The 288,358-nt window shown below is 49.3% G+C and overlaps 3 long non-coding RNA genes across 3 annotated transcripts; 1 reads left to right on the forward strand and 2 right to left on the reverse strand.

Moving 5' to 3' along the window:
- The first annotated feature begins 19,886 nt into the window (after positions 1–19,886).
- LOC140391381 (uncharacterized) lies at positions 19,887–193,301 on the forward strand. The gene is made up of 3 exons (XR_011935030.1): positions 19,887–19,987; positions 161,770–161,896; positions 193,181–193,301. It is a non-coding gene; the product is annotated as an uncharacterized lncRNA (long non-coding RNA).
- Positions 61,921–193,202, reverse strand: LOC140391382 (uncharacterized). The gene is made up of 3 exons (XR_011935031.1): positions 193,079–193,202; positions 65,707–65,960; positions 61,921–62,029 (listed from the first exon to the last, which is right to left on the reverse strand). It is a non-coding gene; the product is annotated as an uncharacterized lncRNA (long non-coding RNA).
- An 8,436-nt stretch (positions 193,302–201,737) lies between the features above and the next one.
- LOC140391383 (uncharacterized) lies at positions 201,738–208,615 on the reverse strand. Its single transcript, XR_011935032.1, has 3 exons — positions 208,415–208,615; positions 207,532–207,566; positions 201,738–202,100 (listed from the first exon to the last, which is right to left on the reverse strand). It is a non-coding gene; the product is annotated as an uncharacterized lncRNA (long non-coding RNA).
- Positions 208,616–288,358: the final 79,743 nt, after the last annotated feature.

The raw sequence follows: 288,358 nt of genomic DNA on the forward strand, positions 1-288,358 counted from the left end.
TGGCCACAGCATCGTAGTCCCAAGTACCAATTCACGCTCCAAGGTCACCTACCTTATTCCGGATGCTCCTTGCATTGAAGTAGACACACTTCAACCCACATTTCTGTCTGCCGGTACACTCCTGCGACCTTGATACCCTCCTCAGTACTCTCGACACTGGCTTCTGGACTACAGCTCGTTTTCCCAGCCTTCTGGCAAATTAGTTTAAACCCCCCCGAAGAGCCATAGCAAATTTCCCTCCCAGGATATTGGTGCCCCTCTGGTTCAGGTGCAAACCATCCTGTCTGTACAGGCCCCACCTTCCCCAGAATGTGCTCCAATTATCCACGTACCTGAAACCCTCCCTCCAACACCATCCCTGCAGTCACGTGTTTATCTGCACTCCCTCCCTGTTCCTCACCTCACTAGCACGTGGCACCGGCAACAAACCAGAGATGACAACATGGTTTGTCCTGGCTCTCAGCTTCCACCCTAACTCCCTGAATTCCTGTTTTAAATCCCCGTCCCTTCTCTTACCTATGTCGTTGGTACCGATATGTACCACGACTTGTGACTGCTCCCCCTTCCCTTTAAGGATTCTGAAAACACAGTCCGTGACGTCACGGACCCTGGCACCTGGGAGGCAACATACCATCTGTGTGTCTCTTTTGCTGCCACAGAACCGTCTATCTGTCCCTCTAACTATCGAGCCCCCAATAACTATTGCTCTCCTTCTCGCCCTCTTTCCCTTCTGAGTCACAGGGACGGACTCAGTGCTGGAGATCCATTCACCATGGCTTACCCCTGGTAGGTCATCTCCCTCAACAATATCCAAAACGGTATACTTGTTACTGAGGGGAACGACCGCAGAGGATCCCTGCACTGACTGCTTCCTCCCAGCCCCTCTCACCGTCACCCATCTATCTTGATTCTTCGGAGTAACTACATCCCCGAAGTTACTATCTATGACCACCTCTGCCCCCCCGAATGATCCGAAGTTCATCCAGCTCCAGTTCCCTAACGCGGTTTTTGAGGAGCTGGAGATGGGTGCACTACCCACAGGTGAAATCAGCAGGGACACTGACGGCGTCCCTCACCTCAAACATTCTGCAGGAGGAACATTGCACTGCCTCCCCTGCCATCCCCTCTAGATAAAAAAAGAAAATGAAAGAAAGAGCTTACCTGTTATTCACTCTACCCCTTGGGTTAAAGGGGGTGGAAGGGTGGGGGACACTACAAGTGTAGTGTCTATGGTTTAGAAACTGCCCAACTTAAATACATGTAAAAATAAAACACTTAGCCAGCAACCACTGCGCCCCACACGAGAACAGCAATCAGCTGTTATGGGCCTGCGCAAACAATTTAAATCTTTACTACTTACCCAGCAGTCACTCTGTCCTCACTCTGACCAGTTTCAGCTGGAAACTCCCAACAGTAAGTTTAAAAAAAAATTTACTCCCCTTCTCAGCAAGCACACACTCAGCAACCACTGCGCCCCGCACGATAACACCTCAGGGAAAAGAAAAACTACTTGCCAGTCACCAGCCAATCACTTACCTGCAGGCTGTGACATCACGGTTCAACTTCTTTCTACTTCTACCTGGCCTCGAGTCTCCCTCTTGATCTTTACTCGGCTGGGATCCTTACAGTGATTGTCTTTTTTTTGGTTAGAGGAGGAGGTAGGGTTGGAAACACTGAAGAAGTGTTTCGGGTTTAACTGTCACTTGACAACAGCTCCTCCTCAAACCACCTTCAAGATACGGTGACCGCAATGCACTGATGCAAATTTTCCCCGCAACAGCCAATCAGCATCTCCTCTCTACTGCCCTCTGCTGGAAGCTTGCCTTCACTTGAACACCTAGGGTGTCTTGTTCAGGTACACTTTCTGGATACACTGACCACAATGCACTCTCTGTGGCAGATTAAACAATGGCAGCAGTTACTTTGTAACTTTACTCCTGGAACGCGCGAGGAGCATATCATCATATTTTGTCTTTCCTGAGAAAGGAAAATGTTGCAAGAAACTCATGTAGATGACAAGGAGCACCTAAACTTGAAGAGGGACTGGGTGGGGCAAATGTTCAGTTGCCGCATTCCCGACATGTAGCCAGTTAGTCAATAAAAAATGTGCCTTTTTAAATGGAGGACTATGTGACGGATGATTTTTAATAATCTTTATTGTCGCAAGTAGGCTTACGGTAGCACTGCAATGAAGTTACTGTGAAAAGCCCCTAGTCGCCACATTCCAGTGCCTGTTCGGGTACACAGAGGGAGAATTCAGAATGTCCAAATTACCTAACAGCATGTCTTTTGGGACTTGTGGGAGGAAACCGGAGCACCCGGAAGAAACCCATGCAGACACAGGGAGAACGGGCACACTCCGCATAGACAGCGATCCAAGCCGGGAATCAAACCTGGGACCTTGGAGCTGTAAAGCAACAGTGCTAACCACTATGCTAGCGTGCCACCCGGAGGTAGATATGTGATTGTCAAGGAGCTATTGTATGTGGAAAATGTCTCTATAATGACTGTCTACGCTCCCTCAAACTATTCCCCTTATTTTGTTTCTTAAGCCTTCATGGTATCAACTAATTCCTTAATAGGTGGGGACATCACATGTCACCTTAATCCTTTGATTTAATACTCTGACAGTGTTCCATCAACTGGAAAGGAGATCTAAATTAATTTATGCTCCCTCTCCCATTTGCGGCAATCTGGATTTCCCACGAGCTCTTATGGACCATGTATTTGATATCTGGAAGGTTAAAGGAATTTATCGGCTCGGTGATATGTTTAGTGGTACTTCCTTGTTATCTTTTGAGCGACTATGTCAACAATTTGATATCCCAAGGTACGTCTTTTTCAGATATCTGTAACTCAGAGATGTTAGCCTTCAGCCTGGGATGGCAGGACTGACGTACGAGGAGAGATTGAGTCGGTTAGGACTGTATTCGCTAGAGTTCAGAAAAATAAGAGGGGAATCTCATTGAAACCTATAAAATTCTAACAGGACTGGACAGGGTCGATGCAGGAAGGATGTTCCCGATGGTGGGTATGTCCAGAACCAGTGGTCACAGTCTGAGGACACACGGTAGACCATTGAGGATAGAAAGGAAGAGAAATTTCTTCACCCAGAGAGCGGTGAGCCTGTGGAATCCACTACCAAAGGATGTAGTTGAGTCCAAAACATTGTATAGTTTCAAGAAGCAGTTAGGTATAGCTCTTAGGGAAAAGGGGATCAAAGGATATTGGGGGGAAGCAGGATTAGGCTATTGAGTTGGATGATCAGCCATGATCACAATGAATGGCGGAGTGGGCTTCAAGGGCCGAATGGCCACTTCCCGCTCCTCTTTTTTTAATGTTTCTATGTTACTGAGACAGCTCTGACTCTCAACGCTCATGTCTCTCCGGTGGAAAAACTGCTGCTATCCTAACATTTGCAGCCTGGAAGAATATCCTCTGCGTCTGGCTTAATGATCAGTCTTCTTCAGTTCAGAAATGGTATAAAATGATCATGGTACTCTGATCCAGATTGAAAGCATTCCAAAACGTCTGGGACCCTTATCTCAAATATATTGGTTCTGAAATGTCTGACTGCCTTTAACATCCTGTATGGGGGCACCATGTTGCCGTGTTTTCATGGCTTCGTCCTCTGGTCCCCGATCCTGTCGCTTGTCCTTTCAATGTTTTTATTCTCTCTTGTGCAGAGGCACCAGGCACAATGATTAAGCTTAACCAACTATGTTGGTTTCTCCAGTCTTTTTCTGTATTCATACATGGAGAAGTATTCATGCGGTACTGTACCAGTGTTGTGGGTTTGTCGTGTTATTTATAAAAATGTAAATTCCTGAAAAAACATATTTTAAAGAAAAATTGGTTCCCAGATTCCTGTGGTGCGTTTCAAATTACCGTGCCAATGAGGGGTGTGGAAAATCGGAAATTGCAATATCGCCTGAGAGATTTGCGTTTTCCGATTCTCTCCGGATTTTGAGCCCAAGTCGCTGATCTCGCGCACGGCTGTGTGGGTTCAAAATAGCCCCCAAGGTGTGGCCACTTGCGCATGGAAGCACGTCTTCCCATCCAGCCCAAAGGTTCAGCAAGAAAAGTAAAAATTAACTGCATGTAGGAATGAGATTGAACCCTTTTAATGGTCCCTCTTCTGTGCCAAAGAGGTTGATTGACATTGCATTAATAATTACCATCTCAATGTTGTTAATTACTCACTTGTTGGATTTCCATGATAATTTTAAGAAGGAATTAATGTTCAAATCCTGCAAGATTTTCAGGATAAGAATAAAATAATGTTATTTGTGCAAAGTATACGGTGAAGTGGTGTAAATTGAACAGCAAATTTAGAACGTTCCCAACCATGGGCATATTTCTTTATCCCCTGCACTTGTTGCTCGATTTGCATACTAACAACAGCATGCATCAGTAACTGTTACCTTTTCAGGGAGTGCAGCATGTGGGGAGAAGAGAAGGCTGGAAATACCCATGATGGCCCCAGTGTGAAGCTCAGGCCATCTTTACTCCCAGGCCTCATTCAATTCGATAAGAGTGACTCTCTCCAAGTGTCAGTGGGAATGGCATGAAGTCCAGCTGCAGGAGGGGCATTTCAGACAGCAAGACGTCACTGTGACAGGTTGGAATTCCTCTATATGCCTGGGAGTCCCTGGAAGTTGATCAGTGGAGTAGGATGCAGGGCGGAGGAAGTGGGGGGGAGAGTTGGATGAAGAGAGATTTGCAGTTAAAGAAGTTGTAGAATGGAATCATAGAATACCTACAGTGTAACCTAAGGTAATGGAGGTCCAAGGATACTTATGTGCCTTGCGTAAACACTCCTTCTTCTCCTGACACCAGAGAAGCATTGAAAACATGCAACGTTCCAGGTTGTTTAGATCATTTCTGGCTCTAAACCTGCTTTGCCACAATGTCCACTGTTGACTGCAGGACTCTGGAAAAAGCACCTGTCTTTGTTAATATTGTGCTGCCCTTTGAATTATGTTGTCAACCCAGGGTTCAAGACCATCCGAGTTGCTTTCAGTAAACAGACTCAAAACTCGTGAAAAGCTGGAATGTAAAATGGCGGGGCTGCAAGAACAGTGAGAATGCTGTGGGTAGCAACTGGTTGCCATTTTGACACCTGGCCCATCTCATTCCATCCGGTGGGTTTGAATCAAGACTAACAAATTTCAAACTATAACAACATTTGTTTCAAAATTACTGTTTCCATGCTCTGTGAACATATATTCCCCCCTCCATTTATGTAATCTGCAAATTTGTGTATAATTGCCTAGAAATTGAAAGAAAAAATAATTGTGTAACTATTTGAATATCACATTTTTATTTTGGGGGTTGACGGAAAGATTTTTGGCCAGTTACCATCAATGTTTTCTTTTGTACCTGGTCAAAACAGATAAAATTGAAAGAATAAATAGAGGCCTAATATGTGAGCAGGGAGCCATAAGCAGAAAGAAGGAAGCAGGAACATAAACTTTATCTGCTGAAATATATGAACGCTTCCTAATCTGTCTCTCCACATCAGTCCAATCCTCTTATCACTTTACTTCACTAAAGCCGATGTGGACATAAACTGCACAGTGTGCAGTCACTTGCATCTGGGAATAATTACAATATACCAAAAAGTCTTATTGTCCCTGTGAGAAATTCAGTAGAGAAATTGGTTTTCACTCCGGATGCTGTTGAAAGCCTCGAATTTGTGAAGAAACAGATCCTGCTGTGTTTCACTTGTCTGTTGTGGTGCTATAAATATTTTCACTGATGTTGAATGCTAAAGCAACCAGCAGTTGTCTCACTCACGCAAGGTGCTATTCCTTCCCTCTGAACTTCTTCAATTTGTGTTCAAAGATGACACAGAAGAATAAATTCTTTTTGAAGCTGTTATAGCACGGCTGATAGGAAATGCCGAGCTGCCCGAATCCCAGAAAGGTTTTGCAATTTGTATAGCAGGGGGAGAGGTTCTGAGACCAGCAAATGAAGATCCCAACTACTTGTGATGATTTTACAGTAAGTTAAACATTTATTGAAACATAAAGGAAAAAATAAAACAAAATTACACTTTAACAAAAGCATGGCATCACACAGCAAACAGTACTGAAAACAATTCCAAAATATCTAACCTTTAACTGCCCTCAGAGCCAATTTTCCCCTTTCCTGGTCAGCAACTGTCCTAATTGATTATCCTATAAAAATATCCGATGGAATCCCAGTAATTGTTACCACCCACTGGCCTTTTTCGTTTGGAGTGTCCTCTGAGGCTGACCGTAGCTGGTTCTCCAAGTCTGGCCTTGTTCACACTTGTCATCTGGAAGATCTAAGCAGCTACCTACTCTCATAAGCTTCAGTATTTCCTTAAAGATGCTCCTTCCCTTTGATCTTACAATTGTTTCAAACAGTCTCTTTAGAATAGCTTCCTGCCCAGAGTAGATTAAATCTATTCCTTTATTTTAGCTGAAACAAGGTAATCACCGCATCTTTATATCGAAGCATAGAAAGTCGGAGCAGGAGGAGGCTATTTAGCCCTTCAAGCCTGCTGCGCCAATCATTATGATCTTGGCTGATCACCCAACTCAACAGCCTGTTCCCCCCTTCCCTTCATATCATTGATCCCCTATGTCCCAGGTCCTTCTTGACAACATGCAATGTTTTGGCCTCAACTACTTTCTATGGTAATGAGTTCCACAGGCTCACCACTCTCTGGTGAAGAAATCTGTCCTCATCTCAGACCTAAATAGTCTATGCCATATACTTAGACTGTGACCCCTGGTTCTGAACTCCTCCACCATTTGGATCATCGTTCCTGCATATTTCCTGTCTAGATGTCCTGTTAGAATTTTATGGGTTTCCATGAGATCCCCCCTCATTCTTCTAAATGTCAGTGGATATAATCCTAAATGACTCAATTTGTCCTCACAGGTCAGTCTCGCCATCCCAGGAGTCAGTCTGGTAAACCTTCGCTGCACTCTTTCTATAACAAGAACATTCTTCGTCAGATGAGGAGACCAAAACTGCACATAACATTCCAGGTGTGGCCTTCACAAGACCCTGTATAATTGCAGCAAGACATCCCTACTCCAGCACTCGAATCATCTCACTATGTAGGCCGCCATATTGTGTATTGAGTCTGAAGAGATAGGAGAGGTCTTGAATGAGTATTTTTCTTCTGTATTTACAAATGAGAGGGGCGATATTGTTGGAGAGGACAGTGTGAAACAGATTGGTAAGCTCGAGGAAATACTTGTCAGGAAGGAAGATGTGTTGGGCATTTTGAAAAACTTGAGGATAGACAAGTCCCCCGGGCCTGACGGGATATATCCAAGGATTCTATGGGAAGCAAGAGATGAAATTGCAGAGCCGTTGGCAATGATCTTTTCGTCCTCACTGTCAACAGGGGTGGTACCAGGGGATTGGAGAGTGGCGAATGTCGTGCCCCTGTTCAAAAAAGGAACTAGGGATAACCCTGGGAATTACAGGCCAGTTAGTCTTACTTCGGTGGTAGGCAAAGTAATGGAAAGGGTACTGAAGGATAGGATTTCTGAGCATCTGGAAAGACACTGCTTGATTAGGGATAGTCAGCACGGATTTGTGAGGGGTAGGTCTTGCCTTACAAATCTTATTGAATTCTTTGAGGAGGTGACCAAGCATGTGGATGAAGGTAAAGCAGTGGATGTAGTGTACATGGATTTTAGTAAGGCATTTGATAAAGTTCCCCATGGTAGGCTTATGCAGAAAGTAAGGAGGCATGGGATAGTGGGAAATTTGGCCAGTTGGATAACGAACTGGCTAACCGATAGAAGTCAGAGAGTGGTGGTGGATGGCAAATATTCAGCCTGGATCCCAGTTACCAGTGGCGTACCGCAGGGATCAGTTCTGGGTCCTCTGCTGTTTGTGATTTTCATTAATGACTTGGATGAGGGAGTTGAAGGGTGGGTCAGTAAATTTGCAGACGATACGAAGATTGGTGGAGTTGTGGATAGTAAGGAGGGCTGTTGTCGGCTGCAAAGAGACATAGATAGGATGCAGAGCTGGGCTGAGAAGTGGCAGATGGAGTTTAAACCCTGAAAAGTGTGAGGTTGTCCATTTTGGAAGGACAAATATGAATGCGGAATATAGGGTTAACGGTAGAGTTCTTGGCAATGTGGAGGAGCAGAGAGATCTTGGGGTCTATGTTCATACATCTTTGAAAGTTGCCACTCAAGTGGATAGAGCTGTGAAGAAGGCCTATGGTGTGCTCGCGTTCATTAACAGAGGGATTGAATTTAAGAGCCGTGAGGTGATGATGCAGCTGTACAAAACTTTGGTAAGGCCACATTTGGAGTACTGTGTACAGTTCTGGTCGCCTCATTTTAGGAAGGATGTGGAAGCTCTGGAAAAGGTGCAAAGAAGATTTACCAGGATGTTGCCTGGAATGGAGAGTAGGTCTTACGAGGAAAGGTTGAGGGTGCTAGGCCTTTTCTCATTAGAACGGAGAAGGATGAGGGGCGACTTGATAGAGGTTTATAAGATGATCAGGGGAATAGATAGAGTAGACAGTCAGAGACTTTTTCCCCGGGTGGAACACACCATTACAAGGGGACATAAATTTAAGGTGAAAGGTGGAAGATATAGGAGGGATATCAGAGGTAGGTTCTTTACCCAGAGAGTAGTGGGGGCATGGAATGCACTGCCTGTGGAAGTAGTTGAGTCGGAAACATTAGGGACCTTCAAGCAGCTATTGGATAGGTACATGGATGACGGTAAAATGATATAGTGTAGATTTATTTGTTCTTAAGGGCAGCACGGTAGCATTGTGGATAGCACAATTGCTTCACAGCTCCATGGTCCCAGGTCCGATTCCGGCTTGGGTCATTGTCTGTGCGGAGTCTGCACGTCCTCCCCGTGTCTGCGTGGGTTTCCTCCGGGTGCTCCGGTTTCCTCCCACAGTCCAAAGATGTGCGGGTTAGGTGAATTGGCCAATGATAAATTGCCCTTAATGTCCAAATTGCCCTTGGTGTTGGGTGGAGGTGTTGAGTTTGGGTATGGTGCTCTTTCCAAGAGCCGGTGCAGACTCAAAGGGCCGAATGGCCTCCTTCTGCACTGTAAATTCAATGATAATCTATGATTAATCTAGGACAAAGGTTCGGCACAACATCGTGGGCCCAAGGGCCTGTTCTGTGCTGTATTTTCTATTTTCTATATACCATTTGCCTTTTTTTTTAATAAACATTTATTGAGGTATTTTTTGGCATTGTAACAGCAGCAATATAAACAATGTACATGAAAATATAAACATAGTGCAAATACCACCTCCCTCCCCAACAACCTTTTTTACCGCCTGCTGAACCAGCATGCTTATCTTCAGTGACTGGTGTACAAGGACACCCAGATCTCGTTGCACGTTCCCCTCTCCTAATTTATGGCTGTTGAGATAATAATCTGCCTTCCCGTTTTTGCCACCAAAATGGATAGCTTCACATTTACCCACATTCTGCTGCTTCTCCCATGCGTTTGCCGACTCACTCAACTTATCCAAATCACACTGATGTATCTCTGCATCCTCCTCACAGCACACCCTCCCACCCAGCTTTTTGTCATCTCCATTTACTTACACCTTTTTACAGCCTGCGTATAACTTCCTTTGAAGTAAAACAACCCTTTAAAACCGAGCCTGTCATTGCCATGCATAACATTCTGATTGAAGGTGCTCTTGGTTTATTAACATATCAAAATATTTATTATTGTTTGTATAGATGATTGGAGTCACCCCTTTTCATACTTCAATCACCATACTTAAATCCCCAACAACCTGTCTCCCAGTACATAAAGGATATTACCAAAAAATATATTGTATTCTGTTGTTTTCTTGACAAAGCTATAACTTTTATGCCAAACTTGGTTGCTTTAAGCAAGTATTGAATCTACAGATTGCCAATCATTAAAAGTCATGAGGAGGTAAAACAGTTTTAGCTTAATTTGTTTGCTTTAATAAACCTAACTTCCCATAATAGATGTTTTTCCCCCCAGATGAAAGCAGTAAATTTGTTGGTAAAGTATACCATACTGTAGGAAAGAATAGATACAAAAATGGCCCAGACATACGTACATAAGTTAAGTACCAATTTATTTCAGAAAAAAAAGATTGGGAGGCGGCAGTTTATGGTTCCTAATCCAACATGTCGAATCATTCTGAAATATATGGATTGGCTTACCGTTGGCTTTTGTGAACTCATTGAACTTCAATAAATAATGCAGCATGAGAATTCATTTGTCAAGTGTATTACATTTTTAATTGGACTTTAATCTACACAAGTGAAATGCACAAAGGAGGTCAACTGCCATCCTGGCACATCCATCAAGGAAAGTTCCTACACTTCCTGCCAAGACAACATCCAACGGTTTCTCAAATTATTCCAGGATTTTGGGCTTCAATACTCAATCTGGGAGTTGGTTCTCAAAGTGAATGACTTTTTCCCAACTGAGTTGATGCCCCCCATTCTCAGGCTTGATGTTGGTGAGTAAAATATGTTATTAGTAAAGTATCGACAGTCCAGAATTCTCTAGATTCTAGGATGGTCCACATGGATTAGAACGTAGCAAACATAACCCAGGTATTGGGAAAAGGAAAAGAAGAGACAGTGGGTGTGATTCAATGACCACTTTGCGTAGCGGCAGAGGGCAAAATCGAGATTCGTACCGGGCGGGAACAATCTTGCGATTCACCCGACCCGCTCCCAATGGTGAGTTCCACATCGCGCCCAAAAAAGGAGAGGATTTCAACAACAATAATTTGCACTCAGTTTAATTTCATTAATGAGATTGAAGTCAAATGTAGTGGCCTCCCGGGAATTAGACGACACTCCAGTGGGAAGTCACGTGGGTGTCGTTTAGTATTCCTTTTCAAAAACATGCAGCTGGCACAATGGCTACTGAGGGGAAGTGAGGAGTTAGTGGCCCTCTCCATTTATTGACATGCAGCTCAAGGGCATTTGAGCTGTTGCCCCAGTGCTTGGGATAGGGGCCCTTCAGTGGGGTTGGGGTTGGTCGGGGGGGTGGCTGGAAGGTTCCAGGTCAGGGGTCACGCTTGGGCCGGCTGGGTGAGGAGCTTTGTGCCTATTCAAGCCATCTTTAAATATTGTGGAGACCAATAACAGGGGCAACCGCAGCTGCAGCCTATCTGTCCTACCAAACTCTTCCAGGACAGAGCCCTGCTGCAACTTTCTCCTGTAGGCCAGTTTCACCTCCTTTGACTGTGAGCAGCCTCTAGCTTCACAGTTGAAGGCTATTTCAACTGAGGAATTAGCTTTGTTAGTTGTGATAGCACTTCACGCTCCTGAACTCTCAAGTGACTCCTCAAAATCACCGGTGCCATGTCTCAAAGGACGATTAGTGCAGTCCATGTCCAGCAAACCTTTATGCCTTAACAGTGTGCCTGTACTCTAAGGGTGTCAGCACCAGAGAGAGAACTGCCAAGAAACAACAAAGAGTAAGGCTTCTCCACTGAGAATCCTCTCGTAGCCAGAGGCTAAGTGTGTGGATGAGTAGAGGGCACTGGAGCACATCCTCCTTAATGTTCCAGCAGTGGTCTGCAGTCTAGATGCTTCTGATGCAGACTGGGGTGAGTGTGCAGAGCAAGGTTTGCCAGCGCAGCTGGCTGACTGGATGGCACTCTCAGAGAAGGAGGCACAGTCATGGTAATGTTGGAGGAGGCTTGGGGGATTTGAGGGTCCCTGGATGGCAGCCTTAACTGATTGTTGGTCTCCCTCCTTCTCTAATTCCTCCCAGGTAAAAAAATGTTTGCTGGCATGGATCCTGTGGACGTTGTGCTTGTGGCAGAAGTTGCGGGCAGACACTGTAGAAGGTACCGACCCCATCACTGGCTGGAGGCGATATCACATGTGTAGCGGATCGCGCACACCCTAAAAACCCAGCCATCCATCAGACTGAGGGGGGAGCCAGAAGAGGACTCCACCAGCATCATTGATCCTTCCATAAGCTGATGGCAGCAGAGGCCAGAGAAGGCATTGTCTCAACAGAGAGAGAGTGAGGACATAGCATCCCATTGAAGAGGAGAACACCCGCTCCCTGTGGTCATGAAGTTCACTGCAGCCCTAAACTTCTATGCCACCGGGTCATTCCAGAGATCTAGCGGGGACGTGTGTGGCATATCACAGGCATCCGCACACAGGTGCATTTGGGGCTTGATGGATGCTCTGTACGCACGGGCATCAGACTGTATCATCTTTGACCTGGATCAGGCCCACCTAGATGCCCGGTCTGCAGGATTGGTGCCATCGCCAGGATGCCCCAAGTCTAGGGGGTGATTGATGTCACGCATGTCACCCAACGAGCACCGGGGAAACAGGGAGTGCCCTGTATTAACAGGAAGCGGGTACACTCCCTGAATGTTCAGATCATGTGTGACCATGACCTCAGAATCATGCACATGTGTGCCTGCTAACCTGGGTGCGTGCATGACAGTTACATCCTGTGGCACTTAAGAGATTCCCCGTTGCTTTGAGGGCCACCACTGGATGGTGGGTTGGCTCGATAAGGTCATGGCTCATGACACCAGTGCAGAGGCCTGATACTGATGCGGAAACCCGATACAGTGAGGTCCATGTTGCCATCCGCACTGGCATTGAGGGGTGCATTGGAGTGCTGAAAATGATTACATTTTTGTACTACTCTCTCCACTAACCTGTTTGAGGCAGGGTGATAGGGGGCTGTTTTGGTGTGGTGAACGTCATTCGTTCTAACAAAATGCTGAATGCCTTCACCAGTGAAGGGAGTGCCGTTTTCAGACACTATTACTTCAGGGAGAATGTGCATAGCAAATCCTGCCTCAAAGCCTCTACTGTGGCAGCTGAGGTTCCCATTCATATCTCTTGAATCTTCAACCAATTTGAATGGCCGTTGGTCAAAACAAGAAACATCTTGCCCATGAAGGGACCAGCGAAGTCCACGTCTAACCTCGTCCATGGTCCACCAGGCCACTCCCAAGGGTGGAGGTTGGCTATAGGAGGCAGTGCCTGCTGTGTCTGGCAAGGGTCGCATTGGCGCACCATGTGTTCAATGTCCTTGTCTATGCCAGACCATCAGATTGGGCTACGAGCGAGCATTTTATTTTTTCTCTGACCCGATGGGCATTATGCAGTTTGTGCAACAACAGCTCTCAGGCTGGGGATAGTACTACCGCTTGGGATGCCCAGAATATGACTCTGTCCTCGAAACTGTGTAATGTAAGGTCATAATTGGTCAGATTTATCATGGTGTCACCTGGTTAAGAGTTTGGACAGGTGCGGGTACCGTATGTCCAAATCTTTATGCGGCCTGGGTGTCCAAAATGTTCAGTGCTAAGATGATTCCTTGAGGTACCGGCTGGGGTGCCAGATTCTTTGGAAGTGGGAACCAATTCAACGGATCAGCATTCAAAATCTGTGTGCCTGGCCTATGCTGAAAGATGTAGGCTGCCAGCCACAAAGTCCACCGTTGTATTCTGGCAGAGGCGATTAACAGTATCAGCTTATCTTCACGAAGGAACCCCAGCAGGGGTTTCTGGTCCATTGTTATTGTGAAACATCACCGGTAAACATTCTGATGAAATTGTTTGATGCCATAGATAATGAGGAGGTCTTCCTTCTCAATTTGCATGAATTTACGCTCAGCACCAGAAAGCATTCCTAGAGGTCAAGGTAAGTGGCCTCTCTGAGCCATTCTCTATTGTATGGAATAGAACTGCCCTTAACTCATACGTTGATGCATCTCAGGTCAGAATGATGTGTTTTCTCGGGTCAAAGTGAACCGGCACTTTATGTGTTGCATATCATTTCCTTTTAAGTAGTCTTCCAACACCTTGGAAGTGAACTGAGTTCCCTTGTCACTTACGACCTGCTCCAGTCTACCAAACCTTGCAAGTACGTCCTCCAACTGCGTGCCAGCTCCTTCATGCTCACCACTCCAGGATGCCGCTCATGTGGTTCGTCAAGGATTTTATTCCACAAGCTATAGGGGCTGGTTTATCACAGGGCTAAATCGCTGGCTTTTAAAGCAGACCAAGGCAGGCCAGCAGCACGGTTCAATTCCTGTACCAGCCTCCTCGAACAGGCGCCGGAATGTGGCGCCAGGATCCGAAAGAGGAAGACAAACCTACTTTGTCTGGGGGTGAGACTAGGGGGAAAAGTGTGACTTTCACAGTAACTTCATTTGAAGCCTACTTGTGACAATAAGCGATGTTCATTTCATTTTGATTTCAAGCATGGAGGAATAATCACTTGGATTCCCCACAATAAAACTCCATTCTGGACTGTAAACTCAAGTCCTCTTGTGATGTTGGTCTTGAACTCTGGATTTTTACGATGTGCGTCTGTCATCGTGCTTTTTAGAACTATGTCCACAACCATCCCCATTCTTGTATATCTCTGTACTTGAGATGAGGTAACAAGTATATTATCCACGTGTGCGAGTTTTTGGATTATGGATGAAATCGTCTTCAGATTCTTGCTTGATTTTTAATGGCAACCTTAATGAAACATCAACATTTGCATGTTGTCCTATAGACGATATTGAATATCGTATGCGTGTTCCAATAATATCAAAGACCACCTCTGTAGCCTACTAGCTGCTAAAGAAGGAATACTTTTATACAGCCTGAGGATTGTCGTCAAGCATTGATGATCTGTCAAAAGAGTAACGTGACAACCATAAAGGTAGTCATGAAACCTTCTTACTCCGACTATGATGCTCAAAGCTTCGTATTCTCGCTGAGTGTAATTTGTTTCTATGCTGGTAAGAGTTCATAAAGAGAATGCTATTTGTCATTCTTCTCCTGAAGACATTATGCGCGAGACAACTGCAACAACCCCAGAGGATGAGGCATCGCAAAGCAAGTTGTAACTTCAGCTTGGGATTGTCGTGAACAGAAGTCTTTAAGGATTCTTTCATCTCTTTATACGTATTTTCACGTTCTTCTGTTCAGTGCCATACCTGCTCGGGCAGCACGGTCGCACAAGTGGATAGCACTGTGGCTTCACAGCGCCAGGGTCCCAGGTTCGATTCCCTGCTGGGTCACTGTCTGTGCGGAGTCTGCACATTCTCCCCGTGTCTGCTTGAGTTTCCTCCAGATGCTTCGGTTTCCTCGCACAGTCCAAAGACATGCAGCTTAGGTGGATTGGCCATGATAAATTGCCCTTCGTGACCAAAAAGGTTAGATGGGGTTATTGGGTTACGGGGATAGGGTGGAAGTGAGGGCTTAAGTGGGTCGGTGCAGACTCGACGGGCCGAAATGGCCTTCATTTGCACTGTATGTTCTATGTTTCTATTTGGCGTACAACAAAGTGTATAAAGACTTCAATTGCATGGCTAAATTTTGAATAAATGTACGATAATAATTGATCAATTGCAGAAACAGATGCGTCACAGTTTGAGGACACTGTGCTTCTCAGATGAGTTATGTTTTTTGGCTTCTGGTGTAAGCCATCTTTATCAATGTTGCGACCCAAGTAGTTCATGGCTGACTTGAAAAAGTCACACTTTTCTCCCTGATCCCGCCCCCAGCCAATGTGGGTTTGCCTTTCTCTTTCGGATCCTGGCCCTTGAACTTTCACCTCGGTCATAAAATTCAGCCCGGAGCTTCAAGTAGAGAAAGGAGAAAGGTTTGCGTTCTCTACAAACTCTGTGATAGCTACTGCTGCGCACAAGGGCAGACCACTCAAAACACGATGAGGAACACTATCATGTGCATTCTTTATTCAATGGTGGTTCTGCATGTCCGCACAGGTCTTCACTGTTAAGGTACCATCTTCAGGTCACTAACATACAATAGTCACATGGTGTGTCACCTCACATTCCTTACACTGCTGTCCATTGGAAATATAAGCTCATCTCTTAAAGGTGCACCACAACATGTAACACAAATTGCAGGAATGAGGGGACTCTGCATTGGTAATGTTGCATGTAGCAATATAGTGAGCAAGACGTGTCGACTCTAGAACACATGGGACATGGGGCTCACCTCTGAGAATGGCTGAAGCAACTAAGCAGACTTAAATCGGTCGGAGTGATCTTTATTTCTGGCAAGTATTTCTGAGATTCCCTTTGATATACGCCATATTGAGAATGGCAATATCAACACTATTTTAATCAAATATGTCTATTTCCAGGAGCCAGCGAATGGTTTCTGAGTACTCAAGCTCCGTTTGATGTCTTCCGTCATTTAGAAATACAATCGTGGCACACTAGTAAACATACAAAGATGATGAAGTTCAAGCAGAAACAAGTACCAAACCCTCCAGCCATTCAGTACTGTGATATTTCCTTGAACACGTTATTTCAAATGTTGGATTTATAAATTAAATGAATCAGCCTAATAAACTGTGAAGGCTTGTCCCAAAAACCTGCCAAAAGGATAATCAATACTAACAAGGATTAGTGATTAGTGTACTAACTGTCATAATATCCAGATCAGCATATCATGGTGCAATCACACACACACTGATGGACAGGCATTTGGACCAACCAGCACACACACACCATCGCAGCCAATCACTAGTAAGAGCACACGCATTATAAAAGGGGGAACACGAGTGTTCCCGCTGATTCTAGTAGGAGACAGCTCGGGACACAGAGCATGCAGCGTGACACTCAGACCATGTGCTGAGTGCCTCACCAACATTAGTGATAGGGCTACGTCCATAGGTTAGCTGGTAGCGAATGTACCCAAGTCTATAGTTAGTTGCATCTGTTAGTTAACATAATAAAATCAAGTTGTACCATCTACAGCCGTGTTGGCTTACTTGTCTATCAGGACACCCAACATGACACTAACTACAGGATCTGGATTGCAATTTTTACAGCAAACCAAAAATTCTTTTTTATATTGTAATTCTTTCTCGAAACATATGTTCACACATTTTCTGATCCGGTGGAGCCACTGAACAATTTGCAGAGCCTCAGCAAATGCAGGATGAGTTTGAATGTTTTGTAATTGATGTCTTGACAACCAGGTAAAGTTCAATCTTTTATATGCTGAAGCAAAAATAGCACTGCATTTCATGTCCTTAGAGTATGACACAGAAAGGCACACAATATACACACTGCATATGAGCAAAAGCAGTAAAGCTATTCAAAATCAACCTCCATGTACTCCATGAGATGGCCTCACACAGCAGAGTTATAAAGCTGTGTGTGGTGGCCTTTTAATGCAAATGGGGACCATGAAGAAACTTTTGTAAAGGTAGATAAGTAACCATACAAACCTCAGAATTAGATCTTTATAATAGTGTTGGGGAGGGGAGGACAGCAAGGGGTGCAATTAGTCCTCAATGATGGTGTCGAAATGGGGATAATAAATAAGCAGACTGACGTACATCCATTTGGAAAATGGGCTGTCGATACATTACTGAAGATGAATTTCACCAACTCCCGCAACCCGAATCTCCCAATTCATTTTGTTAAATGTGTCCATTCCAAAAGCCTGGTTTGACCTAATATTCAAGCATTTTCACAATGGACATTCTGTTACAACCTGACCTGATGTAATACTGGACAGGCCATGTCCTAGAGTGAAACCCAGCTTAACAGATCCTAACTTTTTTTCGAAGCCCACATCCCTTGAATGAAAAGAACACAAGTTTTGATGCTGGGGAAAATACCAACTCCAGTAAATATACAAATATGAAAATTCAAAGCTGCTCTCCAATCATAATACATACAGGGGGAATAGATTTTGGGCAGGATTCTCCGTTTCTGAGACAAAGGGCAGGTTCTCCATTGCCCGACGCCAATATCGTAATTTGCGGTCAGGCCTTTTGACCCTGAAATCGGGGGCAGCGCCTGTTTTCGATACTCCACCCTCTCTAAAATGGTGTCGTCGATGAGTACTCCGCACGCCATTGGGACGGCTTATGGCAGTCACCTGAAGGCCCTCCTCCAATGCTCCACTTGCGATGGGCCGAGTTCCAGACGGCGTGGGACACGTGTGCTCTGAGTTTTCGTCAACCTCGCATGGCGGCTGCGGACTGAGTCCAGCGCCGCCATATGTGGGTGGGAGCGGAACCTTTCCACTGTCGGGGCTTTGGCGGGGACTGGTGGGCGGGGGCTCCGGGCATGGCCGGGGGGCACTATCTGACAGGCATGGTTCGCGCGCGGCTGGCTTCATGTTGACCCAGCAATTCTCCGACCGTTTATGTCGGGAATGCTGGGAGTTTGAGGTGGAGAGGCTGCTAGCCCCCCACCGGGCGGAGCATTGGTGCGGGTGGCGCCAACTTTTTTTTTTTAATTTAGAGTACCCAATTTTTTTTCCCAATGAAGGGATAATTTAGCATGGCCAATCCACCGAATTGGTGAAACCCAAACATACATGGGGAGAATGTGCAAATTCCACACGGGCAGTGACCCAGGGCCGGGATTCGAACCCAGGTCCTCAGCGCCGTAGTCCCAGTACTAACCACTGCGCCACGTGCCGCCCTCCCGCCAACCTTTTCAGTGGAAAACTAGATTCCTCCTCCGGACATAGCCTCTAAATCGGAGAACCCAGCCCAAAGTGTTGACACCAATGCAGAATCCGTGGACTTTTACAACAGAAAAAGCAGCGCCGCACCTGGACCGATTCCGCGACCATTGAGAGCTAGCACTGGAACACAATCGATTCCAGTGGAAAACAGTGTGGTTTTCGCCAGGTCTGTGACACTTGGGAGGCTGACAAATTGCAGCCACGCATACACATTACAATCCCCCCATGCACAGTTATCCCAGCCAACAAGATGGCACTGGCTGCGCTGGAGCATGCCCATACAGCTGATGGGTCGGCTGGGACCAGAGGGCACGGGGGGGGCACCTACACGACCTATGGCACTAAGTTCAAAGTCGGCTGCTCGCGGTGTGCGCAGCTGCGTGGCTGCCTTGCCGGCTGTGGCAATGACGTTCCCTGCCCATCCACACCGACCCAACAGCCCACCTCCTGGCCACCCCCCACTACTCCCCCGACCCAGGCAGAAGACCTGCGGCCAGTGACACAACTGTCAACAAACTAAGGCGATGTTGGACATCTTCTGTACGCCCTCTTTCGCCCTCAGCAGCCAGCATGCTGGTTGCACGATTTTTAAAAGCACTCGTGAACTAGGCGTCGGGAAGTTGGCCCATTGGAGGCGGAGAATATCGGGTCGGGCCTGCTAATGATATGCAAATGGTGTCTACTGTATGTGCGTTCTGGAATGTAATGACACCGCTGTCGAGGTGACGGAGAATTGTGGTTTTGGGGTCAAATTGGCACCTGCCCCAGTTTTGGCATCGGAACCGATTCTCTGCCCAATCACCTTTTCCGATTTTGGCAAAAAACTAACTGAGAATCCTGCCCTTTAACTTTGCGCAAGACAGAGAAAGTTACTGAACAAATCCACAGGAGTGTGTTACTGAACATTTAACATAAAAAATGAATTATATTACACCAGACAAAAAGGTTGGAAAAATCTCAAAACAAACACAAGAATGTGATTCAAATATTCACTATTCCTTTACCCAGCAATATCGCCACTGATGCATACACATTGCAATCACACGCTTGAGTGCTTGGAATGTTCTTAGTGATTAGAATGTACTTACCTCTCTTTGACGTGGCTGATGTTTGTAAACATTGGAGTTTTAGCATTTAAAGTCACCCATCCATGACGGAAGGTGAATTAATCAAGGCAGCAGCTATTTTGTGGAAGCTGTCAATCACAGTTCACTACTAGAAAGGAATGAACGGCTTATAGCTAATGGATGAGTGACTCTAAGTGCTGAAACACCAATGTTTACAGACAGCAACCATATCAAAGAATGGTATATGCATTGCAATCATACGCTTGAGTGCTTGGAATACACTTAGTGATTGTAATGCACTTACCTCTCTTTCAGCTGTCAGTCACAGCCCACTACTAGAAAGGTATGAATGGTTTGCAGCTAATGGATCTGCGGAGTTGAAACACGGGTAACAGCTGGTCTTCTTCGAGGAATGAACACATGGAGCCTCCACGTAAGTGTTACAGCTGTAATTTCCACTGCCCCTGCTTGGACAGATAGGGGTTTCTTTTATAGGGGGGGAGTTCCATGGGGGGTCCTTTTAGGCAGGGGGACCCTTTGAGGGTCCCTTTTGTTAGGGGGACTCTGTGGGGGATTCCCTCTAGATGCGGGGCCTCTGTGGAGGGCCCCTTCAGTTAGGGGGTCTTGGGGGTCTCAGTATTCTGGTAAATACCAGAAGTGATGACTTCCGGTGGCGGCATGTAGAGGGGAAGTCGCACATTGGGTGGCTCCCGCTTGAGATATATTTTTAGGGGATTTAAAGTCCTGTCCAGGGAGTAATTTGTGGAGGATTGAAGAAAGTGAGATAAAAAGTCGCTAAAGGATACCAAAAGGACTGCAAAAATCAGTTGAGAAGGAGGGAGGGAACGGGGGCTTGCCATCGAGTGAGTGGGTCAGCAAAGTGCTGGCAAGGTGGCAGAGGCCAGACCGCATGATGGGGCTGCACTGCTTACCATGGAGACAATGACTGAGGCGATGGTTGTGGAGCTGGAGAAGCAGTTTGCAAGGCACATGGTGGCGTTGAGGAAGGAGATGGCGGTTGCACTGAAATCGTTGGTGGAGGAGGCATTTTCCCCGGTGAGGGTGGATGTGGCAAAGACATTGAAGTGTTGGGTACTCTGACACACAGACGAACCAACACGGTTGCGTATGGTACAACGCAGTTTTATTTCATTGAGCTATAAACATGGTAAACTCTGGTATTCAGCACATGGTGAACATCTGAGTGGCTGGCAATGAGGCCTGTGCCCTGAGCTCTCTCCTGCTCGAGTGCCCAGGAAGTGTCGTGTTCCCTGCTTTGTACTGTGTATGCTCTTGTCCGTGATTGACTGTCGTGTTGTGTGTGTTGATTGGTCCGTTGATCTGTCCATCATTATGTGTGTATGTATGTGCTGTACTGTTCACCTGAATATTATGACATCCCCCCCTTTTTTACAGGATTATGTGCCTACGTGGTTATAAATAGAGATGTGTACTGAGTGTAGCTAAATGTGTGTGTATGCAATATTTACAGCATGTACATGGGGTTTAACTATATACAAGGGGCGATGTCGGTTGTGACATAACAACCAGGTTGTACCATTAACAAAGAAAGGGCAAACGTTGAACGATAAAGCAAATTCCTGTAACGATAAGAATATAAACATATTAACAAAGTGGTTGCATGAGTTCAATGTATAAACAGTCTCATAAGTCCAGTCTAGCAGGTGGGCGACAAATTCGGGTTGACCGCCTCAAGGGTAGGTCTGGAACCACCGGCTGAGGAACGGGCCTGGCCACGGGCGACGACGGAAGGGGCATGGTAGCAGGCAGCTCCACGAAGTCAAAATCAGGAACAACAGGAGGGCACGGTAAGGTCTCGTAGCGAGCGTGGAAGCAGGCGAAGAGCCCGGCGATTGCGTCGACGAACGGATCCATCAGTCATGCGAACCAGGAACGAGCGGGGAGCCACGCGTCGGAGAACTTCGGCAGGTGCTGACCAGCCACCTTCTGGTATGTGGATGTGGACTTTGTCTCCAGGTGCCAGGGTGGGAAGATCAGTTGCCCGTGTGTCATATGACCTCTTCTGGCAACCTCGCTGCAGTTGCATCCTGTGCAGTACCGGAGCATGGTCGATCGTGGGCGCCAGAATGGAAGGTACAGTAGTCCTGAGGGCGCGACCCATCAGCAGCTGGGCTGTTGAGAGACCAGTGGCTAGTGGGGCCGAGTGATAGGCCAGCAGGGCGAGGCAGAAATCCGATCCGGCAGCAGCAGCCTTACAGAGGAGCCGCTTGGCAATGTGAATGCCCTTCTCCGCCTTTCCGTTGGACTGGGGGTGCAGAGGGTTGGACGTCACGTGTGTGAAGCCATACGAGGTAGCAAACGATGACCATTCCTGGCTGGCGAAATAGGATCCATTGTCCGACATGACAGTCATCGGAATGCCGTGGCGAGCGAAGGTGTCTTTGCAGGCCCTTATGACAGCGGACGACGTCAAATCGTGCAAGCGTATGATCTCTGGGTAGTTGGAGAAGTAGTCAACGATGATGACATAGTCCCTGCCAAGCGCGTGAAAGAGGTCCACACCTACCTTCGCCCAGGGGGACATCACCAGCTCATGGGGCAGAAGCGTCTCAGGAGGTTGCGCCGGCTGAAACCTTTGGCAGGTTGGGCAGTTGAGCACCATATTGGCAATATCATCGCTGATGCCCAGCCAGTATACCGTCTTTCGGGCCCTCCGTCTGCACTTCTCGACCCCCAGGTGGCCTTCGTGTAGTTGGTCGAGAACCGGCTTGTGCATGCTGTGCGGAATCACAATCCGGTCTAGCTTCAGAAGGACACCATCAATGACGGCTAAGTCGTCCCGGACAATGTAAAACTGCGGGCACTGCCCTTTGAGCCACCCTCCCATCATGTGGCGCATCACACGTTGTAGAAGGGGGTCGGCTGCAGTCTCCCGGCGAATACGGGCCAGACTGGAGTCGTCAGCTGGCAGCTTTGCCGATGTGAGGGCCACCTGCGCCTCGACCTGACAGACGAACCCCTCCGAGTCTGGTGGCGTCCTCACTGCACTCGAGAGGGCATCCGCAATGATGAGGTCCCTTCCTGGGGTGTAGACCAGTTGGAAGTCATACCTCCTAAGTTTAAGTAGGATGCACTGGAGGCGAGGGGTCATCTCGTTCAGGTCCTTGTTTATGATGCTGACCAGGGGGCGGTGGTCAGTTTCAACCGTGAACCGGGGAAGGCCATACACATAATCATGGAACTTGCCTATACCGGTTAACAAGCCCAGGCACTCCTTTTCGATCTGCGCGTAGCACTGTTTGTGGGAGTCATGGCCCACGAGGCATAGGCGGACGGGGCCCATGACGCAGTGTCATCCCGCTGCAGGAGCACTGCCCCAATGCTGAACTGGCTGGCATCAGTCGAGATTTTACTGGCACGAGACGTGTCGAAAAAAGCCAGTACTGGTGCAGTGGTGAGCTTGAGTTTGAGCTCCTCCCATTCCTGCTGGTGTGTGAGCTGTGTGTCACCTGGAGCTGGCAAGATCCCATAGCCGGGATAACGTTCCCGTTGTAGTCGACCATCCTGCACCGGGACGGCCGAATTGGTGGTCTGCCCTTCATGGCGTAGAAGGCTGACCATGTTATGAGGTTGGCGGAGGCGCCAGTGTGCTGACCATGCTATGAGGTTGGCGGAGGCGCCAGTGTCCAGGCGGAAAGTTATCGGCGATCGGTTGACCTTCAGGGTGGCACACCATTCATCACCCGGATTGATCATGTTAACTCGGTTCCCATCAATGACTGCAACACGGAAGGCGTCTCGGTCGTCTGTGTCACCGGTCTGGATGCCGTCTGGGCAAGATTCGTAATGGGGAGGCTGAATGGTCCGCACGTCCCTGCGAGGTTGTCGGAGTTGTGGAAGATTGACAGGTTGAGCTGCTCAACAGTAAGCAGCGTAATGGCCCACCTTGCCACAGCGTAGGCATTGTCGGGTTCTTGCGGGATATTGCCGCTTTAAATGTGCTGCTCCACAGTTGCCGCACGTCGTGACGTCATGACGTTTGTTGCGCCACTGCGCATGCGCAGTTCGGTCTTGCGTTGGGCGCGCCTGCGCATTACGTCCCTCGGTGTTGCCGTAGGTTTTGGCACGCACAAGCGCGGGAGGCCTCGAAAAGCATGCGAAATGGCCGATGTCGTCCGGGCCGCGGGCTGGGAGGGACTCAATCGCCTGGACCCGTTCGGCCTCGTGGGGCACCTGGCTCACCGATCCGGCCGCGTAGGACCCCTGCCGCGCCGATTCGGTCGCCTGAAATTGTGCATAGCGGCTAGTCGCGTTTTCGTGCAGGACATAGGCTTTGATTGCGGAGGCTAAGGTGAGGCCTTTTATTTTTAAAAGCCGCTGGCGTAGGGTGCCCGAGGTGACCCCGAAAATGATCTGGTCCCGAATCATGGAGTCCGAGGTGGTGTCGTAACCGCAGGACTGCGCAAGGATGCGGAGATGGGTAAGGAATGACTGAAAGAACTCATCCATACCTTGCAGGCGCTGCTGGAAGATATATCTCTCAAAGCTGTCGTTGACCTCGACATTGACGTGTTGGTCGAGCTTGAGAAGGATCGTCTCGTATTTGGATTAGTCCTCGCCTTCCGCGAACACCAGGGAGTTGTAGATATGGATGGCATGCTGCCCTGCGGTGGTGAGGAGGATGGTGATCTTTCTGGTGTCCGAAGCGCTCCCTCTTTCGTTGGCTTCCAGAAAGAGCTGGAAGCGCTGCTTGAACAGCTTCCAATTTATGCCGAGGTTCCCAGCGACTTGCAGTGGCTGCGGTGTGTTGACGGTGTCCATGGCGCAGGATGGCAGATTTGTGGGTAGGTGTCAATTTACACCTGGTACCATGAAGTGTTGGGTACTCTGACACACAGACGAATCAACACGGTTGCGTATGGTACAACGCAGTTTTATTTAATTGAACTATGAACATGGTAAACTCTGGTATTCAGCACATGGTGAACCTCTGAGTGGCTGGCAATGAGGTCTGTGCCCTGAGCTCTCTCCTGCTTGAGTGCCCATGAACATAGAACATAGAACATAGAAAATACAGCACAGAACAGGCCCTTCGGCCCACGATGTTGTGCCGAACCTTTGTCCTAGATTAATCATAGAATGTACAGTGCAGAAGGAGGCCATTCGGCCCTTTGAGTCTGCACCGGCTCTTGGAAAGAGCACCCTACCCAAACTCAACACCTCCACCCAACACCAAGGGCAATCTGGACATCAAGGGCAATTTATCATTGGCCAATTCACCTAACCCGCACATCTTTGGACTGTGGGAGGAAACCGGAGCACCCGGAGGAAACCCACGCAGACACGGGGAGGACGTGCAGACTCCGCACAGACAGTGACCCAAGCCGGAATCGAACCTGGGACCCTGGAGCTGTGAAGCAATTGTGCTATCCACAATGCTACCGTGCTGCCCTTAAGAACAAATAAATCTACACTATATCATTTTACCGTAATCCATGTACCTATCCAATAGCTGCTTGAAGGTCCCTAATGTTTCCGACTCAACTACTTCCACAGGCAGTGCATTCCATGCCCCCACTACTCTCTGGGTAAAGAACCTACCTCTGATATCCCTCCTATATCTTCCACCTTTCACCTTAAACTTATGTCCCCTTGTAATGGTTTGTTCCACCCGGGGAAAAAGTCTCTGACTGTCTACTCTATCTATTCCCCTGATCATCTTATAAACCTCTATCAAGTCGCCCCTCATCCTTCTCCGTTCTAGTGAGAAAAGGCCTAGCACCCTCAACCTTTCCTCGTAAGACCTACTCTCCATTCCAGGCAACATCCTGGTAAATCTTCTTTGCACCTTTTCCAAAGCTTCCACATCCTTCCTAAAATGAGGCGACCAGAACTGTACACAGTACTCCAAATGTGGCCTTACCAAAGTTTTGTACAGCTGCATCATCACCTCACGGCTCTTAAATTCAATCCCTCTGTTAATAGTGTCGTGTTCCCTGCTTTGTACTGTGAATGCTCTTGTCCGTGATTGGCTGTCGTGTTGTCTGTGTTGATAGGTCCGTTGATCTGTCCATCATTTTGTGTGTATGTATGTGCTGTACTGTAACCCTGAATATCATGACAGACATTGGCCGAGGTGAGAGAGCAGGGCGAGAAGATGAAGAAAATGGAGGAGCCCATGTCACTGCACAGCGACCAGCTCACCTCAATGGGGGACAGGCTGCGGAGGGTGGTGGAGGCTAAAAAAGGGTTTTGAGCAAAGCTCAAAGATTTGGAGAACCGCTCGAGGTGGCACAATTTGAGGATTGTAGGCTTGTCCGAAGGGGCAGAGGGCTCAAGGCCAACGGACTACTTCGCCAAGATGCTGGCGGAGTTGATAGGGGAGGGTGAGGAGCCCTCCCGGTATGAACTGGACCGAGCTCATCGCTTGTTAAAGCCAAAGCCAAAATTAAATGAGCCACCAAGAGCAGTAATTATCTGCTTCCACAGATACCACACGGAAGAGCAGAAGCGTAAGGTGTAGTGATCTGTACATCTGCTGATATGTAAAGGGTTAACAACTGTATAATAGTGTTGGAAAACCACTAGATGGCAGCACTAGATCCATGTACATAAACTAAACTCTGAGGATCTTCCTGCCTCTTCAAACCAGGGGTGACTAGACAGCAGAGTGTTGGAGAGATATAGCTTAGTTGGCACGTGTAGTTAAACATAGTTAATACGTCTTCTGATTTAATTTATCATCAGTTATAGTTGTGGAAGAGTGAACAAACTCATTAGTATTTATATTCGTGATTCATTAAATGTTATTTGCTTTAAATTGAAAACTGATAGTTTCATTGAACTGCAACCATCAATCCATTCTGGGAGTAATCAAAGAGTAACGACGTATTACAATCTCGTAATATAACAGAAGTTTAAATATAACAGGTGGGCTGGTGCTGGAGTTCAGCTCTACCAGGACTTGGCGGTGGAATTGGCAAAGAGACATTTGGCCGAGTAAAGACGGCACTGGACAACAGTGGGGGGCGATTTGGTGTGGTGTATCCGGCGAAGTTGAGGTTGACGTACAACATCAAAGACTTTAATTTTGAGATGCTGGAGGCGGCTGAGGCATTAATGAAGGCAGAAAGCTTGGAACAGAAGTGAGGAGCGGAACTGGAGAGAAGCCATGGAATATGATTGGGGAGCTGGAGAATGTATATAGGTTATAACTTTCTATTCATTTACCTGTATTCTAACTTACTTTACTTCAAATTGTTATCGTTTACATTTTCTTTGTTTGGTTTGATTGGCATTCTTTGTTGCGGTTTTATTGAGTTGGATGGGTTGGATTGTTTTCTCTGGGACTGGGTAGGAGGGGAGGGGATGGAATACCATGGCCGGTGGGGGGGAGGGGGTGCGGTGTTGGGGGTGGGGTGCCCCCGCACTAGCTAACTAAAGTCGGCTAGTGAATGGCGGTGAGGTGGGAGGAGGAGTTGTGGACATTGGAGTCTGGTGAGCAAGTTTCGATGAGCCTAAGAGGTGTGAAAGGGGGGGAAGGATCGATACTGGGTAGGGATTTTTTCAAGAGGAAGTACAGGGGGGATTCTGGGAGGGAGGAGGGGGTTCGATCTTAATAATGGACAGGGGCGGGCCAGGCTCTTGGGGCAGGGCCCGGTGGTATGATGATGGTGGATAAGAAGGGGAGTGGTGAAAGACCCCCAGTTAGGATAGTCACATGGAACGTGAGGGGGTTGGGAGGTCCAGTCAAGAGGCCAAGGGTGCTTGCGCATCTTAAAAGCTTGAAGGCCGACGTAGCAATGCTACAGGAGACTCACTTGAGGGTGAACGACCAGGTGAGACTTAAAAAGGGCTGGGTTAGTCAGGTGTTTCACTCTGGATTTGACGGAAGGGCTCGAGGCGTAGCAATAATGGCCAGTAAAAGGGTACGGTTCCAGATGGAGAAGGTGGTGGCAGATCAGGGGGGTAGGTATGTGATTGTGGCAGGGGCTCTGGAGGGGACGTTAGTGGCGCTGGTAAGTGTATATGGTCCCAATTGGGATGATGTAGGATTCGGGAAGAAGGTGTGTGGGGCCATCCCCGACTTGGATTCACACAAACTGATACTGGGAGGGTGACTGGAACTTGGTGCAAGAGCCAAGGTTGGACAGGTCACGGCTGCGCTCGCTGGTCCCATTTCGGGGGGGGGGGGGGCGGGGGGCAAAGGTGTTGGCTGGGCTAATTCTGGAAATGGGAAGGGTGGGCCCTTAGAGGTTTCTGCACCCAAGGGAACGGGAGTACTCATTTTTCTCTGCGGTCCATAAGGTATACTCGTGGATCAACTTTCTTGTGGTGGTTAAGGTGCTGCTGGCTGGGGTTAAGGGGTCGGAGTACTTGGACATTGCAATAGCAGATCATGCTCTGTATTGGGTGGATATGGTATTGGAGAAGGGGTTAGTACAGAGGCTGGGGTGGAAATCAGATATGGGACTGTTGGGAGACCGAGGGTTCTGTGATAAAATTGAGAAAGTAACTGAGGAATATGTAGGTTTTAACTGCACGGGGGAGGTGTTGAAGGCAGTTGTCTGGTAGGCTCTGAAGGTGGTGGTGAGGTTTAAGGTGATCTTGTTTAAGGCTAGGGTGGACAAAGAGGCGAGGTTGGAGCATCAGAGGGTAACAGATGCGATGTAGGAGGGTAGGTAGGAGTTATGCAGAAGATGGGGACCCAGCGCAGTTGGAAAAGGGGAAGGAACTACAGCTGAGCTTTGACCAACTATCTACCAGGTGAGCCAATTGAGGCGAGCAAGGGGTGCAGTTTACGAACATGGAAAGAAGGGTCAGCTTCGGAGGGAAGCAGTGACAAGGGAAATTGTTCAGGTGTGGAACAGGGCAGGGAAGTTGGTGGTGGCTCCGGATCAGTTTAGTAAGGTCTTCGAGGAATTTTATGAGAGGTTGTATAGGTCGGAGCCACCTGCGGATGGCCGGGAGATGCAGGAATTTCTAGATGGGCTGGACTACCCGAGGTTAGGGGAGGTGGACAGGGCTAAATTAGAAAGGGCGATAGTGGAGTAGGAGATAAAAGATGTGATTGGGAGGATGCAGTTGGGGAAGGTGGCAGGGCCAGATGGGTTTCCGGTGGAATATTATAAAAGATTCAAGGATGGTGGGGATGTTTGAGGAGGCGATAGGGAAGGGGGTGTTACCACACACTTTGGGGCAGGCATCGATTTCCCTTTTGCTTCAGAAGGATAGGGATTCGAAGGAATGTGGGTCGTTTAGATCCATAGAACTTTTAAATGTTGACGCAAAGGTGTTGGCAAAGGTACTGGCAGGTAGGCTGGAGTTGTGCCTCCCAAAGGTGATAGGTGAGGATCAGACAGGGTTTGTGAGAGAATGGCAGACCTTTTCGAACACCAGGAGGGTGTTGAACGTGGTTATGGTGCCGGTGGAGGGGAGGGAAACAGGTGGTTGTGGCATTGGACGCCGAGAAAGCGTTTGACCAGGGAGAATGGGGGTACTTGATGGCAGTTCTGGAGCGGTTTGGGATTGGACCACAATTTGTGGACTGGGTAAAGCTACTTTATAAGGAGCCGAGTGCGAGTGTCCGCACAAATAACTTAAACTCTGGCTATTTTTCTCTCCACCATGGGACGAGGCAGAGTTGTCCTTTATCCCCCTTGTTGTTTGCACCTCACGATTGAGCCATTGGTCATCAAGGTGCTGCTACAGAGGGGAAGGCAGTGAGGGGTGTTGGGTCTTCGGAGCCTGATATATTATTACTGAGCGGCGAATGTGGAGAAGGTGCGGAGCTGGGTCAAAGGGGTGGATTCCATGTGGGTCAGAATGGAGGAGAGTTTGTGTGGCGGGTCGGGATTGAAGGCACTAGCATTAACGCTGCTCCCGATGGCCCCGGGGAAATACTCAGTGAGTCTGGCAGTAATAACACCATTGAGAATTTGGAGGCAGTTTCGCCAGCACTTCAGGCTGGGGCAGGGTCAAGGGAAATGCAGATTTGAGCCAGGGAAGTGTGTTGGGAATTTTCGAAGATGCGAGGAGAAGGGAGTTAGGGCACTAAAGGATTTGTTTCTAGGGCACCTGTTTGCAGGATTGAAGGAGCTGGGAGTGAAGTATGGGCTGGAGCAGGGGGAAATGTTTAGATACATGCATGTTCGAGACTTTGCCAAGAAGGAGATACAGAGCTTCCCGGTGGAGCCGGCCTCCACATTGCTGGAGGAGGTGCTGACCACAGGGGGACTGGAGAAGGGGTAGTGTCAGCGGTTTAGACGGTTATTTTGGAAGAGGAGACGGCACTGCTGCAAGGGAGCAAAGAAAAGTGGGCAGCAGACTACGTTCATATATTTTGGTCCTGTCCAAAGCTGGAGGATTACTGAAGGGAGGTTTTTAGGGTAATCTCTAAGGTGGTGCACATGAAACTTGATCTGGGCCCTCTGGAGGCCATATTCGGGGTGTCGGATCAGCCGGGGTTTGAAGCGGGTGCGGAGTCAGATGCTGTGGCCTTCACCTCGCTGATCGAACGAAGGCAGATCCTGTTGGGGTGGAGGTCAACCTCTCCACCCTGTGCCCTGGCGTGGCGGGGGGACCTGCTGGAATTCTTAACTCTTGAAAAGGTCAAATTTGGACTGAGGGGAAGGATGGAGAGGTTCTACAATTCATGGGCGTTATTCATTATGCACTTTCAAGAATTGAATGACATCGGACATATGGGGATGTGGTTGGGTGGGTTGCGGGGGGTAACTGTATATGTTGATGGTGACCAGGGTGATTCCTGATTCCTTTTTTATTTGATGTTTGTGTTGACATGTGGGCTGTTGTTTGAGGGTTGGTGGGTGGATGGGATTGTTGTTGTTGATAAGGGGATTGACATTGTATTTGTTACCGTTGATTGTTTGTTGGTGGGTCTAAATTCTGAAGAAAATGTGAAAAAGGAAGAGAATAAAAATATATTTTTTAAAATACCCGAAGTGATTCATGCCCACATAATTCCTGGCCCAGGGAACCAGAGAATCATGGAGGGCCAGAAAATAGGGTGCCTGGCCCACTTAATGGATGCAAATGGGTTATTAAGACTCACTTGCATCCATTTACATCCTCCCACTGGCGCGGTCGTAAACTTCGATCCCGGTGCCCGTGGGGAGGAGCGCCGCATTCGGATCGACCCTTGATTTTCCCCCTACACTTGATTCTTCATCCCATCGGGAAATGCGTTTCGGGCGTCGGAGGAGGGAGAACCCAGCTCCTCATGTTTTTGGCTCCTCATATCTGAGTTCAAGAATCTCGGGCGAAATTCTCCCCCAACGGCGCGATGTCCGCCGACTGGCGCCAGAAATGGCGCCAATCAGACGGGCATCGCGCCGGCCCAAAGGTGCGGAATGCTCCGCATCTTTGGGGGCCGAGCCCCAACATTGAGGGGCTAGGCCGGCGCCGGAGGGATTTCCGCCCCGCCAGCTGGGGGAAATGGCGTTTGTTGCCCCGCCAGCTGGCGCGGAAATGCGGCGCATGCGCGGGAGCGTCAGCGGCCGCCGTCAGTTTCCCGCGCATGCACAGTGGGGAGAGTCCTAACCTGAAGGGAAAGAGTGCCCCCACGGCACAGGCCCGCCCGCTGATCGGTGGGCCCCGATCGGGGGCCAGGCCACCGTGGGGGCACCCTTGGTCATGCCAAGTAAAACACTACTGCTCCAATAAATCCGCAGTAAGGAGTCACCAGACTTTGTCTGCTTCCTTGGATCTTCAGAGATTCTTTCAAGCCTGCTTTGCTTCAAATCTGTTCCTCACATATCTCTCTTTAACTTGGAGCCTTGTTCCTTTCTTTCATCTTGACTTCTGGGACTGCATGCTGATGTTTGTGTTTGTCCCTGCCTGGTACATTCTTCTGGGACCTCTCTCTCTTCTCCTTTCCCATATCCTGCTCCTTGGGACACATCCTTTGGTAATGACATGCCGTTTCAGGTCCCATGACCTGTAATTTGACACAATTTGCTCTTCCTTGCTTTTGCACAGGCACACAGGGCAGGGTCCTAACCTGAAGATGCGAAAATCCCAAACTGTGCATGCGCCACCACATCCCACATGGGCGGATGCATAGAAAATCCAGGATGCCAACCACTGACTTTAACTTAAGGTACATATTTCAATTTCATCACAATACAAACATACAAATTACAAGCAGAAGTAGGCCATTTGGCCATTCGCACCTGTTCGGTCATTTGACAAGATCATGGGTGACATTATTGAAGCCTCAACTCTATTTTCTGATCTAAATCCTTACATCGTTTGGCTCCCTTGTCAATAAAGAATCTGTCTAACTCGGGCTTAATAATATTCAATGATCCAGCCTCCAGTGCTCTCAGGGGAAAAGAATCCCACAGACCAATGACATCTCTGAGAGAATTAATTCTCCTTCTGTCTTAAATAGGTCCTGCCAAACTGAATGGCGAGTCAAATGGTTTGCCACACCTGCTGAGGGGAAGCACGCCACGGTGAGACTATAAATCCTTTTAAAATTACACTTAACTGAATACAACCATCCCCATATTAAAATTGCAAGCCACTGCTGGCCAACATTCATCTACACTCCAAAGTGACCTTGACCGTTCAGTGACAATAACTTTAGCCAACTCACTCACCCCTCCTTAATCACCATCATCCTCTTTGAGCCTGACCACCATTAATATCCCTGCTAACCATTCCTTCTGAACATCCCCCATCTAAGTTGAAACCTTTTGCATTTTCTTCCTCTCAGTCACCCCGCCCTATAATGTTCTCTCGCTGCTTTCCAGCTGCCCTGATTAACTGCTCTGGATTTTCTCCCTCTTAAAAACCTCTCTAGTGGACAGCCACAGCACAATGTTCGAGGCTGTTTCTCAAGCAGGGTTACTGAGGACACCTATTGGGTGTCCACAGCTCATCAAGTTGATGATCTTGTGGCCTGAGGTCCAATGTTATGTGTGGCTCCGTTTATCCACTCAGATCTACGAATAGTTCTCTGTGTTCGCACCACATATTTTGGGCACGATAAAAACATTACAACCCCCCCCTCTCTCTCTCTCTCCCCCCCCCCCCCCCCCCCCCGCCTCCATCACTCTTCCAACTATTTTAATTATTGATAAACCTAATAACTATTGGCTGACCTAATTCCATGCTCTACGGTGTGGCCAAACCTTTGCATAAAAATAGTGTGCCTGTGGTAGGGCAAGTTCTCTAAATCCTTACATGTGATGAGGTAACTCACTACATGTGAGGCTTTGGTAAGGCTCTTCAATTATACAATGATCACAATTGAGAAATAGTGAAGAGAAGATGTACTATTGGCTATTTTGCAGCTTTATGTTTTTGGGTTTTAACGTTACAGTAACTTTATGGAGGCTAATTTTCCAAGTTTGCGCTGACAGTACCACATGCTAAGGATGGGCGGGATTCTCCGACCCCCCGCCGGGTGGGAGAATCGGCAGGGGTCGGCGTGAATCCCGCCCCCACCTTCCCCCTAATTCTCCCGCCCCCCCCAAAATTGCCCCAGCGTGCGTCACGCCGCCGACCTCGGAGAATGGCGGGGTCCGGCACAACTCAATGGGCCCCGGGGCTGACCGAATTCTCCGGCCCACGATGGGCCGAAGTCCCGCCCTTTCTTTGCCAGTCCCGCCGGCGTAAATTAGAGTAGGTCCCTTACCGGCGGGAGCTGGCAGCATGGGCGGGCTCTGGGGTTCCTGGGGGGTCACGGGGGGATCTGGCCCCGGGAGATGCCCCCAAGGTGGCCTGGCCCGTGGTCGGGGCTCACCGTTCCGCGGGCGGGCCTGTGCCGTGGGGGCACTCTATCCTTCCGCACCGGAGGCTGTGGTCCTCCGCCATTCCTGGTGCGGAAGCGAATCCCTTTGCGCATGTGCGGGGATGACGCCAGCACACGCTGGCTCTCCCGCGCATTCGCCGACTCGTGCCGGCTGGCGGAGGCCCTTCGGTGCATGCGGGGCGCCAACCACTCCGGGGCGGGCCTAGCCCCTGAAGGTGCGGAGGATTCCGCACCTTTGGGGCGGCCCGACGCCAGAGTGGTTCATGCCACTCGGTCCCGCCAGGACACCCCCGCCCCGCCGGGTAGGGGTGAATCCCGCCCCAGAAGTTAAGCTAAACCTAACAGGGGAGTTGGCCTTTCTCCCCTCAGCAGAATAGCAACTGGAAGGTCAATTCCATTTTTTTTCTTCTTCTGCTTCAACAACATTTCTGCCAAAACATATTTTATTCATAAATCCACGTTGCTTGCCTTTGTGAGGTTGCACAAAATGAATCAAATGCTGGGCGTACCTGTTGTCATTGCTTATCTGTAAAACGAGCATAAACAAACTGAGCCCCTGCAGTTCATCGGAGGACAAGATATTTAATTGTTAGTCATAATAGAAGAAGGATCAATCAAACACTATTGGAAAATCATAGGTTTTTGCTTTGAAACTTTCCACAGGAGGCAGAGGTAATCTGTGGAGTAGTGAACACTTTGAACTACCAGCTCGCCATGGAATTTTGAAGTTTTCCCATTCCCTTCTTTATTTGAACAGGTTTACAGCTTTAGATTTTGATGATCCCTCTAACCTTCCTGCCTTTTTCTAAGTGAGAATCATTAATCCCACCTCATGGAATCAGAGAATAATCAATAAATCATTACAGTGCAGAAGGAGGCCATTCGGTCCATCGAGGCTGCATCGACCCTCTGAGCACAATACATAGGCCCAATCTCCAACCCTATCCCCATAACCCCATCTTGGGACAATTTATCATGACCAATCCACCTAACCAGCACATCTTTGGACTGTGGGAGGAAACCGGAGCACCCGGGGAATCCCACGCACACACGGGGAGAACGTGCAAATTCCAAACAGACATTCACCCGAGGGCGGAATGAAACTAGGTTCTCTGGTGCTGTAGCAGAGCAGTGCTAATCACTGTTCCACCATGCCAGCTGCTCAACAAATGCCATTTGACTTAATTTCGGAAAAGGGGGTGTGATATTTCACTGAGCAAGGACACATGGTACGACTGTGCTCACTATCTGATGTCCTTCACCGGAATCTTGGGCCTCAATTATTTACAGCTGGCAGAGCTACAGTTGCTGATCCAGTTTTCACAGACAGCTCACTGGTGAAAGGGGTCACAGGGTGGGGTGTCAGGGTCGGGCTGTGCGGGTGTCATCGAGGAGATGCCGAGAAATCTTCCCAGGAGCTGAGCTGGGTAATGGGCCAAGAGGAGAAATAAATCACAGAGTGGAAGGCCTGGATGGACTACTATCCAATGACAAAAATGTTCCATTGTGTGGGCAGTCTAGAGTGATCCCTTTAGGTTAGGCCGCTCGATACCTGGTACCAAATCGGCTCTGGTAATTGAAAATGGCATTGGTTCCTACATACGCATGGGACCCTAATCAACATATTATGAATAGCTTTTTCCCTGAGTGTCTGTGCTGCCCGAATGAAGATCCTGAAGAAGATTATGGTGGTTGGATTGGAATTGAGACTCGTATTGGAACACTAAGTAGCATGATTTCTGGGACACTGTCATTTTGTTCCTGCTCGGAAAAGGCCCCTCAAAATCTTCCCCGAGGATTATTTCAACTATGGATAACCAGTGAACATAATCTCAGAGTAAGGAGCCATCTATTTAAGAAGGATGTGGAGGAATTTCTTCTCTCAAATGGTATTGTATCTGTGAAATTTTTTACCACAGAGAGCTGTAGAGGTTGGGTCATTAAGTATGTTCATGGCCGAGATAGACAGGCTTTTAATCAGTAATGAATCAATGGTTCGGGGGTAAGATGGGCAAACTGAGTTGAGGATTATATCGGATCAGCCATGTTCTCATTGAATGGCGAAGCAGACTTGATGGAGCAAGTGGCCGACTTCTGCTCTTACATCTTATGCTCTTATCTTTATTTTTAATCTCAATGAAACTACATATCCAATATTTTGCTAAAATATTCAGAAGTTTTCCAAGCGCAGCGGTAGAGCATGGGACTCTTAATCCCAGGGTCGTGGGTTCGAGCCTCATGTTGGGCGTTTCAGTTTATTTTATCTGAGAATATTAAACTGGACTGTTCAGGGTGGCACAGTAGCACATTTGCTAGTAGGCTTGGGGGACTGTCTGTGCGGAGTCTGCACATTCTCCCCGTGTCTGCGTGGGTTCCCGCCAAGTGCCCCGGTTTCCTCCCAGAAGTCCCGAAAGATGTTTTGTGAATTGCACAGTCTAAATTCTCCCTCAGTGTACCCGAACGGGCACCGGAGTGTGGCGACTCGGGGATTTTCACAGTAACTTCATTGCAGTGTAATGTAAGCCTACTTGTGACACTAATAAAGATTATGAATATAATATTATGGTTCTGTGTTATTACTTCCATGTCGAACAGTGGCATACGGTCACCTGACTGTTATTTACCCTTTAGTGGTTTACCAATTTAAGTGCATCAGTGTGGGGTTAGAGTTTTGTTTAACATCACTAGGTGTCATAAAGCTTCTTCACAAATAATCTAGAATGCTATTGGCAATCATAAAAAGATTTGCATTTCCTCAGCATCTTTCTCGAGGGCGTTCCAAAGTACTTTGCAGCCAGTAACGTACTTTTGTAGTATAGTTACTGATGTAACATATGGAAAATACATCAGCTAATGTGTACAGAACAAACTCCGACAAACAGTGATTTAATGTTGGCCAGATGATCTGTTTTAATGATGGTGATTCAGCGATAAATAGAGGCAAGGCAATGGGGATAGTTCAGCCTTGAAACTGTGCAATTGGGTCTTGTACATCCACTTGTCAAGACATTGGATTGTCATTACAGCGAACAAACAGCACCTTCTGCATTTGACTGACAAGGTGAGTCAGTCCAGAATTATTTTGTGTGTCCATGAGTGAGACTCAAACCTATAACCTTTTACTTAATGATGAGTTCTCTGCAACTAAGCCACAGCTGATAAACTGTCAAGCAGTAAAGCTTGTATAATAATGCAAATACAATATTTACTGATCTTACAAGCTCAAAACTGATCTTTTAAATTAATTTGCAATAATCAGAATTGTAGCCACCTGGGTTGGCCACTTCCCGACTTAAAATGGAGAACAGCAAAGGCTGAAGGGAAATTCAGCCAACACAGGCAAAAACTAGCAGGCGCAAGTTACTGTGTATTAGATTCTGCAGAAACCCAGACAGCATCGATACCAGCAACCATCTGCATAGTAATGTAGCAGCCATCTACATAGTAATGAGCGATCCCCGGGAACAATCGAAACATTTGAGGTCAACAAGGCCAAACCAGACTCCTTGTCGCCAGCAGGAGCCAACACATAAGAGGTTAACGAACACTTAAAGACCGCCCAACGATCAGGGAACAGCTGCAGTATTGGAGAAATCGAACCAAGCGATAGAAACAAAGTCCAATCACATGAAACCAGGTACGGGGTCCGCCCCGAAAGGCAGGAAGCCCCTGGGGACTATAAAGTAAAGCCCCCAAGTTCAAATCGTCCTTCTTGACAGGGTCACTCAGCAACGCGAAGCAACCCTTGACAGTGACCTGTCCGGCGGCCTCCAAAGAACGTAAGTTTCAAGTCAACGCTCGCTACGAGATAGGCACTCCTAGCTACCAATCCATACCAGCTTTTGAATCCCGCAGACTCAGAACCCGAACGAAAGGCCATTTGTTCCCCTGACCTGGTGGGCCAGTCCGAAGCTAAGTATAGGCCTGTTAGTGATAGAAATAGCTTAGAAAGTAGAGTTTATGCATGAGTAGTGATTTACTGTGTATAATAAATGTGCTTTGATTTGAATCTTACTAATTGGTGTATTGAGTTATTGATCATTACTTGAACTTGAATCTCGTGGCGGTATCATAAAGATACCTGGCGACTCTAGAGCAAAGGTTATAAAACAGAGCCAATTGAACCAACCAAAAGTTAGCAACAGAATCATCTACGAATTCAAAGAGTATTAAGGAAATGGCTGAGATGATTTCAGAAATTAATATTTAAGAATATTTATTTTTTGATAGATTTAAGCAGTGAATTGAACCCTTCGGTGTTCAATTGTAGGGATGTTTCGCTTCCAACGTCTAAACACTTCTGCCCAGTTCTCTCAGAAAGCATCATGCAGGAACCAATCACTGAACGTTGTCAGGCAGAACACTGTCCCTCGCCGATCCACCAGTTGCCGGTTGAACAATTGAACCAACTCTCTCCAAAACTGTTTCCTCACGTCCACTCAGTGCTGAAGATTGTGGTTTCTCCTTTCTAAAATACAAAACCTGGGAACACGGTGTCCTGGCAAGCAGTCTGTTTCAACTCTGAGTCTTCTCCTTGAAGGCACATCCTGATTATGTATTCACAGACCAAAAATAAAAACATTAAATAAAACAAATGGAAACAAAGAAAATAAGCAGGAATGACTCTTACACGCGGAGGGAATTGAATTGGCTGGTGATAACAACTGTGATGCTCGGGACCTTCAGAAGAAGCCAAGGTGAATCATCCACTCGACACTTTTGGCTGAAGATTATTGCAAATGCTTCAACAACGTGGGGCAGCACGGTAGCATTGTGGATAGCACAATTGCTTCACAGCTCCAGGGTCCCATGTTCGATTCCGGCTTGGGTCACTGTCTGTGTGGAGTCTACACATCCTCCCCGTGTGTGCGTGGGTTTCCTCCGGGTGCTCCGATTTCCTCCCACAGTCCAAAGATGTGCAGTTTAGGTGGATTGGCAATGATAAATTGCCCTTAGTGTCCAAAATTGCCCTTAGTGTTGGGTGGGGTTACTGGGTTACGGGGATAGGGTGGAGGTGTTGACCTTGGGTAGGGTGCTCTTTCCAAGAGCCGGTGCAGACTCGATGGGCCGAATGGCCTCCTTCTGCACTGTAAGTTCTATGATTATCTATGAACCTTGTATTTGGCACTGATGTGCTGGGCTCCTGCATCATTGAGGATGGGGATATTTGTGGAGCCTCCTCCACTAGTGAGTTGTTTAATTGTCCACCACCATTCACAACTGGATGTGGCAGGGCTGCAGAGCTTAGAACTGAGCTGTTGGTTGAGGAATCGCTTAGCTCAGTCTAGTGCTTGCTGTTTATGCTATTTGGCAAGCTCCTGTGTTGTAGCTTCACCAGACTGACACCCCATTTTTAGATGTGCCTGCTGCTCCTCCTGGCATGCTCTCCTGAACTGAAACTATTTAAATTTAACAATCTGGCCACACTGGATCATGGTATTGCCCACAATAATTAGTTAGAAAATCTGTAATAGACTGATATGTGGTTCTGAAATTAGCTTTATTGTTGACAGAGGCATCTGGAAGAATAATTCATTCTTCATTAGCATAAATACTTTCACCGGCTCTGTGGCCATGCAGTAGGAAAAGCTTAGGTATGGTTGAAGCGCACTAACACGTTTGTGGCCTTAATTGTTCCGAACAGAAGGAACAGGATAACTCAATCTCCCAAGAATCAATCACTGGGATCAACTTGTCTCAAGCCGATTTCTCTGAGTGTGTGTTCAGTACAGGATCACGCGGTTGATACACTGAGGACTCATCCATAATATTAATATCGCAACAACAACCAGTAATGCAGCAGACCTTTGTTTAATTCAACCCGTCTACTTCATAATCATCTTTAACATGAATTTGTTGGCTGCGCTGATCACCTATTGGTGGCTGGAAAACAAACAATGGTGTTTGAACAGATAATCTAACAATCCAGTTAATGCATAAAGCAGCCTCGGCACATATCATTCACAGACAAATAACAAACAAATAATTCTCCGGAAGCTTTGTAATCAATTAAGCAAGCAGTTTGCCGACATCAGGAAGATAATTTAATCAAAATGTTCTCATCACTTTTGTTATCAGCTGGCTTGCCATTGCCGTCCAGTTAGCTTAATGTGTTTGGTATGGACACTGCTCCACCCAGTTAGAACCATTACAAAAACCTGGAATCGCCAATGACATTTTGACTTAAGTGTTGCCACAAAGGTGTTATATTGATACAGATTTATAGAAACCATTTTCCAATTAACTCCAGTCTGGTTATTAAATGACAATTACCCAGTTAAGGAATTTGAGGTTTAGATCTCTAAAATGTTCAACTGCATTTTGTTTTTATTGAGGGTTTTCCAGGTAGCAATTCCCCTTCCCGTTTTTATCCTCAAATATGTCTACGAGCTTTCCCATCATCCTTTCATGATACTCCAGCTATGTCAAATGGGTTTCCCCAAGTGTAGCTGTTGTGATTTTGAACGAATTCACTGCTGCTCAAATGTGGCAAACATAATTATCAACATTGCCGTAATTATACAAAGCACATATTTTATGAACTTTCTTGCTTGCCATCAATCAACTTCCAAGTTATTCACCCTGAATTACCATTATTAACGTGAACATCCTGAAAGTGTGAAGCAAACCATATTCACACATATAAATGTGAATTCTGCTAGAATTTTCATAGAATCCCTCCAGTGCCAAAGGAGGCCATTTGGCCCATCAAGTCTGCAACCACCCTCCGAAAGACCACCCCATCTTGGCCCATGCCCCCACCCTATCCCGGTGACCCCACCTAGCCTTTTGGACACTAAGGGGCAATTTAGCATGGTCAATCCATCTAACCTGCACGTCTTTGGACTGGTAAAGTTATGTTCAGCTTCCAATCATTTCATAATCTTCAATCTTTGTTGGCTTCTTCTTTTTGCCGTACTTTTCAACTCTGCCCTCAAGCTTGTCTATATGTATTTTTTCTTTACTTAATTACCTGCATTCCATGATTTTGTTTTAATTTCAATCAGAATGCCAACTTTCTTAACGCATTGCCATAAGGCTTGCATCAGCATTACCATAAAACTCCCGGATGTCACTGTTATTCACAGAAAACTGAGATTTTAGTCAGGAGACAGTTGTAATTTAAACTCTCGGGTAAAGTAAATTAAGTTTTACATCGAAATAGACAAACAAAAATCTTCAGAGTTAATGTGTAACTTTGGCCTCCCTGCTTCCCCAACAATGTATACTGAAGGATAAATGTGCATGGCACTAATTGGCATAAATTAATTGAATTGTCTTCCCCAGACTGTTTATAAGACCCAGATGTACACCAGATGCTGACCTTACTCTGGATGGGTCTTGAACTTTAAAAAGTAGCATTTCTTAGTATGTATTGGGCCACATGTCAAGCTGTCAAAATCAAGTGCTCAAACCATAATGTATGGTGGCAGGGAGGCCCGGCCAACTACGCCCACATGTTCTGGGCAGGCCCCAGACTTGTCGGGTTCTAGACAGCCTTCTTCGACGCGGTGGCCAAGGTTGTGGGTGGAGCCGTGCCCGAGAGTGGCAGTCTTCAAGGTATTGTACCAGCTAGTCCTTTATTTGGGGATGAGGGCTGACGCCCGGATTTTTGCATCCCTAACCGCACGCTGGAGAATCCTGCCCGGCTGGCGATTGGCAGCACCACCCAAAGCTGCAGACTGGCTGGATTCCTCCACCTGGAGAAGATCAAGTTCACCATCTGATGGCCGGACGAGGGCTTCCACAAAGCTTGGGGGCCATTCGTCAGCCTGTTCCAAGACCTACTCGAGGCCAATAGTGATTAGGAAGAGGGGGGTTGGGGGGGGGGGGGGGGGGGGGGGAGAGAGAGAGAGAAAGTCAAGGGAGGACACATATAAGAGACAGGAGCAGAGGGGGGGAGGGGAGGGAATGGATCCTAAAGACAGCAAGCACAAAATGAAGCACGGAGGGCAAGAGGAGGAGGGGAAGGGCCACACAAGCTCCCCCTCTCAACACCAAACAACAAAAAATGAAAGAACCCCAGTTGAGGGAAAAAAGGAAAAAAACGGAACATGCCTCCAATAGGGGGTGGGGAAACGGGGGGGGGGGGGATTTGTAAAATCTGTTGTACATAAGACGTCAACTGGCTTGTAAATATCAGACACATTTGAGTTGCAATACCACATGTGCCTTCCACGTCAAACTGTTAGACTGTTGAAGTTGAAAATGCCAATAAAAATATGTTTTAAAAATATCGGGGTGGAGGCTCCTAAATTAATCAGGAAAACCAAAACTCAACGTCAGAGGACTGAAGTCTAATGATTGTCAAGTCACCTGGTTTCACTGGACGACCCTGTTGTTGGGAGCCCAGTGAACTCAATTGGATGAAGCGGAAAGTAACAAATCGCCTGCCCTGCCTCCTTATAATAAACAGAAATTGAGCCAAAATCTACTTCAGACATCTGGGCCCAGTCACAGCACATGAGGACATAGGGTTGATAACCTCCAGGATTATCCTGTCGTCTCCAGAGGGAAAAAAACAATTAATCCCCTGGATGGTATTACACGTCTGGTAGTCACCACTGATGTATATATTGTATATAGAGAATGTTGGTGTAGGTGCTTTACGGTAAGGCCCCTGTACTACAGGTACGGGGATAGTTCCCTGCCTGCTGGCTCCGCCCATTAGGCGGAGTCTAAATATGTGTGCTCCTTGTACAGCGGCCATTTCGTCAGCTGCTGTAGGAGGCCACACATCTCAGTGTAATAAAGCCTCGATTGCATCCAACTCTCGTCTTTGTGTAATTGATGTAATTGATCGTGCATCAATTTATTACACTAAGTTTTCAGAAGATGGACCTCCGCATCAAGCCGGATCGCCTGCAGCTGCATCCGCAATCAGACAACGCCAAAAAGGACTTTGAACATTGGCTAGTCTGTTTCGAAGCGTACATCGGGTCTGCACCAGACCCAATTCTAGAAGCTCAGAAGATTCAGACCCTTTACACGCGGCTGAGCTCCAACATCTTTCCACTTATCCAGGACGCGCCGACCTACGCAGACACCATGGCGCTACGGAAGGAAAACTACGCTCAGCGGACTAACATGCTCTATGCCAGGCACCTCCTCTCTACTCGTCGTGAACTTCCTGGTGAGTCAGTGGAAGATTTCTGGCGTGCCCTGATTCCCCTAGTTAGAGACTGTAACTGTCAGGCCGTCGCGGAAACCAAAATGCTAGCGCTCTCGCTTACGGTTGTTTTGCGCAACATCCAGGCCTACGCCCCCGACTGCGCGGCCCACCCCTCCTGTGCATCGTAGATTCCACAAACGGCTGCCCCATCGTGGACCCCACCAGCGACCGCCCTCACCCAGCCCCACGCCTGTGCCGCGCGGCAGCCAACAAACCATGGGGGCCCCAAATGTTACTTCTGTGGGCAGTCCAAACACCGCCGACAACGCTGCCCGGCCCGGAGCGCCCTTTGCAAGGCCTGTGGCAAGAAGGGGCACTTCACTGCGGTGAGCCAGGCCCGCTCAGTCACCGCCATTGTTCCAGTTCCCCCCACATGCGGCCAGTGGGCGCTGCCATCTTCCCCTTCCCAGACCACGTGAGGCCCGTGGGCGCCGCCATCTTGTTCTCCCCAGGATTGTCAGGCACCGCCATCTCGTTTTCCCCATGATACGTGCGGCCCGTGGGTGCCGCCATCTTACCAGGACCCATGCCCCCCGGGTACCTCATCTGGCCGCCCGCTGCCCGCAACCACCGATGACCAGCCGCGTCTCGCCTCGGTCACGGTTGACCAGTCTTGTTGCCTGCACAACCTGACAATGGCTTCTACCAATGTGAAGATCGATGGGCACGAGATCTCCTGTCTGCTGGACTCCGGGAGCACCGAGAGCTTCATTCACCCCGATACGGTAAGATGCTGCTCCCTCGCGGTACACCCCGTTAACCAGAGAATCTCCCTGGCATCCGGGTCCCACTCCATGGCAATCTGGGGGTACTGCATCGCCACTCTCACTGTCCAGGGCGTGGAGTTCAGCGGCTTCCGCCTCTATGTACTCCCCAACCTCTGCGCTGCCCTGCTACTCGGCCTGGACTTCCAGTGCAACCTCCAGAGCCTAACACTGAAATTCGGCGGGCCCCTACCACACCTTACTGTGTGCGGCCTTGTGATCCTGAAGGCCTACCCACCTTCCCTATTTGCAAACTTAACCCCGGATTGCAAACCCGTCGCCACCAGGAGCAGATGGTACAACACCCAGGACAGGACCTCCATCAGGTCTGAGGTCCAGCGGCTGCTGCAGGAAGGCATCATCGAGACCAGCAGCAGTCCCTGGAGAGCCCAAGTGGTAGTTGTGAGAACAGGGGAGAGACACAGGATGATTGTGGACTACAGCCAGACCATCAATAAGTACATGCAGCTTGACGAGTACCCCCTCCCACGCATATCTGATATGGTCAATCAGATTGCAAAGTACCGGGTCTTCTCAACTGTGGACCTGAAATCTGCCTACCACCAGCTCCCCATCCGTAAGGTGAACCGTCCATACACTGCCTTCGAGGCAGGTGGCCGCCTTTACCACTTTCTTAGGGTTCCCTTTGGCATCACCAATGGGGTCTCGGTTTTCCAACGGGAAATGGACCGAATGGTTGACCGGTATGGGCTGCGGGCCACTTTCCCGTACCTGGACAATGTCACCATCTGCGGCCAAGATCAGCAGGATCATGACGCCAACCTTGCCAAATTTCTCCACACCACCACTCTCCTCAACCTAACCTAACCTACAACAAGGAGAAGTGCGTGTTCAGCACAAACCGATTAGCAAAACAGAGTTCTGGGGCCCGATCCTGACCCCATGCGCTCCCTCATGAAAATCCCCCTCCCCCACTGCCCCAAGGCCCTCAAACGATGCCTGGGGTTCTTTTCTTATTATGCCCAGTGGGTCCCAAACTATGTGGACAAGGCCTGCCCACTCATTCAATCCACTCTTTTTCCCTTAACGGCCGAGGCTCAGAAGGCCTTCAACCGTATCAAGGCCGACATCGCCAAGGCCGCGATGCACGCGGTCGACGAGACGTTGCCATTCCAAGGCGAGAGCGATGCATCAGACATCGCTCTAGCCGCCACCCTCAACCAGGCAGGCAGGCAGGCCCGTGACGTTGTTTTCAATAACCCTCCATGCCTCCGAAATTCGGCATTCCTCTGTCGAAAAAGAGGCCCAAGCCTTCGTTGAAGCTGTGCGGAATTGGAGGCATTACCTGGCCGGCAGGAGATTCACTTTATGTCCAATAACACACAGCGGGGCAAGATCAAAAACGATAAAATCTTGAGGTGGAGGATCGAGCTCTCCACCTACAACTACGAGATTTTGAATCGCCCCGATAAGCTAAACGAGCCCCCTGATGCCCTATCCCCAGATACATGTGCCAGCGCACAGGTGGACGGTCTCTGGACTCTGCACGACAACCTCTGTCACCTGGGGGTCACACATTTTTACCATTTCATCAAGGCCCGCAATCTGCCCGACTCCATCGAGGAAGTCAGGGCTATCACCAGAGACTGCCAGGTCTGCACGGAGTGCAAACCGGACTTCTACCGGCCAGACCATGCGCGCCTGGTGAAGGCCTCCCGCCCCTTTGAATGGCTCAGCGTGGACTTCAAAGGCCCCTCTCCTCCACCGTCCGTAACACGTACTTCCTCAGTGTGGTCGATGAATATTCCAGATTCCCCTTCGCCATCCCATGCCCCGACATGATGTCTGCCACTGTCACCAAAGCCCTCAACACCATCTTCGCTCTGTTTGGCTTCCCCGCCTATGTCCACAGCGACAGGGGATCCTCATTCATGAGCGATGAGCTGCGTCAGTTCCTGCTCAACAGGGGTATCGCCTCGAGCAGGACGACCAGCTACAACCCCCGGGGAAACGGGCAGGTGGAGAGGGAGAATGGCACTGTGGAGAGGGAGAATGGCACTCATAGAGGTTTATCATAGAATTTACAGAGCAGAAGGAGGCCATTCGGCCCATCGAGTCTGCACCGGCTCTTGGAAAGAGCACCCTACCCAAGGTCAACACCGCCACCCTATCCCCATAACACACTAACCCCACCCAACACTAAGGGCAATTTTGGACACTAAGGGCAATTTATCATGGCCAATCCACCTAACCCGCACATCTTTGGACTGTGGGAGGAAACCGGAGCACCCGGAGGAAACCCACGCACACACGGGGAGGATGTGCAGACTCCGCACAGACAGTGACCCAAGCCAGAATCGAACCTGGGACCCTGGAGCTGTGAAGCAATTGTGCTATCCACAAGGCTACCGTGCTGCCCACTGTCTGGAGAGCCGTCCAGCTCGCCCTATGGTCCAGAAATCTCCCGGCCTCCCGCTGGCAGGAGGTCCTCCCCGACACCCTGCACTCCATTCGGTCGCTCCTGTGCACTGCGACTAATGAAACACCCCATGAACGTCTCTTTGCCTTCCCTAGGAAGTCCTCCTCCGGGGTGTCGTCCCAACTTGGCTTGCAGCTCCTGGACCCGTACTCCTCCGTAAACACGTACGACTCCACAAGGCGGACCCGTTGGTTGAGAGGGTACAGCGACTCCACGCCAACCCACAGTATGCCTACGTAGCGTACCCCGACGGCCGCCAAGATACAGTCTCCCTCAGGGACCTGGCACCAGCTGGTTCCGCACACTCACACCACCCCCCCCCCCCCCCCCCGGCCCGTGCCACCCCCCCCTCCCCCGGCGCACCCAGCTGCAACCCCCGCCCCAGGAGAATCTGTCCTCCCCCTGCCCATACCCGGGGATGAAGAGGATTCGACACGCTCCTGGAGCCACCTAAGACCAGTCCGACACCGGAAACACCGGCAGCACTGTGGCGCTCCCAACGGCAGATCAAGGCTCCGGACCGACTGAATCTTTGACATGACCTGGACTTTTAAAACATAATCACTCTGTATATAATTTTCCCCTCCACCACGCTGGACTCAATTTTTTTTCTCTCTGTACTTATAAATGTCTGGATAGGAGCGAAAGCAACAGGGTAGTTGTTATGGGGCACTTTAACTTTCCAAATATTGACGGGAAACACTATAGTTCGAGTACATTAGATGGGTCCGTTTTTGTCCAATGTGTGCAGGAGTGTTTCATGACACAGTATGTAGATAGGCCAACAAGAGGCCAGGCCATATTGGATTTGGTACTGGGTAATGAACCAGGACAGGTGTTAGATTTGGAGGTAGGTGAGCACTTTGGTGATAGTGACCACAATTCCATTACGTTTACTTTAGTGATGGAAAGGGATAGGTGTATACCGCAGGGCAAGAGTTATGTCTGGGGGAAAGGCAATTATGATGCGATGAGGCAAGACTTAGGATGCATCGGATGGAGAGGAAAACTGCAGGGGATGGGCACAATGGAAATGTGGAGCTTGTTCATGGAACAGCTACTGCGTGTCCTTGATAAGTATGTACCTGTCAGGCAGGGAGGAAGTGGTCGAGCAAGGGAACCGTGGTTTACTAAAGCAGTCGAAACACTTGTCAAGAGGAAGAAGGAGGCTTATGTAAAGATGAGACATGAAGGTTCAGCTAGGGCGCTCGAGAGTTACAAGTTAGCTAGGAAGGACCTAAAGAGAGAGCTAAGAAGAGCTAGGAGGGGACATGAGAAGTCTTTGGCAGGTAGGATCAAGAATAACCCTAAAGCTTTCTATAGATGTGTCAGGAATAAACGAATGATGAGGGTAAGAGTAGGGCCAATCAAGGACAGTTGTGGGAAGCTGTGCTTGGAGTCCGAGGGGATAGGAGAGGTGCAAAATGAATATTTTTCATTAGTATTCACACAGGAAAAACACAATGTTGTCGCGGAGAATACTGAGATTCAGGCTATTAGACTAGAAGGGCTTGAGGTTCATAAGGAGGAGGTGTTAGCAATTCTGGAAAGTGTGAAAATAGATAAGTCCCCTGGGCCGGATGGGATTTATCCTAGGATTCTCTGGGAAGCTAGGGAGGAGATTGCTGAGCCTTTGGCTTTGATCTTTAAGTCACCTTTGTCTACAGGAATAGTGCCAGAAGACTGCAGGATAGCAAATGTTCTCCCCTTGTTCAAGAAGGGGAGTAGAGACAACCCCGGTAATTATAGACCAGTGAGCCTTACTTCTGTTGTGGGCGAAATCTTGGAAAGGTTTATAAGAGATAGGATGTATAATCATCTGGAAAGGAATAATTTGATTAGAGATAGTCAACGGTTTTGTGAAGGGTAGGTCGTGCCTCACAAACCTTATTGAGTTCTTTGAGAAGGTGACCAAACAGGTGGATGAAGGTAAAGCAGTTGATGTGGTGTATATGGATTTCAGTAAAGCGTTTGATAAAATTCCCCATGGTAGGCTACTGCAGAAAATACGGAGGCATGGGATTCAGGGTGATTTAGCAGTTTGGATCAGAAATTGGCAAGCTGGAAGAAGACAAAGGGTGTGGTTGATGGGAAACGTTCAGACTGGAGTCCAGTTACTCGTGGTGTACAACAAGGATCTGTTTTGGGGCCACTGCTGTTTGTCATTTTTATAAATGACCTGGAGGAGGGAGTGGAAGGATGGGTGAGTAAATTTGCAGATGACATGAAAGTCGGTGGAGTTGTGGACAGTGTGGACGGATGTTACAAGTTACAGAGGGACATAGATAAGCTGCAGTGCTGGGCTGAGAGGTGTCAAATGGAGTTTAATGCAGAAAAGTGTGAGGTGATTCATTTTGGAAGGAATAACAGGAAGACAGAGTACTGGGCTAATGGTAAGATTCTTGGCCGTGTGCATGAGCAGAGAGATCTCGGTGTCCATGTACATAGATCCCTGAAAGTTGCCACCCAGGTTGAGAGGGTTGTTAAGAAGGCGTACGGTGTGTTAGCTTTTATTGGTAGAGGGATTGAGTTTCGGAGTCATGAGGTCATGTTGCAGCTGTACAAAACACTGGTGCAGCCGCATTTGGAGTATTGCATGCAATTCTGGTCGCCGCATTATAGGAAGGATGTGGAAGCATTGGAAAGGGTGCAGAGGAGATTTACCAGAATGTTGCCTGGTATGGAGGGAAGATCTTATGAGGAAAGGCTGAGGGACCTGAGGCTATTTTCGTGAGAGAGAAGGTTAAGAGGTGACTGAATGGAGGCATACAAGATGATCAGACGATTGGATAGGGTGGAAAGTGAGAGCCTTCTTCCTCGGATGGTGATGTCTAGAACGAGGGGACATAGCTTTAAATTGAGGGGAGATAGATATAAGACAGATGTCAGAGGTAGGTTCTTTACTCAGAGAGTAACAAGGGCGTGGAATGCCCTGCCTGCAACAGTAGTGGACTCGCTAAAACTAAGGGCATTCAAATGGTCATTGGATAGACATATGGACGATAAGGGAATAGTGTAGATGAGCTTTAGAGTGGTTTCACAGGTCGGCGCAACATCAGGGCCAAAGTGCCTGTACTGCGCTGTAATATTCTATGTTCTATGTTCTACCTGTATATAGTTCTCCACCACCCCCGCCGGACTCAATTTTAACAGGGGGCGAATGTGATAGTCACCACTGATGTATAGATTGTATATAGAGGATATCGGTGTAGGTGCTTTACCGTAAGGCCCTGTACAACAGGTACGGGGGTAGTTCCCTGCCTGCTGGCTCCGCCCAGTAGGCGGAGTATAAATATGTGTGCTCCTCGTACAGCAGCCATTTTGCCAGCTGCTGTAGGAGGCCACACATCTCAGTGTAATAAAGCCTCGATTGCATCCAACTCTCGTCTTTGTGTAATTGATCGTGCATCAACACGCACAAGGAAAACAAATCGTGCTGACATTTTTTTTTTAATGGGTTTTTCTTGCATTTTGGGTTGTCAGTTGTTTAATCGGGCATAAGATTTCAGGAAGGATAATTAAAACTGTTGGACTGGGTGTCATAGGGTGGTTGGAAGCGGGTGGTCACATGATGAAACCTCCAGGATTCTGTTCAACTGGACTTCACAACCCTATGGTCAGTTGAACAATATCTTACTGAGGGATGATCAAAGAAGAGCACGGTTTGCAGATACGGCCCCTTTTAGTTCTGCTCATTGCTTGGCAGTTCTACATCCTCTGGCGCAGCAGAGGAAAAACCTACCCTTTTAAACATTTTAATAAGTACCCAGAGCGTTACGAATGGCTGCTTATTCAGCTAATGTTTGCAAACGTCTCATTCTTTTGAGGAATCATTTCCTATACATTCATTTTCATTCCATGGGAGCACTTTATTTGATTTGTTTTATTTTCCCCACTCAGTTTGCATCCACTGAACACTGCAACATAGAGAAATCATTCCCATAGGACACTTACTCCATGAAAACACTTACATTTATGGATTAGAATATTACTGCTGAAAAAATGTCAGATTAGCTCCCACAGAGAAATGATGTAAAATCCCTCAACAGATTGCATTTTTACATTGAGATCTCACAGAACAGTGAGACTTGGGGCAGCAAGGTAACACTGTGGTTAGCACAGTTGCTTCATAGCTCCAGGGTCCCAGGTTCGATTCCCGGCTTCGGTCACTTTCTGTGCGGAGTCTGCACCTTCTCCCCGTGTCTGCGTGGGTTTCCTCCGGGTGCTCCGGTTTCCTCCCACAATCCAAAGATGTGCAGGTTAGGTGGATTGGCCATGATAAAATGCCCATAGTGTATAAAATTCCTGGGTGGGGTTACTGGGTTACGGGGATAGGGTGGAGTGCACTTTCCAAGGGCCGATTCAGAGTGGATGGGCCGAAAGGCTTCTTTGTGCACTGTAAATTCTATGATTCTATGAATTGTGTGCCCGATTATTCCTGGAAATATAAGAACACAAATTATAACAAATATTAAAAAAATACCAAAAGCTATAGAACATTTGCTTTACCGATAGGTAACTTTAATTGTGGCTGGGATATAGCATTGGTTGTTCACTTACAACTGGCTGAGTTAGGTTAGGTAAATCAACTGTGGATGCAAGTTACATTAAAAAGTTGATTATCTGGTGATTATCACGTGTTGGAGCTTGCTGTGCACACATTGGGTGCTGCATTCCCAACAGCAATGAGTGTATTTGAAAAGTATATTTTTGGCTGCGAAATGCCAGGCATCGTGAAAGTTGCTATCTAAATGCAAGTCTTCCTCTGTTTACTTTTTTACAACTGAGCCAACTCTGCTCGCAACCAAAGTTCACAAATGTGCACTTTTGAACAGAGGCCATTGTGCCAGAGAGGAAATGTTAGTAGGTATATATTCAAAGCAGCCCACTTTATTCCAGCTGCCAAATTTTATAAACTCAGCAAACAGAATAATCAAACGTAGGGTTTCCCTGATTCAGATTCAATAGCGTCTCATGTTGTGTGACAAGTGAAATGATGACATTTTCCCATTGGGTTTAATAATTGTAATTATAAATGCTTAGTCCAGCTGGACGAACTGCGCTTGCCAATTGTGCAAAAGAAGTTGTATTTAGAAACTTAGTAGATGATGCACAGCAGCAGCTCACCAATTCTCCTCCAACAGCGCCTTCCAAACACCTGAACTCGAACAAGTAAAGGGCAAGGACTTCAGACATATGGGAACACCATGACCTGCCGGTTCCCCGACAAGCCACTCACCATCCTGACTTGGAATTATCGGCAGAATGTTTTTTCGAAGTGTCAAGCTCAGACTAAAAATTGGGATGTACCTAGCCAGTTGACCAGACCAATCTTTTCTCCAAATATTGAGCCTCTTCAAGAGAAAGAAAATGAGTGGGGTAGCATCTCATAGAGCTGGCAAGCAACTCCACAGAGATCGGGCGTGCCCTGATCAACATTGCAGCCAAATGGCCCACAGACCCAATCATAATGCTTTCAGGGATGATTCCCCCCCCCCCCCCCCCCCACACCTCCCACCCTTCACCCCCGACAATCCGCACCTACATTCTAATCTCTTCCCTGCCTCCACCCAACCCAACATTTGGCGCTGCAATTTTAACCCCCACCAACACCGTGGAAGTATAGTCGGCACTCCCCCTCCACCCTCAGTGTCCACTCTCTCCCCCGCCATCACTTGTCAACACCCCCCCCCCCCCATGGGGCTCCCACTAGAGCCCAACCTGGCACTGCCCCATGGCACAGCTTGACAATGATAGGGCAGTGCCCAGGCATGTTCCTCTCCCCTCCCCCCTCAGAGATCTATCCTTACCTCTGTGACTCCAGGGGGTTCCCCTTGACTGCCTTACATCTGGTCAAACCTGTTGTGAAATCTGCCAACGTCACGTCACGTTGGCAAGGTATGAATATTTAGTGAGGGGTGATCGCTCGGCGGGGCGCCCGCTAATAATATTTAAATACATTTAAATCTATTAAAATGAGGCTCACGCCCTTTCTGGGAGTGAATCTCATGACGGCGCCGGAGTTTCCCGATTCCCGCTGAGCTGGTTTAGCACAGTGTTCTAAACAGCTGCCTTGTAATGCTGAACAATGCCGGCAGCGCGGGTCCAATTCCCGTCCCGGCCTCCCCAAACAAGCGCCGGAATGTGACGACTAGGGACTTTTCACAGTCACTTCATTGAAGCCTACTTGTGACAATATGTGATTATTATTAATATTTGTTACCTGCCGACACTGCGAGCCAGCGAGTGCAGGCTCAAATTCACTCCTCCATCGCTGTTCTTTCACTGTCGCTGGGTTAAAACCCAGGAACCCATTCCTAACAGCACCTACGCCGTATACACCACAGTGTTTCAAGAGGACAGCTCACCAACAACTTTTCAACGGCAATTAGCGAAGCTAATAAAAATGCTGGCCTCGTCAGCTTGGACCTGTCAAATAAATTTTTTGAAATGTCACCAGGCTTCCAAACCAAAGCACCAGGGATGCAGCCAGCAGCAATTCCCTTTCAGGGCTAAGCTTCCATTAGAAAAGGTGCACATCAGCCTCAAATGCCGTTGTAGCACATGGCAACTGGCCCTCTCTTAGACTAGGCTTCACCCGAGGCAAAGTGGTTGGAAAGTAAAAAGAAAGGAAGATTTAGATAACTGGGAGAATTATGGTGTAAGGAAGGAGTAAAAGGTATGGTCACTTTTGGATTGCAGGTAACAGAGCAGAATATATGTGGATTCTGTGATGAGGTCCACAGTGGGCTGAATGGCCTCATTCTGCACTGTCGGCATTCTACTCTATAATTTAACTGGCCTAGATCTGTTTTAATTCTATTTAAGTTACTTTCCCCAGTTAAGTATTCTTGCTCTGAATTGTTCTTTTTCCTTTTCCATGGTCAGCCTGAACCCAATGATACAATGATCGCTATCCCCTGTACAATTTTCTACTGACGCTTGACCCATCTCATTCCCAGGAACCAGGTCCAGCAGTGTCTTCTTCCTCATTGGGCTTGCAACATTCTGCTTTCCACAAAGCACTCAATCTCTCCGACTTGTCACAATGATACCAATTCATACTCAAGTCTCAAAACCTGGAGTTCAAGCTGTTGCAAAAGACCACAATTCCTGCACAAATGGTTATCTAGGACATGGAAAGCATCTTGGAATTCCCACATATCACAGGATATGCACTGCACAAGTTGGAGCAGCCCAGCCAACATTCTGTTAGTTCATAATAATGACATATCTCATAGATCTTATTACTGGGGATATACATTTATCAATATTAATAAACCTTATTTAACACTGATAAATTCTACTAAAACTTAATATACCTTACTAGCAGTACTAATCCTGACTTTAAATAAGATAAGACTCACCAGCTTATTCCTTAGTCTATATCAAGTAAATAGGAAATACATACCAGACAATCACCTACCTACTCCCCTGTGATGTCCCACTTCAATTTATCATTCAAAATATGGCTCTGACTGTCTTCTGATGTGAGAGGTACTCTGCTGCACCAATCCCACTCTCCTATCATTGTCAATTGCCTTGTTGCTGCTCTCGTATTTACTCACTGTATTTAATGGCCCTGCTGCTTGTCTGGCACTCTCTCACTGTGGTTAATGGTTCCTCTGCTCCTCGAGAACATCCTTACTGCTGCTCTCCAAGTCACTCATCATATAGATGTGGACATATTTTGCAATCTTCGCTACATCGAATCCTGGATGTGAAATTGAGGAAATGGTGTTTTAATTATACATGGACCCATCATCCCTGACCTGGGGCACTGCATTCAGCCGAGGGCATTTAAGTGAGGGAAAAAAATATTGTGTTAGGGAAAGCGGTTAAAAACAGAGTAACAGATTAAAAAGGGTAAACTATGAGGGCAGGTTTTGTATTTCTTTTGAGTTTGGAAGGTCGGAAGGTGATCCAGCTGAAGTATTCCTAATGATAAGTGGAGTTGATAAGTTAAAAACTCTTTCTATTGGTAGGAGAAACCAGAACAAGACAGGTTCTTTAGCAATAAAAATAGGAAGCAGGGTGCATCTCTTTAATCAAAGGCCAATGGAAATCAAAAGTAAGGTCGCAAAAAAGGTTGCGGATGCTGGGTTAATTAAAATCCTGAAATATGTGTTTGATACATTTCCTTTTTAATTTCTAATCAAATCAAGCTCGAATCAGTGCAATCAAATTGAATCATGAAACAGGTTCCAAAGGGAGAATTGCCTGCTCCTGTTCCTATGTGATTCTCTACCAAATAGCATTGTTGGGAGCATTTTCAGCATGCGGACAACAATGGCTCATGAAGACGCCTGATCCTTCTCAGATCAACAAAGCAATGAATACAAATGATGCTGACGTCCCAAGAATGACTAAAAACAGTGGAAGAAAATTGGCCATTACTTAAGGATAAATGATTCAAAGCAAATAATGGATACTTTGAGCTGGATTCTCCGTTGGTGGGATCCTTCGTTTCGCTAGCAGCGCACTCACGCTCGCAGATTTCTCGACAGCTCGGGGGTGCCCACAAATGGAAACCCCATTGGCTACACCGTATTAACCCCCACATCACATTCACCCCCACAGCATCCTCACCCCCACACCATTTCCACACCACCCTCACCTCAACACCACCCTTACCTTCACCTCCACCCTCACCCCACACCATCCTCACCTCCTCCACCCCCATTCCTCCCCTTGGCTCAACGGTCTAATCATGCGCCTGGCCTTGTTTTTGCAGGACCTGGTGGTGATGGGGCGGGTCTATCTGGTGTCCGCCGCCCCCAGCCAGTGTCACAACCTGAGCCCCCCCATGTGCCGACCAGCAATGAGGACAGCAGCAGGGACGGGAGCCCTCGACCCGAAACCCTGGACACCCCAGAGCTCGAGACTGGGGATTGCACTCATGTCCCATCAGAGCTGTGTCCAACACCCTCCACCATCCCAGAGACTCGCACCTTTGTTGGGTGCTTTAGAGAAGAGGCTCCTGGGGCATGCTCTGGTGCTCACCACACGGCAGCTCCGGTACAGCAGGATCTGGCAAAGGAACTCCAGAGGGGGCGGACGGTCGGTGGGCTGGCCGACCCCAGGAACTAGCTGCCGCCCAGATGGGTTTCGGGTTTCTGGAATGGATAGTCCCATCGATTGTGGAGATGCAGTGATAGAGCCTGGGACTACATGAGAGGTTGTCGGTGAGCATTCAGCACCTGCCGGCGCAGGGGGAGGTGTCCAACTGCATGCAGGAGAGGAGGTGATGCTGACAATGTGTGCCATCCAGGCCAAAACTGCAGGATGGCGTCCACGGTGGAGGCATTGGGGGCGAGGGTTTGGCTATTGATCAGCATGTCCAAGGCCTGGGGCATCCTGTGCAGGCGCTGGCCAAAGCCCAGGACAGGGATGCCCTTTCACCTAGATATTGCAACGGCACGTTGAACATGGCCCAGTCACAGCAGGCTATGGCTGAGAACATCGGCAGAAATTGCCCAGGTGCCCGCCGACGTGGGCAGTCACAGAGGGAGGTGGCCCAGTCCCACAGAGAGACGGCGCTATCACTGGCTGATGTGCCACAGACCTACAGGGTGGTGGCACAGTTGTAGCATGATGTGGTGCAGTCCCAGACAGAGTTTGTCCACTCCCAAGTATGCAGACCCTGGTCGAGACTAGTGTGGGCCTCCAGGACTGGCAGCGACAGGTGGCGGGGATCCTCGGGGTATTGGGGGGTGAGGGTGGGAGGGCGTGGGTGTGGGAGCGGAACTGCGGTGTCCGTGCCCCTGGCCAGACTCTCCCTTCACCCCCCCCAGCTAGTGGATGAACCGGAGGTGATCAGGGCGTCCCGTGCACAGTGGAACTCGCTCACATGTGGGGTGGGATTCTCCGGTCAGCGACGTCGAAATCGCGTTCAGCGATCAGCCGGAGAATCCCCATTCTCGACCGAATCGGGGGCGGTGCCGATTTCGGAATGCTCTGCCCCCTCCAAAGTGAGCGCCATATCGACGGCCTCAGAACATTGCCTGAGGCCTACCCCCCGATGTTCTGCCCTCGACTGGCTGAGTTCCCGACGGTGTCGTTCTGTGTGGTCTCATCCATCAGGAACTCGGCACGGTGGCCGCGGTCTCAATCCGCGGGCAGCGTGGACTTTGCCAGGGGCTGGGGGCACTGTTGGGGAGTAATCTGGGGCAGGTGAGCCCCCGGCCAAAGGGGGGGGCACAATTATTGCAGGCCAGGTCCTCGAGCGGCGAGCGCCATATTGCACGGCACGGTCGCTGCCGGCCGTCACCGTGCGCATGCGCGGCCACGGACCCGGCAATTCTCCAGGCCATATCGGCAGCTAGAGCCGGTGCTCGATGCTGCCTTGATGCTAGCCCCAAGCCAAACGCCATTTTTTCAGTCGTAAAACGCCACCGTTCCCATGCCAGCGTGGGGACATAGCCTCAAAATCGGAGAATCCAGCCCATTATGCGGCCTCTCGTGCCTGCCTGGGCCCCATGTCCTGCCCATCTTCGCTCTCCCCCCTGATCACCTGAGTCTCATCTTCAGGTTGCCGAAGCACCGCTCGATCACAGCCCTGATCAAAGCATGGGCATCCTTGCAGCAGGTCTCCACATTGGTCTGTGATCTCCAGATAGTTTTCATCAGCCATGACCGCAGTGGATAACCCTTGTCAACCAGGAGCAATCCCCCAGCTGAGGATGCCATCTCAAACATGTCAGGAATCGCTGAGTGTGCTAGGATGAAGGTGTTGTGCATGGTGCCAGGCTATCAGGCGCAGACTTGCATGATGCGCAACTGATGGTCACATATCAGCGGCATATTCATCAAGTGGTACCCCTTTCGGTTTGTTCAGAATGGGCGGTCATCTGCATGTGCTCGCAGGGTGACATGCATCCCAACGATCTCCCCCTGGACCGGGGCATCTTGGCGATGGTGGCGAACCCCACTGCCCAGGCTTCGTGGCGCTGTGACCACAATGAAATAACTTGAATAGGGCAGCACGTAACACAGTGGTTAGCATAGTTGCTTCACAGCTCCAGGGTCTCAGGTTCGATTCCCGGCTTGGGTCACTGTCTTTGTGGAGTCTGCACGTCCTCTCCGTGCCTGCGTGGGTTTCCTCCCACAGTCCAAAGATGTGCAGGTTAGGTGGATTGGCCATTCTAAATTGCCCTTAGGGTCCAAAAAGGTTTAGGTGGGGTCACTGGGTTACGGGGATAAAGGGGAGAGGGTGGAGCCGTGGCTCAAGTAAGGTGCTCTTTCCAAGGGCCGGTGCAGACTCGATGGGCTGAATGGCTTCCTTCTGCACTGTAAATTCTATGTGCGTTGTGCCGACTGGGCATATAGGGCCTCAATGATGGTGCGGATGCACCTGTGCACCGAGCTCTGAGTTCCTGGACAGCACCCCTTTCAGTGCCTGGAAGGACCACGTGGCGTAGAACCTCCCCCCCTCCCCCCTCTCCCTGGCAGGGTCCCTCCACCCCAACCAGCCCAACCAGTGTCCAGCCCAGCAGCCTACAGTCGCGTTTCTCCATGTCCTACTTTCTCTGTCTCCCTCATCAGCCACCACGCCAGTTTCCTGATTTTTAAAAGCACAAGTGAACAGAGCCGTCAGGAATTCAGCCCATCGGAGGCGGAGAGTCCGCAGAGAATACCGGGTCGAGCCCGCTAACGATATGCAAATGGTGTTTACTGTACATGCAAATGGTGTTTACTGTACATGCAAATGGTGTTTACTGTACATGCATTCTTGAACACATTATCGCCACTGTTGAGGCAACCGAGAATTGCGATCTGGCATGAAATCAGTGCCCAACAATTTTGGCATCGGAACCGATTCTCCGCCTAATCACGTTTCCCAATTCCAGCATCGACCGAAGGAGAATTCCGCCCAAGATCTTTGAGCTACTGGCCTCCATTAAATATGAATAATACCATCTGTGCAGTTCAAGGTCATTCCCAATTGGTCAGAGATGGGATGATGATTTACAATAGACACATCGGCAATAGTAAATATGTAGTACCCTCAATAGCGACGCTAGAGAGTAAAACGGTAAAGAAGGCTTTAATAAGCTAAGAACTAGCCTGGTGCCGAGACGGGTGCTTACTGGGTGCCGCCTGCAAGGCGGCCCCTTATATACGACTCCCAGGTGGGCCGAGCCGGAGGCGGAGTCCCCAGGGTTCCAAGCCCGGTCTTAAAGGGGAGATCACCTTACATGATGATAAGGGTACAGTAATACAATAACCGTTCATCACGGAGCAAAAAGCCTCGTCACCCTGCTTCCAATTAAAAGGTATCACTGCTGAGAGATTATGGCTTAGGGCTGGTGCCGTACTGACTTCAGCTTTAAAGATTGTGGATGATATCTGATGCATTTTATATCTACCTGGGTTTAGATATTTCATCATGTTGATGTTAACAACATAACCCAGTTAAACTTTTCAGCATGGACTAGCAAACATCGTCGAATGCAAATACACAGAATTTTGCAGTGGCAGAATTCTGTGCACGTATTCCATATTAAACTGAAATCTGAGTAACCAATCAAAACTTGAATGATGTAGGATATCCACAGATCACAAAGTCATTCAGTTGAAGAGCTCCTTTCAGATGGTTTATCTGTAGGTATTGATCCGAACTAAAACAGGGGCGGGATTCTCCGACGCCCCGCCGCGTCGGAAAATCGCCGGGGGGCGACGTGAATCCCGCCCCCGCCGGCTGCCGAATTCTCCGGTGCCGGGGATTTGGCGGGGGCGGGAATCGCGCCGCGCCGTTCGGCGGCCGCGAGCAGCGGCCCCCCCCCGGCGATTCTCCAGCCCGCGATTGGCCGAGTGGCCGCCCGTTTTCAGCGGATCCCGCCAGCGTATGTTACGACAGGTACGTTCCGGTGAGACCTGGCTCCACGGGTGGCCTCCGGGGTCATCGGAGGGTGGGCGCGGGGGGATAAGGCCCTGGGGGGTGCCCCCATGGTGGCCTGCCCCACGATCGGGGCCCACCGATCCGCGGGTGGGCCTATGCCGTGGGGGCACTCTATCCCTCCGTGCCGGCTGGTGTACCGGTCCGCGATGGCCGGTGCGGAGATGAACCCCACCCTGTGCATGCACTGGGATGACGCCAGCACGCGCTGGCACTCCCGCGCATGCGCCAACTCGCGCCAGCTGGCGGAGGCTCTTTGGCGCCAGTTGGCTTGGCACCAATCCCCTTCCGCACCGGCTGGCACAGCGCAAACCACTCTGGCGCCGGCCTAGCCCCTGAAGGTGCAGAGGATACCGCACCTTCGGGGCGGTCCGACACCGGAGTGGTTCACGCCACTCCTTCCCGCCGGAGTTGCCCGCCCCACCAGTTTCCGAAGAATCTGACCCCTTGTGTTTATCGCAGAGATCTGTCCCGTTACTTAAATATAAAGAACAAACTTACATTTTAAAAAACACTTTTGTCACGGACATGGGAGAGGTGTGGAATAATTTTCTCCTTTCTCACCCCTCGACTGACCACAACAAGAGGCATTTTAGAGAAATGTTTTAACCCCTTCAATGCTGTGCCTTTGAAGGATGGTTACAAAATTAGTTTTTGTAAGTTCAAGGCAGAAGAAACGAGTAAATGTTTATTTTTCACAAAACTGAAATGTAAATGCAAGAAACACTCACACACCAAAAAAGATGCTTTTTAAAGATGTAATGTGCAAAGAAATAGATCACTTATTTACACAGTCCTTAAGATGGTGGTTGGATGATGCAGGCCTGAGGATTATCTCTTGGTTTACTGGTGACAATGGAGATGAGATGTTTCTGTCTGTTACAAATAAACTTCTAGCTAAGCTGTGTAGTGAAGAAATATAATCTTGCACATAAAATAAATATGTCCCGATTCTCTGCCTAAGGTGACTTTTGAGACAGTGTCCTCCCTTATGATGGGTGATCGAGGGATTTTGTTAAGTCTTCACATCCCAGACTGACCTGCTGAGCTGCCCTTGTGGATTAATAAGGTATTACCTATCTCTAGTTGGTTTCAGTCAAGGAACAACATTATCAATGTAATCCATTGTCCGCACAATGGATTGATGGCAAATGTAATTGACATACAACGGGGAACAAATGATACCTCATTAACATTACAGCTCTTATTAACCTATTAAATGCCTTTATTTGCAATTCCACCTCAATGGGGCCCGCTAGTCTGACAGCCATTGTCATTTTAAGTCACTTCCATTGAAATGGTAGCCATGATGTGGAGAATCCGGCGTTGGACTGGAGTGAGCACAGTTAGAAGTCTTACAACACCAGGTTAAAGTCCAACAGGTTTGTTTTGAATACCTAGCTTTCAGGGCACTGGTCCGAAATTACCTTCAAAGACTTGCATTCAAAGTATCGTATTGCATCTTTGACTTTGTCTATCTATATGTTTCTGGAACCAACCTTTTCATTCATCTGAGGAAGGAGCAGTGATTCGAAAGCTAGTGATTCGAAACTAACCTGTTGGACTTTAACCTGGCATTGTAAGACTTCTTACTCTCCATTGAAATGGTGAGGGGTAGTCAATTGCAGCTGGAAAGGTCATTTGAATTTTTAGTAAGTCTTCAGAGATATGTTCAGACATGTCTGTCTCTGTAAAAAATCATGAAAGAAGACCATAAACAGAAGCCACCTCCATTGTTCCATGAAAATTGAATGTTAACTCTGCAGCTGCCTGTTTAGCATCTCCATTAAGGTAATCCGTAATTAGCACCAAATCCCGGGCTGGATTCTCCCATTCGGCGGCAGAGTGTCCATAGGGGGCCAGCACGGCACTGGAATGGTTCACGTGGCTCCAGCCTCCCATCCCGGCGCGAACTGGGCGCTACGGGATCCGTGCATGCGCAGTGGTGCCGGTGCCAAGGCGTACATGTGCGGTGGCCTCCCTCAACACGCCTGCCCGACTCGCTGGCATCCATTTTGTGAACGTGTGTCCATAACCCATGTTGCTTTTTAATAGTAAAGTATCTGTTTCCCATTAAACCTTATGAGCACATGACACAACAGTTTGGAGCCAATGAATTGCTCGTGCTTATGTTCTGCAAAATAGTTGAATTGCTCTTGCATTGTTTTCATTGTTGATCTGTGGGCAAATGGGGCAGCCTATTTCTAAATAACAGGCCCTCATATACATTCTACTATTGTTGTTTGAGATAAATAGGGGTCAGTGCACCAAAAAAAACAACCTGTTATTGTTTCATTTTGTTTTACATTCTTCAAGAGCAGTCAAACAGGGTCATTATTTAATGTCTCAGTGGAAAGATATCGAGGGTTGTTTCAGTGAAAGACCGGTTGGTGCCGGCACACTTGGCGCGGTGCCGGTCACGGGCCGCTGTATGCGACTGGGCCGCCGCTCTAAAAAGGCAGAGTCCAGCCGGCGCCGTCCACACCTGGTCGCAGCCGGCGGGAACTCTGCATGCAGGGTCGGGGGGGGAGGGGGGTACCGACTCCCGGGGGGGGGGGAGGGGGGGGGCTCCTATGGGGCCTGGCCCGCAATCGGGGCCCACAGATTGGCGGGCCGGCCCCTTGCTCCCCGGGCCTATTTTCTTCCGCGCCGGCCCCTGAACTCCCGCGTCATGTTGTGTCGGGGCCGGCGCGTTGAGGGAGGCCACTGCGCATGCACGCGTTGGCGCCGGCACCACTGCGCACGCGCGGATCCTGCGGCGCCCAGTTTGCGCCGGGATGGGAGGCTGGAGCTGTGTGATCCGCTCCAGCGCTGTGCTGGCCCCCTGTAGGGGCCAGAATCGGTATTCCCAGAGGCCCGTTCACGCCGTCATGAAACGCGACGCGTTTCCGACGTCGTGGACATCTGCCGCCGAATGGGAGAATCCCGCCCGGGATTTTGGTGCTAATTGCTGATTACCTTAATGGAGATGCTAAACAGACAGTTGCAGAGTTAACATTCAATTTTCATGGAACAATGGTTTATGGTATCTTTCCAGACGAATTCCACTAACGTATCCTCTATTAAATCTGAAATATTCATCTTGGATACAAGATTAACCCATTAAAAAAAATCGAATTAAGTAACAAGTCCACAGATAACAAATTTTATTCAGCTGATGAGCTCCTTTGAGAGGATTTATCCATAAGTTACGACCGAACTAAAACTCACGTTATTGCAGAGCTCTGTCCAGAGTTAATTAAAGTTAAAAAAACAAACTCGCCCAGGTCATCAGGCATCATGTTGGAGGAAGTCCAGCACGCTGTGCCCACTGGAGGGGAGCAGTCCACCTCTAGCAGCTGCTCCTGCTCTGCCTGGCTTCATATCCTCCCAATTGTCCAAGGGGAGCTGCAAGCAAGATGGGCATGATCAAACATTTCCTTCCTCCTGGAGACTCCTGTAAGGAAGAGTAAACTGTACTTATTCTTTCAGCTGAAATCGCCAGAGAATTTTCTGAATCAATGTTGTTAGAGTATTAGCGAAATCTCATCAGTGCCTTTGTCTTCCAGCAGCGAAAGTTGATGTACTTTTACGCAGTGTTCTGAATCATCAATGATTTGTTCTCTACCGGTCAGCTGGTCACAATTAGGAGAGGGCTCATAAATCAAGCACCAGACACCAAAATGTCATGTACTCTCGTTAATAAGCTCCAGCTGACAATTTATGTGGCAAACAAGCCCTTAACACACGCCCTTTACGACAATGGCATGGTGAAATAAAGGCAGGTGTTTCACTCCACACCCTGCCCTTAGCCACCTGGGACACCCGTGAGCTCCGAATGGAGTTGCCAACAATCACCTCCAGTACCTCAGTCAATGCAGCACTCCCGTCTGTACTGCAGGGAACAATCAGACTCATTCGGAGTTCAAGATCTAGCATGAGAGTTTGAACCCATAACCCTTTGGCTCAGAGAGTTACCACTGAGTCAAGCTGACATGACGGGAGTACATGTGCCCTCCTGATTGTTCCCTCTCCAGCAATTAATCTACTTGACTAGAACAAGATTACTTTGGATTTTAGTACTCTCATAAGTTGGCTGTCATATCTTTAAATATGAGGTGTGATTGTCTGTCCAAATATCGCTGTCTATTGCTTTGCCATGATCTGATCATTTATGTCTTATTCCCCATTTATTTTATGATGTGTCTGTTGTCTTGGACATAAAGAAAGTGGGAGAGGGTGAAGATATATATATATGTGTGTCAAAAATAGGGGATAAATTTCCATGCAAGTGTTTCAATCAGAGAAAATCAAAAGATCTGAACTAGGTGACATTCATTCAGGATGTCATGGATCTATTGCTGAAGTTACCAGTGGCAATCAGATCACATGTCCCGCAGATATGCTGCCTCACAATTCTAAAATAGATCAGCTCATACTGGTAGTTGTGGAGTGTCTGGGAAGCAGTGCTTAATGAAGGTACTGGTATGAGTCACGCTGAACAAAAAGGCATAGTTGGAAAGGCATCATGAGACTCTCATGGAGACGTTGATGCAGTTTGCCGACAGCCTTCTCCTGTTAAACTCTGAATCAACTCATAATCCACCCTTTTGGTTAAGATCAAGCATTGGATCAAGTGTGAGATTAGGTGTAATGTCTGTTCTTGTCAGTTCGGATCTAGTATGTCTCTTTTGTGGGAACCATAAGCGGACCTCTCCGTCGGCGAGATCCTCCGGTCCGCCGGCAGTGCACCCATGCCCGTGGGTTTCCCGACGACGTGAGGTGGCCACAATGGGAAACCGCATTGGCCAACTGCAGGAACAGAGAATCCCACTTCTTAAGGGGGTACACCGTGCCGAAAAACGGGCCTGGCAGACTGGAGAATCAAAGAACAAAGAAATGTACAGCACAGGAACAGGCCCTTCTGCCCTCCAAGCCTGCGCCAACCATGCTGCCCGTCTAAACTAAAATCTTCTACACTTTCGGGGTCCATATCCCTCTATTCCCATCCTATTCATGTATTTGTCAAGATGCCCCTTAAACGTCACTATCGACCCTGCTTCCACCACCCCCTCCGGCAACGAGTTCCAGGCACCCACTACCCTTTGTGTAAAAAACTTGCCTCGTACATCTCCTCTAAAACTTGCCCCACAACTTTAAACCTATGCCCCCTAGTAATTGACCCCTCCACCCTGGGAAAAAGCCCTTGACTAACCAATCTGTCTATGCTCCTCATAATTCTGTAGACCTCTATTAGGTCGCCCCTCAACATCCTCCGTTCCAGTGAGAACAAACCAAGTTTATTCAGTCTCTGCCGCCCCATGATTTAGTTTCAATTAGAATTTGAATTGTTTTTTGGAGCAAGTAAGGAGATAGAGGAGGTGCTTGCCCCATCCACTCTGATCATTGGCTTTGTAAGTCTGAGAAAGGAATAACTTTTGTAAAACAAACTCAGAAACCACAACTATCAGCTACATGGATAATGACAATTCATCCTGGAGGGACAATCTCTCTCAGAAAAACATGTCTCTCTCCACAACCCTTATTCCTGAATGCAAAACATTGCATACTCTGGCTATACTGTAGCTGACATGAGTCCAATCTATGTTGTGAGCTGTGTTACAAATGCCAGGTAAGGACTCAACTGTCCCAATAGTTACTGGCTATAACGTCCAGTGCCCAGATCACCAATAGAATATCCAGCAGTCTTGCTTGGGAGCATTGCCTCCATCATCCCACACATTTAAAAAAATAAAATTAGATTATTCAATTCATTTTTTCCAATTAAGGGGCAATTTAGCGTGGCCAATCCACCTACCTTGCACATCTTTGGGTTGCGGGGGTGAAACCCCCGCAAACATGGGGAGAATATGCAAACTCCACACGGACAGTGACCCAGAGCCGGCATCGAGCCTGGGACCTCGGCACCATGTGGCAGCACTGCTAACCACTGTGCCACCATGCTGCCCCCATCATCCCACACATGACCACTAATGGAAAAGGAGGTGAGGAGAGAACAGAGCCTCCAAATACTGGGATTTCCCACATGTTTGATCTCAAAGAAACAGCATGTGTGGGGTACGATTTAACCACAGTTCTGTGCTCGGCGAGGATCGGGGGGTGCCGGTTAAATAGTGAGAAAGACCAAAATTGAGATTTGCGTTGGGTGCGAATACGTTTGTCATCTAACCATAATCGGCCCACTCCCAATGCCGAGTTCCGGATCAGAACCAAATATGGCAAGCATATCTTTAACCTCCACTTGCATTCATTTCCACCTCATTAGCGAGATTGAAGTTGAATTTAACGGCCTCTTAGAAATTAGCCGGCTCCCCAGTGAGAAATAACGCAGGCATCGTTTAATACTCCTTCGTAAAAAAGGGAAGCTGTGCAATGGTTGCTGAGGGGCAGTGAGGAGGTGAGTAGCCATTTTCATTTTTGGCCATGCAGCTCACGGGCTCTGGAGCTGCTTCCACAGTGCTTGGGGGGGGGGGTTGGTCTTGGTCGGGGGGCAGAAGTGTTCCAGGTCGGAGTTCACCCCTAGGCCGGGGGTGGGGAGGGAGTGTGGGAAGTGAGGATCTTTTGGTCTGTGAGGCCTTCAAGTCATCATTAGATATTGTGGATACCCATAACAGGGGCAACTATAGCTACTTCTGCCTGTCCTACCAAACACTTGCAAGACAGAGCCTTGTTCTTGGTTCTATTCTGAAGGTCACTTTAACTCCCTTTTGACTCTGAGCAGCCTCTAGCTTCACAGCTGAAGGCTATTACTAATAAGCAATTGGCCTGGTTAGTTCTGAGAGCGTTTCCGAGCTGCAGGTTGTGTTTGGTGGTTGCAGATGCCTGGAGGCTACAGCAGCTGAGAGTTTGTTTCCTGCTGGCTGCTGCCTTTTCTGCTTGCCTGTTTTCTCTTCCCTTTGTGCTTACTTGCTGCTCCCTAGATGAAGGGAAGGAAGAAAGAAGGTGGTTGGTTGCCTTTGGGTCTCTTTTACCTGTAATGCAGCGAGGGGAGGATTTTAGCGGGCCCACTATCGGTCTTAGGATGCAAGAGATCTTTCTGGGGAAGTCTCTGGATGTCTTTAAAGGCCTGTTTGGTGTGTTGACTGTGTATTCTATTCTGGACCTGTGGATTACCTGTTAATGCCCCCTGTGTTCCCGTGACCCGGTCCTAGGACAGGGTGGTGTTGGAAGATCAGGCGCCAGTACTGCAGGAGAGGAGGGCCTGTGGCCCGGCCCGACTGCGCAGCCCAAAGGCTGCATCAGGATAATTTCATGAATAACCGGTGACTTTTTGTATTCAGTGGCCATCTGCTGCTCCCGTTATGGTGAGACCTTCTGGTGGTTGGCTTACCAAGCGGCGTTCCACTGAAGCGGGTCCATTGCAGGGGCTGCAGAGGGGACAAGGGGCAGAAAGTCATTCATATGCCATTGACAGTGTACTGCTCTTTTGCCTCGTGGCTGTGTGCTTGTCTGCCGTGACCCCTCTTGCTTCTACGGCCTGGACCCTGGCAAATTACCAAAGATGTGCAGGTTAGGTGGATTGGCCACGCTAAATTGCCCCTTAATTGTAAAAAGAAATAATTGGGTCCTCTAAATTTATAAACAATAAACAAAAAAAGCAAATGTAAACACAATTACTGTGTATTTATAACAAGAGCTATCATGAAATATGCAGAAAATAGAACAGATTCACTATTAACCAATACCTAATTCCCACTTTAACTTGCCATCACCCTCTATACATACATGAAACAGACAAACATTGAGGGGTGGAAAGGGGTAAAAACCATAAGTAAAAGGAAAAAGGGTCTTGTTTCAGATGATGGTTTTTAGCACATCTTCCTTCACAGCAAACGTGCAGGTTAAAGTCTTTGATGGCAATGTGTAATGATCTTCTCTGTAGATTCAAGGATCAAAAATTGTAACAGCAAAAATAAAAGAAAGGGGAAATGAGGGGTTACACAGGAAGGACATAGTGACCCCCTACTCCCAGTACCCACTCAGTGCCCTCAATCTTCTTTATTCTTTGTGGTATACTGCTACGTCTAGGTAAGTCCCCAGGATGCACATCAGAGGTGGAGGCCAGGAAACAAATGTGGAAGTTGTGCCCCAAATGGTTTTTTCAATTTCCTGGATATTCCTCAGATAGTTGAACAAAGAAAGAACAAAGAAAGAAATGTACAGCACAGGAACAGGCCCTTCGGCCCTCCAAGCCCGTGCCGACCATGCTGCCCGACTAAACTACAATCTTCTACACTTTCTGGGTTTGTATCCCTCTATTCCCATCCTATTCATGTTTTTGTCAAGATGCCCCTTAAATGTCACTATCGTCCCTGCTTCCACCACCTCCTCCGGTAGCGAGTTCCAGGCACCCACTACCCTCTGCGTAAAAAACTTGCCTCGTACATCTACTCTAAACCTTGCCCCTCTCACCTTAAACCTATGCCTCCTAGTAATTGACCCCTCTACCCTGGGGAAAAGCCTCTGACTATCCACTCTGTCTATGCCCCTCATAATTTTGTATACCTCTATCAGGTCTCCCCTCAACCTCCTTCGTTCCAGTGAGAACAAACCGAGTTTATTCAACCGCTCCTCATAGCTAATGCCCTCCATACCAGGCAACATTCTGGTAAATCTCTTCTGCACCCTCTCTGAAGCCTCCACATCCTTCTGGTAGTGTGGCGACCAGAATTGAACACTATACTCCAAGTGTGGCCTAACTAAGGTTCTATACAGCTGCAACATGACTTGCCAATTCTTATACTCAATGCCCCGGCCAATGAAGGCAAGCATGCCGTATGCCTTCTTGACTACCTTCTCCACCTGTGTTGCCCCTTTCAATGACCTGTGGACCTGTACTCCTAGATCTCTTTGACTTTCAATACTCTTGAGGGTTCTACCATTCACTGTATATTCCCTACCTGCATTAGACCTTCCAAAATACATTACCTCACATTTGTCCGGATTTAACTCCATCTGCCATCTCTCCGCCCAAGTCTCCAAACAATCTAAATCCTGCTGTATCCTCCGACAGTCCTCATCGCTATCCGCAATTCCACCATCCTTTGTGTCGTCTGCAAACTTACTAATCAGACCAGTTACATTTTCCTCCAAATCATTTATATATACTACAAAGAACAAAGGTCCCAGCACTGATCCCTGTGGAACACCACTGGTCACAGCCCTCCAATTAGAAAAGCATCCTTCCATTGCTACTCTCTGCCTTCTATGGCCTAGCCAGTTCTGTATCCACCTTGCCAGCTCACCCCTGATCCCGTGTGACTTCACCTTTTGTACTAGTCTACCATGAGGGACCTTGTCAAAGGCCTTACTGAAGTCCATATAGACAACATCCACTGCCCTACCTGCATCAATCATCTTAGTGACCTCCTCGAAAAACTCTATCAAGTTAGTGAGACACGACCTCCCCTTCACAAAACCATGCTGCCTCTCACTAATACGTCCATTTGCTTCCAAATGGGAGTAGATCCTGTATCGAAGAATTCTCTCCAGTAATTTCCCTACCACTGAAGTAAGGCTCACCGGCCTGTAGTTCCCGGGATTATCCTTGCTACCCTTCTTAGGGGCTTGAGGGGCAAGTCTGGCAAATCAGATGGCGAAACATCGAGTAATGGCGAGACGCTCGTGGGGGTGCATTTTCTGCCATTAAATACGGGCCGCGTTCTCTGTCGAGAAGCACCCCGTCTATCAATCATGCCCAAAATGCCACTTTTTACCATTAAATCACTCCCATGGTTTTTTATGTTGATGGGCCAAATTAGATGAGGGACATGACTCCCTGAAGAGCATGGGAGCGCCACAAAATAGAGGGTCCAGGCCAGGGAACTGATCAGAACTCCAAAGGCTATCCAGGAATTTGAAAAGAGATATTTTGGGTCCAACTTCGACCACAATGTCCTGGAAATGAAATGATTGATCTCCAAAAACCATAACCATCTTCCTTTGTGTCAGTTATGCTGTACAATATGATATTCCTGGGACTATGAGTACAATCTATGAACTTCAAATAAATCAAGGTGAACAGATTGGGCTGCAAGTTTGGATAAATAACATGTTGTTTTTAATTGCTGACCTCCGAGAGAAATTTTCTATAATTCTGGCATTTTTCCTGTGGTCCTCTGGAGGATTTTAACTTCAATTATAATTAACCAAATGATGCATGCTCTGTAACATTTGATTTTCCTTTTTGTTGAATCAAAAGAACCACTGCGAGGCCTGCACCCGCAGCAGGCGACTTTACACATTAATTTCTGGGTTCGCAATTCTTAGCTGAAATGCAGCTGCAATTATAACAATTTGCCTTAAACAGTGATTTAAAAATGTACAATTTAAATCACAAAAAGCACTTTGATACGAATGCGGAATGAATGGCAATTCAATTTTCAATTGCCACATCACCAAACAAAACAAGCTTTGTATATTTTAAGCTTTGAACATAAACCAAATCATGGGTACCATTCAAATTGATCAGAATACTGTCTGGGCAAACACACCTCCCATCATCAATCACAATTGTTCTCAACAGCTGAAGAACAAAAAATATAATAAACAAGGAGAGTGTAAACATTGTTAAACAGGTAGAATTTAAATGTACTTGTGATTTAAGTTGTCGTCATCTAAAATGTGTTGTAAAATGTGCAATTTATTGATTGAGAGGGTAGGTTTAAGGGTAGAGACGGGTAGGAAGGAAGGGGGGTCATCAGCCTAAAGGAGGGCCCTCCCACGATTGGCAAAGGGCAGCTCCCAAAGAGCGACCAAACCCTCTCCCTTTCTACCCAGCCTTTAAACATTTGAGTGAACAAAATCACACTTCCCACTGCCACTCCTGACCAGCTGTCCATGCCAAACATACCATGGCATGGGCAACACACTATCAAAGTCAATGAACTTGATTCGAAACCTAATTGGCTCTTGATTATTCATTTAAACATGGCAGACAGGCTGCCGGCCGATATCAGCCCCTGCCTGCTTCCTGACACCTGTATTATCGGGATGAGTTCAGAGGTTGGATAGATGGCCGCCATATTTTACTGGCCCAAATCATGGGAAACACGCCTGCTGGGGATGCGTAATAATCTGATTTGCACTCCCTTGTGGTACTGAGGAAGTGCTGCATTCTTTGGTTTTGTTGGTAGCACTCTTGCCTCAGAATCATGACGTTTTTGCGTTCAAGCCCTACTCCAGGGCTTCAACATAAAAATCGAGGCTGATGCTCCAATGCAGTACTGAGGGATTGCTGCATTGTCAGTGGCGCTGTCTTTGGATGAGACATTGAAACGAGGACCCACCTGTCAGCTCAGGTGGATGTATAAGATCCTGTGGTACTACTTGTAAACAGAATGGGGTTGTCTAATATTTTATGTTACAATTAACATCGCAAGAATAAGATCTGAACATTGCTATTTGTGGAAACTTGCTATGCACAAGATGGTTAATTTGTTTCTTACATTAGAACACTCACCACATCTCAAAAACATTCAGTTTGATGTGTGTAGTGTTCTTTTGAAAGCCACTGTTAGTGAATGGTTCTAGTGCAGGCCTTTGCTTTTTCACAGGGCGGGATTCTCCACTCCCACGCCGAAGTGGCCGCGCCGTCGTGAACGCCGTCGAGGTTCACGACGGCGCAGAACGGCCCCGGTCCCGACGGATTCAGGCCCTGACAATGGGCCAGTATCGGGTCCGCGTCATCTACACGCGCCATGCCTTGTCACCCGCGTAAAAGCGGCGCCGCATAGATGACGGCGCCGCATATCGAGCGTCATCCGCGCATGCGTGGTTGCCGTCCTCTCTAAGTCTGCCCCGCAAGAAGATGGGGGACGGATCTTGCGGGGCCGCGGAAGGAAGGAGGTCCTCCTTCAGAGAAGACGGCCAACGATCGGTGGGCACCGATCGCAGGCCACCCCACATTCCAGGTAAAGCCCGGTGCAGGATCCCCCTCGCCCCCCCACAGGCCGCCCCCCCCCAGCATTCACGCACCGCCCACGACTGCAGCAACCAGGTGTGGGCAGTGCCAGGGGGAACCCGCCATTTTAGCCTGGCCGCTCGGCCCATCCGGGCCTCAGAATAGCGGGAGTGCCGGAGAATCGCCATTTTCGGTGTCTCCGGCGATTCTCCGGCCTGCGGCCCGCGAAACTCGACTGGGCCATTCCCGCCGCTTGGGAGAATCGCAGGAGGGCGTCAGACCAGTGTCCCCGGAAATTTCGGCGGCCTATGCCATTCTCCCAACCGGCGTGGGAGTGGAGAATCGCGCCCACTGTTCCAGTGCAGTCCTTCAGATGACCAGTCCTTCAGGGCTGGTTTAGCTCAGTGGGCTAGACATATAGGGCGTCATTCTCCGACCCCCCCCAGAGGGTCGGAGAATGGCCGTTGGCCACCGTGAATCCCGCCCCCGCCGGTTGCCGAAGTCTCCGAAGGGAGAAATGTCGGCGGGGCGTTAATGGCGCCGCTGCCGCGGAGAATGTCACGGGTCTGCGCAAGGCAGCCGATTTTCGGCCTGCCGATATTCTCCCTTCCGGATGGGCCAAAGTCCCGTCGACGTGATGACCGTTCACGTCAACGTAAATTAAAGCTCCTTTTCATCGGCGTGACCCGGTGCTCCAGGCTCACACCGACCAGCGTGGAGGTGAGTGACGGCCTGGGGGGTTGGCTCTGGGCAGGCAATGGCGTGGCCGCAGTCTGAATGCGTGAGGAGAGGTGTGTCTCGGGTTGTGTGTGTGTGAGTGCGGCGGGGGGGGGGGGCTGGTTAGAGTAGGCTGGGCTCCGGGGGAGTGCCGGGAGGGGGTCCGTGCCGGGGAGGTGGATGGGGGGTCCGTGCCGGGGTGAGGTTGGGGGGGGGGGGGTCCGTGCTTGGGTGGAGGTTGGTGGGGGGGTCCGTGCCGTGCCGGGGTGGAGGTTGGGGGGGTCCGTGCTGGGGTGGAGGTTGGGGGGGGTCCGTGCCGTGCCGGGGTGGAGGTTGGGGGGAGTCCGTGCCGTGCCGGGGTGGAGGTTGGGGGGGGGGTCCGTGCTGGGGTGGAGGTTGGGGGGGGGTCCGTGCCGGGGTGGAGGTTGGGGGGGTCCATGCTGGGGTGGAGGTTGGGGGGGGGCCCGTGCCGTGCCGGGTGGAGGTTGGGGGTGGTCCGTTCCGGGGTGGAGGTTGGGGGGGGTTCCGTGCCGGGGTGGAGGTTGGGGGGGGGTCCGTGCTGGGGTGGAGGTTGGGGGGGGGTCCGTGCCGGGGTGGAGGTTGGGGGGGGTCCGTGCCATGCCGGGGTGGAGGTTGGGGGTTGGGGGTGGTCCGTGCTGGGGTGGAGGTTGGGGGGGGGTCCGTGCTGGGGTGGAGGTTGGGGGTTGGGGGGTATCTGTACCGGGGTGGAGGTTGGGGGGGGGTCCGTGCTGGGGTGGAGGTTGGGGGGTGGGTCCGTGCCGGGGTGGAGGTTGGGGGGGGTCTGTGCTGGGGTGGAGGTTGGGGGGGGTCCGTGCCGAGGAGGGGGATGGGAGGGCAAGTGAGTTGGTCCACCTGGCCAGGTGCCAGCCTCCAACAGTTGGACCCATGCGGTCCATGCCACCTGGCTGGGGGGAGGAGGGGATATGGGCACTGATGACATGTCGTCGTTCCCCTCCCCCCGCCCACCAGGCCGTCATGTTTTCAGATCATCCAGCGATGTTGGCCGCCGTGGTGGCAGCCGCTCATGTCTATGTTGCCCTGGATGAGGAGGAGGAGGAGGAGGAGGAGGAGGAGCATGCCAGAGAGGCGGCGCAGGCTGCCGCAAAGGGGCAGGCGGCAGCCGCCCAGGCTGGAGGGACACCTGACCGACAGGACGAGGAGGGGGAGGAGGACGTCGCGGCCCCACGGCAACGGAGGCACCCGAGGGCGCCCCGTGTGTACCGGCCCCAGCAGTCATACCAGGACCTCACGGACCGGGAATGCAGGAGGAGACTCCGGATGAGCCAGGAAACCGTGGCACACATCTGCCACCTGCTGGCACACCTGTCACCGCGTGGCACTGGCGGGGGACACCCTCTCCCCGTGTCCGTCAAGGTTACGGTGGCCCTGAACTTTTATGCAACGGGGTCATTCTAGGCACCGAGTGGGGACCTGTCCGGCATATCGCAGACATCGGTGCACCGGTGCATCCGGGCAGTGACAGATGCCCTATATGCCATGGCGCACCGCTACATCCGCTTCCCCGTGGACCGGGCCAGCCAAGATGCCCGGGCCGTGGGCTTCTCTGCCGTGGCCGGGTTCCCCATGGTCCAGGGCGCGATCTATGAGATGCACGTCGCCGTGCGGCCACCTGCAGATAACAGGGCCGTGTTCACGAATAGGAAGGGGACCCATTCGATGAACGTACAGGTGGTCTGTGACCACCGCATGATGATCCTGCACGTCTGCGCCCGTCACCCAGGCAGTGTACACGACTCATTCGTGTTGTCGCGGTCATCCATCCCCGCCATGTACGAGGGACGCCATCCCCGGCTGAGGGGCTGGTTGCTGGGCGACAGGGGCTACCCATTGCGATCGTGGCTGATGACGCCTATACGGAGGCCACGCAATGAGGCGGAGAACCGCTACAATGATGCTCATATAGCGACAAGGGGAGTGATCGAGAGGTGCTTTGGCGTGCTGAAGATGCGTTTCAGGTGCCTGGACCTCTCTGGGGGCGCCTTCCAGTATCGGTCAGATAGTGTCGGCCGCATCATTGTGGTGTGCTGGGTCCTGCACAACATAGCCCAGCAGAGGGGCGATGTGCCGCAGGCAGAGGAGGGCGGAGTGGAGGAGCAGCAGGAAGAGGCCCAGTGCTCCCCAGATGAGGGGGATGGGGGGAAATGGTCAGGGCAGACGGGGTAGACACAGGCGGGTGGCTGTCCACCGTTACCGGCTGGCCCAGCGGGCACAGGACAGACTGATAGACGCCCGCTTCACTGACTAGATGGGCGTGGGAATCGGGTAGTATGGCCACAGACCGCACACCATGGCAACAGCCGACCACCCACACCCCCCACCCATCCACCCACCCAGCACCCTCACCCCCCCTCCCCAACCCCACCCACCCCACCCGCATGCACACCACCCCCCCTCCATTGCCGATCCACCTGCAGCACAACGGGCCGGGCTCACACAGTTGCGGGTGGACGCGTGTCTATCGCAGGCCATGGAGGATGATGACAACCCGCCCTGCGATGAGCTCCTGGCTCTACATCGTTGGACTATGTCTGACCCATGGCCACAGTACCACCATCCACCCGGACCATCCCTGCATGCGGCTGTGACACTGCAGCACACGGTCCCGTCCTCTGCCCGGGGGATGTTGATGGCGGCCCAGGGGGAAGGGGGCAGACTCACCTGGGGCTGAGGTAAGACCACCCCTCACACACACACTTGCGCTCAACGTACATGACACCCCCGCACACTTTGGACAGAGCACAAAGGCAGCTTTGGTAGGTGTAACATTGACTTTAATAACCAAAGGAGTTCATGCACGTGCCCTAGCCCCTAAAACTCATCTGTGCCCTGCACCCGTGCAAACTTACTCAGTGTCTAATTGTTTGGCCTTACGGGCCCTTTGACTACGTCTATGTGGTTCCCCAGACGGTACAGCAGAACTGGAGGTGGACTCCTGTGATTCCTGCCCTCTGACACTGGATCCCTTTGGCGGCCGTTTCCTGGGGCGTCCTGGCCTAGTTAGGCCAGGCTGCGGCCCGGGCGACTGGGATGGCGAGCTGCCAGCCTGTCCTGCCCGTTGCCCACCCGATGCACCTGGGACGGAAGGGGGGAAGTCCGAGGTGTCGCAGTGTACCGGGACCTCCCCTACAGAGGGAGCCGGGACGGACCACACCACCTCCTCCTCCCTCGGGGTGCCCGATGGCCCCAAGGCCTCTACATGGGTGGGGATGCGAACGGACTGGCCATCCGACGCCCCCCCGACATCTGGCGCTGCCAGTCCTGGAGGCCCGTGCTGGTATCGACAGGGGTCTGCAGGTTTGCAGCCATGGAGCCCAGGGGTTGGCAAACCCTGTCTGTGACAGTGCGACGCCGGTTCGCACATGGCCACTGGCGCCGATGCCCTCAGCGATGGCCTGCAGAGACTGGGCCATGGCCTGCAGAGACTGGGCCATGGCCTGCTGAGACTGGGCAATGGCGTTGAGCGCCTCTGCCATCTGGCGCTGGCACTGGCTCATGGCCTCCTGTGAGAGGGCAGCCATTTCCTGGGCCACAGACGCCGCCTGCACGGAAGGCCCCAGGCCTCACAAACCGTTCCCCATGTCTGACACCGTCGCACCCATTGCCTCCACCGCGGACGCCACCCGTGCGGTGTCGGCCTGGGTGGCACGCATGACCGGCACCTCTCCCAGCTCCTGGACGCGGGTGGACTCCTCCACCTGCGACCGCAGCTGCCGCAAGCCGCCCGTCACCCTCTTCGCTCGTCTCCGGGTCGGTGGTTGCATCGGATCAATGTGTGGGTGTGGTAACTGCAGGAACCCGGGATCCATCTGGGCGGCAGATGTTCGCTTGGGCTGGGCTGCCCACCGACCGCCCGGTCCCTCTGCTGCTCCTACCTCCACCTGCTGTACCGGGACGGCTGTGTTGTGCGCACCAGTGACTGTACCAGACGCCTCATCACTAAAGTGCCCAACCGTGGTGAGTGTTTCTGCGATGGTGGAGGGTGTTGGTGACAGCAGTGGCGTTGTGTCGTGCTCTTCGTCCCACTCTGAGTCCATGGCACTTTGGGGTGGGGGTTCGTCTCCACCCATCCACTCTGAGTCACTGTCCGGTATTTCGTCTTCCTGGGTAGTGGTGTCCTGGGTAGTGGTGTCCTGGGTAGTGATGTCCTGGCTCGGATGTGACGGGGGCCTGTGGCTGTCCTCCTCGTCGCTGGATGGTCGCTCCCGCACGTGACGGGGGTGTCGTCTCCCTGTTGCTCCAGGTCTCTCCGTCTCCCGTGGTGTGCGAGGGGCATCCTGCGGGCGTCGCATGCTGGAGGGTCCGGGTCTCTCCGTCTCCCGTGGTGTGCGAGGGGCATCCTGCGGGCGTCGCATGCTGGAGGGTCCGGGTCTCTCCGTCTCCCGTGGCCTCCGAGGGGCATCCTGCAGGCGTCGCATGCTGGAGGGTCCGGGTCTCTCCGTCTCCTGTGGTCTCCGAGGGGCATCCTGCGGGCGTCGCATGCTGGAGAGTCCGGGTCTCTCCGTCTCCCGTGGTCTCCGAGGAGCATCCTGCGGGCGTCGCATGCTGGAGGGTCCGGGTCTCTCCGTCTCCCGTGATCTCCGAGGGGCACCCTGCGGGCGGTCTGCATCTGCGGGGATGGGTGCCTGGATGTTTGGTCCGGCGATACACAATGAAGCATGCATGGTTCGACATCAGGCAGTGATCAGGAGATACGGGGGAGGGGGATATCGGGGAGGGGGATATGGGGACGGGCTGTCGGTGGCTCACTCGCTAGTACGCCCCCGACCTCTGCATCAGCAACCTCCCGGTCCTCAGGTCCGCCAGCCAGTTCCAGGGCCCTTTCCTCGTGTACGGTCAGTGGCCTCTCATCAGCGGACCCTCCTCCAGTCCTCACATGCTCCCTATTGTTGTGTGCGCGCTTCTCCTGTGGGGGGGTGGGCAGGGGTCAGGGGTAAAAGGCAACAGTGTTAGGCAGGTATATGAATGCACGCCATCGGTTGCGCGTGCATTGCAGAGGTTAAGGTTAGGGCTGGATTCACTTGGGGATATGGGGGAGGGGGGATATGGGGGAGGGGGGATATTGGGGATATGGGGGAGGGGGGATATGGGGAGGGGGGATATGGGGAGGGGGGATATGGGAGAGGGGGGATATGGGGGAGGGGGATATGGGGGATATGGGGGAGGGGGATATGGGGGAGGGGGATATGGGGGATATGGGGGAGGGGGGATATGGGGGAGGGGGGATATGGGGGAGGGGGGATATGGGGAATATGGGGGAGGGGGGATATGGGGGAGGGGGGATATGGGGAATATGGGGGAGGGGGGATATGGGGGAGGAGGGATATGGGGGATATGGGGGAGGGGGATATGGGGAGGCGGGGATATGGGGGAGGGGGATATGGGGGACGGGGATATGGGGGAGGGGGGATATGGGGAGGGGGGATATGGGGGAGGGGGGATATGGAGGAGGGGGGATATGGGGGAGGGGGATATGGGGGATATGGGGGATATGGGGGAGGTGGGGATATGGGGGAGGGGGGGATATGGGGGAGGGGGGATATGGGGGAAGGGGGGATATGGGGGAGGTGGGGATATGGGAGGGGGGGATATGGGGGAGGTTCACCCTGCCTGCTCTGACGAGGTCGTTCACCTTCTTGTGGCACTGGGTGCCTGTCCGTGGTGTCAGGGCCACAGCGGTGACGGCCTCTGCCACTTCCCTCCACAGACGCCGGTTGTGGCATGGGGCAACTCTGCGGCCGTGCCCGGGATACAGGGCGTCCCTCCTCTGCTCCACCGCGTCCAGGAGCGCCTCCACATCGCATGACTCGAACCTCGGGGCTGAGCGACAGCCAGCCATCCAGTCGGGTGTTGCGGTCGGGTGTTCCGGTCGGGTGGGGGGGAGCAGCGCGGCCTAATGAGCCATCACGCCATGCAGCGCGTATGACGCTGCACGGCGTGAACCACTGCGCAAGCGCGGATCCCGTTACATCGCTGCTAGCCCATTTCGGGCCGGAGACTATCGACCCATTTTTCCGACGTGACGCAAGTCGGATTTGCGCCGTTTTTTGCGCCGATCGGCGGACTTTCCGCCGATAACGGAGAATTTCGCCCCTAGTTTGTGATGCAGAACAAGGCCAGCAGCGCGGGTTCAATTCCCGTACCAGCTTACCCGAACAGGCGCCGGAATATGGTGACTCGGGGCTTTTCACAGTAAAACTTCAAACTTGGGACAATAAAAGTTTACTATTACTATTACTATGAGATGTTAAACTAAAGTGCCATCTCTTTGATCAGGATGGAAAAGATCCCATGGCATGTATTGAAAATAATTTGAGACTCAGGCTTGGATTTTCACCATGAAGGAGAGATAGCCACAGCATCCTGTCAGAAATAGCACAAGGGGCACAGAGCTGGAAGTCTCGCCCCCAAACATCATTTCTGTGGCGCTGGAATGGGCTCGGACAGGATTCATACACATTTTTCAGAAGCAGCAGCCCATAGAAATCAGCAGCCACCTCCACTCATGTTTGATTTTGGTGCATGAGGTGTCCAAAACCCAAAGTGAGCAGATTAGACCTGGTAGGAGTGGATCTTAACACTGCGGATTCATTTGCACAGCCAGGGTACTCATTTGGAGAGATAAGGTAATCTTTTGGATATGGCCCAGGGACACATTTATGGGAGGTCAGGTCCCATTTAGGAATTACAAGGTGCCTTTGGGAGTGGCTGTGTGTAAAAATGGTATTAACATATTGGAACTGTCAAAACAACTGTCAAAGTGCTTCATCGATTGCACAACCATCCATTATCACAGTAGGGTGCCTGTCATTTCACAGCTCAATTGACAGCTTCTTGTGGTTGTGGACTCTTAGAAGTGTGACTGAATTCCAATGGTTGTTTTGAAAAGGGTTTAAGCAACTAAATGAAATGTTTGTTGTTAGAAGGGATAATGTAGTTGATGGTATGTAAATGTCATAAATGTTTTTCTTTATATGAATGAGAGGTTTTTTTTAAGTTTACAGTAGACAATTAATCTCAGCCTGGGCCCTGATGTCCGCACATGGTGGATACTGGGGAAGTTGCCTTGGTAAGTGTAAGGACAAAGAGTGGTGAGTGAGGGGTGGCATTTGTTGGCATCAAGTTGGCATTGGGGTTATATCCATTGGGGTGGTTGGAGGTATAATGCCTTCGAGGGCATGAGGGGCTATGAGACATTGACAGAGGGGAATAGGGGGACAAATGGGAGTGGGCAGAGGACAGATTGGGATGAAGGGTATAGAGGGCCGTGAGATGGGTGGGGTATGATGTAGGAGCATGGTGAGTGTGTGGCGATGGGAGAGAGGTGAGGGCTGGAGGCATATTCCATGTTTTTCTTCATACATTGCAGGTGCACCAAGATAGACCTTCAATCATCTCACCTCCGCACCCACCATCCTTAAAGCAGAGGCGTTGCACAGGAGATTTAATAGAGATGTTCAAAAGCATGAATGTACATTCAAAATAAAGAAACTTTCTCCAATTGAAAGGGTTGGCAGCAGCACAGAATTAAGGTGACATGAGAAACTAGATGTGAAACTGAAATTCACTGCCTGAAAGGATAGTGAAGAGTAACATTCAAAAGAGATTTGGATAATTCTTGAAGTTGGGGAAAAAGTGAAAGGGTCATGGGGAAAGAGCCAGTTGGTGAGATTAATTGGATAGTTCCATTAAAGAGCTGGCACAGACATGATGGCTCAAATGGCCTCCATGTGCACCATATCATTCTAATAATAATAATCTTTATTCATGTCACAAGTAGGTCTACATTAGCACTGCAAAGAAGTTAGTGTGAAAATCCCCTAGTCGTCACATTCTGGTGGCTGTTCAGGTACACAGAGGGAGAATCCAGAATGTCCAATTCACCGAACAGCACGTCTTTCGAGACTTGTGGGAGGAAATCGGAGCACCCGGAGGAAAGCCACGCAGAGACGGGTAGAACGTGTAAACTCTGCACTGACAGTGACCCAAGCCGCAGTAAGTGTGCTTCAAAAATGCTAAGTCAGGCATGGAGCACTTTAGGAAGTTCTAAGGCCATGAAAGGCACTACATGAATACAGGGCCTGGATTTTTCTGAAGGTGGTGGTTTCCTTCCCGCGTCTGAAGAATCGATGGGAAACACATCCCTGCCTATGTTGCCTGTCCCACAGCCATTTCAAGCTCGAATTCGCGGAAATTGACTACAGGCAGGACTTTTACCCCTCACTCGGGAGGAGGTCTCAGCTTTGAGAACTTCCGTCCAATCAGATTGGCCGTCAGCTCTCTAGTCCCTGCAGTGACAGATGCTGAATGTATGAAAAGGAAATTCCTGAAAATGTTGAAACCTCTGTTCCGAGACTGGACAGAATGGTTAGTTTTCAGGGTCTCAGAGTGGTGATGGCTGGTGTCATAATATACACCAGTATATCACGAGTGGTGTGCCACCCTGACGGTCAACCAGAATTCGTTGCCCACCTCAGAGACTTGACTTATGAGTTTTACAATGTTGGACTTTTTGATCTGTTCTGTTATCCTGCTTCATCGTTCCAGTACTTTGTATGTAATGTTCATTTTGCTGTTGGTGGACACCCTATTTCTCGGCACCAGGCACCTTCCCGTGTAAATAAATTAGCCTCATGTACATAGTCATGTAAATAACATGCACACACATAGTCAGGTACATTCACTACACGATATTTATTGTCACGCAGGCACATATTCTTTATATAAAATGGGGGATGTCATAATATACACCAGTATATCATGGTGCAGACACTCACACACACACTGATGGACATGCAGTGGGACCAATCAGCATCCACAACACCGCAGCCAATCACCAGTGAGAGCATTTGCACTATAAAGACAGGGGACAGGAGAGTTCCCGCTCATTCTAGCAGCAGCCAGCTCGGAGCACAGAGCTCACAGCCTGCTTCACAAACATTCACCATGTGCTGAGTGCATTACCTGGTTAGGACCAGGCAAGGGTCAACAGTTAAAGCTAGTATTGCATTTCCTCACAGTTCAAGTATGTTAATATAGTTAACCTTATAATAAAATAGAGTTGCACGACTTCCAGTGTTGGTGACCTGTTTGTGATCCAGAACACCCAACACATCACGATACCAGGATTGGTTGCATACTAGCACTTCTGAGACCCACCTGCAACTAATCAGCATTCCGGCATCTTGAAGTATGGAGAACATCAACCCGCCGCCGCTCCGCATCGCCGGCACCTCAGCGTACAGTGACAACCAGCAACGATACCCAGGCAAGATGTTCAAGATCTGGGATCCGCAGCAACTCCAGTGCCACGGCGATCTCCGTGAAAACTGGCGGGCATTCCGGCAAACGTTTGAAATCTTCCTGCTGGCAGCCGAACTTGAAGACTTGGCCGATCCTGAAAAGACAGAGCTTCTCCTCACCATCGCCGGTGCCAGAGCAGAAGAAATCTTTTTAAAATTCAAGTTCTCCAAGGGGCAAAACAGGAGCGACTTCCAGGCAGTCCTGGACAAATTCGACAAATACTGTGAGGAAAACACACTCTAACCAGCAAGAAAAGGTAAGAGAAGTGCCAGTACACACCTCGAGGCTGAAATCCCGGTACACAGAACAATTTTGGTTGGCGGCCACCTTTGTAAAGGAACTGCACATGCGCAGTTGCGCGACGCCGCGCATGCGCAATTACGAAAACGGCCATCTGTAAAGGAACTGTGATCTGCGCATGTGCAAACACCTCCTACGTGCTACGTCACACGCGTCATGACATCAGAGGCCCCGGACCACGCCCATTTAAAGGGGAAACGTCCCAAATCAAAGAAAAAATCTTTTAAAGCTGTAAAACAACCTTCCTTCACCTGCAATAACAGCACAATGCCTCAAATTGAACCAGGAAATGAAATAAACCTCCGCAGAACCCTGCAACAAGCAGGTACCTTCCCCCAAAAACCGAGTCCAATTCCGACTTCCCGCAGACCAGTGACACTGAGGACCCAAGGGATTGTTTTCCAGTTGCTGTTATAACAACGAACAGGCTGTCCCCGAATCAAAGCCAGCAGCTGCTGTCGGTGCACAGCATTGATCCAGGCGACGAGTGGTGTGCCACCCTGACGGTCAACCAGAATTCGTCGCCCACCTCAGAGACTTGACTTATGAGTTTTACAATGTTGGACTTTTTGATCTGTTCTGTTATCCTGCTTCATCGTTCCAGTACTTTGTATATAATGTTCATTTCGCTGTTGGTGGACACCCTATTTCTCGGCACCAGGCACCTTCCCGTGTAAATAAATTAGCCTCATGTACATAGTCATGTAAATAACACGCACACACATAGTCAGGTACATTCACTACACGATATTTATTGTCACGCAGGCACATATTCTTTATATAAAATGGGGGATGTCATAATATACGCCAGTATTTCATGGTGCAGACATACACACACACTGATGGACATGCAGTGGGACCAATCAGCATACACAACACCGCAGCCAATCACCAGTGAGAGCACACGCACTATAAAGACAGGGAGCGGGAGGGTTCCCGCTCTTTCTAGTATCAGCCAGCTCGGAGCACAGAGCTCACAGCCTGCATCCACCATTCACCATGTGCTGAGTGCATTACCTGGTTAGGACCAGGCAAGGGTCAACAGTTAAAGCTGGTATTGCATTTACCCACAGTTCAAGTATGTTAATATAGTTAACCTTATAATAAAATAGAGTTGCACCACTTCCAGTGTTGGTGACCTGTTTGTGATCCAGAACACCCAACACATCAGGTGGGACGGCCTGAATGGGGTGGATAGTGGATGATTAGGGTTGGAGGAGAGAATGGGGATGTTGGGGGGTAGTCACCCAGTGGCCACCAGACGTTAAGGGTGGGGAACACACAAAGGTAGAAGGGGATCTCTGATGGAGGTGGCCCCCCCTTAAACACCACCCACCACCTTCTTCTCACCCAAGACCTAAACCCAATCAGGTTTCCCCAACACCCCAGAAAGTCTTCCCACTAGCCTAAAAATTGAGATTGGGTGGGAAACTACCTTTAAGTGGCCACTTAAGGGCCTCAGTTAGGGAAAGGGTAGTGACCTATCCCTTGTCATACCTGGATCAGCGTGAAAATATTGCGCAGTCGGGTGGGCCCAAACGCATTGGAAATTGAAATTGCCCTATTTCAACCTCTCGCCACCATACCCCCACCTAAAGACCAGCGGGGCAGTGAACCTGAAATGCAGGCACAAATTATTTTGTTTACCTAATTTAAGTGAGGAATGTCAATCAAAAGGAATAGAATGTTTTTTACTTTTTGCACTTAAGGTTAGTATTATGCTCTTCCTGACCGAAACAGATACTCACCAGGTTCTTGCTATAAGTTACTTGCTAATCTGTTCCAACAATGTGTTTTATTTCCAAACCACTATAAATATTCACTACTGTAATAGTATTGTATTTTCACCTAACACACCAGGCATCTCCTATTTAGTTAGAATCAGAGAATCATAGAATCCCTACAGTGCAGAAGGGGGCCATTCACCCTTAGAGTCTGCACCGCGTCTGTGAGTGCTGATTTTGATAACTAGCCTTACCTGGTGAGTTAGCAACCCCCCCCACCATGATCACTGCCACAGCTGGCTGTGTGACCCTCACCAACACACTGAAATTACACAGAGTGCTGTTTAATCAGGCGAGAAAAGGCATCCATAAATTCGGCGAATTTCGCCTAATCTAACACCCTGTGCAATTTTGGGACTAATCCGCCCAAAGTTTCAGGTCAGCAGCCTTTCATCAAAACTGGGAGATGTTACAGCTTTTAAAGAAACAAAGAGGCAGGGAATGGGAAGAACGGTGATAGGTTGGAAGGCTTTAGAAAAGGCAGAGAATATTACCTTCCATTCGGGGCTTTTGACTTGTGTTTCTTCTCCTCAGTTGAGAATTATCCACCCACTATGGTCGGCAGGGCCCTCAGTTTGATTCATTTCATCTTCTGCCCCTCTGTTCTCACCTCTGTCCCTCTATTTCACCCCCACCATTGGGTTCCCCTCACCACTGCATTTCACTCCACCAGCTCTTGCATTCAATGAGTCATCCTCGGCCACGGGAACAAAATGGGGCCTTCCTTTTCTCTTCACTGGTTTTGTTTTTACCCCCCTGATTTACTGTATATTTTTTGCTTTTAGACCTGACAGTTGTTCTTCATTCTCCCATGCGTTCCTCCTCGGGCCACATCTTTTGTGTCTTTACTGTCCCGTTACCACACGTTTTTGTCTTACATTCCATATTTCTGGCATTCACATTTTATTCCTTTTTGCTCAAGTTAGTGGGTTATCTCTTCGGCTGGAATTTTTAACCACCCCACCCCACGGCAGGTTTGTCCATGGCGGAGGCAGTTTGCCACCAGCAGGACTGCGATGCCAATTTACATGACTCGCCCGTTACCCAGTGGCGGGGTTCAACATTAGCAGGAAGGCAAGAAGAAGCAGATAATCCCACCCTTAAACAACAGCCTGACATAGAAACATAGGACTGGATTTACTGCTCCTTCATCGGTGAGTTTGAAGGAGGGGAGCATATTAAATTCAGCAATCTATGCTTGCCCCCACCGCAATTGTACTGTCTGCCGGTGGACCAATTGAGGCCTTTGAGTCGGCAATCAATGGTGACAGAAGGTCCTCAGGTGGCGGAATGTGGCGACGAGGTGCTTTTCACAGTAACTTCATTTGAAGCCTACTTGTGACAATAAGCGATTTTCATTTTCATCCTGCCACCACCAGCATTAAACTAATGGAGCGAGAGGCCCTTGCCAAGTGGTCAGGCTAACAGATGTCCTAGCTGGTGGGAGCAGGGAAGGTTCTATCTTTAACAGGGACCATTGGCGAGTCTCCCAAACAGGGACCATTGGCGAGTCTCCCAGAGTACCAGCCCTCCACCACCCCATTGAATCAAAACATAGTTACAGCCCAGAAGGTGGTTATTCACCACAACATGTCTGTGCAAGCTTTCTTCAAGTGCAAATCATTTAGTCCCCCTTCCCTTCCTTTTCACCAGAGCTCTGCATGTGTTTCCACTTCAGATGATTCTCCTATTCTCTTCTTTTCAAGACCTCAATTAAATCTACTTCAAACGCACTCTCAGTCAGAGCACTCCAGATTCTAACCATGCCCTTCAGGCCTTGCGTCACCATTGCTTGTTTTGCTGATCAAAGTATCTCTGTGTCCTTTGGTTCTCAATGAGAACAATTTCTCCCGATCTACTCTGTTCAGATTCCTCATTTTGAAAATCTACCAAATTTCCTCTCAATCTTCTTTCCCCCAAACAGCCCAAGATTCTCCAATCGCTCCATACACCTCAAGTTCCTCCTCAATCCTGGAACCATTTTTTGCCTTCATGCTCTTCCAGAAGTATAATGCCCAGAATTGGACACAATATTCCAGTTGGACCCAACAAAGGTTTTACACCTTTGCTTTCATCATAACTTTCTGGATTTTGTAATTGATGTCCTTATGATGCCCAGGATTGTATATGCTTAATTAAGCACTTTCTCAGCCTGTCACTTTCAATGATTTGTGCACAGAAACCCACAGGCCCCTTTGCTTCGACACCATTTTTAGGATTGTTACTTTTATTTTGTATTATTTCTTCCCATTGTTCCAACTCAAATGATTACTTTGCAATTCTCTGCATCACCTACCCCAGCCAAAGTATGCCCTAAATATAGGAATCATACCACCCAACCTGTGTCCCAATTCTCACTTACTAATATCCAGGCATAATTACTGTCACAAAGATCTCAAACAAATCTTGCAATGCCTGTTATCTTCAAAGGTATATTTTGAAGCTAGCTTAGTAGCATTTGTTCATTGTTGCGAACGACATGGCTGGAAGAATGGACTATTAGGCTTGAGTAATCCTGCATCTCAACTACAGCCTCCATCTCTCGTTTGTAAATTTATAAGCACCAACAGATTATGCATTCTGTTAGTGAAATTGAGAAGATAACAGTGAGCTTGAGCTATGGTACTCCAGGTCCATAGTGACTGAGACCATTACTTGCATTGGTGTCCAGGTGGTGGATGTTGTCTGTACGTTAGATTCTAACAGATGGCACAACTCCATCATTTGGATAGTCAGAAGCTTTTTCCCAGGGTGGAAGAGCCAATTACTAAGGCACATATGCTTAAGGTGCAAGGGGCAAAGTTTAGAGGAGATGTGCGAGGGAAGTTATTTACACAGAGGGTAGTGGGTGCCTGGAACTCGCTGCCGGAGGAGGTGGTGGAAGCAGGTACGATAATGGCGTTTAAGCTGCGTCTTGACAAATACTTGAATAGCATGGGAGTAAAGGGATTCGAGCACCAGAAGTGTAAAAGGTTAAAGGTTCGATGCGCAGCACGGTCGGGGCAGGTTTGGAGAGCCGAAGGGCCTGTTCCTGTGCTGTGTTTTTCTTTGCTCTTTGATTTTGTCTTTCTGGCAAAGTAAAACTCATGGCATTCCATTGTTATTCCTAGATGGATGCGTGCGCCTGTACACATGGTTTCATGGGCAAGAATATATGAGGCGAGATGGCAGATGGAGTTTAATCCGGACAAATGTGAGGTAATGCATTTTGGAAGGTCTAATGCAGGTGGGGAATATACAGTGAATGGTAGAACCCTCAAGAGTATTGAAAGTCAGAGAGATCTAGGTGTACAGGTCCACAGGTCACTGAAAGGGGCAACACAGGTGGAGAAGGTAGTCAAGAAGGCATACGGCATGCTTGCCTTCATTGGCCGGGGCATTGAGTATAAGAATTGGCAAGTCATGTTGCAGCTGTATAGAACCTTAGTTAGGCCACACTTGGAGTATAGTGTTCAATTCTGGTCGCCACACTACCAGAAGGATGTGGAGGCTTTAGCGAGAGTGCAGAAGAGATTTACCAGAATGTTGCCTGGTATGGAGGGCATTAGCTATGAGGAGCGGTTGAATAAACTCGGTTTGTTCTCACTGGAACGACGGAGGTTGAGGGGCGACCTGATAGAGATCTACAAAATTATGAGTGGCATAGACAGAGTGGATAGTCAGAGGCTTTTCCCCAGGGTAGAGGGGTCAATTACTAGGAGGCATAGGTTTAAGGTGAGAGGGGCAAGGTTTAGAGTAGATGTACGAGGCAAGTTTTTTACATAGAGGGTAGTGGGTGCCTGGAACTCGCTACCGGAGGAGGTGGTGGAAGCAGGGACGATAGTGACATTTAAGGGGCATCTTGACAAATATATGAATAGGGTGGGAATAGAGGGATACAGACCCAGGAAGTGTAGAAGATTGTAGTTTAGTCGGGCAGCATGGTCGGCACGGGCTTGGAGGGCCGAAGGGCCTGTTCCTGTGCTGTACATTTCTTTGTTCTTTGTTGACACTTGGCATCTCATGTAAGAGAAAATATAAATGACACCACAGTCCCAGACACTACCATTCTCTTTGAGAGAGAACTGATTTAACCTGTGGATCACCACACTTCAGGCGAGGGGCAAAGTTGAAAAGGCAGGATCTTCATGAATAACTTCAGCCGGGACAGGAATTGAACTTGTGCTGTTGGCATCACACCATGACACCAGCTATCCAGCCAAGTGATTTAACCCACCTCCTCATGTAAGAGAGTCACAGCGTTGAACATCGGGGCATCTGGAGACCAACAAATGCAACCAATAATCACAGGAATTTTGGAAACTCTTCTTTACATTTTATTCTATCCTCCAAAATCACAAAATGTGCCAGTTAACCCAAAGGAAATCTCATGTCCTGATTTGTAGCAATCAAACATATAGCCAAGCAAATAAAACAAAGAAAAAGGCATACATTCCAACATTCCCTAATCTAGCTATGAACACATAATCAAATATACTCCCGTGCAAAGTCTGACACATCAAGAATTAAATAGTTGTCAGAAGTGCTCAACGTTCCTGACCAATGTGTGAGTTAAGTGCATACTGCATTACCTGGGAGGAATGGGGAATTCTTGTCAACATTAATTAGCATGCAATAACATCAATTATCAATTTTTAATTAAGCAGAACATTTTATACAAATACTCTTTAGTCTGTCTGAAAAAGGGAGATGTGCATCATATTTTTGGACAAGATCCAGCAAAATGGATTTTCCGCTTTATATTCCAAATTGTACATTTGATGATAGTGATCATGGTGACTGGAAGATAAGCCCATGAATCTTCAGCAGAATATTGACAAAATCTATCTCCCAAAACCACCAAAGACGCATCTGCTCCATTTCAATATCACAAAATGTAGACTGATATTGTCCAAAAAGGTTAGGTGGGATAAATAGGTTACATGGATAGGGTGGAAGTGTGGGCTTAAGTAGGGTGCTCTTTCCAAGGGCCGGTGCAGGTTCGATGGGCCATATAGTCTCCTTCTGCACTGTAAATTCTATGATTAGTCTTATAAAGGGAAGATTCCACCCTAAGTGCAGTGGCAGGTCCTTTTGGTGGCCCCCCCCACCCCACTGGTCAGAATGGCAGGAAGTGCACAGACGAGTATTGGGCCAGGTCACCTGGTGGGTCATGAATTGATTTTTCCACCCACTGTTAGTTGGCAGTGTCAATGGTCTGCGCGCCATCTTGAATCCTCAGTCTATCGCATCAATCCCACTCTCTCCAGTCCACCTGTCTCCCAGAGACTGCCACAGATGTCTGACAACCCGAGGACCAAGGCTGGCAGCCTCAAGAAGAAGGCAGCACCCTGCTTCATCCTCAGGGCCACGGGCCCTTGTTAGAGTAGTACCCATGCACAGACATGTCCTATATCCCAGGGATGGCTCCAGGAAACATACCAAACACACATCTCCAGCCTGGAAGACCGTCGTAGACTAGGTCAGTGTAGCTGCGCCGCCAATCAGTGCAGGAAGAAAATTAATTATTACATCTGCTTCACCAGGGTAAGTCACCCTTTAACTCCCTCGCATCATGGCATCATGCTCTGGGCAGCACGGTGGCGCAGTGGGTTAGCCCTGCAGCCTCGCGGCGCTGAGGTCCCAGGTCCGATCCTGGCTCTGGGTCACTGTCTGTGTGGAGTTTGCACATTCGCCACGTGTTTGTGTGGGTTTCGCCCTCACAATCCAAAAATGTGCAGGGTAGGTGGATTGCATTTCACCCAACCTCTTCTCCATCCATTCTCATCACATGCATTTCTTTCATCTTCATACAGGGCAAACTGGCACACGGGTATTTTCATTCAGAGCCAGATACATCGCTGTGGTACAACAACATGGTGGTTCTTCATTTTTATTTCCAAACACAATTTTGCTTCTTCCTCTCTCGCTGTCCATGTGACTGATATATACACCTCGAACCTTACAATGTGCAGGTAGAGCTTCCTCCTGTTGTTCTCCAGCCTCCCCCAATAATACTGGATCCCATTACTACCTTTCTGTCCAGGTATCACCATGCCCCATGTGGAACTCTACCCACCCCGTCTACACAGTCATCTATCAATGTGACCCCCCACCCCCCCATCCCCTGACACCCTCCTCCTCCACAAGACGGGTCCACATAGCTCCCCACATCCCCCTTTATTAATAATAATAATCGTTTTTATTGTCACAGTCGACTTACATTAACAGTGCAATGAAGATACTGTGAAAAGCCCTCGTCGCCACATTCCGGTGCCTGCGGTACACAGAGGGAGAATTGAAAATGTCCAATTCACCTAACAAGCACATCTTTTGGGACTTGTGGGAGGAAACCGGAGCACCAGAGGAAACTCACGCAGACACGGGGAAAACGTGCAGACTCCACAAAGACAGGGAGCTAAGTGGGCATTGAACCTGGGACCCTGGCGCTGTGAAGGAGCAGTGCTAACCACTGTGCTACCGTGCCGCCCAATTACGTGTTTCCAATCTACAGATCACAGATTCCTCCAGTTATCATCACCGTTGCAGCTGCACAGGTCAAGATGGCGACGACAAATAAAAACAGAAATGCTGCAAAAGCTCAGCAGGTGCGGCAGCATCTGTGGAGAGAGAAATTACAAGTCCGTATGACTCTTCTTTCAAGACAGCCAAACCCAGAGACAGCGACTGTGAGACAGACTTGCACAGTGAGCTGTGCCCCCCCTCGTGCGCCCCCCCCCCCCCCCAACCACTCACACACACTATTCCGTATCCTGCCTGCATCTCCTTCCAGTCAAAACGTGGTATCCCTTTGACCTCCTCGTTTGTCAGCATTTCATGTACCCTTGTCAGGCTCCAAAGTTACATCCCTCAGTCTACCCCCTGCCTTCCATTGTTCCTCATCCTCCTCCACCCCTTTGCCCTCTGCCTTCCATCGTGCCCCCTCCTGCTCCCACAGCCGTAACATAAGCTTCCTTCTCTGTTGTCCCCCTTTTGTTCACCCTCCTCCCCTCACAACCCTTCCTTGCCCATTGCCTCCCTTGCATTCATCATTCCCCCACCCCCACAAAGTGTTCGCACAGTCTTCCTTCCTCCTTGCAACCCTTGTGTTTGTCATCCACACCCTGCCTTAACAACCCCATCTACAGTCGAAATGCTAATTTCCAAAGTAGAGTTCTGCCTGAGTACCACTGCACTTGTGCACAGCAGTGTGAGCCACTGGGAGCAGTAGACCCCTGCACTCCCCAATCCCGGCTACAATACTGGTGAATGAAAGTGGAAACCTGCATGAGTACCTCAGCACAGTCGTATCCTCCTGGACCACGTCGGCAAGAGCAGGATGAGACCAACACGACAGCCCCAGGAGGGTGGTGTACATCGCAACAATACCGGACGGAGCAGTACTATGGAGCATGGGGCATTTATGTTGCACTCATCTCGAAGTCATGAGCAAACTGAGACCGTTGATGTTGTCATAATGACAGATTGGAAGGTGCGAGGAGATTCTGGTGAGTAGCTGTTTTAATGAGCATTCACGAGATCCTAATTAATGCGAATAGGCAGCAGGATAATCCCCCCACCATTAACCCTCTGTTCGGGTATTTACAAACGTTTTATGCTGGGGGCGGGGTTCTGACTTTTTGCTGCAGCCATATTCTCCACTCCTGCCCACCATGAAACCCGAGATGGATGGGATGGGAGAATTCCACCCATACGTTGTAACTCACTGGGGGGGCGAGATTCCCTGGTCCCCCAGCCATTTGGTATTTGATGCCGAACGATTCGCTGGCTGCGGGTTCTCGCCTGCGGTTTGTCAGTGGGTTTTTCCATTGAAGACACTCCACGCCGTTGAGAAACCCGCGGGCGGGTGTGCACTGCCAGCGGGAAATCCCAACGGTCGGAGAATTCCGGCCAGTACCTTTTCACTGGACACCTCCATGATAACACCCAGGAATTGAACTAAGACTAAATCTACGGACCACAAATTTCTAAGACATGAAGCTGGTAAATGAACACTACTCAGAAACAAATCATGTAATTATGGTGATTTGCAAACTTCCTGAAAAATGTCAAAGGAGGATGCTTTTCCTGAATTAGCCCTCGACTTAAAATTGATCTTTGAAACACAGCTGGCCAATTCTTACATGGATTATTTTTATCATGGCACCAAGTTCGGTTCACCCTCCCATCTTACTTTAAAACGAATCGCTCCCTGAAATTTTGTAGAAAACTATAAGCTCGGACTTGGACGCTCCCAGCCACAAAGGCACTACAACGTATTGACTAGACAGCTGGGGCGGGTTCTCCCCTACCCGGCGGGATGGGGGGTTCCGGTGTAATAGAGTGGCGGGAACCACTCCGGCGTCGGGCCGCCCCAAAGGTGCGGAGTTCTCCGCACCTTTAGGGGCCAAGCCCTCACCTTGAGGGGCTAGGCTCGCGCCGGAGTGGTTTCCACTCCGATGGCTGGCGGGAAAGGCCTTTGGCGCCGCACCAGCTAGGGCCGAAAGGATTTCGCCGGGCGACGCATGCGCGGGAGCGTCAGCGGCCGCTAACGGCATTCCCGCGCATGCGCAGGGGAGGGGGGTCTCTTCCGCCTCCGCCATAGTGAAGACCATGGCGAAGGCGGAAGGCCGATCGGTGGGCCCCGGTCGCGGGCCAGGCCACCATGGGGGCACCCCCTGGGGCCAGATCGCCCCGTGCCCCCCCAGGATCCCGGAGCCTGCCCGCACCACCTTGTCCCACCGTTCACAAGGTGGTTCAATCCACGCCGGCTGGCGAGGGTTGACAGCGGCGGGACTTCGGGCCGGAGAATCGGCAGGGGTGGGCCCGCCGACCGGCGTGGCACGATTCCCGCCCCCGCCGATTCTCTGGTGGCGGAGAATACGGGACACGGCAGGGGCGGGATTCACGCCAGCCCCCGGCGATTGTCCGACCCGGCGGGGGGTCGGAGAATCGCGCCCCTGGATCGTGATGCAGAGCGAAGCCAGCAACGTGGGTTCAAGTCCCGTACCGGCAGAGGTTATTCATGCCTTCTCAACCTTGCCCCTCACCTGAGGTGTGGTGATCCTCAGGTTAAACCACCACCAGTCAGCTCTACCCCTCAAAGGGGAAAGCAGCCTATGGTCACCTGGGACGCTGGCGATTTCACCTTTTTACAATGTATCATTAGCCCAGCTAACCACACAGACATGACTCATAACATCAACCAAGATCCACTTGTCAATTCTGACCACAATCCCGACATATTAATTATCGAGTCAGTTTAGAATTTCTGGGGTTGACTTGATTCATTGATCTACCTCAAATATTCAAAAAATGCGTCTAGAAATTCTGTAAAACTTGCATGAAAGAGCGTACAATCGCTGGCCTTAACTTTGTCGGTATTATGACTATCAATAAATAATCTAATAAATAGTCTAACAAAGAGAAAATTCATAATTCTGGTTATTTCTCATTCTTCATGAGAAATCTGGGGCGAAATTCTCCCCAAACGGCGCGATGTCCGCCGACTGGCGCCCAAAACGGCGCCAATCAGACGGACATCGGTGCGGAATGCTCCGCATCTTTGGGGGCCGAGCCCCAACATTGAGGGGCTAGGCCGGCGCCGGAGGGATTTCAGCCCCGCCAGCTGGCGGAAACGGCCTTTGTTGCCCCGCCAGCTGGCGCGGAAATGACATGTTGGGGCGGCGCATGCGCGGGAGCGTCAGCAGCCGCTGACAGTTTCCCGTGCATACGCAGTGGGGAGAGTCTCTTCCACCTCCGCCATGGTGGAGACCGTTGCGGAGGCGGAAGGGAAAGAGTGCCCCCACGGCACAGGCCTGCCCGCGGATCGGTGGGCCCCGATCGCGGGCCAGGCCACTGTGGGGGCACCCCCCGGGGTCAGATCGCCCCGTGCCCCCCCCAGGACCCCGGAGCCCGCCCACGCCGCCTTGTCCCGCCGGTAAATAGCTACTCAAATTTACGCCGGCGGGCCAGGCAATTTCTCGACGGGACTTCGGCCCATACGGGCCGGAGAATCGAGCGGGGGGACCCGCCAACCGGCGCGGCCCGATTCCCGCCCCTGCCCAATCTCCGGTACCGGAGACTTCGGCAACCGGCAGGGGCGGGATTCACGGCGGCCAACGGGATGCGTCCCCGTAACTGCACGGGTTTCACCACCACAACCCAAAGATGTGCAAGTTCGGTGGATTGGCCACATTAAATTTCCCCTTAATTGGAAAAAATAATTGGGTACTCTAAATATATTTTAAAAAAGAAATCCCCTGCGAAGAGAAACAATGAAAAAACAATTTCAATCGCGGGCAACACAAGAGATATGGCAATACAACAAAAAGGCTAACCCTATTCCGCAACAAAGAGACTGTCAAATCAAAAATCAGGGCCGGGATTCTCCCCTGCCCTGCGGGGCGAGGGGTCCTGGCGGGATGGAGTGGCGGGAACCATTCCAGTGTCGGGCCGCCCCAAAGGTCCGGATTTCTCCGCACCTTTAGGGGCCAAGCCCTCACCTTGAGGGGCTAGGCCCGCGCCGGAGTGGTTGGCGCGCCGCCGGTCGGTGGGAAAAGCCTTTGGCACCACGCCAGCCGGGGCCGAAGAGACTGCGCCGGCCGGCGGAGGTCAGCGCATGCACGGGAGTGTCAGCGGCTGCTGACATCATCCCCGCGTATGCGCAGGGTGGGTGACACTTCCGCATCAGCAATCGCGGAGGCTATGGTCGAGGCGGAAGGAAAAGAGTGACCCTATGGCACAGGCCCGCCCGCGGATCGGTGGGCACCCCCCAGGGCCAGATCTCCCGCGTCCCCCTCCAGGACCAAAGAGCCCACCTGCGCCGCCAGTCCCGCCAGTAAGGTAGGTGGTTTGATTCATGCCGGCGGGACTGGCATGACAGCAGTGGAACTTCGGCCCATCACGGGCCGGAGAATCGCCTGGGGGGGTGCCCGCCGATCGGCGCGGCACGATACCCGCCCCCGCCAAATTTTCGGTGCCGGAGAATTCGGCGGCCGGCGGGGGCGGGATTCACGCCGCCCCCCGGCGTTTCTCCGATCCGGCAGGGGGTCGGAGAATCCCGCCCCAGACTCTGTGTTGTGCTGAGTTTTACAGTTGGCACTTAATAAAAACAGAGAGGAAAAGTTGCAACTTAATAGTATGAATAAACAAAACACGACCGGGTATTGTACAATTGACCTTATGCTCGGAACTTTTGTTTTGAAAAAATTATTTTCCCTCTCTTCTACCTCCACTAGGCGTGAGTTGACAATGCTGCTTTAATAACACTCATGAACATGCACATAGCAATGCGACCGGACCTGGAATGTCAAATAATCTGCGCTAAGATTTATGCCCAGGGGACAAAATTAATAGCAGCTCATGAGAAACAAACACTGAATTGCCATTAAACGAAAAGGTGTCCTTCATGTGGCAAATGCATGAGGCAGCTATGCAATGGCATTGCTTGTCTATGAGAAATTTGTCTGGAAGCAGAGAAGATAAATCAATGTTTCTCAGAATTCTGGATGCTAGTTCTACCGAACATGTTTATCTGGGACATGAATCCATTTTTCCCTCCGGTCAGGTACTGACAGGTCCACAATGTGTTTCAAGCATTTTCTATTTCAAATTTCCAACTCCTATATTATGCTTTTGTTTTATATCTTCAGTTATATATACCTCGAGGATCAGAAAAATGCACACCATGAATAAAACTGGGCCTACTCATTTATCAAAACCAAAAGTTGTCCACAGTTAAAATATCAACAAACAGTCTTATCTGTTAGACTGTGTGACAATTCAGATGATTTGTGTGCACCTAAATCTTGTGAAGAATAATAAGTTTGATGAATATTGAAGGATATGTGTAGTTGATCTGAAAACAATCTTCCACTTTTCCAGAAATGTGCACAAAAAACTTATCTATGTGCTCCACAATTGAATGACAAATGTAATTTGTAACTCACCATAACCTTGCAGAAGGCGCAAGGTGACACGTCTTGAAAGGTTGCTGCAATTTGACTGCAGGTTTCCGTCAAGTTCAGTTTTGAAGCTTTTATTAGGTTGCAATATAAACTGACTATAAGTTATGGCTGTAAAAATGCTATTAATATTCTTTGATTCTGGGTGGCACGGTGATGCAATGGTTAGCACTGCTGCCTACGGTGCTGAGGACCCAGGTTCGATCCCGGTCCCGGGCCACTGGCTGTGTGGAGTTTGCACATTCTCCCTGTGTCTTCATGGGTTTCATCCCCACAACCCAAAGATGTGCAGGTTAGATGGATTGGCCGTGCTAAATTGCCCCTTAATTTGAAAAAAATAATTGGGTACTCTAAATTTATTTTTTAAAATATTCTCTTTGTTAGCTCCCATTGTATCTGCCTTTCTACTTCCAAAAAGAATAGAATCATTTCGGGCAGTAAGGTGGCACAGTGGTTAGCACTGCTGCCTCACAGCGCCAGGGACCGAGGTTCGATTCTGACCTTGGGTAACTGTCTGTGCGGAGTTTGCACGTTCTCCCCGTGTCTGCGTGGGTTTCCTCCGGGTGCTCTGGTTTCCTCCGTTAGTCTTAAGATATGCAGGTTAGCTGAATATGACATGGTAAATTGCACCTCTATGTCCAAAAAATGTTATGTGGGGTTACTGTGTTACGCGGATAGGGCACGGGTGTGAGTCTAGGTGAGATGCAGAGTTGGTGCCGACCCGATGATCTGAATGGCCTCTTTTAGCACTGTCGTGATTCTTCTGATTCTTCTTCTATACGCCGCACCAACTTCTGCAGGACTCTTGAGAATGACACTTTTAGTGTAAGAAAGAAGTTGTACTGTCTGTATCCGCATAGCCCCTGTGAATTGTTTGTCCAAGATGTGACTGTTCATCTGTTTGTCATGATATTCAAACACACATCACAACACACACATCATGATAGACAGACCAACAGACCAATTAGCACACATAACACGACAGCCAATCACAGACAAGAGCAGACACAGTATAAGACAAGAAACACAACACCTCCTGGGCAGTCCATCTGGAGACAGGACAAGGCCAGGACCTCATTAACAAGACACTCACAATGTCACCACCTGCTGAGTACCAAGACAGATGTGTAAATAACTAGTTGGAATAAAACTGCGTTGTACCAATCGCAACCGTGTTGGTTCGTCTGTACCTCAGAGCACACAACACCACATTAATGATGGTTAATCTAGCCACCTTTGTCCTACACCCCTTAATATTTTTAAAGTGGAAAACTAACAAAAATGGTTTAATTACAACGATTTATTTGGGCAAACAATAATTATCGTCTATTGAGGGATCTCAGACAAGGGGCAAAATTCTCCCCCAACGGCGCGATGTCCGCCGACTGGCGCCAAAAACGGCGCCAATCAGACGGGCATCGCGCCGGCCCAAAGGTGCAGAATGCTCCGCATCTTTGGGGGTTGAGCCCCAACATTGAGGGGCTAGGCCGGCGCCGGAGGGATTTCCGCCCCGCCAGCTGGCGGAAATGGCGTTTGTTGCCCCGCCAGCTGGTGCGGAAATGCGGCGCATGCGCGGGAGCGTCAGTGGCCGCCGACAGTTTCCCGCGCATGTGCAGTGGGGAGAGTCTCTTCCGCCTCCGCCATGGTGGAGGCCGTGGCGGAGGCAGAAGGGAAAGAGTGCCCCCACGGCATAGGCCCGCCCGCGGATCAGTGGGCCCCGATCGCGGGCCAGGCCACCGTGGGGGCACCCCCCGGGGTCAGATCGCCCCGCGCCCCCCCCAGGACCCCGGAGCCCACCCACGCCGCCTGGTCCCGCCGGTAAATACCAGCTTTGATTTACGCCGGCGGGACAGGCAATTTCTGGGCGGGACTTCGGCCCATCCGGGCCGGAGAATTGAGCGGGGGGTCCCGCCAACCGGCGCGGCCCGATTCCCGTCCCCGCCCAATCTCCGGTACCGGAGACTTCGGCGGGGGCGGGGGCGGGATTCACGGCAGCCAACGGCCATTCTCCGACCCGGCGGGGGGTCGGAGAATGACGCCCAAGTTTTCTGAACTGAGTGTTTTAGAAAGGTTAAGGAAAATTTCCACACTCAGGGCAAAGACATCACCCAGCAACATGCTGATGTGGCAAAGGACACACAGGCACCTGCGGGACCCACATCAGCAACTTGTTTTTTTTAGTCTGCAACATTTTTTCTACCACCTAAAGTAGCAGACACAGTTAATAGTGCTGAGCTGGTTAACACAAGGGAAGACATTAGAGAGGAGCCATAGAGGGATAAGGGTGAAAAGTACTTACTCTGCCTTGTGAAATTTTGCAACTTGTTTTGTTTAATAATTTTAGCGTACCCAATTCATTTTTTTCCAATTAAGGGACAATTTAGCGTGGCCAATCCACCTACCCTGCACATCTTTTGGTTTGTAAAAACGGGGAGAATGTGCAAAATCCGCACAGACAGTGAACCAGAGCCGGGTTCGAACCGGGACCTCGGCGCCGTGAGGCAGCAGTGATGCAACTTGTTTAATGCAAAAGTCTGAACCAGACAATGTTCAAATGTAAATCATGCCTTTCCTCTGCACCTCCAAGCATTGTTTGATTTCTCAACCAGGCAGAGTCGGCTCCAGAGACCCTTCTCTGAGGTTGGGCTCTCCACTACGTTGGCTAATAAACAATCACTCTTATCCTGGGTCTCCTGAGATCATTTTGTACCATAATCTGCTCCATAACAAGATTGATGGATTTTATTGACCAAATTTAAATTTAAAATGTTTTTAAACAGGTTTTTTCCAATTAAGGGGTACTTTAACTTTGCCAATCCACCTACCCAGCACATCATTGGGTTGTGGGGGGGTGACCCACGGAGACAGACGGAGAATGTGCAAACTCAGCAAGGACAGTGACCCGGGGCCAAGATTGAACCCGGGTCTTCGGCGCCGAGAGGCAGCAGTGCTAATTACTGCACCACCGTGCTACCCTTTAAATTCAACAGTTGATTGACCATCAATTGTCATTTACAGAAGAGTTGCAAATTTCTACCACTCTTTGTATGTGCAAACGTTTTCCAATTTCACTCCTGAAAACTTTGGTTCACTCTTTCCCTAATCCGAAACTCTCCAACCTAGTTTATTTCTATCTACCCCAAATGTTCCCTTTAGTATTTTGAATATTACTATCAAATCACCCATTAATCTTCTAAATTCCAGGTCATACAACCCTCTCTAATGCTTGGACCCAAATGTCATTCTGCACTCCCTCCATGCCAACACATTTTTCCTAAGGTGTGATGCCCAGAACTACTCACAATGCTCCAGATGTGGTATAACCAATTTTGGGCGGAATTCTCCGACCCCCGCCGGGTCGGAGAATCGCCGGCGGGCCGCGCGAATCGTGCCATGCCGCCCGGATGCCGGGACACGATTCTCTGCAGAGCGGAGAATCGGCGCCACTGGGGCCGCCATGGTCGGCGCCGGTCAGGGAATGCGGCGACTCTGCGCGCTGATTCTCCGGCCCGGATGGGCCGAGCGGCCGTCACCAAAAAGCCGAGTCTCACCGGCGCCGTTCTAACATCCTCTGAGCCGGAGGGACCTCAGCGTTCAAGGGTCCGGGGGCGGCCTGTGGGGAGGGAGGGGAGTCTCCGACCCCGGAGGGGGAGGGGGGGGGGGAGTCTCCGTACTGGCGTGGCCCCTGATCGGGGCCCACCGATCAGTGGGCCGGCCTCTCTGTCAGGGGGCCTACTTTCCTCCGTGCAGGCTCCTGTAGCCCTGCGCCATTTGGCGTCGGGGCCGGCGCGGGGAAGAAGGCCACAGCGCATGCGCTAGTTGGCGCCGGACGAATTGTGCATGTGCTAGTTGGCGCCGAGCCAACTGTGCATGCGCGGACCCCGCGGCAAACCACGCTCCAGTGCCGTGCTACCCCAATGTGGCCCAGAGAATCGGGCCTCGGAACGGGCACCGACGCCGGAGTAAAACACTCCCGTTTTTAGCCGGCGTCGGCACTTAGCCACCCGATGAAAGAATCCCACGGATGACTGTCATGATATCCACATTAACATATCATGGTGAAATCACGCACACACACTGATGGACAGGTAGTTGGACCAATCAACACACACAACATCGCAGCCAATCACCAGTGTGAGCACACGCACTATAAAACAGGGAACACCACAGTTCCCGCTCATTCTACCAGGAGATAGCTCAGAGCACAGAGCTCACAGCGTGCCACTCAGACATACACCATCTGCTGAGTGCCTCACTAAGATAGTGCAAGGGCTGGGTCCACAGGTTAGCTGGTGAAGTACGAACCACAGCCAGAAGTTAATAGTTATTATTGTACAGAATAATAAAACAGAGTTGTACCATCCACTACCGTGTTGGTTCGTTTGTGTATCGGAACACCCAACACGACATGATACCAGGACTGTAAACTCATCAGGGACAGTGAGACCTACCTGTACTTCTTCAGAAACCAGCCATCCTGCGCCATGGAAACCATCAGCCTGCCGCAGCCGCTCCGGATCGCTGGAAATCTTGGCGTCAACTGGAAGCTGTTTAAACAGCGGTTCCAACTCTTCCTAGAAGCCACAGACAGGGAGAATGCATCGGACACCAGGAAGGTCGCCCTCCTCCTCTCCATGGCGGGGCAACACGCCATCCACGTCTACAACTCCCTGGCATTCGCGGAAGGCGAGGACAAGACGAAGTTCAAGACCTTCTGAAATTTGAGGAACACTTCAATGTGGAAGTTAATGAGAGCTTTGAAAGGTACCTCTTCCAGCAGCGCCTGCAGGGTAAGGATGAGCCTTTTCAATCTTATTTGACACACCTCCGTATCCTCGCGCAGTCCTTCAGCTATGAGGCTGCCTCCGACTCCATGATTCGGGATCGGATCGTTTTTGGGGTCACCTCGGACACCCTACGCCAGCAGCTCCTCAAAATAAAGCACCTCACCCTAGCCACCACCATCGAGACCTGCGTCCTCCACGAAAACGTGACCAGCCGGTACCCCCAATTCCAGGCGGCCGAATCGGCACGGCAGGGGTCCTACGAGCCCGAGCTGGTCCAGTCGATCGAGTTCCTTCCGGCCCGTGGCCCGGACGAGGGCGGCCATTTTGTGCGCTTTCCGAGGCCTCCCGCGCTTGTAAGCGCCAAAAGAGGGGCCGCCGCCGCAGAGGGACAGGATGCGCAGGCCCACTCTATGCAAGACCGCACCATGCATGCGCGGTGGTGCAATGAACGCCATGACGTCACGACGTGTGGCAACTGTGGATCCGCACACTTAAAGCGGCAATGTCCGGCCAAAGCGCGACAATGCTTCCGCTGTGGCAAGATGGGCCACTATGCTGCCTGCTGTCAAGCAGCTCAACCTGCCAACTCCACGCAATTCCACCAGCCTCGCAGGGACGTGCGGGCCATTCAGCCCCCAGACACCGATTCATACCCTGACGACGTGCAGACCGGTGATACCAATGACCAGGAACCCTTCCGCGTTGCGGTAATAAACAAGAACCAGGGCGAGATTCTTCGACCCCCGCCGGGTCGGAGAATTGCCGGGGGCTGGTGTGAATACCGCCCCCGCCGGTTGCCGAAATCTCCACCACCGGATATTCGGCGGGGGCGGGAATCGCGCCGTGCCGGTTGGCGGGCCCCCCCCGCGATTCTCCGGCCCGGATGGGCCGAAGTCCCGCTGCTAAAATGCCTGTCCCGCCGGCGTAGATTAAACTATCTACCTTACCGGCGGGACAAGGCGGCGCGGGCGGGCTCCGGGGTCCTGGGGGGGGCGCGGGGCGATCTGGCCCTGGGGGGTGCCCCCACGGTGGCCTGGCCCGCGATCGGGGCCCGCCGATCCGCGGGCGGGCCTGTGCCGTGGGGGCACTCTTTCCCTTCCGCCTCCGCCACGGTCTCCACCATGGCGGAGGCGGAAGAGACTCCCTCCACTGCGCATGCGCGGGAATGCCGTCAGCGACCGCTGACGCTCCCGCGCATGCGCCGCCCGGAGATGTTATTTCCGCGCCAGCTGGCGGGGCACCAAATGCCTTTTCCGCCAGCTGGCGGGGCGGAAATTCGTCCGGCGCGGGCCTAGCCCCTTAAGGTTGGGGCTCGGCCCCCAAAGATGCAGAGCATTCCGCACCGTTGGGGCGGCGCAATGCCCGACTGATTTGCGCCGTTTTGGGCGCCAGTCGGCGGACATCGCGCCGTTTCTGGAGAATTTCGCCCCAGATGTCCCCAAGTCGGACCCACCAGCCGATGCCAGTGCACAGCATTAATCCGGGCGATGAATGGTGTGCCACCCTAACGGTCAACCGATCACCAATTACATTCCGCTTAGACACTGGTGCCTCCGCCAATCTCATTGCATGGTCAGCCTTCCAGACCTTGAAGGTTAAACCACTGATTCTGCGATCCTACTGTCAGCTGGTTGATTATAACGGAAACATTACACCGGCCATGGGGTCCTGCCAGCTCGAGGTTGCACACAATTCACATACAGCCACACTGTCTTTTGAGATAATTGGAACCTCGAAGGACTCTCTGTTAGGCGCACAGGCGTGCAAGATCCTCCACCTCGTTCAGCGGGTACACACTCTGTCTTCAGAAGGCTCGTCCGATTTCCCGGATGCAGACTTTAGGGCGCAGCTCCACTCGCTCCTCGCCCACAACCAGGAGGTTTTCGAGGGCATGGGCACACTGCCATACACTTACAGAATACGGCTCAAACCGGACGCCACCCTGGTCATTCACGCACCTCGTAGAGTCCCAGCACCACTCAAGGACCGCCTCAAGCAAGACCTGCAGGACCAAGGAGTGCTTTCCCGGGTCACGGAGTCAACGCCATGGGTCAGCTCCATGGTGTGCGTCAAGAAGCCCTCCGGCGAGCTCCGGATCTGCATCGATCCGAAGGACCTGAACAACAACATCATGAGGGAACACTGCCCCATACCCAAACGGGAAGAAATCACGAGCGAAATGGCCCGGGCTAAAATTTTCACCAAGCTTGATGCCTCAAAGGTTTTTTGGCAGATTCAGCTGGACCAGTCCAGCAGGACGCTGTGCACTTTCAACACTCCCTTTGGCAGATACTGCTACAATAGGATGCCGTTTGGCATCATCTCGACATCCGAGGTGTTTCATTGCATCATGGAACAGATGATGGAGGGCATCGAAGGGGTACGAGTCTATGTTGACGACGTCATCATCTGGTCCACCACACCACAGGAGCACATCAGTCATCTCCAGCGTGTCTTTGCACAGATACGAGATCAGGGCATGTGCCTCAACCGAGCCAAGTGCTCTTTTGGCCAAACTGAGCTAAAGTTTATGGGAGACCACATATCCCGGTCAGGGGTGCGGCTGGATGCCGACAAAGTGGCAGCTATTGCAGCCATGCCGCAGCCAGCAGACAAGAAGGCAGTGTTACGCTTTCTCGGGATGGTCAACTTCCTGGGGAAGTTTATTCCCAACCTTGCCTCGCACACAACGGCTCTTCACCACCTGTCAAGAAGACAACGGAATTCCAGTGGCTGCCGCACACCAGAAGGAATGGGAGGAGCTCAAGATCAAGCTCACCACAGCCCCGGTATTGGCGTTCTTCGACACCACTCGGGACACAAAGATCGCGACTGAGTCCGGCATTGGGGCGGTACTCCTGCAACGGGAAGACACTGCATCATGGGCCCCGGTCGCCTATGCGTCGCGGGCTATGACCCCCACAGAACAGCGCTATGCGCAGATTGAAAAGGAGTGCCTGGGTTTGTTGACCGGCATTGACAAATTCCACGACTATGTGTATGGTCTTCCGCAGTTCACTGTGGAGACCGACCATCGCCCCCTGGTCGGCATCATTCAGAAGTACCTCAACGATATGACCCCTCGCCTTCAGCGCATTCTGCTCAACCTCCGGAGGAACGACTTCCAACTTGTCTACACCCCGGGAAAGGACCTCATCATCGCGGATGCCCTGTCCAGAGCAGTGAACACACCGCCCGAATCGAAGGGGTTCGTTTGTCAGGTCGACGCACAAGTAGCCTTCACATCAGCTAATCGGCCGGCTACTGATGCACGCCTGGCCCACATTCGCCGTGAGACTGCGGCTGACCCCCTTCTACAACGTGTGATGCGCCACATGACGGAAGGGTGGCTCAAGGGGCCGTGCCCACAATTCTACAATGTCCGGGACGACTTGGCCATCGTTGATGGTGTCCTCCTAAAGTTGGATCGGGTTGTGATCCCACACAACATGCACAGGCTTGTCCTCGAACAATTGCACGAAGGCCATCTCAGAGTTGAAAAGTGCAGGTGGAGGGCTCGAGAAGCTGTGTACTGGCCGGGGATTAGCAACGACATCGCTAACATGGTGCTCAATTGCCCCACCTGCCAAAGGTTTCAGCCGGCGCAACCCGCTGAGACACTTCAGCCCCATGAGTTGGTCACGTCCCCCAGGGCAAAGGTGGGTGTGGACCTCTTTCATGCGCTCGGCAGGGACTACGTCATTATAATTGACTATTTTTCAAATTATCCGGAGGTCATACGCCTGCACGACTTGACATCATCAGCTGTCATCAGAGCATGCAAAGAAACCTTCGCTCGCCATGGCATTCCGCTCACCATCATGTCTGACAACGGGCCCTGTTTTGCGAGACAAGAATGGTCTTCTTTTGCCGCTTCATACGACTTCACACACGTGACGTCCTGCCCTTTGCGTCCCCAGTCAAATGGCAAGGCGGAAAAGGGCGTCCATATCGTGAAGCGGCTCCTCTGCAAGGCTGCTGATGCCGGATCTGACTTCTGTTTAGCCCTGCTGGCCTATCGCTCGGCCCCACTGCCAGGGGCCTCTCGCCAGCCCAGCTGTTGATGGGTCGCACCCTCAGGACCACTGTGCCGTCCATTCATGTTCCTAAACCCGATCATGTTCCAGTACTGCAAAGGATGCGACAGCAGCGTGCTCAGCAGAAGGTGGCACATGACGCTCGGGCAACTGATCTTGCTGCCCTGGCGCCTGGAGACAACATCCGCATGCACCTACCAGAGGGTGGCTGGTCGGCAACCGCCGAGGTTCTCCGCCGCGTGGCTCCCCGCTCATTCCTGGTTCGCATGCCTGATGGCTCCATTCGCCGGCGTAATCGGCAGGCCCTTCGGCTGCTTCCGCACTCGCTACGTGATCATGCACCGGTGCCACGCCCTCCTGTTGTCCCTGATGACTTTGTTGAGCTTCCTGCCACTCTGCCTATTCCTCTCTCGCCCGTGGCCAGGCCCATTCCTCAACCGGTGGATCCTGACCCACCCTTGAGGTGGTCAACCCAAATTCGTCGCCCACCTAATAGACTAGACTCATGAGCCTGTTTGCACATTGGACTCACTGAATTGTTTTACAATACTGTTAACGTGTTTCTTTCTTGTCGTTCCAGAAGTTCTCTTTCGATATTTGATGATTGCACTTGTTTTGTTCGTGGTACAACCTCGTTGCTCTGTTGCACCTGACACCTTCCTATGTTTATAGTTTAGCCTCTTGTACATGTTGTAAATATTGCACACACATACTCAGATGCACTCAGTACACACCAATATTTATTACCATGTAGGCACATATTCTTGTGAAAAGGGGGATGTCATGATATCCACATTAACATATCATGGTGCAATCACACACACACACTGATGGACAGGTAGTTGGACCAACCAACACACACACAGCATCGCAGCCAATCACCAGTGAGAGCACACGCACTAGAAAAAAGGGAACACCACAGTTCCCGCTCATTCTACCAGGAGATAGTTCAGAGCACAGAGCTCAGACATACACCATGTGCTGAGTGCCTCACTAAGATAGTGCTCGGACTGGGTCCACAGGTTAGCTGGTGAAGTACGAACCACAGCCAGAAGGTAATAGTTATTATTGTACAGAATAATAAAACAGAGTTGTACCAGCTACAGCCGTGTTGGTTCGTTTGTGTATCGGAACACCCAACACGACAATGACCTCTACCCCCTTGTGGTGGATTGTAACGCCAACTCCTTTTTGGGACAATCCTGGATCGTTAGTACTTTTCCAATGATCATTCTTAATTTAAGGTTGAGAAAGACAGATCTAAAAGATACTCGGCTGAATAATACATTGGGGCACCGAGGGTGGGTTCCACACCCTGAGGTCAGTGGCATTTCAACTTCTGTGCCCACCTTCAGGACGCGCCCAATGAAACATTAGTTGAGGGCTATTAAGTTCCAGGGTGTGTTTGAGGCCGTCATTCTGCCCAATAAGTGTTGCAGGGTGGGATGCCCAACCTCTGTGGTCTTTGGCCGTTCCTGAAATTAGGTTATGGCCAGTAGCTTAAAGGGTCCCTTGACACAGGACAGCGTCACAGGACCTTGCAAATGCATGATCGCTTCAATCTTCATAGGATAATTTATCACTGAGTTGTTTGCAGGCTTCTAAGGTATGTGCATTTTGTTTTGAGTTCTGCTCTCTCCAAACCTTGGTACTAATAAGAGGTGCCATTCTTTTTTAACCTGAGCAAGTTGACTACTTAATTGCATGAATAAGTTGTCAAGTTGTTGCATATTTTCCTCCTGAGATGCCTGCACCACTGGAGCAAGTGGAGAGGTGGGAGAAAAGGGTCAAATCTCGCTCTAGGTTCAACAAGAGCCTTCCTATGGTAGTCTCTGGCCTAGGGGAGCAGCTAATGCTTACCCCTGGTATGGGGAGGAAACACAGCCTGAAACATACAGCCTGGGAGGAGGTGGCTAAGGAGGTCTGCAAAGCTGAGTTCATCAGAAGGAAATGGTCTCAATGCCAGAAATGACTTAATGACCTAATGAGGGTGACCAGTGTGAGTAAAGCCTTGGTATGTGCAATCCTGTGCCAGTGTGCTACAGTGACATGCTCACGAATGCAGGAGGAAAGTCAGTTTTCACCAGCCGTTGCGAGTGAACAGTATCAATCCGGGTGATGAATGGCGTGCCACCCTAACGGTCAACCGATCACCGATAACATTCCGTCTGGACACTGGCGCCTCCGCCAACCTCATAGCATGGTCAGCCTTCTACACCATGAAGGTCAGGCCACCAATTCGGCCATCCCGTTGCAAGATGGTCGACTACAATGGAAACTTTATCCCAACTATGGGATCCTGCCAGCTCCAGGTGACACACAACACACATACGGCCACACTGTCATTCGAAATAGTCGGATCATCAAAGGACTCCCTGCTAGGCGCACAGGCATGCAAGGTTCTCCACCTCGTGCAGCGGGTCCACGCTCTTTTTCCAGAAGGCACATCTGACTTCCGGGAGCTCGGTAGGAAAACAGAGGGGTATTCTGGTGCTGACATCTGTATAATTGTCCGTGATGCGTTAATGCAGCTAGTTCGGCAAGTGCAATCAGCAACCCATTTTAAAAAGATTTGGGGTCCCTCCAGGACAAATCCAAATGTCATAGTGGATGATCTTTTGACACCCTGCTCCCCTGGAGATCCAGCTGCCATTGGGATGACCTGGGTGGATGTTCCCAGTGATAAGCTGCTGGAGCCGGTGGATCCTGACCCACCCTTGAGGCGGTCAACCCGAATTCGTCGCCCACCTACTAGATTGGACTTACGAGCCTGTTTGAACATTGAACTCATAATGCCACTGTGTTGATATGTTTCTGTTCTTCCTTGTCGTTACAGGAGTTTGTTTTGTCGTTCAACATTTCCCCGTCCTTTGTTTATGGTACAACTTCGTTGCTATGTCGCACCCGACATCGCCCCTTGTATATAGTTTAGCCTCATATACATGTTGTAGATATTGCACACACACTCATTCAGCTGCACTCAGTACACATCTCTATTTATAACCACATAGGCACATGTTCTTGTAAAAAAAAGGGGGGGATGTCATGATATTCAGGTAAACATCATGGTGCAAACATACATACATACTGATGGACAGATCAACGGACCAATCAATATTCACACAACACCACAGCCAATCACAGGCAAGAGCATACACACTATAAATCAGGGAACACGACACTTCCCATTCATTCCAGCAGGAGACAGCTCAGGGCACAGAGCTCACAGCAAGCCACTCAGACATCCACCATGTGCTGAGTGCCACTCCAAGATAGTGTTAGGAATAGGTCCACAGATTCAAGGGTTATGATCGAACCTCAGTAACCAGTTTACCACTGTAAATATATGTTAGTAATAAAACTGAGTTGTACCATTCGCAACCGTGTTGGTTCGTCTGTGTAGCAGAGCACCCAACACATCATGTTTGACTGCACCTCAAAGGCAGAATGTTTCAACAAGGACGCAGTTGTCTTCGATGATGTCATTGTGCATTTACAGCTTTGGTCCAGTTGTAGGGTCAGTGGTTGGCAGGACGAGCATATGACAGATGAGCACAGCATGAAGGCTGGCATGTACTTAGCTAATCAGGTCACAAAAATAACGTGAAACTGTTAATCTGTGCACTCTTACACATCTTTTCAGAAGAAGTGATACCACTATGCCCATCCCTTTCACATACTTTATTGCCCTGGGAGATGGCCAGGAACAAAATCTAGACCAAAATCTAGAACAAAAGCAGACCACCCAACAGTCAAGGAAAGGCCTGTAACTCAGAGATGATTTTAAAATGGATGATCTGCTGATTCAAATACCACTCGCAGCAGCAACAGATCAGGGTAACTGTTAATCTGAGATTATTTTTTACAAGCTACCCCTTAAAAAACACAGGAAGCACACAAGGACTGAGTCTAAATTAAAGGCATATTATGGCAGTAAATCGCATCGTTAATGACCTTAAATACACTATTAATTGACATTTACACAACGTGATTCAGGTTCCCATTTTAAATCACGCCCACCTGCTATATTGTACAAAACTGGCGTGATGACATTGGGAATGCTGCCTGACATCATTGTGCAGGATAATACATCTCCGGATGCAGCAAAAGCTACGGATTTGGGAGCATAATATTCTGGCCACTGAATGAGATTGTAGAAATGGGATTGGATTCTCTGGCATGCCAACCGCATGTTTCTTGGTGGCCTGCCATACGCTGGCAGCGGGATTCTCTCCTCCTGCCATGCATCAATGGGTTTTTCCAGTGAAGCCACTCCACGCTGCCGGGAAACCCATGGGCAGGGTTGCACTGCCAATGGAAAAAGAGAATCCCAACAGCCGGAGAATTCCAGCCATGATCTAACTCTCCCGAAGGAAAAGTACCGGATGTGAATGTTACCCTCCTCAAGGTAGCCTTTTTAATAGGTTTCTTGGATATTATGAAGGTCCAAGAATCTCTTCAATAATAGGTGGGATTTTCTGCCACCCCTGAGGCGGAGGAGGCTGACAGTGGGATCTTCTGGTCCCGTTGCTGTCAACAGGGTTTCCCATTGTTCACGCACTGCACTTCCCGGGGTCGCACGGCAGGGTGTTGTCATGGAATCAGCTGGAAAATCCCACCAAAGGCATCTCCACACAAAAGAAAAAAATCAGAGACAAAGCATTTAAAAGTCAGCAATAACGGGTTTGAATCCCACCATTGTGAACTTTAAATTCAATTAAAAATATGGAATTAAAAGTCCAATGATGAGCATGAAACCAGTGTTGCTTGTTATAAAATCTCATCTATTTCACTAATATCCTTTGGGGAAGGAAATCTGCTATCCTCAGTTGGTCTGGCCTATAGGTGATTCCTACTGAAACTGCTGAGCAAGCTGTCAGTTCAAGGGAAATTAGGAATGGGCAAGGAATACTGGCCTTGCCAAAGATGTCCACATTCCATGAATGAACATTTAAAAAGTAATTATCATACCTTTATCATGAGAGTCAGGATAGTGAATCCAACAAATCTAAAAATCTAATGTGTGATTTCACGGAGGTTCCATAACTAATTTCTTATATATACAGGTGGGACCTCAACTGTAAGTAAATTTGCCCCACTTTATTTCCCAAACTAGGCTGTACAACTGTTAATTTTAGGTAAGGTTCATCCTTCTTTGATTCTTAAGAAAGTCAGGCTGCGAGCCTCATGATCAAAGTTTCCATCGTTCCTCTGAGTGTGTTTGAGAGAGTTGATTATAATGCAGTTTGAGCTTGGCTAGTTTTTTTTTAAAAAACAGTAGACTGTGGTTTCAGACCAAAAAAAATAGGGTGCGGGCGATCTTTTCAGTCAATACACTGTGGTAGCTTTTGTGATAGTTTGCAACACTGTGTTATCAATGTTTTACCTGGTGGTGAGGTTTGTGACTTTAGGAGTGAATACTTCTTATCAGAGGTTATCCTTGTGATGCGGTGATGAAGCAGGCCCTTTCATGTGGAGAGGTGTGACCATGCCATGTGAACTGTAACAACCTTTTAGAAAAATGAGCCCTTTATTAATAACTCTTCTAACTTTATATCCCCTCATTATGGCTGAATTTCTACATAATTTCAAGTATAATCCTCGCGATATAAAGGTCAGCATTCCAATATTCTTTTGATTATTTTCAATATTTGTTAATTATATTTTAATTGTCTACCTGCCTGGAACTTCATGACTCTTTGGACCACCGCTGCTTCTAGCTAGTCACCATTTAGTAAGAATCCTATTCTATCCATTTTAATCATCTCCTTTACATTGGTGAAACCAAATTTATATGGAGTTACCACTTTACGAAACATCTCTGTTCTAACCACAAGCATAATCCTGACCTTCCTGTTGTTTGTTATTTCAATTTTCCATCTCACCCACACTCTGACCTCTCTATACGTGGCCTCTTACTCTGTTCCAATTAAGTTCAATTGAAACTTGAGGAACACCTCTTGACTTGGCACAGTACAACATTCCCAAACTCAACATGGAGACTGGAATTTTCCAAAGCTTATTCCAGCCCTGGTTTGTATAGCATCTCGGACCTATGTCCTCATGTCTGGTAGTTGGCATCAAATCCAACTCACATGATGATTCAAAAGTTCAGAATATATCAAACTTTTACTTGAACACAATTTTTAATTTATTCGTCCATCAGCTAAGTAAGACCATAAGACACTGGAGCACAATTAGGCCACTTGGCCCATCGAGTCTGCTCCGCCATTCAAACATGGCTGATTTTTTTTCATTCCCATTCTCCTACCTTCTCCCCAGAACCCCTGATCCCCTTATTAACCAAGATGATAGAATGCCTGGCAAGGTCACCTTCTTGAACCTCTGCAGTCTGTCTTTTCTATCTTTATTCCTATTAATAACCACAATATGCAAGTGCATTCCATGTATTGGACAAATAACCACACAACGAGTATTTTAGTACAATTATAGTTTATTATCAAACATAGGATTAGTTCCATACTTAATAACTTACAAGCTACTACACACGAGACAATATCTAGCAGTTTAAACGACCTTTACTTAACTTCCAAGTGACTGGCTCTGTGCAGGTTATATAAGGCCTTCATCTGGTTCCCCACGTGTGGCGGCCGGAGGTCGTCTTGTGCGCCTGAGCTGAGTGTTGTCTTTCAGGTGGCGATCACGGGTCCTTGAACTTGGCTGGTTGATTTGCTGCAGTTGGTACACAGAAGCTGGTCCCAAAAGAGACAGAATGTTGGTCGCGCAGTTCTTCTTATCCTCCGATCTTTCGCACTCTTTTGGGCGGTCCCAGGGAGGGATCCAATGGATCGATAGGATCTCAATTACCCTGATCGATTCTGGCCAATTAGGGGTGGGTACCTTCATGGCTGGGTGAGTCCCAGTTGTCATTGTCCAAGGCACATAGGCACTCCCAAATAAGGTGAGGCGCCCTTGAGTCTGTTACTAATGTTAAGTTTCAATGTGAAGCCCAGTGTGCTGGGGAGACCTGAGTGGCCTCTAGCAGGTGCAAGTTTCTGAATAAGTCTAAGTTTGTTGTTTGCAATCCACACAGGCTGTGTCCTGTCTGTGTCCCAACCTGACCACAATTCCCATAATCCTTTGCGGGTGCCCATTTTAGATGGTCACAAGTCTATTTGGTGTGGGTACACCCATAATGTTGCTGGGGAGGGAGATCCAGGACTTTGATCCACCGACAGGGAAGGAATCAATGAGAGAGTTAGAAGTCAGGATGATCTGTGACTTGGAAGGAAACTTTTCTCATGCATCTGCTGCCCTTTTCCTTCTAGATGGTGGCAGTTTGGAAGATGCTTTCAAAGGAGCCGAACATTTTGAGATAAACAACAACAATTAAACACTTTCTGTATAGTACAGTACACATAATGACACTTATTGATCTAATCAACTAGGATTTTTGGTTCCTTCAGTGACAGACAGCTGCCCTCTAACCTCACAATCCAATTCTTACTCTAACACTCTCTGATAACAAGCAGTGCCTGCATAAAACACATATCATAGCACAGCCCCTTCTCTATCCAGTTCTTTGATATAACATGCTTTGCCTGCTCTGACACACTCCACATACAGAACAGTTCTGAATCGCTTCTTGTGTGACCTGCTTCCAGGTATGATCAAACTGAATCTATTAAACTACAAAGTTAAAAAAGCAGATATCCCTTATGACTGCAAAAATGATCTTTTTTTTTCAACACAGTGTTACAAAAGGAGATCACGGAGTTCAAACTTTCAATGGTTTTCAAGGTGTTCAAGCCCCACTATGGTGAAAAGCTAATGGCTTGTTCTCAGCCAGCCTTTCAAACCTGAGGAATTGCTTTGAATTGCTTCAATTATTCGCTGAACTGTGAATTCTATAAATAAGGAGCAGTGTGTTCTTCCCCCAAAAATCAAACCATTCAGCACAATTATCACTTGTACATTTGGCCTATTTCGAGCCCTGATTTTGTTGGTTAAGTGGAGCTTTGGAAATCAGCGAAATGGTGGCTGGAAATGATAATCCTGCCTCCAAATCTAATGACCTGGTTGTTAGTTAACTCAGGAAATATACATTTATTTCGAACTATTTTGGAATATTTAAAAAAAAGCAAAAGTAAAATATGATGCAGTAGAAACAGTTTCTGATATTTCGGTCAATCACTATGCGCAAGAACTTATGCTGTGTTTGTGTCCAATTTTCCCATTGTCAATTTATATGAACATTTCTTGGAAAAGTATTCTGAAAATACCATAGTGAGTGTGATGGGGGAAGTAGGAACTTCAAACGTGATGCAGCCAATGCCTGATCCCATCTGCATCAATCAAGCAGGTGAATATTGGCATGATTTGAGCCATGGGTTTCTAAGTTTCATATGCTTCAACAATATTCCTATCATAAAAGTCCTTGCCCATTGTTTAATGAACAGCAGTGAAACACCCACTTTATAACTAAACAGCTGGAGGTCACATGATGCAGGCGCGGGGGGAGCTGCTTTTCACAGAATCATAGAATCGTAGAATCCCTAGTGCAGTGCAGAAGGAGGCCATTTGTCCCATTGAGTCTGCGCCGACCCTTTAAAAGAGCACCCTACCTAGGTCTAATCCCCGATCTAGCCCTGTATCCCCACCCAACCTTTGGACACTAAGGGACAATTTATCATGGCCAATCCACCTAACCTGCACATCTTTGGGCTGCGAGAGGAAACCGAAGCACCTGGAGGAAACCCACGCAGACACAGGGAGAAAGTGCAAATTCCACACAGAAAGTCACCCGCGGTTGGAATTGAACCAAAATCCCTGGCGCTGTGAGGCAGCAGTGCTAACCACTGTGCCACGATGCCACCGTGAGCTCTGGCACCAATGGTTTTAAATCTGTCATTTATCCTGATTGACTGACATTTATCGACCTAATCCTTGAACTAGTATTTATTGGTACATCTCTCAAAAACTTCGGGATTAGCCTTGATAAGATTATGCTGAAAAATATCAAACCGGATTTAGCTGAGGTGGAGCCGCCCTTTCAATAGGGTGGTCTGATCCTCGTGACGTCTCTCAACCCACCCGCTCTCCGGGGTATTCTTGGAAGTTTTGAAAATGATGACTGTCAACATAATCTGAGTTAGTGACCAAAGGCTTGATGTATTGCCCCAAAATCTATGTGCTCATGAGGCCGAGTTGCAAGACACCATTAAGAGGCTTTATGACATGGAGGAGTGAATCCTGAACGTTGGGCATGATGATTCCTCTGCAGAGGCAAGAATTAAATCCTTGGAACTGGCAGAGGTCCTGGAGGACTTGGAGAATAGAGGTCAGGGAAAGGCATAACACAAAAGGTGTGTAGAAAGGCTGGAGGTGCTGGAGAACAATGCGAGGAGGAAGAATTTAAGGATTCTTGGTCTTCCCGAAGGTGCAGAAGGGGCGGACGTCGGGGCATATGTGAGCACGATGCTTCACTCGTTAATGGGATCGGAGGCCCCGTCGGGCCCGTTGGAGGTGGAGGGAGCTTATCGAGTTATGGCGCGAAGACCGAGGGCTGGAGAAATTCCTCGAGCCATAGTGGTGAGATTTCTCCGATATAAGGACAGAGAGATGGTCCTCAGATGGGCAAAGAAAACCCGGAGCAGTAGGTGGGAGAATGCGGTGATTCGCGTATATCAAGATTGGAGTGCGGAGGTGGCGAGAAGGAGGGCAAGCTTTAATCGGGCCAAGGCGATGCTGCACAAAAGGAAGGTTAAATTTGGAATGCTGCAGCCGGCAAGACTGTGGGTCACACATCAAGGGAAACACCACTACTTTGAAACGGCAGAAGAGTCGTGGACATTTATTGTCGAGGAGAAACTGGAATAAGCGGGCTAGAAAAAGAACGTTTGGGACAAAGTGGTGGGGTGACTACGTGGAGTGAAGGGGGGGGAAAAGATGATTTCCCAAGTTGTTAATCCTGCGACCCTGTAACTTTTCTCTCTTCCCCATGTCGTGGGGGAGGGAGGATGAGGAGCTGGGGGCGCCGGCCATTGGGGGCGGGGCCAAATGGGAAGCGCGGGCTTTGTTCCCGCGCTATGGTAATCATGGCGGGAACAGGGAAGCAGGAAGGAGGGGGCCTCGCACAGTGGGGGCCGAGGTCATGGGGGGAAGCCGAGGTCGGCCAGAGTTTGCTGACTTCTGGGAGCAACATGGGGGGTGCAATTACGCTAGAAAGGGTTAACTGGGTTGCTGCTGGGGAGAAGGGGGAGCTGGTATGGGGTGCGGTGGTCGGGGCGGGAGGGCGCCGTTGGGGGGAGATACGGCTACGTGGGAACCGGGTGAGGAGCTGGATTGAAAAAGGAGATGGCTAGTCGACAAGGGGGGAGGGTAAATAGCCCCCCAACCCGGCTGATCATGTGGAATGTGAGAGGGCTGAACGGGCCGATTAAGAGGGCATGGGTACTCGCACACCTAAAAAAACTTAAGGCAGATGTGGTTATGCTGCAGGAGACGCATCTGAAACTGATAGACCAGATCAGACTACGCAAAGGATGGGTGGGGCAGGTGTTTCATTCGGGGCTAGACGCAAAAAACAGGGGGGTGGCTATATTAGTGGGGAAGCGGGTAATGTTTGAGGCAAAGACCATAGTGGCGGATAGTGGGGGCAGATACGTGATGGTGAGTGGCAGATTGCAAGGGGAGGCGGTGGTTTTAGTGAACGTATATGCCCCGAACTGGGATGATGCCAATTTTATGAGGCGTATGTTGGGATGCATCCTGGACCTAGAGGCGGGAAAGTTGGTAATGGGTGGAGATTTTAATACGGTGCTGGACCCAGGGCTGGACAGATCGAGGTCCAGGACCGGAAGGAGGCCGGCTGCAGCTAGGGTGCTCAAGGACTTTATGGAGCAGATGGGAGGAGTAGACCCCTGGAGATTTAGTAGACCTAGGAGTAAGGAGTTTTCGTTTTTCTCCTATGTCCACAAAGTCTATTCACGGATAGACTTTTTTGTTTTGGGAAGGGCACTGATCCCGAAGGTGACGGGGACGGAGTACACAGCTATAGCTATTTCGGACCACGCTCCACATTGGGTGGACCTGGAGATAGGGGAGGAAAAAGAACAGCACCCACCCTGGAGAATGGACATGGGATTATTGGCAGATGAGGGGGTGTGTTTAAGGGTGAGGGGGTGTATTGAAAGGTACTTGGAACTCAATGACAATGGGGAGGTTCAGGTGGGAGTGGTCTGGGAGGCGTTGAAGGCTGTGGTTAGAGGGGAGCTGATATCTATCAGGGCACATAAAGGAAAGCAGGAGGGTAGGGAAAGGGAGCGATTGTCGAAATAACTTTTGAGGGTGGACAGACAATATGTGGAGGCACCGGAGGAGGGACTGTACAGGGAAAGGCAAAGGCTACATGTAGAATTTGACTTGTTGACTACGGGTAATGCAGAGGCACAATGGAGGAAGGCACAGGGTGTACAGTACGAATATGGGGAGAAGGCGAGCAGGTTGCTGGCCCACCAACTGAGGAAAAGGGGAGCAGCGAGGGAGATAGGGGGGGTGAGAGATGAGGAGGGAGAGATGGAGCGGGGAGCGGAGAGAGTGAATGGAGTGTTCAAGGCATTTTATGAAAGATTATAGGAAGCTCAGCCCCCGGAAGGGAAGGAGAGAATGATGTGCTTTCTGGATCAGCTGGAATTTCCTAAGGTGGAGGAGCAGGAGAGGGTGGGACTGGGAACACAGATTGAGACGGAGGAAGTAGTGAAAGGGATTGGAAGCATGCAGGCGGGGAAGGCCCCGGGACCAGACGGATTCCCAGTGGAATTTTATAGGAAATATATGGATTTGCTGGCCCCGCTACTGATGAGAACCTTTAATGAGGCTAGGGAAAGGGGGCAGCTGCCCCCGACTATGTCAGAGGCAACGATATCGCTCCTCCTAAAGAAGGAAAAAGACCCGCTGCAATGCGGGTCCTATAGGCCCATTTCCCTCCTGAATGTGGATGCTAAGATTCTGGCCAAGGTAATGGCAACGAGGATAGAGGATTGTGTCCCGGGGGTGGTTCATGAGGACCAAACTGGGTTTGTGAAGGGGAGACAGCTGAACACAAATATACGGAGGCTGCTAGGGGTAATGATGATGCTCCCATCAGAGGGGGAAGCGGAGATAGTGGTGGCGATGGATGCCGAGAAAGCATTTGATAGAGTGGAGTGGGATTATTTGTGGGAGGTGCTGAGGAGATTTGGCTTTGGAGATGGGTATATCAGATGGGTACAGTTGCTGTATAGGGCACCGATGGCGAGCGTGGTCACGAATGGACGGGGGTCTGATTATTTTCGGCTCCATAGAGGGACGAGGCAGGGATGTCCTCTGTCCCCGTTATTGTTTTCACTGGCGATTGAGCCCCTGGCCATAGCATTGAGGGATTCCAGGAAGTGGAGGGGAGTATTCAGGGGAGGAGAAGAACACCGGGTATCTCTGTATGTGGATGATTTGTTGTTGTATGTGGCGGACCCGACGGAGGGGATGCCAGAGATAATGCGGATACTTGGGGAGTTTGGGGATTTTTCAGGGTATAAATTGAACATGGGGAAAAGTGAGTTGTTCGTGGTGCATCCAGGGGAGCAGAGCAGGGAAATAGACGATTTACCGTTGAGGAAGGTAACAAGGGACTTCCGGTACTTGGGGATCCAGATAGCCAAGAATTGGGGTACATTACACAGGCTTAATTTACTGCGGTTGGTGGAACAGATGGAGGAGGACTTTAAGAGATGGGACATACTGTGTCCCTGTCACTGGCAGGTAGGGTGCAGGCGGTTAAAATGGTGGTCCTCCGAGATTCCTTTTTGTGTTTCAGTGCCTCCCGGTGGTGGTCACGAAGGCTTTTTTTCAAGAGAATCGAGAAGAGTACTGTAGCGCACAAAGACTCCCGAGAGACGAATAGAGGTGAAGTTGATGAGGCTTTATTAAGCGTGACTCGTTCCCCGCAGTTCAGCAACAGACTGGATCTGCGGGGAAAATTCCTGGTTCTTATACTCCACCTTCAGGGCGAAGCTAGAGATCAACAGCCAACCAGGACCCGGGATCTGTCAGCCAATGACATCACGGCTTCACAGTCCCACATGACCCCTAATGCATACTACCACATTCACCCCTTGTTAAAAATGAACCCGGCGGGGTGGTGCTTCACATGGTGGTAGGGGTTTACAAGGCTGGTCCTGGGAGGAAAAAAACTTTTGCATGTCATTACAGTGCCCTACACTGGGCTATGTACAGGGTTTTTTGTTTTGAACTATTTACAGTATTCGTAAGAGGGAAAAGGGGAAAAAAAACATTCTCGTTAAAGTCCACAACATTCTAGTGTTACACCGATGCCACGAGTCGGGCGGGCGGTCTGGTCGTCCTTGTCGATCGCCTCAGCCCCGGTGCTGGTGGTGCTTGTTCCAGTGTTGTCGCCTCCGGGAGCTTTACGGTTTCTGCTTCAGCTTCACTTCTGGTCGGACCTGGGAGGAGGACCGATCCTCCCGGGAAGGGGGCTGTCGCGGGGTGCGCCGGTGGCAGGGAGGGGGTGATTGGTGTCGAGGGTGTGTGTGTGTTGCCGGCGGGCGCCAGATCTCGCAGGGAGACCGTGTCCTGTCGGCCGTCGGGGTACTCCACGTAGGCGTACTGCGGGTTCGCGTGGAGGAGGTGAACCCTCTCGACCAACGGGTACGACTTGTGCGCCCGCACATGTTTCCGGAGCAGGATGGGTCCTGGGGCCGCCAGCCAGGTCGGCAGCGACGTTCCAGAGGAGGACATCCTGGGGAAGACATGGAGGCGCTCATGAGGCGTTTGGTTAGTGGTGGTACACAGTAGCGACCGGATGGAGTGGATGACGTCCGGGAGGACCTCCTGCCACCGTGAAACTGGGAGATCCCTGGACCGTAGGGCCAGTAGGACGGTCTTCCAGACCGTGCCGTTCTCCCTCTCTACTTGCCCGTTCCCCCGGGGGTTGTAGCTGGTCGTCCTGCTCGAGGCTATACCCTTGCTGAGCAGGAACTGGCGCAGCTCGTCACTCATGAAGGAGGACCCTCTGTCGCTATGGATGTATGCGGGGCAACCGAACAGTGTGAATATGGTGTTAAGGGCTTTAATGACTGTGGCCGCTGTCATGTCAGGGCAGGGGATGGCGAAGGGGAAACGGGAGTACCCGTCCACCACGTTCAGGAAGTATGTGTTGCGGTCGGTGGAGGGGAGGGGCCCTTTGAAATCCAGACTGAGGCGTTCAAAGGGACGGGAAGCCTTGATCAGGTGCGCACTATCCGGACTGAAAAAATGCGGTTTGCACTCTGCGCAGATGTGGCAGTTCCTTGTGACTGTACGGACCTCCACCACGGAGTAGGGGAGGTTGCGGGACTTTATAAAATGGTAGAACCGAGTGACCCCCGGGTGGCAGAGGTCCTCGTGGAGGGTTTGGAGACGGTTAATTTGTGCGTTGGCACATGTGCCGCGGGATAGGGCATCGGACGGCTCGTTCAGCTTTCCGGGACGGTACAAGATCTCATAGTTGAAGGTGGAGAGCTCGATCCTCCACCTTAAGATCTTGTCATTTTTAATTTTGCCCCGCTGTGCATTATCGAACATGAAAGCTACCGACCGTTGGTTAGTGAGGAGAGTGAATCTCCTGCCGGCCAGGTAATGCCTCCAATGTCGCACAGCTTCCACTATGGCTTGGGCTTCCTTTTCCACTGAGGAGTGGCGGATTTCTGAGGCGTGGAGGGTTCGGGAGAAAAAGGCCACGGGTCTGCCCGCTTGGTTAACGGTGGCCGCTAGAGCTACATCAGAGGCGTCGCTCTCGACCTGGAAGGGGAGGGACTCGTCGATGGCGCGCATCGTGGCCTTTGCGATATCCGCTTTGATGCGGCTGAAGGCCTGGCAAGCCTCTGTCAACAGAGGGAAGGTCGTGGTCTGTATTAGGGGGCGGGCCTTGTCTGCGTACTGGGGGACCCACTGGGCGTAATATGAAAAGAACCCCAGGCAGCGTTTTAGGGCTTTTGAGCACTGAGGGAGGGGAAATTCCATGAGGGGGCGCATACATTTGGGGTCGGGGCCTATTATCCCATTGCGCACTACATATCCCAAGATGGCGAGCCGGTTTGTGCTAAAAACGCACTTGTCCTCATTGTATGTGAGGTTCAAGGCTTTAGCGGTCTGGAGGAATTTTTGGAGATTGGCGTCGCGGTCCTGCTGATCGTGGCCGCAGATGGTTACGTTTTTGAGATACGGGAACGTGGCCTGCAACCCGTGTTGATCAACCATTCGGTCCATCTCCCGTTGGAAGACCGAGACCCCGTTTGTGACGCCAAATGGGACCCTTAGGAAGTGGTATAATCGCCTGTCTGCCTCGAAGGCTGTGTACTTGCGGTCACTTGGGCGGATGGGGAGCTGATGGTAGGCGGACCTGAGGTCCACGGTGGAGAAGACCTTATATTGGGCAATCCGATTGACCATGTCGGATATGCGGGGGAGAGGGTACGCATCTAGCTGTGTGTACCTGTTGATGGTCTGGCTATAGTCTATGACCATCCTTTGCTTCTCCCCTGTCTTTACTACTACCACCTGTGCTCTCCAGGGACTATTGCTGGCCTGGATTATGCCTTCCTTCAGTAGCCGCTGGACTTCGGACCGAATAAATGTTCGGTCCAGGGCGCTGTACCGTCTGCTCCTCGTGGCGATGGGTTTGCAATTCGGGGTGAGGTTTGCAAACAAGGATGGGGGCTCAACCTTGAGGGTTGCGAGGCCGCAGATAGTGAGTGGGGGTATTGGGCCGCCGAATTGGAAAGTTAGGCTCTGCAGATTGCACTGGAAGTCTAATCCCAGTAATGTGGGTGCGCAGAGTTGGGGAAGGACGTAGAGCCTGTAGTTTTTAAACTCCCTCCCTTGCACCGTTAGGGTCACTATGCAGAAGCCTTTGATCTGTACGGAGTGGGATCCTGCAGCTAGGGAAATCTTTTGCGCACTGGGACGGATGGTCAAAAAACAGCGTCTTACTGTGTCGGGGTGGATGAAGCTTTCTGTGCTCCCGGAGTCGACCAGGCATGGTGTCTCGTGTCCGTTGATCAGCACCGTTGTTGTCGTCGTCTGGAGCGTCCGGGGCCGTGCTTGGTCCAGCATCATTGAGGCCAGACGTGGTCGTAGTGCTTCAGCTTCTTCCTCGAACCCCGTGGAGCCGTCAATGCTGGGGTCCATTGTTGCCGTCCAAGATGGCGGCGGGGGTGAACAAAATGGCCGCCCCCATGCATCGCACATGGCTGGGGGGTCACAAGATGGCGGCGGGGGTGGACAAAATGGCCACCCCCATGCGTCGCGCAGGGCTGGGTGGTCCCAAGATGGCGGCACCCCTCCTCCCCTCGTGGTGGCCGGGACCCAAAATGGCGGCGCCTGCGGGTCGCACATGGGGCGCTGGGGGGGAGTTGGGGTGCGTTTGGAACGCGCAGGACTCCATCTTCTCCGGGGACAGCGGCGACCCCCCGGGACCGGCACACAGCCGCGAAATGGCCCTTTTTTCCAGCAGCTCTTGCAAATCGCTGCGCGGGCCGGGCAGCGCTGCCGGGGGTGTTTCGCCTGTTTTTCTAAAAGCCTTTGGCGGATTTGGGGAGAGTTCATACCAGCCACAAACGCATCGCGAATTAACATGTCCGTGTGTTCAATCGCGTTTACCGGCGGGCAGCTGCAGGCCCGTCCCAAAATTAGCAGCGCGGCGTAGAATTTGTCTAGCGATTCTCCGGGACTTTGCCGTCTCGTTGCGAGTTGGTAGCGTGCGTAGATCTGGTTCACTGGGCGAACATAGATGCTCTTTAGTGCTGCGAACGCCGTCTGGAAATCCTCTGCGTCTTCTATGAGAGGGTAAATTTCCGGGCTTACCCTCGAGTGCAGGACCTGTAGTTTCTGGTCTTCTGTGACCCGGCCGGGGGCCGTTCGGAGGTAGCCTTCGAAACAAGTCTGCCAGTGTTTAAAAACTGCTGCTGAGTTCACTGCGTGGGGGCTGATCCTCAGGCATTCCGGGACGATCCTGAGCTCCATAGTCCTTTAAGCACGCTTAATAAATTGTAGCGCACAAAGACTCCCGAGAGACGGATAGAGGTGAAGTCGATGAGGCTTTATTAAGCGTGACTCGTTCCCCGCAGTTCAGCAACAGACTGGATCTGCGGGGAGAATTCCTGGTTCTTATACTCCGCCTTCAGGGCGGAGCTAGAGATCAACAGCCAACCAGGACCCGGGATCTGTCAGCCAATGACATCACGGCTTCACAGTCCAACATGACCCCTACTGCATACTACCACAAGTATTATGAGCTTTGTGTGGGCCGGGAAGTCCCCGAGAGTGAGGAGGGGATTTTTGCAGCGTAGTAGGGACAGGAGGGCGTTGGCACTACCGAGCCTAAACGACTATTACTGGGCCGCCAATGTTTCAGTGGTGTGTGGGTGGATGGGAGAAGGGGAGGGAGCGGCGTGGAAGAGATTGGAGAGGGCGTCCTGCAGGGGGACTAGCCTACAAGCAATGGTGACGGCACCGTTGCCGTTCTCACCGAAGAAATACACCACAAGCCCGGCGACGGTGGCTACATTGAAAATTTGGGGGCAGTGGAGACGGCATAGGGGAAAGACGGGAGCCTCGGTGCGGTCCCCGATAAGAAATAACCATAGGTTTGTTCCGGGGAGAATGGATGGGGGATTTGGAGCATGGCAAAGAGCTGGGGTAGTACAATTGAGAGATCTGTTCGTAGATGGGACGTTTGCGAGTCTGGGTGCGCTGACAGAAAAATATGGGTTGCCCCAAGGGAATGCATTTCGGTATATGCAACTGAGGGCTTTCGCGAGGCAACAGGTGAGGGTATTTCCGCAGCTCCCGTCGCAGGAGGTGCAGGATAGAGTGATCTCAGAGACATGGGTGGGGGATGGTAAGGTGTCGGACATATATAGGGAAATGAGGGACGAGGGGGAGATCATGGTAGATGAGCTGAAAGGGAAATGGGAAGAAAAGCTGGGGGAGGAGATTGAGGAGGGGCTGTGGGCTGATGCCCTACGTAGGGTAAACTCATCGTCCTCGTGTGCTAGGCTAAGCCTGATACAATTCAAGCTTCTACACAGGGCGCATATGACTGGAGCACGGCTCAGTAGATTTTTTGGGGTAGAGGATAGGTGTGGGAGATGCTCGAGAAGCCCAGCGAATCACACCCACATGTTCTGGTCATGCCCTGCACTACAGGGGTTCTGGGTGGGGGTGGCAAAGGTGCTTTCGAAGGTGGTGGGGGTCTGGGTCGAACCAAGCTGGGGGTTGGCTATATTCGGGGTTGCAGAAGAGCCGCGAGTGCAGGAGGCGAGAGAGGCTGATGTTTTGGCCTTTGCATCCCTAGTAGCCCGGCGCAGGATATTGTTAATGTGGAAGGAAGCCAAACCCCCGGGTGTGGAGACCTGGATAAACGACATGGCAGGGTTTATAAAGTTAGAACGGATCAAGTTCGTATTAAGAGGTTCGGCTCAAGGGTTCACCAGGCGGTGGCAACCGTTCGTCGACTACCTCACAGAAAGATAGAGGGAATGGAAAAGAAGAAGACAACAGCAGCAACCCAGGGGGGAGGGGGGGGGGGGGGTCGGGGAGGAGCCGGACGGACTCTCAGGGATGTCATTGTATATGTATAGACACTTGTTATAGGTAATGTATATTGGATTGTTGGATTGTATCTTTGGAGAGTAACTATTTTTGACAAGGCAGTTGCCACTTGGTTTTGTTTTTGTTTTTGTTTATATATTATTTATTTATTTGTTTAAAATTGGCCACGGTTATTTATATTGCTTTGTTGTTGTTCAAAAGAAAAACTATGTACTGTTATGTTTGGCCACAAAATTTTGAATAAAATATATATTTTTTTTAAAAAAGAGGTCAGGGAAAGAATATCTGAATTGTCGGTGTGGACTCTTTGAGGACTGACATTTTCTCAAACTGGATGTGAAGGCTGGGCATTTCAAATTATGCAGGACAAATCGTACCCGATCTTTGAGGCCAAGGGTTTTCGTCCCACACCCATGTTAATTCGCTTCCATAACTTGAAAGATCAGCAGAACGTAAGGAGATAACAAGACTTGGTGGGTCTTGGCTCCATGAGGGAGTGATGATTTCCTTTTTCCAGGCATTTTCAGCATCGGGGTTTAACATCTGGGCCTAGATAAAGTTCGAAGGCAACTCAGAGCAGTTGGAGTGAATTATGTTACCCTTTATCCTGCAACCCAAAAAATTGTATCCGACAACTCAATCAAGTCCTTCAATAATCCAACTACTGCCTTAGCCTTCATTGAATTCATAAGGGGAAAGTATATGGAATGTTGGTTTGCAGTTCCAACTAACTAAAGTTCAAATCCAGGCCTTTTTCCCTATCATGGTGTTGTTGTCTGAATTTATCATCTTTTATCCTGTTAAAGGGAGTTGCTATTGTATGAGCACTGATTTAATGTCTTCTGCTTTTCTGCATCTGCTTCAGCAAAACTTAGAAAACTTTGTGGAAGTCACTAACAGAGATTGTAAATTCCTGAGGCCCAACACTGATCTTTACGCACTCCACTAGATACTGCTTGCCGACAAAAAATTATCCTGTTTGTCCCAATTCTCTGCTTACAGACTGATAAGAAATCCGCCATACATGCTAGTAAATGAACATTAGCACCATGGGCCCTTAATTTGCGTATTAAGCTTTTGGGTAACACCTTGTGGAATGTGTGGTAATACCAGGTATTGCCGTACCTGAGAGGTGAATGACCATTGGCTAGACCGCGGGGTCTACCATTGGGTAATGTACATAGCCCCGCCCTGAGAGGCGGGGTATAAGAACCGGTGCCGTCCCAGCAGCCTTCACTTCTGTAACATCGCTGCTGGGTGCAGTTCTATCTGATTAAAGCTGAATCGATATGACTCCACGTGGACTCAAGAGTATTGATTGTGCATCAGAATGCTTTTTGGGAAGGATGGGGCGTCATTCTCCGCGCCCCCCCCCGCCGGGTCGGAGAATGGCCGTTGGCCGCCGTGAATCCCGCCCCCGCCTCGCCGAAGTCTCCGGTACCGGAGATTAGGCGGGGGCGGGAATCGGACCGCGCCGGTTGGCGGGACCCCCCGCTCAATTCTCCGGCCCGGATAGGCCGAAGTCCCGCCCAGAAATTGCCTGTCCCGCCGGCGTAAATTAAACCTGGTATTTACCGGCGGGACCAGGCGGCGCGGGCGGGCTCCGGGGTCCTGGGGGGGGACGGGGCGATCTGGCCCCGGGGGGTGCCCCCACGGGGGTCTGGCCCGCGATCGGGGCCCACCGATCCGCGGGCGGGCCTGTGCCGTGGGGGCACTCTTTCCCTTCCGCCTCCGCCACGGCCTCCACCATGGCGGAGGCGGAAGTGACTCTCCCCACTGCGCATGCGCGGGAAACTGTCAGCGGCCGCTGGCGCTCCCGCGCATGCGCCGCATTTCCGCGCCAGCTGGCGGGGCAACAAACGCCATCTCCACCAGCTGGCGGGGCAGAAATCCCTCCGGCGTCGGCCTAGACCCTCAATGTTGGGGCTCGGCCCCCAAAGATGCGGAGCATTCCGCACCTTTGGGCTGGCGCCATGCCCGTCTGATTGGCGCCGTTTTTGCCGCCAGTCGGCGGACATCGCGCAGTTGGGGGAGAATTCCGCCCCCTGTGTGGCACATCAGCTGGATTCCCTTTTTCTGACCTACCAGATATATTCTCAAAAAGCTCTAATAAATAGGTCAAACATGCTTCCCTTTTGTAAAACAATAATGCCTCTGTTTGACCAAACTATGATTTTCGAAGTTAATCCCTGAGACTTTCATGACAATTCATTCTAGCATTTTCCAAAGAATTAACTGGCCTGTTGTTCCCTGTTTTCTCTCTTCCTCCTTTCTTGAATAGTGAAGTTACAGCGCTGACTTCCAAATTGTAGGGATAATTCCAGAACCTCTTTTAGAACTCTAGGATCTAGGTTGATGTGTTGTCGGTCGGGGGCCGTTGAAAGTGGCCTCCGCGGCGATTCTCCACAGTCGACCGGCCGAGTTCCCCGCCGAGTTCCGCCAGTGTGGGTCACATATGGTACCACCCGGCGGGAGCAAGCACCCGCGGCCGCGATGGCCGTCCTGGTGGGGGGGCAAGGGGATCAAACTCTGGGAGGAGCCTCCATGATGGCCAGGTCCGCAATCGGGGCTACCTTCTTCCGCACGGGCCCGCTGTGTCGCTACGCCATGTTGCGCGGCACCAATGGGGATATGGCCACCACGCACATGCGCCGGTGTGGAAACGGCCACCACGCGCATGCACAGACCCACGCCAGCAGTGCCGGACCCCGTATCGGCGCCGGAGCTTGTGTCCAGAACTCCGGCACCATGCTGGCCTCCTATGAGCCACTGAATCGCTGGGCCAAGAGGTCCATTGTCGCCGGCGCGAAACACTCCGGTGTTTACGCGGCATCAACACTTAGCCGGGATTTTGGAGAATCCCGGCCATGGTTGCAAAGGAGACACGTTTTGAGGCCCAGCAATAGGCAACTGCTGCAAACCCGGCTCTTTAATATTACACTCCGGGATAACATACAGCGTTTACATAAAACACGCTTTGGAACACAGCCTTTGCTCTATCCAGCTCTTTGATTTGACATACATTGTTTATGGCTGCCTCTCTGAAACACTGCAGATGTAAAATAGTTCCGAATCACTTCTTGTATGACCTACTCCCAGGTATGATCAAACTGAATCTATTAAACTGCAAACTTAAAGAATCTAGTACTCCCTTATGACAGTAAAAAAACCAAGGCAGCTTTACAAAAGGAGATCACTGGGTTCAACTTTTCAATGGCTTTCAAGGTTTTTAAGCCCACTACGGGGAAAAGTTAGTGGCTTACATTCAGCCAGCCTTTCAAAGCTGAGGAATTGCTTTGAATTGCTTCAATTATTTCCTGAGCTGTGAATTTCACAAACAAGGAGCAGCGTGCTGTTCCCCCCCCCCCACCCCGGCAAATCAAACTGTTCAGCACAGTTATCCATTGTACCTTTGGCCTGTTTTAAACCGTTGTTGTGCTGGGTGACTGGAGCTTAGCAAATCTGTAGAATTCTGGCTGGAAATGATAATCGTCACATTCAAATCCAAAAGTTGATGTTTATATTTATCAGATGTTTTAGGATAAATGAAATAATTCTAAAGACAAAAAGTCTTTAATTTACGTGTTTTTAAAAAAATTGTGGATCCATTATTTCCTGATGTCTATGTTGTGTTTTCATAGAAAAATACATCGAAAATAGAAGCTGGAACAGGCCATTTGGCCCTTCAAACCTGCTCTGTCATTCGTTATGATCATGGCTGATCATCAAGTTCAATACCCTGATCCCGCCTTACCCATATGTCCCTTCATCCCTTTAGCCCCAAGAGCGATATCTGGGGCGAAATTCTCCGGTATCGGCGCGATGTCCGCCGACTGGCGCCGAAAACGGCGCAAATCAGTCGGGCACTCGGCCGCCCCAAAGGTGCGGAATGCTCCGAATATTGGGGGGCCAAGCCCCAACTTTAAGGGGCTAGGCCCGCGCCGGACTAATTTCCGCCCCACAGCTGGCGGAAAAGGCCTTTGGTGCCCCGCCAGCTGGTGCGGAAATGACATCTCCGGGCGGCGCATGCGCGGGAGCGTTAGCGGCCGCTGACGGCATTCCCGCGCATGCGCAGTGGAGGGAGTCTTTTCCGCCTCCGCCATGGTGGAGACCGTGGTGAAGGCGAAAGAGTGCCCCCACGGCACAGGCCCGCCCGCGGATCGGTGGGCCTCGATCGCAGGCCAGGCCACCGTGCGGACACCCCCCGGGGCCAGATCGCCCCGCGCCCCCCCCAGGACCCAGGAGCCCGCCCACGCCGCCTTGTCCCGCCGTTAAGGTAGGTGGTTTAATCTACGCCACCGGGACAGGCATTTTAGTGGCGGGACTTCGGCCCATCCGGGCCGGAGAATCGCGTGGAGGGGCCCGCCAACCGGCGCGGCGCGATTCCCGCCCCCGCCGAATATCTGGTGCCAGAGAATTCGGCAACCGGCGGGGGCGAGATTCACGCCAGCCCCCGGCGATTCTTCGACCCAGCGGGGTGGTCGGAGTATCTCGCCCCTGATTCTTTCTTGAAATTGAACAACGTTTTGCCCTTAATCACTTTCTTTTGTAGTGAATTCCACAGATTCGCCATTCTCTGGGTGATGAAATGTATCCTCACTTCAAAAGATATACCCCTTATCCTCAAATTATGTGCCCTAGATCTGGACTCACCACCATCGAGAACATTCTTTCTGAATCTACCCTGTCGAATCCTGTTAGAATTTTACAACTTTCTATGAGATCCCCTCTCACGCTTCTAAGTGCCAATAAATATAACCCGAACAGATTTAGGCTCACCTCATATGACAGTCCCGCTGTTGAAGTGTGTTTCCCAGGGCACAGCACCTGCAATGAATGTTATATAAACCACATGTATTTTTAAAAAGCGCAATATGTTGTATCCCAAAAATATAATCATTACTAGCAGTGAAATGTTTGCGAGGCATCATGGGCCCTAGCCAACTAACTTGGCCACATTCCTTGTAAGTACTGTCTCACACAGACATGCACAGAAAAGGCGCATTCAGCAGAAATGCACCTAATCAACAGTCCCCAGGCAGGTGCTCTTGTGAGATGCTGGCAATAGTATCAGCCTGTAACGAGATTAAGATAAGGGGAGCCATGTATGCATAAAACCCAAAGACAGTCGATAACAGCATCTGGAAGACGTCATGAGACCATGAGTAACCCCCTAGTTGTCCGTGAGATGGTCATGCCGTTCCCAGCTGCCTAGTAACCAATTTCATTGGTTCACAAAATCAAAGTACAATGATTATTATTGGATTGTGTCAAGCTGAGGTGGGCCAATTCAACTATTTGTAATTGTAAAAATGATGATGATTTTCCTTTGTTCAGTGGAGATGTATCTGGATTGCCCAATAGCCTGCTCCCCACTGGTGTAATACAATAAACTGTTCGGTGCTTGGAGCAGACCCGAGTGTCAAGCGATTCTTTTGGATTCATTCCCATTAACAATCTGGCGTAGTTGGCAGGATTCAATGGTTGATTGATACCATCAGAGTAACGGGTGGATATATTTACTCACAATAAGCACTGCTAGACTTATCCCGGGACCAGGTGGTGCTCAGCAACCAACAAATTCCAAACCTGTGAACAGGTAGGTAGTTGATTCAGAGACATAGGTGTTATCAGTCATTGCTTAAGGTATTTAAGAATTGTATCATAAGCTTGTTGTAAGCAATTGTGACAGACCTATCACCTGACAGTCAGCCAAGAGATGGTCTACTGCAAGTAGTGCTAGACTGAAAGCAGACCTCAGAGACAGGGGCGTCATTCTCCGACCACCCGCCGGTCGGAGAATGGCCGTTGGCCGCCGTGAATCCTGCCCCCGCCGAAGTCTCCAGTACCGGAGATTGGGCGGGGGTGGGAATTGGGCCGCGCAGGTTGGCGGGACCCCCGCTCAATTCTTCGGCCCGGATGGGCCGAAGTCCCGCCCAGAAATTGCCTGTCCCGCCGGCGTAAATGAAACCTGGTATTTACCGGCGGGACCAGGCGGCGTGGGTGGGCTCCGGGGTCCTGGGGGGGGTGCGGGGTGATCTGACCCCGGGGGGTGCCCCCACGGTGGCCTGGCCCGCGATCGGGGCCCACCGATCCGCGAGCGGGCCTGTGCCGTGGGGGGCACTCTTTCCCTTCCGCCTCCGCCACGGTCTCCACCATGGCGGAGGCGGAAGAGACTCTCCCCACTGCGCATGCGCGGGGAACTTTCAGCGGCCGTTGACGCTACCGCGCATGCGCCGGGAAACTGTCAGCGGCCGCTGATGCTCCCGCGCATGCGCCGCATTTCCGCGCCAGCTGGCGGAGCAACAAATGCCATTTCCGCCAGCTGGCGGGGCGGAAATCCCTCCGGCACCGGCCTAGCCCCTCAATGTTGGGGCTCGGCCCCCAAAGATGCGGAGCAATCCGCACCTTTGGGCCGGCGCGATTCCCGTCTGATTGGCGCCAATTTGGGCGCCAGTCGGCGGACATCGCACCGTTGGGGGAGAATTTCGCCCCAGATGTCTAACTGTTCTAAAGCTACCCTAATATGGCCAGTGAAAAAGTAGAGCTCGAGTGGGGGCTGGAAGCATCCCTTACCCACCACCTGGCAGAGAAACATAAAAAATTAATAGAGGAAATTATTAAATCAGGTTAGAAACCCCACTACCCACCGGCTGCCCAGCGGGACTGATAGATGAAGGAAAAGGAAGATAAGGATGAAAAAGCCTGGATTCTGATTCTTCAAGCTCATGTAAAGTAAGAGAATGAATGAATCAGTGTGTGAAAGAAAGGAGGTCGCAGATAACCATTATGTCCGGACGAAGGGGACTGCCAGTGGTGACAGGCAACCCAAGCGTGCCACCTAATGAGGGTGGCATTGATTGGGGATCCCTAGGTGAGGAGGCATATAATTATAGCCAAGAAGAAGGAGACACCCCACCCCTTCTGGACTGGAGAACTCTGCTAAAATGGCACCTGTAAAGTTAGAATACCTTCCCACGTTCCCAGCACAATGAGTGGCAGCGGGTGTGTGGTATACAGCTTGACCAGCGCAGCTAAGGATGACATATATAGTATCCCTGTCTCCCGGCGATACTATGAAGTTACTGGGCAAACTGCCGCTCTTAAAATCCCATCAGAGCAATGCAATTTTTTGGCAGGAGATCAAGGAAATGCAGATCTGCGACAATCTGCACAATCGGGATGTTGCAGGATTAGTCAGGACCCAATGCTCGCAAATTACTGGAGACGAATGCAGGCCGCTCACCAGGATGATACCTGGTGTGTGAACCTGGCTGCCGACCAACAACAACAGGAACAATACCTAACGGCTTTTAAAGCCGACAAGGCAGCATTTGCCTTTCATCGATAAATCCCTTTGTTTACTACTGAAAGCCTTCAGTGTTTACCTCAAGCCACCGCATTGGCGATGAGGTATAAGTTTTCGATCGCAGCCAACAGTCATCATGAATCGAGGGGGGAAGGAAGGAACAGTTGAGAAAGTAGAGAAGCTCAAGCAAGAGTCGCAATCACTTAAACCATGCGTGGCAATGCCTATCATTGGGAAACTAGCCCCATTTGACCCAAAGGTTGAGAATTTGAGTTCGTACATCAAACAGCTCCATTTTCTCTTTACGGCGAATTAAATCACAGGCGAAGACAAGCCGAAAGTGATACTACTGACAGTTTGCGGGCCCCAAATGTAGAATTTGATGAGGAACCTCACATCCTGGCAGCACAGTTAGCATTGTGGATAGCACAATTGCTTCACAGCTCCAGGGTCCCAGGTTCGATTCCCAACTGGGTCACTGTCTGTGCGGAGTCTGTACATTCTCCCCGTGTCTGCGTGGGTTTCCTCCGGGTGCTCCGGTTTCCTCCCACAGTCCAAAGATGTGCAGGTTCGGTGGATTGGCCGTGATAAATTGCCCTTAGTGTCCAAAATTGCCCTTAGTGTTGGGTGGGGTTACTGGGTTACGGGGATAGGGTGGAGGTGTTGACCTTGGGGTAGGGTGCTCTTTCCGAGATCTGGTGCAGACTCAATAGGCCGAATGGCCTCCTTCTGCACTGTAAATTCTCTGATAATCTATGATCCTGGGTGGCACCCAAATCAAAGGTCTATGACCAGATAGTGGGATTGGTTAAAGAACATTACAATCTAAGACCCTCATTTATACTCCAATGATATAAATTATAAGTGAGGGACCATGAAGAGTCTGTCTCAGCCTTCATAGCCAGGCTTCACCAGCTTGCTGAGCACTGTGAGTTCAGTGACAGGTTGTACGACTGGTTGGTTTGTGGGGTTCTTAACCTTAATATCCAGAAGTGGCTTCTGGCAGAAACACCAATTACATTTGAAAAAGCGATCGAGATAGCTCAGCCGACGGATTGTGCCAAAAAAGGTGCCACTAAGCTCCAAAACATGGCTAAAGGGGAGGTTAACCAAGTATGGGGCAGAATGGCCAACATGTCTGTGGGAGGATCAACAGGCACAGCTCAGAGCTAGACACAGTCTTTGGAACATGGCCGGAACCCAACGAGTTGGAAGGAATCGGAGCATCAAACTGAATCCAAAGTGAATTGCTATTATTGCGGGGGTGGGTGTTCAGTGTATGCTTCTGTGACAACTGAATGGGGCACTTTGTCACGTGAGGCAAAATCCCAATGCAAAAAAAAAACAGCAGCAGCATCAGTGCACAGCTCCATTGAACATAGAGTGGAGAAGAGCTCTGAAGAAGAGCATGCAATGTATCGGTCGAATGCAATCCAATTGAATAATACTGCTCCGATTGAAATTGTCTTAAGGTTAAATGGTAGACCCCATTAAAATGTAAGTTGACATCAGTGCTCGCGTGGATTAGCAGACCTTCCAATATCTGTGCGCAGGAGCACAGTCTTTAAGCTTGAAGAGTATGCAAGCCAAGCTTTCAACATATACCGGGTAGATTTAGAACATCCATGGAACAGCCAAGGCCCTAGTGGCCTCCAAAGAGCAGAGGCCAATCTGCCTTTAGTTGTCATGGAAGGACACAGACCTATTTATTGGGAAAAGACTGGTTACAGAAGATTAGACTGAAGTGGCTGGAAGGGCAGCAGGATAGTACAGTGGGTAGCATTAGTGCTTCACAGCTCCAGGGTCCCAGGTTCGATTCCCGGCTGGGTCACTGTCTGTCTGGAGTCTGAACGTTCTCTCCTTGTCTGCGTGGGTTTCCTCCGGATGCTCCGGTTTCCTCCCACAAGTCCCGAAAGATGTGCTATTAGGTAATTTGGACATTCTGAATTCTCAGTGGACCTGAACAAGCGCCGGAATGTGGCGACTAAGGGCTTTCCCCACAAACTTCATTGCAGTGTTAATGTAAGTCTACTTGTGACAATAAAGATTATTACTATCTTCAAGATATCTGAAGGTGTCCTCCAAGATGTCTGCAGGAGATATGAATACGTCTTCCATGAAGAATTGGGCAGATTAAGAGCATAAAAGCCAAGATATATCCCAATCTGGATTTGACACCCAAGTTTATCAAAGCCACAGCAGTACCATACACATTACATCAGAAGGGCAAAGCAGAGCTAAAGAGATTGGCAGAACGGGGTATAATCAATTTGTTTCCATTTTCAGAATGGGCGGTGCCACTAGTCCTGTTCTTAAACCTGATCGGCCAATAAGAGGTTGTGGAGACGAGGTGCTGACAATAAATCAAATTGCCCAAGTCGATCGGTATCCGATTCCTCAAATTGAAGGGGCAGGATTTTCCGTTGCCCGATGCTGATATCGTAATCACCAATTATGCAGAGAATCCCTTTTTCCGACAGAATTGGGGGCGGCGCCTGTTTTGTATGCTCCACCCCCACCAAAACAGCAACATCGAGGAGTACGCCGCATGCTGTTGGGACGGCCTCAGGACGTTATCTGAAGGCCCTCCCCCGATGGCGCGGGGGTCATATGCTCTCAATTTTCAGGAATACGACGTGGGGGCTGCGGACTGTGTCGAAGGGGGAGGGGGGCAGCCACGCTACTCGCCAGGGGGGCTTCAGCGACAGCTGAGGGGACAGGTGGGGGGTTGCCATGTGGTGATGAAGGGGTGCCCAGGCGGACACTATCTGGCAGGCCGGGTACGCACACGGCCGGCGCATTGTTGTACGGCACGACTGCTGCAGGTTGTCGCTGTGCGCTTGCTCGGCCATGGACCGGTCAATTCTCCGGCTGTTTATTTTGTGGAGGCCGAGAGTTTTATGTGGCGCGGCTGCTAGCAGTTCACCCGTTGGAGCATCGGTGTGGGGACGGCACCAACTTTCTCTTCGTAAGACCAGACACATCCTCTGGACATAGCCTCAAAATCAGAGAATCCAGCCCAAGACCTCTACACCAAGCTGGCGGGGGAGCCTCACCTATTCAAAATTGGACTTTGCTACAATCAATACCCACAAAGGCCTTTTCCAATATACCAGACTGTTGTTTGGCATTGCTTCAGCCTGCACTCTCTTCCAGTGCATGATGGAAAATTTCCTCCAGGGAATTCCCCAGGTGATGGTTGACCATGATATTATGGCAGTCACTGGATTTTACCAGAAGAGCACATGACCAACCTAGATAATTATAAAAAGGTTGCAATTCAGGCATCCACCTAAAATGCAAAAATGTACTTTTCAGGCTCAGATATTATGTACCTAGGATTTTGCGTTGCAGACACAGGTTTGCACCCATTGGAACAAAAGGTTCAGGCCGGACAAGAGGTCCCTGCACCCAAAAATGCCAGCAAGCTTAAGTGCTCACTTGGTATGATCAATTACTCTGTAAGATTGATTTTGAAACTATCCACAACATTGGCACAACTACATCAGCTATTAAGGAAGAATCAGCAGTGGGAATGGAAGGAGCATCATGAAAAATCCTTCCGAGTAGTGAAGCAAGCATTGGAGTCATCAAACATCTTGGGAAACCAATCGTGCTGACATGTGATGAGTCCCCTTACGATATAGGGGTCATGTTATCCCACAACATGGTGGTGGATAGTTCGGAATTCCCCATCACTTTTGCCTGACAGACCCTTTCTGATCAGAACAAAACTACACCCAGATTGAGAAGGAGGGACTAACCGTTATATTAGGTCTGAAGAAATTCCACCAATCTATGTGTGATCGGCGGTTTGACATAGTGACTGACCACAAGCCATTACTGAGCCTGTTAAGGGAAGATAAGTCCATACAGCCATAGCCTCAGTGAGGGTACAGCATTGGGCCCTACTAGTGGTGGTTTACAACAATGTTTTTCAGCACTAGTGCCTGGGACGCAAATTTCTAATGTGACTGCATTGAGTCACCTGCCCCTACCCAAGAGCATTCTGCCACTACCAGTACACCAAGAGATCATTCTCCCCCTAAAAATCTGAGACACCCTGCCAGTGTCCATGGCGCACATCCACAGTTGGACCCAAAGAGACCCCAAATGATGCAGTCTGGCTGGCGTTGCCAGGTGACTGAACAGCTGAGGCCCTACTCCACTCGTCAAGACAAGATGACGTGTGAAGATGGCGAGATTCTGTGGGGATCAGATGGACATCCTGCCTCAATCCTGGGGGCCCTCCTTCAAGTGTTAAATCGCGCCCATCCGAGTCAAATAAAGATGATGCTGACGCGTAGTTACATCTGGTGGGCAGGCATGGACAAACCCACTGAAGAACTAATACAACAGGACTACCTTTGCCAAATGCAGAAATCTTTGCTGTCTTCTGCCACCCTTCACCCAGGGGAACAGCCAGATCGCCCGTGGACCAGGGTCCATCTTGGTTATGCAAGCCCGTTCCTGAGTAAGATATTTTTGACGCTGGTCGATGTAGCTCAGTTAAAGAGGTGTGGACCATTACCTCGGTGGCCACAGTAGATGTCTTGCGCAGAGTGTTTTCCATTCATGGCTTCCTGAATTCATTGTTTCGGACAATTCAGACGATGATTTCCAGTGTTTTGTAAGAGTAAATGGCATACAACAGTGTCATTATAATAAAGTAATATAAGAAAACAAAGTAGGATAAGGGATGTAAAGTAAGCGTAAGGGAGGTAAGTGAATAGTATTCATATACAGCCCAATTTCTTGTTAAAAAGGGTGTAAATAAGGGGCCTAAGGCTAGCCATGGCAGGAGAGCTTGCACCCGTGATATGCTCCTCCTGTGCTCTGTGGCAAATCATGGAAGCTTCAGTTGTCCCTAGTGGACACATATTCAGGATGAGTGCCCAACTTCAGCAACTGGCTCACCGCATATCGGAGCTGGAGCTGAGGGTGGAGATGGTGGGCAAGTCGTGGACAGCACGTTCACCACAGGTGTGGATTGAACAGGCAGAAAGGGAATGGGTGACCACCAAGCAGAGTAGAGGAAGGCAGGTAGTGCAGGTGTCCCCTGTGGCCATATCCCCCTTTTCTAACAGATATATCATTTTGGATACTGTTGAGGGAGATAACAGTGCAGGGGAAAGCAGTAGCAGTCACCTTCATGACACAATGGAAGGGTCTGCTGCACAAGAGGCAAAGAAGAACATAAGGGCTATTGTGGTAGAGGATTCAATTATAAGGGAACAACCAGGCATTTCTGGAGCCATAAAAGAGGCTCGAGGATAGTGTGTTGCCTCCCTGATGCCAGGGTCAGGGCAGTCACTGAACGGCTGCAGGGTATACTGAAGGGAGAGGGCAAACAGACAAACATTGTGGTACACATTGATACCAATGATAAAGGCAGAAAAAGGGGTGAGGTCCTGCAAGCGGAATGGAGGAAGCTCGGAAGAAGATTTAAAAACAGGGCCCATAAGTTAGGGCAGTACGGTAGCACAGTGGTTGGCACTGTTGCTTGACAGCACTCGGGTGCCTGGTTCAATTTCCACCTTGGGTCATTGTCTGTGCGTAGTCTGCACATTCTCCCTGTGTGTGCGTGGGTTTCCTCCGGTATTTCGGTTTCCTCCCACAAGTCCCAAAAGACATGCCTGCTGGGGGAATTGGACATTCTGAATTCTCTCTCTGTGTACCCGAACAGGTGCCAGGGTGTGCCAACTAGGAGATTTTCACAGTAACGTCATTGCAATGCTAATGTAAGCCTACTTGTGACACGAATAAAGATTATTATTATTATTACTAATGAGTTGAGAAATAGAAGGCTAGTCCTGATGAATGCATGGCTGGGGAATAGGTGCAGGAGAGCAGTTTTAGATTTCAGCATTTTGGGGGATGGTGGGACCTGTACAAGGTGGACGGTGTGCACTTAAACTGAAATGGGACAAGTATCCTTACAGCAATGTTTTGAAAATTACGGCATTAATGCAACTTCTTTCTTTACTTTCAGCTACATTCTACGACTGGACCTATAGTTGTAGGAATAGATTTTTTTTTCTTGTTAAATCACAAGTGGTCCATTGTGGGAGGTGGTGGTTCTGCTATGTCTCTGGAATTACACGATAACGGACAAATATCTGGGGCGAGATTCTCCGACCCCCCCCCGCCGGGTCGGGGAATCGCCGAGGGCTGGCGTGAATCCCGCCCCCGCCGGTTGCCGAAGTCTCTGGCAAATGAGATTCGGCGGGGGCGGGTATCGCGCCGCGCCGGTTGGTGGGCCCCCCCGCTCGATTCTCCGGCCCGGATGGGCCGATGTCCCGCCGCTAAAATGCCTGTCCCGCCGGTGTAAATTAAACCACCTACCTTACCGGCGGGACAAGGCGGTGCGGGCGGGCTCCGGGGTCCTGGGGGGCGCGCGGGGCGATCTGGCCCTGGGGGGTGCCCCCACGGTGGCCTGGCCCGCGATCGGGGCCAACCGATCCGCAGGCGGGCCTGTGCCGTGGGGGCACTCTTTCCCTTCCGCCACGGTCTCCACCATGGCGGAGGCGGAAGAGACTCCCTCCACTGCGCATGCGCGGGAATGCCGTCGGCCGCTGACGCTCCTGCGCATGCGCCGCCCGGAGATGTCATTTCCGCGCCAGCTGGCGGGGCACCAAAGGCCTTTTCCGCCAGCTGGCGGGGCGGAAATTGGTCCGACGCCGACCTAGCCCCTTAAGGTTGGGGCTCGGCCCCCAAAGATGGGCATCCTGGGCATCTTTGGGGCGGTGCGATGCCCATCTGATTTGCGCCGTTTTGGGCGCCAGTTGGCGGACATCGCGCCGTTTCCGGAGAATTTCGCCCGTGGTCTCAGTGAGACTGTGTTGCCTCTCACACACACACACAGCCACAACTCAACTGTACAGAATAGTTTAACCATATAAGCATGGAACCAAATAATATAATGTTGTCTCATAATTTGCCATATTTTTACTTAGGCGTTTAAATTCAGGGGGCTGGATTCTCCGCACTCCGATGCCGAAATTGCGTCCGGGTCCGGGGCGGAGAATCCATTTCCGTGCATGGAATCGAGACTGGCACCAGTTCCCTGATTCTCCGGCCTCCGAAACGCGGCGTACTCAGAGAGTACACCCGACCTGCGGCCATTGCTGGAGGCCCTCCCCGCTATTCTCCGCCCGACCGGCAGACGTCCCGATGCCGTGGATCTAATGTGGTCCTGCTGTTCGGGAAACCCGTGTGGTGGCTGCGGACTCAGTCCACGGCCGCCATGGTCGGGGGCAGGCCGATCGGAGGGCAGGGGGGGCCTCATATGGGACCGGTCTAATTTTGGGCGGGTGGTCTGGGTCCGAGTCGGGCGGACGTCCGATGGGGGGAATTATTTGGGAGGTCCAGCTCCGCGGCCTGAGTCCGCCATGGAGCACGGCGCGGCCACTGGAGGTCGCCGCCATCCGCATGCGCGGCCACTGACCCGAAAGTGCAGTGGCCCATATCTGCAGCTAAAGCTGTTAGATTCACGGTGGGTCCCTGTTAGCCCCATGCAGGGATATCAATATGGGGCCTTTTCACCCCAGTTTTTCCAGCGTGAAAGGCCACAATTTGTACGACGGCCCAGGGTCTCCAAAGTCAAAGTGGAGATACAAATTGGATATATTGTTAGGTCTTACATTGATAGTTTAAGTTTTATAATGTTGTTTCCTGGGCATGGCATTAATATAAAGTACATGGGGTGGCACGGTAGCACAAGTGGCTAGCACTGTGGCTTCACAGTACCAGGGTCCCAGGTTCAATTCTCAGCTAGGTCACTGTTTGTGCGGAGTCTGCATGGGTTTCCTCCGGGTGCTCCGGTTTCCTCGCAAGGTCCAAAGACGTGCAGGTTAGGTGGATTGGCCATGGTAAATTGCCCTTAGTAGCCAAAAAGGTTAGGAGGGGTTATTGGGTTACGGGGATAGGTTGGAAGTGAGGGCTTAAGTGGGTCGGTGTAGACTTGATGGGCCGAATGGCCTCCTTCTGCACTGTATGCTCTATGTTCTATACACAACTGAGCTGTTGCTTCCAAGGATGGCGCATGTTGTAGCCTAATATCACATTCTGTTGGGCTATATACCAACTCAACATGCTCATGTTCTTGTCTCGAGCAATGCAACTACACCTTGCACATATCTTTGTTCTATCTAATGCAGGTCAGAACTCTTATTGCATCTGACTCAATTACAAAACAGAGGATTATGCCTGTCAGGATGATATTTTTATGGCTGATATGTGGTATATAGAGTTGCCAGCAATGAAAGGCAGAAAGAAGGAAAGTTAGCAAAGGAAAATCATTCTGCGATAATTACAGACTATTGGATAAAACACTTATTTCAATTTGATCGGCCAATGCAGGTACTGAGTGCCTCAGAATAAAATATAAAATAACCACCTGCAAAGCAAAGCTACTGTTCCTCTCAACGTCAAAGAACCATCATCTCCAACCTCAGCAGAGATCCACCCCATTGAACTAATGTGACCTTCCTACATTACCAAATTCATTGGTTTTCTTCAGTGAGATCAACAAATTTGTGCCAATTAGTTTTGAATTATGGCCAATTTTATGCTCAGTGCTTATGCCTGCTTGGAAAATAGTTGAAAAATTGCCCAGCCTCATTGAAGTCTACAGATACCAATTAGGCAGAGAGCACATCAGGAGTAAGTGGGCAGCAAAGTGAAGTGGGAACAAGAGTGCAATTACACACTTTGAAAATGGTAATTTTCTGAGACTATTAATTCAGTGGTGAGTAACGGATAAGTGAGTAGCACAAAACATAAATGTAAATTTGGTTTGAACTTTAGTAATTGCAAATCTGTCTCAATCTAACCATCAGTCAACTGGAAGTTAGTCACGCATCATTAAAAACTATATTTTTGACCTGTTGAAACTGGTCAGCTCCTTGTAGTGGGCCATCTGTTAAATGCTCTCACAGCGTCCATGGCACGAAACTCTGTTACCAAGGGAGTTCATTTGGCTGCTACCTTGGGGCTTGTGGTTAGTGTTGACAAGAGCTTTCACAACATCACGTAACTCGAGCACTGAAGGGATATTGGATAAGTAAATGAGTACAGGATAGGATAGGGAGGTGGGCCTAGATGGGGTGCTCTTTCAGAGGTTTGGTGCAGACTTGATGGGCCGAATGGCCTCCTTCTTCACTCTAGTGATGCTATGGATTCACTAGCAATAATTATATGTTAATGCTCATTTTACAGGGATTGCTCACAATGGCAACAGTGTAAGTGGTTCAAGGGTATCATAATTTTCCAAAGGGGAAGAAAGCATGCACGTCAAGTGTCAGGATTTGACATTGGTTGCCAGCATTTTAGGGGGTTGAGCAATGATGATAATATTGAAGATGAAAATGCAGCATATATGTCAATGCAAATATATTTCATTAGCTATCCCTCACTAGTGAGGATGATTGTCTGCCATGAGTCAGAGGATAGCTGATGAAGCCAACTTGCGATCTTCAGACGTTTTGGCATGGAGGATATTTTTTGGCATGTGGGACATCTTGTCATTTGTTATCGATGTGTTCTTTTCGCTACTTTTGCTTTGCCTCACCATTTTGTTGTCTTTGAGTCTCAAAATGCTGAAATCCTTCTCACATATATCACTGCCACATGGTTCAATCCAAGACAATGGTCTCTCAGGAGTTAATGTGAGTGTTGCATTTCTTCATGTCGACTTTCAACACATCCTTGAAGCACTTCTTCTATCCTCCTCTGGTGCCTGCTTTGGGAATCTTGTATCTGACTTCCGAACTGTATGACTCCAATCAAAGCTGATGGCTGAGTAATGGTGTGATGTCTGCTTGTGATGTTGGTGCGTCTGTCTCCTAGTTAATTTGCAGAATTTTCAGCAGGCAGCATTGATGGTATGACTCCAGCGCGTTGAGGTGCTTCCTATATACTGACCATGATTCTGCCCTGTGCACGAAGGAAGAGATCACAAACACATGCTCGGCCTGTGAATTTGTTTTTTTAGTTTTGATATTGCGATCTTCAATCACTTTCTTCCTCAGGTGGCCAAAGACTTCAATAGCAGATTCAGGTGAGACTTGATTTCTTTGTTAGTGCCATTCCTCTGTGAAAGATAACTCCTCAGGTGACGTGTTCCACATTTTCCAGGCACTCATCGTGAATCTTAATCTGTGGGGCTGATGTTATGGAGATTTGGAGCTTGCTGATGGACGACTTTGCTCTTCTGAATGTTGAATGAAAGTCCCATCTTCCCATAAACCGCAGAAAATACGTCAATGATTCTCTGGAAATCCATTTCCAACGCAACACTTACTGCAGCATTATCAGCGTATTGGAGCTCAATGACTGAGGTTGGATAGTGTTCATTTTTTAAACTGCATTCATTTAAGATTAAATAGTTTCCTGTCCATTCAATAAATAAGCTGCATTCTAGCAAGGAGCTTGTCTTTAGTCAGACAGATCATGGCAGCAAGGACAATTGAAGAAAAAGAGTTGGAGTGATGACGCAACCCTGTTTCACTCCTGTCTTAACCTCAAAAGGGGCTGTACTGGATCCATTATTGAGGGTCACCACTCACATATCATCATGAAGCAGGCAAAGGATACTCATTTGCAAATAGCCAACATTTGAGACACACCTCCTAAATTATAATACACTCTGATATAACCTCTTCCAAATGTCAGCATCACTGGCTCGCTCCGAATTCACCCGATTGGTTCCAATTCTCCTCTTCATGCACTTCCAAAGCTACTCGGTCCAGTAGCCACTTCTTTAGACTGGAGTTGGATCTCATACAAGAATAAGATTGTTAAGCAGCTAGTTTTGATAGGCAGCAAGGAGACTAGAGAATGCAAGAGGGTAGACAAAGTAAAGGGAAAGAGAATATTAAGTGATGGGCACAGCATTCTTAGACTGCATTCAAGAGAGCCTTATAACCAACATGTGCCAAGCCTGATGAAAGGGAATGCAATTCCAGATTTAGTCTTCGGAAAAGAACCTAGGCAAGTGGATGAAGTAGCAGTGGGTGACCATTTTGGAGATACTGACCATTATATGGTTAGATTTAGAATAATTATGGAAGAGGATGAAGGCAGAACAGGAGTAAAAGTTCTTAATCAGGGAAAGGAAGATTTTACGAACTGAGAGGTGATCTGGTGAAATTGGACTGATTCTAGCTACTTGAAGGAGAATCAGTGACGGACCAGTGGGAGACATTCAAAAACGAGATTCTAGCAGTACAGCCTGAACATGTCCCCGCAAAGAAAAAGGGTGGTGCTGCCCAATCTAGAGTGCCTGATTATTCAGAATAATGCAGGGGAAGGTGAAACAGTCACAAAAAACTTAATACGTTGGAGGGGCCTGGAGGAGTGTAGAAAATACAGGGGCGAAGTAAAAAATGAAATCAGCAAAGAAAAGAGAGGATATGAAGAAATATTGGCAAGTAAAATCAAGGAAAGTCCAAGGATGTTTTATCAGCATATTAAGAAAAAGAGGAAAACTAAAGAAAATGTAGGCCTATCAGAGATGTTCAAGGTAACTTATGTGTTGATGGAGATGTGGGCAGGGTTCTTGATGAGTGCTTTATCTCTAACTTCACTAAAATGCTGGTTAGGCCACAGCTAGAAATTAAGGTCCAGTTTTTGTCACCACATTACAGGAAGTGTATAATTGCTCTGGAGAGAGTGCAGAAGGATTTTACAAGAATATTGCCAAGGCTTGGAAATTGCAGCTGTGAGGAAAGTTGGGTAGGCTTAGGGTTGTTTTCCTTAGAACAGGGGAGGCTGAGAGGTAACTTGATTGAAGTGTACAAAATGAAGAGGGGTCTAGACAGAGTAGAACAGGAGAGACTTGTTTCCATGGAAGAGAGGTCAAATACAAAAGGGTACAGATTCAAGGAGATCGGTCGAAGGATTAAAGGGGATATTCGGGAAAACGTTTTCACCCATGAGGGTGATGGGTGTCTGGAATTCGCTGCCTGGATTTGTGGTTGAGGCTTAAACCCTCAGCTCTTTTAAAAGGACCTGCACCTGAAGTGTTATCACCTGCCAAGGCTATGGATCGGGTGCTGGAAGGTGAAGTTCGAATGGGCGGCTAGTTTATTCAGTCAATGCAGACACGAAGGATGAATGTCCTCTGTCTGTAACATAACGTTTCCATGGTTCCTTTGAATGGGCGGCTAGTTTATTCAATTGGCATTGTCATCCATATATAGCTATGTAAGGTAATTGCCAGTTCTACCCATGAAAAGGGCGAGGACATAACCAGCAATTATTCTCATTGTTCACCTTGGAACTTTTCTTTAATTTGTCAGCTTCTTCTGCATAGCAAGTGGTGGACATTAGAAACATAGAAAAAATAGGAACAGGAGGAGGCCATTCGGCTCTTAAAGCCCATTTCGCCATTCATTATGGTCATGGCTGATCATCCAACTCAATAGCCTAATCCTGCTTTCCCCCATACCCTTTGATCCCCATCGTCTAAGTGCTATATCTAACTACTTCTTGAAACCATACAATGTTTTGGACTCAACGACTTCCTGCGGTAATGAATTCCACAGGCTCACTACTCTCTGGGGTGAAGAAATTTCTCCTCATCTCTGTCCTAAATGGTCTAGCCTGTATCCTCAGATTGTGACCCCTGGTTCTGGACGCACATACCATCGGGACCATCCTTCCCGCATCTAGCCTGTCCAGTCCTGTTAGAATTTTATAGGTTTCTATGAGATCCCTCCTCATTCTTCTGAACTTCAGTGAATACAATCCTAACCGATTTAATCTCTCCTCGTACCTCCTGCCATCCCAGGAATCAGTCTGCTAAACATTCGCTGCACTCCCCCAATAGCTAGAACATCCGTCCTCAGACAAGGAGACCAAAACTGCACACAATATTCCAGGTGTGGCCTCACCAAGGCCCTGTATAATTGCAGCAAGACATCCCTGCTCCTATACTCAAATCCTCTCTCAATGAAGGCCAGCATACCATTTGCCTTCTTTGCCGCCTGCTGCACCTGCAGGATTACCTTTAGTAACTGGTGTGCAAGGAAAACCAGGTCTCGTTGCATGTTCCCCTCTCCTAATTTATGGCCATTCAGATAATAGTCTGCACTCTTGTTTTTTCTACCTTAGTGGAACCCTCGCATTTGTCCAAATTATATTGTGACAACCTCCATAACAGTTTCCTTCCACATTTGCTGGAGCATCTGAATAGTGGTGAATTATAGAATCATAGAATGTACAGTGCCGAAGGAGGCCATTTGTCCCATCGAGCCTGCTATATTCCAGAGATGTAATATATATATTATTCATTTGTCTTGCCGAGTTGTATTTAACTTGATGATAAACAGTCGAAGTCTTCCACTTGATGACAAATTATTTATGGAGCAACAAAATAATATTCTTGTGAGTTCTTTTACTTTAATACTCTGACTAGTAATGGAATTAACTAAGATTAGATTAAATTAACAATTAATATAATACACTACACTCTGAGCTGGTCACTTCTATCCTCTCGCTGCAATACGCACACTAAGAGCGGAAAACTCCTTATATAGTTCCTGTTGATATTGCCATCTGGTGATCATCTGACTGTACTGACTGCACATTAACTAATCCTGTATTTACATATACAGAGATCACTACAGAGTCTGCACCAGCTCTTAAAAAGAGCAATCTACTTAAGCCAACGCCTCCACCCGTAACCCAGTAAACCCACCTAGCCTTTTTTTTGGACACGAAGGGCAATTTATTATGGTCAATCCACTGAACCTGCACATCTTTGGACTGTGCGAGGAAACCGGAGCACCCACAGGAAACCCATGCAGACATGGGGAGAACATACAAATTCCTCACAGATAGTGACCAAAGCTAGGAATCGAACCTTGGACCCTGGAACTGTGAAGCAACTGTGCTAACAACTGTGCTACCATGCTACTTACCGGATACTAGGAGGGAACTTCTCCATACCCTCACCGTTATGTGCCAGGTCTTCATTAGTAACACAGAATTTTCCATGACTTGGTTTTTCTATTAGTTACGCTCTATGTGCCCCGCAGACATGGATTAATGAATGGGTTTTAAAAATAGCATTTTCTGCCCATTAGGCAGTTAACTGGAGGTTCAATTATTTGCCATTTAGATTTTCTAATTGGCTGCTTGATGTCTGTTAGTGAGAGTATATCTGAGATCCAATATGCTTTTTGTGAGCGTGCAGAATGGAAGAAGCAATCTATAATTTCACACAATTAGTGGGTGCAATTTAAAGTTTGAGTCGGGGTTTCATCCACTGGCTTGAACTAATGCAAACTCATTGTCCACCTGACAGAATTTTACAACAATCAGGCACATAGCTGGGCAGCGCCGGGCCTTGCATTGAATCAAGCCAGGTGCTGGGTGGAAATCGTGCCCCTCAGAGTTGCCAGCCAATGAGAGACTGGCAACTCTCATAGTTATCAATCTTTTCAAACTTGTATGTCTATATTTCAAGAGCACTTCCACATTGACACACAGCTAGAATCCTCACCAAACTTAAATAAATACTTCATTCCAAATGATTCCAACATGCCGTACCTAAATGATGTGCGAGCAGTTGCCAGTAGATCAGTTGCACTGCAAACTGAGCCATTGACACTCACTGAATTAATTCTGAAGTTTTTAACATCTTACAACACCACTTGTCTACCTCCAGGACCTAAGGTCAGAAAAGCTGGTAAGTTTTTCACAAGTGCTCTCTCCATGTCTGGGTCAAAGAAGATCAGAGAAGAGGTTAAAACCATATTGGGCTTGTTTTTGAATACAGTAACGAACAACATACTGAAGGAACAAAGAATACAGCACAGGAACAGGCCCATCGGCCCTCCAAGCCTCTACCACAGGTCATGATACTAACCTTGGCAAAACCCTCAGCACTTCCTTGTGCCGTATCCCTCTATACCTATCCTATGCATGTATTTGTCAAGATGCCTTTTGAATGCCGTTAATGTATCTGCTTCCACAACCTTGCGTGGCAACGGGTTCCAGGCACTCACCACCCACTGTGTATAAAACGTGCTTCGCACATCTCCTCTAAACTTTGCCCCATGGACCTTAAACCTATGCCACCTGGTGACTGACCCCTCCACCCTGGGAAAGAGTGCCTGCCCATTCACTCTATCCATGCCCCTCATAATCTTGTGGACCTCTATTAGGTCACCCCTCAACCTCCGTTGTTCTAATTAAAACAGTCCGGGTCTATTCAACCTCTCCGCATAGTGAACACTCTTCAGACCAGGCAACATCCTGGTAAACCTCTCCTGCACCATTTCCAAAGCCTCCACATCCTCCTGGGTAGTGTGGCAACCAGATTTGTGCGCAATATTTCAAGTGCGGCTTTACCAAGGTTCCATACAACTGCAGCATGACCTGCCAGCTTTTATACTCGATGCCCCGTCCAATGAAGGCAAGAATTCCTTATGCTTTCTTGACTACCTTGTCCACTTAAGTTGCCACTTTCAAAGATCTGTCGACCTGCACGCCCAGATCTCTCTGACTTTCTATATTCCTAAGAGTTTTGTCATTTATGGTATATTTCCTCTCTAAAAGCTAGTCAAACAATACCAATGTTATTCTGGAAGGAAGCACACAGAAAATTTGAAGAGATCATAACCTTGACTGTTATTGGCAGTTTTGAAAATTCTGAAGATGGGCTGCAGGAGATCTTGTTGCAGATAGCACAGTTTTACAACTAACTCTCTGAACCTGAGACTGTGAAACCATGTGCTCTTGATTATTGGCAGGTCATTAGAATAGTCATGAGAACACAATAGTAGTTGCAGGTAGTTCACCTTCCTTATTGAAAATGCTCTGTGCATTCAGATACAATGCCTGCAGACTTGTCCTTTAACATTTCTACACATTGGGGTGGATTCTCCTCTTCCCCAGCCTTGTGTTCATCATAGAATTTACAGTGCAGAAGGAGGCCACTCGGCCCATCGAGTCTGCACCGGCTCTTTGAAAGAGTACCCTACCCAAGCCCACACCCCCATCCTATCCCCATAACCCAGTAACCCCACCCAACACTAAGGGCAATTTTGGACACTAAGGGCAATTTATCATGGCCAAGCCACCTAACCAGCAGATCTCTGAACTGTGGGAGGAAACCGGAGCACCCGAAGGAAACCCACGCAGACACGGGGAGAACGTGCAGACTCCACACAGACAGTGACCCAAGCCGGGAATCGAACCTGGGACCCTGGATCTGTGAAGCAATTGTGCTAACCACTATGCTACTGTGCTGCCCTTGGCGGCATACTGTAGCTAGTAGCAGGATTTTCGGTTCTCACTGCAGGTCATTGGGGTTTCACATTCTGTCCACCCCATGCCACTGGGAAACTCACAGGCAGGGGTGGGGGCGGGTGCTGCCGGCAGAACGGAGAATCCACCGGCAGAGAATTCACCATGCTTTTTTATACTTTGGCTCTTTTTACTGCCCGCCCTGCGATGCTCTGTACCTGATCGGCCGAATTCCCGATGGAATGGACCTCTCATAGCCCCACCACCTGGGATCCTCGCGTGGTGGCTAGGGACTCAGTCAGGAGCCGCCACAGTTGGGGGAGGGTCGATTTGTGGGCAGGGGCGGGGGCTTCAATAGTGGCTGGGGGCAATGTGTGAGGGCGGTCCGGGAGATGCGAGCGGCCGATGCGGGCCACTATTTTGCCGGTCCAAGTCCATGGGCTGAGTCCACCTTGGAGCTCGGCGCGGCTGCCGGAGGCCGCCTTTTGCGCATGCACGGCCTCTGCCCCGGAAGTGCTTGGAGCTTCGAGCTCTATGACAGCTGCCTGCTAGCCCCCAGCAAAACAGGGGGCGGGATTCTCCACCCCCACGCCGAAGTGGTCGCGCCGTCGTAAACGCCGTCGAGGTTCACGACGGCGCGGAACGGCCCCGGTCCCGGCCGATTCAGGCCCTGACAATGGGCCAGTATCGGGGCCGCGTCATCTAACCACGCCAGGCCTTGTCGCCCGTGTAAAAGCGGCGCCGCATAGATGACGCGGCCGGCGCCGCATAACGGACGTCATCTGCGCATGCGTAGTTGCCGTTCTGTCCAAATCCGCCCCGCAAGAAGATGGGGGACGGATCTTGCGGGGCCGCGGAAGGAAGGAGGTCCTTCTTCAGAGAGGACGGCCCGACGATAGGTGGGCACCGATCGCGGGCAACCCCACATTCAAGGTGAAGGCCGGTGCAGGATCCCCCCTAGCCCCCCCACAGGCCGCCCCCCCAGCATTCACGCACCGCCCACGACTGCAGTGACCAGGGGCGAAATTCTCCCTTATCGGCGCAAAGTCCGCCGATCGGCGCAAAAAACGGCGCAAATCCGACTTGCGTCACGTCGGAAAAATGGGTCGAAAGTCTCCGGCCCGAAATTGGCTAGCAGCGACGTGACGGGATCCGCGCTTGTGCACGTGGTTCACGCCGTGCAGCGTCATACACGCCGCACGGCGTGACGGCTCATAAGGCCGCGCTGCTCCCCCCCACCCGACCGGAACTCCCGACCGGAACACCCGACTGGATGGCTGGCCGCCGCCCAGCCCCGAGGTTCGAATCACGGGATGTGGAGGCGCTCCTGGACGCAATGGAGCAGAGGAGGGACGCCCTGTATCCCAGGCACGGCCGCAGAGTTGCCCCACGCCACAGCCGGCGTCTGTGGAGGGAGGTGGCAGAGGTCGTCACCGCTGCGGCCCTGACACCACGGACAGGTACCCAGTGCCACAAGAAGGTGAACGACCTCGTCAGAGCAGGCAGGGTGAGCCTCCCCCATATCCCCCCACCCCCATATCCCCCCTCCCCCATATCCCCCATATCCCCCCTCCCCAATATCCCCCATAACCCCCCCTATACCCCCCTCCCCCATATCCCCCTCCCCCATATCCCCCTCCCCATATCCCCCTCCCCCATATCCCACATATCCCCCTCCCCCATATCCCTCCTCCCCCATATCCCCTCTCCCTCATATCCCCATATCCGCCCTCCCCCATATCCCCCTCCCCCATATCCCCCCTCCCCCATATCCCCTCTCCCCCATATCACCCCCTCCCCCATATCCCCCCTCCCCATATCCCCCCTCCCCATATCCCCCCTCCCCCATATCCCCCATATCCCCCCTCCCCAATATCCCCCATACCCCCCATATCCCCCATCCCCCATATACTCCCTCCCCATATCCCCCATCCCCACATCCCCCCTCCCCCATATCCCCCATATCCCCCCTCCCCCATATCCCCCCTCCCCCATATCCCCCCTCCCCATATCCCCCATATCCCCCCTCCCCCATATCCCACCTCCCCATATCCCCCCTCCCCCATATCCCCCTCCCCATATCACCCCCTCCCCCATATCCCCCTCCCCCATATCCCCCCTCCCCCATATCCCCCCTCCCCATATCCCCCCTCCCCCATATCCCCCATATCCCCCCTCCCCCATATCGCCCCTCCCCCATATCCCCCCTCCCCCATATCCCCCATATCCCCAAGTGAATCCAGCCCTAACCTTAACCTCTGCAATGTACGCGCAACCGATGGCGTGCATTCATATACCTGCCTAACACTGTTGCCTGTTACCCCTGCCACCACCCCCACCCACCCCCCCACAACAGGAGAATCGTGCACACAACAATAGGGAGCATGTGCGGACTGGAGGAGGCCCCGCTGATGAGAGGCCACTGACCGAACACGAGGAAAGGGCCCTGGAACTGGCTGGCGGACCTGAGGACCGGGCGGTTGCTGATGCATAGGTCGGTGGCGTACTAGCAAGTGAGCCACCGACAGCCCGTCCCCATATCCCCCCTCCCCCATATCCCCCCTCCCCCATATCACCTGATCACTGCCTGCGTGTCTAACCATGCATGCTTCATTGTGTATCGCAGGAGCAAACGTCGAGACACCCATCCCGGCAGATGCAGACCGCCCGCAGGATGCCCCTCAGAGGCCACGGGAGACGGAGAGACCCGGACCCTCCGGCATGCGACGCCCGCAGGATGCCCCTCGGAGGCCACGGGAGATGGAGAGACCCGGACCCTCCGGCATGCGGCGCCCGCAGGATGCCCCTCGGAGGCCACGGGAGACGGAGAGACCCGGACCCTCCGGCATGCGATGCCCGCAGGATGCCCCTCGGAGGTCACGGGAGACGGAGAGACCCGGACCCTCCAGCATGCGATGCCCGCAGGATGCCCCTCGCACACCACGGGAGACGGAGAGACCTGGAGCAACAGGGAGACGACACCCCCGTCACGTGCGGGAGCGACGACGCAGGCGTGTGCCACCCAGCGACGAGGGGGGCAGCCACAGGCCCCCGTCACATCCGAGCCAGGACACCACTACCCGGGACAGCACTGCCCAGGACACCCCTACCCGGGACAGCACTCCCCAGGAAGACAAAATACCGGACAGTGACTCAGAGTGGATGGGTGGAGACGAACCCCCACCCCAAAGTGCCATGGACTCAGAGTGGGACGAAGAGCACGACCCAATGCCACTGCTGTCACCAACACCCTCCACCATCGCAGAAACACTCACCTCGGTTGGGCACTTTAGTGATGAGGCATCTGGTACACTCACTGGTGCGCATAACACAGCCGTCCCGGTACAGCAGGTGGAGGTAGGAGCAGCAGAGGGGCCGGGCGGTCGGAGGGCAGCCCAGCCCAAGCGAACATCTGCCGCCCAGATGGATCCCGGGTTCCTGGAGTTACCACACCCACACATAGATCCGATGCAACCATCGACCCGGAGACGAGCGAAGAGGGTGGCGGGCGGCTTGCGGCGGCTGCAGTCGCAGGTGGAGGAGTCCACCCACGTCCAGGAGCTGGAAGTGGTGCCGGTCATGCGTGCCACCTAGGCCGACACCGCACGGGTGGCGTCCGCGGTGGAGGCAATGGGTGCGACGGTGTCAGGCATGGGGAGAGGTTTGCGAGGCCTGGGGCTTTCTGTGCAGGCGGCGTCTGTGGCTCAGGACATGGCTGCCCTCTCACAGGAGGCCATGAGCCAGTGCCAGCGCCAGATGGCGAGGCGCTCAACGCCATGGCCCAGTCTCAGCAGTCCATAGCCCAGTCTCTGCAGGCCATGGCCCAGTCTCAGCAGGCCATAGCCCAGTCTCTGCAGGCCATCGCTGAGAGCATCGGCGCCAGTGGCCATGTGCGAGCCGGCGTCGCACTGTCACAGACAGGGTTTGCCAACCCCCTGGGCTCCATGGCTGTAAACCTGCAGACCCCTGTCGATACCAGCACGGGCCTCCAGGACTGGCAGCGCCAGATGTCGGGGGGGCGTCGGATGGCCAGTCCGTTCGCATCCCCCACCCATGTAGAGGCCTGGGGGCCATCGGGCACCCCGAGGGAGGAGGAGGTAGTGTGGTCCATCCCGGCTCCCCCTGTAGGGGAGGTCCCGGAACACCGCGACACCTCGGACTCCCCCCTTCCGTCCCAGGTGCATCGGGTGGGCAACGGGCAGGACAGGCTGGCAGCTCGCCATCCCAGTCGCCTGGGCCGCAGCCTGGCCCATCTAGGCCAGGACGCCCCAGGAAACGGCCGCCAAAGGGATCCAGTGTCAGAGGGCAGGAATCACAGGAGTCCACCTCCAGTTCTGCTGTACCGTCTGGGGAACCACGTAGACGTAGTCAAAGGGCCCGTCAGGCCAAACAATTAGACACTGAGTAAGTTGGCACGGGTGCAGGGCACAGATGAGTTTTAGGGGCTAGGGCACGTGCATGAACTCCTTTGGTTATTAAAGTCAATGTTACAACTACAGAAGCTACCTTTGTGCTCTTTCCAAAGCGTGCGGGGGTGTCATGTACGTTGAGCGCAAGTGTGTGTGTGAGGGGTGGTCTTACCTCAGCCCCAGGTGAGTCTGCCCCCTTCCCCCTGGGCCACCATCAACATCCCCCCGGGCAGAGGACGGGACCGTGCGCTGCAGTGTCACAGCCGCATGCAGGGATGGTCCGGGTGGATGGTGGTACTGTGGCCATGGGTCAGACATAGTCCAACGATGTGGAGCCAGGAGCTCACCGCAGGGCGGGTTGTCATCATCCTCCATGGCCTGCAATAGACACGCGTCCACCCGCAACTGTGTGAGCCCGGCCGTTGTGTCGCAGGTGGATCGGCAATGGGGTGGGGTGGTGTGTGTGTGGGTGGGGTGGGTGGGGTTGGGGAGGGGGGTGAGGGTGCTGGGTGGGTGGATGGGTGGGGGGTGTGGGTGGTCGGCTGATGCCATGGTGTGCGGTCTGTGGCCATACTACCCGATTCCCACGCCCATGTAGTCAGTGAAGCGGGCGGCTATCAGTCTGTCCCGTGCCCGCTGGGCCAGCCGGTAACGGTGGACAGCCACCCGCCTGTGTCTAGCCCGTTAGCCTTTACCATTGCCCCCACTCGCCCTCATCTGGGGAGGACTGCGCCTCTTCCTGCTGCTCCTCAACTCCGCCCTCCTCTGCCTGCGGCACATCGCCCCTCTGCTGGGCTATGTTGTGCAGGACGCAGCACACCACAATGATGCGGCCGACCCTATCTGACCAATACTGGAGGGCGCCCCCAGAGAGGTCCAGGCACCTGAAACGCATCTTCAGCACGCCAAAGCACCTCTCTATCACTCCCCTTGTCGCTACATGGGCATCATTGTAGCGGTTCTCCGTCTCATTGTGTGGCCTCCGTACAGGCGTCATCAGCCACGATCGCAATGGGTAGCCCCTGTCGCCCAGCAACCAGCCCCTCAGCCGGGGATGGCGTCACTCGTACATGCCGGGGATGGATGACCGCGACAACACGTATGAGTCGTGTAAACTGCCTGGGTAACGGGCGCAGACTTGCAGGATCATCATGCGGTGGTCGCAGACCACCTGTATGTTCATCGAATAGGTCCCCTTCCTATTGGTGAACACGGCCCTGTTATCTGCAGGTGGCCGCACGGCGACGTGCATCCCATCGATCGCGCCCTGGACCATGGGGAACCCGGCCACGGCAGAGAAGCCCACGGTCCGGGCATCTTGGCTGGCCCGGTCCACAGGGAAGCGGATGTAGCGGTGCGCCATGGCATATAGGGCATCTGTCACTGCCCGGATACACCGATGCACCGATGTCTGCGATATGCCGGACAGGTCCCACTCGGTGCCTGGAATGACCCCGTTGCATAAAAGTTCAGGGCAGCCGTAACCTTGACGGACACGGGGAGAGGGTGTCCCCCCGCCAGTGCCATGCGGTGACAGGTGTGCCAGCAGGTGGCAGATGTGTGCCACGGTTTCCCGCCTCATCCGGAGTCTCCTCCTGCATTCCCGGTCCGTGAGGTCCTGGTATGGCTGCCGGGGCCGGTACACACGGGGCGCCCTCGGGTACCTCCGTTGCCGTGGGGCCGCGACGTCCTCCTCTCCCTCCTCATCCTGTCGGTCAGGTGTCCCTCCAGCCTGGGCGGCTGCCGCCTGCCCCTCTGCGGCAGCCTGCGCCGCCTCTCTGGCACGCTCCTCCTCCTCATCCAGGGCAACATGGACATTAGCGGCTGCCGCCACGGCGGCCAACATCGCTGGATGATCGGAAAACATGACGGCCTGGTGGGGGGGGGGGAACATGTCATCATTGCCCATATCCCCGCCTTCCCCCCAGCCAAGTGGCATGGACCGCATGGGTCCAACTGTTGGAGGCTGGCACCTGGCCAGGTGGACCAACTCACTTGCCCCCCCATCCTCCTCCCCGGCACAGACCCCCCAACCCCCTCCCAGGCACGGACCCCCAACCTCCTCCCCGGCACGGACCCCCCATCCCCCTCCCCGGCACGGACCCCAACCTCCTCCCCGGCACGGACCACCCAACCCCATCCCCGGCACGGACCCCAACCTCCCATCCCCCTCCCCGGCACGGACCCCAACCTCCTCCCCGGCACGGACCCCCCATCCCCCTCCCCGGCACGGACCCCCCATCCCCCTCCCCGGCACGGAACTCCCATCCCCCTCCCCGGCACGGACACCCCCAACCCCCCCCCCGGCACGGCCCCCAACCTCCCATCCACCTCCCCGGCACAGACCCCCCATCCCCCTCCCCGGCACGGACCCCCCATCCCCCTCCCCGGCACGGACCCCCCCCTCCTCCTCCCCGGCACGGACCCCAACCTCCTCCCCGGCACGGACCCCCCATCCTCCTCCCCGGCACGGAGCCCCCTCCCGGCACTCCCCCGGAGCCCAGCCCACTCTAACCACCCCCCCCCCCGCCGCACACACACACACACAACCCGAGCCACACCTCTCCCCACACATTCAGACCACGCCATCGCCTGTCCAGCGGCCAACCCCCCAGGCCGTTACTCACCTCCACGCTGGTCGGCGTGGACCTGAAGCACAGGTTCATGCCTATGAAAAGGAGGTTTGATTTACGTCGACGTGAACGGTCATCACGTCGACGGGACTTCGGCCCATCCGGAAGGGAGAATATCGGCAGGCCGAAAATCGGCTGCCTTGCGCAGACCCGTGCCATTCTCCGACGTCAGCGGCGCCATTAACGCCCCGCCGACCTTTCTCCCTTCGGAGACTTCGGCAACCGGCGGGGGCGGGACTCACGGCGGCCAACGGCCATTCTCCAACCCGCTGGGGGGTCGGAGAATGACGCCCCAGGTGTGGACGGCGCCGGGGGAAACCCGCCGTTTTGGCCTGGCCGCTCGGTCCATCTGGGCCTCAGAATCGCGGGGGTGCCGGAGAATCGCCATTTTGGGTATCTCCGGCGATTCTCTGGCCTGCGGCCCGCGAAACTCGACCGGCCCGTTCCCGCCGCTTGGGAGAATCGCGGGAGGGCGTCGGCGGCCCAGGCGATTCTCCCAATCGGCGTAGGAGTGGAGAATCGCGCCCAGGGAATCTGTGGCTTTTGACGCCAGTTTTCCTGGCATAAAAGATCACTTTTCACAACAGCAAGGGGACTTAGTCCCAAAAACGGAGAATACAGCCCAGGATTTTTAACCCTCAGCGGAGGATCAAGACCACCATCCCTGCCCCCCCCCCCCCCCCCTGCTCCATCTGATCATGGAATCTTGACACTCATTGATTGGCTGACATATTGTTTAATTTAGCTTAATTGGTCTTAGCCTTTGTGTATAATTAATCTTGAGTAGAACAATTAACTTGTTAAATGTGTTTTAATCTTATTTCAGATATCCAACATTATGTTTTGTATGAATTTAATTGCTAAACTTTCTTCTGATCTGATTTAAGTACATTGTTTTGGATAAATTTTCTGCCTATGTTTTAGCTGAAGATTTGTAAGAAGATTCAATATATAACATAAAAACTCTTTGGAATGTGCCTAATCTTAACCTGTGTCAGTTTAAAGAACAAACTTGTGATAAAACTACTCATTAATTAATTGTTATTTAATTATAACGGAGGTTTAATCTTAGTTTCTGGGCTGGCGTCCAATTATTCATATGAGTTGATGAATCAAGGTCTCAGCTACCCTTATCTGTTGTTTTCATGGTTACGCATATTCTAACTCTAATGATTTAGCTTTTTTGTTGTTAAACCACAGACGTGATTCTATTGAGTTAATCTGAACTTAAATGTAAAGACTTATAAAAAGTAACATAACACAGCTAAAGTAATATGTTACTAAAAGGTGAATAATGCAGTTCTCTGATTGGTCAATGGTTAAATCTTTGATTGTTATTGACATACTGCTTGAAATGTTGATATTACTGGCACACATTTCTATACATTTTATCATGGGGCCATGCAGTCATTATGTTGAACCTAACAGAAGTTTTTAATGTTAAGTGTCATATATTTTGTTGAAAGACTCGTTTTCAAAAGGGGTATTAATGTAGCCTTTTGGAATAATTGATTCATTTAATGTCTTCAAAATTAATTGAGGTTCTCTCCCTTAAAATCATCTGTATCTAACTTATCTAATTTATTGTCTGCATAGCAATTTATAAAGGGCAGGATTCTCCATTTAGGGGACTAGGTTATCCCGACGGAGTATAATCACTCTTGCTCTGCTCTGGCGCTGAATGCATCTCAGGTACCCACCTTTAAAGTTAACCTCAATGTGTATAAACACCTCGGAAATAAGTGCTTTCACTTTCTAATCTCCTCAGCAGAAAGCACTTGACTTATTTTGATGTGGTGAGGACCAGTCAATCATAGTTAGATGTTTACCAACATTGTGGTTAGGTTCACAGCAGGGCACTTGAGATTTATTCAAGCACAAAGGGTGATTAAAATAAACAATCCGGACACCTGGCTGTCTGGAACCTATTGCCTTGTCAATTACAGCCTACTGAAAGCTAGTTCTCTTTGAAAGTGAACAAAATCCTCACAGATCTAAAGATCTGAGGGGGCTTAAGGCCTTGTGATACATTTCGGCTTTATGTGAAGTAACAGCTGCTGCTTTCAACACTTCTGTTTGAGCCAGCTGGTGTGTGAGGCTGTTAAGGGAAGAAGCAGTGATTTTTTACTGTTCCGGCCTGGGCTGCCCTTTATCTTCCAGCCAGGGGTGATTGTTGGGAGGGGGGTCTCTTAATGGGGGTGTCTGATGGAGGTGTCTCTGATATGGGGATCTGATGGGGGTTAAATTGGGGGATCTGACCAGGGGGTCTGATGGGGGTTCGGATGGAAGTCTGATATGCGGATATGCTGGGAGGGTGCTGAGGATGGGCTGGAGGGTGGGGCGGGCAGGATTTGCTACGTGGGTGGAGGGGGCCCTCCACTGGACTATGGGTGCACCTACATTACGTTTTTTTGTCTATTCGTTCAGCTGGCTGTGCCAATATTTAAGAGTCAACCACATTGTGGCTGTGGGCCTGGAGTCATGTGTCGGCCATACCAGGTAAACCTGACAGATTTCCTTCCCTAAAGGACATTAGTGAACCAAGTGGGTTTTTCTGACATCTGACATGGTTGTCATATGACTTTTAATTCCAGGTTTTTATTGAATTCATATTCCAAGTAACCGGGTGATATTCCAACTCATGTTCCCAGAGATTAATCTGGTTGTCTGTATCACTAGTTCACTGATAATACCACTATGCCACTGCCTCCCCATGCATATTTAACCCCTTGATCCACCGCTTCAGGTCCACGCTGGAGAATACTTGCACCAATCCATGGCTGCATGCTACCTGACCGAGACGACAGGAGCATCGTGGAGGCACGGAGAATTGGGCTACTAGCCATATAATCTGATGTTAATGGTTTCAGATAACCATTTGCATCTTCCCCCCTGTGCGGGGCATGTGGCTCGCTGCTGCCGCTGATGTGAACTGCAGCATAAGAACGGCATCAGCGCCCGGCAACGATCAAATTTTTAGCCCAACGCTCAATTTTCCGCTGCCCGCTAGTGGCGGCGGCAGAGAATCCACCCCAAAGTGATTACTGTCAATGAATGACTGTTATTTCAAAGATAGTTTCCCTTGGCCCAGTTGCTTTATTCAGCAAATATAAGGTGGAACCTTACCAAAAAGTAGCAAACTACCATCTCTGGCACAGAAAAACGGTGCAAATCTCAAGGAATTTTGAGCCTCTTTGCCAAAATAAAAGTGGCGTTATCATAGAATTTACAGAGCAGAAGGAGGCCATTCGGCCCATCGAGTCTGCACCGGCTCTTGGAAAGAGCACCCTACCCAAGGTCCACACTTCCACCCTATCCCCATAACCCAGTAACCCCACCCAACACTAAGGGCAATTTTGGACACCAATTTAGCTTGGCCAATCCACCTAACCTGCACATCTTTGGACTGTGGGAGGAAACCGGAGCACCCGGAGGAAACCCACGCACACACGGGGAGAACGTGCAGACTCCGCACAGGCAATGACCCAAGCCGGGAATCGAACCTGGGACCCTGGAGCTGTGAAGCAATTGTGCTAACCACAATGCTACCGTGCTGCCCTAAAAGTGAGTGGCTTATGCTGTCACTCTGGTGAGGTGGAGCCTTTTAGCGGCAGGAACTGGTTCCATACAGGTTGGACGCCATATTTAAACAGCACCCCGACCAGGACTGAAGTCTAATGTCCTGCAGCCCACATCATGGAGGACTCAGGGATTCAAACCCAACCCTTCCCGACCTTCATCACCATCAGCCCCCTCCCCCACTGACATTCATCGGCGGCACCCCCCCCACAATGTCCGAACTCCCCCTCCCCCACCCATCACAAATATACAACTCCCCCCCCCCCCCCCCGCCCCCCCCGGTGCTCCCACTAGGGTCCGCCCCCCCCCCCCACTGAACTGGTTGGAACTACCAGTTTGGCACAGCACTGACATAGTGCTAACCTGTCAGTGCCAACCTGTCAGTGCCAACATGTGCCAGGGGGCAGTGTGACATGACCTTCTATGCCCTGGGGTTATGCTTACCTCTGTGCCCCCTGGAGGTATCTGTTTGACTGCCGCACACCTGGCCAAATCTACTGTAAATTACGTCACACCAGCGTCCGGTGAATATTCCGTGAGTGGGGGGAGATCCGGAAATAATGTAATAAAATGAGGTTCCTCGGCTCCCATGGAGCGATTTGCATCAATCCACGAGAGGGCAGGGGATAGGAATTCCAAATCACAATCACACCGGAGAGAACCGCATTTTTCGATTATCTCCAGATTTCAACTTTCTCAGAGGCCGAGAGTGTGCTCTCAAAATCTTCCTCATAGTCTGAGAATGGTTGACTTTTACTGAAAATAGCCATCTAAGCTTATCAATAAATAGATACATATATGATAGGAGCAGGAGGAGGCCTTTTGGCCCTACGAGCCTGCTCCGCCATTTATCACGATCATGGCTGATCATCCAACTCAATAGTCTAATCCTGCTTTCTCCCCATAACCTTTGATCCCAAGTGCGTGTCTTGAATATATTCAATGTTTCAGCATCAACTTCTTCCTGTGCTAATGAATTGCATAAGCTCACCACTCTTTGGTGAAGAAATGTCTTCTCATCTCTTTCCAAAATGGTTTTCCCTGAATCCTCAGACTGTGACCCCTGGGGCAAGATTCTCCGAACCCCCTCCGGGTCGGAGAATCGCCGGGGGCTTGCGTGAATCCCGGGCAAAATTCTCCTACCCACCCCGCCACATTTCTGCGCCGACCGGCCGGCGGGAGTCTCCGTTACACCGGCCGGTCAATGGGGTTTCCCATTGTGGGGCAGCCCCACGCCGTCGGGAAACCCCCGGGCGCCGGCAAAACGGAGACTCCCGCCGGCGGAGAATGACGCCACAGGTCCCCGCCGGTTGCCAAATTCTCCGGCACCGGAGATTCGGCGGGGACGGGAATCGCGCCGCGCCAGTTGGCGGGCCCCACCCGGCGATTCTCCGGCCCGAATAGGCCGAAGTCCCGCTGCTAGAATGCCTGTCCCGCCGGCGTGGATTAAACCAACTCTCTTACCGGCGGGACAAGGCGGCGCGGGCGGGCTCCGGGGTCCTGGGGGGGGTGGGGTGGCGCGGGGCGATCTGGCCCCGGGGGGTGCCCCCACGGTGGCCTGGCCCCGATCGGGGCCCACCGATCCGCGGGCGGGCCTGTGCCGTGGGGGCACTCTTTTCCTTCCGCCTTCGCCACGGTCTCCACCATGGCGGAGGCGGAAGAGACCCCCTCCATTGCACATGCGCGGGGATGCCGTGAGCGCCCGCTAATGCTCCCGCGCATGCGCCGCCCTGCAATGTCATTTCCGCGCCAGCTGGCGGGGCACCAAAGGCCTTTCCCGCCAGCTGGCGGGACGGAAATCAGTCCAGCCCGGGCCTAGCCCCTCAAGGTTAGGGCTCGGCCCCCCAAGATGCAGAGGATTCCGCACCTTTGGGGCAGTGCGATGCCGGACTGATTTGCGACGTTTTTGGCGCCGGTCAGCGGACATTGCGCCGATTACGGAGTATTTCACCGCTGGTTCTGAACATACCCACCATTGGGAAAATCTTCTCTGCATCTACCCTATCTAGCCCTGTTAGAATTTTATAAGTCTCTATGAGATCCTCCCTCATTCTTCTGAACTCCAGCGAGAACAATCCTAACCTAGTCAATCTCTCCTCATATGACAGTCTTAATGTGTTTCATTGGTGTACTGCAAGCAGGAACGCATGGCTGGTTTCACCTTTTGAAGGATTGGTTGGGTCTGTTGTATCAAAGTTGAGAGCACAGTATCTTTGACAACAGTAAGCAGTGCTGTCCACAGCCTGGTGCAAGGCTCGATTTACGGCTGCAGTGAGGATACACCTTGGAGACATCCCACTCGGTGAACCAAACAAAACTGAAGTATTGCTCCTGAGTAAGATGAATGTTGAAGAAGTGACCTAGAAGCCCTTTGCAGTCATGGCCTCTATAATCCTCCATCTTCTGGCAGCCATTGCCCCCAAATTAAACAGACCGCCAGGCAGTTGCATGGGATCACCCATGTCTGCGACCAAACCAATTCTGAGGCAAACAACCACAATTGCACCAGTTATTTTTTTATAGTTTACAACAAAGTGGTAAAACACATCAAAACAATCCAAAATTTAAGCAGCAGCCCAAAATGAGGAAACGGGAACGGGCCTGTAAGCACTGAGTCATCTCCTTAAGTTATGAAGAGGACCCCTTGCTGGCAGTTATTGTCATTTTGTGTCTGAAGCTCTGAGGGGATTACAAATGTTGTTCTCGGCTCTAAATGCTCCTGATGTGCATTCCTGCTACCCATTCACTTACCCATTTCCCTACCTTTAGAGCACGGTGGCATAGTGGTTAGCACTGCTGCCTCGCAGCTCCAGGGTCCCGGCTTCAATTCCAGCCTTGGGTGACTGTCTGTGTGGAGTTTGCACTTTCTCCCCGTGTCTGCATGGGTTTCCTCCAGGTGCTCCGGTTTCCTCCCACAGTTCAAAGATGCACAGGTTAGGTGGATTGGTCATGCTAAATTGCCTTTTAGTGTCCAAAAGGTTAGGTGGGGTTACAGGGTTACAGGGATAGGGTAGAGGCGTGGGCTTAAGTACGGTGCTCTTTCCAAGGGCCGGTGCAGACTCGATGGGCTGAAAGGCCTATTTCTGCACTGTAAATTCTATGATTCTATGATAGTAATAGGGTGGGCAGCACACTTCCTGCCTCTCAAATTGATAGCTTTGTATGTCGGTTAATGTGCAAAAAATGAGTGACTGTGCAACCAGTTTTCTGAGGCAAGAATTTATAATGGAAATGTTTGAGATAAAAATGTAAATAGCAAGGCGAAGCAGCAAGTGAAGTTTTGTTCTCTATCGATGTGTGACGTCACTGGCAAGGCCAGCATTTACTGCTCATCCTTATTATTATTGTCCTTGAACTGATGGCTTGCTAGGCCATTTCAGATGGAGAGTCCACTGCAAAATATTGTGGGTCTGGGATCATGGGCGTCATTCTCCGACCCGCCGCCGGGTTGGAGAATCGCTGGGGGCTGCCGTGAATCCCGCCCCCGCCGGTTGCCGAAGTCTCCGGTGCCGAATATTCGGCGGGGGCGGGAATCGGGCCGCGCCAGTTGGCGGGCCCCCCTGCTGGATTCTCCGGCCCGGATGGGCCGAAGTCCCGCCGATAAATTGCCTGTCCCGCCGGCGTGGATTAAACCACCTTTTGAACGGCGGGACAAGGCGGCGTGGGTGGGCTCCGGGGTCCTGGGGGGGGCGCGGGACGATCTGACCCCGGGGGTGACCCCACGGTGGCCTGGCCCGCGAACGGGGCCCACCGATCCGTGGGTGGGTCTGTGCCGTGGGGGCACTCTTTCCCTTCCGCCTCCGCCACGGTCTCCACCATGGCGGAGGCGGAAGAGACTCCCTCCACTGGGCATGCGCGGGAAACTGTCAGCGGCCGCTGACGCTCCCGCGCATGCGCCGCCCCGATATGTCATTTCCGCGCCAGCTGGCGGGGCACCAAAGGCCGTTTTCGCCAGCTGGCGGGGCGGAAATTCCTCCGGCGTCGGCCTAGCCCCTCAATGTTGGGGCTCGGCCCCCAAAGATGCGGAGCATTCCGCACCTTTGGGGCGGCGCGATGCCTGTCTGGTTGGCGCCGTTTTGGGCGCCAGTCGGCAGACATCGCGCCGTTTCGGGAGAATTTCGCCCCATATGTAGGTCAGACCAGGTAAAGATGGCAGGTTTCCTTGCCTCAAGAACATTAGTGAACCATATTTTTCTTCACAACAATTGATGATAATTGTCACGGTCACCATCCCTGAAACTAGCTATGCCATCCGGGTTAATTAAATGAATTTAAATTCCACCAGCTACTCTGGTGGGATTTGAACCTATGTCCCTCTGAATATTTGCCCAGGCATCTAGATTATTAGCCCAGTGTCATCACCAAAATGGTACATTACAGTACCATCATGCCACCATCTCCCCTCAAAGATGTGTAGGTATTAAATGTCTGCGGAACATCAGATTTTCATATTTATATACACTGCTGAATAGACTAGATCTCTTGTACTTCCATTATATTGCATGATTAAGGACAAATCGCACTGGAGCACACTTCTTATTATTAAAACTGTTGCTGCTTGTAACAATGCTAATCAGAAGATCTGCAGTCATGGTATGTCATGCCCGTCTATCAATATACCATCTTCACACGTCCACTGTGGCACGTTTGCAACCACTCTGTGATGACCATCATCTAACAAGACCCAGGTTGATCCCTCTTTCTGCTGCCCTCTAATTTGCCCGCTCGGACAGATCTCTGAACATTTTCTGTGACGATCAAATGCCCAGAATATTCTCATTTTCATTTCTGGAAGTCACTTTTTAGAATTCTCCTTGCTCTTGCTTCTTATGCAGTCCAGTGAACAGTTTACTGAAGCTTTCTTCCAAATCTGTTGCAATTCCCATCCACGTGATAATTTTCAGCCACTTTCAATTGATTTGGATCAAACCCAAAAATGTCAGAACGTTTTATGAGTTCGTTTGAAATGTCGAACTTGCCAAAAATAAAGCTGAAATGTTGAACATATGCATTTGACAAGATGTCACATAAGAGTCTGAACTTTGCCATGCAGCATCTAGTTCTAAACTCTGAGCTGGAAATTGCTGTAAAATGTCACTTTAATCTCCCTGAATTTGTAAAAGGTCTAGGAAAGGTAAATCCTGACAAACAGATCATACGGAACAAAATGAAGTAACACTTGTTCATTCCATTAGGGAATAATAATCTTCAGGCCAAGTCTTCAGGTTAACTTGTGAATATTGCAATATTTAACTCGACAGCATCCCATCCCCTAAAGGTGAATAAAGTGCAATCTATTAAATTAGACTATGATAAAGGATTTGTACCCAAAACAATGATTCTGCGCATTGCACTCACACAAATTGCACAAGTTGTTAAAATGTTTAATATAGTTTTGTGGAGTCTTGCTTTGGATTTTTCAGTGTGAGTAAGGCTATTATGTTCTTTACTTGGAGATCTGTTCCCAGATGATGAATCACCAACCAACCTACACATTCCCGGGCTGCTTTCTAAATACTTAAAAAACATTATTCACACTGAATGGGCATGTTTGCTTATCTTCAAGGTAACAACTGAACAATTGTCCTGCAGCTGTACTTTTCCGCAAAGTAATGTGTCAACAATTAGAGAACAAACTGCGGTCGGAGGATCACGAACTGCAGAGTCATAAATATCTGAACTCCTGCTTACAGGTATTCTGCCTTCATTTACATTTCTCTCAGTGGATCTAAATAGTGTTGCACAAGATAATCGAAGCAATAGTGACTGATGACTGGTGATTCAGAAACATTTGGAAATTTATTGATTAAAATCTTCTTAATAATAATTCAAAAGCATATTGCTGTGATTTACAAAAGATGCAAGTCTAAAATGCCAGTGCGGTTGAACATATGAATTTGTGAAAGAGAAATTGTGTATTTGACTCTTTGAGGATGGAACAAGCAGGATGAATAAAGGGGAAACAGTAGATATTGTGTATTTAGATTTGCAAAAGGCATTTGATAAGATGTCACATAAAAGGTTGTTACATAGAGGTTATGGTATTGGGGGTTATATACTAGCATGGACAGAGAGGACTGGCTAACTAACAGGAAGCAGGGTCGGGATACATGAGTGATTTTTAGGATGGTAAACTGATTGCTGCCAATTCAGTTGTGTCCTTTTTTATAACTACCCCATAGAAACTGAATCCACCAAATCCTCAAATTTCTGTTTTACCCCTAAACTGCAGGACAAATGGCCTCCTTCATCCAACAGGTTTACTCATCCAGCTGTCTCGACGATACCCACAAAGCTTAATTTTCTACATGGTCTTCAACCTTGCCGCCCCTGCACGAACCTCCTCTCCCCAACTGTTTTACTCTATTTCCTTCAACCCACAGAAAACCTACTGGTCTCTTTCACCAGGCCTTCTATCATTAATACAACCAGGAGATTAAAAGGTTACGCGTTTACTGGACGACACCCATTGCCAGTTCCTATTCACACCCATAGTGCTCATCAGGCACCCATTGTAAAAAGGTGTAACTCTACTGGATTGGATTGGATTGGATTGGATTTGTTTATTTTCACGTGTACCGAGGTACAGTGAAAAGTATTTTTCTGCGAGCAGCTCAACAGATCATTAAGTACATGAGAAGAAAAGGGAATAAAAGAAAATACATAATAGGGCAACACAACATATACAATGTAACTACAAAAGCACTGGCATCGGATGAAGCATACAGGGTGTAGTGTTAATGAAATCAGTCCATAAGAGGGTCATTTAGGAGTCTGGTGACAGTGGAGAAGAAGCTGTTTTCGAGTCTGTTCGTGCGTGTTCTCAGACTTCTGTATCTCCTGCCCGATGGAAGAAGTTGGAAGAGTGAGTAAGCCGGGTGGGAGGGATCTTTGATTATACTGCCAGCTTTCCCCAGGCAGCGGGAGGTGTAGATGGAGTTAATGGATGGGAGGCAGGTTCGTGTGATGGACTGGTATTCACGACTCTCTGAAGTTTCTTGCGGTCCTGGGCCGCGCAGTTGCCATACCAGGCTGTGATGCAGCCTGATAGGATGCTTTCTATGGTACATCTGTAAAATTTGGTAAGAGTTAATGTGGACATGCCGAATTCCCTTAGTTTCCTGAGGAAGTATAGGCGCTGTTGTGCTTTCTTGGTGGTAGCGTCGACGTGGGTGGACCAAGACAGGCAAAGGAAAGGTATGTGCTTCTTATACCCCTCTGTACATCTGGTCACAACTTGAGGCTGTCAGAGATTGGTCATTCCCGGCATGTTCAACTCTGTGGGTGGTCAAAGGGTGATGTCACCCGTTTGTCACAGATTCCATCTGAACTGTTTCAAAATGCTCTTTTTGACTATTACAACAGCCCTCAAATGTTTCACAAGATTGATGAGCATCACTTAGTTGCATGTTCACACTGTTTCAATGCTTCTTGCTCCCCTGATACAATAACCCCATAAAAGCAGCAGATGTTTCAAGATTTCTTTGATGAGATCCATCCTGCCTTGATGATCAGAGGCATTGGAACCAGTGGAATGTTTCCTGATCCCTTGAATTTACAGATTCGCAGTCATTTTATAACCTATATCCCGCCTGTAGGATGCCGTGCATAAAGCACTTCATACTGATTTTCTGTTAATGCTTGCTTCACAGGTGAATTGACCGTTACTATTATTTCATTCCCTTAACCCTTGTGTTTCTATAAAGATCAAATTAGAAAATTCAATGCAGGCCTGTCTGATTTAATCTGCTTGTGTCTGATGTACTTTCTCACAGCGTAACAGGCATAACTGTAATCATTAGATGCAGCCCAAAATTGATCAATTACATTGTCATTTCAGGATTTTTCAGTCCACAGCACAGACTTCTGATTGCATCAATTCTAGAAAGTCTTTTGTGTGGAATTTCCAGCAGGATACCCAAGGTTGCTTAGTTAAATGGCAAGCGCACCTCGAAAAGGAAGGTTTCAGTGCCTGAATCTCAATGGGTGGATGGATGTGGGCGAACAAACATCATGTACATTTCAAAGTCAAAATCTCCTCCAAAGACTGCAAAAGCAATTGACAATGTGTCTGTACAATGTTTGACTGCAGTATTCTTTGAGACCATTTGGCACACATATACATTTTACGTTTGCTTTATCACCCCACATTGGAGAATTAGCTCGCTTTATTATGCTTCACTAACACAAATGTTGATGCTTTATTTGCAACTTTATGTCTTTAATATTTAGCAAGTCTGGAATATCTTGATAGGGCTGGTACCATAGCTGTGTAGAGGGCTATGCACCTAAAGGCCGATGGATTAGTGCTACCTGGTATAAGTGAGATTAGAACTACATTGGGGAAGAAATTACAAGAGAGAAAGAATTGAAAGGAGAGAGAGAGTAACATGTTGTTCTGTGACCGCCTTATTTAATCGCAATGTTGCTTCTATATATCTGTTCATTTTGAAGTGTTCATAAATCTTCAACTGCTTAAATAGATCTCTTGCTACATGGATGCAAGACTGCAGTCTTTGAGCGAGATTTAACAGCAAAAAAACGGAGTCGCATTGTGGGCAAGTTTAGCGACGTTTTCCTAACGCTTGCTATGCCAATAACAACCCTGTTATTAAACGGGATGCAGATCTTTTTTTTTGGCCTCGGCTAGGGAGGCCCCGTCGAGGCTGCACTTTATTTCCTGCACTGAGAAGCTCTGCTAGTGGCACCCCGACCGCCCCCCAGGTGTCACTGTCAGGGTACCCAGGTGTGGCACTGCCAGGGTGCATACCTAGCAGTGCCAAGGTACCACCTTGCCAAGAGGCTGACCACCCGGGGACCACTGATCACCTGGGAGACAGACCACCGCCCCCAAGTGCCATTCAGCCTGGTCCACGTTTGTGGAGACCAGCGGCAAATGGCACCAGCTCAGGGTCTTCCAGGCACTGGGTATGTCCAGCATAGACATATTTATGTGAGGCTAACTACTCACTTCAATATTCTGCCACCAGTAGCAGAATCCCCGATGCGGCGGAAAATAGAGGCTCGGGCACAAAAGGCCGATCCATTTCCGATGCTCCGGTCCGCTGCTGACATCGGGATAAAGGTTCACGCCCTGTGCCAGCTGGAGGACACAAGTGGATCATTATCACCCATTTCTATCATATTGATGAGTCGGGCACCATATTCTCTGGGTCTGCGTGATTCTACAGCCCTTTGGACCGGGAGTCATGTGGGCGAGAATCGATGCAGGTCTTGACAAGCGTGTACCTGATTCAATTGACCTCCTAGTGGGCCAAGGGGTAACTCTTTAAGGGAGTTGCCCAAAGTCAATCAGAGGCCACCCTCCCCGCACAAGTCATTCATTTCTCTTTGACATTGATTTTACTAGGCTGTGATTGACAGCTTCCACACACACCCAGTTGCCAGTGTTATTCCATTCTTCCCGCTTTATGGTTGAGTGACTTTGAAGTGGTCATCTGTGAAACTAACCACAATGTTTATAAACATCAAGCTTTGATTAAAATCTCCTGGACCACATCAGAGTTAAATGTGTTACGTTAATTTCACTGCTGATTACTTCAAAGTCACTCAATCATGAAGGCTTTCAGGACAAAGATCTGAACATGTTTGAACCCAGCTGACTGGTTTTTCCCTTCCAATAATTGACCGCTGCTGCTTTCTGTGCCTTAGTCAACAGGTGTACTGCCCAGGTGAGTTTTAAAGCAGTGATGTTTCCACTGCTTCTGTCTGGACAGCTCTCTCGCTTCCTGACAGGGCTCTCTCTTCTGCTGAGTCTCTGGGAGGGGTCTTTTTATTTAGGGGATCTGTGGGCGGGTCACTTTATTTAGGGAGTCTCTGAATTGCTGCGAGGGGGGCTGAATTGTACTGTGGGGAGGTCCAGCTGCAGGATTTCGCTATCGGGCCGCCAGCTCAAAATGGTGGTCTGATAGCAGGATTCCCAGAGCCCTTTGCAACCCTCGTCATGCAAAAATATGAATGAGTAAGGATTGGGACTCGCTTCCTGATTTACGTGAGCACCAATTGGGTACCATTCAGCTCCGGTGGGTCGAGCGGGATTCCCGGGGGGCGGCGCGAATCCCGCCCCGCCACTCCGACGCTGGCTGCCGTATTCTCCGGTGCAGGTTTTCAGGCGGGGATGGGTTTACGCCGCGCCGGTCAGGGCCGTTGGCAGCGCACCCGCCCCCCCCCGGCAATTCTCCGGGCCTTGATGGGCCGAGCGGCCGTCATTTCTTGGCCAGTCCACACAAAAGTATGAATTATCTTTTCCCCATATGACTGCCTGAATTGTACATGACTGTCCTTCAATTAATTTCCATTCTCCTGCTTCATTGCATATGCGTCATAAGGTCCCGGTGGGGAAACTGTCAGTCAGAGTGAGCTGGCTGAGTTGGTGGTGGGGGGGGCGGTGACATATCAAGAACTGCTTCACCAAATTAAAAAGTTAGCCTCCATTTAGAGGACAAGGCCATTTTCAAGTAATTGTTTTGAAGGAATCAACGATGATAATTGCCTGCCATCAAGGCAAAACTCCAAGATTTACAGATGCAACGCCAGAGGGATTTTTACAAAAAGAATTGCTTTGTTTCACACTTCAGAGCATCCTATCAACAAAAAACAATCAACACTGTTTGATATCTAATCGTACAACATGTCACATTGGCCTCTCCCACCTCGTAGCTCTACATTATCTGCAAAATGGTGTGAATTCTCCAATGGTTAGGTGATCTATTCCACAAGCTCATTGCCCAGTTGGTGAAGTTGGAAATCACCCTAAAAACTTTCCCTCATTTCCAAACACTCCAATCTAGCTAAATTGATAGGAGTACAGCTTCTCTTCCCTCTGTCAGAATGATATATTGAACAAAGAACAGCACTTTTTCTTTTTATTCTGAAGGATTGGATAGTTGATTCCCAACCCTAGATGCCCACTCTAGCTTGTCACACTAAAATAAAAGGGTCGCAAAGAAAACTGAATGTAAAGAAAAGCATGAAGGCAAAGACGTATTGTGATTTTATGTTGGCTAAGGGACACTGGGCAGGATTCTCCGATCCTCCGCTGGGTCAGAGAATCGGCGGGTGCTGGCGTAAATCCAGCCCCGCCGGTAGCCGAATTCTCCGGCACCGGATGTTCGGCGGGGGCGGGAATCGCGCTGGTCGGAGGACTCCCCTGGCGATTCTCCGGCCCGCGATGGGCCGAAGTCCCGCTGCTGGAATGCCTGTCCTGCCAGCGAGGATCAAACCACCTCTCTTACCGTCGGGACCTGGCGGCGCGGGCGGGCTCCGGGGTCCTGGGGGGGGCGCGGGACGATCTGGCCCCGGGGCGTGCCCCCACGGTGGCCTGGCCCGCGATCAGGGCCCACCGATCGGCGGGTGGGCCTGTGCCATGGGGGCACTCTTTTCCCTCCGCCTCAGTCACAGCCTTCACCATGGCCGACGCGGAAGAGACACCCCCCCCCGCGCATGCGCGGGAATGACGTCAGCAGCTGCTGACGCTCCCGCGTGCATGCGCAGACTCGGGCCGGCCGGCAGAGTCCTTTCGGCCCCGGCTGGCGTGGCGCCAAAGGCCTTCCATGCCAGCCGGTGGAGCGGAAACCATTCCAGCGCGGGCCTAGCCCCTCAAGGCCTAGCACCTTTGGGGCGGCGCGACGTCGGAGTGGTTCCCGCCACTCCATCCCGCCAGGACCCCCCACCCAGCCGGGTAGGGAAGAATCACGCCCAGTAACTTCAAATTCAGATTCCTGGTCTCCCCTACACAGTGGGGCGGGGGGTTCCGGCGTAATGGAGTGGTGGGAACCACTCCGGCGTCAGGCCGCCCCAAAGGTGCGGAAATCTCCACACCTTTAGGGGCCAAGCCCTCACCTTGAGGGGCTGGGCCCGCGCCGGAGTGGTTTCCGCTCCACCGGCTGATGTGGAAGGCCTTTGGCGACACGGCAGATGAGGCCGAAAGGACTTTGCCGACCTGCGTAAATCCACGCATGCGCGGGAGCGTCAGCGGCTGCTGATGTCATCCCCGCCCATGGTGAAGACCATGGCGAAAGCGGAAGAAAAAGTGTGCCCCATGGCGCATGCCCGCCCACCGATCGGTGGGCCCCAATCGCGGACCTGGCCACCGTGGGTGCACCTCCCGGGGCCAGATCGCCCCGCGACCCCCCCAGGACCCCGGAGCCCACCCGTGCCGCCTGCTCCCGCCGGTAAGGTAGGTGGTTTAATCCACACCAGCGGGAGAGGGTTGACAGCGGCGGGATTTCGGCCCATCGCGGGCCGGAGAATCACCGGGGGGGTCCGGCCGGCCGGAGAATCGCCGGGGGGGGTCCGGCCGACCGGCGTGGCGCGATTCCTACCCCCGCCGACTGGCGCGGCGCAATTCCCGCCCACGCCGAATATCTGGTGGCGGAGAATTCGGGTCACGGCAGTGGCGGGATTCACGCCAGCCCCCGGCGATTCTCCGACCCGGTGGGAGTTCGGAGAATCCCGCCCTGTATTTTACTCCAGGGTCGGGATTCTCCGACCCCACACTGGGTCGGAGAATCGCCAGGGGCTGGCGTGAATCGCGCTCCCACCGGTTGACAAATTGTCTGGCACCAGATATTCGGCTGGGGCAGGAACCGCGGCTCGCCCACAGCAAGCCCCCCCCCCCAATCCGGCGATTCTCCGGCCCGCGATGGGCCGAAGTCCCGCTGCTGGAATGCCAGTTCCGCCGGCGAGAATCAAACCACCTCTCTTCCCGGTGGGACTAGGCGGCGCGGGCGGGCTCCGTGGTCCTGAGGGGGGAGGCGGGGGGCGATTTGGCCCCGGGGGGTGCCCCCACGGTGGCCTGGCCTGCGATCGGGGCCCACCAATCCGCGGGCGGGCTTGTGCTGTGAGGGCACTCTTTTCCCTCCGCCTCGGCCACAGCCTTCACCGTGGATGCCGTGGAAGAGACACCACCACTGCGCATGCGCGGGGATGACGTCAGCAGTCAATGACGCTCCCGTGCATGCGCGGACTTCCGTCGGCCAGCGAAGTCCTTTCGGCCCCGGCTGGCGTGGCGACAAAGGCCTTTCCCGCCTGCCAGCAGTGCGCCAACCACTCCGGCGCAGGCCTAGCCCCTCAAGGTGAGTGCTTGGCCCCTAAAGGTGAAATCCGCACCTTTTGGGCGGCCCAACGCCGGAGTGGTTCCCGCCACTCCATCCCACCGGGACCCCCGCCCCGCCAAGTAAGGGAGAGTCCCGGCCCGATCACAGAGTAAAAATCCGTGAGCAGCAAAATCATGTTGACGAATGTGATATAAAATAGTTACTTTAGAGATATTAGTTAATGTAATGTAGAAATAAGCCACTTTGATTCTGGCAAGTAGAGACAAAGGATTTTAGACCGCATGGAAAAAAGCAGGAAGAGGTGTGTCTATGAGAGTGATGCTGAATTGATAGGGGCCGGAGAAAGGGATTGGAAGTGAGCCAATCAGAATAGATCAAACAAGTCAGGAGGGACATAGGATGACCTGTGGGTGTCGAGTATGTGAAACTTGATGCCATTTGAATGTATCAGTACTGATCTCTTTGCCTGGGACATTCACTTAGTTCCCGGGGCTGCAGAGAGCAACATGTTATCTGTATCACTGTGGACTAGGTAGCTTGCAAGCTGAATAAAATAACTAATGTTATACCTGCAAATCCATCTCGACTTTTATTGAGGCCAGACTGACGGATAAAGAAATTTGGGATTCAACAATGTCACACAGCTTGATGTATAATTCCTGTATGATTATATGTTAGGCAGCTTTACCTCGTGCTCAGTGATGGATGTACGTGGCAATTTATACATATTGGTGGAACTGTACTACTTTTTTTTTCTGTAACTATGGACATTTCTCAAAGCTTACAAAAATGCATTAGTCTGAAACAGAGCTCTGTGCATGAGTGGATTCACACTTGGAAACTGTCGCCTTAATTTTTCCCCTGGCTCGGTCGCGCAGTGTCGGGACAGTTCTCCACTCTGAAAACCCCACCCTGGAAACAAATGACACAGAAGGTTGGATTGTCAGTTCTGTAGCAGGTGGGGCAGCACAGTGGTCCAGTGGTTAGCACAGCTGCCTCATGGCGCTGAGGTCCCAGGTTCAATCCCGGCTCTGGGTCACTGCCCGTGTGGAGTTTGCACATTCTCCCCGTGTCTGCATGGGTTTTGCCCCCACAACCCAAAGATGTGCAGGCGAGGTGGATTTGCCGCGCTAAATTGCCCCTTAATTGGAAAAAATTAATTGGGTACTCTAAATTTAAAAATAATAATAAAAATAATGTCCTGTAGAAGTTGGGTGAGAATGTGAGTCGTGGCAGGCGACACAGGAATGAGTGTGCAGGCTGTCGGGGATGGAGGCGGGTTGGGCAGCAGTCCTGCCTCGGTGCACCAGCACCGTGTCAAAGTTTTGAGTTTAACTCTTCCCATGTTCCTCGCTTCACAAACTCCTCATGCCGCATCCATGTACACTCAGGATTTCCATTCTCCCTCCATGGCTACTCAAACAATGCCCCTCACTCACCTCCCATTGCCCTGTATTGCTCCTGTGAAAACGTTGTGCTTACCCAGCCACTCTCATGACTCTTAAACCCGCCATTCTAATTCACCCAGTACCTATCTAGGGCAAACCCAGAGGGAAAATACAATTCTTAAGTGTCCATTGCAGACTTTGGGCTGGATTTTTCATTTTTTTCATTCTCCATCAGGGCACAGCAGTGAGATTTCCCGGTCCCAGTGCAGTGAATGGGAGATTTGGCTGTGTGCCAAATTCTCCGCCCTCGCGAGCTGCAGTAGTGGGGTGGACTCACAGCAAAGAATCCTGGCCTTTAATTTTTTTTAATGTTTCTCATTCACTCATTTACATTCCTTCAATTACTTAATTCATTATAAAAACAAACATTTCATTCAAGTATTATCCCTTATAAAAACTAACACTGAAATTCACAGCCGTACTGGTAGCTGTCACTATAACTGTGGCGATATGCATCACTGTATAGACACAAGAGGTTAATGTAAATGCATGTAGACTAGCTAGACACTAGAGGGAGCACCAGGGACATGACACACAGACACTCAACCAATAGGACAGTTAGATAGGACACGACCAATGGGCATTCATGATACACACAGAAGTGACACGACCACAGGAGGGCATCACACCAACCCATATATAAAGGACACAACACACATGATCTTCCTCTTTCCAGTGGAGACAGTCAGTGAGTAGAGACACAGGGTTGATTCAATATTACACCCACCACGTGGATTGTAGCAGACTGGTTAGTCAGTTTGAGTAGGCTACAGAAGGATTAACAGTAGTGGCGAACCCGAGTAGGAGCAGTGTAAATAGTTTAATAAACGTGTTGAAGTTGTCTCCATGTCTGAACCTTCCTTTGTCAAGTTCACCACAAGGAAGCCGCTTATGCTACGCCTAGAGCATAAAAAAACAATAACGACTTGTAGCTGTCAATCAAACTGTATATTAGCATGCATCTAGGTGTGATAATTGGTGGTAGCGAAATCAATCATGCAGCACTAACCCAGTAATGAAAGCCCTCAGACTTATGTCAATAGAGAGTGAAATAGCAAGCATTTTTAAAAAACATTCCATAAAGTTTTTCAAATATCTAAACGGCAGGAGTTTTAAATGCCTTAAAAGTTTGACAATTACTTTTGACAACTCTCTTGACAGTTCCAATGAACTTATGCACTTTTATGCACATTAATGTACATTTAAAAAAATCCCAAAGGGCACTCTATCTCACCCAAAGGACAGCTTATCTGTTCCAAAAGGCAGATGCCCCCCTACCCTCCCTATCCCCCGATGGAACTTGTCCAGGGGCCATATCCAAATGGAAACCCTACCACTCCAAAATTTGACCCTACTTCTCTTGAGGACTCTGAACATGTTAGGCAGGCTTGTACCATGTGTAATCCAAGTATGTTGTGTTTACTGCTCCTGGCGAACAAAAATCTGTCATGACTGGAGGCAGCTGTTGTTTTATATGGGTAACTTCTCCCACGAAATGCACATCTGCAAATCCCTACCTGCCCCCATTCCCATTCCTGTGAAAATGGTAGGTGTCATCTTTGGTGGAAGCACTTCCGCATTTTGGTATCCCCACTATTCTCACAAAAGTGGGGAGGCTGTCTGTCATTGTGGAAACCCAGGCCTGTGTCACATGGCAGAGAGAGTGCAGATTCATAGCTTTCACTGCAGCAGAGGTTGTGCCAGTTGTAAACTTCTGCTGCAGCCATAAGTGTGGTATAACTGCAGCATTGCACACAGCTATGTATATTTGTAGCTTTTCTACATTAAGAGCAGGTTGACTTGTACCTGGTGCCCACAAGTAGAGATGTGGTTTGCTAAACACCAGAATCATAACTTGCTTCAGCGTGTAACCTCATATAATTATGTTCAAGGTTGAACTGCAGTACAGTTCTCAGAAGGTTGGCCAAAACCTGGTTTGTTTGAATGCTATAAATCATTGCTGCCTGGTGCAGATTTAAGACTAAATTGGATGAGGCAAGGTCAAATCCTGTCAACAATAATGAGACATATGAAGCACATTTACAGATCATTATGAGACTATCTCATAATTTCACTAAGACCGTGCAACCTGAGCTAATAAGATATTCATTCACTTTATTAGAAAAATATTACATTTCTTTTTAATTTGTCCTTGTCAAATTAAGTTATTCACAAATCAAAGCAATGTTTAACGCATGTTTAATGAAAGAAAGACAATGGGATTTACTTTGTATACGTTTAGGAATGTGTGCATCGTACCGTAACATCTTTTCTATTTTTGCTTCACTCTTGATTATCAACATCTGTACCTCAATTCAGTCACATAGATAAATCAAAGCTACAGCATTGAGAGTTCCTCAACAATTGTCATATGCGAATACATGACAATGCTGGGAAGGACAAAAAACATCCCATCAACTCTGTCCTACACAGTCGTGAGTCGTGCACTACCATAATAAGAGACCTGCTAACCATCATTAGCAATATAATTTCCTGGGAGATCTGTAAAAATAGATATAGACCCAAGGTGGAAAATCTAGAAAATTCCTCTCTGGCCCCCTTCGACAACCAGAAATTCGTCCGGGAGACTATGTTGTACAGGCTGCATAGTCTAATATTTCACCTACCTTTTCCAAACCTTGGGTGAGCATTTTGTCATCAGTAGCGAAGCTGTGATGGTGACGACTGACTACTCAAAAATAAAATGCATTTAACTCGGTCGTAGGTTGCTGTGAGTGTCTACTTTTGGGACAAGCAGCAAGGTCTTCCAGTATGATGAAATTGCAACAAAACCATATCCTGTTTTGACACCATGAGTTAAAGATACATCACTTGAGGTCAGCTTTCAGCTCAAAGATAGGTAAGTATGTTTTAATGATTTAAAATATTTTTTTTTTCAAGCGTTTAGAGAACTTTTAAAAATTATCAACTTTTAAATAGGTTTAACACTGGAAGTGCTTTTTTAAAAGTTTGTCAGTGCCTGTCCCTTGGACAGTAACCCAACTTGACGCCCCTAGCCCTCCCTCCCCACTCCCTCCAACTCCACATTCAACTCCTCCCAGCATTCCCTTCATCTATCTGCTTCCCCCATCGCTTTCACTTTCCAATCCCCTTCCCCACCACTTCCAGCCCTTCAGTTCCGCTGATGTTAAAAACAGCCCTTGATGGAGTGGCAGACAGGTGTTTATTTCGATCTACTGCTGCTTCTGACATTGGCAGGACTGAGGAGCTCTGCGGGGGAACGGATTTGGTGGTAAGGAAAGTGAGGTGGCTGGGAGTGATGGGGAGGGTGTATTTGTGCACCAGAGGTGCTGGAGATGCCAGAATCTCGAAAATCTGTTATTCACACTTGTCATTGGTTTATTAAGTGGAATTTGTACTTGTGAGTATCTGCCCTGAAGGTTTTGCACAGAAAAAAGTCTGCAAGATGAGGCCAACTTGCAACAAACACCAGTCGCTCTGGAACTCATTGAGGTGCACCACGACCTCCATATTTCAACATTGGTGAGCTCACTGGAAGTCGCAGCAACAATGTGTTCCTCAATATCGCCCAGCTTCTCTACATTTACTGCTGTTGGATCTTCAACAGCTGTGATCTCTGCCATTGCCAGGAACCCTTCCAGCTTCACTTCATGGCTTGTAGAAAATTAACCTCACTTCCACAACCTGATTACTTGTTCCATACTGGCAGAAGAAAAGAGAAAATGTCTTTGCTCTAACTTCATCCACTCTTGTGTAACTTATATGCCTACTCCCTGATCTTTATTAATCTATGAAATTGAAATGATCTACCACTAGGAAATGATTTTGGGGCAGCACGGTAGCATTGTGGATAGCACAATTGCTTCACAGCTCCAGGGTCCCAGGTTCGATTCCGGCTTGGGTCACTGTCTGTGCGGAGTCTGCACATCCTCCCCGTGTGTGCGTGGGTTTCCTCCGGGTGCTCCGGTTTCCTCCCACAGTCCAAAGATGTGCAGGTTAGGTGGATTGGCCATGATAAATTGCCCTTAGTGTCCAAAATTGTCCTTAGTGTTGGGTGGGGTTACTGGGTTATGGGGATAGGGTGGAGGTGTTGACCTTGGGTCGGGGGCTCTTTCCAAGAGCCGGTGCAGACTCGATGGGCCGAATGGCCTCCTTCTGCACTGTAAATTCAATGATGATATGGGGCGTCATTCTCCGACCCCCCGCCGGGTCGGAGAATGGCCGTTGGCCGCCGTGAATCCCGCCCCCGCCCCCGCCGAAGTCTCCGCTCCCGGAGATTGGGCGGGGGCGGGAATCCAGCCGCGCCGGTTGGCGGGACCCCCCGCTGGATTCTCCGGCCCGGATGGGCCGAAGTCCCGCCCAGAAACTGCCTGTCCCGCCGGCGTAAATCAAACCTGGTATTTACCGGCGGGACCAGGCGGCGTGGGCGGGCTCCGGGGTCCTGGGGGGGGGCGCGGGGCGATCTGACCCCGGGGGGTGCCCCCACGGTGGCCTGGCCCGCGATCGGGGCCCACCGATCCGCGGGCGGGCCTGTGCCGTGGGGGCACTCTTTCCCTTCCGCCTCCGCTACGGCCTCCACCATGGCGGAGGCGGAAGAGACTCTCCCCACTGCGCATGCGCGGGAAACTTTCGGCGGCCGCTGACGCTCCCGCGCATGCGCGGAGAAACTGACAGCGGCCGCTGACGCTCCCGCGCATGCGCCGCATTTCCGCGCCAGCTGGCGGGGCAACAAACGCCATTTCCGCCAGCTGGCGGGGCGGAAATCCCTCCGGCGTCGGCCTAGCCCCTCAATGTTGGGGCTAGGCCGCCAAAGATGCGGAGACTTCCGCACCTTTTTGCCGGCGCGATGCCCGTCTGATTTGCGCCAGCTTTGGCGCCAGTCGGCGGGCATCCCGCCGTTGGGGGAGAATTTCGCCCAAGATTTTAGTCCTTTACTTTATATAACTCTTTCAAATTATTCTCAGGTGTGCATTTCTCAAGACCCATCTTTCAAATTCTGAGCAACAAAAATATGGGGCTGAATTCTCCATTCTGGAGACTGTTCCCATGCTGGTGTAAAAACGGTGGAGGTTTTCTCCTGAGATTCCTGCAAAAAAGTGAAACAAATTCCATGCCCTGCAGGGGGCCATCAGGGACCTGGAGTGAATCTCACAGCTTTTGCTGCAGATACAAGCGCCTGCACTTCCGGGTCAGAGGCCATGCATGCCCACGGCAGCAGCCTCCAGCAGCCGCGGCATGCTCCATGGCGGACTCGGACTGCGGAGCCAGACCAAAAAAGACACCCCCCCAATCGGCCGCGCGGCTGAGCCTCAAACCCCGCACATTTAATTGCCGGCCGCCTATAAGGCCCCTCCTGGTCTCCGATCCGCTCGCCCCTGGCCAGGGTGGCCGCTGACTGAGTCCGCAGCCGCCACGCGAGCATCCCGACCGGCAATAGGAAGTCAGTTCACGCCGTCGGGAAATCGGCTGGTCGGGAGCGGAGGATTGCTAGGCGGGCCTCTGGCAATGGCCCCCCCAGTGGCATGGCGTATTCTGCGGTGACGCCGATTATCGGTGCCCAGAGAATTATAGCGCCGGTCCCGATTACAGCGTCAAACTGGATTCTCTGCCCTGGTGCTGGCCGTGATTTCTGCGTAGGGCTGTGGAGAATCCAGCCCATGTTTTTTTTTCAGTTAGCTGGGAATCATGATCCAAATCAACTCATGCAATTTTTCAATTTCTTCTTCATCACCCATCAATATCGAGAACATTTTCAATGATGTACCCACAATGAAAAACATGGAAAACGCTGAGTGAGTTCTGCCTATAAAAAGATTCAACCCATACCATGGGTATTTTTCTATGGTCAGATGAAAATACGTATTATTTAGGATGATAAGCTGATCTCTGTCAGAAATTAAGTCTGGATTGATGAAATGGATTTTGGAAGCTTATATTGTTTGCCAGAGTGGACCAGAGTCTCTTGGTTGAAAACAAAACATTAAACTTTATTAAACTATATCGTCCATGATAACCACAGGCTGCAATGCCAATTTCCAGGTGGTTAATCTTTATAATTGTAGCTTTACAGTTAATAAAACCTTTAATTAAATTGCGAATATCAAATAATCTCAAAGTTTTTAAGCATAAAAATATTCACTATTATTTTCGTTTCCTTTGTATTATTTAGGTCTGCTCAGTATTTTTACGATCCAGTTCATGTTACTACTGGATGGGAAAGTTCTAGTGTAGAACCCCAGCTCAGTAGGTCTTAATGTTTTACTTTTCTTCAGAAAAGGTGAGGAACAGAGTCACGGGTCTGCCAATTAATTATTAACAAGAAAAAAATGGTTAAACATGAAAAGTTTAGGGCAGCACAGTGGCACAGTGGTTAACACTGCTGCCTCATGGCACTGAGGTCCCAGGTTCGATCCCGGCTCTGGGTCACTGTCCGTGTGCAGTTCGCACATTCTCCCCGTGTTTGCGTGGGTTTCGCCCCCACAACCCAAAGATGTGCAGGATAGGTGGATTGGCCACACTAAATTGCCCCTTAATTGGAAAAAATGAATGGGGCACTCTAAATCTTTTTTAAAACGTGAAAAGTTTGATTATAATACAATATTTCTTCCCCCCCCCTTTAATTTCACAAATGTACACAGATTTTAAGGATAACACCCCACTCTGAAACCAAATGGCAGACATCAAAGAACTAAGAAAAGTACAGCACAGGAACAGGCCCTTCAGCCCTCCAAGCCCGTGCCGACCATGTTGCCCGACTAAACTACAATCTTCTACACTTTCTGGGTCCGTATCCCTCTATTCCCATCCTATTCATGTATTTGTCAAGATGCCCCTTAAATGTCACTATCGTCCCTGCTTCCACCATCTCCTCCGGCAGCGAGTTCCAGGCACCCACTACACTCTGTGTAAAAAACTTGCCTCATACATCTACTCTAAACCTTGCCCCTCGCACCTTAAACCTATGCCCCCTAGCCATTGACCCCTCTACCCTGGGTAAAAGCCTCTGACTATCCACTCTGTCTATGCCCCTCATAATTTTGTAGACCTCTATCAGTTCGCCCCTCAACCTCCATCGTTCCAGTGATAACAAACCAAGTTTATTCAACCGCTCCTCATAGCTAATGCCCTCCATACCAGGCAACATCCTGGTAAATCTCTTCTGCACCCTCTCTAAAGCCTCCACATCCTTCTGGTAGTGTGGTGACCAGAATTGAACACTGTTCTCCAAGTGTGGCCTAACTAAGGTTCTATACAGCTGCAACATGACTTGCCAATTCTTATTTGTGGGCAGCACGGTAGCATTGTGGATAGCACAATTGCTTCACAGCTCCAGGGTCCCAGGTTCGATTCCGGCTTGGGTTACTGTCTGTGCGGAATCTGCACATCCTCCCCGTATGTGCGTGGGTTTCCTCCGGGTGCTCCGGTTTCCTCCCACAGTTCAAAGATGTGCAGGTTAGGTGGAATGGCCATGCTAAATTGCCCTTCGTGTTGGGTGGGGTTACTGGGTTATGGGGATGGGGTGGAGATGTTGACCTTGGTTAAGGTGCTCTTTCCAAGAGCCGGTGCAGACTTGATGGGCCGAATGGCCTCCTTCTGCGCTGTAAATTCTATGATAATCTATGAAACATCGTGCCACTTTCGGCGCTGGCGCATACCCCGTTTTGGAGCTCTCCCACTATTTTTCCAGGCATTGTCAGAGGCGTATTGGGCACAACGGGGAAGAAGAATCGCGCCCATACTTTTTGTCCCAACTCCCTGGTTTCTGGAAGACTGAGAGAACTTTTGGTCACTTTTTGTAAAAATGTGTATGCTGTTCAGCATGCCTCTCTGGATCTTGCTTCCTCAAAACGCAGTGGAAGGAGAATCTTTGCACATTTCAATGCATAGCGACAAAGATTCTTAATTCACAAGAGGAATGATTATCGGGGGTAGGCAGAAATGTGGGGTTGAGGTTATTATCAGATCAGCCATGATTTTATTGAATGGTGTATCGGATTCCAGGACTTCACTGGTCTAACTCCTCCTAATACATATGTTAATTTTCAAAATAATATTATTTATACTGTTAGGAAGTAGAGTTAGTTTGAAGTGATTGTCAATAGTGTTGTTAAATATTAGAAATCAGGGGCGAAATTCTCCCCAAACGGCGCGATGTCCGCCGACTGGCGCCCAAAACGGTGCCAATCTGACGGGCATCGCGCCGCCCCAACATTGAGGGGCTAGGCCGACGCCGGAGGGATTTCCGCCCCGCCAGCTGGCGGAAACGGCCTTTGTTGCCCCGCCAGCTGGCGTGGAAATCACATCTCGGGGCGGCGCATGCGCGGTAGCGTCAGCGGCCGCTGAAAGTTTCCCGCGCATGCGCAGTGGAGGGAGTCTCTTCCGCCTCCGCCATGGTGGAGACCATGGCGGAGGCGGAAGGGAAAGAGTGCCCCCACGGCACAGGCCCGCCCGCGGACCGGTGGGCCCCGATCGTTGGCCAGGCCACCGTGGGGGCACCCCCCGGGGCCAGATCGCCCCACGCTCCCCCCAGGACCCCGAAGCCCACCCACGCCGCCTTGTCCCGCCGTTCAAAAGGTGGTTTAATCCACGCCGGTGGGACAGGCAATTTATCGGCGGGACTTCGGCCCATCCGGGCCGGAGAATCCAGCGGGGGGCCCGCCAACCGGCGCGGCCCGATTCCCGCCCCTGCCGAATATCCGGTACCGGAGACTTCGGCAACCGGCGGGGACGGGATTCACGGCAGCCCCCGGCGATTTTCCAACCCGGCGGGGGGTCGGAGAATGACGCCCAAGGTATGGGATTAAATTGTGCAGGAAAGGCTAAGACTCAAATTAGAATCTGTTAAACAAAGGTGTCTGCATGTAAGGGGATTTTGGTTTAAAACTGTGATTCTATTGTACCGAAAGTGTTTGCGGAATGGAAAGTTTAAAAAAATGCTTGGGAAGGTATGAATGGTTGCTTGGGAACCAGGAGCACCTTTTGGGCAGGAGAGCTTCTTGTGATTGTGTTTAACTGAATTCATTGCAATTCATAACAGGAAGCTAGTGGATGTACAGCTCTCAGCTTTTCTGGAAGAAAACACTATCCAATGGAGTAATGGTTAAGAAAGCCAGTGCCAGAAATCAAAAGAACAGTTAATTAAGGAAACTAGGAATATGAAGAGAAGTTTTCAGGATGCACAAAGTAAAAACAAAACAGAGGAAACTAGAACGGGGTGCTGTTCCATGAAGAGAGAGACAGAGTTGAAAAGTAACTTGCTAGTAAGAAGTCAAAAGATACCTGATACAACACCAGGTTAAAGTCCAACAGGTTTATTTGGAATCACAAGCTTTTGGAGTGCAGCTCCTTCATCAGGTGAGTGATGAGTCATCACCTGGACATGGATTGTTGATAAAAGCAGTATTGTTTGAAATTATATTATAAAGCATGTCTTTTTGTGAAAGCACGATTGGGGGCGGATGTTTGAGGGTAAATCAACATCTGACATGTGGGAGGCTTTAAAGTGTCAGTTGAAAGGAATTCAGGACCGGCATGTTCCTGTGAGGAAGAAGGATAAATACGGCAATTTTCGGTACCTTGGATAACGAGAGATATTGTAGGCCTCGTCAAAAAGGAAAAGGAGGCATTTGTCAGGGCTAAAAGGATGGGAACAGACGAAGCCTGTGTGGAATATAAGGAAAGTAGGAAGGAACTTAAGCAAGGAGTCAGGAGGGCTAGAAGGAGTCATGAAAAGTCATTGGAAAATAGGGTTAAGGAAAATCCCAAGGCTTTTTACACGTACATAAAAAGCAAGAGGGTAGCCAGGGAAAGGGTTGGCCCACTGAAGGATAGGCAAGGGAATCTATGTGTGGAACCAGAGGAAATGGGCGAGGTACTAAATGAATACTTTGCATCAGTATTCACCAAAGAGAAGGAATTGGTGGATATTGAGTCTGAAGAAGGGTGTGTAGATAGCCTGGGTCACATTGAGATCCAAAAAGACGAGGTGTTGGGCGTCTTCAAAAATATTAAGGTAGATAAGTCCCTAGGGCCTGATGGGATCTACCCCAGAATACTGAAGGAGGCTAGAGAAGAAATTGCTGAGGCCTTGACAGAAATCTTTGGATCCTCACTGTCTTCAGGTGATGTCCCAGAGGACTGGAGAATAGCCAATGTTGTTCCTCTGTTTAAGAAGGGTAGCAAAGATAATCCAGGGAACTACAGGCTGGTGAGCCTTACGTCAGTGGTAGGGAAATTACTGGAGAGAATTCTTCGAGCCAGCATCTACTCCCATTTGGAAGCAAATGGACATATTAGCGAGAGGCAGCATGGTTTTGTGAAGGGGAGGTTGTGTCTCACTAACTTGATAGAGTTTTTCAAAGAGGTCACAAAGATGATTGATGCAGGTAGGGCAGTGGATGTTGTCTATATGGACTTCAGTAAGGCCTTTGACTAGGTCCCTCATGTTAGACTAGTACAAAAGGTGAAGTCACACAGGATCAGGCGTGAACTGGCAAGGTGGATACAGAACTGGCTAGGTCATAGAAGGCAGAGAGTAGCAATGGACGGATGCTTTTCTAATTGGAGGGCTGTGACTAGTGGTGTTGCGCAGGGATCAGTGCTGGGACCTTTGCTGGTTGTAGTATATATAAATGATTTGGAGGAAAATGCAACTGGTCTGATTCGTAAGTTTGCAGACGACACAAAGGTTGGTGGAATTGCGGATAGCGATGAGGACTGTCAGAGGATACAGCAAGATTTAGATTGTTTGGAGACTTGGGCGGAGAGATGGCAGCTGGAGTTTTATCCGGACAAATGTGAGGTAATGCATTTTGAAAGGTCTAATGCAGGTAGGGAATATACAGTGAATGGTAGAACCCTCAAGAGTATTGAAAGTCAGAGAGATCTAGGTGTACAGGTCCACAGGTCACTGAAATGGGCAACACAGTTGGAGAAGGTAGTCACAAAGGCATACGGCATCCTTGCCTTCATTGGCCGGGGCATTGAGTCTCATAGATTATCATAGAATTTACAGTGCAGAAGGAGGCCATAACCCAGTAACCCCACCCAACACTAAGGGCAATTTTGGACACTAAGGGCAATTTACCATGGCCAATCCACCTAACCTGCACATCTTTGGACTGTGGGAGGAAACCGGAGCACCTGGAGGAAACCCACGCACACACGGGGAGGATGTGCAGTCTCCGCACAAACAGTGACCCAAGCCGGGAATCGAACCTGGGACCCTGGAGCTGTGAAGCAATTGTGCTATCCACAATGCTACCGTGCTGCCCAGATGTTCCCGGACCGAAGCATGCGATGCGATCTGGTTCACTGCCTCGCTGGGAGTGAAGCAGACTTTTGAAGAGCCTGCCTTGGCATCTGGTTGCTCCTGTTGCTGCCTGCAAAGCTTTTCTTGGGTTGGGTGGCCTGACTGCAGCCTGCACATCCCCCACACCACTCCACCCCCCCCCCCTCCCTCCCTCCCACCGACCCCACCACCCCATCCTCGGGAAATAAAATTCCATCATTGCGGGCACTTTCCCCCGAGCTGGTTGGCTGAGTTGGGGATTTTCCTGAATCCCGCTACCCGACTGGGGGATACAAATCCAGCCCATACTATCTTATGTATTTCCTAGCTATGATTTGACATATAATAACATTGCAGCATAGCAACAAATGAATTAAGAGTGGTCTTTTCTAAATTCCGATGTACATACACTGCAGCAGTAGGCAAATAAGTAATGGCAAATTACCACAAAGCTAATTGCAAATGATCAGCAGAGGATAGTGCTCAGGAATTTGTTTCTGATTTTGCCTTAGTTCAATTGCTCTGTTTTATTACCTTTGCTCTCGAGTCGCCAGGTATCTTTATGATACCGCCATGAGGTTCAAGTCCGAGTAATGATCAATAGTCCAATACACCGATTAGTAAGGTTTAAATCAAAGCACATTTATTATACACAGTAATCACTACTCATGTACAAATTCTACGTCTAAGCTACTTCTACAACTAACAGGCCTATACTTGACTTTGGACTGGCCCACCAGGTCAGGGAAACAAATGACCTTTTGTTCGGGTTCTGAACCTGCGGGATTCGAAGTTGGTACGGCTTGGTAGCTAGAAGCGCCTATCTCATAGCGAGCATTGAATTAAGACTTACGATTTCAATCTTCACTGCTCCGGTCACGGTCAATGTTGGTTCGTTGTTGCTGGGTGACCTGGGCAAGAAGAAGATCATGAAGAGAGCAAAGAGGTGGAGAAGAAGAGAGCGATTTGAACTTGGGGCTCAATTCTTATAGTCCCCAGGGGCTTCCCGCCTTTCAGGGCTGACCCTGTACCTGGTCCCAAGTGATTGGACTTTGTCCCAATCGCTTGGTTCGATTTTCTCCAATGCTGGAGTGGTTCCCTGATCGATGGGCGGTCTTGAGGTGCTCGTTCACCTTTTCTGTAGGCTCCTGCTGGCGCCAAAGAGTCTGGTTTTGCTTTGTGTGTCTAAATATTACTTATTGTTCCCGGGGATTGCTCATCAGTATGCAGATGGCTGCTCACTTTGTTATGCTGATGGTCGCTGGTATCGATGTTGTCTGGTTTTTGCAGAGGTAAATACACAGCAAACCTGCAGCTGCTGGTTTTTGTCTTGTTGGCTGACTTTCCCATCAGCCTTTGCCGTTCGCCATTTTAAATCGGGAGTTGGCCAATTTAAGTGGCTACAAACCCTCCTTGTGATCCTAATACGAAGCGTGAAGGATCACATAACTATGTTGCTTTCCATTCCCTGACCTGGGGGGGCACTTCCTTCATGGCCTCTACACTGACCATAACTATGCAAAAAAATTTTTTTAGCTGACAGTTCTAAGGGGCGCTATGTCAAACAGGGACATGCATTACAAAACAATAAACTGGGAACCTCTAACTATTCTTAATACACTACACTCACTTAAACATTTCATCATTCTACCTTCCTCAACCATACAAACAAAATCATAGCAGTTTATACACATGTTTCCTGGCTTGGCAGTCAAGCTCAGGATCGTACAATAGCTCATGAACATTTCTTTACATTTCTTTATTTACAATATAACCGCAAATTAATGCTCTTTATTATAGATCACGGGGGTCGGGGGTCTGGGCATATCCGAAAATAGGGGATCCGATCCTATATACCGGGGTGCAAGTGCGGTAGGCTCTTCTTCTCCATTTTCTCAGATGCATAGTCTGCACGATGTAACAGAGTATCGCCAATACCAATAGGGATTCTATCAAGTAGGACAGGGAGTACCAGGTTATAAACCTGGCACACCAAGATGATATGGTGTCGCTGGTGACTGGGCTCTGGGTACTGTGGGGAAGTGAAACATTAACGGCTGGGGGGCTTGAAGTCATGGGGTTTGCGTTCACTCGCAACAAATGTCCATTAGTATGATGCTGATCCATGTGGAGGAAGTCCTCATGGCTCTTCTCTTTCCTTTTCTTTTCTTTTCTTCCCCGGGCCTGGAGCTTCTGGAATTCTGTGGAAACAAGCATAGTGTCTGTAACTATCTTTGTTTAACATCTCATACGATAGTCTGTCTGTCCTTTCGTGCCAATTACTCGCTTTATAATTGGTCACTATGTGTGACGTCCTCATTTTTTTTTTCAAAAACCGAATTTTAAGACAAGACACACTTCCCAATAATGAACCAGTGCGAGCCGTCTCGCAGACTGCGCAATTTACCATCCAAATGTTTCAGGATGTAAATAGCATGTGGTTGGCAACCTAAGGATTACCTGAAAGAAAACAAAACTTTTTGAACTAAAATTTCCAAAATGAGGTGCGTATGGGCCGCGACGGGTAAGAGTTGGATGGAGACCCCAGGTAGGACAGCTACCAATGCCGTGTCTCCCCTACCCGAGCGTAGTTGACCAGAGGGGGGGTTCCCAGGCAGGGCGGGTCCCAAGCCGTTTCTCCACTGCCTGAGCAACCGACAAGAATGGGCAAGAAATGTAGTCATCATGGTGGGGTTGCCGTAGTGGTTCTATCCTTCGAACCAGAAGGGCAGTTATGAACGGGCGTCTGGTACCTTAACAAGCCTCTGCAGACAAGCTAGTTCCGCTGAACTAGTGTCTGGCAATAGTGAGTCTCTGTGGGCAAGTCCTCAGAGGTTTCAGCCGAAAAGACGTGGGGCCGTGAATTTTTTTTTCCTGTCGGACATACAACATTTAACAAACTTAAAAACAAAATAAAATATGCGGCAGGTTCCATCAGAAAGGAGAAAACTTCTCCCAAGCGGTTCCTTTGAAAACATCATCTGGGCACCTCAGTTCTTGGTTGCGAACAGGGTCGCAAAGGGTTTCTCGGTTTGGGAGTCAGACCCAAGGTCGTCATCTTCTCCCGGGTGCCAAACTCTTGAGTGTATCAGGGCTGAAAAGGCTGCATGGTGTGAGGTGGGGTCGCTCTCATCGTTGTGGTCGAGTCGGACGAGTTATTTCGGTGCCAATAGTTGGTATCTAGTTGTGTGGGGACAGAATCGGGGTCGTCAGTGTGGTTCGGTGGTCGGTGGTGGGTTTGTATAGGAAAGTGATCATGAAGGGATCACTTGGATCATAGTCAGAATCGCTGGGTGTGGAGCCTGTTGCATGGGGATAGTAGGGAGGCGTGCTGTGGCTATCATCCGAGTCACAGTCGCTGTATCTGCTGCTGCAGTCTGTGGGCATTCTGGGGCGGAGTATATATTTTGGGGGCGGAGTCGAGGTCGAGTCCGTGGCTGGGCTGGATGTGTTGGGGGATGGTAGGGTTACGTTGGCTGTGGGCGGGGTGTGGTGTGCTGCGTCGAGCATTCCGTGGTGTGCGCGGTTAGACTGTGTTCCATATGTCTTCAGCTGGTTTATATGGAACCACGCAGTCTTACCGTTGGGGTACTTTATTTTATATATGGAAGGGCTTACTTTGTCCGCAATGGAGTATGGACCCGAATATTTTGGGGACAGGAATGTGCAGGGGTTATATACAGAGAGCATGCACTGTCTTGTCAAAACAAGCCTTGCTCTGTTTCTTTCTGGTGCCCAATTTTACTGCGGCTGCTAGCTGAGCCATTCTAACATTTTGAACTAATTGCTCTATTGCTTTCTCGTGTGTGAGGGCCGTCACTTCGGGGCTGGTCAAGTCTAAACCTAACAAAACTTCTGGCCTTTCATGGGATGTCCAGTCATGAGGGTGTGTGGGGTGTAACCTTGGGAAGTAGAAATTGTATTACGCAAAAACATCAGCGCAAAAGGGAGGACTGAGTCCCAAGTGGTGTTGTTCTGCTGGACCATTTGTCTGAGGGTGGATTTTAGGGTCCGATTCATGCGCTCTACAATACCACTCGACTGTGGGTGGTATGCTATGTGGAATTTTTGGGTGATGCCAAATATCGTGAGGACGTTCTGCATGACACGTCCCGTAAAATGGGAGCCTTGGTCAGATTCAATGCTGCGGGGGAGTCCCCATCTTGTAAAGATGTGGTGGGTCAAAATCTTGGCTGTGGTTTTTGCAGTGTTTGTGCGGGCTGGGAATGCTTCCACCCATTTCGTAAATGTGTCAATTACCACAAGTACATATTTAAAGCCATTCCTGCAAGGGGGCAATGGTCCTATAAAATCAATCTGGAGGCTAGTCCAGGGGCCATGAACGTGTCGGATGTGGCTGAGTTGAGCCTTTTTGGCATATCTGTCCAGATTATTTTGGGCACAGATAAGACAATTCTCGATGTAATGGTTTACATCTTCCTTTAAAGTCGGCCACCAACAAAGCTGCTTGAGGTGGGCTGTAGTGGGATCGATTCCCTGATGTCCAGGACCGTCATGGAACAAACAAATCAGTTGATTCCTGTCCTGTTCAGGAACCACATAAAGGGTGTCTTTTAACACAACACCGTCATGTGTGGTCAGTGAATTTTTGAACTTCTCATAGGGAGCTGGATATTTTCCTTTTACAATCTCCCTGAGATTGCTGTCCTGCTTCTGGGCCTCTACTAGATCCTCGATCTTTGTCTGTGAGACCTGAACTGCACTCACTGGTGCGCTTTCGGGGGGTGTCCAAAGGTATCCATGCCTGGAACCTGCTTTAGCCAGTGCGTCGGCTTTCACATTTCCAGGGGGGGAGGAACGATGGTGACTACGAACTTTGACTAACCCAAAAGTCCTGTTCTGTGCTCTCTCTAAAATATGACGGAGCAATGGGGCTGAGGGGAGGGATTTCCCGCATGCGGAAACAAATCCTCTTGCTTTCCACAGGGGCAGAAATTCCGTGAGGCTGTTGCAGACACAGAAGCTGTCTGAGTATATGTCTGCTGGGCTGGGGAAGGAATCTGGGTGTTCTACTATATACGCGATGGCCGCGTGCTCTGCTGCCTGCGCGCCTAAGTGGCCTGGAAGTTTCAATGATATTTCCTCAAGGGTGCATCCTTGCGCTCCTCGACATAGATACTGCAACCTGTTATGCGCTTCCCATCCTAGACTGTGGAAGATCCATCCACATAGATCTTTATGGGCTCACACGGGTCTGTGTGCTGGGGGATCTGGGTTGAACTACCTATCTTTCTGGGGGGTGTTTTAGCGATAAAGGGGCCTGTGTTGGGGTGTGGAGAGATAATTTCACTTTCATGGGGGATTCCGGGGTACTGTAAGTTGTCGACTAAATAGGTGTGCGCCTTTGTCCTTTTCACAGTGATGTCCCGTCCCTGCAAGAGAAGAGTCCATCTAGCTGCTCTAATTTGGCTGACTGTACCGTCCTTGAGTCGTCCGTCCAGTAAAAGTTGGGTGGGGGTGTGTTCGGTGAGAATTGTAATGGGGTTCAGTCCGGTTATGTATGAAAAATACTGAACTGCCCAAAATACTGCGAGCAGGTGCCTCTCACAGGCTGGAAATCCCTGCTCCACAGCATCTAAAATTCTGGAGGCGTAAGCTACGGGCCTTAACTGGTCGTGCCGTTCCTGGTGGAGCACGGCCGAAAGGGTGCAGTCTGTGGTCGCTACCTCTATGGCGTAAGGGGAAAGCGGGTCTGGAACTTGTAGTGCGGGGGCTGCTATGAGTGCCTGTTTTAAAGAGTCCACAGCATCCGTATGCTGCGGAAGCCATTCCCAGGGGGCTCCTTTCTTTAGGAGGTCTGAGAGGGGTGCTGCCTTGCTGGCGAAACCGTCAATGTGGTTTCGGCAGTAGCCAACCTGTCCTAAAAACGACCGGAGGGCTGAAACATTCTGGGGAAGGGGCAATTTAGCAATCGAGTCAATCCTTTTATGCTCGATCTCGCGTTTACCATGTGTGATAATTGTTCCCAAATATATCACTTTTTCTTCCAAAATCTGGGCCTTTTTGGGGTTGACTTTACAACCAATTGAGTGTAAGAGTTCCAGGAGTTCGGGCAGAAGCTCAATGTGCTCTTCCTTGGTGTCTGTCTGCAGTAGTAGGTCGTCTACATACTGAACCAAACATTTGGGGCGAGAGAATTTGGCTAAAATTCCAGCTGTCGGTGGAAAATGGAGGGGAAGTTGTGGAAGCCTTGTGGCAGGCATGTCCACGTGTACTGCTGTGCTTTAAAGGTGAAGGCAAAATTGTACTGGCCACTGCCAATGGAATGGACCAGAATCCATTACTGACGTCCAAAACCGTAACGAATCGGGAATTGAGTCCCTGCTTGAGCATGGTCTCGGGACTTGATGCTACTGTGGGGTTGCTGCGGGGGTGACTTTGTTGAGTTCCCGGTAATCGATGGTCAGTCGCCATGATCCATCAGGCTTTCTCACTGGCCAAATCGGGGCTTTATTAGTGAAGGCTACTGATCTAAGTACGCTCTGCTCTAATAAGCTTTCTATTACCTTGGAGATTTCTCCCTCTGCCTCTTGGGGAAATCCATGTTTTTGGAGTCTAGGGTCAGGTCCTGTTATTTGTACGGAGCCAGTCATCCATCCACAGTTGTGCTTGTGGGTCGCGAATGCTGACCTGTTCTTTTGCAGAGCTGCCCTAACCTGCTTGTCCGTACTAAGCGTGGTCGTCTTGAACCAAAATTCGCCTACTGCGCTAATTCTGTTCGCGTCCTCTCCTATGTTGAGCGTTGCGGGGTCTCTTGCGGATTTTGCCATCTTCCAGACACACTGGTTGACTGGATCGAATGAAAGATTATGGGAATTCATGAAATCGATTCCCAGAATGTGTTCTGCTGTGTGGGGCAGGTCAACTACGGGGTGCTTGGTGGTGATGGTACCGATTTGAATGGGTACAGGGGCTGTGATGTGTCTCTGCTGTGAGTGGCCTGTAAAGCCACTGAGGGTGATGGTGGCTGTAGTGGGCCACGTGTCTTTTTGAAACAGGGTGGAGGAATTTATTGTGGTACGGGACCCTCCTGTGTCCCAGAGAAATTCGGTGGGCTGTCCCCGAATTTTCGCTGCAACTACCGGTCGTCCAGACCTATCCCAAAGGGTGTTGCAGACCCAACTGGGGGATCCTGTACACCGTCAGTCCGTTCCAGTCAAGTCCGTCTGATCTGAATGGGCGCAACGCTATGAATGGGCTCTGTCTTTTTCCTACTTCGAGTGCCCGTCTGCTGGGCTCTCTGTGGCTTTTTAGGGGCATTGCATTCTCTTGCGAAGTGTCCCAACTGTCTGCAGTTGTAACACTCCTGAGACTTGGGTGGGAGGCTGTTCTTTCCCTCATTCATCGATGCGGGGTTCTGGTGTGTTTTTACTGCCTGCATATCTGCTTTTCCTTGGGATTCTTGACTGCGGGTTTACTTTGTATAGATTGCTCCCAAGCGCGGGCCAATCTTTTCACTACCCACTTCTCGTTATGGGCCTCCTCTGAGGGATCATAACTCGTGCAAGCTTTCTGTCCTGTTTCTGTGGCATGGGAGATAAGGGTGCGGGTCCATTTGGCCATGTTGTCTGGGGACAAATGGGCGCGGTCTAATCTCCAAAGACTGCTGCAAAGTGGATCCACAGGCGTCCAGCAAACGCTGTGGGGTGCTCGGATTTCTTTTGCCTACATTTGTTGAGGCCATCTACGGGGTCACCCCGGTTATACCCGATCACATCCAGGATCGCGGTATGCATTTCTGCAAGGGTGCCTCCTCCTACATTCTGTGGGTCGGGAAGGGCTGCTGCTACTGAATGGTCTAAACTTAAAACTGTGAGCTTTACATGCTCTCGCTCATCCAGGCCGTACATGGTCGCCCGATGCTTAACTGTGGCAAAGAAATGGTGGGGGTCTGAGGTGGGGACGAACGATGTGATTTTCTCGCACGCGTCCCGTAATTGGGTCACTGTTAAGAGGGTGGAGTATAGAAATTCCGCATCGTCCGATGTGACTTTGCGGTGGGTGGTTACTGGGTTCATTGGAGCTTGAACTATCTGCTGTGTGGGGGGTTGGGGCGCTTTCCTCTTTTGTGGCTTTCCCTGCGCACATGTTCCCTGAACATATCTGCGCTGTTTCGTTCAATTCTTCCCAATCAGGGCTGTCTTCCTGATCTAATTTTCCTCCAAAGGTTTCCTGGAAACCTTTCTGAACTGAAAGCAGCGATTGCAGCTCTGCAATCTGCTTCCGGCACTTTGGGTGATCTAGCGTGCTTTGTCTTTGTTCCGTGGTGGCAGCATGGAGTGATCTTAATGCTGCCTTGAGGTCACAACACTGTCTCTGCAATGCTTCTACCTGCTTTTCTGTTTCTTCACGTACCAGGACTGCATGTTGCGTGTCCTGATAGGCCTTTTCGTATTGAGATTGGAAGCTGCTTAAGTGCGCCAGACAAGACTGGTGTGTCCTTTTGGCATCCTCCACCTCTCCATCTTTTGCTGCCAACTTCCTTCTCAATTCCAAATTCTCCTTTTCTACCTCGCTTACATCGACCTTACTCATTCGATGTATGCCCTCAACTTCTTCCGGAGCGTCCTAATGACCTCCTCTGTGCCTCGCAATTGTGCCAAGCAGGACACGATTGCCATCGGCTTGCGAGCTTTCCCTAAGCTCTTTTTGTGGATCTCGCTTAGGTTCTCCCACCAAGTATGTCCTATATTCCCGGGGCCTGATTCCTCGTTATCGCAGAATTCATTCCAAAGGGGCCATCCTTTCCCTGTGAGATATTTCCTGATCTCTTCCTCCTAAATGGGACATTGTCCCACTCTACTGCTGCTGGTCGCTGAAACCGCAAATTCCTCTGGGTTCATTAGGCGCTGCATTGCCTGCATTGCCATCTTTCCTATCCGAATGCTCCTCTTCAAATTTGGGACGGGGTATTAATCCGAATGCTGCTCTTCAAATTTGGGACAGGCGTATGAAGGCGGTGCTGTAAATACGTGTACGGCTTTCGCTACTTTCCGAAATACAAACTTCCGACAGTTTTGTCGCAACAAAAAATCTATCAGTTTTACCTTATCGCCCTGTTAGTTACGCATGCATACAGATAATTCCGAATTTATGAGTATTGATCAGAACTGCTTGAACACTTGTGGTTTTCTGGTTCCAATTGGACTCTAATTCAGATTCTGGGTTCTCCCGGAGTGGTTTTCCACTTCTAGATCGGGTCCCGTCAGGATGTTGCCAAATAATGTGGCTGATTTTGCCTTAGTTCAATTGCTCTGTTTTATTACCTTTGCTCGCGAGTCGCCAGGTATCTTTATGATACCGCCACGAGGTTCAAGTCCGAGTAATGATCAATAATCCAATACACCGATTAGTAAGGTTTAAATCAAAGCACATTTATTATACACAGTAATCGCTACTCATACACAAATTCTACGTCTAAGCTACTTCTACAACTAACAGGCCTATACTTAACTTTGGACTGGCCCACCAGGTCGGGGAAACAAATGGCCTTTTGTTCGGGTTCTGAGCCTGCGGGATTCGAAGTTGGTACGGCTTGGTAGCTAGGAGCGCCTATCTCTTAGCGAGCATTGAATTAAGACTTACGATTTCAATCTTCACTGCTCCGGTCACGGTCAATGTTGGTTCGTTGTTGCTGGGTGACCCGGGCAGGAAGAAGATCGTGAAGAGAGCAAAGAGGTGGAGAAGAAGAGAGCGATTTGAACTTGGGGCTCAATTCTGATTTGTCCCAATCGCTTGGTTCGATTTTCTCCAATGCTGGAGCGGTTCCCTGATCGATGGGCGGTCTTGAGATACTCGTTCACCTACTTTTGTGTAGGCTCCTGCTGGCGCCGAAGAGTCTGGTATTGCTTTGTGTGTCTAAATGTTACTTATTGTTCCCGGGGATTGCTCATCAGTATGCAGATGGCTGTTCACTTTGTTATGCTGATGGCCGCTGGTATCGATGTTGTCTGGTTTTTGCAGAGATAAATACACAGCAAACCTGTAGCTGCTGGTTTTTGTCTTGGTAGCCGACTTTCCCATCAGCCTTTGCCGTTCGCCATTTTAAATCGGGAGTTGGCCAATTTAAGTGGCTACCAATTGAATTCCAGGAAATTATCAGAAATGTTAACTAACTTTTTCTTTAAATGCTGATGAATCCATTGTTGCATTTCCAATAGTTTCTGGTATTTTAATTCATGTTTCCAGCATGATCGTCTGGTTTCACCTGTACTTCATGAGTAAATTTAATTTTATCAGTGCATTAAGTCTTAATTTACATTCCAGAAATAGTCCATGATTTATCCTGTAATAAAGAACATAACGCACGCACGCACACTGTCTGCACTAGTAAAGAATGTATTCTGAGGTTCGGTATGAACAACAGTCTCGATCATTAATTTTACAACATTATCCAATAATGTTTTCAAAGAATATAATTGCAGGTATGCAGTTGATGCAATAAACTCCGGGGCTGAATTTTAATGTACAGGTTTCGGTGCTTTGGGAGATAATAAACAAGGAAATTGACGATGCATTGAGAGGCCCCTTCTAACCAATAAACTTCCATATATTGTTACAATTTTGGTTGTGACCGGTAATCTTTCTTTTTACAGTGGACAAAACTTAAATTCCCAGTTATTTGTGAAAAGAATAAAGCCACAAAAGTTCCAAGGTTTAAAATGAAAGATTTTCTTTACTACACATAAGTTAGCAAAGCAAACACTAAATATTATATATCCTATGTGGTAATACATTATCCCAGTAGGTGGTCAGTTAGCTCAGGTGGCTGGATGGCCGGTTTGTGATGTCGAGCAATGCCAACAACATGGGTTCAATTCCCGTACCGGTTGAGATTATTCATGAAGGCCCCACCTTCTTAACCCCACCCCTCGCCTGAGGTGTGACGACCCTCAGTTTAAAACACCACCAGGCAATTCTTAAAAAGGGAAAGCAGTCCTTTGGGACTGTGGCAACAGAAACAATTTACTACCAGAACTAAGACACGTTAAACATGAGATAACAGGAAAACCATGGTTGACTATAAACAATAAAGTGCATCTTAAAAATTCTTACCCATTGGTCTAGCAGGCAACTCAAATGATAGTGATCTTACTGAGTCATATAGTCACTCAAATCTGTCTTCCTCATGAGGGTTTTCACCCACTTTCTTTCGAGGGACTAGTTTGATCTCCAGCCAACAGCAGTGCACCACCAATCTAAGGTTCATGGGAATGATCTTCACCACATCTGGCACACATCTGAAGTACCTGCACAACTGGGTCTGGAAGGGGTGGATCCAACAATGCTGGCTTCCAGGAACAAAAACAGCTCCAACAATGTGTCCTCAGGATCTAGCCCATCTTCGTCAATCTCCTTCAAACTGGAGGAGATTGGACTCTTCTTCTGCTGAATTCAGACTGATCTGTTTTCTTTTGTATCTTTCAACCGGCGTTCTGTATCTATTTCCCAAGTTCAGCCTGGTATTTGGTTTCCTTCTTGAGAGGCGGGGAAGTTCAGTTTCGTTTCGAGATTCAATTTTCTTTCAGTACCATTTTTAGTTCAGCCATTGTTTTGAAGTAAGATCGGCCTCAAGAACATACAAATTCAATTTTAAAATAAAGATTCCATTATGTAGACACTGCCATTCAGGAGAGGTGTGTTGTCAATTTTAATATGGTCAATCAATGAATTACAGTGATGTTAACATGACTTCTGCAACTTAACTGAAGGTCTACACGTTTCCCGGGCTCTCTGAAACTTTCCACTGAAACCAAGGTACGAACTCAGCCACAGACTGGAGACATGCCAAGAGAAACATTGCCAATAAGCAATGAAACCTTGCTGCTGCTTTCTTACCTCTTGTGTGAAAGCCTTTGCTCACACCATTTGCATTACAAGGTAACTGATCCAAATTTGTAGGTTACTTAAACAAATTTGAAAGGTGCTTCGACAACTTACCTGAGCAAGACACCCTTCATGTTCAAGTGAAGGCAAGCATCCAGCAAAGGGCAGTAGAGCGGAGCTGCTGATTTGCCGTTGCGGGGACATTTTGCATCAGTGCATTGCGGTCACTGTATCCAGAACATGTTCCTGAGCAAGACATCCTTCGTGTTCAAGTGAAGGCAAGCATCCAGCTGAGGGTGGCAGAGCGGAGCTGCTGATTGGCTGTTGTGGGGAAATTTTGCATCAGTGCATTGCGGTCACTGTAACTAGCAGGTGGTTTGTGGAGGAGCTGTTGTCAAGTGACAGTTAAACCCCAAACACTTCTTCAGTGTTTCCCTCCCTACCTCCTCCTCTAACCCAAAAAAAACAATCACTGTAAGGATCCCAGCCGAGTAAAGATTAAGAGGGAGACTCAAGGGCAGGTAGAAGTAGAAAGAAGTTGAACCGTGATGTCACAGCCTGCAGGTAAGTGATTGGCTGGTGACTGCTAAGTAGTTTTTATTTTCCCTGAGGTGTTCTCGTGCGGGGCGCAGTGGTTGCTGAGTGAGTGCTTGCTGAGAAGGGGAGTCAATTTCAAAAAAAATTACTGTTGGGAGTTTCCAGATGAATCCGGTTGGAGTGAGGACAGAGTGACTGCTGGGTAAGTAGTAAATATTTAAATTGTTTGCGCGGGCCCATAACAGCTGATTGCTGTTCTCGTGTGGGGCACAGTGGTTGCTGGTTAAGTGTTTTATTTTACCTGTATTTACGTTGGGCGGTTCCTAAACCCTAGACACTACATTTGTAGTGTCCCCCATCCTTCCAACTCCTCTAACCTACGGGGCAGTTTTTGCACAGTGTGTGCAGGAGAGTTTCCTGACACAATATGTTGATAGGCCGACAAGAGGGGGAGCCACATTGGATTTGGTACTGGGTAATGAACTGGGCCAAGTGTTAGATTTGTTTGTGGGAGAGCACTTTGGAGATAGTGACCACAATTTGGTGTCTTTCACTATTGCAATGGAGAGGGATAGGGCCATACGGCAAGGCAAGGTTTATAATTGGGGGAGGGGTAATTATGATGCGATTCGGCAAGAATTAGGAGCATCAGATGGGAACAGAAACTGTCAGGGAAAGGCACAAATTAAAAGTGGAGCTTGTTCAAGGAACAATTATTGCCTGTCCTTGATAGGTATGTCCCAGTCAGGCAGGGAGGAAATGGCCTTGTGAGGGAACCGTGGTTCACAAAAGAGGTTGAATGTCTTGTCAAGAGGAAAAAGGAAGTGTATGTAAGGATGAGAAAACAAGGTTTAGTTGGGTGGCTTGAGGGTTACAAGGTAGCAAGGAATGAGCTAAAAAAATGGGCTTTGGAGAGCTAGGAGGGGGCATGAGAAGTCCTTGGCAGGTCGGATCAAGGAAAATCCCAAGGCCTTTTACTCTCATGTGAGAAATAAAAGAAAGACCAGTGTGAGGTTAGGGCCGGTCAAGGACAGTAGTGGGAACTTGTGCATGGAGTCAGAAGAGATAGGAGAGGCGTTGAATGAATACTTTTCTTCAGCGTTCACCAAGGGGAGGGGCCATGTTTTTGAGAATGAGAATGTGATTCAGGCGGGTAGGCTGGAGGAGGTAAATGTTCTGAGGAAGGATGTATTAACAATTTTGAAAAACCTTAGAGTCGACAAGTCCCCTGGGCCAGATGGGATATATCCAAAGATTCTTTGGGAGGCAAGGGATGAGATTGCAGAGCCTTTGGCTTTGATCTTTGGGTCCTCACTGTCCACGGGGATAGTGCCAGAGACTGGAGAGTGGTGAATGTTGTTCCTCTGTTCAAGAAAGGGAATAGGAATGACCCTGGTAATTATAGGCCGGTTAGTCTTACTTCGCTGGTCGGTAAGTTAATGGAAAAGGTCCTGAAGGATAGGATTTATGACCATTTGGAAAGATGCAGCTTAATCCGGGATAGTCAACACGGATTCGTGAAGGGTAAGTCTTGCCTCACAAATTTGATTGCATTCTTTGAGGAGGTAACTAAGTGTGTAGATGAAGGTAGAGCAGTTCATGCCGTATACATGGATTTCAGTAAGGCAATTGATAAGGTTCCCCATGGTCGGCTCATGAAGAAAGTAAGGAGGTGTAGGATAGAGGGAAATTTGGCCAATTGGATAAGTAATTGGCTATCACATAGAAGACAGAGGGTGGTGGTGGATGGAAAATTTTCAGACTGGAGACCAGCTACCAGCGGTGTACCAGAGGGATCAGTGCTGGGTCCTCTGCTATTTGTGATTTTTTTCAATGACTTGGAGGAGGGGGCTGAAGGGTGGGTCAGTAAATTTGCTGATGACACCAAGATTGGTGGAGTAGTGGATGAGGTGGAGGGCTGTTGTAGGCTGCAAAAAGACATTGATAGGATGCAGAGCTGGGCCGAAAAATGGCAGATGGAGTTTAACCCTGATAAGTGCGAGGTGATTCATCTTGGTAGAAAAAATTTGAATGCGGATTACAGGGTCAACGTGGAGGAACAGAGAGATCCTAGGGTTCATGTCCACAGATCTCTGAAGGTTGCCACTCAAGTGGATAGAGCCGTGAAGAAGGCCTCTAGTGTGATAGCGTTTATTAACAGGGGGCTTGTGTTAAGAGCTGCAGGGTTATGCTGCAACTGTACATGACCCTGGTGAGACCACATTTGGAGTATTGTGTGCAATCCTGGCCACCTCACTATGGGAACGATGTGGAAGCATTGGTAAGTGTGCAAAGGAGATTTCCTAGGATGCTGCCTGGTTTGCAGGATAGATCTTATGAGGAAAGGTTGAGGGAGCTAGGGCTTTTCTCTTTGGAGCGGAGGAGTTTGAGAGGCGACTTAATAGAGGTTTACAAGATCATGAGGGGGAGTGGACGTTCAGAGACTATTTCCTCGGGTGGATGTAGCTGTTACAAGGGGGCATAACTATAAGGTTCAGGGTGGGCGATATTGGAGGGATGTCCGAGGTAGGTTCTTTACTCAGAGAGTGGTGAGGGTGTGGAATGAACTGCCTGCTGTGATAGTGGAGTCGGACACTTTAGGAACTTTCAAGCGGTTATTGGATAGGCCCATGGAGCACACCAGAATGACAGGGAGTGGGATAGCTTGATCTTGGTTTCGGACAATGCTCGGCACAACATCGAGGGCCGAAGGGCCTGTTCTGTGCTGTACTGTTCTATGTTCTATGTTCTAACTATGGAGGTTGGTGTGTCCGATCTGGTCCTTGCACCTCTGCTCTATCAGATTATAATGGATGCCACTTGTGCTGTGCTATCTTGAAACTCAGATCAGTATTAAGATGACTAGCACCGGCAACCATGGCAGGAAGAGAAGCAGGAGCTGTAATAGCTTGCTCCTCACAGACCTGCAGTTCCAAAGGAGAAATGGGATCAACAGAAAGGTGCAGCTTTAAGGGGGGTATAGCTGGCACACAAGATCTTCCAGCAGAGGATAAGTTGCCTTGATGTCTCAAACAGAAGTGGCAGAGCTTTTACTTGGCTGACTCACCAGGAGCCACAATTCTGGAATTGTCTTGTGATGAGATCCACCATTCCTTCTTGTGGAGCGGGATCCGGGAATTCCAAGTATCAACAGACCTCAGAGATTTTGTACGTGTATGGGCAGGGAGCAGGAGCCACCTACACAATCTGGCAACTAAAAGCCGCAGCCAGCCTGATTGCATCCCTGCATGGAAAGAAAAAGAAAGGGAAGCGTGCAAAAACCAAGGTCAAGTGATCCAAGAGCAAAGCGCCATAGCCTGCCAGGCAAGGGACTTGGAAAGGCCAAAAATGAGGTTCCAGGCAGAGGGCAGGGAGAAGGGACAGAGCAAGCTGCCAGTTAAGAAGAAAGGGGAACAGGGAAAGTGGTTCCAAGCAGAAGTGGACTGTGGTTGAAAGACCTTAAGATGAGAGGGCCCAGGAGACAGTTGGTGACTCCCTGTTGTGACCCATTGTGGTGAAGGTAATCCTTTGCAACAGTGGTGTTCGGTTTAATGTAGCTGAATAGCTGACGATGTACTGTTGAGTTAGTGGTTGAGTGCATTCTTGGGAATCCTGGGGAACAGAAACTTGAGAGACAAGATTGAAGCCCTGAAAGGTGGGCTGTCATTGATACTCTTCAGGTTGGAGCGGCTTTTGTAAAAAATCCTCCCTCAAGTGAGATCTTTGAAGGCGAGGACTGGAAACTCTCATGAGGGACAGTTTCAGGGAGATTGGTTGACTCCCAGGCCAGAAGTTTCTGGCCCCAACCACCAGTAGTTTCTTCCATTCCCATTGAAGTCAATACACGACTGTCTGCCACATAGACAGCATGGGAACCCATTATTATGAGGCTGGAATATTCCATCCACAGTGCTGACTGACATCTGGATGGGTGCTGTGAAATTCCATGGAATCTATCTTGGTCACATCTGTCATTTATGGTACAGTGTGGCATGTTCAACCAAAATTTGTTTGTTAATTGAAATGTACCTAAATTAACCCTTAATGTTAAAGAATAATATAAATATAAAAAATTGTTTTATCTTTATGACATTGGATAACAAAATGTATTTGTGTTTGCTCAATATCATAGAATCTTGCAGCTTTATTTTCTTAATTAGTGCCTTGAATCTCAAACTTTGTCTCCTTTCAACAAAACGTTAGTGTTCCCTCTTGGACCATACCAAGAACTTGGTTCATTCCAATTTCATAATACCCAACACATTGCAACATAGCATGAAAGACCACCCAGGAGGCAGCGAGGTTTGGGCAATGGAGAGGTGACTGAGGCCGGAGCTTAATTGGAGGGTATGATCTGAGAGGGGAAGGAACAATCAGGATGGTAGTGTCCCTTAGAGGGGTGGGGAGAATTGATGGGGCCAATCAAGGAGGAATATTAATTCTGCAGGGTGGATAAAGGCCTCAGGAAAAGACCATTGGATGGAAAAATCGTAGCGATTCCTCAGACAACTGCTTGGATCCAGGCGATAGGTGTGAAGTTATTCACCTGATGAGGTTTCTGGGTTACCAATGACTCAGGAAAACCAGACAGCAGCAGTTTACATTCAAATATTGAATGACAAGGAGTCCCATGGGTTTGGTTCAGGAGGCAGATTTTTGACACTTTAATACCAGCTTTCCCCCAAAACGGAATCACCTATTTTTCTCAGTTAAAAGTCTCGGGAGGTTCACGTTTTTGTGTCAGGAGGTGGCAGACATTTACAGCTTGGTGAAACAAGGCCTGCTACCAAGTCGACCCAGAGACCATACTTTGCCAGTGTCTGGCAAAGTCTCTCCTGCCCTTAAGATGTTTGTTTATGGATCCTTTCATGGTTTGTTGACTGTTTTCAATCCCAACTGCATCGTCAATACTGTTGCTAATATTAATGATGTTGGTGAACCACAAGCCTTCCCTTATATCGATCAAATGACCACACAACTAGTTAGTTAGTTCAAAAGATGGTTTATTAACATACACCAGAGTTATCTCGACATGCAAACACAATATCTACTACGAGTTAAACTACAACTATCAGCTACAATAACCTATACTTAACTTCAGGGCGACCGGCACTGTGCAAATGGATAAGGCCTTTATCTGGATTTCACTTGGCTGGTTCGAAGAAAGTGGCTCTGTCTCTGCTGGGTTCATCCGTCAGGTAGCGATCGTTGGTCTTGAACTTGGCTGGCTGTTCCTGCTGCAATAGAGCTTGCACAGGCCAGATCCAAAAGAGACAGAACACATGGCTGTGCTCTCTTTTATTCCTCTGGGATTTCGCACTCTTTGGGGCGGTCCTTAACCTTGGACCCAATAGTTCGACAGGGCTCTGATCACTGTCTTCGATTTCGGCCAATAAAGGGGAGTGTGTCTTCGTAGCTGGGCGGGTCCTTAGCGGTCATTGACCTTGGCAGTTGGGCTTTCTGAGTAAGGGGAGTGATGCCGATCAGTCTGTGGCTGTACCGGTTGCTTGATTGGAGTTCAATTGTCCTGGGAAAATGGACCATTGAAATGCAAACGAGTTGGGGTTTTGATCAGGCCTGGTTACCTGCGTTTCAAATACACGTAGGCTCTGTATCTGTCTGAGTCCTGGGTTGGCCATAATTCTCATGGTCCTTTGCAGGTGGCCATCTTAGATGGCCACATCCCGTCCTCTTGATCCTGAACGCGAAGCCTGGTGGATCACACTATTGATCCCTGTTCATCCTTGGTGGCCCAGTCACCCTTGGTCAAGACAAGGTTCTACTCTACTCTATCGTATGGTTTGGGACATTTACCTAATAATCCATGAATACATTCATAAATTAATTCATCTCTAACGGTCACTATAATCTCGGTCACTATAAACATTTAATTTATCTGCACAGTTGGTCTCTAGCTAACACTGCAAACGAGTGGGGGTTTCGATCAAGCCTGTGGCTTTCAGATACACATAGGCTCTGTATCTGTCTGAGTCCTGGGTTGGCCATAATTCCCATGGCGTGATCCTGCTTTGGTTAAGGCGTCTGCCTTTACATTACCGGGTGGGGACGAGCGATGATGGCTTCTTACTTTAATGGTACCGTATGTGTGGTCTGAGGCTGTCTTGAGAATGTGCTTTAACAATGGGGCAGAGGGTAGGGGTTTTCCATCGGCTGAAACAAAACCTCGAGATTCCCACAGGGGCAGGAATTCTGTTAAACTGTTGCACACATACAGGCTGTCCGAGTGTAGTCTGCGGGGGTTGGAAAAGAGTAGGGGTGCGTCGCTAATACTGTTGCTAATATTAATGATGTTGGTGAATCACAAGCCTTCCCTTATATCGATCAAATGACCACACAACCAGTTAGTTAGTGCAAAAGATGGTTTTTTTTATACCTCGACATGCAAACACAATATCTACTATGAGTTAAACGACACCTCTCAGCTACAACAACCTATAGTTAACTTCAGGGCGACTGGCACTGTGCAAATGGATAAGGCCTTTATCTGGATTTCCTTGGCTGGTTCGAAGAAAGTGGCTCTGTCTCTGCTGGGCTCATCTGTCAGGTAGTGATCGTTGGTCTTGAACTAGGCTGGCTGTTCCTGCTACGATTGGGCTGGCACAGGACAGATCCAGAAGAGACAGAATACATAGCTGTGCTCTCTGTTATCCCTCTGGGATTTTGTGCTCTTTGGGGTGGTCCTTAACCTTGGACTCAATAGTTCGTCAGGGCTCTGATCACTGTCTTCGATTTCGGCCAATTAAGGGGCGGGTGCCTTGGTAGCTGGGCGGGTCCTTAGCAGTCATTGACCTTGGCAGTTGGGCTTTCGGAGTAAAGGGAGTGGCGCCGATCAGTCTGTAGCTGTACCGGTTGCTTGATTGGAGTTCTATTGCCCTGGGAAAATTGGCCATTGAAATGCAAACGAGTGGGGTTTTGATCAGGCCTGGTTACCTGTGTTTCAGATACACATAGGCTGTGTATCTGTCTGAGTCCTGGGTTGGCCATAATTCCCATGGTCCTTTGCAGGTAACCATCTTAGATGGCTACAGGTTCTACCAGAGACATTTACAGGATCTCCTGGTTGGCTAGCCGCAAATGCATGAGATAAGTGGCCAATCGTGTTTTTGCCTGTTCTGCCACTTATACAAGATTCTTAAGCAGCTGCAGTGACGCTTTTATCCTTTTTCAGACCACCCTCCCTGATCTCTTTACTCCTGGAAGCAGATATACTCGCTAGTTGCTCGGAGCCAGGGTGCACACACTTTAAATGTCGCTGACGACACCTATGAGGCCCAGGGGTGATACAAGCAATGCAATATAAATACCGCATGTGGCATCGAACAAGCCATCAGCATGCTGAGGATGTACCTTCATGTACCTAGACAAATCTGACAGACACCCCTCAGTTCACCCCAGACAAGGTCTGCAGTATGGTCAGGCGCGGTGCAATATTGGGCAGTGAGGAGACATCGAAGAGGAAGAAGTTGCAGGGCAGGAAGCCTCTTCAATGATTCTGAGGAGGCAGAATGCAAAGTATCCAATGCAACAGCAGTGGTGCTCATTGATGCCTAGGGCAGAAAGGTAGCACAGTGGTTAGCACTGTTGCTTCACAGCGCCAGGGTCCTGGGTTCGATTTCCGCTTGGATCACTGTCTGTGCGAAGTTTGGACGTTCTTCCCGTGTCCGCGTGGGTTTCCTCTGGGTGCTTCAGTTTCCTGCCACAAGACCCGAAAGACGTGCTTGTTAGGTGGATTGGACATTCTGAATTCTCCCTCAGTGTACCTGAACAGGCGTCATAGTGTGGCGACGAGGGGATTTTCACATTAACTTCATTGCAGTGTTAATGTAAGCCTACTTGTGACACTAATAAAGATTATTATTATTACAATAAAGATTATTATTAGTGTGAGGTTTAATTGGTTTCTACTCTTTTGACAACTGTTTGAAAAAAATACTTTGCCACTCCAATTTCTCCAACACAATGATAGAAGGATACCACAGGGGTATTTGGTAATTTTCCAAATACAAGAATGGTGGCCCATCACCAATGCCACGAGAAAAGTAATGTTCTGCCTATCTACGACCAATACTTTTCAATTCCCCGGCAATGTCTTCTATTTCTAGATTGCAGAAAGCTCTTGAAGAAGCAGTTCAGTTTGATATTCTGAAATCTGAAACAACCTGACCACATAATATGAGACTCCCAAATTAAACCCTTGCAAAACTTTCAGGAATGGAGAGCTGGGGTCACGGTGTGTGGGAGTTGCATATAATTGAGTGAAAATCCTACAAGTCAGATAATATATTGATGTTCTTCATTACATATTATCCATATGTGCTAAAGCAGTTGAGAATAAAATGGACAGTCCTTTGGGTGCCGTGGGACCATTAGGGCTGACATCCCAAAGGCATTATTATGTATTGCAGCTAAAATAGTGTTTAGTAAATACTACGATTGCCTTATGGCAGCTGAGAAGAAGCTAACGGTTTGTACTTGTTTGAGAGATGCCCCAGAAGCAGATGTAGAAAAGATGGAACACCTGTCACTAGACCCTTCAGCCATCCATTTGCTGATCCATTGTTTAGTTACGGGTTTGCAAAGGGTCCTTGTGCTGTTCGAGAAGTATCATTCGATGTGAGAGATGCAAGTGTGGAATATCTTTCGTGTCTATAACGGGAGTAGGCAGATAATGATGCAGGCTTCGCATTGCTTAGCTTTCACATGATCATTCCAAGCAAATCTTCTGGGATGGGCAATAATTAGATGTACTGTGAGACGCTGAGGCATGAGATGCAATTATCTCCTGCTGGTAGCTTTCCTTGCCAGCATATGGAATTTCTGGTGGTTTTGCAGCTATGTGAAGGCTTAACATCAAAGAGAAGCAGCCAGTCAAAGACATCAAAGAACAAAGAAAAGTACAGCACAGGAACAGGCCCTTTGGCCCTCCAAGCCCATGCCGACCATGCTGCCCGACTAAATTACAATCTTTTACACTTCCTGGGTCCGTATCCCTCTATTCCCATCCTATTCATGTATTTGTCAAGATGCCCCTTAATTGTCACTATCGTCCCTGCTGCCAACACCTCCTCCGGTAACGAGTTCCAGGCACCCACTACCCTCTGTGTAAAACATTTGCCTTGTACATCTACCCTAAACCTTGCCCCTCGCACCTTAAACCTATGCCCCCTAGTAATTGTCCCCTCTACCCTGGGGAAAGGCCTCTGACTATCCACTCTGTCTATGCCCCTCATAATTTTGTAGACCTCTATCAGGTCGCCCCTCAACCTCCTTCATTCCAGTGAGAACAAACCGAGTTTATTCAACCGCTCCTCATAGCTAATGCCCTCCATACCAGGCAACATCCTGGTAAATCTCTTCTGCACCCTCTCTAAAGCCTCCACATCCTTCTGGTAGTGTGGTGACCAGAATTGAACACTGTTCTCCAAGTGTGGCCTAACTAAGGTTCTATACAGCTGCAACATGACTTGCCAATTCTTACACTCAATGCCCCGGCCAATGAAGGCAAGCATGCTGTATGCCTTCTAGACTACCTTCTCCACCTGTGTTGCCCCTTTCAGTGACCTGTGGACCTGTACACTTAGATCCCTCTGACTTTCAATACTCTTGAGGGTTCTACCATTCACTGTATATTCCCTACCTGCATTAGACCTTCCAAAATGCATTACCTCACATTTGTCCGGATTAAACTCCGTCTGCCATCTCTCCGCCCAAGTCTCCAAACAACCTAAATCCTGCCGTATCCTCTGACAGTCCTCATCGCTATCCGCAATTCCACCAGCCTTTGTGTCGTCTGCAAACTTACTAATTAGACCAGTTACATTTTCTTCCAAATCATTTATATATACTACAAACAGCAAAGGTTCTTGATCCCTGCGGAACACCACTAGGCACAGCCCTCCAATTAGAAAAGCATCCTTCCAGTGCTACTCTCTGCCTTCAATGACCTAGCCAGTTCTGTATCCACCTTGCCAGCTCACCCCTGATCCCGTGTGACTTCACCTTTTGTACTAGTCTACCATGAGGGACCTTGTCAAAGACCTTACTGAAGTCCATATAGACAACATCCACTGCCCTACCTGCATCAATCATCTTTGTGACCTCCTCGAAAAACTCTATCAAGTTAGTGAGACAGGACTTCGCCTTCACAAAACCATGCTGCCTCTCACTAATACGCCCATGTACTTCGAAATGGGAGTAGATCCTGTCGCGAAGAATTCTCTCCAGTAATTTCCCTACCACTGATGTAAGGCTCATCGGCCTGTAGTTCCCTGGATTATCCTTGCTACCCTTCTTAAATAGAGGAACAACATTGGCTATTCTCCAGTCCTCCGGAACATCACCTGAAGACAGTGAGAATCCAAAGATTTCTGTTCAGGCCTCATCAATTTCCTCTCTAGCCTCCTTCAGTATTCTGGGGTAGATCCCATCAGGCCCTGGGGACTTATCTACCTTAATATTTTTCAACACCTCGTCTTTTTGGATCTCAATGTGACCCAGGCTATCTACACACCCTTCTCCAGGCTCAACATCTACCAATTCCTTCTCTTTGGTGAATACTGATGCAAAGTATTCATTTAGTACCTCATCCATTTCCTCTGGCTCCACACATAGATTCCCTTGCCTATCCTTCAGTGGACCAACCCTTTCCCTGGCTACCCTCTTGCTTTTTATGTACGTGTAAAAAGCCTTGGGATTTTCCTTAACCCTATTTGCCAATGACTTTTCGTGACCCCTTCTAGCCCTCCTGGCTCCTTGCTTAAGTTCCTTCCTACTTTCCTTATATTCCACACAGGCTTCGTCTGTTCCCAGCCTTTTAGCCCTGACAAATGCCTCCTTTTTCATTTTGACGAGGCCTACAATATCTCTTGTTATCCAAGGTTCATGAAAATTGAGGTATTTATCCTTCTTCCTCACAGGAACATGCCGGTCCTGAATTCCTATCAACTGACACTTGAAAGCCTCCCACATGTCAGATGTTGATTTACCCTCAAACATCCACCCCCAATCTAGGTTCTTCAGTTCCCGCCTAATATTGTTATAATTAGCCTTCCCCCAATTTAGCACATTAACCCTAGGACCACTCTTATCCTTGTCCACCAGTACTTTAAAACTTACTGAATTTTGGTCACTGTTCCCGAAATACTCCCCTACTGAAACTTCTCCCACCTAGCCGGGCTCATTCCCCAATACCAAGTCCAGTACAGCCCCTTCCATAGTTGAACTGTCTACATATTGTTTTAAGAAGCCCTCCTGGATGCTCCTTACAAACTCTGCCCCGTCTAAGCCCTTGGCATGAAGTGAGTCCCAGTCAATATTGGGGAAGTTGAAGTCTCCCATCACAGCAACCCTGTTGTTTTTACTCTTTTCCAAAATCTGTGTACCTATCTGCTCCTCTATCTACCGCTGGCTGTTGGGAGGACTGTAGTAAACCCCCGACATTGTGACTGCACCCTTCTTATTCCTGATCTCTACCCATATAGTCTCAATGCCCTCTGAGGTGTCCTCCTGTAGTACAGCTGTGATATTCTTCCTAACCAGTAGCGCATCTCCGCCACCCCTTTTACACCCCCTCTATCCTGCCTGAAACACCTAAATCCTGGAACGTTTAGCTGCCAATCCTGCCCTTCCCTCAACCAGGTCTCTGTAATGGCAACAACATCATAGTTCCAAGTACTAATCCAGCTCTAAGTTCATCTACCTTACCCGTAATACTTCTTGCATTAAAACATATGCACTTCAGGCCACCAGACATGCTGTGTTCAGCAACTTCACCCTGTCTGCTCTGCCTCAGAGCCATACTGTCCCTATTCCCTAGTTCTCCCTCAATGCTCTCATCTTCTGACCTATTGCTCCCGTGCCCACCCCCCTGCCATACTAGTTTAAACCCTTCCGTGTGACACTAGCAAACCTCGTGGCCAGGATATTTATGCCTCTCCAGTTTAGATGCAACCCGTCCTTATATAGGTCACACCTGCCCCGGAAGAGCTTCCAGTGGCCCAGATAACCGACAACCTCCCTCCTACACCAGCTGTTTAGCCATGTGTTTAGCTGCTCTATCTTCCTATTTCTGGCCTCACTGGCATGTGGCAGAGGGAGTAATCCCGAGATTACAACCCTCGAGGTATTGTCTTTTAACTTTCTGCCTAGCTCCCTTAACTCCTGCTGCAGGACCTCATACCCCTTCCTGCCTATGTCGTTAGTACCAATATGTACAATGACCTCTGCCTGTTTGCCCTCCCCCTTCAGGATGCCCTCTACTCGTTCGGAGACATCCTGGACCCTGACACCAGGGAGGCAACATACCATCCTGGAGTCTCTTTCACGTCCACAGATGCGCCTATCTGTGCCCCTGACTATAGAGTGCCCTATGACTATTGCTCTTCTGTGCATTGCCCCTCCCTTCTGAACATCAGAGCCAGCCGTGGTGTCACTGCTCTGGCTGCTGCTGTTTTCCCCTGATATGCTATCCCCCCCGACAGTTTCCAAAGGGGTATACCTGTTCAAGAGGGGGACAACCACAGGGGTTTCGTGCACTGACTGCCTGCCCTTTCTGGTGGTCACCCATTTCTCCGCCTGCACCTTGGGTGTGACCACATTTATACAACTGCTATCTATGACGCTTTCCACCACCTGCATGCTCCTAAGTGCATCCAACTGCTGCTCCAACTGAACCATGCGGTCTGTGAGGAGCTCCAGTTGGGTGCACTTTCTGCAGATGAAGCCATTTGGGACGCTGGAAGCCTCCCGGACCTGCCACATCTCACAGTCAGAGAACTGCACCCCTCTAACTGACATTGCGTCATTTAGTTAGTAAATTACATTTAAAACTTTTTTTTAAAGTTATTGTTAACTATATGTTTCCTTGCACTAGATTTCTACTATAAACGTGAAAGCTAAATACAGTACTCTCCAACCTCTGGCTTAGATACCCCTCTAAATTATAATTAAGTAATTATGTTGAATTAGTTTACCAATGCTTAATTTTTAAAATTTAGTGTAGATTCCCAACCAGCCAATCAAGTCACAGCTTTTCTGTGATGTCACTGCAGTTTATTCCCCCCACCCCCACACACACAATTTGAAAAGGTAATAAAAGTAAAAATGAGTAAAAAGCACTAACTTACCTTCTGAGGGTCTCAGATGCTCTCAGGTTCTCTCCCTGCAGGTTAAAAGTTACAGGCCAGAAGGAGAGAGAACAAAACATTAGGGAAAAAGCACCTTCTCCCACTCTGCACTGAATTACCTCACTGCACCAAATTACCAAGTTCCAAATTCCCCACTCGGGATGTGTCTCACTCAGGCTGTGTCTCTTTGACCTGCGCAACACTTACTGAGTGCGCTTTCTGTCTGTCTTTTATACAGACTTCAGGATGACTCACACTACTTAAACTTCGAAGAGAAGAATACAATGTGTACCTTTGTGCCCCTAAACAGGCCTCAGGTGACTGCCAGATAACTGCCTCTCAGCAATTAGGGTGGGGGCAGCTTCAGCCAATCAGACACTAATCTACACACTGCTTCCGATGAAAGGCCATCAACCTGAAACGTTAACTTTGTTTCACTGCATACAGATGCAGTCTGACCCAAGTATTTCCAGCATTTTACATCTTTATTACGATTTTGCATATGGGGACAGAATGTGGCAGATAAAACACGGGATTAAGTGGCCAAAAATAAAGTGGCTATAAAAAGAGGAAGAACAAAATTGATCATTTTAACTCACAGCGATCACATTATGAAAGCCCTGGGAAATAACATGCTGGAATCCTGGACTCCAGAGTCTGAAAGTAATGTACGGGATGCTTTCTAAGCTGTGCACTACTTACAACTTCGCCTGAAGATATCACTCTTTTGATGGAGGCGTTACTGATAAATGTTGCAAATAATTATGATTAATTTATTCAGAGTTTATTCAAGACAAAAAGATATTCATAAATTTCCACTTGATAATGATGCATAGATATGCACAATCTTTGCAGGAAAGTGGAGTTTAGGCAGAAGATTCACCATAATCTGGTTGAACAGTGGAGCAGCCTCGAGGGGTTGAAAGATCCTCTTCCATTTCTGATGCTCTGGTGCACTTAAAATAATGAAAATATGGGCAGAGATCAATTGTGCCTGTTCTCCAGTCATAATTCTGGAGATGCATCTTTCTTGTGGGCGTTATTAGTGCTGCAGTTTGCACCACTTTATCATCCAGCAATATGTATTACTCAGGAGAGGAAGGTAGTGAACAACAGTGAGGAATCTGCCCCGGGGGGCGGGGGGAGGGGGGGGGGGGGGGAGTGAAGGTGCAGCTGCTGAACCACACTTTTCAGCTGGGAATTTCATCAGCATTTATTGAGGCGATGTTCTGCGAACCGTCCATGCACCTATCGCATCAGCCATCTTCAGGGTAGTCCGATGTGCTGTTATCCTGAGAGTCAATCACGTGTGGCCACTCTATCAATCTCCCTGCTGCTGGGCATCGTCACACCATGCTGACAGATGTGCAAGATGGCAGTGACCTCAAATGCGACAGTCGAAGCACAGAGCAAATGTTTCCTTCAAGCAATTCTCTACGCTGGAGGCGAAAGTCTGTTACGCATGGGAGCCCTGGCCCTGACAGCAGTCTGAGCAGTCATGTGAAACACCATGGTTGACCTTCAACCTCTGTGACAAGGGACTCTGCAACAGATGTACCTAAGTGTTCCACTCTCCTCAGTGGACTAAATACTTGAGTACTCTATACATCATCCAGTGCACGCTCCTGTAGTTCTGTTTCTAAGCTCACTAGATGAATGTGCTGGAAGTGGTGTTTTGAAGGCTGAGAGCAAGTTGCTGGGATTTCACAGTGCATTAGGACCATACCTTGTCTCCCAGCAGCAACCTAGAGAAAGAGAAGAGAAATATGTATTACCTACAATCTTTATCAAGGCCTTCAGTAGAAGGACTAAGATCATGATATTATTCAGTCAGTGTTTTGGTGCCAGTAAGTTATTGAAAAGTGAACAAATAGGATGAGAAGAAAGAACAGGATATGGCGAGTACCAGCTCTGAATTAGGTCGGATTTCCTCCCTCCCAATCCCCTAGTCCTTCAATGGCTGCCTCCTTAAAAAGGGTAAGAGGTGGTACCTTAGGGATCTGTGTGTTAGTTATCTCCCACTTGTTAAAAGTCATCTTCTGATGGAAACAGAATTAAAGAGGTGACAAATTCAAATGTGTAATTTTGCAGCCCACAGTGACTACGGTTACATGAAGGATCTATCTGGGCAAAAGGGATTTGTGGAATTACAAAAATCAGCCACACAGATAGCTTATCTTTTCAGGTATGAGCACTTCATGACAATATCTGAAATGGTTATTTGTCTATTAGGGAACTGTAAATATCCATTTTTGCAGACTTGATTTGTGAAGACCAAAGGTATTTATTAATAAGAACTGTACAGAAGACACATGGGCTGTAGCTCGCTCCCACTATATTGCTGCTTCGGAGCCTTTCTCACCATGAGGTGATTACACGCTTTGAGTCCTGACAGGCCACACAGGCCAGGTGACCCTTACTCTGCTGTGTTGCTCTTAAAGGGATAATCACCACAGGGGCAGATCTCCTGACTTATACATTTCAAAGGCTATTTCAAAGTTAATGGAGTTTAATGGCATTTATTGGCCCTCATAATAGTGCTCATACCTGAAAAGTTGTTATCTGTACAGCTGATTTTTGTAATTCCACAAATACATTTTGCCCAAACAGATCCTTCAGTGTAGCTGTATGTTCATGTACCCATAGTAACTGTGGGCTGCATAATGACATAAATAATGGGAATCGTCATACATCGGCTGGAAATTTGGTCTCTCATTTGTGGCGGGGTTTTTAAGGAGCCACTGAGAGTTGATGGAGTTTTGGCTGTGATGTAAAATTTTCCATTCTCAATTGCATGGGTCCTGCCATGAATGAGACCAGAGAATCCTGCCCATCATATCTAATGTTAATTATTTTAAATAATTGCAAACATTTTTCAGGAACAAGATATCGGAGAATTCACAATGTTGCAAGATTTTAACTGGACAAATCCTGTTGCTTTTTAAAGTATCCAATCAATCAAAGTTCCTTTTATACCATTAGTTCATTATGGTTTTGTGAAAATTTGCATGCTTCAAAGTATTGTCTCATCCAATTAACTGGATTTCACTTTTAACAAGCACAACTCATACCGAAAAATGAGGTGTCAACCCAATGAAGCTACTTGTGTGCCAAACAGCAAGTTATAGACTGGGCTAAGCGATTCCACAATAAACGCATCAGATCTAAGCTCTGCAGTCCGGCCACATCCAGCCGTGAATGGCCGTGGACAATTAAACAGCTCACAGGAGGAGGAGGTGTCATGTGAGAGTACCTTTAAGAAATGGGTGTTTATAAATGGGTGTGTATATAAATATCTGTAGTGAGGGTACCTTTAAGAAATGGGTGTTTACTACTGCAGTGATGTCAGAGTGGGCGGAGCTGGGCTGTCTGTCAGCGTTTTACTTTTGTTTTAGGCTGTTTGCTGCAGGGTGTGTTTTAGTTTTGTTTTCAGTGTTGGAGCTGAAACCAGACAGAGCAGGTGTACTGTTGAACTCTCTGCCATGAAAACACTTTCTCTTGATCATTTGGTGAATTCAGAATTATAAATGTTCTCAGTAGTGAATGTAAACCTAACGTGCTTCTGTTTAAAGGTGTTTCTTAAGTCTTCTGGATGTTAAAAGGAAAGCTTAAAGGATTACTTAGTGTTGTATTCTTTGGGGGTTGAATTTGAAGTGATGATTGCTAAGATGTTCACTGTATTTTTCAAAAAGGTTAACTTGAGTTCATAGAATAAACATTGTTTTGCTTTAAAAATTACTTTTCCATTTCTGCTGTACAACACCTGTAGAGTGGGCCGTGTGCTCCCCATACCACAATCTAGTAAAAGTTGTGGGTCAGGTGAACTCCATGATACACTTTGGGGTTCTCTAAACCCTGGCCCATAACAGAGGCTCCACAAATACCTCATCCTCAATGATGGAGGAGTCCAGCACAAATGTGCAAAAGAGAAGGCTGAGGCATTCGCAGCAATATTCAGGCTGAACTGCCGAGTGGATGATCCATCTCGGTCTCCTCTAGAGGTCCCCAGCATCACAGATATCAGTCTTCAGCCAATACAATTCACTCCACGTGATATCAAGAAATAGCTGAATGCATTGGATACTGCAAAGGTAATGGGCCCTGACAATATCCCGGCAATAGTTCTGAAGACATGTGCTCCAGAACTTGCCGCAACCCTAGCCAAGCTGTTCCAGTACAGCTATAATATAGGCATCAAACCGGTAATGTGGAAAGTTACCCAGGTGTGGCCTGTACACAAAGAACAGGGCAAATCCAACCCAGCCAATTATCACCCTCTCCGTCTACTCTACATCATCAGCAAAGTGATGGAAGGAGTTATCAATAGTGCTATCAAGCGGCACTGACTCAGCAATCGCCTGCTCACAGAAGCTCAGTTTGTATTCCACCAGGGTCACTCAGCTCTTGGCCTCATTACAGCCTTGATTCAAACATGAACAAAATAGCTGAATGCCACAGGTGAGGTGAGGGTGATTGCCCTCGACATCAAGGCAGCATTTGACCATGTATGGCATCAAGGGGCCCTAGCTAAACTGGAGTGAATGAGAATCAGCGGGGAAACTGTCCACTGGTTGGAGTCATACCTGGCACACAGGAAGATGGTTGTGGTGGTTGGGAGTCAATCATCTCAGCTTCAGGTCTTCACAGCAGGAGTTCCTCAGGGTAGTGTCCTAGGCCCAATCGTCTTCAGCTGCTTCATCAATGACCTCCCTTCCATCATCAGGTTAGAAGTGGCGATGTTCGCAGATGACTGCACAATGTTCAGCACCATTTGTGACTCCTCAGATAATGAAGCAGTCCATGTCCAAATGCACCGAAACTGGACAATATCCAAGCTTGGGCTGACAAGTTGGAATTACATTTGTGCCACACAAGTGCCAGGCAATGACCATCTCCTACAGGAGAGGACCTAACTATCGCCCCTTGATATTCAACGACGTTACCATCGCTGAATCGACCACTACCATCTAGAAGGACAAGAGCAGCAGATGTCTGGGAACCCCACCACCTGGAGGTTCCCCTCCAAGTCACTCACCATACCGAGTTGGAAATATAGCACCATTCCTTCATTATCGCTGGGACAGAATCCTGGAAGTCCCTCCCTAACAGCAAAGTGGGTGTACCTTCACCTTAGGGGTGGCAGCGGTTCAAGAAGGCAACTCACCACCAGCATCTGAAGGCATCTAGGGATGGGCAATAAATTCTGGCCTAACCAGCACCGTCCACATCCTGTAAATTAATTGAAAAACAAACCTTCAATCCTAAATCTGCGCAGGTACCTTTTCAAGGCTAGGATGAACAAAATGTCTTGCAGACCCGATGGGCCGAATGGCCTATTTCTGCTCCTCTGTCTTATGGTCTCACTGAAATTCTTACCAGGAAAGACTGTTCCTGCTCATTCTGTGTCTATTCAGTAATTTGTGATCAGCTAAAGCTCCCTGGCTTATTTAAACATACTTAACAGGCAAAAGGTAAAACTTCATGATTAATCGTTTTCTCACATGTTCTTGTGGCATTATCATAACTATCAGCATTACAAGGGTTAATGTAGTGTCAAGAGTAGCCACTAGAGGGAGCTGCAGCTGCAACTATATAAAGCAGTGATGCTAGACCTGGGGGGAGGAGTGTATGCAGGAGACAGCTAGTGAAGGTCATCAGAGCAATTAGTGTGAGGTTAGATTATAGTTTATACCAGTAGTGAGATTAGCAGTAGATGAGTGTAGTTAGATATTATTGACCAATTCTGTATTCTTAGGAACTAAGTGTCAAAACCCAGTTTAGTAGTGTAAATAAAATCCTAGCTGTGTTTCAGTAAAAGCGATACTGTGGTCTTTGTGGAACACTATGCCAACCACCCGAAATAAGCAACAAAAAGAACATCGCAGTTCTCTCCTTAAGATTCTTGGTCTCTTTGAGCTAACGCAGATTATTGAGAGTTTGCTGAGATCAGGAATACACTGGGCGGGATTCTCTGGTCTCCGACACTGAAATTGCGTTCGGCCGGAGACCAGTGGCGGCGTCGCTTTTGCGATGTCCAACCCCTCCAAAACAGCGTACTCTAGGAGTATGCCCTGAGGCCTTCTCCCCGATGCTCTTCCTCTGATGGGCTGAGTTCTCGATGGTGTCAGTCACTCATGGTATTTATTTTCGGGAACTCGGCGTGATGGCTGCGGACTAAGTCCAGTGCTGCCACAGTTGGGGGAGAGCCGAGGCAGGGGCTGGGGGCACTGGTTGAGTGTGGTAAACGGGTGGTGAGCCTGGCCAAAGGGGGGCACTATTTGACAGGCCGGGTCCGCGCACAGCCGGCGTCATGTTGCACAGCATGGCCACGGATCTGGCAATTCTCCGGCCGTATCCTCAGCAAGAGCCAGGTGCTCTGTGCTGTGTGCCTGCTAGCCCCCCACCAGGCGGGGGATCGGTGGCAGTTTTGCACCGTTCCTTCGGTCGTTAACATATCACACAGTGACAATTAACATCTTGTATTCCTCTTCTTCCTCCAAAGGTACCAGGCCCTAAGAGGTAATTGAACACCGTATGGATGTCCATTGGATCGATCCATGCTTATATCTGGCATAGTACTCCAGTGGTTTGCCGTTGCCTTCCATAGAATGGCTGACGAGGAAACTCTCCCAATCTTACACCTGCCATCAGGCATATTGGGAGGAATTACACGTTGATAATCAACCCTACCCCAGCTGCACTCTCCATAAACACCGACTGTCCTCCTGTGTGTTTCCAGCAATTTTTGTTTTGCGTCAGATTTGTGGAAGCGGCAGTCTTATTTTTGCCTTTTGTTTACAGGGTGCAATGGCAGCTTCAAAGTGTTAGCTGCTGCATAATGGATGTCCCCGTTGTCATAATATCCACTCATGTATATAATGAGATGCAGACAGGCAGTGATTGACACATAGGATGACCAGTAGGAAGACAACACAGCACAGCCAATCATCAGACAACACACTACCACTATTTAGGAAGAGGGCACTAGGTTTCCCATTCTCTCGAGACCCAGCTCCTGAGACAGTCAGAGTCCACGAACTAGCAAGCACAAACACCATGTGGTAGCAAGTAAGTCTGGTCAGGCTACTACAAGGTCACTAGTCAAGATCAGTATAGTGTCGACCCACAGCTGAATATGTACAGCAGTTCATCTAGTTGAATAAAACAGTGTTGGATCTTCTCCTGTGTTTGACGTCTGTTTCTAAATTCCCTGCATCGAGTGCAGTCCACATCGAACCAACCTGCCTAACACATCATGGTACCAGAGTGATACTGATCTTGACGGACCTACCTCGAGTGAATCAGCATTGACCAGCAGCCATCCAGCGAAATGGAAAACATCCAACCTCCTCCGCATCTCTGGCAACCTCGGCGCCAACTGGAAAATCTTCAAGCAAAAATTCCTCTTGTACATGGAGACCTTCGACCTTAAGGCAGCACGGATGCCAGGAAGATTGCGCTATTTCTCTCCACTGCGGGGGACCATGCCATCCATATCTACAATTCGCTTACGTTCGCCGACAGCGAAGACAAAACAAAATTCAAAACAGTCCTGCTGAAGTTCGACTGCCACTGCGACATTGAGGTGAATGAGAGCTTTGAATGGTACATCTTCCAGCAGAGGCTTCAGGGTAAGGATGAACCTTTTCAGTCCTTCTTGACCCATCTCCGCATCCTAGTGCAGTCATGTAACTATGACTCGATGGCTGATTCCATGATCCGGGATCAGATCGTTTTCGGGGTCCACTCCGACTTCCTGCAGCAGCAGCTCCTTAAAATCAAACAGTTGACGCTCTCTGTCGCTATCGAGACGTGCCTTGTCCATGAGCATGCCAAGAATCGTTACTCCCACATCAGGGCGGCAGAAACTGCAAAGCTGGCCTCCCATGAGGCAGAAAGGGTGCAGGCCATTGCACAGATGCAGGGCCTGAGCATCGAGGGGAGTGCCCGTTTTGCGCGCTTTTCTCGGATCCCTGCGCGTGCGCGCCACGACCAAGTGGACGACAAGACCGAAAACCCGACTGCGCAGGTGCGTACGTCGGCCGACCGCACTGCGCATGCATGATGGCGCACGGATCGCGCTGACGTCAGTGCCATAACGTGTCCGAATTGTGGCTCCGCCCACTTAAAGCGGCAATGTCCGGCAAGAGGACGTCGATGTCTCCAGTGTGGCAAGCTTGGTCACTATGCAGCCCTCTGCAGATCCGCTCCACCGCTCAACAGCCAGCGATCCCAGTTGCGCGCAGCAGTATCCGCTCATTAAAACAAGACATGCCAGATTTTGATCCCGACAGCCCAATGAACCCTGATGCTGACTGCCTCAAGTCTCCGTATCGGGTGGGCATCATAACCACATAAGAGCTGGCCTCCACCACACCTGCGCAACGCCTCTCGATCCTCAGTGTGGATCCCGACGACGAGTAGTCTGCTGTCCTCACAGTTAACAAGGCTCGCATCCGGTTTAAACTGGAAACCGGCGCGTCTGTGAACCTCATCTCACAATCCGACCTCGACACCATCCGGGACCGACCAAGTATTCTTCCACCGGCATGCCAGCTCCTTGACTACAATGGCAATGCCATAGCTGCCAGTGGCTCGTGTCAACTTGGGGTATCCAACAAGTCGATCAAGGCAACGTTACGATTTGAAATCGGCAGGCCTGACAGGGCGTCCCTGCTCGGTGCTCGCGCCTGCAAGCTCCTGAACCTGGTTCAGCGAGTCCACACCATGTTATCGTCACCGGCGATAGCCTCGTCTGATGGAATTTGCAAGCCGACATAGACTACATTATCACGCAGTACCACAGTGTATTCAATGGAATGGGCACGCTCCCGGACCGATATAAAATACTGCTCAAGCAAAATGCCACTCCTGTAATCCATGCGCCACACCGGGTGCCGGCGCCCCTCAAGGATCATCTGAAAAAGCAACTACAGGCCATCCAAGACCAGGGCATCATCTCGAAGGTCACGGAGCCAACAGACTGGGTCAGCTCCATGGTCTGTGCAAAGAAGCCATTAGGGGAGCTCCGCATTTGCATTGATCCCAAGGATCTAAACCGCAACATCATGCGGGAGCACTACCCGATCCCGAAGTGTGAAGAGTTAACCAGTGAGATGGCTCATGCCAAATTCTTCACTAAGTTGGGCGCCTCCCGGAGTTTTTGGCAAATACAGCTGGACGCGTCCAGTCGCAAGCTGTGCACGTTCAACACCCCGTTCGGCCACTACTGTTACAACCACATGCCTTTCGGTATCATATCTGCCTCCGAAGTGTTTCATTGCATCATGGAGCAGATGATGGAGGGCATCGAGGAGGTACGAGTATACGTGGACGACATGACCATCTAGTCCACAACGCCCCAGGAACACATCGCTCGCCTCAAGCAGGTCTTCCAACGGATTCATGAACATGGTCTCCAGCTCAACAGGGCCAAGTGCTCATTTGGTCAATCTGATATAAAGTTTCTAGGTGACCACATCTCGCGGCAGGGTGTGCGGTCAGACACCGACAAGGCCTTGGCGATCAACAACAGGAAGACCCAGGAGGACAAGAAGGCGGTCCTCCGCTTCCTCGGGACGGTCAACTTTATCAGGAAATTCATTCCCAATATGGCATCCCACACCACGGCCCTCCGCCATCTCGTCAAGAAGTCAACGGAATTCCAGTGTCTGCCCACACATGAAGCGGAATGGCGTGAGCTGAAGACAATGCTCACCACATCCCCAGTTCTAGCGTTCTTCGACCCAACCAAGGAAACCAAGATATCAACTGATGTAAGCCAGGACGCATTGGGGCGGTGCTCCTCCAGCGAGATGGCTCCTCGTCCTGTGCTCCAGTGGCATATGCCTCCAGGGCCATGATGCCCACTGAGCAACGGTATGCCCAGATCAAAAAGGAGTGTCTGGGTCTCCAGACAGTAATAGTCAAATTTCATGACTATGTTTACGGCCTGCCGAAATTCACGGTGGAAACGGACCACAGGCCTCTAGTCCACATAATCCAGAAGGATTTAAATGGCATGACACCTTGGTTACAGCGAATTCTTCTTCGACTCCGCCGCTATGACTTCGAACTTGTCTACACTGCCAGGCAAAGAGCTGATCATTGCAGGTGCCCTATCCCGGTCCATCACCACACCGTGTGTCCCCAATTCTTTAATGTTAAAGACGAGCTGACGGTTGTGGACGGAATTCTTCTGAAACTTGACAGGATCGTTATTCCTCAAAGCATGCAGGCTATGGTGCTGGGTCAACTCCTTGAGGGTCACCTTGAAGTCGAGAAATGCCGACGCAGAGCTCGGGAGGCGGTTTACTGGCTGGGTATTAACCAGGGTATTGACAACACGGTCCCCAACTGCCCCACCTGCCAGAAGTTTCAACTGGCTCAACCCAAGGAAACAGTGCAACAGCACGAGATCATGACCTCTCCGTGGGCCAAGGTAGGTGTAGACCTTTTTAACGCCAAGGGGCGTGAATACGTACTCCTGGGCGACTACTTCTCCAGTTACCCAGAAGTGGTGAAACAGTCCGACCTCACGTCGAAGGCGGTCATCAAAGCCTGCAAAGAAACGTTCGCCAGGCACGGGATTCCGCTCACGGTAATGAGCGACAATGGTCCATGCTTTTACAGCCAAGAATGGTCTGATTTTGTACAGTCCTATAACTTCCGTCACGTTACCTCCAGTCCCCACTACCCGCAGTCAAATGGGGAGGCCGAGAAAGGGGTCCATATTGTCAAGCGGTTGCTGTGCAAGGCTGCAGACTCAGGCTCCGACTTCAACCTGGCGATGCTGGCATACAGGGCAACCCCACTGTCCACTGGGTTGTCTCCAGCGCAGATGCTCATGAATCGCACTCTGAGGACCACAGTTCCAGCCATCCATGTTCCAGACCTTGACCACCTCACGGTACTACAAAAAAGTGCAGCAGTCCCGGGCCCAACAGAAGGCCACATATGATGCTCATGCCACGGATTTACCTGAGCTGGCTCCAGCTGATCATGTTCGCGTCCAGTTGCCTGAGGGCGGTTGGTCAGCCACAGCTGTTGTTGTCAAACAAGTTGCCCCGAGGTCCTTCATTGTTCGCATGGCTGATGGCTCCCTGCTACGGCGCAACAGACAGGCATTGCGAAGAGTTCCACGCCACCACCTGACTGCAGTGCTCCGCCGGCTATCATGCTTCCTCCGGACGTACCCTGCCACGAGGCCACCGATCTGCCAGTGATCCTGCCGGCCCATACGACCACTGCAATGGCAGCGATCCCACCTCTCCACGTGCAGGCGGCTCCTGATCCATCTCTGCGGCGATCAACAAGAATTTGTCGCCCACCACAAAGACTGAATCTGTAGACTTAACTTTTGTAAATTTTTGTGACTGAATCCATCGACTTAACTCTTGTAAATAGTGCTTAGTTTGCCATGTATCTGCACTATCGACACCTTCCCATGTATATACGTTTGTTTAATCACCGTTTGTATATAGTCAGATATATATATATATATACACACACCTCAGTATTTATTTAACTCAAAATTAAAGGGGGGAGATGTCATAATATCCACTCATGTTTATAATGAGATGCAGACAGGCAGTGATTGACACATAGGATGACCAGTAAGCAGACAACACAGCACAGCCAATCATCAGACAAGACACTACCACTATAAAGCCAGAGGGCACTAGGTTTCCCGCTCTCTCGGGACCCAGCTACTGAGACAGTCAGAGTCCACGAGCTCGCAAGCACAAACACCATGCGGTAGCTAGTAAGTCTGGTCAGGCTACTACAAGGTCACTAGTGAGATCAGTATAGTGTCGACGCATAGCTGAATATGTACAGCAGTTCATCTCGTTGAATAAAACAGTGTTGGATCTTCTCCTGTGTTAGACATCTGTTTCTAACTTCCCTGCATCTAGTGCAGTCCACATCGAACCAACCTGCCTAACACATCACCCGTTAGGGGTTAGTGCAGGGCAATGTGAGGTTGAGGTAACTTGTGCATGCTCAGTACACAGCATTAATATAAGATTATGTCAGATTGCCTTGCTTTGCCTGTTTTAGTCACAGCTTTAAAATGTTTGCAGCATTGCAGTCAGGTCACGATGAATGGTGTTCAAAGCAGCACCATATCGAATACACCTTGAAGAACTCATCTACTGACCTGTCTGTGATTCTCAAACAAGGCTACCTCCCTCAGGGAATGCAATCAGTTGCCAACAGAAAATCTGGACACACGACACAGCGAATTTAGAAGCACGCGCCACTTTCCTTTTCTATTACCTCCTCTCATGAGGATGCAGCCAAAAAAAAATGCCTTTAAACCATTACGGCTCTTTAAGCACAAAATTTGTCACCCAGAATAGGCCAAGGCCCCAATCAGAAGTGCTATTAATGATGAGCGCTCACTTCCTCAATGCTAATTAAACTGCTCTTGGAAACGCAACCAGGGTCAGCACACTAATGGACAGGCATATGCTAACGACTCACTGCCTGACTTCTATCCAATTGAAGCCCAGTTTGAAAATCTAGGCTGGTGTGACATATATGTTGTTTAACTCTAGATGGCAGAGATCAGCACCAAATCTGAACTATATGCCTGTAATGACCTGTTTTTACTTAGTTTGCTCTTGAATGGCTTTTCAGTGACAAAGTCAATTAGCAGAGAAAGAAAAGCAGGGCTTTTTACTTAAAACAATGTGATGGAGCAGCACAGCCTGTCAAACATTAATTCTTCACCGTCCGAAACAAAAGTCTGAGATTTTATTTTCAATAGCAAATACTGGAAGTCTAAAATAAAAGTTAAAAATACTGGACGCATGTCATAGCTCTGCCCGTTCCTAGAGATAAGGGGCTGCAGGATTGTACTGAAGAACCTCTGTCTGGAATGTTAATTCTTTTTGTTCTCATTTCAGATGTTAATGGGTTTACATTTCCAGCGGTTCAAATTTAATTGGATAATTAAGCACATTAAACTACGCACAATGATTTTATGAACTTCTTCGCCCAGACAGGAGGTTCTGTGGGGCCTTTTGACCTTGCACCCAAATTTCATGCCAGCACTTCTGCTACTTGACTCTCGTAGAGTATGCTCTTTAGTTTTTATGAAAACATCATTCATTGGTGTGATCTTCCAACTCAATTCTCTCCAGTGCCATCCATTTTGAACCTTCAGGTCATCACAGATCTTGATTGCATTTCCCCCAAAAGATACCAGCAAAGCCTAAAATGTAACTTAAATCCAAGCTTCATGAACTGATTTTGTACTTTTTAAAGTCGAGTAATTCAGAGTGTGAGTCTTCGTGGAATCTGTCCACACATGATAGTCAAGACTTTGTGATTTTGTGCTGTGAAATCATCCAACATTTCTGATTTGAAGTTTTGCAATCCACAATAGACTGGGTTCATAGAATCCATACAGTGCGCAGAAGGAGGCCATTTGGCCCATTGAGTCTGCACCCGCCCTCCGGAAGAGCACGCTACCTAGTCTCCCTCCGCCGCCCGATCCCTGTAATCCCACCTAATCTGCACATCATTGGACACAAAAGGGCAATTTAGCATGGCCAATCTACCCACCCCTCTTCTGCGGCTACATTCGCGGCCGAGTGTCCCTGGAAAGGGACCATGTGGAGGCCTTCCGTACCCGGTGGGCACCGCAGGGGTTGGGCTGCTCTATTGACCCCTTTAGTTGCTCTCTTATTTGATGCTTATAAGTTTCCATTGATCTTTGTTATGTTTGGGCAGTGCCCCGAACAGGAGCTGCCCTTTTTTGCTTTCTTCTGTTTTGTTGGTGGACCTCAAAGAGTGGTCAATCCACCCAACCTGCACATCTTTGGACTTTGGTTACAACAAGAAATATCACAGTGAATAAAGAGGGTGAGTTAGAATTCTCTGACTGGATGTCAACAGTCTGTGTGGAAAATTTACCCATGTCGAACCATCACAGTCATTCCAATCAATTAAATTATAGTGTGGTTTAAATGAAAAATGAAATGAAATCGCTTATTGTCACAAGTAGGCTTCAAATGAAGTTACTGTGAAAAGCCCCTAGTCGCCACATTCTGGCGCCTGTTCGGGGAGGCTGTTACAGAAATCGAACCGTGGTGCTGGCCTGCCTTGGTCTGCTTTCAAAGCCAGCGATTTAGCCCTGTGCTAAACAGCCCCATAGCTGATTAGGTAATGCTGATGAGGTAAATATTGATTCAAATGTGCAGGATTCTTTCTGTGACTCATGTCATCTTCAGGTTTAGACTCCAGGGTTTAATCCTGTTTGCAGGGTTGTGAGGCCTTGTTTTATTTTGGAAGTTCAGCAATTGGAGTAAAACTTCTCCCTGAGCCCCACCAACAGCAGGGTAGGAGATGTGAACAGTCAAAATTCAGTGTTGTTTTTGATTTGTCCTTGATTGCTGCTGATCACTGTCACTCAGAAGCAGGAAACACTGCAGTAATACGCAGTCAGATACACTGGTAATGATTCCAATAGCACTTATACCGATAAGGTAAATCCTCACCTAATAGTACTTCAGAAATAAATAATCTAACATTGTGCAGCATTGCAAATCAAAAGCAAACTTTCTGAGATACATTGTCAATGAGTATTTGTGAACAGAAGCTTAAATGTATTTGAACCCTGGCCCTGGGTCACTGTCCTTGTGGAGTTTGCACATTCTCCCCATGTCTGCGTGGGCTTAACCCCCACAACCCATAGATGTGCAGGTTAGGTGGATTGGCCACGCTGAATTGCCCCTTAATTGGAAAAATATATATAATTGGGCACTCTAAATTTAAAAAACAAAATGTATTTGAACCCAGATCCGACATGGGCCAAATAAATCTCGAAATTCAGCTTTTCTTTTTGAGTAAAGGCAATTCTCGTTTAGACAACAAGAAGTCAAGGCACAATAATGTTAAATTTAAACAGGCTAAATTCTGGTTAAATTAGGTGTTGGCAGAAGATAACCTTGGTCTCACGGTGCATCACTTAGAAAAATAACATGAAAGTTAAGGAATAGAGGGACATGGGCCAAATGTGAGCAATTGGGACGAGCTTAGTGGGAAAAATTGGGTGGCATGGAAAAGTTGGGCTGAAAGGCCTGTTTCCATTCTGTAAACCTCCATGACTATGATGTGGTCTTGGATGAGGTCCTCTCTCAGAGCCCTGTACTCGCCACATGATGCGGGCTTTTAATGAAGAAAATGAACACTTTTAGCAGATTCCTGTGGTCAAAGAATTCAGGTAGAGGTAGAAACTTTTCCATGAATTGTGAAACTTTAATCAACTGTCCCTGGACTCCACTGACACTTTTCTTTTCAATTCTTTGCCAATTCTTTGTGGCAGCCATTCCCTCGCTGCTTTATTCGCACTGGCTTTCAGGTTCCCACCACTGGAAGTTTTGCTGTGGATCTTTGCTATTTGATACGTTTACCACTTGTCATGAAAATGTCACTTTAAGAAATGTTTGTCTGCTCATGTTACTGCAGTGATGTCAGAGTGTGGGTGGAGCTGAGCTCTAGCTCTGCTTTTTAGTTTCACTTTGAGAAATGCTCTTGTGTCTGTTTTTTTTTTGGTTACGTTTCAGTGTTGGAGCTGCAGTCAGCCGCAGGTGGTGTAATGTTCCTCTCTCAGTCATGTAAAGACTATCTCTTGATGAATTGGTGAATTCAGAGGGATAACTGTTCTCAGGAGTGAATTTAAACCTGATGTGCATTTGTTAAACATTTTTATCAGTCTTATGCATGTTAAAAGGAAAGCTTGAGGATTACTTAATGTTGTTTTCTTTGGGGATTGTATTTGAATTGATGGTTGCTAAGATGTTCACTGTATGTTTTAAAAAGGTTAACTTGAGTTCAAAGAATAAACATTGTTTTGCTTTAAAAAATACTTTTCCATTTCTGCTGTACCAAACCTGTAGAATGGGCCGTGTGCTCCCCATACCATAATCTATTGAAAGTTGTTGGTCAGGTGAACTCCATGATACACTTTGGGATTATCTAAACACTGGCCCATAACAAATTGGGGGTTCGCCCGGGATAAAAGTCTATCTATTGGATTGGCTTAGTGAAATTAAAGACAGTGAGGGGTGAGCATATTGTGGTTGCTTTTCAAGTGTGGTATTCCAGTTTACGTGGGGAGTGTGTTGTGGACAATGGCTCTTTCAGAGGCTCTGAAGTTTTGGGGGTGGAGCCGGTCATACGCAGTACTTTACGGACAGAGAGTAAAAGCAGTCTGTTAGATTTGGCAAAAACATTGCAGTTAACATTACCTGACAAAATGCGAAAACATGAGGTAATTATGTCGGTGGCTAAGCATTTAAAGTTTCCTGAGATACAGTTTGACTCATTGGAAATGGCAAAAATTCAGTTACAAATTAAACAAATGGAACATGAGAAAGAATTAAAGCAGCTTGAATACGAAAGAGATAGAGAGGAAAAAGAATGAGAAAGGGAGAAACATTTCGGAGAAAAAGAGAGAGGATTTGAATTTCAGAAAATGGCCATGAAACATGACGGTCAGTTAAAATTGGCAGGCGTAAAGGGAAACGTACAGTTGGATGATAGCGATGAGGATAGTGAGAAAGAGCATCACAGTCGAAGGCTTGGTGGGGATCTATTTAAATATGTCCAAGCATTGCCAAGTTTTGTTGAGAAGGAGGTAGAAGCCTTTTTCATTTCATTTGAGAAGATAGCTAAACAAATTAAATGGCCACAGGACATGTGGGTATTACTGATTCAAACAAAGTTGATAGATAGGGCTAGTGACGTGTTTGCATCACTACTGGAGGAGGTATCTGGGACATATGAGGAGGTGAAAAAAATCCATCTTAGGTGCATATGAAGAAGAGCCTGAAGCCTACAGACAAAGGTTTAGAAATTTCAGAAAAGAATTTGGTCAAACATACATGGAGTTTGAAAGGATCAAACAGAGGTCAGCACGGTAGCCTTGTGGATAGCACAATTGCTTCTCAGCTCCAGGGTCCCAGGTTCGATTCCAGCTTGGGTCACTGTCTGTGCGGAGTCTGCACATCCTCCCCGTGTGTGCGTGGGTTTCCTCCGGGTGCTCCGGTTTCCTCCCACAGTCCAAAGATGTGCAGGTTAGGTGGATTGGCCATGATAAATTGCCCTTAGTGTCCAAAATTGCCCTTAGTGTTGGGTGGGGTTACTGGGTTATGGGGATAGGGTGGCGGTGTTGACCTTGGGTAGGGTGCTCTTTCCAAGAGCCGTGCAGACTCGATGGGCCGAATGGCCTCCTTCTGCACTGTAAATTCTATGATAATACGAAAGAGAAAATGCTGGAAAATCTCAGCAAGTCTGGAAGCATCTGTACAGTGAGAAAAGAGCTAACGTTTCGAGTCCGATGACTCTTTGTCAAAGCTTTACCCACGTAATTTAGAAAGGTGGATAAGGGCTTTGAAAATAGACCAAACGTATGAAGCTCTCAGAGAATTTATACTTTTGGAGGAGTTTAAAAATTCAATTCTTGAGCTCATGTGGAAGAGCAGAGGGTTAAAACTGCGAGGTTAGCAGCAGAGATGGTAGACGATTATGTATTAGTTCATAAATCAAAGCTTGGTTTCCAACATTAGTTTCAGCCTGTGAGGGATCGAAACTGGGGACATGAGAAATACTCAGGTGGTAGAGGTAAAGGTGATCTGATGGGGGATAATAAGGAGAGTGTACCTCAGATTAAAAAAGAAATCAAGGAGGGTGGAAGAGACATGAAAAATTTCAAATGTTTTCACTGTAATAAACTAGGCCATGTAAAGTCACAGTGTTGGTGGTTGAAGAAAAGCACTGGGAAGGCGGATATGGTAAAACAGGATAAAATAGTGGGGTTTGTTAAAGTGGTAAAGGAAAGCCCAAGTGAAGAGAAGGATGTGCAAAAGATTGTACAGCCTGATCAAGAGGTGATTGATAAGAAGGTCCCAGATCTCTTTAAAGAATTTACTTGTGTGGGTAAAGTTTACTCATGTGTATCAGGAGGAGCAGGTAAAGAAGTCACAATTTTAAGAGATGCGGGAGCTAGTCAATCTTTAATGGTAAGAGATGTGGAGTTATGTAATTTGGGAAGCATGTTGCCAGAAAAGGTGGTAATATGTGGAATTTAGGGTGAGGGGAGTAATGTTCCATTATAAGACCATAAGACCATAAGACATAGGAGCGGAAGTAAGGCCATTCGGCCCATCGAGTCCACTCCACCATTCAATCATGGCTGATTTCAACTCCATTTACCCGCTCTCTCTCCATAGCCCTTAATTCCTCGAGAAATCAAGAATTTATCAACTTCTGTCTTAAAGACACTCAACGTCCCGGCCTCCACCGCCCTCTGTGGCAATGAATTCAACAGACCCACCACTCTCTGGCTGAAGAAATTTTTCCTCATCTCTGTTCTAAAGTGACTCCCTTTTATTCTAAGGCTGTGCCCCCGGGTCCTAGTCTCCCCTGCTAATGGAAACAACTTCCCAACATCCATCCTATCTAAGCCATTCATTATCTTGTAAGTTTCTATTAGATCTCCCCTCAACCTCCTAAACTCCAATGAATATAATCCCAGGATCCTCAGACGTTCATCGTATGTTAGGCCTACCATTCCTGAGATCATCCGTGTGAATCTCCGCTGGACCCGCTCCAGTGCCAGTATGTCCTTCCTGAGGTGTGGGGCCCAAAATTGCTCACAGTATTCTAAATGGGGCCTAACTAATGCTTTATAAATCCTCTGGGACTTTCCCTGACTCCAGTGACTTTTGAAAGATCATAACTAACGCCTCCACTATTTCTTCAGCTATCTCCTTTAGAACTCTAGGATGTAGCCCATCTGGGCCCGGGGATTTATCAATTTTTAGACCTCTTAGTTTCTCTCGCACTTTCTCCTTTGTGATGGCTACCATATTCAACTCTGCCCCCTGACTCTCCGGAATTGTTGGGATATTACTCATGTCTTCTACTGTGAAGACTGACGCAAAGTACTTATTCTGTTCCTCAGCTATTTCCTTGTCTCCCATCACAAAATTACCAGCATCATTTTGGAGCAGCAGAATGTCAACTTTTGCCTCCCGTTTGTTTTTAATGTATTTAAAGAAACTTTTACTATCATTCCTAATGTTACTGGCTAGCCTACCTTCATAATTGATCCTCTCTTTCCTTATTTCTCTCTTTGTTATCCTCTGTTTGTTTTTGTAGCCTTCCCAATCTTCTGGCTTCCCACTACTCTTTGCCACATTATAGGCTTTCTCTTTTGCTTTGATGCATTCCCTAACTTCCTTTGTCAGCCATGGCTGCCTAATCCCCCCTCTGATAACCTTTCTTTTCTTTGGGATGAACCTCTGTACTGTGTCCTCAATTACTCCCAGAAACTCCTGCCATTGCTGTTCTACTTTCTTTCCCACTAGGCTCTGCTCCCAGTCGATTTTCGTCAGTTCCTCCCTCATGCCCCTGTAGTTACCTTTATTTAACTGTAACACCTTTACATCTGATTCTACCTTCTTTCTTTCAAATTGGAGATTGCATTCAACCATATTATGATCACTGCCTCCTAAGTGTTCCCTTACTTTAAGATCTTTAATCAAGTCTGGCTCATTACATAACACTAAGTCCAGAATGGTCTGTTCCCTCGTGGGCTCCATCACAAACTGTTTCAAAAAGCCCTCCTGTAAACATTCAATGAATTCCCTTTCCTTGGGTCCACTGGCAGTATTATTTACCCAGTCCACCTGCATATTGAAGTCCCCAATGATCACTGTGACCTTGCCTTTCTGACATGCATTTTCTATTTTGTGGTGCATTTTGTGCCCCTGGTCCTCACCACTGTTAGGAGGCCTGTACATAACTCCCATTATGTTTTTTTTGCCTTTGTGGTTCCTCAACTCTACCCACACAGACTCCACATCATCTGACCCTATGTCGTTTAGTGCTATTGATTTAATTTCATTCCTAATTAACAAGGCAACCCCGCCCCCTCTGCCCACCTCTCTGTCTTTTCGATAGGTTGTGAATCCCTGGATGTTTAAATGCCAGTCCTGAACCCCCTGCAACCATGTCTCTGTGATGCCTACCACATCATACCTGCCAGTCGCAATCTGGGCCACAAGCTCATCTACCTTGTTCCGTACACTGCGCACATTTAAATATAGCACCTTTAATTCTCTAATGACCGTTCCTTTTGTTTCTTAGTGTGGTGGACCTTGGTTTACTGAGCCTTTCCATACACTGTGTCATATTTTGTGGGATGGGGACTATCGTAACCTCTCCTGAGTTCTGTCTTTTCGTGCTTTTTTGTATTCCTAAGCAGCTACGCTTCCCACTGATTACTTCACCTCTTGGTTCCCTGACTTTCCCTTCCCCCCCAGTCTCTAGTTTAAAGTCCTATTGACCACCCTATTTACTCTTTTCGCCAGAACACTGGTCCCAGCTCGCTTCAGGTGGAGACCATCCCAACGGTATAGGTCCCCCCTGTCCCAAAACTGATCCCAGTGTCCCATGAAAAGGAACCCCTCTTTCCCACACCACTCTTTCAGCCCCGTGTTAACTTCCCTTATTCTTGCCTCCCTATGCCAATTTGCACGTGGCTCGGGCAGTAATCCGGAGATTATGACCCTTGAGGACCTGTTTTTTAATTTGAATCCTAGCTCTTTATAATCTCTAAACAGGTCCTCTTTTCTAGACTTGCCTATGTTGTTGGTACCGACACGGACCACAACAACTGGATCCTCCCCCTCCCTCTCCAGTATCCTTTCAAGTCGGTCAGTGATGTCCCGCACCCTAGCACCGGGCAGGCAACATACCATGCGGGACTCTTTATCCTGCTCACAAAGGATACTATCTATCCCCCTGATAATAGAATCCCCTACAACTACAACTTGCCTATTTACTCCCTCCCCTTGAATGGCCTGCTGAACCATGGTGCCTTGGTCAGCTGACTCATCCTTCCTGCAGCCCTGTTCGCCATCCACACAGGGAGCAAGTGCCTCATACCTGTTGGACAGAGTCAAGGGCTGAGGCACCTGAGTTCCTGACTGCTGGTTCCCTTTACCTGCCTGACTTGCAGTCACACCCTGCTGTCCCTGGCCACTGGCAGGATTTAAACTACTTACTCTGACAGGTGTGACTGCCTCCTGAAACACAGTGTCCAGGTAAGTCTCCCCCTCCCGGATGTGCCTCAGTGTTTGAAGCTCAGACTCCAGCTCATCAACTCTGAGCCGGAGCTCTTCGAGCAGCCAACGCTTACTGCAGATGTGGTCGCTGCAGCTCACAATGGGATCTGCCAGCTCCCACATCAAGCAGCTCAAGCACATCACCTGACCAGCCATCACTAATTAATTAATTAGTTTAATTTAAGTTTATGAGTTTAGCTGTGTTTTTTTTTTAATTTGGGGCAGATTTGCTATCAACCAATCAGATCACAGCTTCCCTCTGACATCACTTTTGGAGAAAAAACAACAACTGGAAAACAGGAAGTTAATGTTAGGTTTTTATACTCCCAGAGACTGCTCCTCCTCCTCCGAACGGCTCCCAAAATTAGGCCCGAAGAAAGAGAGAGAACAAAACAGTCGGGAAAAAGACCTTCTCCCACTCTTCACCGAATTACCTCACTGCACCAAATTACCAAATTCTCACTCTGTCTGTGCCTCACTCACTCAGGCTGTGTCTCCTTGACCAGCGCAATGCTTACTAAGTGCGCTTTCTGTCTGTCTTTTATACAGACTTTAGGATGACTCACACTAAAACTTTAAAGAGAAGAATACAATGTGTACCTTTGTGCCCCTTGACAGGCCTCAGGTGACTGCCAGATAACTGCCTCTCAGCAATTAGGGTGGGGGCAGCTTCAGCCAATCAGACACTAATCTACACTGCACTTTTAACTGAAAAACAGCACAATTAGATTAACCACTTACCTTTCCTGGTTACCTCACTGCACCAAATTGCCAAATTCTCACTCTGTCTGTGTCTCACTCACTCAGGCTGTGTCTCCTTGACCAGTGCACCGCTTACTAAGTGCGCTTTCTGTCTGTCTTTTATACAGACTTTAGGATGACTCACACTAAAACTTCAAAGAGAAGAATACAATGTGTACCTTTGTGCCCCTTAACAGGCCTCAGGTGACTGCTAGATAACTGATTCTCAGCAATTAGGGTGGGGGCAGCTTCAGCCAATCAGACACTACTCTACACTGCACTTGTAACTGAAAAACAGCACAATTAGATTAACCTTTCCTGGTTACCTCACTGCACCAAATTACCAAATTCTCACTCTGTCTGTGTCTCACTCACTCAGGCTGTGTCTCCTTGACCAGCGCAATGCTACTGGTGGTGGTGCTGCTGCTGGTGGTGTTGCTGCTGGTGGTGTCGCTGCTCGTAGTGTTGCTGCTTCTGCTGCTACTGATGTTGCTGTTGCTGGTGCTGCTGGTGTTGCTGCTGCTGGTGGTGGTGGTGCTGCTGGTGTAGCGGCTGGTAGTGTTGCTGCTGCTGCTGCGACTGATATTACTGTTGCTGCTGCTGGTGTTGCTGCTGCTGCTGCGACTGGTATTCCTGTTGCTGCTGCTGGTGCTGCTGGTGTTGCTGCTGCTGCGACTGGTATTCCTGTTGCTGCTGCTGGTGCTGCTGGTGTTGCTGCTGCTGGTGGTGCTGCTGCTGGTGGTGGTGGTGCTGCTGGTGTAGCGGCTGGTAGTGTTGCTGCTGCTGCTGCGACTGATATTACTGTTGCTGCTGCTGGTGCTGCTGGTGTTGCTGCTGCGACTGGTATTCCTGTTGCTGCTGCTGGTGATGCTGGTGTTGCTGCTGGTGGTGCTGCTACTGGCGGTGTTGCTGCTGCTGGTGTAGTGGCTGGTGGAGTTGCTGTTGCTGCTGGTGTTGCTGCTACTGGTGTTGCTGTTGCTGCTGCTGCTGCTGGTGCTCGTGCTGTAGTTAAAGCTACCAGAAGGGAAATGTACTTGAAGGTGAGTGAACTGCTTGACAGGTGAAATGCCTTCCACATAGGTGGAAATCACCTGCCAAACAGTGATAATACTCTCTGAGAGACGAAGTGCTTTGAAAGGCAGTCCCTCACTGCCATGGCTGGTGCTCTTCAGTTCCACTGATCAAAGCCTTCCCATTGTCAAATTTTTTCAAGAAGCTCTTTCTGCTGTGTACGCAATTCGGTGACACTGACAAGTTGCTGACAGATCGTAAGAGGTACCTTGGCTGTTAATTGCAGAATTAATGGTTAATACAGAATTAGATGACCTTTTTAACTAAGTTAATTACTTACTCAACAGAGTCAAAGGGATCCCCCCCCCCCCCTCCCCGCCCCCGACCTTTACTTTCAATGCCACCCCATAGAAACCCAAAAGAGAATGGAATACTAACCAAAGATCAATTTCAGGGGACTTAACTCCCCATATGCACAAAAACATGTTTCACATTGCCTAAGAAATCTGCCCCTCTATTTTTCAACCCTTTCCCAGGGTTCCCAGGGGGTGGGGCATGGTGCCCTCTTTTATGGCCTCTCCACACCATGACTTTTGATGGGACCCCCGGCAGCAGTAGCCACTCCTGTGGCTAAGGCATTGCTGTTGGGCTTATTCCTCTGATCCTCAGGAGTTACTGAGGTGCGTCGACTGGTTAAATAAGCAACCTGGCCTCAACCTGCCCTCAACTTCTTCTTCCTATATCCTCATCATTGGCCACATCTATCCATGGCATTGCCAAGGTTGCTGAGCTGCAGGCCCTTGAATTGAGCTGGCAGCTCCGGGAGATGGGCAGCCCTCCTCGAGCAGTCTTGGTCAGTCTTACTGTTGATTTGCATGGGCCCAGGTCCCATTTCAGCCCCAGATGTGGGAGAACCTAGGTTTTAATAAAATTTAGCACTGTATCATGGACCAATGAGGTGTACAAGATTATGAGGGGAAGAGATAGAGTGGACAGGTTAAAATTGCTTCCTTTGGGGAAGAATGCAAGAACCAGGGAACATGGATTCACGATAAGAGGCAGAAGGTGTAGAGAGGAGGAAGAACCTTTTTACACAGGGGGAAGTGGGTGTCTGCAATTCGCTATCCGAGTGGTGGTGGAGGCATAGACTCTAAACTCTTTCAAAAGGTACCTGGGTCTGCACCTTACGTGCTGTAAGCTACAGGGCTATGGGCAAGGTGCTGGAAGGTGGAACTAGGAAGGTCACCTGGGTGTCCACGGGCTGGCATGGAGAAGATGGGCTGAATGGCCTCCTTCTGTGCTGTAACTTTTCTATGGTTCTCTGGTTCTAATAATGCCACCACCTCTACCTATTATTTTCCTTCCTTCACTATCTCACCTGAATACCTTGTGGCCAAGAATATTAAGTGTCTAATTCTTAATCTTCATTGAATTAGATCTTTGCCATTGACATTGTTGCCAATGAGTCGGGATCAACATCAATTCCTCAAACAATATCAGAAAAAAACAGATACCTGATCATTATCGCATTGTTACTTGGGTGACCTCCAACTGGAAAGCATGATCTAGGACATTTTCAGGAGTTAAGTCTCTCCATATAATCCATAGAATTCCTACAGTGCATAGGGAAGCCATTAAGCCTATTGAATCTGAACCACCCCTCCGAAAGAGAACCCATCTTGTCCCAATCCCTGCACTGGATCCCCTTAGGGTTTAAGTCCACTTAGGTGTGCTGACCCGGGATCTACCGGCCTCCCAGGATCTACTGGCCTCCCTAGTGTAACCGCAGCCGGGCGCTATTCAGTATTGGTCCACACAAACATGGACCAGGCGGAACACCACCCGGAGGGTCTCCCTGGACACCGGGGACCGCTGGATGTTCAGGTTGGCCCCCTGCACCTCACCCTGGAACGCGGGAACCTTTCCACAGCCAGGCCCACACCTTGGCACTGCCAAGGTGCCTAGGTGGCACTGCCAAGTTGGCACGAGCATTTCTAGGGAGCCAGAGCGGCAGTGGAAGGATGCCAGAGTGGAACTGCCAAGGGTCAGGGTCTGAGGGGGGCCATGCCCATGAAAGGAGGGTGGAGGAGGGGTTTTAAGAGTCGGGGGTGCAGGGTAGGTGAGAAGGGGCCTCTGAGAGGTTCAGGGTGACTGGTGGCGGTCCTGGAAATGGGGGGGGGGGGGTCCTGAAGAGGGGGGAACCCGCAGGGATCCCATAGCAGGGTGTCAGCACTTGGGGGGGGGGTGGATTGGGACATTGCCCATGTATGTGGGGGATGACATTGGCCATGGGTGGGGGGTGTAGGGGACCCACAAGTTCACTTAGAGATCAGGGCAGCCTTTCAAAATGGCAGCCTTTCAGATCATCAGTGCTGAAAGAAATTCTAAGTGTGGGTTAACCAGTGAGAGATCCTCAGGGCCCCAAAAAGCGATTAATAATAATCTCTTTATTGTCACAAGTCGGCTTACATTAACACTGTAATGAAGTTACTGTGAAAAGCCCTAGTCACCACATTCCAGTGCCTGTTTGTGCACAGAGAGGGAGATTTCAGAATATCGTTTGATAGCGGTGGGGAACTCGCCGACAGAGCCGGCAGGAAAGTCCCTTCTGAACCCACCACAAATGAACTTATAAAGTTATGCCATTAAATTCTGTCCATTATATTAATCCTAACTCTTTCATAACTGACCACCAAGCGCTCAGAAACAAATATACAGGATAGGACCAGGTGTGTTTACTTGCTTCTATTGTAGACGTTAGCTGAAGTGGAACAGCATAGCCATCAAGCACATTGCAGCATAGTGATACCTTCGAGATAAGCTCAGACAAAACTTGTTTTAGTTTTTTGTTTGTAACAAATAGTTTGCATTGGAATATTGGAGATAGTGTATTGTTTAGTACTAAATACACTGTGTGATTTCCATGCAATAACAAGAAGTGGAACTGGCGTGAAAATACAGCACCGGACGAATATGCATACAATCAGCAATATATGCCAAATTGAAAATTCTGCTGAGGCTGAGGAACTAGGCACAGATTATCATGCTGGACCAGAGGTGATATAGAAAATTGCACGTGGGAGCCAATCCTGGATTCCCATCCTCATTCCTGCAGTGTGGGATTTTATGGGATAAGGGTGTATGTAGCGAATGCATGCTCAGAATCCTGCCCTTGCCTACTCCATTGTGAGGGAGGGAATTACGGATGACTTGTTATTTTCATTGATCTGTGCAAGTTGGGAATGAAAAGAAAAGTTGCCTAGTCCAGGAATTATTTCATTGACAGGCTTTGAAATACAAAAAGAAATCTGTTCTTTCATTTTTGATTTGTTGGATGCTGCATTATAAGTTAGATGTGTTTTAATTTCAGTAGTTGGTCATAGGGCCCAGTCCTGGAAAGGTGAATTGATTAGTATTGTGTAGATGTTGAGATGCATTACAGTACCTTTCCCATTTGGAATAGTAAGATTATGGATTGAAAATGGAAGCAGACATTGCTTGGCATCACTAGTGTGAACTGATGTAAAAACTAAATTAGTTACCATAGGAAGTAGTTGAAGCCAAAATATTATCTGCAGGACTCTCCATCAGCGGGATCCTCTGCCCCACTGACACTGCACCCATGCCTGCACGTTTCCCAATGGTGTGAGGTGGCCCACAATGGGAAACCCCATTGGCCAGCTGTGGGAACGAAGAATCCCGCTGCCAGTGGGGGCATGCTGCACTGGAAAACGGGGTTGGCGGGATGGAGAATCCCGCCCAAGATATTTTCAAGATGCCGTTAGATATACCGCTTGGGGTGAATGTGATTAAAAAACATGGGAACAGGTGGGATCAGCCTATTGAGTTGGATGATCAGCCATGATCATAATTAACTGTTCAAAGGGCTTCCTCCAACTCCTATTTTCTATGTTTTTATATTTTGGTTGACAGGACATCTGGTGCAGCTTAGGCAAAAAAAGTGTTCATCTGCTTTTTTAGTAGGGTCTCTTACTACAGCAGAACAAATTATGAATGCTTGACTGTGTTTCAGAAACTCAAAACCACTTATCTCAGCAGGGGACTGTATTCATACATTGATTGACAGTTTCAAGGGGCTATTAAAGGATTATCTATCTTTGATGTGACTCAGGAAATATATGTTTGTTTTCTTTATGATGGATTGATCACTTGAGGGCACTTACATTTTTGAATGGGTTTCAGGATTGGAGTTTTTTTTTCAATTTCAAGTGTTTTTGAGTGAGAACTCAATTAGGTTCTTAGAAATGTAATTTTTTCATGCCCATTTCAAAGTCATGGATCCTGTTGTTTCCCATGAATATAATAGATGAGTGGCTATGGAGAATACATGGGAGACATGGGGGTGTCAGGAGGCCTGAAGTAATGGGGGCACAAAGGGGGAATTTGGATGGATGGGTGTGAGGGAAGTGTTACGGTGCGAGATTGAGGACCTGCTATTTGTTATTAAAACTAGGCCTTTGTCCCAATAAATAGTGACGGACATTCCCACCTGTCACCTTGGCTACCGTCTCCTTGTTTGCATGGATCTCACCCCCACAACCCAAAGATGTGCAGGCTAGGTGAATGGGTTCCGCTAAATTACCCATTAATTGGAGAAAAAAAAAGAATGAGATATTCTAAAAAAAAATTTTAAACTGGCCATCTTCTTGCTCCATTTTCAATTTTGGCCTGCATCTGGAGGCAGTGGATGCAGCTTTGTCCTGCTCCCATCTCACTAAAACTAACCAAGATAGTTCTGTTGGGTTCAGACGGTCCCCGACTTGACCTTTGCGTTTCTTCAATGGAAATCTAGCCCTAAGTCTATCCCTCCGAGCCTCAAGGGAAACAGTCTTTGCTTTCATGGAGGAGCTATATGGAAGAGGTTGATGGGGTTGGAGAGAAACAGGTACAGTCACATACTGAAATGAGGCTGACACATATTCAACTGATGCCTGCACATGGCAAATGCTTCTATGATGCTGTGACATCTCGGGTGATGGGCCTGATCACCTGTGTATTGATGTGATGCTCTTTGAACAACCTTTTTATTCCAAGCAGAGATCAGTGAAATTTGGTTACATTGTCTTTTCAGCCAATTAAAGTTGTATTCATAACTTAGTACAGCCCAGTTTTCTTTCACTCCTTACTCCTTCAGCTCCCTCACGCTCCATGAACCTACCAGCGTTAATTCCTCATCTCTCTATCTTTCCCCCATCAAATGAAGATCTCTGAGCAGGTGAGGTAACGGTGAGCGATACATCTCTCTGGCAAACTTCTTCTACTGGCTCCCCTTTCTTCCAGACTCGTGGAATCTTGCCCTACACTTGCTCAGTTACTGGATCAGACCTTGAGGTTCGCTTCAGGAGTTGGCACGCTGTATGCCCTTTGACCTTTTAGTGCTAGGGAATGGAGTGGAGCAGTTCGCACATGCCCTGGTAAAGTTGTAATGTGGTCACTGGACACCTGATAATTATACAGTGTGTTCTGAAATTATTCTTGAACAAACACAGAAGAAGAAAATCCAATGTGTTAAATACTCACTGCAATTAAAGATGTTCACCTAGGCTGTGAGCAAAATCATTTAACTGTTTGCTGTCAATAGAACTGCTTTCAATAAGTGTCGTCCCCCCCCCCCCCCTCCTTGCTCCATCCTCTCCTCCCCACCAATATTAACTCCCATTTTTACATTTGATCTGTGTTCCTTGCAAGTCACATATAATATAATAATAATGTTTATTAGTGTTACAAATAGGCTTACATTAACACTGCAATGAAGTTACTGTGAAAATCCCCTCGTCACCACACTCCGGCGCCTGTTTGGGTACAGGGATGGAGAAATCAGAATGTCCAATTCACTTAACAAGCATGTCTTTCAGGACTTGTGGGAGGAAACTGGAGCACCCAGAGGAAACCCAAGCAGACACGGGGAGAATGTGCAAACTCCGCATAGACAGTGACCCAAGCTGGGAATCGAACCCTGGCCCCTAGCGCTGTGAAGCAACAGTGCTAACCAGTGTGCTACCATGCCGCCCAACTGTGCTAGCGTCTTACATAACGTGTGAGCTGACATTACAAATTCTAGTGAGTGCAGGATCACATACCAGAACTAGGCGTAATTGCCTCAACTATCTCCTCGCTCCCCACCCCACAACCCCCACCCGAAGCAATCTTTTAGGTTTGACAAGGGCCTGGAAAACAATTCCTAGCCGATATATCTATCTGACAACAATTCGATTTTGAGGAAATTACAAAGATCGGCACATGAGGCTTCACCAAACCTTGGTACATATCCTCCATTATGTCATTTCAGTGCAGAAGGAGGCCATTCGGCCCACTGAGTCTGTACCAACCCTCAGAAAGAGCACTCTACCTAGGCCCACTCCCCCGCCCCCCCTGTCACCCCGCCCTATCTCCGTAACCACCTAACCTGCACATTTCAGGATACTAAAGGGGCAATTTTAACATTGCCAATCAACCTAACCCGCACATCTTTGGACTATGGGTGGAAACCAGAGCATCCGGAGGAAAACCCACGCAGACACAGGGAGAACATGCAAACTCGACACAGACATTCACCCATGGCCAGAATTTAATCTGGGCCCCTGGCGCTGTGAGGCAGCAGTGCTTGTCACTGTGCCACTGTGCCGCCCTACTTTAAAGCACTAATAACAGTGCAGTGAGGGCAGCATTACCAGTCCACCTCTGATTAAGGAAGTGCAGGGGTTGAGCCCTATTCCTGCTATTTTCAGTGAGTGGAGACCAGAGGCACAGCTCTGAATTCTGAATTGATATCCAATGGGATACCTGTTCGACTATCCCACATCATTCCCAACCCTTACAATAGTATGGATTGCAGGAAGCCATTAAACCTGAATGAACCGTCTTATTGCTTGCATAAAGATGGTTACAGCCATGGAAGGTGTGTTCATGTTGCGGACGGTCGAACTGCCAAGCCATCTGCAAATGCTTCTGCTTCAAAGTATTCTCCAAGGTAAAGTACAAAAATAACATTAGGGTTCTTCACATTTGTTCGTTCACAGGAAAAGTATTGACATTAAGTTGAACATTGTTTTAAAATTGCAGGGAGATAAAAAGGGACTCAGGTTCCTTACTTCAATCTCTGTAATCCTTGGTGTGATCTTTTTGTTTTAAGTCAGAGCGCAAAATGTTCCAGGGAATCAATTCCATTAGCATCTTACAATTTGTTGTGCCCCATTAAATCCTGTTAATGAAAGGATTAAAACCACAGATTTTGTAAGTTCAATTTAGTTAATAGGAAAATGGATGACTAATTGTTAACTGCAAAAACTATTAACAGTAGATTGTTTATTTTAAGTATTAGCTTAATTCCCTTGCATATATTAATTCTTTTAATAGTTGGGGGAAAAAAATAATGTGAAGGCTCTCTCAAGATGAAGTATAATTCATCGCATTAATAGAGATTATCAGAGAAGTTTATTGCTTTTCGTGTTTCCTTTCTCTTTCTGCAATCGTTCTGTCTGTAATTGTTGCTAATGCTTTTCTTATGAGCTATCTTGCTGTTCCTAAAATAAAAGTGGATTGCCATAATTCACAGTGAATCAATCAACCTGGTGTATAAGTGAACCCAATCTTTCCAGGCTCCAAAATAATGTTTTTGTATATATTTGGGGCTTTCAGTCAAACTCCCTTTACAGCCACAGCATGCTCTACTCAGCGGTAGTCAGCCTCCGTTTTTAACCCCACAAGGCGCAATGGGTCAAACAGTTTTTAAGGGCTGTTCTACAAAGATGCACGAGAATTTAAGACACGCTCGCTCTTTAATTCAGACGCGGATGACATTGCAAAATGGGGACCACAGCACTCACAATAGCAGTTCACTTGGTTTATAAGTAAAAGCTGCTTTTATTTTTCAAGGCTTCAAAGGTCGACTTACACATCAACTTCTAGGGTGTCTTAGTGATGAGGTTTCTTTAAGATTGTTTTAAAAAAAATACAAATTGAGAGTACCCAATTCTTTTTTTTTTACAATTAAGAGGCAATTTAGCGTGGCCAATTCACCTTCCACGCACATCTTTGGGTTGCAGGGCTTAGACACACGCAGACACGGGGAGAACGTGCAAACTCCACACTGACAGTGACCCGGGAGCCTGGATCGAACCCGGGTTCTTAGCGCTGTGAGGCAGTCGTGCAAACCATTGCACCGCCGTCCCACCTTTGGAGATTGTTATGATTGAAACTCCACGTTGCCATTAACGGGTGTGAATACTTAACCGATGCCTGAGGCACCTCAAGCAGCTATGAAAATCTTGTGCTCTTATTTATTGACTTTTAATATTTATAATTTAGCGGCTTTGGTAACAAAGGATGATGCCAGTGTCAAAATGTTACCTTCAACATAGAAGTAAACTTCACATTAATATTACAGAATCACTTTGCTTCAGAGAAAAGGGCAATACTAACCATGGGATACAAATGACAATCATCTTCAACATGGCATTATACATATAGATGAATGAACAGCACCCTCTAGAGGAAATATTTTTAAAGTATTAAAAATAAATCAAGCATTCAACTAATATTCAATTGGATAAATATTCTGGCTGTTCATTTTCTCCTGAACAATGAACGGGCAGCTGGTTTGAAATAACTGAGATCCGCGGAGGTTGAAAGGAGAAGAAAATTCAGAAAGTTAGGATTTGACGGTGCCAACAACAGTTTGAAAACCTTGCAGGGGACAGGGGAAAATAGGTTTGAGAGGAGTAGGGAATTCGACAATGTTGAAAATCAAGGAAAGAATGAATTGGAGTAGAAACACGTGATAACATAGAACATATAGTGCAGAAGGAGGCCATTCAGCCCATCGAGTCTTCACCGACCCACTTAAGCCCTCACTTCCACCCTATCCTGGTAACCCAATAATCCCCTAACTAAGGGCAATTTATCATGGCCAATCCACCTAATCGGCACGCCTTTGGACTGTGGGAGGAAACCGGAGCACCCGGAAGAAATCCACACAGACATGGGGAGAACGTGCAGACTCCGCACAGACAGTGGACCAGCGGGGAATCGGACCTGGGACCCTGGCGCTGTGAAGCCACAGTGCTAGTCACTTGTGCTACCGTGCTGCCCGCAAACCTTCGATTGTAACATCAGTGGGCATAAACCAACAACTGAGTGCACATTGAATGGTGCTCAGCCAGAAGGTCAGCGAAAGACAAACCACAGACAGTTTTAAAAAAGCCAAAAACAGAAAGACTTTTCACCAAGCAAAGAACCTCGTTCAAAAGGAATACAGATTTAAAAATTAGGCAGCGTGATATCAATGTGCCTAATGTTTGGAAATACAATTTTGTATTCACGGATTTAAGCAACTCGTAGAGGGGAATGGCATGGGTTTCCGAATTGGATTTTTAAATCCCTATTCTTGCTCGCACTGCATGTTTAGCCTCACTCAACTTACCTTGTAGTGTTAAAAGATAAATTATTTGAGTGATTCATGTGAATGTTGGCAAACCTACAATTTCTGTACTCGAAGCGCGCCAGCTACTTTTCCCTCCACAGGCTTGCTGTATGCCTGGAGTTTATGACTTGACCTCTGTTATGAGTCAGGAGTTGTGGTAATGCATTTGCCTTTGATATGATGGCTCAACTTGGTAACAGATTCTCTGAATGCATCCAGAGCACTCTGTGCATTCCATTTTGATTGACCACAACTCCCAAAATCCAGTTTAAGCCTGTTATCTTCTGCTCTGAACAGGTTTGTGAGGCAGTTTACAAAAGGAAAGGCTGATACACTTGTGAATCGCTGGTCTACTTGACGATTGTAAAAAGCATCCCTGGGTCAAACACCTCAGGCTTCTTTTTGAAGATGCATTTACGGAAAAGGACAGATTTTTTTTATTATTGACGGCGCCATTTCAGTGTCATTTCAGGATGGTTTGGCTTGGAGTTTCCCCCCGACTCTGTCAGCGAGTTCCCCACTGCCGGCTAATCACACCTAATCATTTCTTCGGACCCTGGGGAGTTCCTCATCGGTTTAGCCCACACTTAGGGCATAATTTAACTAAATGGGAACAAAATCCCATAGCGAGCTGCGCCAAGAAACACAATGATACCTAACGTCACTCGGGTTAGAAAGGGGCCCTCAGTGGGGAACACAGGGCCGCACATAACCCTGTTTCAGCACTGAGGAGCTCCGCTCGGCGGAACTCCTCAGTGTAGCGCGAGGTTGGGACGGCATTTTTATGATCTCTGGAGCCCCAACATGACTCCCGACCGTCCGCAAGCCCCAATTCACTATGAGGGGGTCTTGGTGACTTCCAGGAAACCGCTCTAGTACCCTCCGGGCATCGAGGTCTAATCGCCACCGCATAGAAAATGCCACAAGGGGAACCTTGGCAGTGCCAGGCTGGCACCCAGGTGGCATTGCCAGGGTGCCAGGCTGGCTGTGCCAGGGTGCTCAGTTAGCACCAGCAGTGCTGGAGTGCCACCCTACCCAAATGCCAAGCTCCAGGGGGCCTCAGACCCCCTGGAAGTCCTCCGCTAGTGCGGTTCCGTCTCTTCACCGTTTATGGAGACCAGTACTGAATAGCACTTGCCCAAGATCTCCGAGGTGAAGGGGATAGAGCCCAACACCTTGGGCACCTGGGGAAACTGTACATTAGAGTGGGGCTAGGAGATTTGCCAGAAGTGATCCCACCCACAATGGGCAACATATCGGAAGTGTCCGGTTCCGGCAGGACGCGGCCGGTAAATCGTGCCCACAATTTGCAATGATCCGTTCCACCCGTCATTGCCGAGCCGTGTTTCCTGCGCCTGTACATTGGTTTTCTCATTTCCATTCCCTCTGTCATTATAATCCTTACCTGCTGAAATCATCGCTCCCATGCTGCGTCATGAGGTCCTATCGGCGTGCCATCAGATTAACATGTTACACAACAGGATCGAAGTGCCCTGCACTTGGCAAACTGCACTTGCTCAGGACTTGGAGGTTTGTGCATTTGCCTTGCCACAGTTATTAGCGCCAGGCAGCACCACATCACTTCCGGGGGAGTGCTCATTGACAAATCTCTACCTGCCAGACCAGCTGGAAGGAGAGGGTCGCTTCTCAACAACTGCAGGGTGAGGGCTTGCTTAGGGAAGAGGGTCGGAAATGGCTTGAGTCAAGGGAAGAGGCCGCAGGGTGAGGGCTCACATGCAGAAGGAGAGGTATCCCCAGGTGTGTCAACATCTCAATCTGTGAAAGTGACCTCAAGAAGGGGAGGGGGAGATGGTCACGGGGCATTGCTATCTTCACCTCACAATGTCCATGGGCTATCAAGCACATATTTGCCGGAAAAACATAATAACATAAGAACTAAGAGCAGGAGTAGACAATTCAGCCCCTCGAGCCCGCCCTGCCATTCAATACGACCATGGCTGATCTGCTCTCAGCCTCAGCTTTACTTTTCTGCCATTCTCCATAACCCTTCAACCCGTTACTGATTTAAAAATCTGTCTCTCTCCTCCTTAAATTCATTCAATGTCCCAGAATCCACTGCAGTCTGGGAGTGAATTCCACAGACTCACAAACCTGTGAGATAAGTAATTTCTCCTCACCTCTGTGTTAAATCTGCTACCCATTATCCTAAAACTATGACCTTTCATTCCAGGTTGACCCACAAGAGAAAGCATCAGCTCTATTTCTACTTTGTCAATACCTTTTATCACCTGAAATACCTGTGGTAGTCTGTATTAGGGGTATTACGGTGCCTCGGTTGAGGCTGTAAGACTATTGGTGTGGGAGGTATCTGAGGTATGAAGATCATTGGTGAAGCCTGCCTGCTGGTTCCGCCCAGCAAGGCGGAGTATAAGAGTCTGTGTCTCCTGATCAGCTGCGTTCTGTACCTGCGCTGCTGGGGGAAACATCTAGTCCAATAAAGCCTTCAATTGTCTTCCAATCTCGCTTCTGGAGTTATTGATCGAGCATCAATTTATTGGACTAGATTTTAAAGAATGGAGCTCCGAATCAAGCCGGAGTGTCTGCAACTCAGCCCCCACGCAGCAAACTCAGCGACAACCATCAAACACTGGCTGGCGTGTTTCAAAGGCTACCTCAGGACGGCCACGACTGAGCACAGAGATCTACACCCTCATCGAGGATGCGGACAATTTCGAGGCCGCGATGGCCCTGTTGAAAGGACACTACATTTGCCCAGTAAACCAGGTTTATGCCCGGCATCTGATAGCGACAAGGCGACAAATCCCGGGGGAATCGCTGGATGAATTCTACCGCGCACTTCTGGTACTGGGTAGGAACTGTGACTGCCCGCAAGGTTCAGCCAGCGATCACACAGAACTTTTAATACGGGCCGCATTTGTTGCAGGTATGCTGTCCTCCCAAATGAGTCAGCAGCTGCTGGAGAAAGAGACACTAGGCCTCAAGAAGGAGGCACGGGCCCTTGCTAGCTCCCTGGACATGGCCTCCCAAAACGCCTGCGCGTACTTTCCCAACCGCGCGGCAGCCCCTTGGGCAGCGTGGAACCCACCCACGGCCAACCCCGATGCATCCCCATCCCCCCACAAGCTTGTGCCACGCGCTACCAGGCAGCTCTGGGGGGCCCCGCTGTTATTTTTGTGGGCAAGCCAAGCACCCCCGGCAGCACTGCCCGGCCCGCTCCTCCACCTCCAAAGGTTGTGGCAAAAAGGGTCATTTTGTGGCAGTATGCCAGGCCTGGGCGGTCGCCGCTGTCTCCGGGGGTGAACCGGGGCCGCCACCTCAACTCTCTCCACGGGCCATGTGCGGGCCACGGGCGCCGCCATCTTTTTTTTCCTCAGCCATGTGCGGGCCCTGGGCGCCGCCATCTTGTTCCCCAGGGACCATGTGCGATGCGAGGGCTCCGCCATCTTGCCCACCCCCAGCCATGTGCGACCCATGGGCACCGCCATCTTGGCTGGAGTCTCAGGACCCCGATTCGGATGACCACACACCGCCCGAGGAAAATCTCCAATTTGTACCACGACTCGCCTCGGTGACCCTGGACCAGTCTCGGCCCCGAACACTCTCGACCGCGACGACGACCGTACTCATCAACGGGCGCAAAACATCCTGCCTGATCGACTTCGGGAGCACAGAGAGCTTCATACACCCCAACATGGTAAGGCGCTGTTCTCTTCCCATTCACCCAGTTAACCAAAAAATCACCCTGGCCTCCGGGTCTCTCTTTGTAGATATCAAGGTGTTCTGCGTAGCGAACCTCACGGTCAAGGGAAGGGGATTAAAACATTTCCGACTTTACGTCCTCCCTCACCTCTGCGCTGCCACGCTCCTGGGGTTGGACTTCCAATGCAACCTCCAGAACTTAACTTTTAAATTCGGCGGCCCTATACCCCCCCTCGCTGTCTGCAGCCTGACGACCCTCAAGGTCCACCCACCTTCCCTTTTTGCGAACCTCACCCCGGATTGCAAACCCGTCGCCACCAGGAGCAGACGGTACAGTGCCCGGGACCGGACCTTCATTAGGTCGGAAGTCCAGCGACTACTGAAGGAAGGTATTATCGAGGCTAGCAACAGCCTCTGGAGAGCTCAAGTAGTGGTTGTAAAGACCGGGGAGAAGCACGGGATGGTCATCGATTATAGTCAGACCATCAACAGGTATACGCAGCTCGACGTGTACCCTCTCCCCCGCATATCTGATTTGGATAATCAGATTGCTCAAGACAAGGTCTTTTTCATGGTGGACCTCAAATCCGCCTACCACCCCTCCCCATCCGCCCGGACGACTGGAAGTACACTGCATTCGAAGCAGATGGGCGGCTCTACCACTTCCTAAGGGTTCCCTTCGGTGTCACAATGGAGTCTCGGTCTTTCAACGGGTGATGGACCGAATAGTTGACCGGTACGGTTTGCGGGCCACGTTTCCATACCTCGACAATGTCACCATCTGCGGCCATGACCAGCAGGACCACGACACCAACCTCCACAAATTCCTCCACACCGCAAAAACCCTTAACTTGACCTACGACAAGGACAAATGTGTGTTCAGCACCGACCGTCTAGCCATCCTCGGCTACGTAGTGCATGATGGAGTCATATGCCCAGATCCCGAACGCATGCGTCCCCTCATGGAGTTTCCCCTCCCCCACTGCTCCAAGGCCCTGAAACGCTGCCTGGGATTTTTTTCATATTACACCCAGTGGGTCCTCAACTATGCGGACAAGGCTCGCCCACTAATCTAATCCTCAGTTTTCCCCCTGTCGGCTGAGGCCCGCCAGGCCTTCAGCCGCATAAAGGCGGACATCGCAAAGGCCACGATGAACACAATCGATGAATCCCTTCCCTTCCAAGTCGAGAGCGACGCGTCCGACGTAGCTCTGGCGGCCACCCTCAACCAAGCGGGCAGGCCCGTGGCCTTCTTCTCACGCACCCTCCATGCTTCAGAAATCCATCATTCCTCCATGGAATAGGAGGTCCAGGCCATAGTAGAAGCTGTGCGGCACTGGAGGCATTACCTGGCCGGCAGGAGATTCACACTCCTCATTGACCAACGATCGGTAGGTTTCATGTTCGATAATGCAAGATAAAGAACAATAAGATCTTAAGGTGGAGGATCAGGCTCTCCACCTACAACTATGAGATCCTGTATCGTCCCAGGAAGCTAAACAAGCCTCCTGATGACCTATCCTGTGGCACATGTGCCAACGCACAAATGGACCGACTCTGGGCCCTCCATGAGGACCTCTGCCACCCGGGGGGTCACTCGATTCTTCCATTTTATCAAGACCCGCAGCCTGCCCTACTCCCGCGAGGAGGTCAAGACCGCCACCAGGAACTGCCAAATCTGCTCGGATTACAAGCCGCACTTCTACAGGCCAGAGAAAGTGCACCTGATAAAGGCTTCCCGCCCCTTTGAACGCCTCAGTATGGACTTCAAAGGGCCCCTCCCCTCCACCGACCGCAACACGTACTTCCTGAACGTGATTGACGAATACTCCCGGTTCCCATTCGCCATCCCCTGCCCCGACATGACCGCAGCCACCATCATAAAAGCCCTCCACAGTATCTTTACCCTGTTCGGTTTCCCTCCCTACATACACAGCGATAGGGGGTCCTCCTTCATGAGCGACGAACTGCTTCAATTCCTGCTCAGCAAGGGCATCGCCTCGAGCAGGATGACCAGTTATAACCCCCGGGGAAACGACAGATAGAGAGGGAGAATGGAACGGTCTGGAAGACCGTCCTACTGGCCCTACGGTCCAGGAATCTCCCACTGGCAGGAGGTCCTTCCCGATGCACTCCACTCCATCTGATCACTGCTGTGTACCATGACAAACGAAACACCTCATGAACGTCTCCTTGTCTTCCCTAGGAAGTCCTCCTCCGGGACCTCGCTCCCAACATGGCTGGCAGCTCCTGGACCCATTCTGCTCCGCAAACACGTGCGGGCGCACAAGTCGGACTCATTGGTAGAGAGGGTCCACCTTCTTCACGCTAACCCTCAGTACCCCGATGGCCGGCAGGATACGGTCTCCCCACAGAACCTGGCGCCCACTGGATCCCCACATATGCTCCCCCTTTCCAGGTGGATCGGTTCTTCCACTGGTCCCATCCAGGGGTGATGAAGCTACCGAAGAAGCCTGGCTCCCGGAGTCACAGATGCCCGAGTCGGCGCCTGCATCACCACCGAAACTGCAACAATCACAGAGGACGACCAGGGCCCCTGATCGACTAATTGCGTCATTCTGACATGGACATGTAAAATGAATACCGTAAATAGTTGTGTAATGTAAGAAGGCAAAACACTGTACCACTGTATGACGCGAGACCACCAACACCGCCGGGCTCTTTTTTTAACAGGGGGTGAATGTGGTAGTCTGTATTAGGGGTATTACGGTACCTCGGTTGAGGCTGTAAGACTATTGGCGTGAGAGGTACCTGAGGCATGAAGATCATTGGTGAAGCCTGCCAGCTGGTTCCGCCTAGCAAGGCGGAGTATAAGAGTCTGTGCCTCCCTAGCAGCCACATTCTGTACCTGCGCTACTGGGGGAAACATCTAGTCCAATAAAACCTTCAATTGTCATCCAATCTCGCTTCTGGAGTCATTGATCGAGCATCAATACCTCAATTAAATTGCCTTTCATCCTCCTAAACTCGAGGAGGTATAGACCTAAACTGCTCAATTTCTCTTCATAAGACAAACCCCTCGGCCAGGATTCTCCGACCCGGCGCCAGGTTGGAGAATCCTCGGGGGGGACACAAGAATCGCGCGGCGCCACCCCGCCGCCGGTTTCCCCATTCTCCGGCGCCGATTCTCAGGTGAGTCTGCGTGGGTCGTCCTGGAGGGGGTGTGGGCAGGGGATTCGACCCCGAGGGGGGGCCCCCACGGTGGCCTGGCCCTCGATCGGGGCCTACCGATCGCCAGGCGGGCTGGTTCCGTGGGGGCCTATTTTATTCCGCGCCGGGCCCCTATAGGGCTCTGCCATATTGCCCGGGGGCCAGCGCGGAGAAGGGAATCCCCCCGCATGCGTGGAAATATGTCGACCATAGCGCGCATGCGCGGAATCACGCCGGCCGTTCCGCGCACGTGCAAACTCGCTCCGGCTGTTCCGCGCCGGCTGGAGCTGCGGAGACCACTTCGGCACCAACCTAGTCCCCTAGGGAGGGGAGCATTCCCCATTATCAGGGACCATTGACGCCAGAGTGGTTGGCACCCAGATCCCTCGACAGCGAAGCACTCTGAAGTTTCTCTCCATTTAGATACTACGTGGCCTTTCCATTTTTCCAACCAAAATTGATAACCTCATACTTATCCACATTAAATTCAATCTGCCAAATTTTGGCCCCTAACTCACCTAACTTATCTATATCCATTTGGAAATTTCTTATTTCAACGTTGCAATTCACTATCCCACCTATTTTAGTGTTAGCTGCTAATTTGGCTAGAGTACATTCTATCCTTACATCCAAGTCATTAAAATATATTGTAAATAGTTGGGGCGTGGGGACCGAACCCTGTGGCCTAGTTACATCTGGTCAACCAAATAAACACCCATTTATCCCAACTCTCTGCCTTCTGTGGGTTAGCCAGCCTTCTATCAAAGTGAATAAATTACTCATAATTCCATGTGATCTTACCTTGTTGTATTATCCTTTTGTGTGGCACCTTATCAAATGCCTTCTCGGAGTCCAGATGTATGACATCTACAGGATGTCCATTATCCACTTGGCTTGTTACATCTTTGAAGAACTCCAGCAAATTAGTCAAACACAATTTGTGTCAAAAGATACAGGGGGAGGACTGAGAGGCCTTTTAAAGGGCGGGGGGGGTCTATTCTTAATGACAAATGACTTGATGCTAAATGGGTGGAGTGGAGTGGTTTCCATACTCGGAAAGAGGGGGTCTGAGCTGTTCTGACAGTGAGAGCTCTGCACCACCATATTCAAACTTGCACTGATTGCGCAGTCCAAATGTTAAATGTGGGCAGCAGCTGCTGGTGAGGGTTTTGTGGGTGCCTTGCGGGCCAGCTGAATGCTCTGGCGGGGGAGTGGGGGGAGGCAGGTTTGCAGCAATTAAATGGGAAGCCAGCTGAGCTCTGCATTCACACATGACCAGGGAGGCACACCTGAGATATGTTACTAGTCACTGAATGAGATTGCATGGAATCACCATGGTGAGGCAGTGACGTGGATTCATGCAAGACTAATTGCGCAAAGTGACATTATTCAATCTCCGTGGTTTAACCCCTTGCTCACATTGCCCAGAGCGATAAAGATGTTAATAATAATTTGGCTAATGAACGTCTTTCATAAGTGGCGATGGACGGCTCACAGAATAGAAGCCTCAGGCTCCCCTCAAAATGAACAGTGATGCTCATGTATATTGCAAAGGCTGTGATATTGCTATGAATGAGAATGCCAGTGCCTGGGTTGAAAGGAGCACTAACTGGTGCCTGGCCAGTGCAATGTCAAAGCGGTCACTCATGGAAGGGTGGAGGAATGGTGAGAGAACATCCTTTCAGGGGTTAGTACTTCCCAGCAGGAGACTGAAGTCCGTGAAGCCACATTCACTGATGATTCATTAGCCTATTGAGGACCTTTGATGACTAATCCTGACTCTTGTCTGTTTCTCATTGATACTGGAGAGAGGAGGCCATGAGGAAGATAAAGCTTGGAATCATTGCTGTCTGCATATTTGCATGCAGGGACAAGAGAATGAGAAGGTTACTGCAGGCTCACCTGACTCGTCAAAGGGAGGAGCAGAACCCTCATGAGGCAGTAAGGCCCCATCTGGATGCAGAAAATGAGACAGTCCGGGGATCTGATGGCTCAAGTTTGTCTCATTCTCCATGAATCAGCATCACATGGACATGGAGGATATCCATTGCCAGTGTCTGTGAAAGTAACAGTCGCACTCATCTCCCACGCTATAGGCTCCTTCCAGGGCTCGGCTGTGGACCTCTGCTGGACCTTGCAGGCATTCACACACAAATACATACATGAGGTCAAAGATGCCCTTCTTGCCACGGCCCACAATTAGATCAACTTTGACAGAGCTCAAGCAAGCCAGGATGTCAGAACTCTGGCCTTTGCAGAGTTTTCCAGGTTTCCACAGGTGCAGGATGCCATCAACTACACTCATGTGGCAATGAAATCTCCCTGACATCAGACACTGCAATACGTAAACAGTAAAGTCTTCCACTTACTCAATTTTCAGCTGGTTTGTGACCATAACAAACAAATCCTGTAAATTTGTGCCACTTCTCCACAACTCACATATTGCTGATCTACTCAAATGAGTACCTCAAAGAGGTGAAAATTATGAATTTGAGGAATCAAAACTGCAAATGAAGAGGCCACAGCACAGGTTAACATGAGCTGGAACTCTGTGACTCCTATCTTTTCAAATGTGCTCTTTAAAATGTTGTGATGAATGTAGGAATTTCAGATATATTGTATTGTATGTATTGGGTGCAGTAAGGGTTAAAGGCCTGAGTTGCTGTACGTACGCCTACTGCAGTTCACAAATCTTGGTTTGCAAGACAACTCAGCTTTTTAGCAGCCAAAGGTGCAATTAAAGCATCGTAAATGTTTGGGCTAATGGATTTTTGTTTATATTAAGAGGGTTCCCTGTGGAGTAGTTAATTAGTGACATTGTGTTCAGTTCAGTGAGATGGTGTAGTCAATGGAGGAGCCAAGGAGTTGAAGCAGTTGGGGTAAAGGTTCAGTTATAGTTTGCGGCTGGAAGGCAAGCTGAGAGGTTTCTGAAGAAATACAGCTCAGTGATTCTGCATTCTTCTGCTAGGGTTCAGGTCTATCTTTTCAAACAGTCTGAAAATCTCTGTACAGCAAGTATTCCAGAGTGCTATTGAGTGGATTGAGATCTGAGATGGTTTTGTTGTTTGAATTGGAAAATATAGCAGTTAAGGGTTATTGTGTCACAGTATTGATTAGCATTGTTTATGGGGTAATTGTAAGCTACTTTCTTGTGTGCTATTAAAGATATTTTAATACCATGCTAGTAATAACATTTGTTTTGATATACCATATCCCTATTTTGAGTGAAATCACTCCTACAAAGAACAAAGAAAAGTACAGCACAGGAACAGGCCCTTCGGCCCTCCAAGCCTGTGCCGACCATGCTGCCTGTCTAAACTAAAACCTTCTATACTTCCTGGGTCCGTATCGCTCTATTCCCATCCTATTCATGTATTTGTCAAGATGCCCCTTAAATGTCACTATCGTCCCTGCTTCCACCACCTCCTCTGGCAGCGAGTTCCAGGCACCCACTACCCTCTGTGTAAAAAGCTTGCCTCATATACCTCCTCTAAACCTTGCCCCTCGCACCTTAAACCTATGCTCCCTAGTAATTGACCCCTCTACCCTGGGAAAAAGCCTCTGACTATCCACTCTGTCTGTGCCCCTCATAATTTTGTAGACCTCTATCAGGTCGCCCCTCAACCTCCATCATTCCAGTAAGAACAAACCAAGTTTATTCAACTGCTCCTCATAGCTAATTCCCTCCATACCAGGCAACATCCTGTTAAATCTCTTCTGCACCCTCTCTCAAGCCTCCACATCCTTCTGGCAGTGTGGCGACCAGAATTGAACACTATACTCCAAGTGAGGCCTAACTAAGGTTCAATACAGCTGCAACATGACTTGCCAATTCTTATACTCAATGCCCTGGCCAATGAAGGCAAGCATGCCGTATGCCTTCTTGAATACCTTCTCCACCTGTGTTGCCACTTTCAGTGACCTGTGGACCTGTACACCTAGATCTCTCTGACTTTCAATATTCTTGAGGGTTCTACCATTCACTGTATATTCCCTACCTGCATTAGACCTTCCAAAATGCATTACCTCACATTTGTCCGGATTAAACACCATCTGCTATCTCTCCGCCCAAGTCTCCAAACAATCTAAATCCTGCTGTATCCTCTGACAGTCCTCATTGCTATCCGCAATTCAACCAACCTTTGTGTCATCTGCAAACTTACTAATCAGACCAGTTATATTTTCCTCCAAATCATTTATATATACTACGAACAGCAAAGGTCCCAGCACTGATCCCTGCGGAACACCACTAGTCACAGCCCTCCAATTAGAAAAGCACCCTTCCATTGCTACTCTCTGCCTTCTATGACCTAGCCAGCTCTGTATCCATCTTGCCAGCTCACCCCTGATCCTGTGTGACTTCACCTTTTGTACCAGTCTACCATGAGGGACCTTGTCAAGGGCCTTACTGAAGTCCATATAGACAACATCCACTGCCCTACCTGCATCAATCATCTTTGTGGCCTCTTTAAAAAACTCTATCAAGTTAGTGAGACATGACCTCTGTTGTGTGTTTTATTTTCTACTCTACTTGGTCTTTTCTGTGGCTCTGTTCCAATTAGGGTAATTAGTGAATTTGCCTCTCTTTCTATGTTATCCATGTCCAAATGCTTAGAGTCTCCAGGTCTCGAATGATACCACCACAAGTTTCAACTGGCTATCGATCAAAGAGCCAAACACCAGTTAGTTAGTTCAAGGTCAAGGGTACTTTATTTACACACAATTAGTCATGCAACATCAAAGCAGGCAACCTGTACTTAAACTGTATATCCTGTAGAGCTAAAGTTCCACATTGCCTATCACCCACAGTCCAGCGGCATTGTGGAGCGCATGAATGGGACGCTAACTAAGACAACCTGTACTTAACTTCGGGCACCCGGCTTAGGTCAGAAAACAGTGGCCGCTGTTCAATTCTGGATCTCTCGGGTTCGAAGGAGTAACTGCTGCTCAGCTGGGCTCATCCGTCTGGTAGCGGGCGTTGAACTTGGACTCGCTTCTGGTGTTGCTGCAATTGCCGATGGCCGTGACCGGGGTACCAAGGCCAAGTGGGGGCCAAGAGAGAGCGAACATATGGCGAACTCTTCTTCTTATACTCAGGGGGTTTTCACGCTCTTTTGGGCAGTCCTTCGATTTGGGCCTTACTAATTGGGTGATCCCTGATCACTCCGTTCGATTCCTTAACCAATAAGTGGGCGGGGAAAAGGATGGCTGGGCATGTCGCAAGCGGTCACTGACCCCGTTGTTTGCATTTCCCTTGGACAGGGAGTGCTGCTGAAGTGTCTAGGACTGTCCAGGTTGCTGGAGTACCAGCAGTTTGTTTTCGTGAAGTTGGCCCATCAAATGCTAATCGGCCTGATAAACATGCTAATGGGACAATGTTTCGATAACGTCTGGACTTCTCTCATTATCCAAGGTTCCCAAAATTTCCCGTATTTATCCTTCTTCTGCACAGGAACATGCCGGTCCTGAATTCCTTTCAACTGACATTTGAAAGCCTCCCACATGTCAGATGTTAATTTACCCTCAAACCTCCGCCCCCAATCTAGGTTCTTCAGTTCCCGCCAAATATTGTTATAATTAGCCTTCCCCCAATTTAGCACATTCACCCTAGGACCACTCTTATCCTTGTCCACCAGCACTTTAAAACGTACTGAATTGTGGTCACTTTTCCCGAAATGCTCCCCTACTGAAACTTCTACCACCTGGCCGGGCTTATTCCCCAACACCAGGTCCAGTACAGCCCCTTCCCTAGTTGGACTATCTACATATTGTTTTAAGAAGCCCTCCTGGATGCTCCTTACAAACTCTGCATGCCTAAGCCCCTAGCACTAAGTGAGTCCCAGTCAATAATGGGGAATTTGAAGTCTCCCATCACAACAACCCTGGTGTTTTTACTCTTTTCCAAAATCTGTCTACCTATCTGCTCCTCTATCTCTCGCTGGCTGTTGGGAGGCCTGTAGTAAACCCCCAACATTGTGACTGCACCCTTCTTATTCCCGATCTCTACCCCTGTAGCCTCACTGCGTTCTGAGGTGTCCTCCCATAGTACAGCTGTGATATCCTCCCTAACCAGTAGCGCAACTCTGCCACCCCTTTTACATCCCCCTCTATCCCGCCTGAAACATCTAAATCCTGGAATGTTTAGCTGCCACCCTGTTCTTCCCTCAACCAGGTCTCTGTTCTGGCAACAACATCATTCCAAGTACTAATCCAAGCTCTAATTCATCTGCCTTACCCGTAATACTCCTTGCATTAAAACATATGCACGTCAGGCCACCAGACCCACTATTTTTAGCAACATCTCCCTGTCTGCTCTTCCTCAGAGCCAAACTAGCCCTATTCCCTCGTTCTCCCTAAATGCTCTCACCTTCTGACCTATTGCTCCGGTACCCACCCCCTGCCATACCAGTTTAAATCGGTGCAGCTGTTGCGCCGTTTTTTCTGGTGTAAAATGCCACTGTTCCCACGCCAGCGTCAGCACTGAGTCTGCAAATCGGAGCACCCAGCCCAATGTGTATAAAATCAATCATTTACTGCCTGACCTGCTGAGTGTTGGCAACATTTCGTGGCTTTTTATAATTGGAATTCATTTCAACAACCACTCTGTCAGCCATTGAATTAAGACATATGGCAGGACTTACAATAGCAGTTAACAGCCTATTAGTTATTCAGCAAACCGAGGGCTGGATTCTCTGTTTCTGAGGCTAAGTACCGGCGCCAACGGAAAATCCGTGGTATTCCACGACAGGACAATCGACATGAAACCCTCACCTATCCCAGTACTGGTTAGGGTTTAGCACCGGTGCCACGTAGAACACCCGTGGACCGCACGGAAGACAGCCGGAGAATCGACGGGTCCCGAGCTGCGCATGCGCAGGGCTGACAAGCTGCAGCCGCGCACACCTACACCTGCACCGGTCTCACCGGAAAACATGGCGTCGGCCGTGCTGGACCTTGTACTTACCCACCTCGAGACCACAGTCCACCTGCTGGCCACCTCCCACCACTCCCCCCAGCCCTAGCAAAAGCTCCCCAGCCAGCAGCACGCAACGCGGCAATGAGTGGCGGTGCTGGACACTGTCTGCAGCCGGCACGCCAGGCTCCTGATCGCTGGGACCACACGCGCCATCAGGAACTTGGCCCATCGGAGGCGGAGGATCGCGGTGGGCTGACTGATGATGCGCCAACGGTGTTGCAACTGCACGTGGTGCGTGTTCCGATGACACCGATTTGTATGGGGCAGAGAATCGCCAACCGCCGTCAAACCGACGCCTGCCCTGATTTTGGCGTCGGGAGCCATTCTGCTCCCGATCGCCATTCTCGATTTTGGCATCAGGCTACGGAGAATCCCGCCCAGAGTCTATTTAAACAGAACCACTTGACACTTTAGCAAATGGAGCCTATTTATTCAACAAATATAGAAATAATGACCAAAATAACAGCAATCTCCCAATAAAAAGAGGATTATACCTCCAGAAAAATGGAGTGAGTCAATTATAAAATTGAATAGAATTCCTGGAGATCAGAAGAAGCCATTCAGCCCATCAGGTCTGCACTGATCCTCTGAAAGAGCACTCTATCTAAGCCCACTCCCCCCCATCTCTCCCCCCCCCCCCCCCCACTACCCCCATAGTCCATAGTCCCACCTAGTCTGCACATCATTTGGACTGTGGGAGGAAACCAGAACACCTGAAGGAAACCCACACAGACATGGGAAGAAAGTGCAAACTCCACACAGTCACCCAAGGCCGGAATTTGTCCCGGGACCCTTGCGCTGTGAGGCAGCAGAGCTAATCACTGTGCCACCATGATATGTAGGCAACATAGATAATGTGCATGATCTCAATTCGAATCGTTTACACAGCAGTACTGTCCCCAGGTGTGATTGACTGGGAAATTACCGGATCATCTCCATTTTGGTTGAGAAAAGCAATGTTGCTATATCCGGCCAACCTGTCCAGCTGAGGGCAATATTAGCAGCTAAGCTAAAGGTGATAATCAGAATAAGCACTACTCTCAACTTTTACGGCAACAGAGGGGCAGCATGGTGGCACAGTGGTAGCACTGCTGCCTCACTGCGGAGAGGACGCAGGTTCAATGTCAGCCTCAGGTCACTGTCCATGTGGAGTTTGAACAATCTCCCCGTGTCTGCATGGGTCTCACCCCCACAACTCAAAAAGATGTACCGGTTAAGTGAATTGGCTGCGCTAAATTGCCTCTTAATTGGAAAAAACGCATTGGATACTCTAAATTTATTTAAAATAAAACTTTTATGCCAACAGTAATATCCAAGTGCACATGACTGACTTAACAATAATCATGATGTGGAGATGCCGGCATTGGACTGGGGTGAGCACAGTAAGAAGTCTTACAACACCAGGTTAAAGTCCAACAGGTTTGTTTCGAATCACTAGATTTCGGGGCACTGCTCCTTCATCAGGTGCGTCATAATAATAATCCTCACTTATGCAGCAAACTGCTCTATATATGACGGAATGGAAGCTCTTGACAAGAAGGCACAAGAGTTGATTGAGATCTGCGTGGTCCTCAACAACAGACATAGAGGCCATTTGGTTTCTAGCATCACAGCCACTTCCTGAAATATAGGGCATTATTAACTGTTATTTCTGTGTCAATTCAGAATCCTGGGTGGAGAAATATAGGAAATACTTCAATTCCCAGACCAAGCAGATAGTTAATGACCAGCAGCTGAAAATTATATCATTGCAACTACTCGGGAATATGCATAATTCTTTCTGATGTGCTGTTAAGTGGCTGGATAATTGGTTAAGAACGGTAAAACTGAGCATCACAAGGGGAAGTGCTCAATCGCTAATATCTGCCAGGAAATCTGAGCAAATCTGTGAGGTATAAATGGAAGACCAGATGCTTTCATCAGTTTGAAGAATCAGTGTGCACCAAGAGAAATAGGTAATCTTTAACATGTAATCTGAAACTGAAACATAAGACCAGTTTTGGGGGGTGGGCTGGGGTGGGGGGAGGGTGGGGAGACGTGGTTAATGGAGTAGGGAAAGAGGAAGAGGTGGTATTTTGACCTAAGGATTAAAAAAGGCACCAACTGTATCCTGTGATATTAAACACACCTGTTTGAAAGTTTGGATTTAGCACACAACTTTGGTTCTATTTGCTGATTACCATTGTTGTAGAGCAGCCCTTTGAGGGGGCGATCATTCTTGGAGCAAGAGATCAAACTGGGGCATATGAACCCAAACCAATGAAGAGATAGCTCAGGGATGGGCCCGGAAGCCCCCCAGTGAGCTGAGCAGCGATGAGAGCAGCTTGGACACCAGCCCTCCGCCCGAGACTCAGGAGACCCCGGAGCTCAGGTCAGAGGATGACAGTGATTCTTTGTCATAGCTGTCTCCAACACCCTCCACCATCCCAGAGACACTCATCTCGGTTGGGCACTTCAGCAAAGAGGCTCCTGGGACACTCTCTGGTGCCCACCACACAGCTGATCCGGTACAGCAGGTGGTGGTAGGAACACTCGAGGGGCCTAACGGCCGTCCCCAAGAATTAGCTGCCGTCAGGACGCGTCTCGGGCTTCTGAAACAGACAGTCACATCTATTATGGCAATGCAGTCGCAGAGCCAGGGGGCAGCACGGTAGTACAAGTGGATAGCACTGTGGCTTCACAGCGCCAGGGTCCAAGGTTCGATTCCCCGCTGGGTCACTGTCTGTGCGGCGTCTGCACATTCTCCCCCTGTCTGTGTGGGTTTCCTCCGGGTGCTCCGGTTTCCTCCCACAGTCCAAAGACGTGCAGGTTAGGTGGATTGGCCATGATAAATTGCCCTAAGTGACCAAAAAGGTTAGGAGGGGTTATTTGTTTGAGGGGATAGTGAGGGTTTAAGTGGGTCTGTGCAGACTCGATGGGCCGAATGGCCTCCTTCTGCACTGTATGTTCTGTGTACATGAAGGGTTGTCAGCGAGCATCCAGTACCTGCAGGCGCAGGTGGTAGAGACCAACCACGTGCAGCAGCAGGAGGTGGTGGTGCCGACAATGCGTGGCACTCAGGCCAACACCGCACAGGTGGCATCCATGGTGCAGGCATTGGGGGTGACAGTCATGGCTATAGATCAGCATGTCCAAGGCCTGAGGCATTCTGTGCAGGTGCTGGCCGAGGCCCAGGACAGGGTTGCATCTCAGAGGTAACCATGTGCCAGAGGCACCTGAACATTGCAGCAGCGCTCCTGAGGTGGCCCAGTCACAGCAGGCTATGGCTGGAAAAGTCAGCGACATAGCCCAGGCACTGGCCAAAGTGGCGCAGACATAGAGGGAGGAGGCCAGTCCCAGAGGGAGATGGCGCAGTCACTGGCTGATGTGACTGATGTGGCACAAACCCAATAGGTGGTGGCACAGTCAATGAATGATGTGGTGCAATCCCAGTTGGAGATAGTCCACTCTTTGTGCTCCATGGTCGCAAGCGTGTGGACCCTGGTTGAGACCACAGTGGGCCTCCAGGACTGGCAACACCAAGTATTGGGGGAGCCTCAGGCGATAGCTTCGCTTGTACACCCGTCCCATGGAGTAGCCCGGGGGCCATCGGGCTCCCCGAGGGAAGAGGGGGTGATGGGACCCATGCCGGTGACTCTCACAGAGAGGTGTCGGAACACTGCAGCACCTCAGACCCTCCTCCCTCATGTCCCTGGTGCATCTGGTGGGCAGCACCATGGCACCTGGGACACCTGAGCAGCAGCCGGGTCATCCAGGCACGGTCGCCCCAGAAGACGCCTGTCAACCGAGACCCAGGTCACAGGGCAGGAATCACAGCAGGCCCGTAAGGCCAGAAAGTTAGACACCAGTTAAGTTGACACGGGTGCAGCTCACAGTTTATTTAAAGGGGCTAGGGCACAAATCTGTATATATTCGTTCACATTAAACATCTGTTACCACTGGATTACAATCTGTCTTGGTGCTCTGTCAGATGGCGTGAGGGGTGGGCTGGTCTGGGCTGGCCGGCGGAGGAGGAGGGGGGGAGAATGTAGGGAATGGGCACACGTTAGTGGGGAATGGGTGGACCCTGTTGGTGGCCTGGATTCCACACCCCCCACCCTCTGACCGTCCCCACCACCGTCACACCAGGGATTCGATGGCACGCTGTGATGGAATGGCAAGCTCGCATGCAGGGGTCACCCAGGTAGAAAGTGCCACAGTGGGCAGGAGTCAGACATTGCCAAATGATATGGAGTACCAGAGCTCATCTCAGAACGGGTTGTCTTCATCCTCCATCCATGGACCTGCCAACCCAGAAGCCCCACCCTGTCATGGGACAGATATGTATCATGGAAGGGGTTGCAGGGGGGAGGTGACTGGGAGGAGGGGGCAGTGAGGGGTTTTGGGATGGGACCACCATTGCTTGTTGAATTCCAATATCCATTGTTTGCAGGGGGTGAAAGGCAGACATGTCAGCTTGGTGCGTACCCCCGAGCCCAACCAGGTCCAACGGCTGCATGGTTGCCCCAGTTGGCACCGCGGGCTCTGCCGCCGCATGTCCCTACCCCCCCATCCCCGCACTCCTGGCCCAGTCACCGTAAGGGCCTGTAATCCTGCATCCTATTGCAGGGGTACCATAGGCTGGCTCTGCCCCCGCCAGTGTTGTGCACCGTGGCCCCCATAGAGGTGACTGTGGGTGTTGCCCTGGTTGGGCTGCCGGTGGGTTGCGGCCGGGTGGGTGTGGGGTGTGATGGGGGATGTAGCGGAGGTTGGGTGCGGGGGTGGGGGATTGGGGCTGCCCATATGGCCGATGTCACTCTGCAGAACCAGGGGCCAAGGTGGGTGGTCAGTGGGTGTGCAGCAATATGGCCGCAGTAATGGCGGTCTATGCCTGGGCATCGCCCCAGTCCCGTATGGTGTCACGCCGGCCACTCGGCCTGTTCCCTCTGTCACCTCCCCTGGCACTGGATGTGCCCCCCCTCTCACTCTGGCCAGCCCGGCCAGTGTCCAGCCTGGCAGCCCACAGTCGCTCCTCTCTGTTCCCTACTTTCTCCCTCATGAGCCACCATGCCGGTTTCATGATTTTTGAAAGCACGCGAGAACCGCGCCGGCAGGACCTCGGCCCATCAGAGGAAGAGAATTGGGGAGGCCCCGGAGAATACTGGGTCAGGCCCGCTAATGATATGCAAACTGTACGCGCGTTCCAATACTCATTGACACCGCTGTCGAGGTGAGGGAGAATCAGGATTTGGTGTCAAATCGACGCCCGCCGCGATTGTGGCATCGGAACCTTTTCTCCGCCCAATCGCATTTTGTAATTTCGGCGGCGGCAAATGGAGAATCCTGCCCCAGGGCGCTATTCTCTCCCCCCACGCCGGGTGGGAGAATCGCCCAGGCGCAGATTTGCGCAGAATCCGTGCTGCAGATTTGGGGGAGACGAGCCGCAAAGGACACATCATTGCAGAGATTTTGTTTGCTCCAATTTCAACAGGAAGGACCACATTCAAGCACATTGCTGCCCCAGGCAGGGGTCAGCCACTTAAAAAGAAACACTCTTTGACCCCATTATGTAAGGTGGAAAAGAATCCTGACGAAGGGTCCAAAATGTACAAGTTGAACACGGTGGATGTGAGCAGGACGGCTCCCATTGAGATAGTACTTACAGTTAACAGGCGACCCTTGAGTATGGAGGTCAACACAGGCGCTTCAGCCATGGTGGTGGGTGAACAAACCTTCAAGTATCTGCGAGAAGGAGTCAAACCTCTGAGACTGAGCAGCACATCTGCTAAATCAGCAACTTATACGGCAGAAACCCGAAAGATATCAGGCACCATGAGTGCCCCAGCATCGTATCAATACCAGCCTTGTCAATTAACCATGATCGTTGTGGAAGGTCAGGGGCGAAGCCCCAATGGGCAGGACTGGCCATGACAGATTATGTTAACGTCGGAACACCGCCAAACAGATGAGACAACAATACTATGCCACCTATATGCATACCAAGAACAGAAAGCTTGAGAAACTTGGCATCACCACCGGCAGCAACCAAGCCACCCCCGGTGTCACAGTAGAAAACAATACAGGGAAATCTATTGTCAACTTGTCAGACTACACCCTTCAACCAGATGAAATCGAAGTCCTCAGCAGAGGGCTCAATTTCTGCACCACCACCAAAATGGACCCCATCAGTCTCGCGGCAGACACAGAGGAATTCATCAGGAGAATGAGGCTCCGGGATTCTTCCACAGACCCCAAGAGGCCAACAGCGAACCCAAGCAGACTATCAATGAACCAGAACAGCAGACCGAGAGATCTGTGGTGCGGCAACCGAAGAGGAAAGAGTCGAATTGGACCCCTCCGGAAGGCCGCTGCCTTAGACTCGACATGTATGCTCAAGCCGTCAGGAGTCGCGTCAATGCCAGATTCATCAGTCGCATTCACAAGACAGCCCCGAACGTCACCCAAGCACAACGCAATGCCATCCACGCTCTCAAGACCAACCGCAGCATCGTCATCAAACCAGCAAAGGAGGGGCCACTGTCGTACTGAACAGAACGGACTACTTCAAAGAAGTATACCGACAACTGAACAACCAAGAACACTACAGACAGTTACCCGCAGATCCGACCAAGGAACACATCCGCCAACTTAACAGACTGATCAAGACCTTGGATCCAGATCTTCAGAGCACCCCATGTGCTCTCATCCCACGTACTCCCCGCATTGGAGATCTCTACTGCCTCCCGAAAATACATAAGGCCAACACACCTGGCCGCCCTATCGCTTCAGGCAATGGGACCCTGTGTGAGAACCTCTCTGGCTACATCGAGGGCATCTTGAAACCCATCGTACAAGGTACACCCAGCTTCTGTCGCAACACGACGGACTTTCTACAGAAACTCAGCACCCATGGACCAGTTGAACCAGGAACATTCCTCGTCACAATGGACGTCTCGGCACTCTACACCAGCATCCCCCATGACGACGGCATTGCTGCAACAGCCTCAGTACTCAACACCGACAACTGCCAATCCCCAGACGCAATTCTGCAACTCATCCGCTTCATTCTGGATCACAACGTCTTCACCTTCGACAACAAGGTCTTCATCCAGACGCACGGAACAGCCATGGGGACCAAATTCGCACCCCAATACGCCAACATCTTCATGCACAAGTTTGAACAGGACCTACTCACCGCACAGGACCTTCAACCGATGTTATACACCAGATACATCGATGACATTTTTTTCCTTTGGACCCACGGCGAAGCATCACTGAAATGACTACACGATGACATTAATAAGTTCCATCCAACCATCAGACTCACCATGGACTACTCTCCAAAATCAGTTGCATTCTTGGACACACTCGTCTCCATCAAGGACGGTCACCTCAGCACTTCGCTTTACCGCAAACCTACGGATAACCTCATGATGCTCCACTTCTCCAGCTTCGACCCTAAACACATTAAAGAAGCTATCCCCTATGGACAAGCGCTCCGTATACACAGGATCTGCTCAGACGAGGAGGAGCGTAACAGACATCTACAGACATTGAAAGATGCCCTCGTACGAACGGGATATGGCACTCGACTCATCGATCGACAGTTCCAACGCGCCACAGCAAAAAACCGGACCGACCTCCTCAGAAGACAAACATGGGACACAACCGACAGAATACCCTTCGTCGTCCAGTACTTCCCCGGAGCGGAGAAACTACGTCATCTTCTTCACAGCCTTCAACACGTCATTGATGACGATGAACATCTTGCCAAGGTCATCCCCACACCCCCACTACTTGCCTTCAAACAACCGCGCAACCTCAAACGAACCATTGTTTGCAGCAAACTACCCAGTCTTCAGAACAGTGACCACGACACCACACAACCCTGTCATGGCAATCTCTGCAAGACGTGCCAGATCATCGACATGGATACCACTATTACACGTGAGAACACCACTCACCAGGTACGCGGTACATACTCGTGCGACTCGGCCAACGTTGTGTACCTCATACGCTGCAGGAAAGGATGTCCCGAAGCGTGGTACATTGGCGAGACCATGCAGACGCTGCGACAACGAATGAACGGACATTGCGCAACAATCACCAGGCAGGAATGTTCCCTTCCAGTCAGGGAACACTTCAGCAGTCAAGGGCATTCAGCCTCTGATCTCCGGGTAAGCGTTCTCCAAGGCGGCCTTCAGGACCCGCGACAACGCAGAATCGCCGAGCAGAAACTTATAGCCAAGTTCCGCACACATGAGTGCGGCCTCAACCGGGACCTGGGATTCATGTCGCATTACATTCATCCCCCACCATCTGGCCTGCGAAATCCTACCAACTGTCCTGGCTTGGTACAATTCACACCTCTTTAACCTGGGGTTACCGCATCTCTGGATCTGTAAAGATTTAATCACCTGCTAATGCTCGCATTCCAAGCATTGTTTGGCATCTTTGAATCTGTCTATATATATGTTTCTGGAACATACCTCTTCATTCACCTGAGGAAGGAGCAGCGCTCCGAAAGCTAGTGACATCAAAACAAACCTGTTGGACTTTAAGTGGGCCGAAGTCCCGCCCAGAAATTGCCTGTCCCGCCGGCGTAAATCAAACCTGGTATTTACCGGCGGGACCAGGCGGCGTGGGCGGGCTCCGGGAACCTGGGGGGGGGGGCGCAGGGCGATCTGACCCCGGGGGGTGCCCCCACGGTGGCCTGGCCCGCAATCGGGGCCCACCGATCCGCGGGCGGGCCTGTGCCGTGGGGGCACTCTTTCCCTTCCGGCTCCGCCACGGCCTCCACCATGGCGGAGGCGGAAGAGACTCTCCCCACTGCGCATGCGCGGGAAACTGACAGCGGCCGCTGACGCTCCCGCGCATGCGCCGCATTTCCGCGCCAGCTGGCGGGGCAACAAACGCCATCTCTGCCAGCTGGCGGGGTGGAAATCCCTCCGGCGTCGGCCTAGCCCCTCAATGTTGGGGCTAGGCCGCCAAAGATGCGGAGCATTCTGCACCTTTGGGCCGGCGCGATGCCCGTCTGATTGGCGCCGTGTTTGGCGCCAGTCGGCGGACATCGCACCGTTGGGGGAGAATTTCGCCCCCTGTGTCAGTAGAAAGATGTTTTTCAAAATGCGCTGGGCCGGATACAAGGGGTGAGGGCCAAATCTATTTGAACCCCAATTCTACACCAAAATTCTTCAGACCTTGACCTGTCCCACATGCTCTGCACCAGAAGGTTGAGGCCGCATTAAAATATCTGGGGGAATTTTGGATCTTCAGACCGGTACAGTGCTCCAAATGGGCAACCCCCATTGTTCCTATCCTCAAACCTGACAGCACTGTCAGAATCTGTGGCGATCGCAAACTCACCATCAACTAAGCAGCCCAATTCAACAAGTATCCAATTCCGCAAATAGAAGATATTTACGCAAAGCTGGCAGGGGGTCTCACATATACAAAGTTCGACTTAAGTCGTGCTTACCTACAAATAGAACTGAATGAGGACTCAAGGAAATATGCAATAATAAACATGCAAAAGGGACTTTTCCAATGTATAAAGTTGCCTTTTGGCATATCATCCACTTGTGCAATTTTTCAATGGACGATGGAAAACCTACACCAAGGATTTTGTGGTGTTCTTAGATGATGTCTTGGTGACAGGGATTTCACACGAAGAACAGATAGAGATGCAGGCATAAGACTTAAAAGGGAGAAATGCCAGTGAAGTTACATATTTGGAGGGTTTTATTTCCAGGGATCTTTTAATAAAAATGATAGGTAGACGGAAGAGGAAACCAGTAATTGACATGCCCTTACAATGTGTCAGGGGAGCCCCAACAACCTCCCTGACACAAAAATGTTTTCACTCTCGTCCCATCGAAGAGAGAGCCTAGAGTGCTTCATATTTGGAGTTTAAGGTTAACACCAATGGTCTACACCCATTAGAGGACAAAATAAAAGCTATCAGGATGGTTCCTGCATCAAACAATGTCGCAGAATTAAAATAATTTCTGGGCATGGTCAACGAAAATGGCCATTTCATCCCGAACCTGGCTACTACATTAGTTCTATCTCACCCTCCTCCTTAAGAAACAGCACTGACATCCACAGCCAAAAGGCTTTTGAGACTGTTAAGCTCACTTTACAATCGTCAACTTACTAGCTCAATACCTCAATGGTGGGAGAGCCTGTCACAGAACTGCAGCTTTCCAGCAGATTTGGAAGTTGCCTGATGGACTGACCTGATGAAGACTGTGCTCTACCACCTCCTGTTGTGTTTCCTGCCCTTACTGTCATTATCTTGCAATGTATATAGTATCGAGGGACTTGAAGGGGGGGAAGGATGTTGCAGAGCGTGGGAGCGTGTATATCCAAGTTAAGGGGAGATAGAGCAGTTTTCCAACTGCTGTTCCTGTAAAGAGTTAAGTCCATTGTTAGTTCCAATAAATCATTTGTTAGTGTTCAAGAAGGCTCCTGGCTGATACCAGCATTTGAATTTACCTGGTGGTGCAAAATCACATTTAAGAGTCAGATGCTCATTAGCTGCGATCTTCTATGAACTGTGCATGTGGCCTCCTTACCTCCTCTTCCATTGGAAAATACAAACAAGAGTAGGCCATTTAATCCCTCAAATCTGTTCCAATATTCAAGGAAACCATGACTGATTTGTGACCAAACTTTATTTGCCACCTATCCCCTCAAACCTTAGGCTATCAAAAATCGATCGATCTCAGTTTTAAAATCAACAATTGATCTTGCTATTTTGGGGTAAAGTCCTCAGAGAATTCGCAAAATAAATGTCGCTAGAATGTTGGTGAAATCTTGACTAGCTGTCTCAGAAAATCTATACAGCCCCAGCATGGGGACATAAAGTGGTGAATATCCTTTGAAGCAGAGCGAGAAATTCTCAGCAATGATCTACTCACTCCCAAACAGCTGGTTGCTCTTGGAGTGGGTACTAGGATGAGGCTTAGTTACCAAAATACCATTCCGCTTCCTCAAGGAGCAGCAACGGGCATTTTAGGTGGCAACAATCCCCTTAAGAGCCTCCAAACGGCCATTCCAAGCACAGTTGTCAACTTGTCACCAAGATGGTGTCTTGTGTTAAATGTAGGCCGTTTCAGCTCAGGTGCCCAACCTTGACCATATCCAAGGCTCTTTAACCCAAGAATGCCCTTCTGATAATTGACCTCCCCCACCGCAACCCCCTTCTGAATTTTATGCAATTTTGAAACATTCAATCTAAGTACACAGCAATCTCTTGGACATTTGAGAAGAAATCTGAAAAATCCCAATTCATTTGGTTTCAGGTCTGTTTAATATCCCACTGCTGTTGTTACTGCAAGTGGGATCAGAGTATAACCTTTCTGTATGTTTTTACCTGAATTATTTACAGGATCAATAGCGTCACTGTAAAGTTGTCAGGAACGTTTTTATCTCGATCGATAATCTTTTGGCATTATGGTACATGACAAGACTTCACCTTCTAAAACTCAGCAGCTGGTATGATCATGACATTTCTATGAAATGCAATCTATTCACTTCTTTCCTCCCCTTGTCAGCAATTCCCTTCCTGGAATAAGACACATGCAGAATAATCACTGATTAAAAATATTGATTTGATAAATATTTCAGCATTATACGACCCTTCAATTAGTGCTGCTCAGATTATCAAGTTTCGCGGCGAGATAATAGTGACTGCCCTTGACATCAAGGAGCTCGAGCAAGAGTGGAGTCAATGGAACCAAGGAAAAGCTCTCCACTGGTTAGAGTTATATCTAGCACAAAGGGAGATGGTCACTGCAGGAGTTTCTCAGGTAGTGTCCAAGGCCCAACCATCTTCCTTTCATCATGAGGTTGGAAATCGGATGTTTGCTGATGATTGCAATAATGTTCAGCACCATTGTAATTCCTCAGATACTGGGCGGGATTCTCCGCAAACTGGCGCGATGTCCGGTACCTGGCGCCAAAAACGGCGCGGATCACTCCGGCGTCGGACCGCCCCAAAGGTGCGGAATTCTCTGCAACTTTAGGGGCCAAGCCCTCACCTTGAGGGGCTAGGCCCGCGCCGGAGTGGTTTCCGCTCCGCCGGCTGGCGGGAAAGGCCTTTGGCGCCACGCCAGACGGCGCCGAAAGGACTTCGCCGGGCGACGCATGCGCGGGGGTGTCAGCGGCCACTCAGGGCATCCCCGGGCATGCGCAGGGGAGGGGGTCTCTTCCGCCTCCGCCATAGTGAAGACCTTGGCGAAGACGAAAGAAAAAGAGTGCCATCACGGCACAGGCCCGCCCGTGGATCAGTGGGCCCCAATCGCGGGCCAGGCCACCGTGGGGGCACCACCTGGGGCCAGATCGCCCCGCAACCCTCCCCCTGCACCCTGGAGACCGCCCGCGTCGCCTTGTCTCACCGTTCAAAAGGAGGTCTAATCCACGCCGGCTGGTGAGGGTTGACAGCGGCGGGACTTCGGCCGTCGCGGGCCGAAGAATCGCCGGGGGTGGGCCCGCCGACCGGCACGATTCCCGCCGACTGGCGCGGCGCAATTCCCGCCCCCGCCAAATCTCTGGTGGCGGAGAATTCGGGACACGGCAGGTGCAGGATTCACGCCAGCCCCCGGCGATTCTCCGACCCGGTGGGGGGTCGGTGAATCGCGCCCACTGAACCAATCCATGTCCAAATGTAGAATGACTTGGACAAAATCCAGGTTTGAGCTGACAAGAGGCAGCGTCTTCTTCATGAATTACACAGTGGTCACCCGGGATAATCTAAAATGCAGGTACTGGCCAGGACTGGTGGCCAGGGATTGACAAGGACACAAATGTATCGTCACTTAGTGCGACCACTCTCAGTCTCATCATAACTTTCCACCTCCAGCGCGTTTGCACCCATGGGAGTGGCTTGGGTGTCTGTGGAAGAGTCTCCACAATGAACTTTGCGGGTCCCCTTTTGGGTACGATATTTGTGGTTATCGTAGATGCAGACTCGAGGTCACTAGATATCCAGCCTATGCGTTCAACGCCTGCAGCAGCCACAATGGACAAACTACGCCAAGTCTTTGCCATTCACAGCATGCCTGAATGATTGCCTCAGACGACGGTACTTACTTCACAGCCGTCGAATTTCAACTCTTCATGAAATCCAATGGGATAGCTCCATACCATCCAGCATCAAATGGGCTGGCTGGAGGAGATGTCCAACCTTTCACAGAATCGATGAAGAAACAAGCTCATTGGCCACTACTGCTTTGCTTGGCGGATTTCTTGCTCCCGTACAGTTCAGCCCCGCATACCACCATTGTTTTTTTTAAAATAGAATTTACAGTGCAGAAGGAGGCTATTCGGCCCATCGGGTCTGCACCGGCTCTTGGAAAGAGCATCCCTACCCAAACCCACACCTCCACCCTATCCCCATAACCCAGTAACCCCACCCAACACTAAGGGCAATTTTGGAGACTAAGGACAATTTATCACGGCCAACGTAACCGGCACATCTTTGGATTGTGGGAGGAAACCGGAGCACCCGGAGGGAACCCACGCAGACACGGGGAGAACGTGCAGACTCCGCACAGACAATGACCCAAGCCGGGAATCGAACCTGTGACCCTGGAACTGTGAAGCAATTGCACTAACCACTCTGCTACCGTGCTGCCCACTATGCTACCGTGCTACCCTGGCTGAGTTGTTAGTGGGACGAAGTCTCAGTACCTGGCTCAACCTTATTTTTCCAGATTTTTCGGGGAGAGTGGAGGCTAAAAAAGCCTCAAAGAAAAACCAGCACGATGCAGCCAAAAAGGAGCTGTTTCAATTTATAATACGTGCAGAACTTTGGTGGAGGACCAGAATGGTTGCCTGGAAGAGTTGTTAAAAGGATTGGGCCAGCATCTCGTAGAGAGAATCCGACATCCCTGAAAAGGGTCAGATGGACCCAATCTCAGTTACCAGTCTACCAGTTGCCCAGGTGGTGGTGTTCGAACTGAGATATTCTCAAAGGAATTCCTCAACAGCCACCGAGAGAGCTGATGTGGTAGTCAGCACAATCCCTGTTGTGAACTCTACAGATCTGCCTGCCATTGCTGGAGACTCAGATGCCTGTAATCTGGAAGAGCCAGTGGCCAAATTGGTAAAGGGTAGGAAGTCAACTGGCATTTCTTTTGAGCTCTTTTACTGTAACCTTTTGTATGTATATATATAACTGTCAATAAGGGCTTTTCTGTTTCTGTTTTAAGGAATCTGTAAGGGAATTTAAGGGAGGGAGGTATGTAGTAGCGAGGCACATTTAAAGGGTGATACTTCATGGGCCACGTGATGGGCCAAAAGTCTACGGGGACGCAGCATCCAAATGCAAGCCTATCATGAGTTTAGACATAGTTCTGATGATTGCGGCTTTGTCAGAGCTAGCCCAGGAGTCATGGAAACAAGACCTGTGTATTAGTTGGGCTGTCCAGTGGATATAGTTCGTCTTAGTTCAAGAAAAGTCTTTTGTGTCTCAACATTGCCTCGACGATTGCTTCGCAATATAAGGCTTGCTTTGAAGCAATAACACACACACTCTACTCAGATTAGTAGAATACACTTGTGATTTTCTGTGCTGTTGTTATTCAAAGAAAAATCACATGGGAAAAATGTAAGAAAATCTCACCAGCAGAAGGCCTTGACATACTTCAATTATCTTCTCTGCCCTTCAGATACAGCACACAAAAAGAAGCAACATTAATTTGAAGTGGTATGAGTTATATATTAAGCTTAGATTCAAGTCATACTTTCATTAAATGAATGAATAAGGTCAATTCATTTGTATGACGTAAAGCATTTTGATTATGTGTTGAAGTGAAGCGAGCTTGCTACACTTGCAGAAGTGCTAGAGACAGTGAGGGGAGCTATAATCCCAGAAATGGATGCTTATGTGCATCCATCCATGTTTTTTGCAGTTATAAAATTCCACTTTAACTTGAAATTATAAGTGACATGGCAAACGATACGCAATAAAAATAGGAGAGATGCACAAAATAATGTGCTAAAAATTGTTCACGTGATTGAAAATAGGTCATATTTGCTTAAAATATCTTTTCATAATCTACCAGTGTGAAAATTAATGTTTTATTGCCAGCATTATGATTACCAATTGTACCTTTTGTCAGAAATATTTGAGATGTTTACTTCTAAAATAATCTAAAATTTGTCAATAAATGCATTGAAAATTCAGTATGAACAGGTAGCTGTAGCTTACTAAACCATGAACTACATAGACATTGCTAAAAATAAAATAAATATCTGAAATTATTTTCTTGCAAAATGAAAGAAATTTGGGAGATTATTGGGTAAACATTATTTATGGCTAGGTAAATTCCTCTCATCTTAAATCTTCCTGGTGGCTTCAGGAATACTGGTTTTCATCGATTGCCACAGGAGATGTCTGCCTGCTTTTTTGTTGCAGTGAATTAAAATTTTGCTGGCGTATTTAATCACTGTTAATATCTTTAAGCAGTAATGAATATTTGGGTGAACAACCATGCCACATTAGGAAATCTGATTATTGAATGATGAGACTAAAGGTTGCGTCTGTCAATCTTTAGCCCATTCTTAATGTCTTAAGACAGTTTTACATATGAATTCTACTATTGATGTTTAATCACACTTTAAAGATTTTAGGCCTTCTTTTCCCCTTTGGCAATCACAGGCTGTGCATATGCCGAAGGAATTCATAATGTGGGCAAGTACCGATGTGCGTTTCCACACGGATGTTTAATGCTGCAGCCATTTCTGCCCATGTACAATTGTCCATCGCTTTAGTGCCTAATAAATGTATTAATATCGATGTTATGCAGCAGCTCTGCAGGCTTCATGCAACTGCGAATGCATGTAAAAGCAGAGTGGATAATAAAACCTTTTGTTCCATATCAAGTCCAGACAATACATAAATAAGTGTGAACAATACTGACCTTCAGAGTAAATTGCAGAATGCTTTTGTTTCCTTTGATGTAATGCAGAGACAGGACAAAGAAAGTCGAGAAGATATTTTCTGCGTGGGTGTTTTGGTCTCTATTATGTGCTCATAGCTTGGCAAACAGCCGCTATTCCCAAAAATTTAATTGGTAAATACACTTGAGTTATGTTTTCGAAACAAATTCGGCAGCGAGTCTTCCATGTCCCTATTATTCATTTCCAATCATCGTGAGCCAAGAGCCCAGAATTGCCAATTAGTTGAATAAGATTGCCTTCAAGTGTCTTTGGTTTCAGTATTAACCCAGTAAAACTCTGATTCTGAAATGGCAAATGAACTGATTTCAATAATGATAACTCGAAAGTGACCATCACAGAAGGAGCTTCTGTCTTCTATGGGCACTGACAGTCAAGGCTCATGCTTCCTTTAATCATGCTCGCAGATACTTGGATGACCTCCATCAACTTTGGGATTGCACTTGGCACAAGTCACCTTATTCTTCAAAGAACAACATGCAAGGATATAGGGGTCAACTGAAGAACAGATTCATCAAAAATGATGGGAACAGACTTCAAAATTAAAAACGGAATATGTCGTGGTCACCTCCAGAAGTCTTGAGAATACACTTTACTCACATTACTTAGAATACCTGGCCATTCAAACCATCGTGTTTTTGCCAGTGCTGACTCATCATCTGGAGCTATCTGCTCCAATTTCTATGGCCTATTGTTAGAAGCTTTTATATTTGTCCTTTTCAAATACTTATTTCATTCCCTTTAAAATGGTGTAATACACGCTGCCCCAATGTCCACTTGTGGTTAAAAAAAAAAGTAAGATAAAGTCGTCAAAGGCTGCTTTCCTCTTTGAGGGGGGAGAGCTGACTGGTGGTGGTTTAACCTGAGGTTCATCACACCTTCGGTGAGGGGCAAGGGTGAAAAAGCAGGCCTTCATGAATGATATTAGCCACTATTGGAACTGAACCCACACTGCTGGCCTTGTTCACCATTAACAAACCAGCTGTCTAGCCCACTGAGCTAAACCAGCCCTGATTGCTGGAGTAGTTTACTTGTGGTAAATCATTCCAGCAACCAACCATGCAACACATGCTTTCAAATGTCTACCTGTATTTTTCTCATGATAAATCTTCTACTTCCTTGTTACAAATCTAGAAATTGGTGAAAACAAACTTTCACTTTTCATCCTCTACAAAGTTTTTTGAAAAGCTCTATTCCAATTCTGTTATTCAATTCTGCGGGAAGCCTTTCTCCACAGTTACTACTTTTGGCTCTTGGTATTTTCTTTTTTACATAAAACATCCAGTGCAGAAGGAGGCCATTCGGCCCATCGAGTCAGTATCGACCCACTTAAGCCCTCACTTCCACCCTATCCCCATAACCCAATAACCCCACCTAACCTTTTTGGTCACAAGGGCAATTTATCATGGCCAATCCACCTAACCTGCACATCTTTGGACTGTGGGAGGAAACCGGAGCACCCGGAGGAAATCCACGCAGACACGGGGAGAACGTGCAGACTCCGCACAGTGACCCAGCGGGGAAGCGAACCTGGGACCCTGGTGCTGTGAAGCCACAGTGCTAACCACTGTGCTACCGTGCTGCCCATATGTGAATACTTGTGACCTCCTTCCAAGACTTTTACATCTTTTCCATAACAGGGGGCATGAAATCTCCAACTGTTCTCGAACTAATGGGTGCAGAGTTCAATCACTCCCGGTGGGTGGTGACTGAGGTTTATGGCATAGTCACACCCTTGGGAACAGGGCAATGGGTAAGGCAGAAAGCTCACCTCATTCCCATGGCAGTGGCATGGAAAGATGCAAACCACATGCAGTCCATTATAACACTGGCATCCTCCCCACAAACCATGGGCAGGATTCTCTTTTCGCCGACGAGAATTAGGTGGAGAATCGGTTCCCATGCCAAAATCGGGGCGGGTGCCGATTGGATGCCAAATCGCAATTCTCCGTCACCTCAACAGCAGCGTCAATTAGTACCGGAACGCCCGTACAGTATACACCGTTTTCATATCACTGGCGGGCCCGACCCGGTATTCTCCAGGGCCTCTGTGATTCTCCTCCTCCGATGGGCCGACTTCCAACAGCACGGTTCACTTGTGCTTTTAAAAATCATGAATCCGGCGTTGTGGCTGATGAAGGAGAGAGAGAGAGGGTAGGACTCAGAGGGGAGTGACTTTGAGCTGCCGGGCCGGACTCTGGCCTGTCTGGCTGGGGTGGGGGGGTTTGGGAGGGGGCCTTACCAGGGGAGGGGGAGGGGGCTTCCGGGGAAACAAGCCAAGTGGCCGGGGTGACCCTCCATGCAACTGTGGCGGTGTCAAGGTACATACCGTGGCCATCTTGCCATGCACCCCACTGATCGCCCATCTTGGCACCTGGTTCTGCAGAGTGTCGCTGGCCGTAGGGTTCCCCCACCCCGCACTTCCGCCAACACCCTCACCGACTTGACCGACATGTATCGGTGGCCCACCCAGGGTAATGCCCATAGTAGCCCTTACGGGGGCCTCAATGCATATCCCTGGTGAGGGCAGCACCAGCCTGATACCCTTTTCAGACAATGGGTATTGGGATACAACCAGCAATGGTGACCTTCCTGCTAGTCGCCACAGCCCTGGGGGATGCTCTGCGGCTGTACGAGCTGGAGCTGCTTGAGGAAGAGAAAACTGCAGCAGCGGAGCGTGCCGCAGAGGGACAGGTAGCAATCACCGAAGGTGGAGAGCGAGCCGCCCAACAGGCCGAGGAGGAGGAGTTGCGCATGAGGACTCGCGTATACCGGCATCTCCTATCATTTGAGGACCTGCCGGGCCGGGCATGCCGTCGAAGACTCCGGCTGAGCAGAGAGACAGGGCAACATATCTGCCAGCTAATGGCACACCTGACACCACGGGATATGGGGAGGACACCCATTCTCGGTGGCCGTCAAGGTGAGGTTCGCTGTGAACCTTTGCGCAACGGGGTCCTACCAGGCGCCGAGTGGGGGCCTGTCCGGGATCTCAGAGACCTCAGTGCGCAGGTATATCCGCGCCATCATGGAAGCCCTGTTTGCCCAGGCAGCTCAATATATCCTCTTCAATATGGACTGAGCCCACCAGGCTGCCCGGGCAATGGGGTTCGCCGTCATCGACAGGATGCACCGGGTCCAGGGGGTGATCAACGGGCTGCATGTCACCCTGCGGGCACGTGCAAATCACAGGCAGCCCTACACAACCTGAAAGGGGTTCCACTTGATGGACATGAAGCTGATATGTGACCATCAACCTCACATCATACACATCTGCACCCGATACCCGGGCAGTATGCACCATGCCTTCATCCTGACACACTCGACGATTCCTGACATGTATGAGACGTCCCCCCCCACTGGAATCATGGCTGATGACGCTTACCCGGAGGCCATCACCGACGTGGAGATCCGCTACAACGACGCCGAAATGGCAACCAGGAGTGTGATCGAGCGGTGCTTTGGCTTCCTGAACATGCAGGACCGCTCTGGAGGGGCTCTCCAGTCTGATACTGTGAGGGTCGCCCACATCATGGTAGCCTGCTGCCTCCTCCACAACATCGCGCAGCAGAGGGATGATGTGATGGAGGCAGAGGAAGATCGACAGGCCTTATCAGACGAGGAGAATGCGGAGGAGGGCGGCAATGGGCAGGATAAGGGGCCCAAGCACGAAAGGCCACAGGACATGTGCGCAAGGGACAACGCGCACGGAATGCTCTGACCGCCTCCAAGTTTACCAACTGGGGGGTGGGGGGGGGGGGGGTGGGGGGGGGGACTGGCCAGGGGCACGGACACTGCATCCCAACCCCAACCGCCGTCACTCTCCACACACACACACACACCCCCGCCCCCCCCCCCCCACTCCTCCCCACCTGGACACCACCCGCTTGCAACTCACTCTGTGATACATATCTGCTGCAACAAGGGATGGGGGCCCTGGGTTGGCAGTAACAGTGGGTCTGATCCATGGGATGGAGAATGATGACAACATCGTTTGACAATGTCTGATTCCTGCCCACGGTAGCACTTTTTACCGTTCACCTGGGTGATCCCTGCATGCGAGCTGGCCAGTCCATCACATTGTGCCATCGAACCCCTGGGTGACGGTGGTGGGGAAGGTCGGGAGAAGTGGTGGGGCGGCTGTGGGTCCCAGGCCACCCACAAGGTTTGCCCATTGACCACTCCCCCCAATGTCTGCCCATTCCCCCACTCGCCCACCCACTTTCCCCGCCTGGCCAGCCCAGACCAGACCACCCCTCAGACCCAGCTGACCCAAGTTGTAACAGTGGCAACAGGAGTTTAATTTGAACAAATATTTGCAAAACTGTGCCCTAGTCCCCTGAAGTAAACTGCTCTGCACCCATGCCAACTTAACTGGTGTCTAACTTCCTGGCTTTATGGGCCCTAATGTCACACCGAGGTGGTTCCCCAGAAGGTACAGCAGGAGTGGAGGCAGCCTGCTGTCTTTCCTGCACTACGACCTGGGTCCCCGTTGGTGGCCGTCTTCTGGGGCGTCCGGGCATGGCTGGGATCGGCTGCTGCTCGTGTGTCCCGGGTGGCGTGATGCCGTCCGTTCAGCCCGCTGCCCACGATGATGCACCAGGGACAGGAGGGGGGGGGGGGTCCGAGGTGCTGAGGTGTTTAGGCACCTACCCTGCGGGAGTCACTGGCACGGGCCTCATTACATCCTCCTCCCTCGGGGTGCCCGATGGTCGCCGGGCTACTTCATGGGATGGAGGTGTAAGTGGAGCTATCCCCTGAGGCTCCCTGATCACCTGCCGCTGCCAGTCCTGGAGGCCCACTTTGATGTCCACCAGGGCCCGGATGCTCGTGGCCATGGAGCACAGGGAGTGGACCATCGGCGTCTGGGACTGCGCCACATCATGCTGTGACTGTGCTACCATCTTTTGGGTTTGTGTCACATCAGCCAGTGACTGCGTCATCTCCCTCTGGGAATGTGCCATCCCCCTCCGTCAGCCATCGCTTGGGCAATTCTGCCAATGTTGCCAGCCATGGCCTGCTGTGGCAGGGCCATGCTCAGGAGCGCCGCTGGGCTTTGGAGGTGGCTTTGGCACATGGTTGCCTGTGAGGTGGCAACCCAGTACTGTGCCTCGGCCAGCACCTGCACAGAATGCCCCAGGCCTTGGACACAAAACCGTCGCCCCCAATGCCTCCACTGCGGATAGCACCTGTGCGGTGTTGGTCTGGGTAACATGCACTGTCGGCATCACTTCCTGCTCCTGCATGTGGGTGGACTTCTCCAACTGCACCTGTAGGTGCTGGATGTTCGCCGACAACCCCTCATGTAGTCCCTGGCTCTGCGACTGCATCTCCACTACAGATGGGACTGTCCGTTCCAGGAGCCTGAAACCCATCTGGACGGCTGCTAGTTCCTGGGGTCGTTCCGCCTTCCGCCCCCTAAGGTGTTCCTAGGTCCACCTGCTGTACTGGATGAGCTGTGTGATGCAGACCAGATAGTGTCCCAGGAGCCTCTTCACTTACATGCCCAACCGAGGTGAATGTCTCTGGGATGGTAGAGGATGATGGAGACAGCTGTGACAGAAAATCACGTCATCCTCCGACTCCAGCTTCGGGGTCTCCTGAGTCTCGGGCAGAGGGCTGCTATCTGAACTGCTCCCATTGCTGCTCGGCTCATGGAGAGGCTCCGGCTGTGTCACTGGCTGGGGCCGGGAGACACCTAATGGATCCGCCCCATATCCAGCAGGTCCTGTAAGACACAAGACCAGGGACTGGTTTGGCACACTGGGCTAAATCGCTGGCTTTTAAAGCAGACCAAGGCAGGCCAGCAGCACGGTTCAATTCCCGTACCAGCCTCCCCGAACAGGCGCCGGAATGTGGCGACTAGGGGCTTTTCACAGTAACTTCATTGAAGCCTACTTGTGACAATAAGCGATTTTCATTTCATTTCATTTCATGATTAGAGCGCAGGCCAGGGGTGAGCGGGGGTGGGGTTGCGGTGGTGTATGGTGGTGTGGGTGTGCGAGTGGTGTAGGGTGAGGGTGGTGTGGGGGTGAGGGTGCGTGTGCGGATGGTGTAAGGTAAGGCTGGTTTGGGGGGTGAGGGCGGTGCAGGGGTGTTGTAGGGTGAGGGTGGTTTGGGGCTGAGGGTGCTTAGGGTGAGGGTGGTGTAGGGGTGCGGGTGGTGTCAGGTGAGGGTGGTGTGGGGGTGTTGTAGGGTGAGGGTGGTTTGGGGGTGTTGTAACGTGAGGGTGAGGGTGGGGTGCGGGTGGTGTAAGGTGTGGGGGGTGAGGGTAGAGGAGGGGGTGTTGTGTGGGGTGTGTGGCTGGGGGTGCTGGTGATGCGGGGGTGAGGATGGTGGCGCAGGCGGTGTAGGGTGAGGCTGGAGTGCGGGTGGTGTGGGGGCGGGAGTGGTGTGGGCTGTGTGGCTGGGGTGCGGGTGATGCGGGGGTGAGGGTGGTGGCGCAGGTGGTGTAGGGTGAGGCTGGTGTTGGGGTGGGAGTGCAGGTGGTGTCAGGTGAGGGTGTTGTGGGGTTTGAGGCTGGGGGTGTGGGTAGTGCCGGGGTAAGGGTGGTGGCGAGGTGGGGGTGTGAGTGGTGCAGGGGTGAGGGTGGTGTTGGGGGTGGTTGGCAAACATGTCATAGGGAACAACAACTAAGCCGAGTCTCACTTCCTCGTCCGCGGCCGAACTCCACCTCGGCGACCTCCCTTTCCTCTGGGACGATGACCATTTCCAGGGCCCTCTGCTCTGCCATGGTGAGGGGCCTCAGGTCCGACGATCCCCCTCCTGTCTTCTCCCGCTCCCAGCGGTTGTATGCGGCCTTCTCCTGGGGGGTGGGAAAAGCAGAAAATCTCATTGTTAGTCAGTCCGACTCATTCAGCCCAGGGGGTGGGTAGCTAGGGGCTTCAGAGGCTCGGGCATCCAGCCATGACGGTTGGTATGGGTACCGGCATGTGGGACAGGGTGGGGTTCGGACATCCTCCGGGTTGGGGGGTGGGGGGGGGGGGGTAGAGTTATGGGTGTGTGGGATTAGTGTTGGTGCCAGGGGCACAGTGCTGCCTACTCACCCTGAGGCACTGCTGACCCGTCCAGACTATGTTGCCCACGACACTGACCGCCTCTGCCACCTGCGCCCAGGCACGACGAAAGGTGGTGGTTGGCAGCTTCCTTCCAGGGCTGGGGTGCAGAGTCATCCTCCTCTCCTCCACGGCGTCCAGGACGGTCTCCAGCTCTGCATCTCCGAAGAGCGGGGCTGCGTGTCTTACTGCCACCTTGTTGGCTGGGATGATGTGCATCACACATCTCCTTCTTCTCCCCTTTCCGAGGTGACCTGGGAGAGAGTGCCTGCGCTCTCTTCATGGTGAGGCGATGGGCGAACATGGCGCATCCTCAGGCCTGCACTGCAGAGGTTCCTCCAAACGATTGAGGCAGCAAAACACTGCTTTAGCAGGTCTCTTTGCTCCATGGTGTTATTGTTGACTCCAAGGTTTTCTTTGAAGACCCTCTGACCTTGTACGATGAGATGGTACACGGAAGGGGTTCATGAGCGAGGAGTGGAGGGAGAGAGACTATTATTTGCTTCCAAGCAGCTATCCTATTTTCGATCTTGGAGGCATGAACACAGTAGGTTGTTGACCCTCAAAGAATGAAGGCATCACGAGTGGCTCCAGGATAGCAGACATCCACGGAGTTGAATTTCCTGATGTGGTCACACAGCAACTGCACATTTATTGAGTGATAGTCTTTGCAGTTGCACTATCATTTCCCCTTGATGGAACCTGCTAGCCCAGTGAACCTGCATAGGCTTTCATCCTGGTGTGTCCACTTCAGAGAGAAGAGAATAAAGTCCCCTCTCCTTTTGCATAATGCTTCTACCACCTATTGGATACTTCTTTGGATGGCAAACTGTAAGGCATGTTAATATCGGTTGAGGCCCGAAAGAAATGGGTTGCGAAGCATTAAAGAGCAACAGGGATCTAACAGCCATTGGGAAGGCTGTCCTTGCATTAGTTTGATGTTCCAGGTCTTCATGAAGGAAGTGAAACTGCCTCTTTCGTAAAGCAAAGCTTCCCATGGGCACTGTTCCTGGTTCATCCCTAAATATTACTGGTGCTTCTCTGTCAGGATAGGACTTTCTAAGAAGAGCTTCTTTCTCCTCGTTCCTCCCAACGGTCCCGACTTTGCTAAACCCTGCTCATTCTGCCAAAAAAGTGACACTTCAACTCATCTCCCCTTACTGAGCAATGGCTATTGAATTGTATAAGCTTTGCTATGTTCAGCAGAAATCTCCAAACTCCTCCAGAAACACACTAAAATGCTTTCACCAATTTTGCCTGAACATAAGTATGTCAAAAGCACCTCAGCTGCAACTTTTACGGTGGTCCTTTATATAACGCTGAAATGGGGATAATCTTGCTTGCTATTGCTTTTGTTTTAGGAGTGAATAAATAAAGCATTTGCTGCACATTTGTGAATTTTACAAATTTACTAATTGTGCATCACATCAGCCCCTTGATAATGTTGCCTCTGAGATTTGTTGGAAGAAACAGTAAGGCTTTCATTCAGAAGAAGAATTGCACGTGCTGTTAAAGCATGGATTCTTTTTTATTTCTTTCCAGACTCCCTCTGCTTGTACATGAGTATGGTAGCCTTAAGTAGACAAATTGCAAAAATAAATTTTCAAAATGTTATCTTTTCCTTTCAACCTCTTTACACGCATACACTGGATTACATGCATGCGCCACTCCATTTACCTGATATCTTATGGCCAATGTGGGAAGTAGCAAGTGGCACATTTTGCATGACTACCATCGAGGTATTTCTGTTCGAATTTTAAGCCGAATGTCTCGTTCAAATTAACCATAACCTTTTTATTGTGTATTCATAGTCTATGTATAAAAATCCCTAATCACATTTGGCTTTCTTTTTCTCCATTCTTACCACCCCTCAGCTGTTTATAAACTTCAATAAAAAAAAAATCAGTCATTTCAAAACAGAACAGTTGGAATTAACTGTCAAATTAACATGCTGATGAATAAAACTAAGCTTAGAACCAGAAACATGAAAGAAAATATTGCCCCAGTATACAAAGAAGAGAGGAATATGCAATAAAGGTACACCCTATTTCAAGTCTCACTTAGGTATGCTATTGAATGCAGTAATATTAGCCACTTCATGCATGGCCAACGATGTGATCATGTGACTTAAAGGACACCCTTATGGTATGAACTGGATGTTTTGACACTTATTCATGTTCTCACATGCACTTTACCAAGATTTACAAAAGACTAACTGAAATACTTTATGATGTGGAGATGCCGGCGTTTGACTGGGGTGAGCACAGTAAGAAGTCTTACAGCACCAGGTTGAAGTCCAACAGGTATGTTTCCTCCATCAACATGGATACCACCATTACTCGTGAGAACACCACCCACCAGGTACGTGGTACATAGTCGTGCAACGCGGCCAACGTTGTCTACTTCATACGCTGCAGGAAAGGATGTCCCGAAGAGTGGTACATTGGCGAGACCATGCAGACGCTGCGACAACGGATGAATGTACATCGCGTGACAATCGCCGGGCAGGAATGTTCCCTTCCAGTCAGGAACACTTCAGCAGTCAGGGGCATTCAGCCTCTGATCTTTGGGAAATCGTTCTCCAAGGCGGCCTTCAGGATGCGTGACAACGCAGAATCGCCGAGCAGAAACTTATTGCCAGGTTCCACACACATGAGTACGGCTTCAACCGGGTCCTTGGATTCATGTCGCATTACATTCACCCCCCCACCATTTGGCCTGGGCTTGCAAAATCCTACCAACTGTCCTGGCTTGAGACAATTCACACCTCTTTAACCTGTGATTATCCCTCTCTCCAGTTACTCTGTCTGGACCTGTAAAGACTTAATTACCTGCAAAGACTCACATTCAAAGTACCGTCTTGCATCATTGACTTTGTCTATATATATGTTTCTGGAACCCATCTCTTCATTCACCTGAGGAAGAAGCTGTTCTCCGAAAGCTAGTGATTCAAAATAAATCTGTTGGACTTTAACCTGGTGTTGTAAGACTTCTTACTGTGAAATACTTTAGTGAGACAAGACCAAATATGGGTCGTAAAACTGACATATTTTATAGACTGCACATGAGCAATGAAGCCTAAGATTTAAACAATCTCATCTTATTTAACTACTGAAACCTCCTTGAGAACAAGAAAGGACTGCTGCGCTGTCCCTTTTAATGGATCCCTTACCAGCTCCTGGTCAGCCAGCCTTCTGACTTTCACTGAAATCAAGATTGGGTAGGTTTTCCCACACTTGGCCAGAATTCCTTCGCAGGCCTAGCAAGCTGACTCATTGTTCTTTTGTTCATTTCCTCTGTGTACCTCACCACTGGGAAGACTGTCCTTAACTATCAGTAATTCCTCAAAAGATTTGACAATAATTTGGGTTGCAAGTTTCACAACCTCTCCAGATCTTCTTGTTATGAATCGGGGTCACCTTGGATTAACAAGACTGGAATTAAATCATTCATTTTCGGCTGATCAGTTAGAAATATATAATGTGCTGTGATGCTCCACAAACTGACAGAAGTTGCTTTCACACACAACTTCAATATCTGTGAACTGTGACTTTTTAAACGCTGTTCAATATCAACTTGTTTTAAAATCACAAAAATTAAAATAGCCCATTCCCTAATTCTGTGAAGAAAATAAGTCATCAATAATCTTGGCACAAGACAACACCCACAGCAAAATAAATATTTTCCAAGATGACAACAGGTAAATCTTCACAACCACAAGGAAAAAACATGTACTGCCCATTAATACAGAGAAGTACATTGTTTTTACCCAGTGTCCTCTTTTGGAAAATCTGCACGCATGGATTTTGGGATCAATTCAGCTAAAACATACCGCACAATCAAATATATGGTCGTTGCCCCTCGTGAAGGATCAGATTTGAAGAACATCAATGGGATGAAGCCGCGTAGAATCATACCTTACTTTCATGAGAGGATTAAACAGAGAGGGAACAGGATCTCGGGACACTTCTCACTTCATGCACCCTCTGAAGAGTTTCAACATCCAGAAAGGTATGAAAAAAATTTGGACCTATGGTGCTTGTTTTTCCATAATAAACCATAATTTAAAAAATGAATGCAATGCATTTCTTTATGTTTATTTAAAACCAAAATATGATTTCCAGCACACAATTCAGGAACTCGATGTCAGAAAATCATCCTGTCTATAACTATTGGGAACGCTGTAGCCATACACATTCACTGAATGAAGATAATTGAAAAATGTTTGTGGGAAGTGATAAAGGAAAGCTAAAAGAATGTGAAGAAAATCAAATATAAAGGAGCCTATTTATTTTCATCTGTACTTCTTTAGTTCATTTTATTTGGTAGACAAAATGCATCATTTTTCGTCAATTTTAAATTTGATTTCTTTACTGCTGAAACAATTTTATTCTGATGCCCTTCTTGCTTATCCAATAAAACTATCTGTATTTATATTGCATAAGCCCATTAATTAGCATTTCATTAATATCATTACACAACAATTTTATATCAAGATTCAGACCGGTGTTTAGAAGATTGCACACAGCACAATCTGTTCATAGGTGCATGAAAAATATTTTTGATTATTTGCACACCATCTGCAGTCATACGTGACTATCGCCGCAGATGCTATTTTCACAATATGTGGAAAATTAAATCCTTAGTTCCATCTATGTACCATGCTGTGGATATGACAAAACATGTCAAAAGAGTTTCGCTGTTTCCTCAAATATGTACATTTTTTGGCAGGTTGTGAAAGAATAGATGCCCTGACCACAATCTTCCAGTCCTTCTCGGATGTGAAAGTGGCTCCAGAAGACTGAAGGATTGAAAATGTTGAAAAAAAAGGCAGAGGACTAAATCTAATAACTCGATGCCAATCACTCTAATTTCAGCATTGGAAAACAATACCAGACACCATTGTCAAGGACAACAAGCAATTCACACTTGGAGAAGCAGGGGACAGCCAGCCTGGATTTGTTAACCACATACAGTATCATGTCTTATTCACCTGATTGAGTTCTTTGATGAAGTTACTGAGAGGGTCATTTGAAGGTAAAACATAAGATAAAGGTACTTTCTGAAGGCATTTGAGGAAGTACTGTACAACAGAATAATTTGGAAAACAGTGGCAGAGGGATGGTGGTAACTAAGATACATAATTGACTACGGTGTAGGAGGCAGAGAATAGTCATGAACAGACATTTTTCTGACTGAAAAGAAGAATGCAGTGGGGTCCCACAGAAACTAGTGTTAGAACCATTACTTTTCTTGTTGTATGTTGTTATATTTCTTTGTTGCTGCAAAGAGCAAAGGTTTGGAGGTGCCCACAACCTGGATTCTTGTAAAACATGATTAGAGGCTTTATTCAGAGGTGTTGCTCATGCAATCAAGAGTAATGATTTGCCCAGAGCCCGTGCAAACACTCTACTGACATCACTACACACCATGTGATCCAAAACCAGCAGGAACGCGTTCGCTGATACATAACACCCTTCCCACTTTACTTCATCAGTGCAGCAACAACAATTAACATGTATACAATGGGTCCGCCGATGCATAATTTCTATACATGTATACATTTCAATAAGACAGTCTCTGTGGTGGATGTCTATTCCTTTTTGGTAGAATTTGGCGTTCTTGAATTTGGCTACTTGAGACCTTGGAAGTGGCCTCATTTTTTCAGTAGATGGTTCCTCTTGAGCAGTTAGTTCAGTGTCTGTCATTGTAGGTATTGTAAAGTCCTCAGAAACAGAATCTGAACTTGTCACTGTGGCTGGTCTCTGTTCCTAAGTGCTGCCCTCTAGATTTTCTAAGGGTAGAACCTCTTGAAAGGTTTCTGTGAACTCACTTTGTGCAGCAATTAACCGATCAACATGACTTCACCAAACTCTTCCATCACCAATCTGTACTGCGTATAATATTGGACCTGTCTTTGCTAGGATCATAGCAGGTACCCCTTTATCGATGGTGGTATGGCTCCTCACAACATACTCTCCCTGGCTGAAGGCTTGCTTTTTAGAAATTTCCTCCCTCCGAGCAATTTACGCTCATCGTTGCCGTTTGACAATCTCTGAAGTATAAGGTGGAGTTAACAAATCAAACTGTGCTCGTTGTTTCCTTTTGAACAACAGAATTGGCAGTGAACTTTGCATGTGCCGCTTTCCTGTAAGACATTAGGAATTTGTTTACTCTTTTTGCCAATGCCCCTTGGTCCTTTGACGCTTTGATGCTTTAATGATTGCACAAAATATTCAGCGAATCCATTCATTACTGGATATATGGAGCTGGGTTGCTATGGCGTATACCGTTCCATGTCGTCATGTAATCCTCAAACTCAGTCGAAGTAAACTGAGTACCATTATCACTGAAACTCTTCTCCAGTGTTTAAATTCTTGAGAATATTTTGTCTAGTTTTTCCAATGGTCTGCTCAGTTGTCGTCAACTTAATTATCATGACTTCTGGCCAGTTTGAGTGCGCATCGACAATCACTAAGAACATGTGTCCCTCCAATGGGCCAACATAATAAATGTGTATTATCTTCCATGCATGTGCTGACCATTCCCACAGTTGTAATGGTGCTTCTTAATTTTGCAAGGGATTGACAGTGTACTACTTCCCTTTCAATTTGAGCATCTAATCCCGACCACCAAAAATAACTGAATCCTCACCACACCAGGATGTCCCTCATGTGGTTGGTCAAGGATTCTACTATATAAGCACAGAAGAACAATCACTTCGATTTCCTGTAATAAAACCCCATTTTTCACTGTCAACTGAAGTCTTATGATGTTGGTCTTGAGATCTGGATTTTTCTTATGAACATCTGACAGCGTTCCTTTTTTGACCAAGTCCTTCACCATTCCGATCACTGGAACAGTTCTTATATGGCTTTGAACTCGAAATGAAGTCACAATACATTATCAACAAGCGAGAAATACAAGTTCATGTTTGCCTTGTAATGGCAATTATAAAGCATCAGCATTTACATGCTGCTCTGACTTGTGGGGCGAGATTCTCCAACCCCCCGCTGGGTTGGAGAATCGCTGGGGGCTGGCGTGAATCCCGCCCCCGCCGGTTGCCGAATTCTCCAGCACCGGATATTCGGCGGGGGCGGGAATCGCGCCGCGCCAGTTGGCGCCCCCCCCCCCCCCCCCCGCAATTCTCCGGCCCGGCCCGGCCGAAGTCCCGCGCTAAAATGCCTGTCCCGCCGGCGTAGATTAAACCAACTACCTTACCGGCGGGACAAGGCGGCGTGGGCGGGCTCCGGGGTCCTGGGGGTGGGCGCGGGGTGATCTGGCCCCGTGGGGTGCCCCCACGGTGGCCTGGCCCGCGATCGGGGCCCACCGATCTGCGGGCGGGCCTGTGCCGTGGGGGCACTCTTTCCCTTCTGCCTTCGCCACGGTCTCCACCATGGCGGAGGCGGAAGAGACTCTCTCCACTGCGCATGCGCGGGAATGGCGTCAGCGGCCGCCAACGCCCCCGTGCATGCGCCGCCCGGAGATGTCATTTCTGCGCCAGCTGGCGGGGCACCAAAGGCCTTTTCCGCCAGCTGGCGGGGCGGAAATTCATCCGGCGCGGGTCTAGCCCCTCAAGGTTGGGGCTCGGCCCCCCAAGATGCGGAGCATTCCGCACCTTTGGGGCGGCGCGATGCACGACTGATTTGCGCCATTTTGGGTCGATACCGGAGAATTTTGCCCGTGATATCCGACTTTAGTGCCGTCAACATCAATGATCATCTCTGCAATCCACTAGCTGCCAAAGAAGCAATACCTTTATACTGCCCAAAGATTGTGGTCAATGGTTGATGATCTGTCAAAAGAATAAAATGACGCCCATGAAGGTAATGCTGAAAACTTCATACATCAAAAATGATGCTCAAAGATTCTTTTTCCAATTGAGCGTAATTCATTCCTGTGCTAGTGAGAATGCGTGAGGCATTGAAGGTAGAATGCGCGAGACGACTGCACCAAACCCATAGGGTGAGGGATCGGAAGCTAATTGCAACTTCATCTTGAGATTGTAATGACCCAACACCTCGGACTTCAGTAAAGCTTCTTTCACTTCACCGTCTGCATTTTCTCGTTCTTCTGACCAGTGCCATGCCTGTTTGGCAAATAACAACGTGTGTAAAGGCTTCAGTCTTGTTGCTAAATTTGGCACAAATGTACCATAATAATTGATCAACCCTTAAAATCGCCTTAATTGTGTTACATTTTGAGGGCATGGTGCTTCTAAAATTATTGACATTTTCTTCGGCTCTTTGTAAGCCAGCCTTGTCGATGATAGGACCTAAGCAATTCATGCAGGACTTGAAAAACTCATACTTTTTGTTTTTAACTCCTAGACTGTGGCTCTCTAAATGCTTCAAGTTAAATTCTTCAAGTGTTCCTTTTCACTTGAACCAGTGATGAGTACTTCATCTAAATAACATTACACTCTATTTAACCCACTGAGAATTTGATCCATGGATCTTTGAAAAAGAGCATGCGTAGGGGTTATTCCAAAAGGAAGGCTTCTGTCATGCAACAGGCCATTGTGCATCACAATGTCGAGTATTGGCTCTGCTTCGGCAGCCACATTCTTTTTTTATAATAATCATTCTTGTCACAAGTAGGTTTACATGAACACTGCAATGCAGTTACTGTGAAAATCCCCCAGTCACTACATTCCAGCTCCTGTTCAGGTACACTGAGGGAGAATTCAAAATGTCCAATTCACCTAACAGCAAGTCTTTCAGGACATGTGGGGAAACTGGGGCACCCAGAGGAAACATACACAGACACAGGGAGAACGTGCAGATTCCATACTGACAGTGACCCAAGCCAGGAATCGAACATGGGACCCAAGCGATGTGAAGCAACAGTGCTAACCACTGTGCTACTGTGCCACCCATATCTTCTGCAGATATGCCTGTGAAAGATCCATTTTACTGAATTTTTGCCCTCCAGAATGTCCAGCAAATAAGTGCACAGTACACAGAACATACAGTGCAGAAGGAGGCCATTTGGCCCATCGAATCTGCACCGACCCATTTAAGCCCTCACTTCCACCCTATCCCCGTAACCCAATAACCCCTCCGAACCTTTTTGGTCACTAAGGGCAATTTATCATGGCCAATCCACCTAACCTGCACATCTTTGGACTGTGGGAGGAAACCGGAGCACCCGGAGGAAGCCCATGCAGACACGGGGAGAACATGCAGACTCCGCACAGACAGTGACCCAGCAGAGAATCGAAACTGGGGCCCTGGCGCTGTGAAGCCACAGTGCTAACCACTTGTGCTACCGTTCCACAATCTTCAATCAATGGCAGTGGACAATGAGCCGCGCATAATATTGGGTTAATCATAGTTTTAAAATCTCCACAAATTGTTACTCAGCCATCCTATATAATGCAGGAACCATTGGCATTGCCCAATCACCTTTGCTTCAATGACTCCTATTCATACTAATTTTTTTTAGCTCTTCTTCAACATTTGGACTGATGGTGTTTGGTACAGCTCTAGCTTGGAGACATTTGTGTATGCTGCCTGGCTTGTTTTTTTAGGTGGACCTCAACTCAGCCATAGAGCCGAGCGAATATTGAATACCTTCTCGTACTTCATCAGAATTTGTTGAAAATTGCTCTTTGAAACCACTAATTTATTGACTGTTCCACAGTTAAGTTTAATCTTAGCCAGCCATGCTCTGCCAAATAGAGCAAGAAAGTTTCCACTGACAACGTGAAGTGGTAACTTTGCTGTCTATCCATTTGCTTCTATCCTTGCCATCATGCATCCTTTTAATAGGATGACATCTTCACTTTTAATCCTTGGGAATCCATATTATAAAGGCAGATGCTTCAGCTTTTGATGCTGACTTGTGTCAGTTATTAACAATTGCGCCTGTATCACTTCCATTTTAATTTCATGACCATTGAGTTTTGGGTATGCTCAAAAACATTGTTGATCACTATGCATTGACAAGACACCTCGCATTAGCTCTTGCAGTAGCTTGGTTACATTGTCTTTTAAGTGGTCATAGAATCATAGAATCCCTACAGTGCAAAAGGAAGCTATTTGGTCCCCCCCCGTCCCCGTCCCCCCCACCCCCGGTCCCCCACCCCCCCAGCCCGATCCTCGTAACCACACCTCGCCTTTTGAACACTAAGCGGCAATTTACCGTGGTCAACCCACCTAACCTGCACATCTTTGGACTGTGGGAGGAAACCAGAACACCCGGAGGGAACCCACACAGGCATGGGGCGATTGTACAAACTCTACAGGGACAGTAACCCAAGGTCGGAATTGAACCTGGGTCCCTGGAGCTGTGAAGCAACAGTGCTAACCATTGTTCCACTGTGCCACCCAAAGCTTCATCCACTAATGGGAGGCACAACTAGCATGTTTAGCTGCATTTTTTTTCTTGCATATTCCTGGTGTAAGAGTTTTCTGAGTCCAACCTGCCTTGGCAATAAGGCCGTTCTTGATGCAGCTCTTGGATGTACTTGTTTTTCTCCAGAATTCCCCTACTGAGTGTCCAGCCTGTGTACAACAGTGATATGGTTGCCCCCTTGCAGCATTGTTCCTTGTGGTTCAATGCTCCAACTGCATTATTTGTGAAGCTCCTCTTGTTGCTAGCTCCATGGAAGTGGTTGTTGTATTTTGTGATATAACTGTTGCAATGATGTACACAAAATATCTACTTGTTTAACTAGAAAGCTGATTTATTAGCAAACATGTGGAAAGATAACCAATGATCTATGATGCAGACGATGGCAACTAAATGAATTCAGTGAATTCTCGTGGAGCTACTCTAAGTGTGACTATCTTCTTGTACGACTTACTACCAACTGGTGGGTGTCTCCAGTTATGTGATGGATGTCTGACGCCACCTGCTGGTCGGAGATCGTACCAATAACTATGTGTACTGATATACAACTATATACATTTATGTGTACATGCATATCACCACAGTGGTAACTTCCAAAGCAGCTTTTAGAGTTAAATTACTTTCTGTAAATAGCTTCCTCTGAATTGTTTCACTGTGGAATCCACAAACCAGCTTGTCACGAAGTGTATCATGAAGTCTTGCACCAAATTTTCAATATTTAGCTAACCTTCTGAAAGGCGCTGCAAACTGTAAATTGCTTTCACCTTCATCCTAACCATGCCGGTGGAACCAAAACCTTTCTGCAACCAACATCCTCCCTTCGATCTTTTTATGGAAAGTATGGCGCAAACAATCTTCTTCAACAAGCAACAAGAACTTTTTTTTCCCGTTTCGCCTGACCGTAGTTCAACTTTCTACCCCGAGTAGTGGCTTGCACAGAGGCGGCAGGCTTTGAAATATCCATTCCCCGCATCCCGTTTAGCTTCGCTACGTATGCGGTCCCTGCAGCCCAGGCCCTATTCAGTTCAAGGCAAGCAAGCTTTCCTGACTGTCATCTTCTCACTCACAGTTGCAGTCAAAATTTGTTTTTATACCTCCAACATCGGCGAATGCGCCTTGCCCGGTGTTTGTGTGTGCGCGAATCAGGTCCCGCGAATCGTCTGTTGCTCCCGATGCCGTCCCATTGTTAGTCGATAAATCCTTCTTTTTTCAGCGATTTTTCCAGCCTCAATCCTCCTCGCCAGTTTTCTCCCCGGTTATATTTCTTTGCTGCCGCAAAGCGAAAAGGTGTGGAGGTGCCCACACT

Source organism: Scyliorhinus torazame, chromosome 15 (assembly GCF_047496885.1).
Source record: "Scyliorhinus torazame isolate Kashiwa2021f chromosome 15, sScyTor2.1, whole genome shotgun sequence".
In the NCBI taxonomy this organism is placed as follows: domain Eukaryota; kingdom Metazoa; phylum Chordata; class Chondrichthyes; order Carcharhiniformes; family Scyliorhinidae; genus Scyliorhinus; species Scyliorhinus torazame.